The sequence below is a fragment of the Mugil cephalus genome, chromosome 17, assembly GCF_022458985.1.
Source record: "Mugil cephalus isolate CIBA_MC_2020 chromosome 17, CIBA_Mcephalus_1.1, whole genome shotgun sequence".
Classification (NCBI taxonomy): domain Eukaryota; kingdom Metazoa; phylum Chordata; class Actinopteri; order Mugiliformes; family Mugilidae; genus Mugil; species Mugil cephalus.
The window spans coordinates 88,611-313,138 of NC_061786.1; the positions used below are offsets into that span (position 1 = coordinate 88,611).

A 224,528-nucleotide genomic window follows, 5' to 3' on the forward strand; every position below is an offset into this window, starting at 1 on the left:
AAAGGACTTCAACTTCAGTGAGCATGCAGGATTCTCTTCAGGACTGCTGAATGAGAAACATCTGAGTGACTTAAAATTGACATTTTGTAACATCAGCTGATAAGACCCGCAGCACGCTAGTGTTTTACACATCACGCCGCTAATATCACCTGTTTAGTTGGAGCCGTTCATATACTCGGAGCCGGTTAGCCTTAAGCTTGTTACTATAGCAACCAGTGGCGGTTCTACATCAAAATTAGGGGGGCACATATAAGGACAAAACAAGGCAATATTCAAGCATTCAAAATGTTGAGTTTAGTTTATTTAAAACCAAAACAAAATACTTTAAGTATTAATACAATAAGACAAATATTCTTTGTCTCAATAAACTTAAAATAAAATGTGCTCAGTAAACCTTGAAAACATGTTTCCATTTATCTTTGAAAATTGTCCAAAGCAAATTTAGGTGAAAACCCTTAAAATACAAACAAATAAATGATCAAAAATGTACCCAAAAAACCATAATCAAAATAAAGATTAAAGTAGATCAAAAAATCAAATACTTAACTTTTAATCTACTGAAATTTAACCCCAAAATAAGCAGAAAATACTCATATTTAAAGTACCCAAAAATGAATTTAATACATTTTAAAGCACTGTTTAATGATGATTTTAACCTTACACACTTTAGCAGCTTTTAACTCTTGTAAATACACACAAATCATGGTTTATCTTATTTATTAATTACATTTAGCTTGAATACTTTTTAAATCCACATCATATTAAAAATATACCATTTTATCTTGCATTTTAAACACATAATTCACCACAGCACATTTTGACTTATATTTGGTCACATGATTTCTCCACCACTCAACCTCAAGGCGAGGCTGCAAAGATGCAAAATAATTCAAAAGCTCACCGGCTCCTTCTTCTATCTTTGCAAGTTTTAATCCTGCAGTCTCCTTTTCCCAAGCACCAGTTCCTTCACACACTCCTCACTCCTAAATGCCCTGTGAGTGAGTGCCTCCAAACTATCCTGATTTCCAGATAGTCTCCACCTGGTGCACTTAATCAGCTGCCTCCTGGCTGGGAGACACACCCGACCCTGATCCACCCAGCCAGAGGGGGCGGCCTTCAGCTCAACTCAACACCTCCCACTCGATCTTCCCATGGAAACCGATGGAAAGATCGCACACAGTGAACTTGTGGTCACAGATTCCCTTTTGGGCTTCCTGCCTGTTCCTCTACTGGTAGCAGAACCACCAATCGACAGATGTCCCGATGAAGAATTGTGGACTGAATGTCCAGCTGGATGCTGGAGGCAGGATGCTTGGATGCTGATGTTGCAGGTCTCACCTGGGATATAGGAGCTTGCCACAACTCTGACTTTCACATCCCGTATGATGCCTTTAGAGTCTGGGTTGACACTGATGACTCTCCCTAGCTTGAAATGGCCTCTCAATGCATTTTGGTCGCACAGCCAAACAATATCTCCTACTGCAACATTCCTCTGTGTGGTGTGCCATTTATTCCTCACAAAGAGGTTAGGACCAGCAAGTTGGCTCCAGGACCTCCAGAATTTATTGACCTGGTGCTGCATTTCCTGAAGTCTCTTATAGGGATAGTTTGCGAAATCAAATGTTTTCCAGTCACCACTCAACGATGCCTGTCCCAACAGAAGTGCATTGGGTGTGATGTACTGATCAGTGTCTTCATGGCTGTGCACTCTGGCATCAATAGGGCACTCATTTGAAAGATTAGCAGCAACCTGAAGTACCGTCTGAAGTTCGCTGAAACTGAGTCCTGATTCTCTCCCCAGACTCTGGAACGCCTTCTTCACAATCCGAACAGCTGCTTCAGCAGAGCCATTTCGATGAGGTGAATCCGCTGGCTGAATTTTTCACTGCCAGTCGGTTCCATTTTGAGCTGAAGTTTCCTCCACAGCAGACCTGTTCAGGCTATCCAGAAACTGATACAACTCCTCCAGAACAGGTTTAGCACCGACAAAATTGGTCCCTGGATCAGACCAAATCTTCTTAGGATGTCCTCGAATTGCTGTGAATCTCTGATACGCCATCAGAAAGCTTTCAGTCAACATGGTGTTGGCGAGCTCTGTGTGGATTGCTCTACTGGCCATGCAGCAGAATACGACTCCCCAAACCTTCATCCTGACTCTCTTCTTCACATCATCTTTGACCTTGTCCAAACAGGTCAACTGCTGTGAACTCAAATGGAGCTGCCGGCCTGGTTCTCTCTTAAGGCATATCACCCATCACTTGTCAGCATCTTGTAGCTCGGGCTTTCTTGCAAACTACACAGTTTCCAATGATTTTTTTGAGCAATTCTACGTCCCTTGATGACCCATGCTCTCTTTCTCACTTTCAGTAGAGTTGCAGCTACCCCCTCGTGACCCTTGTTGTGAGCTTCATGAACCAACAATGTTGAAACCCAGGCGTTGTAAGGTAAGAGGGGAACACTAACTCTGTCTTCATTAAAAGCCTGGACTCTCCCACCGCAAACCAATAGCCCAGTTCCATCCTCTTTGAAGACCACCAGCCGGTCCGTTGTGGTGGTTGGAAAGGTCACGCCCTCTTGTGCAGCAAGAAAAAGGTCTCTTAAAGCATCTTGGCTCTCTGTTGCGGTGATGACCCCGGCTGATGAAACTGCCTCCCACTTTGGAGTTGCCAAGATCCTACTTTGAGCTGCAAAGCACTTTGCTGCCCTCCAAACCTGGGCAACCGTTTTAACCAGGTTAGTTAGGTTGCTGAAGCGTGCTTCATCCACCAGGTTTCGGATAGCAGTACCAGCAGGTGGTCTCCGACACCCCAGATCTGGTGGTTGTTTCTTCACCCGAGCTCTTGTGAGTGCAGCAGTAAATGATTTCTTCTGCATTTTGCCAACACTCTCTCTCTGGCAGTTGCAGATACATCCTTTGCAGACTTAATTGTCCACTCATCAGCTGGTAGGCTCAGGAACTTTGGTCCTTGCTGCCATGGTGAATTTTCATCCAAATCTTTTGGACAAGCCCCACGAGTGATAATATCAGCGATGTTCAGTGATCCACCACCAATCCTGCACTTACGTGCTGCCTTGGATTGCTCCAATCCTGTTGGCGAAAAAGGTCTGAAAGCCATAGCTCTCACGTTGAATTGCACAAAGGACTGTTTGGCTGTCAAGGAAGTGGTACCACTGCTTAACTTGAATCCGACCATGTTGCTCGAAGTATTTCTTTAAACATGCGGCATATACTGCTCCACAAAGCTCTGTCTTGACTGCTTCCCCCTTGTGGTCCAAGGGAGTCAACTTAGCCTTAGATTCCACCAGCCTCACTGTAGAACCTTGGTCACAGGCCCACCGCAGGTACAGCACGGCACCATAAGCATGTTCACTTCCATCGGAGAAGCATCAGGCTCAGCTGGCCCGCCCACTGGTGTCAGGGCTCTATGAAACTTGACCTTGCTCAGCTGGACATATTCTTCAAAGAGGCTGATGGCATCATCTCTGAGCTTTACTGATAACGCAAGGATTCCAATTCTCCTTGGTGGCGTTACACTTGGGTTTGGCCTCTTGAAATGCTCTCCGAATCAAAATGGCTCCTTTCCGCTTTGCAGACGTTGTTAGACCAATTGGGTCATATAGTCCAGAAACTTGGCTGAGTAACTCTCGTGTCAGTGGGTCTGGCGTCTGAGCTCTCACCTGCTCCAGTCGGAGGTCTTGACCGAGTCTCATTTTCCTCTTCCTTTTTGAGAAGTTTATCCCAATCATGACATGGAGCTTGTCATCTTCCAATGTGTAGCCGAGGCCAAGAGCTTTATTGTCCTCCTCTTTGAGCTAATTCGGTAGAATCACAGTCCTTGGAGTGACCACCTGTTCCTGCTTTCCAGACGACTCCCTCCTACTTTGACCAGAGAAGACCCATGGCTTTAACTCGAACCCTCCTGCTTTCAGGATTTTCTCCACATTTTCTGTGATGACTTTAAGCAGGTCCAAATTGTCATGAGAGGTTAAGAGGTCATCGACATAGCTGTCCTCCTGTAGCACTTGACGTTCTTCCTCAAGATGGCTGAACTGGGGGAGATTAGCTGTCTCTCTCATAGCGAGCTGAGCGATGCAGCCTGCTGGCTCGTCTCCAATGTTAACTCTTGTGACTGCATATTCACCCAGCTCTTCTTCCTCAAAGTCACGCCACAGGAACCTATGCAAATGCACCTCTCGATCTTCTAGCCACACTGAACTGTACATTTTCTTTATGTCTCCGAGCGCAGCAAAACCTCCCCTCCGGAATTTAAGAAGCACAGCACAGATTGAGTTGAGGACGTCTGGGCCTTTCAGCAGGAGATCATTGAGACTCACTCCTCTGTACTTTTGACTGCTGTTCCAGACCAGCCTCACTGGAGTTGTGACGGAGTGTGGGTTGGGTGTTATTAGATGACTCCAATGTACCAAACTGGGCCAGTCCACTCACGAAGGACATCTTTGGACAACTTCATTGCAGCCTGGCGCTCGACCATCTCATGAGCTTGAGCAGCATAAGCGGCCTTCCACTCTGGATCCCTGGCCAGTTGCCTCTCAGTCCTTAAGAATGTGGCCTCGACTGCAGTCCTGTTGCTTGGCAATGTGGCTGGATCTTCCACCCAGGGATACTTGGTGTGATCATCAGCACCTACATATGTGAGCCTACTCTTCACTACCTCCAGCTCCCTTTCTTCAGCAAGGGTCATTTCTTTGCCGCCCGGCTGAAAATTTCTGCAACGACAGCCCCCACATCTCGGGACACAGCCAGCACCAATGCTGTCCCATCTCCACCAGTCGAGGAAGTTGGATGTAGTAGCAGCACAGCTGTATTTCTGAGGTTGGGCAGCAGTTGGAGCTTGCTGGCTTTGAGAAGGATAAATGGGGATTAGGCAGGTGTGTTCTTCATATTTTACAGCAGCGGTTCTCATAGACCTAGCAAAGTGTGTCCTTGACGTGTGGGCTGATACAGTGACCTCCTCAAACAGCTCAGGATGGGTGCCAGCAACTGTCTTTCCCATCAGTCCGTCCCACAACACAAGGTCCCCCACCGTGCGAATTTTCTGTGGAGCCAGCTAACCCTCTTTGTGACTTATAAGGAGCTGGATCTGTTTTGGCCTTGTCAGGTCGCTAAGCGGGATGTCTGGGAAGAACTCATGCAGTTTTTCAGCTGACACATGCCTGTGGATATCTGCAATGCTGTCTAAGCCATAGCAAACCAGCTGGTGGGACTTGAGAGTGCCTCTTGAGGTGTTGATACAGATTTTCAGGAGGTATAGTTTTGTTTTGGCGAAGACTTCCATGCCTCCCACACCATGAACCACAAGTGTGATGTCATTACTTCTGAGATTGAGCCGACCTGCTGCCTCATGGGTGATGTAATTGGTGTCAGAAGCTAGGTCAATCAGGGTCCCAATAAATTGCCCAGCACTGGCCGTTACCTCCAAAAGCATCAGGATGACAGGCCACTCCACTAGGCTGCCCTCTGCCAGAAGACTTGAGTGACTCTTTGCGGCGTGGGAGGTGCTCACTGCTGTTGTGCAGAATGTGTCCCTGCATTGTTGGGCTAATTCAGGTGAGAGCTTTTGGAAGAATTCCTCCTGGGCCTCTGTGTTATTCCTCTTGTTGCTGCCTCCCACTGTGCTGCCTTTGTTCCTCCTCTGGGCCGTACTGCCTCTGGATACTTCAGCACTGGGACATAGATAGTAATGGTGGTCTCTCTTGTCCTCACACTCAGGATTTCTGCACAGGAATGATAATTTGCAGTGATTATCATTATCATGGACCTCCAGACATTTCCAGCAGCCTCCCAATTTTCACACTGCCTCCTTCTTCTCTGTGAGCTTGAGCACATGGAACTTTTTGCAGAAGTACAGCTTTTTCTTATGCTTAACATCCCCACAGATGATACATCCTGAGAGATGGCTACTTGACTGGTATGAGGCTCTGGTTCTGGCTTGCCTCTGCTCAAGTTGGATTTCTTTCCTTGGCGCCTCCTTATCTCTTAGTTGGTCCAGCTGTTCATAGATGTCCTCTTGACCTTTGAGGAAGGTTAGAAGCCTGTCAAAGCGTTTCTCTGGGTCAGCACAGCTTCTCTCAGCTGCATAGAGAAGCCACTCTTTCTTCAATGCATCAGGAAGCTTGCTTTCTATTGACTTTGTCACCAGAGGGTTCTTTAAAGCGCCGGTGTCACCAAGGTCACTCAGGTCTTGGAGGGCTCTCTCAACAGCTTGGATGAGCTCAACGGTTTTCTTGGGCTGGTGACTTTTGACAGCTGGAAGTTTCTGGAGCTCCTCAACTATTTCGATGGCGATCGCTGTTTGGTTCCCAAACCGGTTCTCCAGGACCTGAAGGATGTCATCTGCTGCGTTACAGCTTATCAATCGAAGATCTCATTATTTTATGATCCAAACTGTCCTTTTGGAACCTTTTTGACTTCTTTTGACCCAGTGGGTTCTCCTTGCCTCTGGAGGACCTCCCAGTCTCTCTTCCAGCGATGAAAGTCTCGCTTGATTCCAGTGAACTTAGGGAGGGAGGTTGGCTTCAATCTAATGGCTGATGTGGGGTAGCTGATGGGGGCTGCACTCACTCTTTCGGTATCTTCTTTAGCTTTTGCTTCAATGAACTCTGCTTTTCTGGACATTAACTTGGGAATGATCTGCTCCAGCTCTCTTACACGCAGCTGGAAGTCTTTCTGCTCTGCAGGAGGGGCCCAACGTTTCCACTGTACGTGCAGCTCCTTTGCCCTCTTAACCAGTCTTTCCATGTAGTCGAACATGAAGTCAATGGCATCTTTATTTCCACCAGGTTGAAAGGAAATCACACTCCTTACTTTCTCCTCTGCCATCGTCAGTTCCTCTTCTCCGAAGTTAGCCCAGAGTGTCTTTCGAATCAGGTCCTTCAGCTCTTGCAGTTTCATCTCACACTCGGCGGCAGTTTTCCCAATATCGGCCTTTTGGTGCCCGCCTAACCCTCGGAACTCTGTCAGGATCTCCATCCAGCCCCACCTCTGCAAGGTACTGGGCCTCCACATCATCATTTGCTTCCATGACTTTGTTGGCCTCAATTATGAGTTTTTTAAAACTGTCTCTGAGCTCCTCTTCAGACATTGTGGCGTGCATCCAGACAATGTTGTTGGCCAGCCGGGAGAATTGCCGCTTTCCAGACATCGTATTGGCTTTAAGCTGCTCCAGTGACTTTGAGTCAGCCATCTTCCTTTCCACCAGGACTCTGTTTGGGCGAGGTAATGTTCAGTGTGTTAACAGGCCTGAGGACTGCCAGGCCTGACCAGTTGCTGTTCAGGATACTCTGCTCCAGTCTTCACAATGACGGTTTTTCACTGTCAAGTGGCATTCACTTATGTGAAGTTTCAACTGCAGCTCCCCCACTTGAAAAGGCAGCTTGCTCAGAAGATTAGACTGGAATTCACTCAATGACCAAGATTCCGACTTCTTTCTTTTCTTCCTTTTATTTTTGAAAATTGTCCAAAGCAAATTCAGGTGAAAAACCTTAAAATAAATGATCAAAAATGAACCCAAAAAACCATAATCAATCAACATCAAAATAAAGATTAAAGTAGATCAAAAAATCAAATACTTAACTTTACTCTACTGAAATTTAAACCCAAAATAAGCAGAAAATACTCATATTTAAAGTACCCGAAAATGAATTAAATACATTTTAAAGCATTATTTAATGAGGATTTTAACCTTTCAAACTTTAGCGGCTTTTAACTCTTGTAAATACACACAAATCATGTTTATCTCATTTATTAATTACTTTTAGCTTGAATACTTTTTAAATCCACATCATATTAAAAATATACCATTTTATCTTGCATTTTAAACACATAATTCACCACAGCACATTTTGACTTATATTTGGTCACATGATTTCTCCACCACTCAACCTCAAGGCGAGGCTGCAAAGATGCAAAATAATTCAAAAGCTCACCGGCTCCTTCTTCTATCTTTGCAAGTTTTAATCCTGCAGTCTCCTTTTCCCAAGCACCAGTTCCTTCACACACTCCTCAATGCCCTGTGAGTGAGTGCCTCCAAACTATCCTGATTTCCAGATTGTCTCCACCTGGTGCACTTAATCAGCTGCCTCCTGGCTGGGAAACACACCCGACCCTGACCCTGACCCAGCCAGAGGGGGCGCCTTCAGCTCAGCTCAACACTGTACAATGACACTTTTTTAACCCAAGCTTTACATGCAGAGTTCTTTTTCACAGCATGAGAATTAAATGTATGTCGAAGGAGGATATTTTCCCTTTCCTTCAACCCAGTATCTTTATACCTTTTGGAAAGGACAGTCCATCTACGTACAAAATCATGCAACAATTTCTCACCTTTAGGCTATTTATTTGGTACACAGAGAATAGGCAGCGCTGAGACTTCAATCTCTCCACCACCAGGGTAAAATAAACGGAAGCCCCCATCCAAGCAGGCACAGTAACCTTGTTCTACCTAGACTCCGCCCAGAGAGAATAGGGAAGAGCACTGCCTCTCATGTGTCAGTAAGTACTCTCATGTGTAGCCAATTAGCTTTAGCTTTACGCTGGAAACCAGATAAAGCTGGTTGAAATATTGAGGTGTGATATATCCTAGTCTGTGAGTAAGCTGCAGCAAAGCGGAAAACAACTCCTTATATGGTGAGATAGCGTAAGTAACATTCTTCCTGATTTTTCATTGCACTGTTTTAGCTCCGTTAAAATCCCATAAACGTTTTCTGTACATGTGGAGAAACTCGTGCTTTGAGTTTACCCAACCACCTGTCTCTGTAGCACCTTGTTAATCTCACATATCATCTCAATTTAACCAGCTTTGGTGTATTTACCAGTTAACTATGGCCCCTCTCTCTCCCTCTACTTCTCCTTCTCTCTCCTGCTCGTCGTGCCACATGTTTAGCTACTTCTCTGCCTCCTTTAGTGTTAATGGTACCTGTAATAAATGTAGTTTATTTGTAGCTTTGGAGGTAAGGCTCTCTGAATTGGAAGCACGACTCCACACTATGCAAAAAGCAATAGCTAGCCAGCGCCCTGTAGCCGGTGCGGGCCGACCAAGCGCAGCATCCTGCTAGCTGTCCTCCTGCAGCTGCCAAGCAGCCTGGAAACCTGGGTGATGGTACAAAGGAAGCATAGTCTTGACCGGCCCATGGAGCACTACCAACCGCTGCATGTTTATGATTATTGTAACTCGTTAATGTCTGGCTGTCCAAGTAGCTCTTTAAAAAGCCTCCAATTGATTCAAAACGCTGCAGCAAGAGCACTGACAGGAATTAGCAAGAGAGATCATATTACCCTAGTTTTAGCTTCTCTTCACTGTATACCATATTGCCTTCAGCTACCAGGCTCCTCTCCTCTCCTCTGCTCTCCTCTCCTCTCCTCTCCTCCTCTCCCCTCCCCTCCCCCACCCACAGTAATTTGCCGCTCACACTGCTTCTTTGAAACTTCTTACATAGCTAAGCATAACAGCTACAACATAGTATCATAACAAAACTTAATATCACTGTTAGCGTGTCTGTGTTACGCTAGTGGGAGGTGAAGAAAGCTACAGGTGTGTTCAGGGTTTATATTGATTTTTTTTTTAATTTTTGAAGACATTAGTTAAGGGGGCAGGCGTGTGTTGCTTAGGTGGTTGCAAAGTGCTGGACATACAGTATATCTTTTTTTTATATATCCTTATATTTTATTCTTTAGTCCACCACTGTGTGCACTGTCTGTGATTGATGAATGTCCCTGCTGTTGTTAACAATGAGAATTTCCCCATTGTGGGAAGAATAAAGGCATTCTGTATCTTATCTTATACCAGTAAACCACATCACTGTGTTAAAATACACTGTAGTTTATTTTGATTCAACTATATGCATCCTACATACACCATTCTGCAGCCAAAAATATACTCTAGAACAGAAAATGTTGACCTGCCACTGAAAACAATAGGGAATAGCAGTAATCTTTAGTAAAATTACAGAGGTGGTTACTGGAAATAACAGAGCCTTTAAGCAAGAACTGTGAAAGCAAATGTGGTATGTTAAAGTTTACAGGTAATGAATATTCTCTGGGAAACAAATCAAACAAGACTGCCACAGTAATATGAATCTCACAATAATATTGTTATTGTCCAGAGGGTACAGTGCACTTACATAACGGCTGGATAAATCAAATGTTACAATGAATTTCAAATGTACAATTTAATCTTTTGTTTTGAACAATGTTGTTTTTCATTGTTTATCCAGTGAATGTGATGTCGTCCATGAAGAGTCGACTTTTTACCATCCATTGTCTCCAATGACATCCATCATTGATCTTTTCTTATCTGTGACTGAAAACATATGAAGTCTCAATGCACACAGAAAAAAACAATGCAACTTAGTAAAGTTAACCGTTCATTTAAATTATGTAATGTATGTAATGTGTTTATCCTTAATAGTTAACAAGTGAACATCGTAAAAATAAATAAGTTAGACAAGTTGAGCTGAGTTTTCACTTACTGTCATTCAGTAATAGTTTAGATTGATTAGTAGACCTAAAGCTCAGTAAACCAGACAAATAGACAGATTTTGTCAATGGCATTCCCTACACAATTGGCACATGTCAAGTACTGTTACAACCCAGGACTCTTTCACAGATTACCTAAGGCTGACAAGTACCATTTGGCAGCTTGCCTATGTTTACCATTATCAATGGTTCTTTTGGCACTTTTTGTAGTACTATGTAGCAGACTTGCTATTGAGGTTACTGGAAAAATTTTCTCACTTTTGCCAGCATTGTGTACAACATGTAGTGTGAACAAACCAGTTTCCACCTCAGGATCTTGATCCACTCATCTGCCTCCACACCTGTCTTTGCACAGAGATAAAATGTTCGCTCTGGAAACACCACACTGTGGACATACAGAAGTACATTAAGCGAATCAAGGGTATGACAAGCAGATATTTTATGTCCTTCACCTTGCAAGGTGGGGCCTCAATAGATTAGTCTAGTATTTTTTGAGCAGCACATCCCACGGTCGATTTGATTAGTATTCTGAATCATGAACAATTTTTGCTTTGTGGCGGGGAGCATTTTCCTACTGAAAGAGGCTTTTGCCATCAGGGTATACCTTTTTCAACTCAACTACAACACAGCACAAAGTGTTTAAGGTTACAGACAAGACAGTTGTTAATTAAATAGTAAGTCCACTCAAACCATGATTGTAAGAAAAACATGCTTACAAGCCCAAATAAGGGACACAGAGTTGTGGTGGGCAACTAAGGAGAAGAGACAATGGGGGTATGTTCATTTATGAGGAGTGTCTCTCCTACTCACCCATTATGCTCACAAATCTTTTGTGTCTGTTTGTTTGTGTCAATTTCCAGGTTGTTGCACTGTGCTGCGCAAATGCTGTGCTGCAATTTTGGTTAATTTGAAATGTAAATATCATATTATCATATCTATAGCCTCTTTAGCCCCGAAGAACTGTCTGAGCCAAGGTAAAGAAGACAATCCACTATCTTCATCTTTACCTCATCTGTATCTTTATTATACAGTATATTCTAATTCATTAATTGCCACTAACAAAGACACTACCTTATGTCAAAACAGGCTAGTATGGCTTACCAGAAACAGTTGACTCTGTCCTGAGAGTAGTCAAACTGGACTGCAGAGCAGACTCGCAGATCCAGTGTTCTAATGGGCTCCTCACACTGCGAAAGCAAAGTATGACTGCTTACATGAACATACTACAAACTCTTGTTGTTTCATTGGTATGAAAAGAACCAGCTGAAGTTTAATGCTGCTCAAGTCACAGATTGTAATAAAAAGAGAAAAATGCATTTCTCACACATAGTTAAAAAGCTGAGGAGATACTCACCATTTTGTTTTTGAAGTACTTCAGTTCATATCTGTTCAGTGTGAACCATCTCTGTTTCCAATTCTGCAAACAACAACAGAAATATATTTTTAATCGCTGAACCCCAAAGTATTAATCCATAACAGGTACATAACTACTCCAACTCTGTGATTGATATCACATTAAGCACTTAATTACATTCAGACATGGGCAGATGCATCTCTCATAAAATTCCACTGCTCTTACCTTCATAATTGCTCCTTGTTTCACGAGATAGCCCTCCTTTGTGCCCAGCTAAAACGACATGCTTGTGTCAGTGAAAAAAATATTATGCAGTGAATGACAAGTAATTACTTTCAAGAACAGTTCTGGGTTGTTGGGCTTAAATGCTGCTCACCGAAAATGTATTTTATACTTTTTAAGTATAGTGTTAGCCCCCTTTTTAATAAATCTGTTCATTAAGAAATATACAGAATTCACTTGAACACTGATGTCACTAGAACAGAGAGAAATTAAATATGCCTTGCATAAACATTATTGGAATTTTAGTAACAATAAGTAACTTTCCACTCGGGCTAACCGAGATAAACATGAGGTCAGTTTTTGTAAAACATCTTGAGACAATTTGTATTGTTATTGATGCTATATAAATAAAATTAATTGAATTGAATTGAATTGAACTGAATAGACCATCTCAAAAGACAATGATGCTTTATTTCACCTTGGAATATTTTCATTTAATGCAATTAACTAGTTAGCCAAAGTTCAAAAGCAGGGCCACTCCCAAGGGGGAACCCGAAAATCTAACTGTGCGTAAAGCATCCAGTTAGTCTGCCTGCAGCAGACAGGGTTTTGTGACATCGGTACATGCCTTTAAATCAAAGCAGGCTACAAAGTTGCCTTGATAAAACCAAAAACTACTACTATGGATACAAAAACCACATATTCATGCAACAATCTATTCAGGGATTTTTTTTTTTACAATGATAATATTCACACATCAGTCCAATCACAGACACACTTTGCAACAAAACCCTTTGCACTCAGTCATATGTATTCCACGGAGCAGCTAGCAACTACTTCCAAATTCACCGGACAACATTGCTCCAATTCAATTTCAAGCTTCATCTCCTTTACCCACAAGCAGTGGGGTCATTTCAGTTTTGGACAAGGTATGGCAAGGATCACCCCATCCTGTGGGGTCCGAGGGAATTTACCCCTGCGGAATTTTTTTGAGCATTGTAAATTTAAATGGAGAAACCTGGTGCGATTTAAGAGCAAAATCAAGAAGCTTTAGAAAATTTATAAATTATCACTATCAGTACTATGGATTGGATTATATTCACAATACTGCACACAGGGGTTCACAGTATGACTTTTTCTTTTACCAACAACAGAAGAATGAACCAAAATATCCAGGAGATTTCCATTCCAACACAACTCAGAGTCAAAGGCATCACTGAACGTCAGTTTAAGGATTACAGTTTTTCTGCTAAATGATCCTCAGCCAATATATTTATGACCAATTCACCAGCATTAGATCAACACAGTAGCCCCAGTGTTCTGCTTCCATAACACTATGACTTCCCCACATGTACAGTACATGATGCTGGTTTAAAACAACAATAACAACAACAACAACAAAAACAATGTTCAATTGAACTTTCTACGAAGATTTTTAACAAGAATTTTCTTGTTACAATCCACCTGTGAATAATCTCTGAAGACAAATTAATAAATGTTTGTTACTTGAAGTATATCCACTTCATAAAACGTGTCTCTATCCTGTCCTCATTGTCATTTTTTTAAACAAATTATTCCCAACATGGGTTCATATTTCTGTAGTCAGAATAAACTCAAGAGCTGGAAACAATTAAAATTTTCACTAAAATCGAGCTAAACGAGTGATGTTAGACAGGGGTTTGGGGCTGGTTTGTCTCCGCTAGAAGTTTTTGTGATTTGTGGCAAGATGAACAGGATCCACAGATACAACAGCTTACTGTTATAAGCTTGTTTTTTAGCAAGCTTTTTTTTTAGCACTTCATTGTGCTCTGATTGACAAGCAGGGGTGAAAGTAAGTTGGTACGGTCCATACTGCGTACTACTAAAAGATTCAGTGGCGGTACGCAGTAGAGCCTAGAGGGCTGCATTGGGATTGGGTCCTGCTGGGTCCAACTCAAATGTTGCGGGAGGGGGCGGTATAAACTTTGCAACGGGCGAGATTTGAGTTGCGGGACCCAATCCCAATGCAGCCCTCTACTCCGTTCATACATTTTCTACCATAGCCATACCCAAACAACACCCCTGCCCATGAGGTTCAAGATCAATGGTCATCTGCTGCCACACCCTCAATGGCAGCTACCTCACTTACAACAAATTAGCCTCCCATGTCCTCTCTGCTTTCTAGACCTGCAACAAATATTAGAGATTAAACTGTGCACCCCTTTCCTACCGTCCCTAAGGCAAATGCCATATGCCGCTCGGTTAACATCAACCAACGTACAACGTACGTACCAAAGTAAAAACAATCCCACTATTTAGTAACTTTACTACTTATCTGACACAGCTCTGACACTTTCAGGAGAGTCTGGTAACACTCCTTACAGTTTATTTATGGGGTGTGGTTAAACTGATACAGAGAAAAACAAATACTCTGAGTGTTCCATTGGATGGTTTGGATGGTGCTACAACCATTCAGAGCAACAAGATGTGTGACGTTAACTGTTAACCATTTTCATTATTTTGAAGGCAGACTTTAAACAACTCTGACAGCAGCCATTTTGTTACAAAAAAATAAAATTCCATGTCACTGACTGTGTTTTCACCTGTGTAATCTTACTTTTGTCATCTGCATGTAAATGGTCATGTATCCCATGGTGGGAACACAAATATCTTTTTAGAAAAATTGTCTATTGTGGATAGTTCTTACACTCACTGGATGTATATTGGATGTATGGATATCATGAACATAACAGAAGAACACTCATAGGTTGAAGAAGAAGAAGAAATACATAAATCTTTAGCTACTTTCATCAAATCCCACCTCAGAGCTATTTTGACATATAATGAAATCAGTTGTTCACAGGTGTGTGTAGTAGTAGTCATACCGATGGTGCATTTGCCACTAGATCATTTTCTGTACGGCCTGTCTGTATGGCAGTGTGAACTCGCACAGACTCGTAGATCGATGGTTCCTCCACATGCCAGGGATATGGACACTTCAGCACAATGAGAGTTCCTGTTTGAGACACGGAGGATAGATTAGATACCCGACTGGCTAACACTGCAGCATTAAACACAGAAGCACAGAAAACATCCACCAACACAATGTGTAAGGGACATTGTTGGGCTGTTTTTGTTTCGTGTGTAATCTGTATGTATGAGGTATGCAAATCCAGTGCTATGTCTGACAGTTGACCATTCAAATGACCATCATGTTTTCTCATGTTATATTGCCACATTAATATGAAAATTTAAGGGCAATTACCTGTTACAAGATAGTACATCTGTATTATGTATACAGGTACTTTTAAATGCCACAAAAGTTCCTGCATGGACCAATGTCCCTGCCAAAGCTGAAACCTAATCTATACTCACACATGAGAAATGATCAAAACCACATTTCACTATTGTGCCTGAAGGCCTCTTATGTGAATAAAGAGGTTCTCAGAATAAAGACTGTTTGCATGTGACAGCACACATAATAAGCACGTACAATAGGTTATATACCTCCATAATAGTAAAATTGAAATACTAAACATTTTTTTTTACAGTTTTTTTTTTTTTTTTGAGTCAAGATCAAAGTCTACATACCTGTGTCACTGCCCAGAACAGGCTGATTAGCAAAGTGGCTGACAAAGTCTTGGAGGGTTGAAAACTCGTTAAAGCCAAAAGCATACCCACTGTCTTTGCGTGTCACATGAAAATGCTTTACTGAATCCTTTGCCCTATGTGTCAGAGTTAAAACACACATTTAATGTCATATTTCTTTTACAAAAATATAATCATTTATCTACACTTTAGCATTCAAAGTGAGTAGAGCAACATTCAGGAGAGTTAGGCACACATCAGAATGCCTACCTGGAGAGGATTTTACTTAACACATACTGACAGGTGAGGAGATTGATTACAATATTCTCTGTGTCAACACATTGCCAGAAAGAGCAGCTGCAACAACAAACTTTTAGTTTAATTTCTGCCGTTGCTACAGTGGTTTGTTTTAAGTACAAAATACAAATGGAACTATTATCTTTTTGTTGGTGTTTATGTTTTTTTATTTTTTATTTTTTACCTACTGCAGGCACAATATAATGTTTAAGTTGCAATACCAAACACACTATACTGTTCGTAGCTGTTCAAAGTCTTTCTCTAAAAATATAAACCAAATTCTTGTTTTAAACACAAGCCAAGCCCCAATTCAAGAACATTTCATTAATAAAGAAGTGTCTAAAATGGTCTGTTAATTTAATTGAAGAATATGTAAAGATATTGACATCTACTTGCTTTTCTTCACCTTCCAAAACAGACTAATAACAATAAAATATTAGGATAATTTGTGGGAATAAATAACTAATAAGTATAATAACAGTGAGTCACACCTGAATTAAAGTATGATGGTAGGAATAGGAATAGGTATGATGGTAGCAATACAATGGTAGGAATAGGCAGAATGACCTGACAGACAGGGCGAAGCAGCCTGGTCCCGCATTACTGTTTCTCAGGAGGTAACTTCCATCTTTTCCATTGGACAAGAGAAGGGCTTCTGCAGCATGGCGGGACAGGTCATAGTGGTACCACCTTCAATGCATATATATATATATATATATCTATACACATACTGATCAGGCATATCATTGTGACCGCCTGCCTTATACTGTGTAAGTCTTAAACAGTTCGAACTCATCAGAGAATGAACTTGGGCCTTCTGAGGTATCCTGAGGTGTTTGGTAGTTGTTCATTGTTAGTTGGGGCCTTTGTGGTTTATAGGTTGAGGAGAGGGGCTTCTGTGAATCAGGCATGTTCCTGTGCATCCCACAGATCCTTGACCAGGTCAACACCTGTGCTGTTTTTCATGTTTTTTTAAAATTGTTCATGAATTGTTTCTGTGTCTGCCTGTGTCTTGCTGCCTCCAGCTCAAGGTGGCTGCTGCTACATGTCTAAGTAACATCTATACGAATGCCAAGTTGAAATGTTTCCCATTACAACATTGCATTGTCACAAGATAGATATGTTATTTCCTTCTCATCTCAGTGGTCACCATGTTATACATGATCAGTATACGCACACACGCATACACACACACACACACACACACACACACACATAATCATTATTATGGAAAACTGCTTGTTATTTAACTGTGACATGGAATTACAATACAATGCAATAAGTGGGTGGAGTCCATCCACCAAGGTAGGGTGAAAGGCGGGGTACACCCTGGCAGGGCCCAGTCTATCGTAGGATTATTACAAAGAGAGAGATCCCACGTAAACACAGGGAGAACATGCAAACCTCACACGGGAAGGAACCCGGAACCTGCTTGACATGAGGCATCAGTGCTAACCACCACTCCAGTGTACCACCCTGTTGTGTCGAGTATGTAACATTTAAAATAACACATCTATTTATACCTTTTTTAATTACACAATCATGTACTACAAACCCACACCCACCTTTTGGTTACCAGCCTGCTTCAAGGAGAAAAAATAGCCAAAGTACATCACTCCTAAAATCAAACCAATTCTCTTTATCATTAGGGTTATACTAACATACATTCTATACCCACACAACAATTCAATGCCACATTTTAAATAAAAGAAATAATAATAATAATTACTTCAGCTCTTTATTCTCTGTCCTCTCTGTTGCAGCAAACACAGAGATGAGAGAAGTGTTTCTGATGTTTTACAAACATGACAGCCAGAATATACCCCATAAACCTCAACAAGTATTCCACAAACTTAAAAAGCATTCATCAAGATTGAAATTGCATTATTGCAGATTACAAGCTAATCTACAGGTCAATGAGAATATTTGGATGTAGCACCTAACCATAGGTTAAGTCACTTTTTAGGTGTAAAATAGTAGCCTTTAGCCTACATGCTACCACCTTCTTCAGAAGAATTTAGTCATTTCATGCTACATAATTGTAAATAATTTCTTTCAGTGAATTATCTCTGTATTTACCATCATCAGTTTTATTTAATCAATTTGAAATGTTGATATTTTGCATATTTTCCCTGTGTCTGCATGGGTTTTCTCTGGGTACTCCGGCTTCCTCCCACCTCAAAAGACATGCTCGTTAGGCTAATTGGTGACTCTAAATTGACCCTAGGTGTGAGTGTGTGTGTAAATAGTTGTTTGTCTTTGTGTTAGCCCTGCAATAGACTGGCGACCTGTCCAGGGTGTACCCTGCCTCTCGCCCGATGCCAGCTTGGTTAGGCTCCAGCAACCCCCGCGACGCTAGTGAGAATAAGTGGTAGTAGAAGATGAGATGAGATAAAATGCTGATATTTAATTTTTTTTTTTTTTTTTTTATGTTGTTATTTCTGACTTTTTTTTCTGTGTATTGCACCAAACACCATAAATGACAAAAAGATTGTGATTGCTAAGTCTAATATTAGACTATAAACCAAAAAATTATTTTACCAAAAACGGTTTGTCTTAACATTAGATTAAATGTCTGTGATTCTGTTTACCACTCCCTTAAACGAATTTTTTTGCTCAGTATCTCGTAAAGTAGGAACTTAAATCGCGGAAGTAATCTGGTTTCCTCTAGCAACAATTAAACTATATTTTAACAGATGAAAGGTACTATAGACATCAAACTATCAACGGTCTTACCGCAAAGTCTCTAATTCGTCGATTTCTTCGGAAGACGCATCACTGTAAAAACTCATCTCTCCAGAAGTATTCAGGCACCACATCTAAATTTTCAGATCATACAAATTCAAAGGCTAGAAATGGAAGTGCTTCGCTTGAACCGAACACGGAAGTAAACTTTGAGGAAATATTTGCAATAATTCAAGCATAGACATATATACATAGACGCCGCAACGAGCGGGTTGGTCCGTTGCTGCGATATGTCAGCGCGTCCGCCATATTGGATGTGGCAGATCTGCCCCATAAACTAATAAAAGGAAATGGACTTAACTTCATAAAGCGCCTTTCTCCAAAGTGCTTTAAGTAAATGCCTATTATTCACCCACTCAGACACACACACTAATATATTTGGGAAACAAATAGGCACCAAAAATAACATATGTAACTTTGAAAGTGACGATTAGAAATGTTTAGGCTCACTCCAAATGTTTAGGATATAGGTAAGCACCAAACCAACGTATGCATTTTTAAAATGTTTTTATGAGTGTTTACAGAAACTAATAACACTGTTACTGTGATAAACATTGAAATATTTATATTTAACATCTAATCATGTTAGAAGTCTGATGGACGTGCAGATCATGTCTATATTGCGTGAGTCTGTGCACGACCAATTCTGGATGTAGACACGACGTGTAAACTAGGTCCGATATTTGGACGCCATGACCCGATTTAGACGTCAATTTACCTTTACGTCGATTTACCGTTCAATTTGAACGTCAAACTAGGTCACTTTTTTGGAGGTCATATAGACGTCTAAGATAGGTGCAGTTTTGTTTTTGTTTGTTTGTTTGTTTGTTTTTTAATCAAAACTGTTGAATGTAATATGGATAACTACGAATATAAATTATGTGAGATTAAACACCATTTTATTATTTCGTTTAATTATTTATTTATTGAGTACATGTTATTATTTTTTTTCTTCTGTTTTCATGTTTATTTTCATGTTCTCCCTCTGTATTTACCGCTAGGCTAATATTAGTTCTGCACCACAGCCGTACTATAACAAATTATCACACCAAAACTTACGTATCACATAGGACATATATTGAAGGAGTCAGATTATCGTATATAATGGAATATTTGGAATTATTGATTGTACATCGTACAGAGGGTGAAATAAGTGTACAAATACGATTATCATACGATGGATATACTGTACAACCGTTATTATATAACAATCAGATCCTGAAATGTAGATGTGACATGAGGGGTTTCTGCATAAAGAGCACTAACGTTTACATTTAACTGATTTTGATCGTTTTTATATGCACATTAATGAACATACTGTATGTACACACACACACACACACACACACACACACACACACACACACACACACACACACAAACACACACACACACACACATCCGGGGCACATTGATGGATATTATACATGCACGGGGGCAGTGATGAACATACACACATACCTCAATGTGTCTCACGTATGTCTATGCTCCGATCGCTCCACTTTGCCACACCCAAAATGGCGGCCGCGTTGATGTAGATTCAACGCTCAGTGCGGCGTCTAGTATATATGTCTATGAGTTCAAGCCCCAAGCCCGTATCCATGTCTATTCTCAAACCAGCCCTCGTGGTAACTATAACAGTGCATAACCGCCACCCTGTGGTCGGTGTGGATAACTGCAGTTCCAACCTAATATTGGTTTAGCATCAAACACACATACTGGTATACAGATACACACATACACAAATATGTAAATCTCAGATTCTTTTATGTAATCCTGTTTCTTTTAAATATTCCAGAACCTGGTGACTCGATCCCCTTATGAACTCCTAAACATTCTCTTAAACTAAACACTTCTTCTTCCCTCTCTATTTTACTTTTTAGTTTCCTTGTTTCCCTTTCATACGTTTTACATTTCATGATTACATAGTCTATAGTATAGACATTTTCCATCTTGATGTTTTTCCATAATATGCAAAGTAGAATTTAATCATGTCTTATTCTCATTCCCTTAAGAATTGTCTCTTCCCTCCCGTTCCTACCTCCATTTCTTATGTCCAAATGTCTGTCTATACTTCCATTATTTCACTGAGTTAGCCACAATTTCTTCAGTTCCTTCTTAATAAGGGTCTTAACTTCTGCGATGCCCAAAGTAGTTTCAACCAATACATGTTCTGATCTTAGCATACTTATCAGCTAATTCATTTCCTGGTATTCCTATGTGAGCTGCTACCCAAACAAACTGAGCATGTATCCCTAACAATTGACAATGGGTACCATCCTTAATATTTCACAAATAAAAGCTTGTCTTTCATTTAAATTACCAGCTTGTAAAATGTTTAATACTGAAAGAGAATCTGTACAGACAAAAACCCTCAGTGATTTTACTTCTTCTATCCCCTATAATGCCATGATTATTGCTATTAATTCTGCTGAGAAAACTGATAAGTCATCTGATAATCTTGCTGCCTGCTGTTCTTGCCTGCTGTTCTTTTGCGCTTTGTCCTTATTTGAAGTGTTACGGTTGTTATGATTGGGGGTCATAATCTTGTATTTGTCATAGTTTTACTGACACCTCACTCTTTCCTGTCTCTGTGTGTGAGAGAGATCCAGGGGCCTCATTTATAGACCGTGCTTACACACACTGTAAAAAAAAAAAAAAGAAAAAGAAAATGTAATATGGCATAATTTTACTGTTTACTTTACAGATTGTTTCTGTATTTTAAAAAAATAGACTGTGATTTTAATGTGAAATCACTGTAACTGTGAAAACGTGTGAAAACACGATATTTCTGTTCTTTTACAAAAAACATATATTTATTGTTAAAACATGTTCACAAATGTATCGTAATTTTACAAATATTTGTCTGTTATTTAATGGAATAAACTGTAAAATTCTACTTTAAAACTCTAAAAAAGTTTTAAAATCATTTAAAATTACTGAGAAATTAATAGTTAAATAGCTATTTAACAATGTAGGCTATTGTATGTGTGTGTATATATACACAATCCAATGTAAATCACAACGTCTTGAATTATTTCACAGCATGAACAAAACACGCGTTTGTTTGAAATGCCGGTCCGCCGCATGAACGACTCTAGTTTATTATATCACGTAATGGGTCAACCCGGAAATCGGGCCTTATTAACGTGGTATTAACCCGCTGAAAAGATACGTATCGCCACCTAGTGTGGAAGAGGAGAACAGTTATTCGATTTTCTTGAGCTGCATGTAAACTGGGACAAGGACTGTAGCGAGAAAGCATAGCTCGATTAAGCTCTGCATGTAAATGCACTGACAGAAACTTGGAGCAAACAGCAGCTAATGTTGAGGCTGGAGGAAGGACGAATGCAGAAAGCAAGTATCAAACTGAAGAACTTCTTCCAGCCATGAGGACAGCGTGGGCAGAAAGAAAGATTGGGAAAGATTGCCTATCTCCGGTTTGATAAACTCATTGTGCACCTATCATTTCAGAAACCTGAACTGAAGCCTAAACATGCAACAAATGTTTCTGAGCACTGACTATTTAACATCACATGAACATTCACAGCACGGATGCTTTCACACTCAAATTCACTCACACACTTTCACACACATACAGTCAGTATCATATGCTGATATCAATTGTAATGTCAGTAGCTACATCCTTGTGAACAGGCCTGGATGCTAAGCTTTCAACGCTTTGGAGGAGAGTGAAGATGAAACTGATTTTCTGTATAATGGTCGTTTTGACCCTCATCAAAACATTTTTCATTCATTGAAGGCGGAATCAAAAAAACTATTGTCTTACAGTGAAAATCAGTTTAACTCATTGTGTGACAGCCTACCTGCAATGACATTTTCAGCTTTTCACATGAATATCCATAGCTTGCCAAAGAACTAGGATCTCCTAAGGGAACAAGGAAACAAGGATATTGAGTCCCTATTCATTGAAATAACTCTGTCCAGAAGTGACAAGAAAATAATAAATGGATGTGTCTATCGTCCACCAGATGCGGACATTCCTCATTTTAATGACAGTATGACACATACATTGAAATTAATAAATAAAGAAAGTAAAAGGGCATATATCCTTGGTGATTATAATATAGATTTCCTCAAATGTGTTACAAAGTCACTAACTCTGGATTTTTTGAATAATTCATACTCCAACTATTTTTTTCCTATTATCACTGCACCCACTAGCGTGACAGATAAACCTGCGACATTGATAGACAACATCCTGACCAACTCAGGAGATGAAGTGTTCAGCTCAGGTACACTCTGTGTAGACATATCAGACTATTTTCCTGTCATCGCTATAGGAAATTTGTGCTTAATGATTTTTTTGTGAATGTGGGCCCCACTATTGGAGGGAAAATTACTACTCCTAGTGGAAGCACCTTGGACTATATTGATGGTTGTTTCTCTTTGTTTAGCAGCTTTGATCCCCCTGATGCAGATGAAGTACTTAAAATAACGTTTCAGCCAAACTAAATAGATCAATCCGATGATCAGTTATCAAATCAGTCACTAGAAGAGATTTAGACGAGAGAGATCTGACATTTAAAAGACCACATTTAATTTTCTTTTTGTTCTGTTGTACTAGTGAATTTGTGTTGATTTGTGTAAGGTTCCTATGAATAACTCCTCTATTGTTATTTTTCAATTTAAAAAATCTGGGAGCAGACAGCACATCTATGGAGTTTGGGGAGTTATGGGTGTGAAACAGTACTAGAGAAGCGGCAGAGAGGCATGTAAGACTGCAACTCTGCCTCCTGGGCTGAACTCTGGGTTGTCCCAGTTTTGGGGGGTTAATAAAATCAGTCAAATTCCTAGAGATAAGATAATTAAGAGAAGCACCCGTCAAGGTGGGGTGAACTCCATCTCACCTAATCAGACCAGACTTTCCCCAGAAAGAGTTCCAATTATTAACGAAGGCCACCTCACTGGATGGCTTATGACGACATGCGACTATATCGTCACTGGTCAGATTGGGCAGTGATGTGTGCTGTAAGTGCTGTAAGCAAATTTAATTATGATCATTATAATCATGATTTTAATTAAAATTCAAACTTAATTCATAATTCTTAATTCATGTGGCTATGAACTCTTATAAGCACACATATAATGTAAGCAGGTGCAACTTTTGAATATTAATGTTCAGTGTTCATGTTGTAGACAGTGGAAGGAATACTTTTGCCCGTTTTTCCTCAATTGCAGCTGCTAAGCATGTCAGCACCTGGTTGTGACACCAGGTATATTGCCCTTGGGAGAGACTAACCCTGCAACCTGTCAGAAAGTGGCGGAAGTGTACATATAAAAGAACACAGTGGGCTGGCAGCATCCTACCCTAACCACTGGTTTAGTTTCTGGGGAGATGGCAGCACAGCATAAATAGCCCCTATCATAAATCTAATCCTGCCAGCCTCCATGCTCCACAGCTCTCTCCATTTCAACTTTCTTTTCTCTACACTCTCCCAGTTCACCCACTGTCCCTGCTTAGCCTGTGACACTGCCTTAGTACATCTTACTGTCTGTGAAGGTTCTCAGTCATCCAGGTCATGGTAATCCAAAAAAGCGTTGAATAAGGTCAACTGGACTTGTAGAATTTCTTGAAGACGTTTCGCCACTCATCCGAGTAGCTTCTTCAGTTCTGATAAACTAGTGGGAAATTGAGGTTTAAATAGGAATAAACTCTGTAAACACCGTATCCCAGTTTATTTAAAACCTGGAAACACACTAAGACAGAAACTGGTCCACCCCAAAGACAAAAACACCTAGACAGAAACAGCGTAATGTAGTGTACGCTGTTCAGTGTAGTGAGGAATGCACAGACTTGTACATTGGGGAAACAAAACAACCAGTCCGCAAGCGCATGGCCCAACACAGGAGAGCCAGCTCATCAGGAAACGACTCAGCAGTCCACCTCCACCTGAAGGACAAAGGACACTCCTTTGAGGATACCAACGTCAAAGTCCTGGCCAGAGAGGACAGATGGTTTGCGAGAGGGGGTAAGGAAGCCATCTATGTCAAAGTGGAAAAACCTTCTCTAAACACAGGCGGTGGACTGAGATTTAATTTACCAACTATTTATAATTCAGTTTTGACTTCTGTCCCCAAGAAGTTACTACAACATTCACACTTTGAGCCTCCAGGCTCCCATGGACAATAGCGTCGTTAGAGCTCTATTCATAGGATAAGTTAGCCTAGGCACACAGTTTCCCCCCATTCAAGGACAGGTAAGTACCAGCCATTATGGTAATGAGTGACCCCAGTCTCTGGTCAAGCAAGTTTCGGGTGGGTGTTACCCACAGAGTTTATTCCTATTTAAACCTCAATTTCCCAATAGTTTATCAGAACTGAAGAAGCTACTCGGATGAGTGGCGAAACGTCTTCAAGAAATTCTACAAGTCTAGTTGACCTTATTCAATGCTTTTTTGAATACATCTTACTGCTTCCTCATGCCTATGAATCTCCTCTACTACCATCTTTCTCTTTTCTGTTACTGATGTGTTATTCCACAGAGCAAGCTGCACACAGCCCCAGACCTCCACGCCTTTTGCTGTAAATGACCTATGATATTCCTATGCCTGAGGGCAGACTGCGTTTCCTGCACTACATCTTTCGGATTCCATTTCCTCAATGTTTTAACCGTGGGCACTACACGCCTAACTACTGGATCTTTCAACTGTGCGAGAGTCATCTCCAGCCTAGCCTTAGCACACTTATACTCCTCTGTCAGACTAGTTACTGGGAGCTCAACCTTAACTTTTCTGGGACCTCTTGAATCATGCCTTGAATTATTTCCTGCCTCAATCATTTGAACTGCACTTTATCACAAGCATCATACCACCTTCTCAAACTCTTCACTGGCTTCTCTACGAGGACCACCTCCTCATTTATAGCAAACATCTTATCTATTGCCTTTCCTTTAACAACTGAAATACACCTACATTTACTTGGCTCACTTTCATTCTAGCCCACCTCAAGTTGCTGTTTAGCACTCTGGTAGTACATGAAGCAGTTGATGTCGCAGTCATCATGTCATCCATGTAGGCCCTAATTGGGGCAGCCTGCAGCTTTTCTCCACCTACCACCCATTTCGAAGCCCTAATAATCACCTCCATTGCCATGGTAAAAGTAAGTGGAGAGATTGTACTCCCTGCCATGATGTCTACCTCCAGCTGCTGCCATGCTGTAGTGTACTCTGCTGTGGCAAAGCAGAGCTGTATATCTGAAAAAATAGCCTTTACTAGACCATTGATACTACTGGGAGTCTAAAAAAATCAAAAGCTTCCCATAGCAGACTGTGAGGTACTGATGGAAATGCATTAGCCAGGTCTACAAATACAACATGCAGGTCTCTTTTCTCTCACTTTGGTAACTGAATTTGGTACCAGATAATACTGGGGTGCTCTAAGCATCCAGAAAAGCCGGGGATTCAATGAATGAATTTTTCTCCAAGTAACTGGACAACCTCTGTGCCACAACACTGAAGAACACCCTCCCCTCAACATTAAGCATACTGCTCAGTCTAAACTGTTTTGTTTCTAATGAACTCCTCTTTTTGGGAATGAAAATCACCCCTGCTCTGTGCCATGCCTTGGGAATAGCATGTTTCTTCCATACTGCCTTCATCAACTTCCAAAGAAATCTCAACACATCCTCACAGGGCTGAAGAGGCTCTTGCATGCCTCTGCCCTTCCGGAATCCCGTTCTTCTCCTTCTCTGTAGCTATCTTCCACTGATTCTTAAGCAGTCTCCTCTCCTCTCCTGCACTGTAAAAAAAAACAAAACAAAAAAAAACAAAAAAAAAACAAAGTAATATAACAGAATTTTGTTTATTTTTACAGATTATTTCTGTATTTTTAAATACAGAAACAATCTGGACAATCAACGAAAGGAGACTGTGATTTTACATGTCAAATGTAAAATAACACAACATCATTGTAGCTGTGAAAACGCGTGTGAAAACATGATATTTGTGTTCTTTTACAAAAAAAAATTTAGAAATACAGATTTTTATTGTTAAAATATGTTCACAAATGTATCGTAATTTTATAAATATTTGTCTGTTATTTAATGGAATAAACTGTAAAATTCAACAAAACTTAAAACTTAAAAAAATCTTTTAAAATTACTGAAGATTAAAAGTAAAATAACGATTTAATACTGTAGGCTATTGTGTGTATATATATATATATATAATCCAATATAAATCACAACATCTTGAATTATTTCACAGCATGTCTGAACAAAGTAGTAGCAAACAGCTGCTAATGTCGAGGCTGGAGGAAGGATGAAGGCAGAAGGCAAGTATCAAACTGAAGCTTAGTAGTATTAGCTTTATTTACCACCATGCCTCTGACTTTACTCAGTCGACAAACCAATCCGCTAGCATGTCGTCAATTGAAGTGTTAGCTAACTGTGATGACAAAAGTATGGCTGCCGGCGGTGTTTTCACGTGGCGTCTGCCAGTGTTAGTCATAGATATATATATCTGTGACTGTTAGTAGTCAGCCAGACCACACACTTTTTATTTTATAACGTTAGCTTAGCACTTAACAATGAGTCATTACGTTTACTTTTGTGAACTAACTGACACAGGCGGAGAGAAAGAGGAACAACATTTGTTTAGAGCTGCAACAATGAACAATAATCGATTATTAACCCTCTTCTACATTTTCACTAGTTTTTTGGCCATAACCTTGACTGCGTGACTTGAAATGGCATGATTTCTGGCTAGGATAGGACGCTGGATTTTATGGAACGTGTCAAAATTTTCTTTCCACGCAGACTGCTCCTACTCCTCCACATGCAGGTGTCGCTAGTGAGACATTTTAAGTGGATTTTCTTCCAAAGAAGAGAGAACAAATGTTTTATAAATGATACTGAGATTTGGTAATGGTTTATTTTAACCAATTACTCTTTCTTAAAACTAATATTTTCATCTTCCTCTTGCCGCTCACAAATATGAAATTCAAAACAATACTGAAAAATATGTAAAGGATAAGCTAACGATCATCTTCTAGTTTATTGAGGGGAGATCTGCTAACACAGTTTAGGTACACTTTTTCACAACCAATAGCATTTATTTTGATTTTGGCAAATTTCATGATTCATAATTTTTTTTTCTTTCTCTCTGCAGATAAGTGGTGAGAGTTGATTTCATGGCATAAACTGGTGGTTAAGAACTCCACTCCTTTCCATGCTGAACTGTACAGTGAAGCAGTGCTCTCCGCAGTAGGAAAAACCTCAGTCAAAGAACCCAATGTTGAGCAGCTACCGAGGTGTAGTGGAAAGGCACTCATTACGAGAAGGTACTCTTTCTGTGTTTAAACCAAGGTGAGGCACTTGAATTCAGACAGATTCAGCTCATGCTTGTGATGTAGGACCAGCATGTATACGTTATTGTTACACCTCATGATGTGTCCTATGTGCCAGCATTTGCATTGTATGAAGTGAAACAAGCATGAAATGTTGGAAGCCTGAGCAGAAACTAGATTATTAACATTTGCATGTGTACAAGCTTTGTGGGACAAGAGTAATTTCACTGAAGCATAGCATTGTTGACTCAGAGTCATCTGGAGTTTGAAAGATTAAAATTTGACAGTAACAGTATTTTTCATCCCTTCTAGTCCTCCTAGTCATGGATGCAGAGAGTCCGCTTCTGTCTTTCGTCAAATCAGTGCCTAAACTGAGAGACCCTGAGCCTTTGCTGGAGCATCTGCAATGTTTAGGAGTTGAGGACCTGAGCTACCTGCAGGAGAGTGACCTCCTTTCTGTCCTGAGGCCAGTTGAAGCCAGGAAATGTCTGTTACTGCTCAAAAAGACAATTATGTGTTTCAATTTGTACAGAATAAACTTTCACATTAAAAAAATGTGCATAGTCAAAATCTACTTATTAGGTCCACCAATACAATGCAGTCCAATACAGCAGTTCTACTATGAATTATACTTCAAAGAATTTTCTCTACATTTTTGTTGATGTTTTGAAAAAGGTGATGACTATACACAACACTTTGTTCATCACTGATTTCATAGTGGGTCTTAGTGGTGGTGTACTGCATTATATTGAGAAAGGAACAGTTTAAAATATATCACTGGCTACTGAGAATAGAATTATGTAAGGTAATAATATACCCACATTGAGCTATGTGATGTCTGTGTTTAAATATTACTACTATCTGTCCTTTAATAAGGCCAACAACATATCTTGGACAGTCCTCCAAGCAGCCAGAGCAACCAACAGTTGAGCAGAGCCAGTACCAGTACAAGTCCAGTAACACAGTCTGATGAGATGCCCCTCTCTGGTGAGTACATGCATCTGTTTCACACAATTACTGTTTTGGGTTAGATGGGCTGAAAAATAACATAATCTACCTGTAACTTAGTGTTATATAGTACAATCAGCAGCAGTGAATTGACAGTGTGCTTATAAATCAGTATCATCAGTTGGGTCTATCTTCACTAGATTCTAATTCGGTAGCAAATGACAAACAACTAATGATGGGATTATGGGATGAACACAGGATACTTTATCACAATGTACAAAAAAAATGACTTTTGTATCCAGCAGTAGCAATAGTTCCCCCAACAACAATATGTTGTTCATTTAGTTCCCATGTATAGTCAGCCTGGTGTGTATTTTCTTTGTAGTATGTTATGTTGAGATCTTGCAAGCTTGTCTGTCCCAAAGCAACGGTGTCATCTATAGTGGGGCTTGTGTGACTGCTGTGGTGTTGGAAAAGGCTGTATCTTCTTGCACCTTTATCCTGGTCCTGCCTCTTAAACTGTTATTAGCTGTTATTATTTAATAACCGCTAATAGTTTCTGTCTTCTCTTCAGGTGGTTACAGCTCAGAAGCTGCAACTTCACTACGATCAACAAGTAGTTCAAGTATGGACACCACACCTCGTCAACTGTATAGAGCAGGGGTCAGCAATCCGCGGCTCCGGAGCCGCATGCAGCTCTTTCGTTCCTCTGTTGCAGCTCTCTGCAGTGAGCGATGCGGAGCAAGGATGCTGATCAAAGGCGTTCACTTTTTCATGCTAACTAACTGCCTCAGAATTGTGGCAACTAGTCACTCATCAGTGAACGAGCGAGAGTTACACAACAACTGAATGACGCTGAATGCCACACCACACTCATGGTTGTAACATCAACCAAAAAACACTGAACTCCCACGGTGCATTGCAGCTCATTTACTAGTTGCTGTATTTAATTCAAATATATTTTTATTTTAGTGCATTAGTTTTTTAAATATAATTCTAAATTTGAAATGATGGTGATTTTTTAACATTAAAATAAAACGTATTTAATTTTTTGTTGCACAAAATATACTCCACAACTGCTTACGTGCGACACCCGCCGGAAGGTCCATCCCGGTATTTATTGAACTTTTCAACCCCAGGTTAGCCAACCGTGGATAAATCCCCGTTATGTATGCATAATGCAATTTCGTTTTCTCTGTAGCAGTTATTTCATTTCATAAATGCAACACACTATGGGCCTAGCATAGAGGTGAAAACGATATATGCAGTGTTATCTTCATTTAAGATGTCAAAGGGGCTTTGTGGCTCCCAGTGTTTTCTTTCCAAATGGCTCTTTGAGTGTTGAGGGTTGCCGACCCCTGGTAGAGCGTATGGATTAATTTCCAGTGATGTTTCACCAAGTCTCTAATCAGTATTGTGGATGTATGGTGACTTGTATGTAAATTAGTAACTCAACTTTTTTTTTTTAACTTTTTTCTTTCATTAGCAGTTCAGTTGAATTTTTTTTTTGTTTTTTTGTTTGTTTTTTTTTGTTTCAGAACCAGTCATTTTAATTGAATAGATTTTTGAATATTGCTGTAATAATGGCTACCTGCTACAGTTGAATAAAAATACGGAGAATGGGAAATTGTAGCTGTTCTTGTTCAGCTTGGTCTCATTTTTTTCTCATGTTCTCATGTGTTGAAAAGATCAAATTATTGTTGTAAAGTGTTATATTACATCTAATATAGCCTACAGCCTTTTTAAATAAAATAATGCCATTGAAACAACTAATAAGAGCACGTTTCTGTAACTTTAAGTATTATTATTCATATTACAATGTTAATTTGCCATGTGGGTAATTTCATTATTTTAAAATATAAAATGTAAAATTAAACATTAAAAAAAAACGTAAAACAATTAAATATCCATTTGATGTTTTCTAAAATTAACAGTAAATTCTTGCAATCTAACCAAATATCTAGTTTTGCAACAGTTGACGTGTTTTGAAAGATTAATCACATTATTTTGTGTCTCATACTGTTGTATTACATCAAATATAAATTATTATACAATCTCTTCCCATAAAATAATGTCATTAAAACCGATTAATAACAGCACATTTCTGTAAATTTAAGCATTATTGTACAACATACAACATTTATTTACCATATTTCTAGGTGATTTAATTGTTTTAAAATGTGAAAATGTTTCTAATTAAACGTTAAAACAACCTGAAAATACGGCAATATCTTGTTAAATTACAAGTACAAACTGTATTTTCATTGTCGAAAATAACAGTATTTTTACGATAAAGTAATTTTTCGTGATTTTACTGTATTTTTATGGCGCCCCTAATGCCAGAAATTTCCCGTTTATATTTTTCTCCAAGTTACTCTCTACCGGCCCTTTTAGCTTACCTAACACACTGGCCAAATCATTATTGATGTTCTCCCACTTCCTAGTTTCAGCTGCACCTGGCCACTTGACCCTTGGTTTCTGACCACTGATCTTCTCCCTCCTTGACTGGCTTGCACTCTCATTTTGCCTCCATGTTAGTATCTGCCTCAACATTAGGGATGCTGATATCCTGTCAACTGTGGGTTACTTCCTGTTGCTGGACTTCAACCATTGAATTGATACTCTTCTTAAAAAGTAGCGATCAGTGTGGGGACCCTGTGTTCCCTCTACCAAGCACTTTTTCCTTGATGGATTCTGACGCCATTTTCTGTTGTTAATGTTCTTCCAGCCAGAAGCCAGCACAAACCTCCTGCTTTTTCTTATCTCCATCTGCATCATTAGCTTCCACTAACGTCTTTCACCTACTCATTATCAAGCCCATTCCAGAGTCAAAAACTGTGTTAGCCAACGGTGAGTCATCTTCCGCTCTTGCTCTCGCCAACTCAAGGGGTATTTTATCGCTGTTCAGAATTGTAGCTACATAGGGTGTAGTCAGTGGCTTAGCAAAGCCTTGGCTATTGCTACGGTGAGGTGCTAACCCACTGTAGCCCTTGCAGGGAGTGTTCCCTCCTGTCAGCTGTCTTTCCATGCTGTCACTAAGCCTTGTTGTCAGCTGCACTGTCCACAGCAGTCACTAGCCTAGGCTAATTTTAACATTCATTGTTACACAGGACAATCCCTTGTACCAAGATCTGAGGCAAAACACATTTGGAAGCCCAGTCCAACTGACAAACTGACCAGCAGGCTAGCAGTAAGCTACCAACCTGCAACCAACAAGAAGACACCAGCTAACTAGCCTAGCCAACAGCAGTAGGTGAGAAGTGATGGGATATACAACTACATGTCAACCAATACATCTCCCCCTGCCAAGATCCAAGATAAAACACTTTTGTGCTTTTTCTCAACATAAGACGCAATTATGGCCTTGATGTTACAGTTATTCTTTCTGTCACATTTGTTTGAGGATGGTAAGGCAAGATCCTCTTATGCTGGAGGCTCCACCACTTACAGGTTTCCTCAAAGACAGATGACATAAACTGAGGACCTTGGTTGGACAGAATGAAAGGGGGGACACCCCAGTGTATCGCTTGGGATTCTGTCTCTGCAGTGGCTGTCCAAAGTGAAAACATTTCAACCCATTGGCTGTAGTAGTCCACAAAAAACAGGTAGCAGGTCTAACCTTCCTGTTGTTCACACAGAACCTTGGCTTTAGGATGTGAGCAGCATATGGAGAAGTGGATGGCTCTGTAATGTAATTTTCTAGCATTTTCTGTACGTGTTCCATGATCACCTGAAGTTTGGCAGGGGATGCACAGTATGGTTTCTGTTTAATGGGTACTGAGTGGGTGAGAAAGATTTTGTGTTTTAGAACGCCAGTGCAATCTAGTTTTTCTGTGCAGACATCTGAATTCCTGTGAAGTTGACATAGTAACTGCCCTTTCCCGAAATCATCTCGATGGACTGTAAAATGATGGGGTAAGAAGAAAAAAGGACCAGGTAACAGGAGAGACGGCAGAAAAGAATGCCAACTGTGGTAGAACACTGCCATTCATCATCACAGCAGATTCTAGTATGAACAGGTATTTGCTTTTACGGTTAGATTTGAACCAGTAGCAGGTCTCTGATACATCAAACTGAAGGCCAGACAAGCACATGTAATGAAGTCCTACCACAGCAGGAAACACCAGACTGCCAGCAGGCATGATGACACACGGTAATGTTACTGTTTGTGTTTTTCAAGATGATAGCCAGGTCACTCCATCCTAATGGTTGTCATCCTTCTCCATCTGCCAGGAATACAGGTCCTCTGGTCCAGGGTTTCAACTCATCCCACTGGCCTTTGACTCGACAGTCGCTCTGACATAGATATAATTCTTTTTGGACCAGACATTTTTCAGACATTATTCAGGTTAGAACTTGACAGAACTTGAACTGTGTCAACAAAAGTTTTTTTTTTGCAAAATAAAACCTTGGTTTTGAGAGGTTTTTCGAAATGTAGGCTTTTCCATTACCAGTTTCTTATTGCAATATTTAGGTTTTAGGAGTAATGAAAATGAATTTAATTAATTAATTAAATTAGCAATTGATGGGCACTGTGATGTATTTTCATTGTATACCTGGTTATTGCCTGTCTTTCTGAATTTAACTTTACTTAATACTACCACTATAGAGGTCTGTCTCAGGTGTGGCAGGATTTCTTTGCGCTCTCTCTCACACACTTTTTACTTTTTTAGACATGATTACAGATCTTGTTCCTCCCTGGCATAGACCTCGCATGCTCTGAGACTCTGTGCCTTTGCAACTTTTATCAGAACAGCCTTTGCAACTTTTATCAGAACAGCTCCTCATTGTTCTCTATTTTGTCTCTCAGACTTGCTATATGTTTCCTTCCTGCTCTGTCTCAGTCAGCTAATTGCTACTTTCTCAACATGCATCAACCCTATAAACTTAAACAGGGTTGATGCTCTTGACCCTCAGATGATGTAAACCAATTCAAAGGCTTTGTGCAATATGTTACACAGTTGGTGCAATTTTGCTGACAAGACACTTTAAAATCAGCTTTATTTTGTATTTGTTGATCATCAAGGAGTGTTAAAAAATGATTAACAAGATACTTGTGTAAAAGTCACAAATGCGCTAATGATAACATGCAACAGTGGCACTGGTACTGCCTTCTAATCCCATTGCTGTTTTCTTTTTGCCTTGTTTTGTGTTAGAACAAGACATTCTCGATATTTGTTCCATAAAGAGATATTGTGTGAAGATCAACTATGACAACGGAGCAACTCCATCTAAAATGTGTTAGAGGATATGAAACAATGGAGCAGACACCAACATAGTATCTGTGTACATATTTAAAACATAACATCAGAAAAATCTGATGTTTTAAAGAAAACTTCGATGTGAACAGGAATGCCGCGTCGACCTGTTAATTTACATGATTAACACAACACTGATGTAACTGACTGTCACATTCTGCTGTCACCTGTCAGACTGTGTTATTGTAGAAGCTCCAGGGCTGTGAGCAGTCCGAAAACAGGGCAAAGTTTTGGTTGAAAGTGTACCGTAGTGATATGGCCCACTTTTTAAAAAAAGTTTTATCGATCATGACAGTGCACTAGCGAGACCGTGAGATCCGCAAGCAGATCTGGATCAGGAGAAGAGAAGAGAAGATTTGGTGGCAGATATCAGGCTATGCGTAAGACACAGTGACTCATTCAAATATCACCATCCTGTTTAAAGAGCAGGGGTTTGATCAGTCCATTCTGTGTTAAAGAAATACACCATGCTGTCCATTGTTTATCTCGCCGTGTAGTGTACTTATATGTGTAATGATGACATTTTCAACGCCATATGTATGAGAGGGAGGAAAAAAAAGCAGACATGCAGCGGGAGGTCAGACCAGGGACTGCTGGAGATGTTAAAGCACACCAAAGGCGGGTAGACCTAGGTCTGATAATCCTGTGTCAACCCGGGATTTTCGAAGAGGTATTTATCATTTGCAATTGTTTTTATATGTAGTTGCTCAGTGCGATCGCTAGTGCAAAAAGTTGAGCCAACAAGTCACGTCCAGCCACACAATAGCAATGTCTGATTAAGCCATTGTTTAAATGATCATGTCTATGTTTAATGTTTCATGTCCTCTTTAAAAGCACCAAAAACCCATAATGGCAGTGATATACAATACAATGCACAATGTTATTGTCTTTTTTACTCTTTAGGCATTTCTGTCTCTGGTCGGGTTATACACTCTTATCCACTGACTGAGTCTGGAGTGGGGTGTGTGTAGAGGGTAGTCAAGATACAGGGTAGTTCGCATACACTGTCATGTTTTTGGCCCTGGAGCTCCGATTCCAGTTCTGCATTCTGCTCCAGTACCTTTCTGTATCCACTCTGTCCAGATGAGGAGATTCCAGAACAGTGTAGGAGCGTAAGGTGTTGTGTAACGCTCGAAATAATAGCCTACAGATAAGAAAACATTAGTCAGTTTTACAAGGATCAGTTTAAAGAGAGTACCACATTAAATACCTGAAATAAAAAGAAATTCTTCTGATGGCAATATATCAGGAATGCATTTTTTTAATTTATCACATAGATTTATGGATTAACTGATTTGATTTTGTGCGTAAAAACTCAAGGTCGCTGTTACTTAATGAAACATGTTTCTGGCCATAACTGATAACTAAAAATGTCTGTTCATGGATTCATGAAATGTACACTGACAGCATGTTTATCAACAGCAACTGAGCTTAAATTTACTTTCCAGAGTATTTTGGCAGTCAGAATAAGAAAACACCAAAATGAGTGTGGGATTAGGACATGGAATGTAGGATGTAGTAGGATGTCGCGTATACTGACGTATACTGAAGAAGAGAAGGAGAAGGGGGATCTTTCCCTTTTGTATTTATTTATTTTTTTAATATTGGTTGTTATTATTACTTATTTTGATTGTAGAGGTTGGGGTTTCTATGGCAAAATGAGCAAAGCATGGAAAGAAATCGAAGCAGAATTAACACTGTAGAATCTTCATGAAATTAATTATAATTAATTAATAATTACATATAATTAATAATTACATACCAGTAGCTCACATTCATTGTATGATGAATGGAGTTGACTACCTGGCTCGCGTGCGATATAGGACTTTACCACTTGAGCCGAAGTTGGAGATAAAACATTTGGGAGTACATCGACTGAAGGATTTAATAATTTTTCAAGAGGGAAAAGACAAAACTAGGTCATTCAACCAGGAATGGTTTAAGCAGAAAACTTGGTTAACCAGGAGCTTGTAAAAAGGCGCTTGGTGAGTCCAATTGATTTTGAATCTAAATGGAATTGATAATGTAGTTTACATATTGTTGAATTTAATGAATTTGCGTAATGCGTGTGTGGGGGACACAATCTCACAGAGTTGTCTACCTGTCTGTGGAGCTGAAATGGCCGCGGTATATTGGGTGTGGCAACTGTGAGCCATGCATTGTGTTTTTATTGTTGTCATTTTATTGGTTCGATGTTGAGAATTTGATATAATCAAATCTTGACCACTGCTGTTTGGTGGTGCTATTGATATGATAATATATGTCATCAGATTGACACAGTGGCATGGTGGTTAGGACTGATGCCTCCCGGTGAGAAGGTGCAAGTACGGGTTTGACTTGGACCTATCTGCCCTCCCTATCTGTTTCCCCAAGTCTGTCCATTGTGTCCTTGGGCAAGACACTTAATCCACCTTGCTCCCTGGTTAATGATTGCGAGTGAGTGATGTTGGTGGTGGTCCGTCAGCCTGCCCCAGAGCAGCTGTGACTACTGAGGTAGTTTACCACCACAAAGGTCTAATTGTGTGAGCGAATGAATAATGCTTACAACTGTAAGCGCTTTGAGCATCTGAAAAAAATGGAAAAGCACAATATAAAACCAATGCATTATTATTATTACTTCAATAATCACAGCATCTAAACCATCAACTTGTCTTCTAGAACCCATCCCAATTCAAGGAGGTTTTTCCATTACTTAATACTTCAATATTATATCAGATACACATATCTTCATTAACAGGATATGTACCACAAAAAATTAAAATTAAAAATATTAAAATTGCTATAATTAAACTAGTGCGGTCAAACGATTAAAATTTTAATCACAGGGTTGCTTGGATTAATTTCAATTAATCACAATTAAATATCATTAATTAATCTATATTAATCACATTTCATTTTGCATGAGCAAACAGACTCAAGAAAGAAGGGGATATATATCTGCACTTAATGTTGATTAAGCAGTTTCAACAAAACAACTTGAAACAACTGAACTGCTTTTTGTCTTTTTTAAAACCAAGATTTGTCCACTTTAATGTGTTGTCTGTTGCTGCTAGACAAGTTAACTTGTTGACATTGTCCAACGAAAGGAGAGCTGACCGCTTCTATTTCCTATGTTGCTGCAAATGAGAACAGTAAATGTTCAAACAACATTAAGTTAAAATTACGCACAAAGTCCTAAATTGAGCCTTTACTTAAGAAACACTCTTGACCCAGATCCGGTTTTAAAGTTCATCATAGTACAGAAAGGACTCTGGTTAAAGTTACCAATAATCTCCTGATGGCTCTGGAAGTTTCAGGTTGGTTTTTGTGAAGCGTCTTGAAACTATTTCTATGATTAATGACACTATATAAATCAAATTGAAATTGAAATTAATTGAATTGTATCAGGAATACACAGGAGGAGGAGTACAGGAAATTGATGAGGGCTTTCAGTGAATGGAGCACTAAGAACTGCCTGCTGCTGAACACTTCCAAGATCAAGGAAATGGTCATAGACTTTAGGAGGTCTAAGCAACAGCTCATGCCAGTCAGCATCACAGGGGAGTACTAAGGGGTGCACCTCGCCAACAAACTGGACTGGTCTGCTAACACAGATGCCATGTACAGGAAGGAAGGACCGAGCCTACAACGTGTGTAGTGAAATGCTACTCATGTTCTACCAGTCGGGGGTTGCCAGTGCTCTTTTTCATGCTGCAGTCTGCTTGGGAAGCAACATGACTCAAAGGAACTTTACGAGACTGGACAGACTGGTTAAAGAGGTGGAGTCTCTGATTGGCAGGACTCACTGGAAACTATTGTTGAGAGGGGCACATGCAACACAGAGCAGTCCATCCTGGACAACATCAGGTACCCCCCCCCCCCCATGACATCCTGCAGGGGCAGAGAAGCAGCAAAAGTACAGGACTGAGAGTTTCAAGAGGTTCTTTGTCTGCACAGTCATCAGACTGAACAACGTCACTGATTAAATGCTATAATACTTGTAAAATTGTTAATTGGTCAACTGTGTATAGTTTTACATGTTAAGTAAGGGATAATGCCCGACGAGGTCTCCATTATCAGAAATGAAAGGACAATGCGGAGTGGTGAACCGTCTGACGCAAAGCAGAGTCTGATAATGAACACCTCGGGCATGATCCCACTTATACCATGGTCACTTACGAAATAAATAAATATTAGATCAATTATTAATATATTAATGTTTTTTTTACTGTTTAAATCATACGTTTTTCACAAAAAGTGGCTGAGCGGACTATTTAACATCTCCTGTAATTGAGAGTAGTGGCAGTGTAGCTCTCAAAGTTGTTGTCCATGTTTTTCTGAGCCAGGAAGTTTATAAGTGTTTTAACCACCCATTCCGTGGTTTTCTTTGTGTTAATCTCATTCTTATCATGCTCTAAATTGTCCAGTTCCTCCCATGTCACCTCCTTGTGTCGCTTCTCCTTATTCTTTTCATATTCTCTTCTCTCTTTCTCTTCTGCTGCATTCCAATCTTCAAAATTATCAAATTCACCAAATAGGTTAAAGTTAACTATAAAATCACTGATTTGTTGTCAACTGTATTGCCGTTGTGATAAATACTGTGACTGTGAAATACCTTATGTTCTGTGTCTCTGTTGCATGGTTACTAAAGCATTTGAGCCAGCCCATTTAGAACTGTCATCGGGTATTAATGCACACCCCGCAGCCAATCAGAACCAAGGAGTCACCCAGACCATGGTATCATACATGTTAATACAGTCTTATATATATATTTTCTCCTTTTGCACTGTTGATTTTGTTGGTGTGTTATGTTGATATATGTGTATGTTTTGTACAAGTTACACTTGGATTTTCCCCAGGGTATGAATGAAGTATTTTTCTATTCTATTCTATTCTATTCTATTCTATTCTATTCTATTCTATTCTATTCTATTCTATTCTATTCTCAGGCCCTACCTGCCTTCATTAAATGGTGTGATGATCACTTCTTGTATTTAAATGTGTCAAAAACCAAAGAACTGGTTATTGATTTCCGCAATTCACAATTTGTAAGTGCAAACAGTTGAGTCTTACAAGTATCTTCGCACTATGTTTGACCCACAGCTCAAATTTAAGGAAAATACTGAGTTTATTGTAAAATGGGGTCAACTAAGAATTAATTTAATGAGGAAATTATGCTTTTTTAACATCTATGACACGATCTTATGTAACTTTTATTATTCTTTTATTAAAAGCCTTTTAACCATTTCCTTTATCTGGTGGTTTAATGGGTTGTCTTTGAGGGAGAAAAGTAGCTTGAATGCAATTGTTAAAGTATGTTCATAAATTATTGGCAGCAAGCAGAAGACTTTGGGCACTATCTGGGAGGAGCGAGTCGCTCAGAGAGCAAAATCAATAATCAGTCAACCAGACCACATTTTGTCGACAGAGTTTTAATTGCTACCAAATAATTTTATAAAGTCTTTTATCTTTTCTGCATTAAAACTTTTAAACACTGACCCCACTCATTTTAGCTGAAACTTTCATGGTTTTATCTGTCTAGTTATTCTATTTATCCATGGGTTTTTTAGTTATTTATTGGACTGGGTACTACTGATTCTACAGATTTTAAGTTCGATTATTATGTGCCCATGTAGTTATTGTTACCTTGGCTTGCCTGTTTATTGGATTGATTATGTATGAGATGCATGTGGAAAATTAATTGCTGTTGAGGTAAAGTTCTCTGAATCTGAATATTAAATTGCTTACAGTATGTGTGCATATGGGTGTTCGTTGGTATTCACAGTAGTGTATAGAGTGTAGTCATGTGTATACCTGGGTAACAGAGCTGTCACAGTAGTAAGAGCACATATGATGTAGAAAAGTGGCTGGGACATCTGCAGTGTTTCCACTCCCAGTAGGTTAGTAGGAGGACTGCAGGTCACACAGAGCACACTGAAGAGCAGAACAAAGCCAAAGTAGAAACCACCACTGAGCACCAGTACTGTCATATGGAGCCAGGTCTAAAACACAAGAAGATGATTAGAGACTCAACATCACAAGTGAAGGCAGCTGTTTATGAATCGTCATGCTTAACTGTCAAAATCAGTTTTGGACTGTGTTGACAGTTTTGCAGAATACACACATCGCCTTTGTCCCATAGGGTAATGGAAGTAACATCCAGGCCACACAGTTATTCAAATACCAAAACAATTGAGACAAAATACAGTTAGATAAGAAATAAAGGTAGTGAGTCTGACCAGAGTATTACTCTCGATAACTTGGTGCAGCAGAATGATGAAGAGAGCTGAGGCATTGATCGGTGAGCCAAAGGAAAGCTCCCCAACATCTGATCCAGCTAATGCCTGAAATAAACACCAAAACAATCACAAGGGGAGATGGTTTACAAAGAGTTTTTGCATTTTACTAATTGCTTTATATAATTTGTTATGAGGAGAGGTCTGGTGGAGAATTACAGGATGTGGATGCAGTGAGCCTCTTACTGTGTATCAACATCATGTTTTAATAATCTATAAATTAACTGATTGCCAAACATCACCTAGATCAATAGGGACATCAAAGACCAGTTGAACAGAGAGAGGAGAGCTTTTGAGGCAAGGGATGCAAAATATACTATCCACCAGGTGTTGGATGTGATTACTCCCATCAGGGGATTCTACAGATTTGTGAGGGGAGGTCTCCATGGATTTGATTGCTAGAGTTCTGTATACATTGTCATTGTAACCACTTTTGACAGTGGACAGGATTCTGTTTGGGCAACTTAACTGGTCTGCGGAGATACAGCCCCAAGAGGCAATATTATGCAAAGCACTGTGTATTATGACAACTTCCTATCAGAAACAACATTATATTATTAAGTAGTTTGAGCTACAGTAGTTTCTATGTTGGACCAGACCACATGGGACAGCCTTTGCACCATATGTGCATCAATTCAATTCATTTCAATTCTAATTTATGTATTTGTAGTCAATAACAATAAAAATTGTCTCAAGACGCTTTAAAAGACCGGCCTGAAACCTCGAGAGCAAGGCTGAAGGTGACATTAGCAAGGAAAAAACTCCCTTTTAACAGGAAGAAACCTTGACCAGCCCATATCGAGGGACCCTTGTGTCTAAGGCCATCATTGAGTCTTGTTGCCAGTTGGCTGCTTGTCCACTGGTAGATGGCATAATGAGATAACTGGTGTAATTTCCTTCACTTGTCAATGGTTATAATGTCATGGCTGACTGGTGTATGTACACACACATGAATACCAGAATACTTGAAAATGTCTCATTCTTGTTTCTTTTTATTCTGTCATTACATATTTTGTTTTCAATTTTATCTTATTTTGTATGGAAGTCTTGTTTTTAATGTGGCTGTGGCATTAATTCTCCCCTACAGTGGATTAAAAAAATGCCCTCTGGAATGAAAACAATTTGACAAAACTGAATGGTTAATGAACTTACAAAATAAGGCATGAAGAAGCAAACAAGGCTTTGGTAAAAAGCATCCATGACTGTGATCCAGAACATGTTTGGAACATAAAGCTGTAGAAAAAAAAACATTTCCATCTGTTAATGTTTCCAAACACAGGGTTAGTAGGTATATACACATCACAATATAAAAAACAACTTTCTATTGTGGAAATTATTTATTTTACACGTTGGTGAGCATTCACATTTATGACATTTAACTTTGAAATCTTACTGTAAGTCATCTGGCTTTTAAAAATGAATATATCAGAATGTTGCAATCAATCAGTTTAGTTCTCAAGTACTACAATGTTAAATTTTTGTGTAAAATTACAGTAAATTACTGGCTAATATGCATTACTTTTATGGTAATTTTACAGTATTTTGCTATGAATATAATATAATCCATAATATGTAGTAAATATGTAGTAAATTTCAGTGATCCAGTAATTTACTGTGATATATTTACATTAAATTACTGTGAAAGTAGTGCAGCTATTTTACTGTAAATTTACAATTTAAACAATACCATTAAATATTTTACATTTGACTTTTCACTTTGATTTTAACACAACATGATTTGAATATGCTACATAATAAAGACAGAAAACAAAGATCATATTGCTTTTATCATTTATTAGAATAATAACATTAGAACAATATAAGAAGCCAACATTCCTCATCTCAAATTCAAATTACACACACTAAAGTTATCTTTCCAAAAGAGATATGTGAAAAAACAAGGCCTTCTGCTTGGAATTATGTAACAAATTGTGAATCAGAGTTTGTAGCAACTCATAATATAAGAATGACAGACAATGTAATACCGGTTCATAATGTAATAATGTAATAACGTATTACATTATGAGCTTTACTGTTACTGCTCATAATGTAATAACGGTTCATAATGTAATAACGTATTACATTATGAGCTTCACTGTTACTGCTCATAATGTAATAACAGCTCAAAATATAATAATGGCTCATATTGTGAGAAAACTGCTGAATTATCATCATTTTTACCTGCAGGGATGGAAGGAAATGCTTTCACCTCTGTCTCTCTGTCAAGAGGATCACACAATTTCTGCAAAACATAGTGGAGCAATGGCCAACTTAGATGCCATATAACTCCGCCCCTCATACATATATATAACAAGGAAAAGTAGCCTAATTGGTGAGAATACACCAGGGGAAGAGGTTGTTTGCCTCTGTATGTTAGCCCCGCGATGGACTAGCGACATGTCCAGGTTGTGTCCCATAACCATAGTGAGGATAAGCAGTTGCAGAATGTAGATGATGAGACTTTTCACCTCCTTGAACCTCACGGTTCAGAAGACCCTAAATGGAAGGTTACCAGGGCCCCACCCTGGAGTCAGGTCTGGGGCTGGGGCTTGTGGGCAGGTGCCTGGTGGCTGGGCCGTTGGAAGTCCTTGAGAAGGGTTGGATCCTCTTCTTTACTGGAGTTGCTCCAGGTGAGAGATAGAGGGCCGGAGTGGGCTTTTTGCGGTTCAGAATAACTACTCTTTTTGCAGGCCCTACCAGACCAGAGGGTGTGTTCCAACTATAGGGGATCATATTCCTCAGCTTCTGGTCTGAGTAACCGGCCCTTTGTCACCGGTTCTGTTCCTAACTTTTATGGACAAAACCAGCACCTCCAAGTCTGAGGCCATGGTCTTCAGTCGTAAAAGGGTGGATTGCCCACTTCAGGTCGGCGAGGAGGCCCTGCCTCAAGTGGTGGAGTTTAAGTATCTTGAGATCTTGTTCAAAAGTGAGGGTCAAATGAAGCAGGAGCTCGACTGATGGATCACAGAGACGTCTGCAGTGATGCAGGTGCTTTACCGGTCTGTCGTGGTGATGAGAGAGTTAAGCCAGAAGGTAAAGCTCTCAGTTTCCTGGTTGATCTACATTCCAACTGTCACCTATGGTCATGAACCTTGTGTAATGACCGAAAGAACAAGATCGCGGGACATCAAAGTCCGGGAGGCCGGGCTCAGTCTTAGAGGTAAGGTTAGGTGCCTGGTCACACAGGAGTCCAAGAAATGCAAGAAATTCATGTATTTTGTGACACTGGTGAAAGAGCCTCCTGTGCCACCATGTATTTACACATAGTCAAGTTGGATGGAACAGGCATAGTGAGTTTAATCTCTGCTAAAACTAAAGTAGCTCTGCTAAAAAACTTTGTCCCAACTGGAAATGCTGGGAGATTTCATCGGTGCCAGGTGATTATCTGACTAAGACCTTGAATCTGAAGAATGTAAAGTGTAATTTCTGGACTGACTCTATGATTACCATTCATTGGATTAAGAGCATAGCGAAACAATAGAAGCTGTTCGTGGCTAGCGGAAATTCAGAGTCTCACTCTACTAGAGAATTGAAGACATTGCACGGGAGAAGAAAATCCTGCGGATCACAGAACAGGGGACTGAGCTCACAGACACTTGCTAAAAACACGCAAGTGTCTGTGAGATTTGGTAACACAGTTTAGGTCGACTTTTTCTCAACCAATAACATTTTGATTTTGGCAAATTTCATGATTCATAATTTTTTTTTCTTTCTCTCTGCAGATAAATGGTGAGAGTTGATTTCATGGCATAAACAGGTGGTTAAGAACTCCACTCTTTTCCATGCTGAACTGTACAGTGAAGCAGTGCGCTCCGTAGTAGGAGAAACCTTAGTCAAAGAACCCAATGTTGAGCAGCTACCGAGATGCAGTGGAAAGGCACAGTACAATAAGGGTCTTTCTGTGTTTAAACCAAGGTGAGGCACTTGAATTCAGACTGATTCAGCTCATGCTTGTGATGCAGGACCAGCACATATACTTTGTTACACCTCATGATGTGTCCTATGTGCCAGCATTTGCATTGTATGAAGTGAAACAAGCATGAAATGTTGGAAGCCTGAGCGGAAACTAGATTATTACCCTTTGCCTGTGTACAAGCTTTGTGGGACAAGAGTTATTTCTCTTAAGCATAGCATTGCTGAATCAGAGTCATCTGGAGTTTGAGAGATTAAAATGTGACAGTAAAACAGTAACCCCTAACCCTAACCTTTCATCCCTTCTAGTCCTCCTAGTCATGGATGCAGAGAGTCCGCTTTTGTCTTTCATCAAATCAGTGCCTAAACTGAGAGACCCTGAGCCTTTGCTGGAGCATCTGCAATGTTTAGGAGTTGAGGACCTGAGCTACCTGCAGGAGAGTGACCTCCTTTCTGTCCTGAGACCAGTTGAAGCCAGGAAATGTCTGTTACTGCTCAAAAAGACAATTATGTGTTTCAATTTGTACAGAATAAACTTTCACATTAAAAAAATGTGCATAGTCAAAATGTACTTGTTAGGTCCACCTGTTCTAATCATTGCAGTCCAATACAGCAGGTCTACTTTGAATTATACTTCATAGAATCTTCTCTACATTTTTGTTGATGTTTTGAAAAAGGTGATGACTATACACAACACCTTGTTCATCATTGATTTCATAGTGGGTCTTAGTGGTGGTGTACTGCATTATATTGAGAAAGAAACAGTTTAAATTAGGTAATAATATACCCACATTGAGCTATGTGATGTCTGTGTTTAAATATTACTACTATCTGTCCTTTAATAAGGCCAACAACATGTCTTGGACGGTCCTTCAAGCAGCCAGAGCAACCAACAGTTGAGCAGAGCCAGTACCAGTACAAGTCCAGTAACACAGTCTGATGAGATGCCCCTCTCTGGTGAGTACATGCATCTGTTGCACACAGTTACTCTTTTGGGTTAGATGGGCAGTAAATTGACAGTGTGCTTAGAAATTAGTATCATCAGTTGGGTCTATCTTCTCTAGATTCTGATTTGGTAGCAAATGACACACAACTAATGATGGGTTGGGATTATGGGATGAACACAGGATACTTTAACACAATGTACAGAAAAAAATGACTTTTGTATCCAGCAGTAGCAATAGTTCCCCCAACAACAATATGTTGTTCATTTAGTTCCCATGTATAGTCAGTTTGGTGTGTATTTTCTTTGTAGTGTGTTATGTTGAGATCTTGCAAGCTTGTCTGTCCCAAAGCAAAGGTGTCATCTATAATGGGACTCATGTGACTACTGTGGTGTTGGAAAAGGCTGGATCTTCTTGCATCTTTATCCTGGTCCTGCCTCTTAAACTGTTGTTGTTAGCTCTTATTTAATATTTTCTCTTCAGGTGGTTACCGCTCAGAAACTGCAACTTCACTACGATCAACAAGTAGTTCAAGTATGGACACCACACCTCGTCAACTGTATAGAGCAGGGATCGGCAACCCGCGGCTCCGGAGCCGCAGACGGCTCTTTCGTTCCTCTGTTGCAGCTCTCTGTGGCGAGCGGTGCGGAGCAAGGATGCTGATCAAAGCCGTTCACTTTTTCACGCTAACTAACTGCCTCAGAATAGCGGCAACTAGTCACTCATCAGTGAATGAGCGAGAGCTACACAACAACTGAATGACACTGAATGCCACACCACACTCATGGTGTAACATCAACCAAAAAACACTGAACTCCCACGGTGCATTGCAGTTTGTTTACTAGTTGCTGTCGAGTATTTAAAATGTATTTTTATTTTAGTGTGTTAGTTTTTTAAATATAATTCTAAATTTGAATTGATGATGATCTTTTAACATTAAAATAAAATGTATTTATTTATTATTAAATTTTTTGTTGCTCAAAATATACACCACAACTGCCAACGTGCAACACCCGCCGGCAGGTCGACCAACCAAGCCAACCGTGGATAAATCCCTCTTATGTATGCATAATGCAATTTCATTTTCTCTGGAGCAGTTATTTCATTTCATAAATGCAACACACTATGGGCCTAGCATAGAGGTGAAAACGATATATGCAGTGTTATCTTCATTTTAGATGTCAAAGGGGTTTTGTGGCTCCCAGTGTTTTCTTTCCAAATGGCTCTTTGAGTGTTGAGGGTTGCCGACCCCTGGTATAGAGTATGGATTAATTTCCAGTGATGTTTCACCAAGTTTCTAATCAGTGTTGTGGATGTATGGTGACTTGTATGTAAATTGGTAACTCAACTATTTTTATTCTTTTTTTTTCCTTCCTTTTTTCTTTCATTACCAGTTCAGTTGAATTTTTTATTTTTTTTTTTGTTTCAGAACCAGTCGTTTTAATTGAATAGATTTTTGAATATTGCTGTAATAATGGCTACCTTCTACAGTTGAATAAAAATACGGGGAATGGGAAATTGTAGCTGTTCTTGTTCAGCTTGGTCTCATTTTTTCTCATGTTTTGAAAAGATCAAATTATTGTTTTATAGTGTTCTATTACATCTAATCTAACATAGCCTACAGCCTTTTTAAATAAAATAATGCCATTAAAACAACTAATAAGAGCACATTTCTTCACATTTATTCATATTACAATGTTAATTTGCCATCTTTATGGGTAATTTCATTATTTAAAAATGTAAAATGTTTGTAATTAAACGTTAAAAACAACGTAAAACCATGACATATCCATTTGATGTTTTCTAAAATTAACAGTAAATTCTTGCAATCTACAAAAAAATGAATAAGATGGCAAGCTTGAAAACATGGAGTGGCCTGCACAGTCTCCAGACTTAAATCCCATCGAGCTAGTTTGGGATGAACTGGACAGAAGAGTGAAAGCCAAGCAACCTTCAATTGCCACACATTTATGGAAACTTCTGCAACAGACTTGGGAAGAACTTTCTGAAGAATATTGGATTTCAATTGTAGAAAGAATTCCACGAGTGTGTTCAGCTGTTATGTCTGCCAAAGGTGGCTACTTTGATGAGTCAAAGAGTTTAAGTTTAGAATACATTTTGGTCTATAAATTGATTCCATGATTTCTTTTTCAACTCAAATTGCTTATTTGTTCTGTGCTTTCATTTCAGAGTGCAATGACATAATAAACTGAATAATCTTCAGTAAAAAAATGGAAAGTGTGATGTTCTAAAACTTTTAACCGGTAGTGTATTGGGGGGCTGGAGAACCTTTGGGACTGTCTGATTTTGGTTTGATCACCTCTATATCAATGGCTGAGTTGCTTGAGCAAGAGCTTAGAAAAACAAATGGTTCCCCAGGCACCATTCATGACAGCCCACTGTCCTGGCATGCTCACATAAATGAAGAGAAAGAAATTCCTTGTATGTGTGGACATGCTGTCAATGTGTATGTTGATGGTGGTGGTGAAAGCTTGTACATGAAAAAAATCTAATCAAATAATTATACTTGAAAAAGCTTTTGTCTGTCAGTAATTTGAACACATGTTATGCACGTTGTTACCTTGGAATGTTGTGCAGCCTGGTAGAGCTCGGGCTGCTCCAACAAAGTGTGTGCAGGTTTTGCTTGATCTAGGATGCCATATATGAGCGGAGGAATTGAGGTAAAGAGCAGGTTGAACAAGATGAGCACCCATGAGTTGGTCATGACACTTCCAGAAAAACCACAGAAGAACTGATACCAGAACAGCAGAGTCGCATACATCTGCAAGTCAAAAAATCCCAGTTATTATGGAACAAAAATACAGTGAACAAACTCGACAGAAAATTTCTTAATATTTAAATGGGTAATGTAAAGAGACACACACACACACACACACACAAATACTTACAAAACAACCAAAAACAGAAATGCAGTGTGTTGGAAAATGTTGAACCATTAAAAAAAAAAAAACTAGAGATGTTTTGGTGTGCCTAGTTGATTTCCAACAAGACTTGTTTCTCTAACAAGTCTTTGTCTCCGTAACTGTGTCTAGGACAGGACCTACAAGCAAGCAACCTGAAGATAAAATCAGGGGCAGAGAGGAAGACCCATCTTGTAACCAATGTGGAGCAGCCTCCTGTACACTCAATCACATCACATCCTGTGACCAGTTGTCCAAAGGTGTTGGTACGATAAGGTCCTAATGGAAATCATCAAATGGGTGGAACAGCAATGAGTCAAAGTCAACAACAAGCCCAACTGCCCAAAGCCATAACCTTTGTAAGGGAAGGGGACAAGGCTCTTAAGACCAGCACGATCCCACTCCGACCAGAAGTGTTCCTGCTACCTAGGAACATGAAAACCATCATGGCTGCTGAGCTCACGGTGGAGTGGGAGGAGAGGCTAGACATGTCCCACCAATGGAAAAAAGACATACCAAGACCTGATCAACGAAGTGGTTTTAAAAGGATAGCACTTAACCATCTTCACCATTGCTGTGGGTGAAATCTGTGCTCTACTTAGGTCACACAGTTGGGCTGAAGTCCAAACAGCTGAAGAAAGCCACCAGGGCCGCAGCAGCCAAGTCCAGCTCAAGCAGGCTGGGGCTGGAGAGTCCCCACAGTTGGAACCTTTCCACAGGTGAAGCCTAGTCACTCTTCGCTGCCCCACTCAGATGAGGTGTACAGGTTAAGGCTCAAAACATCTGTGAACCTACGATCCCTGTTGATGATGCAGAAGATCTGACTTTACACTGTACTAGCTGTAAGTTTTTGGACATAGTGAAGGTGGTGCAGATTTGTGACCAGAAATTGGCATTGAGACTGACAAGTAGGTAATTTTCCCATTTGTGTGTAGAATGTCAACATGGATTTGAAGAGCTTATTGATTTGACCAGGCTGTCAAAATAACTGTTATTGATTACACTGTGTAATTGTAAACTTGTGTTGAGTAATGGGAGGTCGGATATTAAAATGGGTGCCCATCTGCTTATTCTAGTTTGTCCGTTTGTGTTTGGGTGTATTGTGTCATTAATCCATTTATAAATATAACGACAAAAAACGAAAATTAGGTGCTTTAAGACCACCTGCTGTTTTACTTTTTTGTAATGTTGCGAGTTTGATCCTTGGTTTTTATTTTTCCACTAGAATTTATTTGTTATAGAGTCCAGCAATTGAAATCAGTTGGTACTAGGTTGGAATCATTGTAAAAAACTTACAATATTGACATTTTGACTGTAGCAGTTCTTTCAGTGAGAAAAAGTGTCAAGTTCATCCAGCAGTTGAGATCATCTTCAGTGGTTTTGAGTGGTGGGGCTAGTATCTAATATTGCCAACAGATAAGGAAGAGGAGCATGTGGAGATGCAGCCTTCCAGTTTTGGGTCAGTGATAGTAGTGCCTGTTTTGTTAATGTTAGAAGTATTTTTTGTTGATGTCTCTGTTTCGTTGTTGTCACTTTAAGAAACTGAAGACCTAGATATCAGGGAGTTGTGTCATGTGATAAGTAATCAGGAAGTAATCAGAAGGTAAGCTGGAAGTTGAGTCAATCCTCCATCCATTTTTATGCCTTTGGTAGCATCATGTGTATGTGGTATATTGTCTTCTTGTTTTTCTCGGTAGTAGTCTCAGGCAAACCACCTACTCCTGAACGTGGACAAGACCAAAGAGCTAGTCACTGACTTCAGGAAGGGTAACTGGGAGTCTACATGAACAACAGAATAGACTGGAGAGACAATAGTAAAAGTGTGTACAAGAAGGGCCTGAGTAGACTCTATTTTCTCAGGAAGCTCATGTCTTTCAACAGTTAACTTGAGTCTGTCTAATAGTTTGTTGTAGTGAGTGCCCTATACATTGCTGTGGTTGTTGGGTGAGCAGTACCAGCAAAAAAAGACATCAACTCCCTACCAATCACATGCGCAGCCTTTTGGATTTTTGGATTAATCCTGTTGTAGTCGTTTGTCTGAGTGAGGGACAGGAGGACGCAGGATAAACTGCTCTCCATTATGGACAATCCATCTCATCCACTACGCCAAACATGAGAGGGACAGAGGGGCTCAGTCTCCAGCAGACCGATTCATCTCTGATCTCATAGTGAATGCTACAGAACTTCTTTTATTCCTTACTCTATCCAACTGTATAATACCCCACTTTGTACACAACAGTACCTCAAACAATGATACACAAACTGCAGATACCTTCACTTCATTATCATTAAACAAAAGAAAGCAAGACTGTCAGCATGCACAACATAACTCTGTCTTTGATTAATCTTACCACTGGCTCTCCTCAGGGAGTCCTTGACTACCTGCTGTAAACTGAGCTGACTTATGACTGCTCCACCACATCACTGAGCACACACATAGTCAAAATGAGATGGAGTGCAGGCTACAGGTATTACAACTGGAATTTGATGCAGAACCATCAGCCTCTGAAAATTTCTGATGACTCTGCAGTTGTGGGGTGTATAAGAGGCGGACAGGATGAGGAGAAGTATAAAGAACTGGTGTGCGGATTTCTGGGATGGGCTGGAAGGAATCACCTGCTGCTTAACATGGACAAGACCAAAGAGATGGTGATTGACTTCAGGAAGAAGGGAACAGATCCTCAGTCACTGAGCATCCTTGGTAGGGACGTGGAGGTGGTGGAGAAGTACAGATACCTGGGAGTGACCACTGATAACAGACTGAACTGGAGGACCAACAGTACAGCTGTGTACTGTACAAGAAGGGTTGCAGCAGATTCTACTTCTTGAGGAAGCAGAGGTCCTTCAACATGTGCAGTAATATGATGGAGATCTTCTTCCAGTCTCTTGTGTCCAGCACCCTTTTCTCTGCTGTGGTCTGCTGGGTGAACAGCATTGCAGCCAGTGATGCCAACAGACTGAATAAACTGATCAGGAAGGCTGGCTCGGTCACTGGCTACACACAGGAAACTTTTGAGGTGGTGGTAGAAAGGAGGATCTATCTATCTCTGCAAATAAATTATCATAGACTTCAGAAAGTTGGTCTGCTTTCCCTATTTGAATGGTAGGACTTGACATTGAGGTCGTCCTCAGTTTTATATACATTGTAATGCACAATTAACAATGACATCACGTGGAACATTGTCAGAACCTTTGAGTCTGAAATTGTGAACTCTGCCAAAGAAAGTAAATTGCTTTCTCTAAGTTGGGGGTAAGTTGGTGTCCCAAACAAAGTAGTATAAGTATTTCGAGGTGGGGAGGTAGTTTGGTGTGGTGGCAGCATTAATATGAGCATTTGTTGAAACTGTAAAGCCCCTAGGCATAGACGCAGAATTCGTTGGAGAGATTAGCTATTTCAGCTTGCCTGAATTACTTATAAAAACTAATAAGGAGAGGGGATCTAGAATATCATGCTTGCCTGTTGCCACTGTGCCTTTATTCCGGATAAGTGGATAAAAATGTACAGTAGTACATAGTACATTAGTAGTAGATAGCGCAGTTTACAAAAATGTATTAACAAGACACTTCTATTTTACAAACATTTTTACAAAGCTGATAAAGGACTCTCACCACATTCTTGTAGATGAAATAGAGGATCATGCTTGCAAGACGGGAGTAACACCAGTAGCCATGAACCAGCAGCAGCTTACTAAGGTGTTTAAACCTGGAAATGGCAAAGTCACTGGACATCACAGCCTGGGGGTATGGTAGAAATGGCAAGAAATCAGCACAGGGAGAGATTCAGAAAATTTGAAACAAGACATAGAATGCTAGACGTACTAAAGGTTTGCGTGTATAAAAATATGTGCAAACTCATTGCACATGTAAAAAAAAAAAAATAAATAAATAAATTTACAACCTGATTTACTAACACGCACACTAGGGGTTGCCCTTTCAAAGATGCAAAATAGCGGCATTTGGCCTCCATGTTACTACGTTTGCCTCAATTAATATACAATATTGGCCTGGGAGGAGAAAATGTAAAGACATTAATTTAGCACACACAAAGTGATTTATCAAACCTTAAAGCAATTTTGAGCATACTACATTTATATTTAACATATCTCAAAAGGACGTGCAAAAGGTTTGTCCTATGCACAATTGCACAGATATAGCAGCTGTTATTGTGGTGAAGAGGAATTCATGCAGTTTCATTTTAAAATTAAATGTTTCTTGACCACAAAACAATAAACTAAACAGCCGGTTGACTGAAAACAAAATAGACTTTTAATATGGAATAATTTTTCTTTTTTTCTGTCCTGGTGTTTTTTGTTTGTTTGTTTGTCGTTTTTTTCACTCCTACTTGGTTATATGTTTATTTGCCTCTTCAGCTGACACCTTCAATGTAATGGCAGCGAGTGTCATTTTGCGCCTGCAGTCACTCTGCTCTCTCAGCCTCTCAAAAGTGAACACCAAAAGGTCATGCAAAACCCTCACTTAAATAAGGCTGTTTGTACATGCTGTCATTTATGCAATCACTAAGTAAATCACCCGCAAATTGCAGTTCCAGCTCAAATGCAAATTTCTAGATTGTACACATAAAATGAGAGCTTAGTAGATCCAACCGAAAGTATTCACCTCATTTACCTCCTACTAGTAAGTGAATAATAATAAGACTGTCTGCTCTTTTATCACACAGATTTTGCGTCACCACAGACTTTGCACCATCCCAGTGGCCATTGCATCTTACCAACCACTTACACATGTGAGCGCTGAATTAATAAATTACTAATGCATTCTATCATTTTTTATAACCTATAGCATTTTGTCAGAATTACCTGCATTCCCTCCTGACCAGATATTCCAAGGCCCACATCAGCCATCTGAATCATGCTTACATCATTGGCTCCATCACCTAAATGATCCAAAAAAATAAATAAATAAAAAAATTTAGTTCACCAAGTTTAAATATTAAATAATAATAAATATGCAAATGTGAATGCCACCTGAAGGACAATATAATTTTGTTCTTCAGCATGTTCCAGATTCTTTAGATTTCTTTATCCATTAATCATTAAACTTGCAAGCTTTTTTATTTCATTAGGCTACTGCTATATAAAGTATGATCCAATTCATACTCTTGTACTGTTCCACCTGCTTCTAGTGTTAAAAACAAGGCTAAATGCACACAAAACCCACCACAGCTTATCAGCTTATCAGAATATCAGTCTCCCCACACCAAATCTAACAGATCTCAACAGTGTCATTACATGCTTCACAATCACAATAGAACAGGACATCACACACCTACCAAACACCCACTTCACCCCAATCCCCTCAGGGCAAAGATACTGAGCACTGAGGTGCAGAGGCTCACTTGGGGAAAAGGCTGATACCTGCTGCCATAGCCTTACCAAAAGCCCTCGCTAAGTGGGCCAGAGAGTGGCTAAATTTTTGGTACTGTTATGTCTGTTTTAAATATGTGAGTCTCTCGTGCCTTTTACCATGTGTCTTGTTCTGTGATGGAATGTGTCTTCTTCTGTGGTGGAGATGGATTGGAGATGGGCTGTGGTAAAGAGTTTCCCCATGGGGATAATAATGTCTAAGTCTTAAGTCTATGTACAGGCTGTTTCCTTACCCACAGCCAATGTCACGACACCAAGCTGCTCCCGGATCAATTGGACCACTAGGCTCTTCTGCAGAGGAGTAGAGCGGCAGCAGAGAACAGCCTTGCATCTCTGGCTCAGCTCTACAAAGCCGTTCTTGAGTTCCTCCTGCAGAGCCCAGTCCAGTGTAAGGCCATCTATAACCAGAACAAAGCCAGCTGCACTGCCTGAAAAGAATTCCCTTCTTGCAGCAAGGTCAGTCAAATTGTCTTCACCACATTGGACTTCCTGCTTAAGGTCCTCAAGTAAAGCTGCACATGCATCCTGAAAGAAAAGAAATGCACACATACTATCTTACCGTGTTTCTGTCTAGGAGGTAGATTTTTTTCATCATGGACTTCGAGAAAAAAGTCAAAATACTGAGAAAAAAGTGAAATACCATTTTGAGAATAAAATTGAAATATAATGTTGAGACAAGTCAATATTTTGAGATCATAACAACTACTGCATGTGACTGCTTCTGCTGTGGAGACAGTTAGATGGAGTGATGAAGCTATACATATGATTTTGAAGAGATTGTGATGAAAAAAATATACCTCCTCTCATTTTTTTCTCTTGTTCTTCCGTAAGACTCCCATTCTACCATCTTCAAACAACTTCAACTTCAAAAACAACAGCCTCCTCCCCATTCATCCATACGCTGTTCTCTCTGTTCATCTGCCTATATGTTATTGTTGTTGATATTTATGTTCCTCGTCTTCACCACTCACGTTTATGTTTAGATTTAGGTGTACTTTCACTCTTGTAACATACAGATAGAAAGACTCAGACATACCCAATACATAATCATGCAGATACTTAACATATACCGCTATTGGGATTTTCAGACCCTGGTTGACTCGCCTTTGGTGCGCTTTCACATCGCTTAAAGTTTTATCCTTCCTCATACGTCATCATGTACAATGGAGTGGTCAAAACCCTAATCTTTCAAAAGACTTTATTAGAATAAATCACTGTGTCCTGCACAGTGCCTGATATCTGCCACCAAATCTCCTCTTTTCCTTGGATGCAGGGCACTGCCATGATCATTAAAGTGTGGGAGATCGCTATACAAGCTGTATATAAACATAGTCCACACAGTCGCTGTTCACCTATGCGCTTCCGTTAACGATCGTGATTAGTTTGGTTGAAAAAATGAACAAAAATCTCTGCCCCTCAGAGATCAGCCTTTATGGGAGTAGACCAGAACTTGTTTTTAAGCTGAAGCTTCTACAATGATACAGTCTGTCAGGCCATAGAGTCAGAATGTAACAGTCAGATATATCGGTGTCAAAGCAAAGAACCCGTGCTTTGATGTGAACAGGAATGCCGCGTCAAGGTGAGCCGATAAAATCCCAGGGCGATCGCCCTACTGGCTAATTCAACAAATCTCATGATGGCTGGAGACTCTAATGCTGTCATCAACCTTACAACCGACTGTTCTAGCACCTCTGGAAATTCAAGAACCTGGCACTCAACTGAATCAATAAAACAATATATGACTGACTTCAGACTTGGTGATAGTTGGAGAATGAGAAATCCATCATCCAGAGAATATTCATACTTTTCCCCCTTTCACCAATCCTTTTCAAGAATTGATTTCTTCCTCGTCAGTAAATCAATTATCCAACACGTCCAAGAAAATACACCCCATCAAAATCAGCGGTCACGCACCTGTCTCTCTATTAATAAAACTTCACATCAACATAAAATCTGCTACAAGATGGTACTTTAACATCTCACTCTTAGAAGATCCAGATTTCACCCCACTGATGAAAAGAGAGTTGGCATCTTTCCTGGAGATGAACGATTCTCCAGAAACTTCATCACTTTTACGGGAAAAAGGAAAAGTAGTCTTAACTGGAACACTTATATCATACTCATCATATAACAATAGAGACGAGAATTAAACACTTAAACCAGCAACTTATCAATAACCCCAGTGAACAAATGCAACATGAATTAACTCAACTCAAAACACAACTCAAGCAACAAGAAACTCTTTTACAACAGCTTAAATATGAAAATTTTCAGTACAGTAATAAATCAAGAAAATATCTAGCTCACCTACTACAATGGAAAAAAGAAAAGGCAATAATTCTGTCCATGATCAACACAGCAGGAACAATTACCCACAAGCCACAAGACATAAATATGTTTTTTATCAGTTCTACAACAATCTCTCGCTCCGAACCTTGAACCTGATCAATCAAAAATAGACACCTTTGGACCTTCCAACACTCCCAACAGAATTACCTAACGTTCCAGCTGCACCAATTACACCTGAAGAATTGTATGAAGCACTAAATAAAATGCCAAACAATAAATCACCTGGACCGGATGGACTCCCTGCAGAATTCTACAAGCATTTCTGGAACATATTATCATGCATTTCATAGTCACCACAGAAATCAAAAATACTTCCACCATACCCACTCATATGAATACAGCGGCAATTACACTTCTTCTAAAACCAAATAAGGACCCATCCCACCCTGCAAGCTATCACCCACTCTCCTACAGACTTAAAAATTATTACAAAAACACTCACAACAAGAATAGAAACATTCGCCTCCCTACTAATCCATTCTGACAAAACAGGCTTCATCAAAAACCAACACGCTTCAGACACTATCTGTAGGCTCTTCAACTTAATCAACCTATCACAACTTAAACAAAATAAAACCATAGTCGTATCACTAGATGCAGAAAAAACATTTGACAAATTATACTTTATTATAAGGTCTTTTTTATTGAGCTCCACAAATTTGGTTTTCGAGAGTTGTTCATCCATTGTAAGAATACTGTACACTTCACCAAAAGCCACAATAACCACAAATGGAATCATATCACCAAGCTTCACACTTCACTGGGGGACCAGGCAAGGATGCCCACTCTCTCCATCTTTATTTGCAATATTCGTTGAACCAATATCTACAGCAATAGGTCAAAATAATAAAATCAAATGTATATAGGACAAGTCTAAGAACACAAAATTAGCCTTTCCGCAGACAACTTATTGTTATACCTCCAACAACCTCACAAGTCATTATAAGAAACATTCAGTATTATCACAGACTTCTCTAATATTTTACAGTATACAATAAACTGGAAGAAATCCACTATTCTACCAATCTCTGACGATGCATGGGACTCTGCAGCACAAAGCCATACTCTCCCACTTCATACTGGTCACATCAAATACTTAGGCATCAACATTTCCCCTAGACTGTCAGAACTGTTTAACCTCAACCATCTGCTAAAGAACATAGAATGTGATTTTATTTATTTATTTTTCATATATATATATATATATATATATATATTTTTTTTTTTTTTGTCATTTTAGCCTAAAGTGAAGTCAAGAGGTGGACGGGAAGTGGAGGCAGAGAAGGGGGGAAAAACACGTAGGCGCTCAACTGGGTGAGCTAAGCACAACCCCAGAATGTGATTTTAAACGTTTACCACTTACTCTCACAGGACGCACTGCAGTATTTACCCTTTGTATAAAGTGTGTGTATGTGTGTAAAACTACTTTGACTTATGTTGTTCATGCAACACCTAAACACTTATAAATACACAATAAAAAACAAAGCAGGCTACAATGAAGTTCCATGCAAAAGCTTTTAGTGCAAAAAAAGAACATTTTTAACCATACAGGAAAACTCACTACAGTAGACCAGAACTTGTCTTGTACTGACTACGTTCACTACAATGATAACCCGTTCGCGGAGAAATATGATTGGAGAATCGAGGACACTCTGCCCGGAAGTGTTTTTCTCACTATTTTAAGCATTTCTTTTTAATGAGATCGTCAACATTTCTCAACACAAAAACATCCGAGTATCACTGCTAATTCAACAGTAAAGAAGCTTCATGTTGTAGCCATCACTTTTATATTTTTCCTCCTTCGATTCTGAGAAATAAACTTTTATTCGTGTTTTGGATAGCGGGAAAGCCTACACTACCCATAATCCTCGACGACCAACGATCTGTCACGCCCCTAGACGTCTGATACTGACGCAAAAGGTACCCTTCCACCTCTGTATGAAACGCTCTGCAATCACATAGTGTTTTCCAGACTGATTCAGGGTCTGAAAGGGAACAGATTTAACGTACAAAATGCTTTGTTAGGTTGTTAAGTTTATTATTTTATTTTCACACGTAAAACACATTTATAGATTCAATCACCACTCCCGTCAGTTTTGGACGCTCCGAACGGAACGCTCAACCAATCAGACGCAACCAGTGTACGCAAAGGTTGATAAGAGAACAGAGAGACCCGCTTAGAAGAAGAAGAAGAAGAAGAAGAAGAAGAAGAAGAAATTGATTGATTGATTGATTGATTGATTGATTGTAACACAGGTATGTAAAAAATATATGACTACATTGAGAAAGTGATAAATGTTTTGGAAAGACAGATTAGCTTGATTCACTTCAAGTTTTTTTTCAGAAAAGCTTCAAACAAACAAAGGCGTCTGGATTTTGGAAGCAGTTTAAGACCTTTAAAAATGGCTACTGTGTCCTTCAGCATGCTTGCTAAATAGAGTATAGTAACGACTACACCTGGCTACTGCAGCATTAGCTATTTATTCCGCCAATGATGCATTAAATCTATTACAAACATTAAAAGGAGTTGTATGTTGCAAAATAGCCAAATAGCCCCACCATTGTTATTATCAGTGTTGTTATGTCATGTGGATTGCTTTTGTTATGTGTTTGTTTGTGTCACAGAGTTCTGTCAAAATGTCTTTCCTCTTTAGTTTGAACAATGAGTGATTCAGAGGATCTTGAGTTGGAGGAAGAGCTTCAGGGTGCCGACGAACTTCTTCAGGATATGGAGGTAACATTTTTATTTTTAAAAGATGTAGGGGAAACAGTTGCTACAGAGGGACCATTCTTGTCTAATTTATTGTGGGGAGTCAATGTATATATATATATATATATATACATATATATATATAAAGATATATGACTGTGTATACATACAATTCCTGTGAAATTAACTTAAGATGTTTGATAATCTTTGCTTTAATCACGGACTGTATTTAATCATGGACTGTATTTTAAGTGTTGCGATTTTTTTCTTGTTAATTGTGTATAATGAGCCACAGGGTGAACCTCAGACAAGACCAGTGTATTGGAAAAAACGTGACAGACAGGAGATGTTATTCCTCAAAGGCCGTCATCCAGTCGAAATACTAGTGGCATGGCACCTGGTCAGTATTCATGCTCACAACTTTTATTCACCTCAGATTTTCAGTAAGCAAATATTCAATCTCTTTTTTTTTTAGTGTCATCTGATCAGCATCAATGTCCAGGTGAAGGACCTAGTTGTGATGTTGCCAGTGTCAACCCAACAAAAGGTACTTTACCTACATTGATAAGTTGATTTCATTTTTTAAGTTGACGTTTATAGTTGTTGTTATAGTTGAGTTAGGCAGAAGTGTATAGGCTGTTGTGCAGTCCTAAGCCATACCACCTACAGTATTTAGTTCAATTTGTGGCAGGGTTTCTTTATTTCTTTATTTTTTATGTTAGTGCTTCGTCAGGAGGTCAGGTTGTTGGAGGATGTAGAAGAGGATGCAGCAGTGACTTGTGAGACGTCGTCTGGGTTTGCTGCTACTGACTGAGAGATCAGAAACAGGGAGTCCTGCTAAAGTGGAAAGAGGCCAGGCCTTCTTTTATTGACAATATATTGGCTACTCTGGATCCACAGAGTCTGTGATATTACAGTTCACATACACTCTGTCCTGCACAGCGGAGAGGCAGTAACAGGAGTCACACATTTTGATAGTGTGACTAATCTTTGGAATGAGCCACTTATGTACATGTCACTACATCAAATGCTTTCCAAAACATACATTTGATTAATAACAATAAGTGAGTCTTGATTGTAGTGTTTGCAGTCATTACTGGACCAACTATAGGAAGTCGTTTGTCATAGCATTTACATCAGGTATGTATACAAATGGCCATAACAAGAACCACAACGTGGCATCCATCAGGGATGAAGCCATTATCATGGTTTGTGTAGATTTCTATATGACATTAAACTGTTAAACTGGAAATATTTGAAGGTTCTGTGGTACACATGAAAAATCAAAGTGATCCTCATATATTTCTGTGTGCATAACGAAAATGCCAACCTCACTACAACAGTGTGAAGTTAATTCAACAAATGGACTGCATTCATAATACTATAACATAAAACGTATACTGTAACTATATTTTATAACCACCTATAAATGCATGGGCAGCATGCACGGGCTGTTCAGTCATAGAATCACAAAGTTTTAAATCACAAAGGCGTCTAGGGGCGTGACAAATTGTTGGTATATTACGCCTTGGGAATGAGAACAGGCAACAACAACAGAGGCTTATGGGTAGTGTAGGCTTTTTTTCGCTATCGAAACCATCCGAATAAAAGTATATTTCTCAAAGGAGGAAAAATTAAAAGTGATGGCCACAACATGAAGCTACTTTACTGTTGTATTAGCAGTGATACTCGGATGTGTTTGATCTCATTAAAAGAAATGCTTAAAATAATGAGAAAAACACTTCCAGGCAGAGTGTCCTCCATTCTCCAGTCAGATTAAGGATCTCAGCGTCATATTTCACTGCGAACGGGTTATTATTGTAATGAATGGAGGTCTGGAGCCTCTGCTCTAAGCGTATCTTACTGCCGAGGGCGGGTTTACATTGAAGTCAACTGAGAACCCAGAGCGTCTCATACAGACGTGGAAGGGTACCCACCCAGCAAAAACTCTTTGAGACGTTGAAAAGACGTAACTCATGTGCGTCCAAACAACGTATAAATTTGGTTGAAAAGTGAAAGGTGAAAAGCCGTCATTTTCGTGTCGTCGAAAAGACGTCCCTGTACAGTCCAAATTTGGTTGAAAAATGAAAGGTGAAAAGCCGTCATTTTAAGGTTGTCGAAAAAGCATCTACAGAGATGTCCCTGAATAAGTCTTCATTATGACATCGTATATTCATAATTATTACTGTTCTGACTCCTGTCAGTACATTTTGAAATTTAAGTGTTTCCCCCTAGTGGTGGATTTGAATTACTGCTGTTTGTTGCTGAATCATTTTAGTGTGACGACAGGTTACAAGTGCTCCACCACAGACCGTTTGTTTTTTAGTCCTTGAGTGGAACTAGCTGTAAGTATAAAAGAGTTATTTTATTTTAGTTGTTTCGTGACACTGGGCTACAAGGTGGTGTTTGGGGCGTTTATTTTAATTTATTTTAAGGTACAAAAAAGACGCTAATTATGCTAATGGTAAGGTTGAGCTGCATTTGTGTTATATAGAGGAATTTACCTGTGGTACTGCATTTTCTATTGTGCCTGTCTTCCTGTAGGTGCATTTGTGTTGTTGTGTTGTGTCTCTTGGAATGCAGTGAGTGTTCAATATGTTTTATGTATCTGAACTGAAACATGTTGTATTTGATTTGTATTACAGTTTTACAAAAAAAAAAAAAAAAAAAACGTAATTGAGAAGAGTCAGGAGGGTGACCAGACCAAACCTATCTGCTGTCTCTCTCATTTTGTTCGCTATCTGTCGGCCAGGACAGAATAATTACAATGTTATGAAATATATAATCACAAATTCATGATTGAATTTTAACATAATTCACAAAAAAGTGAAACATTTATTGTTTACAATTTACATCAACATAAAAAAAATAACAGACAAACTGCCTGAGGCAAGTTTTTAATACAATCCATGTCGATACCTCCCTCCAGAATGATGGCAGTGGAGATGAGCTGGAGTTCTACTGAACTTGGACCCTCAAGAGGACTATCTTCACTGACTGTCAGCAAACCAACAGTGCATTCGAGGGCCTTGTCTCTCGCTGTATCCTACAAAGACACACACATATATTCTTCATGAATACTACTTCATTTGGTATGGTTAAACTAAAGCTATGGTCCACAAGGTCTATATATTCTTGAAGAGTGACACTGACTTTTCAACCTGGACTCCTGCTCCTTAGATTTACAATGAATTAATGTGTACAATGTTTATGTGGCAAATTTCATTTTTATTTACTGGCTGTTAAAATACCTCTCAGATTAACTGTGGAGCAATTGCTATATAAAATACATCAATCACTGTAGAAAATGTATATTGTGGAGACAGTATTACATCCTCTATGTAAGCACAGATATAGTTCTATTTTATTGTAGACCAAACTTTTTATCATGTGCAAGTATTTACAGAACATGCCTGGGAGAATTCACTGGAGTCGTCACCAAGTAAAATAGGAATGCCTTTGAGGACAACAGAGCGAAGTACTGTCACGTCTGGTGTCTAATGATACACAAAGAGAAAAGACCAGTTAACAGAGAAATTTGCAAGGCACAAGTCAGACAGGAAATAGAATAGGTTGGGCTGGTTGGGCTCTGTTCACGGAAATCCACAAACCGCCGGGATCAGTCTCTCATCGTGAGTCAGTACCTCCTTAAATTACCGGTCTCAGAAAAAAAATCAACTCCGACAGCGGGTGTGCGCGTGAACGTGACGTGCACGCCTGCGACCATTAGTTTCTCCTCAAAATTAACGTGACAAAAGTGTTTAATGTTCCCTATTTTCAACACCAAGGAAGTCGTGGGTTGAAAACATTGACCAAGTTCAGTCAAAATTTAGCCACGTTATGTCCAGAATATAGTTCAGCTAGCGCAGAGCTCTATAGCTCTGCGCTAGCGTTAGCCGACAAAACTACACACGTCATTACTAGGAAACACGGAAAATATGGCGCTTACTTACAAAAAGAAAACGGTCTAAACAAGGCTAAAATATTACTCACCAAATGAGTGTTCCAAGCACAAGAATGCTGAAAATAACGTTAACGAGTGCCGTTGCAGGGATTACGCCCAGCTCCTCGTCCGTTGCAGGTAAAGACCTGTCTCCTTGCTACAACAATTCGCAAAAATTCTGGAAAAACTCTTTAACAACAGACGATGCATTTTTAGAGAAGAATAAAATACTTGTAGAGAATCAGTATGGGTTTCGATCAAACAGAGCTACATCACTGGCATTAATAGAGGCAATAGAAGAAATCACAAATGCAATAGATTGCAAGCAATATGCTGTTGGAATATTCATTGATTTAAAAAAAAGCTTTTGCCACAATCAATCATGAAATATTGATCAAGAAACTGGAAAGATATGGCATCAGGGGAATAGTGCTGGATTGGGTGAAAAGTTATTTTAGCTGGAGACAGCAGTTTGTTAAATTGGGTGACTGTGTTTCTCCGTGTTTGGACATTGCTTGTGGGGTTCCCCAGGGGTCAGTGTTGGGCCCTAAGCTTTTCATTTTGTACATCAATGGCATATGTAAGATTTCTAAGGTATTGCATTTCGTGTTGTATTGTGTAATAAATAAAGCTAAAAATGTTTTGGATCAGAAATCACTCCACACTCTACTGTTCCCTGGTCTCACTATATTTTCAATACTGTGCAGAAGTTTGGGGCAACAACTACAAAACATCTCTACGGCCACTAACTATCATGCAAAAAAGGGCAATATGAATAATTCACAATGCTGGCTACCAGGAACACACACTCATTATTCCTAAAGTCCAAATTACTAAAATTTATAGATATCGTGGGCTATCAAACAGCTCAAATAATGTTTAAAGCAAAAAATAATCTGTTACCAACAAATATACAGAAAAATATTTAGTATTCATGAGGGAACATATAATATATAACTATATAACTTTAATTTAACATTAATTCGCACAAACAGGAAAGGTTTTTGTGTTTTAGTCAGCGGGGTGAGACTATGGAACAAGTTCACTATGGAGTTGAAGCAATGTCCAAATATGAAACAGTTTAAAATAAAGTAAAAAGACACTATTTTTCAGAGGTACAGGGATGAGGAAGATGTTTGGGTGCACCAAGTGTGATAACATACGGTATTTATTTATTTTTATCTTTTTATACTGGTTAGTATCTTGTGTTGTTTTTTGTTTTGTATTTGTTTGTTGTGTTTTCTCCTTTTGTATATGTGTTGTGTGTTTGTGTATGTACAGTATGGATATGTGTGCCTATGTATGTATACATGTAAGTAGGTACTGGTATGTATGTATTTATATGTCTGTGTGTGTTTAATTACTGTGTATAGGCAATATTCATGTTTTCGTAACATAAGACAGGTTTAGACAAGGATTTGAGTTAGTCATATTTAAGGAGAGGGGGTGAGAGTTTATAAGTTTTACTTCTTCTCACTCCTTTTCGAATATGTGCTCTATATCTCATGTTTGTCTTATTGTCTTTTTTATTATGTTGTTTCATATTCGAAATCAATTTAATCACACTTCAATCAATTAAAAAGTATGTTGTTAACCGTCAAACGTAGAGAGGAAGGAGCTGCGCATGCCCACAGGTCGAAGAAAAAAAAAAGCGGGCGAAGTTTTCAAATCATGACCGAAGCAAAGTACTAACACCACTCCGTGAAACTACTGTTACAATACAAGTACATCTCCTGCAGTGAAAGTTTCAATGAAGTAAAAACATATCCACAAAATGAAATACTTAAAATCTTAAAAGTAAAAGTAGCATACATCTGATTATTATATATATCACGCAGGCCTATGTATTATTACATATGTAGTGATGTAAAAAGTACAATATTTCCCTCTGAAATGTAGAGTGAAAATTTACTATTTTTGGACTAAATTTGGACCACATTGGACGGGCTAAACACAACCCAATTTTCAACAACTATTTTTGGACTAAATTTGGACCACAGTGGATGGGCTAAACACAACCCAATTTTCAACGACTATTTTTGAACCAAATTTGGACAAAATCAGACGGACCACACACAGCCCAATTTTCAATTACTATTTCTGGACTAAATCAAGACTATGATGGACCGATCAGATTTATCCCAAAAACCAACGTCCAAATGACGTCTGGTGTTTGGGGGGTACCTTTTACGTCAATATCAGACGTCTAGGGGCGTGACAAATCGGTATATTACGCTTTGGGAGTGAGAGCGGGTTGGAATCCTAGGTGTGAACTCAGGGAGAGATAAAAAAAAAGAATGGCTCCCAACCGAACACGTCTCAGTTCCAATCGTTCATGTTAATGAGCCGGGCAAAAGATCCTTTTCGTTCATGAACGTCATAACTCTAGTCAGAAGCTTTCTGAGTAGTTTGAAGAGGCGTACCAGCATATTTTGATGTCAAATTGAGGTACTGCTATGCAAAATGCGTACAAGTTGGCAGGTCTGAAACTTTTCTTTTTAATGCATCACACACACCCCGTTTTTAATGCACCACATACACCCAAAAACAGCACAGAAATTAATAAAAAATAACATAAACTGTAAATATAGGCTAAATATAAATACACAGTATGGTGTTGCGCCACCTGCACCCTGGGACATCCAGGGGTAAGGAGAGGTTATTATTGTTGTTACTGTTATTATTATTGTTGTTGTCATAATTGTTGTTATTATTACTACTATTACGCTTACATGCTTACATTATCTTTTTTTATTTATTTAAAAAAAATGTCTTGTCTGTCCACATGAAAGCACCTCACTGTATGTCATTATCACTGTCTTGTTACACAATTAAAAAAAAATCAATACAAGATGAAAAATAAATGCAACACTGTATATAAATAAATCTTGTGACACTGCAGAAGCTTATTGAAGCGATACCATCATAAATGCATGCTGTATTCAAAGCTGAAGGCAGTCCAACAAAATGTTAGTGCGCAACTTTTTTTTTCATTGAAAAAAATCACTAGGCACAACACTGTTAGAATTATTTTTTGATGTTGTCTAGACTTGTGATAATCAATTGAGATTTTCTAGATCTATTTAAAAGTGTGAATACTAACACAACATTCATATAATCAAATCAAATAAAGAATGAGGTCCTAGATAATGGGAGGGTCAAGAGCATCAACCCCGTTTAAGTATACTTGCATAGGGTTGATACATGTTGAGAAAGTAGCAATCAGCTGACTAGGACAGAGCAAGAAGGAAACATATAGCAAGTCTGAGAGACAAAATAGAGAACAATGAGGAGCTGTTCTGAAGTGATAAAAGTTGCAAAGGAGGGAGTCACAGGATGAGCGCAGTACAGAGCATGTGAGGTCTATGTCAGGGAGGAACAGGTAGGAAGAACTTTCTCTTCTTTCTACGGTGCTGTCCCAGGGGATTGGAGGACCTGAGTGGCCAAGGGTCCGTACCGACCCGTTCACCAACAATGGGAGAGTTAAGTCTAAACCACGACTCCTCCCCACCTGTAGCCAACCAATCATATTAATTTTGTTGAAACTGTTATAATGGTGTGAAACTACTGAAAATCATCCTTTTCTGAGACGTTGGCCAAGACTAACTGAACAGACAAGGTCCATGCACATGTATTTTTATATTCCAATACATTTTCGAATAAATAGCTTAAACTGACAGCAAGAAGTCGTATGGTGGTTATTCAGAGGAATTAAGGAAAATGCTGACACCACCAACCAAAAAAAAAAGTATACTCTGTAGCCTATATTAACAATATCGTCATTCTCTTCAAAGTGTCTTGAATAGGAATCAAATAAACCCAAAAATGTATTCCATCATCCTTTATATTTCTTCTTTCAAATAAAAAGTGTACTTAACATGTCGACTTCAAAAATACAGCTTGAACATGAAATACCACAACAATGTGGTCTAAAGACGTAGTAGAAAACTTCAAAGTGTTTCGCAAACTCTAATTGTGTCCAAAGGCATTCTGGCAGCAGGAATACAGAAATATAGTGCCTATTCTGACAGAAGCAATAATATTTGGAAAAGATGTCACTGTTATGAAGAGTTGCTAGATAGCTTTAAGGGCTCTCTCATTTACCTTTGTGTTTTTTCTCATAAAAGTTGCCTGTTTCTCCGTTTGTTCATGCAGGCGAACAAAATAGTCTGCATTGTTGTTTTGAAGCGAAGGGTGTTTCGTTTGGAGATGGCGTTTTAGCTTGCTTGGTACCATAGCACTGTTGGATAGCTTTTCAGCACACACAAAGCACAACGGAGCATTCCCGGTGAAAGTAAATCCAAATGAATGGTCACTCTCGCTGTGGCTTCTTCTGGGTTGGAATTTTGTCCAGGGCCCAGTGTGGAGTTAGCATTTTTCCTTTTCAAAAACTTCTCCATCACTGTCATTGTAGTATTGCTAGGCACTAGTGTTGGGTCGTTCACAAATGATCTTTTCAGTGAACGAACTGTATGAACTGATTCGTTCTTTTCTCAGTTCAGCTGAACAGAGCTCAGCTGCGAGCGTCATCCACGTCATCCACGTCATCCACTACCAAGCCACTATAACTATCAAACTGTTTCTTTCTGTGGAAAGTCACCATGGCTGTATTCATCTCATCTCATTTTCTCATGGCCAATCTGTCCTCCTGCAGCCAGAAGTAACATCTCCATGGAGAACCATGAATTAGTCACAATGCGAATGCCATGTCTCATTGACAGGCTAAGCAAACCCTCACACAAACTCTAACTCCCAGCATGCAATGAGACAAAGAGAGACAGAGGTAGGTGGGGCTGTGTAATTAAATTGGGGAGGATTAGGATAAGGTCAACCATGCCTTGTCAATGGAAAGTCCTCACAAACACAGAAGCATGAATTGTGTGTGTCTGTAGGGTATACTTCCTTGGGTTCTTTTTCAGTTTAGCAGGGAAAAGATAGGGTGTGCAATCCAAAGGAGGAATGCCCTTTTGGGAACAGTTAGGGTAAACCCACAACATGCAAAGGAGCTCTCAGTGCAACTGAAGAGAGAACAATGCAATGAGACAAAGAGAGACAGAGGTAGGTGGGGTTGTGTAATTAAATTGGGGAGGATTAGGATAAGGTCAACCATGCCTTGTCAATGGAAAGTCCTCACAAACACAGAAGCATGAATTGTGTGTGTCTGTAGGGTATACTTCCTTGGGTTCTTTTTCAGTTTAGCAGGGAAAAGATAGGGTGTGCAATCCAAAGGAGGAATGCCCTTTTGGGAACAGTTAGGGTAAACCCACAACATGCAAAGGAGCTCTCAGTGCAACTGAAACTAGCCATTAAATCAGTGGTGGACATTTATTCTCTCCATATGAAGGAATTTAATTATTTTGAGACATTAACATTTTCTGACAGCACTAGTATTATTTAATACAAATTTCATATATAATCGATATTTCAGATTTTGAAAATGTACATGCAATGCAAATAAGCATGAAAACAGTGGAACTATGCCTCAATCACTGACCTTACTCCTACAGTTAGCTGTCAGCAGTTGGTCATTGGCAAGAAGAAGTTTGCAGGCATAAGCAATATTGATGGCTGTCTCCTGTTTGTCTCCAGTGAGAACCCAAATTTTGATCCCAGCTCTCTGAAGAGCTTCAATGGTCTCTGGGACCTCCTCTTGCAGTCTGTCCACAATGCCCGTGGTACCTAAACACATACATACAGAGACAAAGCACTTAAAGTATTATTAACTACATCTTAGAAACAACAATGGTTCATGAGTCAGCCGCAGTTAGTGACTTTCCCACCCAGAAGAGTGAGGTTGGTCTCCAGTTTCTGAGCAGACTCCAGCAGCAGTTTCTCTCTGTTTTCTATGCTACTCTCTGCCACCGTGTGTTTGTTCAGCCACACATCATATTCCTCCTCCTCCAGAACCTGTTACAAAGACCACAAATTAATTCAGTAACAGACAAGCATGCTTACATACAACATACAGTAGTCGACCTTTTGTTGTGCAAAATTAATAAAAATAGGGTTTATGCTATGACTATTATATAGGTTATGACTACTGTACATGCTTTGACAATTGTACACGCTTGTGTAAATATTGTGTAAATACTTCCCAAAGTTTGGTAGTCTGCAGCAGGCATAAGATAAATGACCAAAACCATGCAAAATAATTATAAATATTTGCAGAAAACATTGACACAAGTCAAGATTTAAAATCATTGTACAGACAAAACTGCATTCAGACATTGCCAAAATGGTTGTCATAACAATAACTGTCTTCATTTTATAGCATTTGTGTGGAGCTGCTTTAATTTTTGGTTCAAGGTAAGAACTTCAGGATTGTAAACAGTGTTTAATGAAATTTTATAATAAATTATATAATCATGAATAATGAGACTTTTTTTTTCTGGAAAACACCTGATCCACAGAATCCCTATGGATCCTATGGATGGAGGGGAGGTGTTGGAGTTGGCCATGCCCTCCTTTACAGTCATCGATGCCTCCCCTTAGTTATTCTTTTAAAATGAAATGTGAAAAACAAATGAAAAACAAACTGTAACTTAAAAAATAACTTAAAATAAAAGGAACAGGGAAAACACATCATTTGGTTGTACATGCATAGCAGGTTAAGCTACTAGGCTTGGTCAATGCTCATTGGTCGCTGACTAAACTTGTTTCATTTGATTTTGCTTTCTAAACGTCACATTGAGCTGCAGTGCGTGCAGAATCCATTTCAACTGGTTGGAATGATAAGATCGGAGGTAAATAGATTATGGGCAAAAAACGAAGAATGGATTTAAGAAAATGGCTTAGACCTCCACCTCCCTCTCCTCAGCCTGTTCCTCTAGAAGCAGCCTCTGACTTTTTGGCCACCACCACCAGTACAGCCAGTCTCTGAGAGCCGATTAGGATCTTGTGCTAATGCTAGCTCCAGACAACTGCCAAACCTAACCTTCTGGTTCACGGACAACCCGCTCTACATACTGAGCCACAGCCTTTGTGAAACCATTTATATAGCATAATTTCTCGTCATGCTGACACTGTTATTTAAACAGTGTTATTTAAACACTACCAGTGATCCACTAATGAAGCCCATGCTTTTTATTAAAAGGCAATTTTTTCTATTGCCATGCTTTGTGTCTATATAAAGCTACTACATTTGAAAGTTCTACAGAGAAGAAAATGACTAAATAAATTTTTTAATGTATTGACTTTATATAGCGTCAATACCAATACCAATACAAATTGTCTCAAGATGCTTTACAAAAACTGGCCTGAAACCTCCAGAGCAAGCCTGAAGGCGATGGTGGCAAGGAAGAAGACCTTAAGCAGAACACAGCTCATATTGACAAAATGGCCATATCCTGATCGGTGTGTGCAGGGAAAATTGCAAAATGTCATCACAGGAGCTCCAACAGAACCAAACTGTTGTCCAGTGTTCCACCGGCACTGTACGTGGTCAAATTTTAGATCATGGCTGAAGGTCCTACAAGGCTGTCAAGAGGCCCCTGATCAATGAGAGACAGAGGTTAGCCCGGTGTCATTGGGCCCAAGGATACAACAACTGGACAATCAGAAACTGGTAGAAGCTTCTGTGGTCAGATGAGTCTTATCTTCCTCCTGCTAATGTGTGGGTACAGAGAAGACCAGGTGAAGCATTATTTCCAGCATGTACAGTACATATTGTCAAAAATGGTGGAGGCAGTTTCATGATTTTGGGATGCATGAGTGCTGCTGATGTTGCTCATCTCACTGTCTGTGATGGCACATTGAACTCTGCCAAATACTGTGCCATTCCTGAAACCCACATGCTCCCTTCTGCACATGCACTGTTCCGTCAAGGTCGAAACTGGATGTTTCAACAAGATAATGCCCCTTGCTGCATACCCAGGGCCAGTAGAACTTGGCTGCAGGATGACAGTCTCTCAACTGTACATCATCCCTTTCTGTCTTTTATTATCGTCTTGTATAAATAAATTTATAAGTATAAATAAATGTTTTGGAATGGCCAAGTCAAAGTCCTGACCTTAATCCAATAGAAATGTTGTGGATGGGCCTTAAACTAGCAGTTTATGTGAGGAAACCCATCAGCATCTCAGAAGTGAATTGATTCTGGATTGAGGTATTCATAAATTTCCTCCAAGTAGCTGTAAAAGACTGAACATTAGTTAGCGGAAACAATTTCTTGCTGCTATTGTTGTACAAGGGGGTCCCATATGTGCTAGATACTGAAAACAAGGCTTCACTTATTTTTGGCAGAAGGCAGAAGTACAGTGTTTGTTTTATTTTTTGACTGGGTTGTATTTGTCTACTTTCTGGACTTTATGCGTAAAAACAAAAAAAAAACATGTTTGGGATCATATTTTTAATGTGGAAATGGGCAAGATACTGATTGGTGCAAAAACATTTGAGAGGCACTGTAAAGGCAAAGGAAATGAGTTGCTATTTATTATCTGAAGCAACCTAAACTTTGAAAAAAATGAATTCTGAATGGAAGATAAGGATGGCGGATACATTCTAGGGTGACTTCCTTCTACGGGACTGCTGTCAAGGAGGTAGGTTTTGTTATAGGACCCAAGTGCAGGACTGAAGGTGATGAGGCCAGGGCTCAAACAAAAGAAGTATTTAATAAACACAAAACTTAATAAAAGACGCTGCAGACAGAGCAGGAAAATCAAAGCAATAATAATAGACTATATTTATATCTGTTTGTGGATTTTATTCTGAGACCTAAGAATACTACATGGGAACTAAACTCAAGTTAACTCAAGAACAGGATTTTAAGAAATAAATCAAGGAAGAAGTTAGTCCCTAGTTTAAATTGTTCAAGTGGGCAGTCTTTGTTTACCTTTTGTACTTCTGAAAATTTGTTGGTGTTTTGAGTCATTTTTATTCAAATGTGTGAGAACGTCAGAGGGCTGCATAATCTGTACTTTTTTCACCTTTTTAGCGATACAGAGGGTGCGGAGACCTTCTCTGGCATAGGCCTCCAAATGTTTTTGAGTTTGCTCTCTGATGTGACCGTAGATCTCCTGAGCTTGCTCTGCACCTGGAAAAAAAAAAAAAGCAAAACCAGAGAAACATATCATACATTAATGTAGAACTAGAAATATTGAATGTGCCAGTGCTGCTGTTTCATATAATGCAAGGACATGTGCAAGTGTAACTGTCATATGGGCTACTTTTGGGAGGTTTGATTTTGAAACCTTCTTTGTGAAGAGTTTAACATCTTGACACTCTTTCAGAGGACAGTAAGTGCATTTACATGCAGAGCTTAATTGAGCTATGCTCAAAATTCGACTTTCTGACTACAGTCCTTGTCCCAGTTTAAATGCAGTGCAAGAAAATCGAATAACTGTTCTTCTCCTCCACACTAGGTGGCGATACGTCTCTTTTTAGCGAGATAATACCACGTTAATACGGTCCGACTTCCAGTTGACCTATTACGTGATATAATAAACAAGACTCCTTCATGCGGCAGACCAGCATTTCAAACAACAACCAGACTGATAATACTACATTTTTAAATCTCGTATGTAATATTCTCGCTACTTCTGGTGCAGGTAAGATCCGTGCTGTTCCTCAGACGGTTGTCTAGCGGCTCCGTTTAATTTCTTCTTCTGCGACTGGATTTCTTGGATGTTTTTGTTCCAGGGTCACACGCCAGCACAGCGGTTGTGGAGCGTGCGCACATGCATTATCCAATTGAAAAATGCGATTCACTGTATAAATGTCGGAGAAAATCGAATTCCAATCATATTATCTGGGTGTCTCAATCGGATAATGAGAGCTCCGATTTCAATTGGAGTAACATGTTTACATGCACTTAAGTTCTCCTGTTATAGTCCGATTAAGGCAATAATTATTTTTTTTCACATGCATGTAAACACGCTGAGTGACCCAAGAGAAGATGGAAGCAGATGTAATCCGAGGATTCAGGTTCTGAACTAATACTAATAAATCATCTACAACATATAAGTCGTAACGGGATAAAATCTGATTTTGCGTGACAAATATGGCTTACAGATACGTGTTGTGACTTTGATGCATATACAGTACTTTGAATTTTGTAACTGTGGGAGCGAGGGAGAGAAGGGGTCTGATTTTCACCACAATCAGAAGACAAAAACCATACACGCAGACAAAGAAAAAGTTGGAGAGAGGTCAGTGTACATGCATTTTAATAAAGAATATATTTTAATAAAAAAAAAAAACAACTGAAAGAGACTGTCTTAGTTCAGGAGTATGCGGGACAACCTCGTATTCCGGAAAGCTCCCCGGACAACCCAGGGCCCTGATCAAAAACTTCTTGTCCACCACTTTCAAACTGCCAACTGAGACAATAAATAATATCTCCATCATCGCCAAATTTAAACATTTTACACAGAAGGTACTCGTTAAGAGTAAAGGATGCGAACTGAAGGGCACCTCTTTCGGGATGAACTACCAATTTCGAAAAGAAATCAATGGAGAGACGGAAAGTGCTGTGCCCAATCCTCAAAGAACATCGCCAGAGAGGAAAAAGGGCCACGCTTTCAGTGGACAAACTTTACATCCAGCAAGTATTAATAAAATAAGCTGTGAGCAAGAAGGACATTATGTCCTTTTTTTATTTTTATTTCTATTTTTCCTCCTGACTGTACATAAAGAAAGAGTGGGGTGATGAGTGTGATTTAGATAAAGGTAGTGTGATTGTACATTTAAGTCTCATGCTGTGAAAAAGAACTCTGCATGTAGCTAAATGCTTGGATTAAAAAAGTGTCATTGTGCAGATAAAAGTTTTATTTTATGCAAAAACAGAAATCTTATTTTACAAAAAAGACACATGGTTTCAAGGTTTATTGAGCACATTTTATTTTATGTTTATTGAGACAAAAAATGTTTGTCTTATTGTATTAATACTCAATGTATTTTGTTTTGGTTTTAAACAAACTAAACTAAACATTTTGAACACTTAAGTAATGCCCTGTTTTGTCCTTATATGTGCCCCCCTGAAAAAAACACTGGCCCCACTTTGGTCCCACTATGGCCCCCCTGATAATTTTGATCTTGAACTGCCACTGCTAAGTAGGTATTTATTTCAGTCACACTGGTTTAATTTTTGGCTTAAAAGTTACTGAATCATTTTGGATCGTATCGTTTTAAATGAACCAAAATCATGCCAAAATTTGGCAACCACAAATCGTTACACCCCTAGTGTATATGTATGTATATATGTGTGTGTGTGTGTGTGTGTGTGTGTGTGTGTGTGTGTGTGTGTGTGTGTGTGTGTGTGTGTGTGTGTGTGTGTGTGTATCGATGTGAGCTCATATCCCGGCAACGGTGTGACATATTGACAGCACATTTGGCAATATGGGTCCTGACCCGGTCCCAAGTGGACACCATTTATTTGGTGACGTTTGGGCTCTAGGGGGCGCTGTAATTAGAAAAACATGGTTTTGGCTCATATCTCTTGATGGGTTTATATTTGAAATTACTTTGTGACATCCACTGGTATTATGGGGTTCCCCATTGATAGTTCATGACAACTTTTCATGTTTGCCAATCGTTGCCGAAACAGGAAGTTTTCTCGTATCCCGCTTTGACTTTCGAAGACCAACGAAAATCAGCACAGAATTATCTTCAGACCAAGCCGCACAAAAGTTACTTAGTGGAATTTTCATTGTTCAATCTGTTTGCTCGCTACAGCCAATCAAATTTGCCGGCGGAGCCGCCAACCAGGAAGTCAGCTCGTATTTCCGCCAATCCTTGACTGATTCGCTTGAAACTTCCCGTCTAGCCTTATGACCGATTGACTGATGTGTTTGGACCCCGTCATTGCTGCATGCAGCTATATTTTCAGAAGTTTTCCTTCTGAGAGTAATTAGTGTTGATCTGTTGATCAAAAAGGGGGGATTAGTGAAGGAAAAACTTAATTATTATATTATGTTAAACAGGTCTCTTTGGCCTAGACCTGTTTGTGTTCCTTCCATAGAAAAAAAATAGGGTCTACAAGCTTAGCTGGAGAGACTGACTGCCGCCACAGATGGTGATAGCCAGTGATTGACCTCCGACCTAAATTCTCATCTTATATTCCTCTTGGCATGAGGGACAGGTCAGAATGGTTCTGGCTCTAAATGCATGAACAGCTGTTACTATTTCTCCTGATCAGTAAACCTTATTTTAGTGCAAGTCAACAAAAAAACAAAAAAAAAAAAACATAATTTATACTTCAACAACTCAGATACCAAAAATTTCAGCATAGCAACAGATCATCAACTCCAACACAACAGAGAAAAATCTCTTTTAAGTGCAATTCAGGACTCAAGTGGCAAACATACTCAAGCACCACAGGAAATTAATTCTATCTTTTACAGCTTTTACAAAAAATTATATTCATTAACTACCAGCTCAAATCCTGATGGCATTCAGGCCTTCATCAAAAACCTCAATCAACCCCAACTGACTGCAAAAGAAAGGAACTTGAGTGCACCATGGAAGAACTATTAACAGCATTAGAAAACATACCTAAGGCCAAGGCTCCTGGGCCAGATAGATTCCCTGCTGCATTTATGAAACAATTCTAGTCAGTTCTGGTCCCTTTGTTGACAGTAACAGAGATCAGGAACACATGTTGCATAAGATCCCAAATGAATACTGCTGCAATTTAATTACTTTTAAAACCAGGTAAAGACCCAACACTCTGTAGTGTAATTTTAAAGCCTGTGAGGTGCTAAGAAGAAGATAAATGAAAAAGACGCGAGCAGAATGACTATGATGGCATGTTTGATTATAAGGTTGTATTGATTACGATGATATGTCTGATCATAATGTCATTAGTTTAATTATAATATGATGTTTGATATGATGTGCCTTCACCAGGCATACGCTACTAGAACACAGGGGAGGAGCACTGAAACCAAAAGTATATCTACTGTATTCCTCACAAGGGCACGTGTGTAAGGGCTCATAATATGTAGAAGGTAGTTGCATTTGGTAAAATTCACAGTTTGTAATAAATTTTATTATTTTAAAAATAAGCTTAGAACTGAAAAATAAGGGTGTAAAATGGGCAAGAATGACTTTATAAAACTGAGAACCTAGGAGAATTCTGAAGCTACCTTGAAAAAAATAAAGTAGGTGATAATGGTCCAATGGTAAAAAACGATGAGCCACACACTGGCACACAGATAGATAAGAACACCTGGCACCCAAGGTCATGAAAACCTCAGCAACAGTGACGCTGACAATTTCTAATGGTGTAATTGGTTAAAATGAACGGGTGGTATAAGTGTGTGCCCCAAATGTAGGGGATGGACAAAAGGTGGACCTGTGGGGTCCCAAAAGTATAAAAGATGAGAACAAAGGCCTTTACACTTCAGAGTAGGATTGTGGTGAACTTTTGTGCACTGTAACCACCAGGCTGAATTGAACAACTGCCAGGGGCTTTCTTTGACCACTCACACCATTCACATCATCTTGGTCACTGTTTTGCCAACTACTTTTGTATATTTTCATAATGCTAATTCTGTACATTCTTTTTTTTTTTTTTTTTGATTACACTGCTTAATTTTATTTAACTTTAATCTCGTTTTATTTATCTTTCTTGTGGTTTTTATGAGTGTTTGGTGACAAAGTAATTTCCCTAGCCGATCAAGTCTGTCTAAGTCTAATTCTCAATGACAAAACAGGTTTCATTAAAGACTGGCAACCTATAAATAACGTTGGAAGGCTCCTCAACCTCATCAGCATGTTGCAGCGCACTTGACACCGAGAAAGCCTTTGACAAAGTTAACTGCGCTTTCCTCTTTGCCACCCTTCAAACTTTTGGGTTTGGAGAGTCACTTATCCACTGGATTTCTACACTCTATAATTCACAAACCACAAACGGGATCACATCACAAAACTTCACTTTACAGAGGGGAACCAGACAAGGATGTCATTATTAGACTCAATTGGCTTTTCTCAGAATGTAAATGGTTCAACTCACTGTTTCAATCACACCTTAGATCTTGTACTAACTTATGGCATAGAAACTGAAGGTCTAACCATATATTCTCACAACCCTCTATTGTCCGATCATTCTTTTGTAACATTTGGATTTACTATAAGTAATTACACAGAAATTGGAAAGACATTTCGTTATGGTAGACACTTATCTGATGATGCTGTAACTAGATATAAGGAATTAATACCTTCAGTATTTACCTTAGTGCCTTATGTTAGTGATGTGGATGTCAGCAACCACAATCTAACTCAATCACATATAGATTATTTTGTTGACAGCATGACAGCATCGCTTAGTACAACTCTAAATCTAGTTGCTCCTCTTAAAAAGAAGGTGGTAAATCGAAGGAGGATAGCTCCATGGTATAATTCACAGTTGCGTAGTTCAAAGCAGGGGGTTCGAAAGCTGGAAAGAATTTGGCATTCCACTAGTTCTAAAGAAGCCCACATAGCCTGGAAAGATAGTTTAACAACTTATAAAAAAAACTCTCCGTAAGATTAGGACAGCATATTATTCTTCATTAATAGAAGAAAACAAGAACAACCCCAGATTTCTTTTCAGCACTGTAGCCAGGCTGACAAAGAGTCAGGTTTTAGAGCTCATCATAGTACAGCTCTGGTTAAAGTTACCAATTATCTCCTCATGGCTTCAGATAATGGACTTGTCTCTATACTTGCTAGATCTCAGTGCTGCATCCTCTTCCAGGGAAACTTACTTATGAAACACACAGATTTATCTGAAATAAGAAATGGAAACTTCCTCCTATACTTACAGGTGATCAAGACAATCAGGAAGAAAATTCCAATGCTCAAGGACTGCATACAGCCTCCACAATTCGTCACCAACATTAAAAAACTCACACCAAAAAAGAAGAAAACTCTCTCTGTAATATATAAGATGCTATCAACCACCCCTCAATACATGTACCAATATCAAAATGGGAAACAGACCTGTCCCTGTCCACTGACTTTGATTTCTGGACTCAGATCTGCCAAAATATATTTAAAATGACAAAATTTACAGCTGATCCAGTACAAGGTACTTCACAGATCACACACAACTCAATACAAGATGCATAAAATGGGCTTCTCCCAGTCCGACATTTGCACGCAAAACCCAAAACAATTCAGATTCCTATCTCCACGCTCTCTGGCTTTGTTCTCCAGTACAGCACTTCTGGTCATTAGTAACACAGTAACTCTGCAGAATCCCATTAACCCCTAACTTGTGCCTCATTGGTGACCTGGCAACAATCAGTATACCTCACTATCTATCACAATCTGTCCTTGTAGCTCTCACCATCGCCAAGAAAACAACCATAGTGAACTGGAAGAACAAACTGTCTCTAAACATTTCCCAATGGTTGAACTGTCTTTCCGAATATATATCTATATCTCTCTATATATATCTATATATATATCTATCTATACAAAAATCAGTTGACTCCGCAAAAAAATGGGCTGTATTCTGCGACTCCCTCAACCTTAATTTACAACTTAACTTTGCCTGCTAGCTTATGCCATTTCTGCTTTTCTCACTGTGATGCAATATTAATATTTTTTCTTATAGTGATAACTGTTGTTATGGAAAATATTTTATTGCCCTCCACATCCAGGTTCACAATGTTGGATCCCCGAACCACAACACCTTGAGCATGCATTATGGGTGCCCTCCTACTTCTCAACCCTGGGTTGATCTCTGGCCCTGAGTGGTCTACCCAGCTGACCTCCCTCTCCCCCACGTGGGGTTGGCACTGGAGACTTGTCCGGGGTTCCCTGTGGGTGCGGGGCCCACTCACTGTCCTGGGGTCGAGGTGTATCGGCGGCCAGCTCTTCCTGGATCGCCCTGTGGGCCATGGTGGTTTGGGCTGGCTGGTTCCCTGGTCCCTCCTGTCCCCCCTCTGCTGTGCCCTCCTCCCTTCACCTGACTCCTTCCTAGGGCTTCCCCAGTAACACCCCCCTAGACCACATCAAACTTGAGTGAGGTGACTTGGAAAGCACAGGACCCTATACACCACCAGTTCCAACCAGCATCACACGCCTCTCTTCCACTGTCAATCCTTCTACATCTTCTCTGTCCTTTGTCCTCCCCCCTCTATGTAGCACTGCCTTCCCTGCCACACAAGGTCACTACACCCAATAAAGATCAACAAGGTAGATCGCAGGGAGGGCTGATGATGGTGAAATAATGAAATATTCAGATGCAAGAATATAGCTGCATCAATCTCACATAATGTTGACACCCTGTGGTGTTTAACTATGTAGACAAATACAGACAAATACAAATACAAACAAACAAAAAAAAAAGATCAGATTGGAGATACGTGCCAGGCAGGGGAAGTGTATTTGCTTTGTTTCTCTCTCTCACTCCCTCTCCCCAGTTCACAGGTGTTTCCACAAATGATTGCACATGAGAAGTCAGATGGGGTCTGCTGAAGCGCTAGTTCAGACCCAGCTCATCCAATTACCAAACAAGACCTACATTACAAGGGATTAAAAGAAAGGTGAAGACCATAGGTGAGATTGGGGTACCCTATACACCTCACCACATAGGTAGTCCTTTGCTTATACACACTAGGATTATTGGTTTGTGTTCCCTGTGTAGTTTTGGTGATATATTTTAGTAGTTAAGATGGTTAGGCCTTTTGTTTGATGTTTTCAGTATGGAAGTTTGTTAGTCAGGCCTAGTTTTGTCATATTACTTTAATTTCTTTGGCATAACCACATAGTCCAATCCTGCCCCATAGTTTCTCCTTCAAGCAAGATTTTCAGTTATTTAAATGAAAGGATTTAAACTTTCTTTACACCAGACTCTACTTAATTGGTTGTCCCGTGTTTGTCCCTAAATTCCTCTAGACCTGCCTAGAGATGTAACGTCATTGCATTGACACGTATAATAAATGCAAGCAATAATAATATGTGTTCCATTCCATGTACTGCAGACACATATTACTAGAAAATTCCATCACAATGTATGAATATACTTGAGTATGTGCAAGTTTAATTGTCACAAATGAACATGGCCAACTTTTAACATTTGGGATGTTTTATTTTAAAACTCCAGCCTTCTTCTATGTAACATTGTTACTTACTGTAATTAGTTGTCTGCTTTTATTAAATTAAACTGTTCCTTTATTGATCCCTCATGGGGAAATTCCATCTCTGCATTTTGACCCATGTATTTGTTCACACAGTAGTCTGTACAGTTGGAGCAGTGGGCTGCAGCCTCAGGTGGTTGGGCCTGGGGACCAAATTGGGGGATAGGTGCTTGTTCAGGGCACCACTGCCATGGACAGGGCAGGAGGCAGATGACCCTTTGAACTCCAAGCTGTGCCTCTCATCACTACTCCACAGTTCCCAAAAATACAACATACACAAAGCCCTGTGAGTGTCAGGAGCTAAACCTCTGTTGAAGGCAAGGATTTATGTGCCATCACATTGGCACATATAATAAATATAGAATAAAGAGTAACAGCATCCTAATAGTTTAAACAAATCTATATTTACCTTTGGGTGTTTCAGTCAGGTCCATGATAACAGAGTCTGCTCCTTTGGTGTAAACCACCACCTCTCCTGTGAGTGGGTGGCGCACCACCACTGACATTCTCTTTCTGTTGGAGTCAAAAGGTAGGATATGGAGTAGCTGAATAGCCATACATCCGATTCCTGGCAGATCCACCAGAAGGGTCTCTGCCGAGCGGCCTTTCAGGGTGCAGTGGTATGCTCTAGCTGCATGGACCAATGCTGCTTCATCAGGGCTCTCCGCTTCATAAAACAGTTCATCCTCCTCCCTGGCCAGGCCTTTCACACACTTCCTGACCCTGTAAGAGTTTGTCTTTGTGTCACTGAAATCATCCTCTGTCTCCCTGCCGTCCACCTGTCCAACAAGTTCTTCCTCATCCGTAGCAGTTAAAGTCAGTTTAAACTTCAGGTTGGAGGTTGTTGGGTTGCTTGCTTTACCTAATTCTGACCTATCTGTGGTGTTGTGGGGTACAGAGAAGGTGAAGGAAGAGGACTTTTTGTGGGAATACAGCGTGTTGGAGAAGCTTTCAGGGCCGTCTTTGATGTTGTGAGGGGAGAGATTTGAGAGTGTTAAGAAAGGAGAGGTGCTGAAACGTTGAAATATTTGTTTAATTTCCTCCAGGGACCTGAGAGGAGTCTGTGCTTCAGGTACCTGTAAAAACAAAGGACAACAAAACATAATATTTAAACAATTGTAAATTTTAATTTTAACTTTTAACTGAAATCACTTGTAAAAAATAAAGAGAGAAACAGAATTGTATCAAAATTTCCCTCAAATTAATCAATAAAATTGTGAATAATGGTGAGATGACGTTCCAGAAGTGTTCGAAGAATTCAGCAGGGAAGCCATCTGGACCAGGTGCTCTATTGTTTGACATTTAGTTAACTACCTTTAAGTAGGGTAGAGTTAAGGTTCATCTTGTGTTAATGGTTTGTCCAGGATATTTGCTTGATCAGTTGTTCTTTTGGGAAGTTTGAGATAGTCTAAAAAATAATACATTTCTGATACATTTGACTCACGATTACAAGTGTATAGTTAACTGTAGAATGATTTAAAGAGGTTGATGTCTTGGGGTGAGAACATTGGCCTCCCTGCTCACTTCATAAGTATTGCAGGTTCTGAGGCCATAAAACCAGCTTTTAAGCACATTCCAGACATTAAGAGTTATTTACCAGAAACTATAAAATGTACACTAATAATCAAAAATACAATGTTTAAACCATATTCTGCGTTTTTTTGTTTTTTGTTTTTTTTTAAAAAAGGAAAAGAAAAAATGCACCTGAAAGAGTGGCTGCATGTCACCAGTAGCTCCATGAATTTTACCTTTTTAGGTTATTCTTCTTGTGTTATTGGTTGTTTTAGGTCTGACTTGGGTTTTGTCTTATCTTTTCTCTGTTGAGAACCAATCAACATGGTTTCTGGTCATTTTTGTCTTTTTGTGCTGTATTTATTTTGTATTTTTCTGGACATTTGGGTTTGGCTGTGCTGTTGTTCAGTGGAGTGGTCATTGTGTCCGTTTGAGTATTCCAGAGAACAGCTCTAGCGCTGTCCATGTCCCCTGAGCTGCCCAGATCGAGGCCTGAAATTCCTGATGAACTTCAGAAGAAGTGCTGGAGGTGCTGTTGGAGGTGGAGGATTGGAGAAGGAGGTTCGGGTCAGCGGTGCCATCCGTGTTCATGGGGAATGTGAGGTCTTTGGCAGCAGAATAAGTGGACTGTGTGCACTTGATGGGACCCAGAGGGAGTGCGTCATGAGAAGTGCTTTGTAGACCTGGGTTTACACGGACCACTGTGTGTCTGTGCCCGACTTCAGGACTCTATGGGGGGATGGAGACGCCTTCCTGGGTGTTGGGTGTCTACATCCCTCCCTCAGAGGACAAGGAAACACCATGCAACATGATCCATGCCACTGGTGCTATGCAACAGACCAAACAACTGGATCACCTTGGACACTGTTGTACCAACTACTTTTTGTAAATTTGTTTAATGCTAATTCTGTTATTAGTTATTAGTCTGTTAATAGTTATTTTTTATATTTATATTCATTTACTATTGAGATAGTTTACCATCAGCAGTCACAGCTGCCTCATCCGCTCACTCAGTGGTGGTAAATTATCTCAGTAGTCACAACTGCCCTTGTGGTAGTAAACTACTTCAATAGTCACAGCTGCCCAGGTGGTGGTAAACTACCATAGTAGTCACAGCTGCCCTGGTGATAGTAAACTACCACAGCAGTCACAGCTGCTTCGGGCTGCCCTGGTGGTGAAAAACTACCATAGTAGTCTGATCTACTGTTGGGGGTAAAAAAAAAAAGCGTTGAATAAGGTCAGCTGGACTTGTAGGATTTCTTGAAGACATTTTGCCACTCATCTGAGTAGCTTCTTCAGTTCTGATGAACTAGTTGGAAATTGAGGTTTAAATAGAAAAACTCTGTGGGTACACCCATCAGAAACTTGCTTGACCAGAAACTGGGGTTACTATTTCCATAATGGCTGGTACTTACCTGTCCTTCAATGGGGGGAACTGTTTGCCTAGGCTACTTACCCTATGAATAGAGCTCTAACGAGGCCTGGAGGCTCAAGGTGTGAATGGTGTTGAAACCTCTTGGGGACAGAAGTCAAAACTGAATTATAAATAGATGGTAAATTAAATCTCAGTCCACCTCCTCTGTTTAGAGAAGTTTTTTCTACTTTGACATATATGGCTTCCTTTACTCCTCTCTTAAACCATCTGTCTTCACTTGCCAGCACTTTGACGTTGTTATCTTCAAAGGAGTGTCTTTTGTCCTTCAGGTGGAGATGGACTGCTGAGTCGTTCCCTGATGAGCTGGCTCTCCTGTGTTGGGCTAACGCATGGCCCAACCATACCAGCGAAATTAGCCATCAACCCATCCATACATATACAAAACATACATACACTTGACAATATGTGGGGTAGACAGGACAGGAAGACAGGGATGGAAAAGGAAGATGCAGAGTTACGTGAGGAGAAAAAAAAAAAACAAGCCCCATACCATGCTCCTGTGAGGAGTACAGTATGGGAACATGAGAAAACCTCAGTAACATAAGCACATAATAAGTACACTTTACAAACATGAAAAACTCGGGACTTGCACCAGGGAAAGGGGTGAGGGGGAGGTGGGAGAGGGGTACGTGAGTGGGGTAGGGGTAGAGGTAAAATCCAGTGCAACCAAGCAGACATCCGTTCCTGCAGCCCCCCCGGCGCTGGTACCCCCGACCAGGGGCAAAAGCCGCACAGGCGTTAGATGTGGGGGTATGAGGGGGTGATTGCATATCTGTCCATATGTGTGTGTCAGTGTAGGCCTGGAAAGTCGCTTCGCCTGGCATCACAGTCTTGGTACCTCAGTCCAGAGACAACCTTGATCGGCTCCCAAACAGAGTCAACCATCAGCAGGTGTCTGTCGGAGTGGAGGCAGGAATGCAAGAGCGTCTCACTGCGGTGATCTGGCGGGGAGTTGTTGTTCCAGCAGCGGCCTTGGCTGAGGCCAGTGCTTTTAGGCCGCCAAAAGCAGATAAGATTGGGATTGTTTGGTCTTGGTGCGAGTAGACGCATTCTTTTGCACGACTACTCTGTTTGTCCATTCTGGTCTCCAAAACAATCCATTCTCCTTAGCAAAGCCGAAAGCTTCTCCATGGTGTTAACCATATTGCGATTCAAGTTCTGGATAGCCACAGTCTGAATGCCAACAGCTCTGCCCACCGCTTCAGTCATCCCAGGCAGCTTTGTGGGGCTTTATGTATTATTCATCATATTGTTAATTATTCATTATTCACCATTTATGTAAATAAATCATATACTTCACTTTCTCTTTACTGTTTCTACCCGACTGACCTCGGCAGATGGGTCCCTCCATATGAGCTGGGTTCCGCTCAAGGTTTCTCCCTGTTTTCCTTGCCACTGTTGCCTTCAGGCTTGCTCTGGAGGTTTTCAGACGGGGTTTTGTAAAGCATCTTGAGACAATTTGTATTTTTATTGATGCTATATAAATAAAATTGAATTTAATTGAACTGATAATTAATATTGCGCTTACATTAATTGATTAATTGTTACAGTGTACTGTTCATCTGTAAGTGGTGCCCACTATCGACGAGTGCCATTATTAGACTTTAATAACGTAATTCCTCTACTGGAGCTGAACCAGAATACAGTATTCGGAAAGGCACACATACTTATTTCAAACGAATGCCTTAAAATTATTTGTATTTGAGAACAAGATGGATGTCATATCAAAGAGCTACCTTTCCTCATGTGATCGCAGTGAATATTTATGCACGTGCACCACTTGGATGCACCGGAAGCTTGAGTGATGTTCAGGAGTCAGGGTAAAAAGTCTGACACAGACTGATCAACTCCGCAAACGAAGAGGCACAGGCTGTATGAAACTTAACTGCATCACTATTTTTGTTGAATACATTTTTTTTTTACCATAACTAGGTTGTGAAGGCAGCATACAACTTTTGGATAGCGGATTTTGACAGGGAGATTATTACATAACATTACATTAATATTGAGACGTCTGCAGGTAGGATCTCTCATGTTAGCATTTGTCCATTCTGTAAACTCAGTAATTCCGACTATTGTATACTGGTAAATGGTAAACAGTTTTTCTTTTATAAAACACTTTACAGTCACAGACACATCTACCGGTTTCTACCAGTTCTGAGCTGATAGGACCACTGGACATCTTCTGATTTTGAAAGAAAATAAGTTTGATGTGTTTTTTATCTGCACTAAGTTTCCTTGGCTGACCACTGTGTCTATAATCCTCCCTGCCTTTGTGCAAGTGTACTGTGGCAAGCCAGAGGAGAATGCAAGAAGATTCACATAAAATAGGCTCCAGGACAGATTAGGCAAACTCGAAAACAAACAAATTTAAGGGAGGGAAAAGAGTCCATCACAGTCAATCTCTCCAATTTTCCACTTTGACAAAAATGATTTGAGAGAGAAGTAAAGGAAGACATCCGTCTTCTCTGGCTAAGATTTTAATGTTGCTATCTTCAAAGGAGTGTCCTTCAAGTGCAGGAAGGCCGCTGAGTCGTACCCTGATTAGCTGGCTTGCCTGTGTTGAGAAGTGTATTACCGAGTTTGAAATAGACTGGAATTGATTGTTTCCTGAAAATCCTCCTCTGATACACCAGCTACATAGGGGATGATGATGTTCTTCCTCTTGTTATTCTCCTCCTCTCTGTCCTTTTTTGGGATATCTTCTTGAGCCTTTGACAAAAGTCCAGTTGGGATATCCACACATCTGGAAGGTTGGTTTGATGTGTTTTTCCTCCTTCTCCTTTCCATCCGGTCTTGTGCTCGGTGCTGAAGGGTTCTGATGACTCCTAGCTTGTGTCCCATGGGGACACAAGGTGGTGGTGGTTAGGGCTGAATGATATGGACAAAATTTCATATCTCAACATTCATGCCAAATGTCTCGATATTGATATGATACGTTATGACTACAGGTTTGGTGAAAACCAAGCATTTTCCAGAAAAATAAAAACATCATAATACAAAAAAATGTGGAAAGTGCAGTTTTATTTTTAAAAACTCACTGCCAGTCATAACATTAATTACGAATAAATAAATTATGTACATTACGTGATGGTGTTGTTTCAGGTGGTGAAACATGTTTGCTGTGCTACCTTGCTTCGTCGCAATTGCCAAGCACGACCTGCACAACAGCTCACTCCAGTTAACATCGCCCTTTTTGAATCCGAAATACCTCCAAATAATGGAGGATGATTAATGTTTTGGCACCAAGTCAGATTTTGCACCGCCACCGGCTGCATTATCTTCTGCACTCATTTTCTTTCTTTCTTTTTAATTTCCCTGTTGTGTCTGTAGTGTGTGTCTCTGTCTCCCTTACTCCCACCCCCATATATTTGTCATTCAAGGGCAATCGTTTGTTGTGATTGCCAGAGCTGTACATGCAGGGCGAGCGCAGGGAGGGGAAATCTATATAGTTTTTTTTAAATCGTTTTTCGATATTAATATCTCAAATGTTCATATCTAGATATAGATATGATAACGATATATCTTTCAGCCCTAGTGGTGGTAGGGGTGTAACGATTCATCTACCACATCAATGTATCAATTTATATTCCTATGATCCAACTACTATGATCTGTGCTCAGCAAGTTGACTGTTCAGGTGACAGATATCAATCTAACATCATCTTAAAATATAATCAATTATATCTATACTGTTTTTTCAGCACTTTTAATGCATCAAGTGTGTGGAAATACCTTGGCATTATTTAGAACATGTCCATCTTTTGCAAAGATGGACATGTTCTAAATAAGTTGCTGTTGTTTGCAGGATATGTAAAGTTCAGTAAAATACCACAACAACATAACAAATCTCTCCAACCACCTATTAAGGTGCCATTGGAATTATTTTTATGGTAAAAAACAAAAGTAGCAGGTAAACCCACTGTTAGTTGCCTTCTCAATGATGAGATGGAGGACAGAGATCTGGTTCGTTGCAGAGCAATTTGGTATGAAACCTGCCTGCTGGGGCAATCTTTTACTTCTTATGGCCGGAATGGCCCAGGAAAGAATCCAGAAATGGTCGATGATATGAATGAGCCAGTGGTATGGTCAAGTCGAGAATGCATATTGGATGACAGAGTGAGGACTGAGATTTTCCAAAGGACTGACACATCGTTCACTGGGGACTTTCTTGCCTTGCAACTCATCCATCAACTCACTGCAGTAGCAACAGACTGGAATAGGGTGTGGCCGGTCGTGCGGCTCACTCGACTCCCTTCCCCAAGAGGATTTTTGAACAGAAGTGGATGCATGCAAGTTGCTGGCACAGTGTTTGTATGTCAACAAGTGTCGAGCGAGTCGACGCAACAGCCAAAAGACTTAGACCAGGGATCGGCAACCTGCGGCTCTCAGTGGCGAACAGTGCAGAGCAAGGATGCTGAACAAAAGTCAGACTCAAGGCCGTTTGTTTAGAAAAAATCACCAGGTGTTTATTTACAGGTGCTTCCAGCTTTGTTTTGTATAAACAAAAGTATATACAACAGAAAAAAAAGGTAACTGAACAGTTAACCGAGTTGAACTAAAGAAAACTCAACTTATAACAAACGCAAAATTCTACTTAAATCATGTGTAAATTGCTACACCTGATAAGCACACTGTTTCCCCCGGCAGACAAAAGGCCTCTGGTTAAATAACCTCTCCTCCTCGTAACCCAGCCTCCCTGGCTGTACCACTACGGGAGGAGAGTCCTCTGGCTCCTAATAAAACCATTTACAAAACTAATCTCTGACCTGACTACAGTAAAACCCCTTTACCTACATTACTGATGATCCATATTCAACCATATCTTCATTTAATAACAAATAAACCTAAATAATACTTTTTCAGTAATTTCCCTTACCCATTTGGACTAGTCCAATGACCTGCCCCCAATCATGTTACCTGAGTATAAAAGTAGGAAATATGGCTGCACTCCCTCCTTTGACTCTGGCCACATGGTGAGTATGGTAAGTAACACAAATGAATATCTACATAACTTATTTTAACAAGAAGTAAATCAATAAACTTTAACTAAATCTAACAATATGTGTAAGTGTTTATTTTAACCAAGATGTTGAGCTACCAAATATAACCAAACATAATACAAAACACAAACAAACCCAGGATAGTCTGTATCTGCAAAATGGTGATTACTGTTGGCAACATAACTGAAACAAACAAGTATGGTTAAACTAAAGATGGTAATAATGAGACAAATGGTCTGACCCACTTTGTCACACATGTGCCTAGCATAGAGGTAAAAACGATATATGCAGTGTTATCTTCATTTTAGATGTCAAAGGGGTTTTGTGGCTCCTATTGTTTTCTTTTCTATGGCCAACGGGTCCAAATGGCTCTTTGAGTGTTGAAGGTTGCCGACCCCTGACCTAGACGGAGAAGACGCTGGGCGAAGAACACGGCTGCGTCTCATATCAGAACTTTTAATATTCTTTTTAGCTGGTTTTTATGTTCTCTATGGTCTTAATAAACATTGTATGACCAGCTATGTAATTCACTGTTGCATCACACCCCTCAACCACTGTCAGCGTTGCTCTTCCCCCACAGAACCAAAAACATTACTCTAGCAATATTTTTTTCTACGGTCCCGTACCAAACCACCCCTTTGATATAACTAAATCAAATTATTTCAAAATACACAATAGAAGGTCAGTAGCTCAAGGAAAAATGCAACACTCTATCCAGGAAGTCACTTCAACTTATTGTATTATGTAATATTATATATAAATAATTGAACAACTTCAATCAGTACTTATTTAAGGCAGGCATATATTGTTTTGGAGAATAAAGCAAATGATGTGACACACAGGTGTAATCTACTCACCACATGTTGAGATTGGCTTGGTGATGAGACGACCACACTGTTACAGATGGCCAGTGCTAGGAAGAAGTCTGTGATATGGATGAGCTCCAAGTGCAATGGAGTCTCTAGTGAGCAGTCATTTAGAGAGTAGAGGCAGTTCAACTTCCTTACCAGATTGGGGTCTGGTACCACCTCCCTGGCCTGAATAGAAAGACACAGAAACAACAAGAGCTTACTCAGTCTTTTGCCATATCTATGTTTTTATGTAGTACTGAATATATGAGAGAGAGAGAGAGAGAGAGACCATGCGGCTGCAGAAAGCAGTGTAACTGAAGGGTTGCTCTTCTTCTGCTGACTCAGCAGCAAGTGTATGCAGAGACATGCGGCTGTCACAGCTGAGGGAACTACAGCTCGGAGTTTTCCTACTGCAGCCTGACTTCAGAGTTATCGACTTCCCAGCTGCCCCATTCTTCTCTGCTTCATACTCGTTCAGTCTTCGACCTGACACAGAAACACATACTGAATCAGGAACATATGACATTTTTTTGCCCTGCATACAAGGAATTTCTGAGATGAAAGGGGAGTTTCAGATGATCAAACAATTTTAAGATTCACAAGTAAACATATTTTTATTATTCAGGTAAAACAAAATCCAAACCTACATGGCCCTGCGTGATAGGGCCATGTAGACAGAAGTGGTTGTGCGCTAAACCTGATAATTGGTTGGGCCACGTGCAATTATTGCAACAACTGTGCAACAACTGCAATCAAGCATTTGCTATATTTTGCAAATGGTTGTGCAAATGGCCCACTCATCTTCACAGAATTGTTGTATTTCAGCCACATTGGAAGGTTTTCAAGCGTGAACCACCTTTTAATGGTATGCCATAGGTCAGGACTTTGACTAGGCCACTCCAATGTCTTCAATTTGTTTTTCTTCAGCCATTCAGAGGTGGACTTGCTGGTGTGTTTTGGATCATTGTCCTGCTGTAGAAAACAAGTTTGCCTCAGCTTGAGGTCACGAACAGATCTACCAGACATTCTCCTTCAGGATTTATTGGTAGAGAGCAGAATTTTTAGTTTCACTGAAGTCTTTCAAGCCCTGAAATATCACGCTACCATCACCATATTTTACTGTTGGTTCTATTTCTGAAACAAGGTGTTTTTGCCAGATGTAATGGGACACACAGATTCGAAAAAGTTCAGCTTTTGTCTCGTCACTGTCACACTGCAGTGAGGTTAAGTTGGGTTTTTGTCCTATCTCCATGTTTGTCTTGTCACTTCCTGTTTTATCCCCTCTCATTTCAGGTCGCTTGCCCTTCCTTGTGTGTCACCGGTCTCTTTGTCTTCCCTGATTCCTGATTACTTCCACCTGTTCCCCATTACCTCTGTGTGTTCAAATAGTCTGCGTCTCCCGCTGTCTTGTATCAGAGTGTTCGACTTTGTCTTCATGCGGTCACCACAGCCTTACCACAGCCTTACCACAGCCTTACCACAGCCTTACCACAGCCTTACCACAGCCTTGACCAAGATTGCTATTTGGAATTTGCCCACAGAATTGAAAGTTTCTGATCATATTTGTTGGAATAATTGTACATAAGTTATCCCTTTTTTACTCTGAGTGTTTATGTATCTATTAATCTCCAGGTAGGCCAATGTGCAAAAGTATATGTCTGTGGTGTTGTTTTGCAGGGAGGAGAAGTGAAGAGACGTGATTTCTGCTGAGCCGTCCCAGAGCCATCAGTGACATGCAGGAAGTGCGTCTCCGCCACAGAAATAAGACTGAAGACGGAGCATACAGTCCTGAGGACAAGGTCAAAGCGATTAAACATGTACCAAGAAGAAGATAATGCTTGTATCATTTGAGAAGTTGCAGCTATGTGCTCCCCTCCCCATTAGTGCTGCAACTTCTGTTGTAACCAGGGACCTCCCTAAGGAAATAAAGAGAGTACGGTGAGGTACGCTTCAATGCGGTAGGAGATTGTAACTGAACGTATCTCTGCCGTTCTCCTCGCGAGTAAAAAGGAACTCTTGTCTTTCTCTTCTTTGTGCAATATTTATGAATGTTTTAGGTCGCTGAACCTGACAATATTGTTGTCATTTTTTTTTTTTTTTTGTGACCCAGCTTGTATTGAGAAGCTTGCCTCCAATAAGGCCGTTGGCTGTAGCCTACGTCACACTGAGCTGTGTGTGATTGAAAACCATGCCTTCCCGTTCAATGCACCCCCTCTTTTGGATGGCAAGACTTCATGTTTATTTATTAAGCTTCCACTGACTATATCACATCTGTACACATGTCTTAAAACATGAAAGAAAGAACACACACACACAATCGGAAGAATGCACATTTCCCTGTGGAAATTAAAACCGTGTGGGAATGTCGGGACGAAACTGTCGGAATGGTGGGATGTCTGTATGTTGGAATAGTGGTATGTCGGAATGGTGACATGTCAGAATAGTAGAATGTCGGAATGGCAGCATGTTGGAATGTCAGCATGTAACCCCAACCAAAGGGTGTGAATATGCTGACATCATTGTAGACCTTCTAGCAGGCCCTATTGTCCTCAACTCAAAATCTGATTGGTTAAAGAAACATTTGATCAACCCTTTTTTTATACTACAGGAATTCTGAAGGCCTCCTGGCATATTTTGGAGGGCATGTTTTATTTGTTTCCTTCCTTTATTTACTTTTATTTTTGTCTTTTATTTAATTTTACAAATTTACCAATATCAGTTCTGTATAGGCAGGAGGAGTACTTCCTCTCTGACAGCCATGTTGAGTTGAACTCTGTTACCCCATGAGACACATGTCAAACTCAGGGCCCGTAAGATAATATTTTACATCTATCAGTCGGTATTTTGTGTGCACACCATTGATACTGCAAATCCCAGACTGCATTGCAATACCTGAACTGGCATCAGGTTGGTACGTCAATCAACTCCTCCTTCCAAAACAATCATCTGTCTCATGGTTGCATCTGCAAACTGTTCATTCTGTATAGGTAGAGTAGCTTCTGAAGCTTGATCAGTCTATACGATTAACTGATAAAAGCTCAAACCACGAGCATTAGAGCACTACATACTACAATAACAGAGATTCTTAAACAAGGATATTGTAATGTTATGCCAGTTAACAGACAACAGGCTAAATCAGTTAGCCTACTGTTCTGCGGTAGAACAGAAACTTAGTATAAATGACAAAACCACTACAGCTAAACACCAGTCGGTTAACCTATACTAACATACCTACATACTAACACTGAAAGTGTCCGTCAGTCTTTAAATTTGTTAAAAATCTGCTTAATTTAAATCAGTAACTTCATTATTAATTGAAAGAACATGGTCCATGTTCTTTAAGAAAAAATGACCTCCTGTTGGTGACCCTTGTGCTAGATAGTGCTGTTGTTTTACTTGCCAGTTGCATTCATTTTTGTTTCTACCTCCTACTTGACTTTCAAAAACTGAAACTTTCACAAAAATTTTGGGCTGAATTTCACCTAAATTTCGTTGAACAAAAGTCATACAAATGTCTGTATCTCCAACTCTCCTAAGTTAGCCTTACCCGTTCTTCATTAATCCAATACAATCAATGTGAAAATTGCAGGGATGGAAAAGCTAGAAATAATAAAGACTCATGCTACTATCAAGTGGACCAATCCCAGCTCTTGTGCTCTGCTTTGCCACATGAAGTAGTTACATTTCTGTGGAATTGCACATTAGCTATGGCGCTTGTTGCTGCCTAGGTTTCTGCATTATCGCCGTAGCCTCTGCATGAAGCCTAAACAGCCTATTAGACACGAAGTTTTGCATGTAAAGTAACAGCTTTGGACATAAGCTCAGTAGGTTTTCCACGAGCGGGTTGTTCACAAACCAGAGGGGTATCGGTTGAGCAAGACACTGAATCCACAGCTGCTCCCAGTGCATGGCTCTGGTGTGGGTGCTTGTGTGAATGAATGGGTAGATGTGTCTGTGACTGTAAAAGTGCCTTGAGTACCATTAGGTAGAAAGGCGCTATATAAAAGCAAGACCATTTCCCATTTACCAGTTACATTCTAACACACACTTAAGAGCAGAGTCCATTTAAATTTCCCACCGAACATATTGCTTTGCTCTGCATTGTAAGTCAATGCCCTGAACGGCAGTTTATACTTCTGCATTAAGTTGACCCAGAGGCTGCACAGATACCTACGCACACCCTACATAGAGATTAGTGCCATAGCTGATGTGCACCTGTGATGTCCACACACTATACATCAGTTATCGGGGATAGGATTAGTGGGATAGAGATGGTTATTGTAATGGAGCAGCAGGACCTCTTCCATCTGGTCATCCCTCATTCTGTTTCGAGATGCCGTCAAAAGATTGCCTCCATGACTAAACAGACACTCAACTGGAGCACTGGAGGACAATGTGGTGTTGTACTTCAGAAAAAGCCTCTTCACAATGGGAAATGCCTGAAGAGATTTCAGATTGATATCTGAATCTTCTAGGTACTTCCTGACTTCATCTTGAGCTGGCATTATCAAAGATAAAAAAAGCTTTCATCTGAGTCGTCATCAGACTTTGAAGCGTCACCCTGTGTAATTTCAACAGGACTCAGATGTTGTTGTTTGATAGCGACTCCTTCCTTCAGGAGGGTTATTCTCATATCATCTCTCTTCTCAGGGCTTAGCTAGCATTAACGGAACTTTGGCAGGGTTGCAGTCGCCATCTTTGCTTCATGACTAACCAACACCGATCCAAAGCGCTGCTCTATGGCCTCAATGATAGTTGGGATGATCTGTGCAGTATAAATCACTTGAGGTAGCTTTTCAGACAGCTTTGCCTTGAGGCTCAGCAGAGTTGGGATCACAAATCCTAAGTAACATTTGTTCTCCCCCTGGAGAATGTCAGTGGCAACAGCTAGAGGCTGCAGAGCCTCAGTGTACTTTTTCAGGAATGCAGACTCTTGTGGATGAAGCATTGGGACCCCAAGCTTGTCACTTCAGCTGGTCTTCTGGTACCCCTAGAACTTTTGTGATGGCCCTGAACTCAGAGCTCCACTTACTGACTGATGGGACGATAAACTGCATGTTGGCAATCTCCTGAATCTGTGGCTAACGGAGATCTATGTGCTTTGTTCCAGATAGATGAACACTTAGTCATGGTACTTCCATACAGCATACACGATGGCCCATTCGATCCTGCTTTGTGAACCTCATTGGTAGCAATTAGATTTAAGGTATGAGCAGAGCAGTGCTGGTGTTGTGGGAGGAAAAACTGCTACTCATCTCCCTCTTCCTGAAATGACCATCAACATCCAAAAATTCCTCTCCATCATTGTGGTCATCTGACTCCTGAAAAAAACTGAATTTCATTCAGTTTTGCTGCCACTACATCAAAGGTGTGTCGTCCTTTAAGGCGTGAACATGCCAAAGCTGCAGAATGTCTCTCAAGTGTGCTTTTGTCAATCTAATGTCATGTCACTCCAAAGAAACTGCGGTTTTGTGCCGACCAAATGTCTGCTGTTGTGCACACACTGTCCACATTCATCAGCTTTGAGGTTATAGATTGTCTCATAGATGCTCTTTCAGTGCGCTGCATCAGGGTTTTTCTGCACATAAGTTTCCTCCCGCCACTTATTCCCCCCATCAACTTTCAAAATGACTTCTGTTCCACCAGTGAGAAGCACTGAACGTCATCAATAACAAAATCAAATACCAGTTTGTTCACACGTTCCTGTGACATGTTGAACCCTGCTGCTAGCCTGGCTTGCTTTTTTGTTATCAGGTTATTATTTGTGTAAAGAACAAATATGTGCTTAATTCCAAAATAATGAACTATGGTTTTAATTCACTTTTTTAGAGGAAACATCCAAGGGTCCTGTTAATGCACGACACATCAAATCCGCCTAATGAGAGGGAAGATGAATCGGCGGTGAATTTGGTGAGGAGTGGAGCTCGCTGGCTGCGGATGAGGAAGTAGGGCAATACATGCATGTGCACATACACTTATGAGAATGCATATCTATTCAGATCTGTAATTCATGTCTTAGACTTTGTCACACAGCTACAGATAATTAATTTATTTATTTATTTTTTTCAGTTCTCTATTCTATAATGAATAAAGATTTATTGATTGATTGCTATAGCTGTCAATTTCAGTCCTTGAGTTCATGCTTGCGTGCTTTATTTGTTAACTACTATCAAGGAATATGACTCTCCTTTGTAGTATGCATGAGAGAAGACGCCGCAAGATTTGTGGACTTCTATGTGGTGTCCACTGATAATGTAGTGGGCTAGTCTGTACAGAGGGTTACATGCTGCCATTCCGACATACTGCCATTCAGATATGCAGACGTCCCACCATTCCGACAAAGTTTTGTCCTAGCTTTCCGACAAGGCTTTAGTTTCCATAAGGAAATGTGCATACTTTCAAGTGTGTGTGTGTGTGTGTATTCTTTTTTTCATGTTTTAAGACATGTGTACAGATGTGATACAGTCAGTGGAAGCTTAATAGATGAATGAACACAAAGGGAAGCAGACTGTCGTAGTTTTCAATCACACACTCCGATCATAGACTTCGGGTGCGGCAGCACCCCCCGCATTCCTAGTTCCGACATCTATGGCTGTCTGTCATTAATGTCTGATCATAAACAATTTTAGAAAAGGACAGGGAGGAGATCGCTTGTCAGTGTTGGTGATCGTAATGATGTTATCAAATTCCAACTTTGTCGGCGCACAAAAGATTTGTTGGAATGGCAACACTTTTACAAACGGATAACATAGCACCATTCCGACCTTAGGAGGCAAAATTGTCATAATGATGGGATGTTTGATTAAAGGTTTAAGTGTTGTCATTTCGACAATTAGGGCCTAATGTCGGAATTGCCAACTGCCAAAGATTCAAGATTCATCAATCAGATTGCCAGATATATAAGTGTGATTCGTCGCTCCAGAGAACACGTCTCCACTGCTTTAGAGTCCAGTGGCGACATGCTTTACACCACTGTATCAGATACTTTATTACACTTACTGATGTATGGCCCAGATGCAGCTGTTTGATTCACTTTTCAGAAAGTGGGAGACCTCTGCGGCGCAATACGTTTAGTGGGAATTTCCGAGCATTTTGGAACCTCTTCTACTACTACAGCTATTTCCTCTCTGCTCAAGGAGGCTTTCGAGTTTCGAAAAGGAGCCTCTCGTCGACCGCGTTCATTGTACTCCCCAGCTGAAGCCGAGATCCGGACAACACTATCGCCCCATAATCGCTCATCTACACTACTATACAGACTGTGTGAACATATTGTGCCGAGTCAGGGTCCTGTAGCAACTCATGATGTAATAAAGGCTCACAATGTAATAACGACTCATAATGTAATATCTTAAGTGTAATAAAAGTTTATAATTAATTAATCGACTCATAATGTAATAAAAATCATAGGCACATAACGTAATAATGTAATAACTCATTACATCATGAGCCTTACTGGTGCCACTCATGTAATATAAGCTCATAATGTAATAATGGCTCATATTGTGATAAAAGTGTTGCATTATCATAATTTTTACCTCTGTGATGTCTGCAGGGGTGGAAGGAAATGCTTTCACCCCTGTCTCTCTGTCACTATTTCCGCAAAACTTAGAATCAAATACCTCTGCCCCCAACACATATACGTAACAAGAAAGAGAAGCCTGATTTAATTAATTCAAAACTGCACACACTGACAACGAATAAGCACTAGGAGAAGAGGTCTGTGTTTGACTATGATTTGTATATAGGTGGTGCGACAGTAATCCACTCAAAAGCCGGCAGAAGAGGGTAAATTAGGGAAGGAGGGGGACTGCATTTCATTTAGTTTAAAATGGCATTTTTTTTTAATTGACTTTTGCTACAATAAATGCAGGACACAATAATAAGTGAACACTCTTTCCTTCCATGCCACCTGAGGAAAACCTGCCAGTTGCTGTCTTAATGCCACTTATATAAAGACTTTAAAGCATTGTTTTTTTACTACTAAAAAACATAACATAAGTCAAGGGGCACCATTTGTTAATGACTGTGTCAGTGTTGTCTCAGATCAAGACTCAATGCATGAATGGGACTATTTTGTTTTTACTTTTTCGGTACTCCAGTTTCTTCCCACCTTCCAAAGACATGCTTGTTAGTTTGATCTGTGATTCTATATTGTCTGTCTCTTTATTAGCCCTGCAATGGACTGGCGATCTGTCCAGGTTGTACCCTGCCTCTCGCAGGGTACAACTGGGATAGGCTTGAGTAATCTCTGCGACCCTAGTGAGGATAAGCAGTTCTCTCCTCCTTGAACCATCACCTTACTGTGGTTGATACTAGGGGCTATGGTGTCCGAGGTATTTTGCCCACTACGTTGAAGGGTCAGACAAAGAACGGTTCAGAAGACACTCAAATGGGGGGTTACCTGGGCCCTACCCTGGAACCAGCCCAGGGGCTGGGGCTGGTGCACATGGGCAAGCACCTGGTGGCCGGGCCTTCACCCATGGGGTCTGGCCAGCCCAGCCTGAATTTGATGCATGGGGTCTCCTCTCTGTGGGCCCACCACTCGCAGGAGGAATATGAAGGGTCCGGTGCTCTGTGGATCAGGAAGCAGACCGAGGCGTGGGCCTTGGCAGTCTGCTCCTGGGTTATGGAAGCTCGGTCTTGGAACATAGAACGTCACTTCTCTGTGGGGAAAGAGCCAGAAGTTGTGGTAGAGGTTGAGCCTAGATACAGTCAGCTGTGCGTGCCACTGCGTGAGAGGTAGAGGGCTGCGATGGGCTTTTTGTTTGCCCCCAGACTTTCTGCCTGGAGGTTGGGGTTCTCCTGGGTGGTTGCATTCCTGCACCTTTGGTCCAGGGAATAGGTCCTGACTGTTGTTTGCGCTTATGCACTAAACAGCAGCACCCACCCTTTTGGGGGGCCCTAGGATGGATGCTAGACTGCACCCTGACCGGGGACTTCAATGCTCACATGAGCAATAACATCATGACCTGGAGGGGTGTGACTGGGTGCGAAATATCGGTCCGCTCTGAAAAGATGTTGTTGTTTTGCAGCTCCCTTGGCTGAGAACCAAGTTGGATAATAACAGACAGTTTTAGTTTGTAATACACCACATTCAATTTTCAGGAATAGATTATCCCGTTACTGAAAAAAAGTAATGGCGTTAGTACCGCCGTTTATTTTAATGACGTTTTTCCCTTCACTGAACCTGAGGCACTAGACAGGGGTGTCCCCTATCCCCTCTACTATTTGCACTAGCTATAGAGGTCATCCTCTACATTTACTGGGATTTCACGATTGGGGACAGAATTTAAGCTGTCACTTTATGCTGATGATATACTGTTGTATGTTTCAGATCCTATCCTGTCCATTCCCACAATTTTGTCTGCTTTCCAGAGATTTGGATCATTTTCTGGCTATAAAGTGAATATCTGTAAAAGTGAATGCTGCCCTATCAATGCCCCAGCATTACAGCTCACACAGTCAGATGTCCCTTTTAAAATGAGCCTGTCTGGCTTTAGGTATCTTAGGATCAGTGTAACCAGAACATTAAACTCTCTCTTTTTTTTCTGCTAATTTCGCACCTTTAATGTCTAAAATTAAATCTGACCTCCAAAGATGGAGAAGCTTACCTCTCTCGCTAATTGGAAGAATTAACGCAGTTAAAATTAATATTTTTGCCCAAATTTCTATTTTTGTTTCATCGTCTCCCACTTTTCTTGCCAAAGCAGTTTTTTAAAACAATTGATCAAACTATTTCTGACTTCTTATGGTGTGGAAAGGCTTCCAGGATCTGCAAATCCGCACTTCATAAATGTAAATTCAATGGGGGACTGACACTTCCAAATTTCCAACTGTATTATTGGGCGGCACATAATAACACAAATTTTCATTTTGGTTCAAATTAATGAACCTGCCATGGTGCAACTCGGAGGCGCAGTCATGTGTTTCATCTGTCTTAACTGTTTGGCTTGTATTCCATTCAACATCTCTGGCAGATAATCAAGTGGTTCCACCCTTAGAATTTGGGATCAGTTCAGGAGGCACTTCAACTCAGCATCTACTTTAGCTCCTTTATTGAACAATCATTTATTTCGTCCTCCGTTTACAGATTCAATCTTTCTCTCTTGGCATGACAAAGGCCTGAAATGTTTTAAAGACCTCGCAGGAGAATTTTAGACACTGCGTTGAAGCTTTTTTTCTCCTCACCGCCGACTTAAGTTTATAATGAACTTTTGTCTTTTGTTAGCCAGTTAGTATCACTTTAAGGATGCCTGGTGGGAGACTGCTCTTAAGAAAATTAAGGCCATTCTGCACTTGTCTCACACAATTTAAAGTACTGTTTAGATTTAGATTTTTCTAAACTCGACTCCCACTATTGCAGACGAATGCGACAAATGTCAGGCCTCATTGTGCAAATTTACCCATATGTTCTCTTGTCTGCTATTCTCTCGCTTCTGGTTGAATTACTTTGATACCATGTCAAAAATACTATCAGTGATAATAAAAGTCTCCCTCCATGTTGCCATATTCAGGCTCCTTCTAATCACTTAGCCTTTTCTTCTTTACTGGCAAGACACCACCTCCTTCTGCACTGGCTCCCTGTGGCCATGGAAATGATTGAAACAGCTGAATTCAATTATTTGGATAGGTAAGCAAATACTTTTGGCAATATAATGCATGTAGAGCCTACACCATCAAATAGGATAATGTAGCTGAGATAAAAAAAAAACAAACAAAAAAAAAACATTGGTATATCTCCCAAACCTTTTCCATGTATAGCTACCTAATTTTCCTTCGGGGATCAATCCATCCATCCATCCATCCATCCATCCATCCATACATACATACATACATACATCTATCTATAGCAGCTGAAGGTCTAATAACTTTAGACAATGAAATTTACAGGACTGACTTATGTAATGGTAGAATGTGCCTCATCTTAACTGAAGTATTTCCACACACTTGATAAACCACTGTTAATTTGCTGCAATGACCCACTGGGCTAATCATCTGTCTCCTAGGAGGTGTCCATGTTGTTATTGTCACATGGTCAACTGGTCAACTTCCTACATAAGGGCACAGTGGTAAAATCAACAAGTTGGTACAATCCCTAATCTGTGTATCGTGTTTTCATTATCCTGTGAATAAATATTTTTGGCTACATAAACTAGTGTGTTTAAAGTTGCACAGAAGTGAACAATGCCATCCAGACTTCCAATTCTTCATCTTTACTATAGATTAGTAATTTTGATTATAGTTACCAGATAATTAGCCAGATTTGTGGGGTGGTGCCCTGTTGTTGTTAAAACATTTAATATTTGAATTAATCAACTGAATTTGAATAATTAACATCATATTAATGATGATTTGTTATTGATTATTCGTAATAACCATATTTGCTTGTGTAATGCACAACTACAGCCACAATGCTTTGAACAACACTTAACTCCTTTTTTTGAGAGGGTGAACACTACCCCTGTGTGATAAAAATGTAAATGCTTTCCATACAAAAATATTGCGTCTTTGGAAACAAGTAACAGGGACTCCATTTTGTCTCCATTTTTGACTGTTCATTAACTTTAAGAATTTCTAGGCCTCTAGAGGGTGTAGTTATTTTATTGATCCGGTGATGTAAAATGGTGGTGCAGCTTCAGCCAATAGTAAGCTATAGTGGCATGTGGCATGAATGTCATTTTTTTCATGTAACAACAAGAGAATGGTAGTGTGTTTGGATCAGGACATACAAAATAATAAAGAGGTGGTGGTGACAGTGTTCTTGGATATTAAGAAAGTGCATGACTGTGGAGTCATAAGGGCGGTAATTAAAATCTACAATCATGGTAATTAAAATTAAAATCTATAATCTACAGCTAAGGGGACAAAAGTTTAATTGGATATAAGATTTTTTTAAAAGAAAGAACCATACAAGTGTGGATGTGTCATGTCTAAGACAGTAGAGGTAGAGAATGGCACCCCAGAATAACACCGAAGACATGTGGTTTCAGGATCTCAGTGTCCAAGACAAAGTATGTCATCTTTGGTTTTAAAATAAAGCTACCTGACCTTAGACTGAGCTTGTATGGGTCTCCACTTTGCATGGCAGCTAGCCATCTGCAGAGCATCTATCCAGATGCTGTGCACATCATAGCGGGGGACTTCAACCATGCAGACTTGAAGACAGCGCTCCCCAAATTCCACCAGCATGTATAGTGTGCTACAAGAGAGGCTAACACCCTGGACAAAGTCTACTCCAACATCAAGCTAGGCTACAGGGCTAGACCACTCCCACACCTGGGTCAGTCCGATCACTTGTCCCTGCATTTAATTCCTGCTTATGCCCCCCTCAGGAAAACTGCTCCAACCATCACCAAAACCATCAAATCCTGGCCCGAGGATGCGACACAGCAGCTGCAGGACTGTTTCTACAGGACAAACTGGGATGTTTTTGAACATCAGGACTTGGAGGTTTTTACAGACAGTGTACTGTGCTACATCAAGAACTGTATAGACACTGTAGCTGTGGATAAACGCATCCGGGTCTTCCCAAACCAGAAGCCCTGGATGACTCGGGAGGTCCAACAACTGCTAAAGACCAGGAACACCGCCTTCAGGTCTGGGGACTGGACCGTCTACAGCACAGCCCGAGCTAACCTGAAGAGAGGCATCAGAATGGCTAAGTCTGACTACAGGAGGAGGATAGAGGGCTATCTTGACAGCAACAACAGCAGGCAGGTGTGGCAGGGAATCCAGCATCTCACCAACTACAGGACCAACCTTGCAGCTGCGGAAGACAACGCCACGCTGGCAGAGGAGCTGAACCTCTTCTTTGCCCGCTTTGAGGTGAAACCAACACAGGCAGCCACACTACATCAAGCGACCCACAACACCATACTCCTCGTTGTAGAGGAACACGAGGTGAGGCGCACACTGCGGGCCGTCAACCCAAGGAAGGCTGCTGGACCTGATGGCGTCCCTGGACGTGTCCTGAAAGACTGCGCCGATCAGCTGGCTGGGGTCTTTACCAGGATATTCAACCAGTCCCTAGCCCTGTCTACAGTCCCATCCTGCCTGAAATCTTCCACCATAGTCCCCATACCCAAGAAACCACACATTTCTTGCCTCAACGATTACCGGCCAGTGGCACTAACCCCTGTGGTGACGAAGTGTTTTGAAAAACTGGTCCGGGGTCACATCACAGCACTTCTCCCTCCTGGCTCTGACCCCCATCAGTTTGCCTACAGAACTAACAGATCCACAGAAGACGCCGTGACCACAGCCCTCCATGCTGCTCTGTCACATCTGGAGCAGCAGGGGAGCTATGTGCGGATGCTCTTTGTGGACTACAGCTCTGCTTTTAATACTATTCTCCCTCACAGACTGGTGGACAAATTGGGGGACCTGGGTCTCCCTCACTCCACCTGCATGTGGATTCTGAGCTTCCTGACCAACCGACAGCAGAGAGTTAGGGTGGGAAAACATACATCCACTGCCCTCAGCCTTAGTACTGGCTCTCCACAGGGCTGTGTGCTGAGTCCCCTGCTCTATTGTCTGTACACATACGACTGCACCTCTGCCCACCACAGCAACACCATCATCAAGTTTGCTGATGACACAACAGTGGTGGGGCTCATCTCAGGAGGCGACGAGTCCGCCTACAGAGATGAGGTGGAGCGGCTGTCAGTGTGGTGCAGGGAGAACAATCTGCTCCTCAACAACTCAAAGACAAAAGAACTCATAATAGACTACAGGAGGAAAAAAACGGACATTACACCACTAACCATCGGGGGAAAATGTGTGGAGAGGGTAGCTGACTTCCGTTTCCTGGGGGTCCACATTGAACAGGGCCTCACATGGAACGCAAACACCTTTGAGCTGATAAAAAAGGCCCAGCAAAGACTGTACTTCCTGAGGGTTCTCAGGAAGAACAATATCAAGGAGAAACTGCTGGTGTCCTTTTACAAGTGCTCCATAGAGAGCATACTGACTTACTGCATCTGTGTATGGTACAACAGCAGCACTGTGGCTCAAAGGAAAGCTCTCCAAAGGGTCGTGAATACAGTCAAAAAAATCATTGGCTGCCCTCTCCCCTCACTGGAGGACTTGCACAGCGACCGCTGTTTCAAAAAAGCACAACACATCACAAAGGACACTTCTCACCCCGGACACTCTCTGTTTGCACTGCTGACTTCAGGCAGACGATACAGAGCAATAAGAACAAGAACTAACCGTCTCAGAGACAGTTTTTACCCAACAGCTATAACAAAACTCAATGCAATCAAAACAACCCTCAATCAATATGAATGATGTGATGTGTAAGAATGTGGCTACTCTTATTAGTTTTGTTTGTTTATTTATTTATTTATTTTTATTTTATTTTTTTTTTGCACTGGCTGATGGCACTTTTAATTTCGTTGTACTCGTGACAATGACAATAAAGATCTATCTATCACTAAAAAGGTAAGGTAAAGGTTTTTAAATTTTCAGGAATATGATTTGAGGAGAGTATGACTTGGTTCATGTACGTAAAATAGAAATTGCCAATGTTTTAAGAAGTCTAAAAGATGAGCATGTCAGTCTGAGCACAATAGTATGCTTGACTGGTTTGCAAGCTGGTGAATGAGAGGAGGGGGAGAGAAGCAGTGACAATGAGAGGCTTCTCTCACTACACAGCAGGGTTGAGGGGTTCAGGAAGTCCTTTGTCCCCACAGACATCAGACTGTTCAATGCCATTGTTTAAATGTTCCCTTGTAAAAGTGCTCGGTTAACTATAAATACAGTATTGCATAAAAGTTTAAAGTTGGTATGAAAAATGCTGTAAACTAAGAATGCTTTCAAAAATGGAAGTGTTAATAGTTTACTTTCATCAATTCAATTCAACAAAATGCATTGGAAGAGAAAGTGGTACTACCCCTTCAAGACAGCATAAATTCTTCTAGGTACACTTGCACACAGTTTTTGAAAGAACTCTGCTGGTAGGTTGTTCCAAATATCTTGGAGAAATAACCACAGATCTTCTGTGGATGCATGCTTCTTCAATCCCTTCGGTCTCTTCATGTAATCCCAGACACACTTGATGTTGAGATCAAGGCTCTGTGGGGCCCATGCCATCAATGTCAGGACTTCTTGTTGTTTATGTTGAAGATAGTTCTTAATGACATTGGCCGATTCCCTGATGGTTCTGCATGATGGGTAAGTAACCCTTTGGTTAATGGACTACCAGCTCTACCTGCTGAGCCACAGCCACCTCTGCTTGTATTTCTCAGTACTGAGGATACCATTAATCCTGAACAAATCTCCAGCTTCATGCTTTACTGTTGCCTGCAGACAGTCATTATTGCACTGCTCTCCAACCCTTTGGTGAACACTTGCCTTCTGCTACAGCCAAGTATTTCAAATTTTGACTCATAAATCCAGAGCACCTGCTGCCATTTTCTGCACCAGTTCCTCTGTTTTTGTGCATAGTTGAGTTGCTTGGTCTTGTTTCCATGTCAGAGGTATGGCTTTTTCGCTGCAATTCTTAAATGAAGACCACTTCTGTCCAGACTTCTCTGGACAGCAGATGAGTGTGTCTGGGTCCCACTGGTTTCTGCCAGTTCTCAGCTGATGGCACTGCTGTACATCTTCCGATTTCAAAGGGAAATCAGCTTGATGTGTGTTTTTCATCTGCTGCACTAAGTTTCCTTGGCCAACCAGTACATCTGCGATCCTCTATGTTACTCATTTCTTTGTGCTTTTTCAAAACAGTTTGAACAGCACATCTTCAAAGTCTGCTTTGAAATATTTGTCTGGGAGAGACTGTGCTGATGCAGTATCACTACCTTGTGTCTTGCTGCTGTGCTCAGTCTTGCCATAGTGCCATACTGTCTTCCACAACCTCACTCTGGTAACAGAGCTTAGCTGTTCCTCACCCAGTTTTAAGCCTACTATACAGCTGTTTCTGCTTCAGTTAATGACTATGCTTCACCCTACACCTGACACTGACAACCGCCTGTTTATAATTGGTTTATGATACCACTGACTACAATCCTGCCAATTCCCTGACTTTTTGCAAGTGTACCAGTACCAGTGTGCTGGTTTGAAGGCAAAGGGAAGTAACACCAAATATTAATGTGATTTAGATTTTTCTTTTGTCTGCTCACTTTGCATTTTGTTAATTGTGTAGGAGAACGTCTGATTTCTTCTCTGATCCAAGAGGAAGGGAGGACCTCTCTGGACACTCTGGACACTTAATGTTAAATTTCCTTTAGTTTGTCTTTGTCTTTTCACAATAATACATACATTATCACCCAATGTTGTGTTTTCACCAGCTTCAGCTCTTGTGAAAATTTTGTCAAAAGTTTTGAGCTTCTATTTGCCATGTATGTCCTTGTAGCCCCAATTTACTTGAGCTCAAACAACTAATTTTTTAAGAAAAAAAAAGATGATGTAGATATTATTCAGATAAAACATAATGTACTATTTATCACAGAGTACTTTGTCTCAGTGCTTACCTAGGTCACTGTTTTGAAACCATTAATTTTCTTAAGTAACTGCACAAAATATTTTTTTTTTGTGTTTCCAGTCCAAATTGACCGACATCACTTATTTAGTCAGACAAAGGCCCAAATCTTGAAAACTTGACCACATTACAACCACAATTAAAATATCAGTCAGATTTGACCGAACACAATAGGAGGGTTAATTCGACGCTTTGTTTTTCCCACCTGTTGACACGTTTAAACATTTAAAATCAATTTTTCCTCACCACATTGAAGGCACAAAGTTCAAGTTTTCAAAGTTCAAGCTGAATTTTTATTTTATTTTAACCATTAAGACAGTCATGCATTAGGCTATTTTTGTAGACATTTTCACTGGCCATTGGGGATAACTCCAGTTTTACTATTAGTCCCAACCTTGTTTTGTCATACCTCATCAGGCTCTTTGCAAATGCTATTCTGCCTGTGCAACACTGAAGGTGACTCCTGCTGTAACCGATGCCAAGGTGAAAACCTGTAGACATCTGTCCATCAAAACTGCTCTCAACACCTCAGTACTGCTGGGTTTCCCCGTCTGCACTGAGCTCTGAGCTCTGAGCTCTCAACGACAGCCTTGGTCACCCAAAGTGGTCTGGACAAGCATTTAAAAAAAACAAAAAAAAACAATCAAAAACTCTTATTTTTAGGGTGCTAGGCACGCCTATGCAGGAATCAACTTCAGATTTTATGTCTGTGAAGGCAGGTCATGGTAATCCAAAACGCGTTTAAAAAAGGCAGCTGGACTTGTAGAGTTTTGAGAAGCTATGTTGCCACTCGTCCGAGTAGCAGAAGCAGAAACAGTGGCTCTGCTCAGTCCACCATCAAAGTTATCAATGCATTTGTATTCTCAGTACAAATTTTCTCTGGAGAATTAGAACATATGCTGACTGGTCACAGAAAAAAAGTTGCTAGAGTGATTTTTTGTTCTATAAAGTCTGCTTCTGCCATAATTCTCTATGCACCAGAGTCCTGTTTCAAGTCCTGGCCTGACAGTGACATTGCAGAAGCTTATTGAAACAATGCAACAGTGAATGCTGTAATCAAAGCTAAAGGCTTACATACACCCTACAATGTGTGTGCATGTCATCTGAAAAGTTCTGCAGGTGACATAATTCTATGTTCTGCTTGAAGTCCAGGTGTACAGGGTGAATAGGACAGAGGAAAACATAGCCCTCTGTGATGCTTCAGTGCTACTGATGATTGTCCCAGACATGTAGTTCCCCCACCTGACATACTGAGGTCCCCCAGGGACATAGCCCACTATCCAGGAAGTGAGGTGTGAGTCCACTCCCATCTCTGTTAACTTGTCTCTCAGTAACGGTGGCTGGATGGTGTGGAATCCACTGGAAAAGTCAAAAAACATGATCCTCACAGCAGCATTCCCATGTGGGTCGAGATCGTGGTGGACCTGAGTTCTGATATAATGAAGCATCAGCCTCTCCCTGGTCTTCATGATGCTGGATGTTCGACCGGTCTGTAGTGATTCAACTCCCTCAGGTGTAACTTCTTGGGGACAGGAATGATGCAGAATGTCTTCCACTGCAGGGGGACCCTCCTAATGTATAGACTCAGGTTAAATGCATGCTGAAGGGGCTCCCCCAGCTCAATAGCAGTTCTTCTTCTGGGCCAGCTGTCTTTGTGGGGTGGAACTTCCTTAGTTGTCGGCCTACCTTACCCCAAGAGATAATAGTGGGGACGGTGGTGGTGGTGGAGGCCAAGTAAATGCCTTGAACTTCTTGGTGTGTCATTAGAAACCATCACTGAACCCATTGTGCTTTGTGGCAGGGAGATTCTCTTGCTGGAAAAGGGCACTGTCACCAGGGATTTCCATTAAAAGGTGTACATGGTCTCCAACAATGCTCAGGTATGGACAGATTACCTGACTTCCCATAGTCCATCCTGGTATCATGTGGCCTCAGATAGGTGACCCATACACACAGCCAACCATGTGATTTAACAGAAAACTTCCTCATCAGACTAGGTCATCTTGTTGCATTGGTTCGTGGTACTGCTCTTATGCTCACCCTGGACCCTGTTCTGCAGCTACACAGCCACATTGCAACAGACTGAAATGCACTGAGTGCACTGATACCTTATAGAACCATGTAAAAATCATAAAAACAGTTCTTACCGTTTTCTTCATGAGGATATTCAACCCCATAAATACTACAGCGACGAAACACCATCTTATTCTCTGTCAGTGTTCCTGTCTTATCAGAGAACAAGTATCGGATCTGACCCAGGTCCTCTGTGATGTTGAGTGTCCGGCAATTGATCCTGCAGTCCAGTTCGTTGTTGTACAGGTCTAAGTCATTATGGATAAAGTAGATCTGGCCCAGTTTCACAATCTCAATGGACACGTACAAAGAAATGGGAATCAGCACCTGTTGAAAAGAAATCTATTACTCATTGGGCTGGGTCTACTGAAGGTTTGCGCGTATAAAAATGTATGTAAACTCACTGCAAAAAAATGATTTACTGATAGCCACGGTCAGGGTTTGGTCTTTCAAAGGTGCAAAATAGCGTGTCAGCATGCAGTTGGTGTTTACCTCAATGAATATGCAATATGGGGTGTTTACAGCAATTTTGTGTGAGAAAATGCAAATTAAATTTAGCACACTCAAAGCAATTTATCAAACCTGAAGCAATTTTGCTCATAGGAACTGCGTGTATTTTTAACACGTCTCAAAATGACAGGCAGATGTATCCAATAAATAATTTGCGTCAGTGACGGACTGACCATAGGGAAATGTGGGCAAATGCTGCACGGGTGGCTGAGTGGCTCCACTCCAAGTTGAATGGCTCAACGGCCGGCCACCCTGCACAACTATACCAAATGAAAAAAAATCATGAAATAAATAAATAAATGAGTTGAGTGGTCGCGTCATCAGGCGTACATAAAAAATAAATAAACAAAATGGCAGGTTAGTGAGTCAGTGCAATTTCTGACAGTTAAATGTGCCTACTCTGTCAACATTGCATGGGCCTCTATATTTGGCAGTCCATAACTGCGGGGTATCTTATAATTATATTCGTGTGTTTCGTTATAACTTGTAATTCTCACTTGTAATGTGTTTATTTGCCTCTTCAGCTGACACCTTCATGTAACGGCACCAAATGTCATTTTGCACTCTACTTACACTGCAGTCACTCTACTCTCTCAGAGGCTCAACAGTGAACCATTAGAGCACGCAAAATCCTCATTTACATGGGAATGTTTGCTTCCGCTGTCATTTACGCAATCAGTCTTAGTAATCACCCACAAACCGCAGTTCCAGCTCACACGCAAAATTCTAGATTGGCGTGCAAATAAGACAAGCAAACTGAGATCTTAGTAGATCCAGACCATTCTGCATAATACATAACACATAACTCAAAATCTCTATTTTGGCCAAATTTGATTGAATATGTTGTAGGTATGGTAAAATGTCTTTTCACAATGAAGTACCAAAGACTTTGTAAACCGACCACCTCAGCCAAACTTTATTTGTAGTGAAAAATCCTGCCCCCTAATTTCAGTGGTCTGCAAACAAATTAAAGCTGGTCTTCTAGCAAAAAGAAGAAAATATGTAACAAGCTGACCTTCAGTTGCAATGCAATCTGGCATAACACTGTACTGGCAATCCAAACAGGAGCATCAACAAGACAATCCATGTAAATTATTTGTATGGCGAAAGTACACAATCATCCATCACAATAATTGTGCTTGTCTCACAGTTTGGGTATAATGGTTGTGCCAGAGGTGATTAGATCTAACTATGCTAGGATATTGCTATGCTGTTATTTCAGAATACACAGTACTTTGACAGTGAGGTGGATAGGCCAGCTAAAGACCACACTGACTCCCACTGTTTTGATGAATCTTGAGCCGACCATAGAGAAAACTGTAATTACATATTCACAATAAAACATTGCAAGAAAGAAAACAATCTTGTTGTGTCAAACTATTTGTCAGTTTCAGTTTAAAATATGATTGCAAGATGCAACCCTTGACCTAAGACTGTATACCTGTAGCACAATGATCATAGTCCAGAACATGTAGAAACCAGCCATGGCAGGGGACATGTCCCCATCAACCTGAAAGACAGGGTCTTTAAGTTGTTTCTGCCAGAGGCCATTACCTGAAACATAAAATACAAAAGAACAGTTTTTGACATTAAGTCATTAATTTAAGTTTAACCTGGACATAGTTGAATTCTTTTGCTTCTGAAGTGTAGTTTTGTACATTTTTGTACCTTTTTTTTATTATTATTATTATTTTATTTTTATACTTTTATACATGTTTTTGTACACTGCAAACTTTGGCAGAAAGCTGTGGCCATTCAACACTCACAAGTGAGAGCTGTTGGTGTCACAGTAGGTACTCACCTATAGAAGTGGTCAGGCACATGATGAGGAAGAGGAACACGCACCAAAGGATGTCTGTGTTCAGATGCTTCTCTAGCTGGCTGCGCTTATATCTTGGCTCATTGTTGTTCATCATGGCTTTAGTATCATGACCTACACACACAGAAAGGAAAAATACATCCCATCACTGAACAATGTTGATTTATAAAGACTCATTTAATGTAGAAATAAGCAAATATAAATAAATCTGAATAAATTTTAATAAAAAAAAATCATAAAAGGGGCAGTCCTACACAGCAGAATGAATTATAGCTGGTTGTGGTTTGTATGATGATGATAATTGATAACTGTAGGAAAATTTAATAGTGGATGCACAAACCATGCACAACAATGCACAATGGTCTCATGTAAGTAGCTCCTTCAGTAGAGGGACTGACCCGATGTAAACCCAAATCTCTTCCTTTGGTTTTATAACAAATTTACATACAGTGAATATTAGATGGATGAACAATCCTAGTGATCCTAATCTTGGCGAGATGAGGTGAGGGATTTGTACATCTGCTTTACAGATTATTTAAAAGTGTTTTAACAGTATGTCCATAGTTAACAAGGGGAGCAGTGACAAAACACAATGGGCTGGATCGACTAAGATCCCAATTTGCATATACTAATTTGCATGCACAATCTAGAATTTGGATCATGCCCTCTGTCCCTGCTCCCTAATGTGTGTGTGTGTGTGCGGGTCTTGATTACAGATGGGAGACTGCTGCGCTGGTATGGAGATCCCTCGGCTGCTGCCGATTAACCCTAGGCATTTAAGTTCCGGAGCCACAGTCAATCAGCGCTGGATTATAGACACTGCTACCAGTTAGTCACGTCGCCAGCTCTTTGCCGATCTCCGTCTGCATCATAGTAGCGATTCCAAGCTCCAGAATACTAACTTGATATTTTTTTTGTTCCGTAGCTTCCAATACTCCTGTCTGTGATCTTTCCTCGCCCACCTGCCTGCCTGCCTTCACCTACCAGACCAGTCTCCCAGCCATTATCGGCTGAACACAATAAATGCTTCTTTTCCAAAACCTCTGATTCTGCCTCCTTCCCTGCTTTAGAGTCCACCAATCCGGCCCTGACAGAATTAGAATCAGAGACGTTTATATGAAAGGCAAAGGTTATGCTAGATTTTGCTTATTATACTAAAAGTCTTTTTCATTAAGTTATTATTATTATTATTGTTTTATCATTTAGGACATTAGCACAGAAAGGTCAGATTTTGCTTGGACAAAAGTCTTATTGCATATACAAATGTATCGTAGAAATTGTTCCAGTGCTTACTTTCTTTTGGTGCTCTCAGGTTTGCTACTTGTTCTCTGTACTCAAGTTTCCTTTTTGAAACTCAATTCTTTCTGTCTCAACTACTTGGAAACCTTATAGACAACTCGGCCGCTGTCTCCGGGCAAGACCACTTGGCCTTTTGTGTTGTCAATTCTTTGAGGGCACAAAGGCCAAAAGCCAGGGCACCAAGGCCATAAAATAAAATGATGGTGTCATGTCGATAATGAATTTAAGTTAAGGACTAATGACACTTCTGAGGAAGATTCAGTTGAAACTATCAAGCAGGTAAAGAAACATCTCCTACACTGTTATGTGTGAAGATAAGAAAATATTGAACATATCTAACCTAGCAGAACACTGCAACACTGGCAGTAACAAAACAGTGCTAACTGCATAGACTAAAAAAGTGTCTATGAACAGCCAGTGCATGTCACATATCATATTATGGCAGGAACAAGCAGTAACATCTATGACCTTACCTTAAAGCTCAACAAAACAAAAACCTGACAGCAAACTAATTAGCGTTTGTTACAGGCTACAGTTGGTACTCGGCACGTTAAAAGTGGGTCAACGTTGAAACGACATAACGTTACAGTACAAGCAATGCTTATTTATCTGTAACAAACTTAGGCCATATATGTTGAAATTCCTATCTTATACAGTTTCGAAAATCCCAGGTCGACCCGGGTCAACTTGCCTTTGGCGCGCTTTCACATCGCCACAAGCCCTGGGTCAGACCTCCTGCTGTGAGAGCTGCGTGCCTGTTTTTTCCTCCCTCATTTGTCATTGCGTACATTGCAGATAACATTGCAGTTTGTTGATGACCTGAAGAATGGACCGGTGAAACCCCGGCTCCTACAAAAGGCTGCTGATATTAGAATAAATCACTGTGTCCTGCACAGAGCCTGATATCTGCTGCCAAATCTCTTCGGATGCAGAGCGCTGCCCTGATCGTTAAAAAGGTGTGGGATATCGCTATACAAGCTGTATAAACACAGTCGCACATGTATTCCCCGATCGGTGCAATTTCCTGAACATGACATTCACCTATGCGCTTCCATTAACGATAATGTAACACGTTTGATTTGTTTGATTGAAAATATGAACAAAAATCTCTCAGAGATCAATCTTTATGGGAGTAGACCAAAACTCGTTGAGCTGAAGCTTCTACGATGATACAGTCTGTCAGACTGTCGAGTGACAAAATCATCAACATCAGAGCGAAAAACCCGGGTCGACGCAGCATTCCTGTTCACATAAAGCCGCACCAAGACAAGCCGATATAATCATTTCACATCGAGCAGGGCTTTATTCGTACATTAATTTATCAGTCTTACCTCAGTGTAGTAATGAGAAAGCCCACAAGGTGGCACTGTTGGTTGAGAGAACCTGAATACACACATAGAGGAAGTGAGGGTTGTTGATGTTCAGGGCCAGCCCAATGTGATGTGTCGATGTGTATGGAAGTTTTTCTGTGCCATCAGAGTTTGAATATAAGTTGCTAGGTAAATGTAGTTTACATAAAAAATCAACATCAAAAAAGTTCAACCTCATGCTCAACAGAAAAAAAATTCAACCTCAAAAGTTCAACCTCTAAGCTTCAACGTCCAACTTTCAGCCCCTGAAAAAGCTGGACTTAACTTCCGGGTGAGCAGGGAGAAACAATCATCCCCGTCTTTATTCATCCAACGTCTAGCCAACCAGGTTACGCTTCATTGGTCATGAGGCGACGCGAACATAGGACAGATCAGCCATGGCCACCAACACGACTGATGAAGCTTCTGATAGTACTATTTGCGTTCGTGAAATTGTGTAGTAGATATTACTCGATCAGTTGAACATTGATAGAACTATTGAACAGTATCTACACTGAAATTTTACTGAAAACTGCGTTATAAACTAGCTAGTTAATGGTTGTGAGCACCTTTACCCTCAGCTACTATCAACAAGCCAGCCTGAACTGAGCAACTCTGCAGTGACTAATGTGCTACTTAGTAATCAGAGTAACTGAGTTGCTGATCCAACTCACTGTGCGTTACTATTTTTGTACATTTTCTGAGTAAAAAGGTATGTTATTGCTTTCCTCTTATATATTTTACCACTGCTGCTGTATGTCATCACTGGTAAAATATATTTTTTCCAATTTCTTTAATATGTTTTCATTATTTTTAGTATTTGAACTCTTTTGTAAATAGTACCTCATGCACTGTTTTGTATATACTTCGTGTCGACACTGTAAAGGAGAAGCTCTTCAATCTTGTTATACACTATACACTGCATGATGACAATAAATGATATTCTATTCTATTCTACTGTATTCTATTCTAGCATCTCGGGAGTGACATGACGTGAAGTCCTATCCAGGGCCTCGTTTATCAACCGTGCATGTATGTGTGCGTAAAGAGAGCATAAGCACATTCCGTCGCAAAGTATAGAATTTTATCGATTTGTACTGGTGCATAGAAAAAATGTGTACATTTACGCTCTGACTGTACATATACACAAAATCTAGTGGTAGAACAGTGGAACTACACATAGAACTCATTAAGAGAATCGCAGTGTTCACCAATCTCAAACTTCACACGTTACAGCATATTGCCGGTCTCCTATCATAAAAAATGTCAATCAATAATTTAGCAGACACTTAAATAAATGGTGTGACAAGCTATAAAAGACAGTTGTGATGGGACAACCTGAAAAGAAAAGATGAAGTACAAGTACCATTCATTATCTTGAGCGTTAATCTGTTAAACATTGCTTTCCCAAAAACATACAAAAAAAATCTTGTTGGAGCCAGACACAAACCACACGAAAGCCATCCCAGTACACATCCAGCTCCTGTCCAGCCTGAGATGTTCGGCCACCAGAACTTTTCTGCGAGTTTGGAGACTTATGCAGCATTTCACAGCCGACACTAAGCAGAATCATGCGGCAGTGATGGATGAAATCATATCTCTGGTCTCAGTTTACATCCAGTTCGCATACAGACATCACCAACAAGTCATTGAAGTCATTGGCTGATTCCCAAACATAATTTGGAGCCATAGATTAACTCACATCTCAATAAAAACACATGACGAATTCAGTTACGTGTATATGTGAAATAATTTTATTCAATCAATATACAATAATGTGCGATGCAAAGAAAGAAATTAATTTTTCTTTAATTTGATCTAATTTCATATTTTATTTATTTAACATTTGCAATGTGCATGCATCAGTCTGTATCGGTTACTCATTTATTTGCAGTAAAGTATTGGTGGTGTTGCTCAGATAATCCTTCATTTCATGTAGGGATTTGGTAGGGTGTTGTTGATTCTGCAACGATTTTCCTCCAAAGGCGGCACAGCGGCATGGTAGTTAGCACTTATGTCTCCCAGCAAGAAGGGTCCGAGTCCAGCTCGGGCCTTTCTGTGTGTAATATTCATATTCGTATTTGTTTTTTTGGCTCTTCCTTTGTTCATTTATAATCTACTCGTTTCTGTTCTGGGGCCTCATTTATTAAATGGTGCATAGAAAATGTTCTAAATGTGTATGTGTGTCAGTACAAAAAAATCAAACGTGTGGACACCAATCCCTTTAAGAATGTGTGAAGGGATTTTTTTTACCTTTACTGAAATCCAACCCAGTACAGTTTCATGATCCACGGGTTGCAAAGAGAAAGAGGGTCAGTCCCACTCGTTTGTTGTTTGTAGCTGTGGAGGTAAAGATGCTCACAGCCAGTAACTAGCTCATTTTTAACGCAGTTTTAAATAATGCCATTTCAGTAAAACAGTACTCTCTGACACTCCATCAGTCGTGTTGGTGGCCATGGCTTATCCGTCCTATGCCAGTGTCGCTTCATGATCAATGGGGCGTAATCTGATTGGTTAGACATTGGATGAATAGAGACGGGGATCGATCGCTTCTCCCTGCTCACCTGGAAGTTAAGTCCAGCTTTTTCAGAGGTTGAAGGCTTGTGGTTGAAAGTTGGAGGTTGAAGCTGAGAAGTTGAATTGTTTGAGGTCGTATCTCTGAGGTTGAAATTTTGATTATGTTGAATTTTATTAGGTTGATTTTTTTTTTATGTTGAATTTTTTAGGTAAACTATATTTACCTAAAAAATTTTATTCAAACTCTCATGGCACAGAAAAACTTCCATAGATGTGTACCCTACCTGCATTTCTCCAGTTAAGTGAAGTAAAACCATCCTTCCTGAGACACCATGACTCTGGTCTGAGTTACTACATAAATGGCGACGAGGATAACGATTTTCCAGCGGACTACTTCGTGGGAAGGCGCACAAATGAGTTAGTTGGACTGCTAAGTGGCTGCAACAAACGAAATAAATGCCGGTGGCTATGGTCGGGAATACTGCTCCATTCGATAACTGGATTCAGACATGGGAGGAATATTGTGAGATTATCCAACATTTTTTTGAAGCTAACAATGGATAACAACAATATAACAACAATGGATGCTGGTCAACAGAAAGCTATTTTGCTCAGTTCAGTGGCCAGTCAGATTCCTAATCTGGTCAGCCCCGCTAAAACGGGAGACAAGTCATTTGATGAGCTTGTGAAGCTGCTGAGGGACAATTTCAACCCTAAACCCAGCGAGATTGTGCAGCGTTACAGATTCAACTCAAGAGCAAGGAAGCCTGGATCAGTTATGGAATATGTGCTTGATAATGACGCAAAACACAAGTCCAAGCTATGCCAAAACTACCTCAGGAAAAAAGAATAAGATGGTAAGCTTGAAAACTCCATCGAGCTGGTTTGGGATGAACTGGACAGAAGAGTCGAAGCCAAGCAACCTACAAGTGCCACACATTTATGGGAACTTCTGCAACAGACTTGGGAAGAACTTTCTGAAGAATATTTGATTTCTATTGTAGAAAGAATGCCATGAGTATGTTCAGCTGTTATATATGCCAAAGGTGGCTACACAGCCAGGCCAAGACAGTGTTTTAAAAGAGCTTCATCAATGCCATCCAGGGAGGTCCAGAATGAAAGCGCTGGTCAGGAGTTATGTGTGGTGGCAGTGTTATGTGTGGTGGCCAAAGCTGGACAAAGAAGTGGAGGATACTGTCAAAGTCTGCACAATATGTCAAGAGCACCAAAATGTGCCAGCCCCAGCCCCTTTACTCCCGTGGGACTGGCCAGACAAGCCTTGGAGCCATATCCATTTTCAGCTCACTGTTTTAAACGGTTTAAAATGTAAAGAAAAAAAAAAGTAACGTCGGGGTAGGAATTCGGGATCTATGTTAAAGTCTTTTTTTAGTTAGTTGAAACAGCGGACTCCCGAGCCCCGACGCGGGAAGTCGGGGTCTATGTTAAAGTCTATTTTATCAGGTAAAAACAGCGGTGTCACGATCCCCGGGGTAGGAAGTCGGGGGCTATGTTAAAGTATTTTTATCAGGTGAAACAGCGGTGTCGCGTATAAAACCGCTAGTCAGCCGATGTCATACGTGCATTTCATCAGGGCCTGCCGCTGAAGACGTCTCCAAAGATGCACATTTTTTTTTTCTGGGGAGGGTAAGTAATCTCTGTACCTTTATTATCGGGTGATTCCTTTTACTAGACCTAACATAGTTTCCCGAACCTGTTTTTCAAAACACAGATATTTTTTCGGGAAAGCATCAAAAATGGATCCTTGTATGTAACATTTTAAGACCTACATGATTTTATACATGTTTCATTGTTACGGTATAAGGATAACACAGGGCCTTTCTTCCAGACACTGAGAAAGCGGCCTTCTTTTGCCGTGCATATGATGAGGACAGCCAGGGCATCTTATGTAAGGCAGTTATTTGATTCAAATGAAGCTATAAATTTTACAGAAAAAAAAAAGAAATTTACAAGAATTAATACTACTGTATTTTTTTTTGTAGGCACCTCTGAAGTAGTCCCAACCACCCCGTCTGTATCAGTTCAGAATGGTTAGTTACTTTCCTTTAAAAACAAAACAAACAAACAAAAAAAAACTGCATGTGTGAATATATTTATATGTGTGTGTGTTTCACCTAAGTATTATAATAATAAATTGTTTTCTGTTTATAGTATATCCTTTTTAGACCGTAATCTGGCCAGGGAGTGGACTGTTTGAAGGTAGAAGCACTAACACTCTTCCTCTTTCCCTTTGACTCTGTATCCCAGAATGTATGTGATAGATTCTATTGACTTGTATTATACTTTAGCAGGTGACGATGCAATACTAGACAGCGTTTTGGATTAGGAGAAAGAGAGTGGACTTCTATCTCAATCTGAAATTAACACAACAGACAGGCCAGAGACACCTCCAACTAACGGTAAGAAAAGAAAAAAAAGTATAAATTTTAAATAAATAAGTAAAATAAATCTAAACCCGTCTCTTTCCATTTTGTAGAGTGCAGACCAGAACCCGCTCAAAAGGTGAACAACGCTTGTACCAGCGAAGACGGTGTCTACCCACTACTTGTCATACCCGACACGTCAGAAAAGCAAGGCAGACAACCGGCTAACAGTAAGAATTTTTTTTTTTTTAGAAACTAAATGATTATAAGTAAGCCATGTCACTCATTGTGATGTTTTAACATGATTCTAATAGCTAAAGAAGCTGACACTGACGGAGGACCATCTGGATCCAAAATTAACATACCAGAAGCGCCAGAGAAAGCAGTGACTGACAGTAAGAATAAAATACAAATTTTATACAAACTTAAAATAAATAATAGCTAATCAGCTAAATAAAATAAATACTTCTTTATCTATTCTGTAGACTCCAGGCCATACCCCAAAGTGAAGCATTCCAGTAGAAGAAGTGACAGGAGGAATACGAGGAGATCAGCTTCAGGACGTCGGAGCCTATCGAGAGGGAAGGTTGTGAAGACTTTTTGGAAAATACTGACTTCTGTTTGTGAATTGACCTCAGCTTTGACTAGGTAGAGTCGTGTGTGTTGTAATGATGAATGATCAAGGGGAAAATTCGTTCTCGCAGTCAGCTCTGCTATCTTTACAGTCTACGGTTGAAGTTTTAAGAGATATCCCGGCCCGTCTAACCTTTTACCCGTAAACGATCCGTTACCCGGTCCGTCCTCGTACTTCCCACCTGCAACACCAGTCGCTCAGAGGGGTGCGGGTCAAAATCCTGAATCCCCCAGGAGGGTCTCCAGAGACAGGTTTAATAACATTGAAATAAGACAGATGCTGAATTTCAACTTTACCAATCCTGTGAGTTACGCAGAGTTTATCTTAATGTGATGGAGACTCTCCAAGCAGCGGTTGAAAGGGCTGTATCCTATGCCAGATAGGGGGATGTGCAGCTAGAATTAAGGGGGGATCAAGATCAAACGGCGCCTCTGTCATAGTCACACACGACGGCGGTCTACCTCTAAACCATGTTCAAGAGGCTCTCAACTGCCTAGTGCAATCAAACATGAACATTATGCTGGAAGATGAGATGGAGTTACTTGTGCAGGTGGTACGTAGTCCTAGAGGGGGTGTTAAAAGAAAACTGCAAACCATCTTTGACGATGAAATCTGCAGGAAAAAAGCCCATTGCCTGAACATAGTCATCAATCCTGGCAACCAGCTCTGCTTTGCCATTAACCTCGCTCAGCTTTTAAACCGTGAATTAACCACACAGCAGGCCACTGAGCACGCTAAAGTGCTACAGAATCATGCGGGGTTAGCGGACGACACGCCTGTGACATTCATTAATATTATCAAATTTGAACAGGCTTTAGATTGCAAAATCGTCGTCTTCTTCAGAGCGGACGGTGAGCGGGCCCTGTCTAAATTCCAAACATCTAAAGGAATGCATCCTAAAACCCTCTATCTCTTCCTCCATCAGAACCATTACTATGGTATCACCAAACTGAAAACATTTCTAGGTGCACGGTGTCTGCGGTTACTGCCACACAGGTTTTACTAACTTATGGCAGCATCAGTGCCTGGGCCGTTGTTCTGTATGCTTCACATCAGACTGCACAAAGACCGAGACTAAAGTGATTAAATGCCCCGATTGTAATATGACATGTCGATCCGACACGTGTTATTTAAAACATAAAATACCTCATCACCACCCCACCGGCGGTACAGCCTCCAGCAACTGCGATACAATTAAAAAGTGCAATACCTGCAGAGTGGTGTATTACTCGGCCATCAGCGGCAGCACCCAGCACAAATGTCGAGCTAAGACATGTCCGGTCTGTTCCGTAAAGGACCCGGGTGAGGATCATCTGTGTTACATGACTCCTTTGAAGGTTGAGACTGATTATTCGAACCGCATAGTGTTTTATGATTTTGAAACATTTGTAGATGAAACAGGCAGACACATCCCATTTTACATCAGTACACAGTCGATGCTAGGAAAGAAGTGGGGTTCCTGGGGCATTACTTGCACAGCTAGCTTCTTTAAACACTTCAGAAAACAGAAATACAGAGGCTGCATCTTCATAGCTCACAACGCTAAGGGTTTTGACAGTTACCTGCTTCTCAGTCATATAATTCAGCAAGGTATGGCACCCCGTATCATCATGCAGGGCAGCAAGGTGTTGCAGATGGTGGATGAGGCGTTCCGTCAAACATCGCTTTCCTTCGTAACCATGCCCCTAGCAGATATGCCCGCAGCCATGGGCCTCGATGCTGTGAATGCTCCATGCGACCAGGAACTAAGCAAAGGTTTCTTCCCCCACCTTTTCAGTTCAGAGGCTCACTTAAATTATGTAGGCCCTTACCCTCCCCCAGACACTTACGGCGTAGACAGGATGCCTTCGGACACGCTGAAAAAGTCCAGCGCCTGGTACGCCACCAAAGCTGGCTGTACATTTGATTTCAGAAAAGAGGCAGTGCTTTATTGCAATCTCGATACTGAAATCCTGGCAGCATCATGCTTAAAGTTTCGCGAAGAATTCATCCAAGAGACACGCGTTGACCCCTTTACATTGATTACAATCGCTTCCGCCTGCATGAACGTCTTTAAAACAAATTTCCTCCCTCCAAACACTTTGGCTCTACCGTCCGCCGATAACTACAACCAGCAATTTAAAAACTACTCCAACTCTGGCATCCAGTGGTTAGAGTGGGTCTCGCAGAACGAAAACATCGCTATTCGACACGCTCTGAACAGAGGAGAGAAAAAACTGGGGAAATACTTTGTGGACGGCTATGCAGAGACTGACGGTGTTAAGCATGGGAGTTTCTCTGTGTTTTTTTCACGGCTGTCCAAAGTGTTACTCGCCTACCGAAGTGAATCATTTGTTGGAGACTCCCTTTGAGCAGCTCCACTCAGCCTGGCAGGCCAAGCTGCTCACCCTGCAATCGGAGCTACACATCTCAGTACAGTTCATATGGGAGCATGACTGGATCCAAATGACAAAATCTCATGACGGAGTGAAACAGTTCCTCCTTTAGTATAGTGCACCGCAGCCCTTAAAACCTCGCGATGCGCTGTTTGGAGGTAGAATTTGTCCCATCCGTCTAAAGTACACGACAAGCGACACCGAGCAGGTTCGTTACGTTGATGTTACATCCTTGTATCCGTACATTAACGCACACTTTCACTACCCCCTCGGCCATCCCGAAATTATCCGTCAGGGTTTTAAAGATCCGCGTGAGTACTTCGGCCTGATTAAAGCTGTCGTGTATCCCCCTCGGAAGCTATTTCTACCTGTTCTACCGCATAAAACTGAGCAAGGCAAACTGGTGTTTACTCTCTGCCGCGTGTGTGCTGAGATCAACCATCAAGCCAGTTCGTGCATGCATAGTGACAGAGAAAGAGCTCTATCCGGTACCTGGACGACTGAATTCACAAAAGCCCTAGACAGTGGATACCGTGTAGCCCAGATAACAGATAACCCAGAAGTCTGGCATTTCAAGCAAAAGAGCGACTCTATTCTTTGGGGCTACATCAACACCTTTCTGAAGGGTAAACAGGAGGCTTCTGGTTTCCCCCCGAAGCATCGGATGAGGCTAGCAGGGATAATTACATCAGAGACTACGCAGCCAACCAAGGTATTGAATTAGACCACAGTAAAATCGTACCTAATCCTCCAAAAAGACAGATTACCAAACTTTGTCTCAACAGCTTTTGGGGAAAGTTTGCCCAGAGAACCAACTTAGGTCAGACCACCCTCATCAGAAAACCTGAAGAGTTTTTCAAGTTTCTGTTTTCAGAGCAGTACGATGTAAAGTATTTTGGCTTTCTGAATGATGAGGTGGCTATGGTGCAGTGGCAGTACGGTGACAGGTACATCCTTCCTCCCCGGAAAAGCAATAACATCTTTATCGCAGAGTTTACCACATTCTACGCTCAACTGACTCTTTACAGATATATGGAGATGGTACATGATCCCGAAAGGATTCTGTACTATGACACCGACAGCTTGATTTATGTCATCAGAGAGGGGGAGACGCGTCTTCCCACAGGTAACTACCAGGGGCAGCTGACAGAGGAGCTGGGCGGGGACTACATTCAAGAGTTTACAGCAGCAAGTTATGCATATCAGACCAGAGGGGGTAAAGTGTCACTGCGCGTGAAGGGTATCACACTGAACCGTCAGAGTGGTGAAAAGATTAACTTCAACAGTATTAAACAGTTGGCAGAGGGTTACATTGAGAATCCTCTTAGCGACGCCATCATTACAGTGCCTCAGCAGAACATCGTGTGAGATAAAAAAGGCTTCACCCTGAAAAATTCTTCATTCCAAAAGAGGTTCAGGGTGGTGTATGACAAAAGGCGTCTTTTAGCTGGCGGGCGATTAATATTTTCTGATTAATATTATTAATCAGAAAATGTCACACTCTCTAGGAGAAGAGATTGAGTTTGACCCCAGATTGCAGCTTCCTTTTTCGTGTCTGGTGGTGGGTCCGAGTGGATGTGGGAAAACTGTTTTTGTAAAAAATGTTCTGGAAAACTGTGAACATGTCATGAATGATGTACCTAATAATATTGTATGGATTTAAACGTCTTTTCAACCTTTGTATACTGAACTGCAAAAGAAAAATAAAAAGATAAGATTTATTGAAGGATTACCGGATTCTTTTGAAGACGAGTCTCTTTTTCCAGCCGACCAAACACACTTGGTTATTTTGGATGATGTCATCTTTTAAGCGTCTGATCACTCAGAGGTGGTAAGGATTTTTACCCAATACCGGCATCACTGAAATATGAGCGTCATAATGCTCACTCAGAATGTTGGCGTTGGCCTGACTCATCAGACAGAAAGCGTCACTCACCCGGGTTAGTTTAATCCGCAAGTCGACGCTGTTCAAAAGAAATCTCTCGCTAAAGAAGATGTCCCCGTGCAGGGGGCCCATCACGTGAAACTCGCTCGAGGCGGCACTTAACTGAGCTCTTTTAACCAGACCCCGATTCGGACCGTCAGCCGCCACCACGGTTGAATCCATAAATCCGGCTGTGTCTTTATAAAACAGACCGACTGAACACTGACTAGCAAGTGTTTCATGACTGTAGTTCAACAAAAGCTCTATCAAAGCTCTGTAGGGGTGTGTAGCACTGGACTGAGAGATTAATCTATCTCCCAGGGTCACATCAACCTGCGAGAAAATGGTGTTGAGGGGATAGTTGATCAGGCCCACACGAGCGTCCTGTGCCAAGTTTGTCCCATCCTCGTTAGTAATTTGTAGACGCAGGAATAGCAGAGTGTTGACTAGATCCAGATATTTCTCTCCATCGCCCGGGATAAAAAATTCTATAGGACCGGTGTCCGTGAGAGTCGATAAAGGGGAAATCTCTGTATACTTACTCTGCTCGATAGACATCTGTGTCACCGGAGCAGCAAATAAGTCCAGTTCCGTCATGCTGCATTCTGGCGATTTGTGATGTAATAGAGCCATTTTCAGAAAATATCTTTGGCCTTCCTTCCTTTGGACCTTCGTCTCTGCACTGAATTACTATAAGCCGTTGACTTGCGCTTTTTATGAGCCGCTACGCGACGTCTGGGGGGTCTCTTTCCGGCTCGTCGAGCGAGAAGCATAAGTCCTGATCCTTCTTGGTTCTCTTCCTCTGAACCCTGCTGACTACATCAGATGCTATGTTCTTAGCGGCGTTTTGAAGATGAGGTTTTGCGATGGTAAAACCTTTTTTAACCATCGGCGTCACAAACCTAAATATTTTTGAAAATATGGATTCCAGCCCCCTACTGTACATCATGGGGGCTCCATGGAATCCTGGCAGGCCGCTTCCCACTTGATCTTCATAATAACTTACAAATCGATAAAGATCGGGGTGAGGTTCCACCACCACCATTTTCAGCTCACTGTTTTACATGGTTTAAAATGTAACGTCGCAACCACTTTCCCGAACCTGAAATCTACCGGCCGGCTCTGATCGGTCTTGAGCTCGATGCTGATGTTTTCAATATGTCTTTTTGCTACCGGTAAGTAGTAGGCGGGGCTGAAGGTGTGTGAAATAACATCTCCAAATTTACCCTCAATTTGAACCGTTCTTAAGAGCGGGGCATAAGCGTCACCCACCGCCTGATGCTGAACCAAATCGCTATAACAGAACATATGATATAACCCCACTTTTATATCAGCGGGGCGAGGAGAGTGTCTGAGTAACCCGCTCGTAAACCACTCACTGGGTTTTAATCCTAACATATAGGCCATGGGAGGGAAAAACGTAGTCTATAACAGCCGCTACGTAGCCACTGAAACTTATGTTTACATTCGTGATATCGCAGAGTAACGTCGGTGCTAATTTCCCTCATACAGGCGTTTATCTGTTTCATGATCTGCTCTTTGTCATCATAATATCCGCTTTCAAAAGGTTTGACGTGCAGGGTAAATCTTTTCTCATCCAAATTGATAACGGGGTCAATCGCATCCAGGGCACCATGTTCCCACGCGTCAATCCAATGAAAAAAAGAGTTGTCTTTAGGAGTATTATACCACGTGTGTGGAAATCTCCGTCAGTGCCACCTGCCATGGGCCCTCCAGGTGGAAATGTTACTGGCTATAGTGTTTTCAGTAAACACATTGAGACTGGCGTTAGAGGGTAAAGTCACATAAAACCCTCTTCTGTTCTCGCATCCATGACTCTTTGTGATACGGAAGACTGTCGCGTGCAATGACTTTATACATCAATCAGCTGACCTGCGGCTACCCAGCTATTAAATTTCTCAGGCCAGTTTTTCCAACGCACCAGAACCTGTTTTCTACCACGACTTGTGCGCTCATCCAGAACGGCTTCCACTTGGTACGGTTTATCCTCGGTAATGGTTACTTTTTGTAGTTCGGCCTCATAAAAGGTTCCGTCGATAGGTTTCCCATCATAATCTTTTATTTTGTACACCGGTGGAAGGCGGGGAACACATTCTGATACGGTGAAAAGCTCGTCCGTGTAACTCTGCTCATACTTTTTGTCAAACACACTCCTCAGCTTGGAAATCCTCACTACATCACCCTCTTTTAAATTAATTTTCCACGTGTTTTTTTGACGAAGAGGAAATGTCCCGTACAAGTTTTGAAATACTGCAGGAGAGTACTCAGCTGTGACGCCGTTCGGTTTCATTTTTATACTCGTATGATAGCTCTCATTATAACTTTTAAGCAGATCCTGCAAAACATCTCCATATCGACGCGTGTTTCTGGCCGTAAAGTATCGCCACATTCCAGTCTTTAGCGTACGGTTGAACCGCTCGACGACGCAAGCTTTGAGGTCGCTAGCGGTTGAGAAGTGAGTAATATCATGCTTCTTCATCAGAGCATTAAAAGTCTTGTTATAGAATTCTTTACCCGCGTCCGTCTGTAACTTCTCAGGCACTTTGCTCTCCTTTAACACCAAGGCAAAAGCCCTGCTCACTTCACTTCCCGTTTTTGTCTTCAGTGCTCAACATTTTCCAGGTTTGGATGAGAACAGCGGCTGTGAACTTCCGATGTATGATAACATGCAATGTTTGCAACATTTGTAAGATATCATTGCTCGGCCGATCTTGAACGTAATGGGGCAATGCATCGACGATCAGAGCGTAAAGTGCCAACAGGTGAAACACATTCATTTCAACAGTTTCATCATCATTGATTATACCGCAGAATGTATCCATCACAGAGCTTTCAGTGAATGATGTTACAGCCTTTTGTACAAACACTTCCCATTGAACATTTGTAGCCCGAGCACGTACTAAATCCAAAAACATTTCAAATTTTTTAACTTCGTCAGGTTTCGGGCTACCGCTGATTTTAATTTTTTTTATCATCGTTCACTTTGTTGGTAACAGCTTGCTCTAGAATAGCAGATAGCTCCCACACGATGTACCTCAGTCTCACAGCCCTGAACACTATTCTCAAACAATTCCCCATGGTAAAGAAAAACAAAAAACAAAAAAAACAACAAAGATGTAGATAAATGCACATACAAAGTCAAAAAGTAATCTAAAGATAAATGTGTTCTAAATAAGGAATTTATTCCGGCGGTTTTCAGGCTCCTCTCCAGGTATCGGCAACCACACGAAGTAGAGCTATTTTCATAATGTCCTCTCCAACCAGTGAATCGTACAGCTCACCGATTCTCTCAAAGATATTCTCACAGGACCTCAGGTCATGTAGCATGGCTTCAGTCGCACCTTGAATTCTGGATTTATCGACAGAGATACGAAGGGCAGTCAACAGCTGCTGCAGGGCCGGTATAAACTTTGGTGTCCAGAGTCTCCTCATCAGCCGGTGAAAGTGACTCCTGTAGAAGAACCTGGGGTCACTCATGGTTTCTCTGGCTAGGGTGGTCTACCTGACACCCGAAGCGGATCTCATGACGAAACTCCTGCAGGACAATGTTCAGCAGATGTATGATGCCGGCTTTAATATTTTCTTGGAGGGTGGAAGACAGCAACCCAGCATCCAGCTGGTCTTCAGTAGTAGGCTCGGGGAGGCACGCCGCAGAGCTCTCCTCTTCTACGCCTGACACAGGAGATGAAGGCGGAGTGGATGGTGGAGTTTCCTCTTCCTCTTCCTCTACCAAAGGAGATGAAGGCGGAGTGGGTGGTAGAGTCACCTCTTCCTCTACGAGAGGAGACGGAGGTGGAGTTGAGTCAAAGGTGAGACATGGTGCTCAAAGTTGAAGTTGGTGTCTTCTTCGGACCTGGGCTCAGGTGTTCAAATTTATGCTGTGGTCAGGGAAGTGGGCGGGGTTGGGGGGAGTGGCCTTGTAGTCCTAAAACAGATGAGAAATGTCTTTTCTCACCAGCGTCACATCTTTCCAGAGGCGGCTGTTTTGGAATAGAACGGTGATGCGGTCGGCCGATTCATCCAGCATCTTCATCCACTCAGCAACCGGCACACTCGGGCACCTGAGAAGTACCCCATTTTCAGAGCTGAAACGGTCCAGCACCAGGCGGCCGCCTGGACTTTTCTTCCAATGCATCTCCAATTTTACTCTGTAAAACCATTTACTGGAGCTGTCAGATTTGGTCTCCCATATTATCTTGATGAATTTTTTGATTTCTTCTTCTCCCTCATGGAACTTGAAGGGATCCCTCTCCTCCTTCAAATGGGCTTCTCCCTCTTCTTTTAGCATTACACAAGATGGAATGCTCTCGCCTCTCATGCATCTGGCCACCAAGCCGTTCAGTACTCCCCAGTCATTGGAAGTGAATATGGCATTCGGTGTGTCAGGACTGAAGATTTGTCCCGGATAGAGATGATACATACACACTTCAGCAGTGTGATAGTTGAAAGAATAGCCAAATTTCTCAACTGTCTCCAAAAGCCACTCTTCCTGGAGAGGGCCCGTTGGCGGCTGCTGGAATCTGCACTTAAACACCATCAGTTTTCTCGGCGCCATCCCTGGCAAGGTTTCCTGAATGACGCTCAAAGGCGTCTCACTAATGATATCGGAGGTGTAAGTTCTCTTGCTCATTTTTATTTTTCAAGTCAGCCGCGGACTTGAGAATGGACTGCAACGACCTTCGGTCATCATTAGCTTTTCACTTGGCCGGAAGCATGGGAGGGGGCAGGTGGCATTACGTGATTTTCATAGAAACATGTCTGTGTGCCTGTGTGTGACTGGGGGTCTGTGCGTGTGTGTATCTGCCTGTGTGTGACCGGGGGGTCGTGACTCCGCTGTTTCATCTAATAAAAAGACTTTAATGTAGACCCCGACTTCCTAACCCCAAGGGAAGTGAAATACCACAATATCCAAAAATACCACAACATCCAACCACCACTGGTTACGCCCACCTTGACAGTTGGTTATGCAACACCTTGACAGTTGGTTACGCAACAACTTGAAAGTTGGTCACGCCCACTTTATCGGTCACGCCCCTTTGATCCATCAAAGTCAATCAATTAAATTTTGACAGATGGTGTTTTTCTTTACTCTCTCCAGAAGAACTGCTGCTAGGGAGGAAGCTGCATTGCACACTGGATCTGATCCATCAGGATTTGAAGAGGGAAGTGCTGAAGAAACAAGAACAACAAACCAGAGATCATGACACCAAGGCAAAGACACACTGGTTCAAGGTGGGAGGCTCAGTGCTGACCCAGGACTTCAGTTTTGGTCCCAAGTGGATCCGGGGTGTTATAGAGTCAGTGACTGGACCGGTATCCTATACAGTGATGCTTAGTGATGGAAGCATAGTCAGGAGACATGTGGACCAGATTCTGACGCATCAACGGACATCAAAGAAGACCACAAAGAGACATCAGACTGACACAATGCAGCAAAGTCACACCTCAACACATGACAGGACACTGTTGGATGTGGAGGATGTTGTTCTCAGCAGTGATAAGGTGAAGGAGCCAGCAGCTGCAGAGGTGAGAAAGCTCACAAGGTGGTGAACCTGAATAGACACATAGCGGAAGTGAGGGTTGTTAATGTTCGGCGCCAACCCAATGTGATGTGTTTTGATTTCTCCAGTTAAGTGAAGTAAAACCGTTCTTCCTGGGACACCATGACTCCAGTCTGAGTTACTACACTCAGTCAACTTTTTCTCTTTCTTCAGTGAAAATTCAATGTCACAGACGTGGACAAAAGTGGGTGAGGGGTGTGTCTGATTAAGTCTCCTGGTTGGCTGGTCAGTGTCAAACTGTTATTATAGCCCATCCGAGCGATTCATGCCAGGCTCGAATCAGATCCACCACTGATGAGTTGCCCAATAAGATTGCAGAACGTCATCAAAAGTCGTATTTTCTCAATAGACGCTGGTGGTGTTAAAGCTGTGTTGACAGTCAAGAGGCAGACTACAAAACTGCAGGGCATCAAGGCCACTGTGGCCTCACGGCATTTATTTTTTTCGAGGGCACAAGGCCAAATTGAGAGGGCCATGGCCCTTGTGGCCCTCGTGCCCTGGTTCCAACAACACCTACAGTCTTCAATCTCATCTCATTTCCTACATCTAATTAGACTCAAGCTTGGATCTTCTCGCTGGGAGCCATCAGTGCTAACCACCAAACCACTGTGCCACTCCCATACACTTCAATATGTTATTTCATTTTATATAAAAAAATATAGAAAAATGTTTTAATAAACGTGTGCTCTTACCAGCATAGACCACAATTCCTACGACAGTCTCCGTATTGCGGATGGTGCAGCTTCTTAGCAGGAGGTTATCAATATGTAGCCCAACACGAACCCCACTCGAGTCCTTTCTGTGGATCAAGATACACAGTTTTACAAAGTATACAGCAGTGCTTAAATTTTTTTGTGCCCACCATTGTATTTTATATATCGGCATTAAAATAACTCAAAACTTGACTCATGAAAGTAGACAGAGAGAATCCAATCAAACTTAATGGAAATAATATACTTTTGTATTTATTTAATCAAGAAAAATAACCAGATTAGGGTTATCTAGCATCTGGCACAGCAGTGAAGTCAATGAGTCACCATTTACGTGAGAATAACAACATGCCTCAGAGAAGACAGGTGAGGAGCCCAGTGAGTTACTGCAGCAAATTAGCAGCAATTCATCAAGTGTGTGTAAATACTTCAGTTTAGATGAAGCCCACTCTTCTGTGAGATGCAGAATATGTAAGTCAATCCTGAAATACAACAAATGTACTGATGCAATGCACACACATCTGAAAAGGTATCTGTAAATAATGGAGAAGGAGTTGCTCGCGTATCTTTAATAAACTTTATTGCACCAACACTCCGGACTACAACAACACGTTTTTCCGTGACACCATGACTACATCCTCTCCCTCCCCTCCCCAGCCAGGTCACCCCTGTCCCTCACAGTTGAGAAGGCAGCTGGGCCCGACAGTGATTGTTCATGGCTGCTGAAGGTCACTGCAGACCAACTGGCTGAGCCCCTCCAGAAGCTCTTCAACCTGAGCTTACAGGCAGGAACGGTCCTTGCCAGGAGCCTTCGGTGCCTGGAGGAAAAAGAACGGGTTGCTCCTGAACACCAATGACCTGGTCATTGACTTCCATACGTCCAAGTCCAAGCCTATCCTGGGCAAGAATATTGAGGTGGTGAAGACCTAAGAGTCCATGGGGGTGCATCTGGATGACAAGCTGGACAACAGGGACACTCTCTTTAAGAAGGCTCAGAGTAGGCTCGGATATTTTGATGATTGTGTGTAGGGAAATGCTGGCCATGTTTGACCGGTCTGTGGTGGCCAGCATCCTCTTCTATGCAGCAGTCTGTTGTGGTGATAACATCTCAAAAACACTGGTCAGCTAAACAAGCTGGTCAAGAAGGCAGGTTCAGTGATGGGGCGGTGCCTGGACTCCCTGGGATGGATGCGGTGCAAGATCTTTTTCAACATATATCTTAATTCTTTTACTTCTTTTCTTTTTAGTATAAGTTTATTTCATTCATACAGCACCTTAAAAGCAAAGCACATTTGCACCGTAGTGCTTCACATTCAACATGTCATATAAACATGCAAATTACAGATCAACATCACTGTGTCAACAAATGAAAAGCTATTAACTCCCAGATAAGGAAATAAAAACAGATCAAATGCCATTGAAAGCCAGGGAATAAAGATGGGTCTCAATGTGCTTCTTAAAAGCATCTGGCAGGCTGTTCCAGAACCGAGGGACTGCAACAGAAAAGGCTCAGTCACTCGCCTTTTTTTCCCCGAATGTGGTACAGCCAGCATACCGCGGTCTGAGGATCTCAGGGTTCTGGTGGTGATGTAAGGGATGAGAAGTTCAGAGATAAATGAAGGGGCGAGACCATGGAGGGATTTATAAACAAGCAGAAGAATTCTGAAGTGTATCCTAAAATGAACGGGGAGCCAGTATAATGATGCAAGAATGGGAGTGATGTGGTCTTGCTTCTTTGACTTTGTTAACAGCTGGGCAGCAGCGTTTTGGACTAGTTGGAGATGGGAGATGGTGTTTTGGGTAATACCTGAGTAGAGGGAGTTACAGTAGTCCTGAGTTAAGTGCCTGATTTTTGAGATGGTTCTGAGCTGAAGGAAACTGGACTTGACAACAGAATTTACCTGCCTGTTCAAACTTAAGTTACTGTCAAATAAGGCACTGAGGTTCTTTGCATATGGTGAGATATAGTAGCAGAGGTGGTCAAGGTTCTGGGTGGAAGCAGTAGTATGATGTGGTGGGCCAAAGAGTAGGACTTCTGTCTTGTCCTCATTTATCTGAAGGAAGTACTCAGCCAATCAGTCTTTAATGCCATCAAAACAGTCTTTTATCCAGGTGATGTCAATCTGACTTTCATCTGTGTAGCAGATGGAAGGAGATGTTGTGTCTTTGGGTAATTTTTCAGAGCAGGATTATGTATAGGGTGAAGAAAAGTGGTCTTAAAACTGAGCCCTGAGGAACCCAGCATGTAATATTTGCAGGTGTGGAGGAGGAGCTACCAATGGAAACAGTGAATTGTCTGTTCGAGATGTAGGAGCAGAACCAATCAAGGGCAGGACCAGAGATGCCAACCCAGTGTGACAGACGGCCGAGGATGATTTTGTAGTTGACCGTGTCAAACATGTGCTTAGGTCTAAAAGAATTAAGATGGAGCATTTGCTGGTATCTGCAGCACAGAGGAGGTCATTTGTTACTCTTAAAAGAGCTGTCCCTGTGCTGTGGTGTTCATGGAACCCTGACAGGAATTTTTCAAATATATTGTTCTGATTTAAGAAAGACAAAAAAACAAACAAACAAAAAAAAACACTTTAGAGATAAAAAAGAAAGCTTAGAAATTAATCTAAAATTGTTTGGAATATTTGGATCAAGACCAGGTTTCTTGAGGAGTGTCTTTACTATTGCATGCTTGAAACAAGATGGGACAACACTTATGGCTAAAAAGCTGTTAAAGATTGTCATTAAGCTAGGACCAATTGTTCCAATTATCACTTCAATACGTTTGTTAGTATTCATTAATACACAAGACCAGATGTTACAACCCTCGTGCCGTAATCTGAGACAAAACTCCTCTAGAAGCCCAGTCCAACCAACCAGCAGACTAGCAGTAAGCTACTAACTAGCCTAGCCAGCAGCAGTAGGTAATAGAGATGATGGGGGATGTAACTACACTTCAACAAAACATCTCTCCCCTCTGCCAATATCAGAAATAAGATACAACCAGACACCAGTTACATAGCCTAGTCCACAGCAGGAGGTAATGAGAGGTGGTAGGACATGCAACTACACTTCAACAAACAACTCTCTCTTCTGCTAGGATCACAAATAAAAAACTACCAGACATCAGCGAATTAGCCTAGCCACGGAAGTAAAACACTAAAAAGCACCAGCTAATTAACCTAGTCACCCATAGTAGGTAAGAAATGATGGGACATGCGACTACACTTCAACCAAACATCTCTCCCCTCTGCCAAGATCAGAAGTAAAACACAAGAAAACGCCAGCTAACAAGTTTAGCCACTAACAGGAGGCAGTGTGCGGCACATCATTGGGGTTTTCAAGTGGGCCCCTCCCTTCACTGATGTTTCGTTAAGTTAGGCCCACGACACCTCCAGAAGGCTTAACAGCGAGCTCCAGCGTCCTGGAGTCACCTCCCTAAATGCAGCCACCACGGCACCATGTGACTTTCAACCAACAGATTAGATTAGCCCTATTACAACTGCTACCTATTAACAGTACACAGCTAGCCTTACCTTTAGCATGCTCCCCAGCTGGCATGTTTCCTCCCTAGCCACAGCCACTCACTTGCTTGCTCCGCTGCCATGGACATATTGTTTACAGCAACCCTCTGTTCTTTCCCACGAATGCCCAACTCGTACAGGAGAGCAATGGTGGATTTTGTAACAAATCCATGATAACCGACCTCCACTGGGCACACACGGGCGCTCCAGCCTCGCTGCTCTGCTTCCAATGCCATCTCCGTGTATCTATCTCTCTTGCGCTCATTCACCTCCTCAACTCTATGCTCCCACGGGACAGTTATTTTCACAAAGTACACTTTCCTTTCTATCTCGGACCACCACAGCAAGTCTTTTGAGGGTCACGGCTATCTGTTGTGGAATGGTTAGCCAGCCGTCTAAATGGGACTTCAGCTCCCAGGTTCCGCCCATGCTTAGCTGCCCTACGCTGTGCCTGATTCTCACCAGTCTGGCTTTATCTCCCTCCAGGACAAACATAATATGCCTATTCTCCTTTGTAGCAGGCGATTGCTCTCAATTGCAGCAGCTAAGCATTTCAGAACCTGGTTGTGATGCCAGGTATATCTCCCTTGGGAGAGGCTAACCCTGCAACCTGTCAGAATGTGGCTAAGTGTACATACACAAGAACAAAGTGGGCAGGTAGCATCCACAATTACAAGCCTTCATGCTTGTAATTGTGCATCTGAGCTGGGGTAATGAAATAGGGACAAAATTGTTAAAGACTGGAGGTTTCTCATATGCTGTATTAGGGAAGAAAAAACAGGCACGCAGCTCTCACAGTGGGAGGTCCGACCTGGGACTTCTGCTGAAAGCGCCCCGAAGGCGACTCGACCCGAGTCTGACAATGCCGTGTCAACCCAGGTCGACCCGGGATTTTCGGTGTGAAAGCAGCATAAGATAGGAATTTCAACATATAGAATCTAAGTTTGTTGCTGTTAAATAAGCATTGCTTGAACAGTAATGTCATGTCATTACAACATTGACCCACTTTTAAGTGTAAGGTCATGGATATTACTACTGCTTGTTCCTGCCATAATATTTGCGCTGGCTATTCATAGCCACTTTTTTAATCTGTGCAGTTAGCATTGTTTTGTTACTGCCAGTGTTGCAGTGTTCTGGCAACTTGCTTGTAATTTAATATTTCAGATCTTGAGACAGAGAGAGTGGTTTTTTTTAAGGGATATTTTTTTTTGGCATTTTAGCCTTTATTTGAAAGTTCAGTGGAGAGATGGGCAGGAAACTGGAGGAAGACAGGGGGAAACGACTCACAGGAAATGTAGGACTTGAACCGGAACTGCCTGCAGAGGATTGCAGCTTCAACACATGGGGCTAAACACCATGCCAGAGAGTGCTATATATTTAAATGTTTTCTTTGTCGTCTATTTAGTTCATTTTATTTCCTCAATAATTTTCCTTGATTGAGAAATCGTCCTGGGCTGTTATGGGTTAATCAGTAGCCTGCATGCTAGTGTATATATTGATTTTGTATAAAAAGCCCAGAATGGAGCAGCCTCCTCCTACCTGTCAGAACTTCTAACTCCTTACTCCCCCTCCAGGCCCCTCAGGTCAGCTAACCAGGGTCTTTTAATAGTTCCACACTCCGGGGGTTCACACTCGGGGGTGACTGTGCTTTCACGGTTCCTGCCCCCAGACTGTGGAACAGCATCCCCCCTCTGTCAGACTTGCCCCCTCCATTGACTCTTTTAAATCAAGGCTCAGTCTGAAGATGCTCAATGATGGTGAATTGAACAACATTTATGGGAGGATATAGGTTTAATAAGCTTTACAGTTTTTGAAGTAAGCGATGGATTGATATGGTTACATATGTTCAATACAAACACGTAATAGTTTAGCACATGTTTCCTTACCTGCTTTATAGTTTAAACTGAGACTCCAATCTTCCTCAAAAGTGTCATTAGTCCTCAAATTAAATTCATATACATCAAGGTGAACTTAAAATCATTGTTTTATTTCATGGCCCTGGTGCCCTGATTTTTGGTCTTTGTGCCCACAAACAAGTGGCCTTGCCCCTAAAATGACAATATTCCAGGCCTGCTTTGTACAAAATGCTTTGTTGGTAATGACAGCTTCAAGAGGCCTCCTGTATGTAGAAACTAGTCACATGCATTGCTCCGGTGTGATTTTGGCCCATTCTTCCACTCAAACAGTCTTTAAATCTTGAAGGTTCTGTGGGCCTCTTCTATGAACTCAGATTTTTAGTTCTTTCCATAGATTTTCAATTGGATTCAAGTCAGGTGATTGACTGGGCCATTCTTTCAGCTTTATTTTCTTTCTCTGAAGCCAGTTGAGAGTGTCCTTGGCTCTGTGTTTGGGACCATTGTCTTGCTGAAATGTCCACCCTTGTTTCATCTTCATCATTCTGGTAGATGGCAGCAGATTTTTCTCAAGAATGTCTCGGTACATTTTTCCATTCATCCTCCCTTCAATTATATGATTGCCAATACCATAAGCAGAAAAACAGCCCCACACTATGATATTCCCACCTCCAAACTTCACTGTCGGTATGGTGTTTTTGGGGTGTTGTGCAGTGCATTTTGTCCTCCAGAAAACGATGTGTGTTATGGTATCCAAATAGTTAAAATTTGCTCTCATCTCACCAGACTATTTTCTCCCAGTATTTTACAGGCTTGTCCAAATGTTGTGAGCAAACTTTCTGAATCTCTCCACAAGTGGTCATTCTCTCTTGGACAACTCTTCTGATAATTCTTTTCACTCCTCTGTTAGAAATCTTGCAAGGAGCACCTGGTTGTGGCTGGTTTATTGATCAATGATGTTCTCCACTTCTGGATTATGGCCCCAACAGTGCTCACTGGAACGTTCAGAAGTTTAGAAATCCACGTGTAACCAGTGCCACCAGAAGGTTTTGCAACAATAAGGTTGCGAAGGTCTTGAAAGAGTTCTTTGCTTTTACCCATCATGAGATGTTCCTTGTGTGACACCTTGGTAATGACACACATTTTTATAGGCCATCAGTTTGGACTGATCCAGGTGACATTCATTTGCACTGACAAGGGGCAGGATGGCTTTCAGATCACTGATAGATTTCTGCTGATGTCTTGGCTTTCCATGCCTTTTTCCACCTCCCTTCCCTCCCCGTGTATTCAATAATTTTTCCCTCTGTTATTTTACATTATTACACATAACTTAATTTGTGAACTTATTTTTTTGGTTTCTTTCTATGTGTGGATTCCTTGGGTTGTCACCAACATCTGGTGAAAAGTTCATGTTAATGGCACCTTTAGAAATACGTTTACTGTGAAAAATGATGATGTGTTCAATACTTATTTTACCTGCTGTATGGTTACTTGCCCAGTAAAGAGTTTTTATCATCACGTAATTTTAAGGCAGCCATATTTTGAAGGGGTGATTATGTATTACAATGTTATATATATCAAAATTATTGATTGTAAACCATACAGACAGTGATATAAATACGATTATCATATGATAGTCATACTGTAAAACCATTGTTTTCACGACCACACCCCCAAACCGTTACAATTTGAACCAGCCACTCTGATTGACTGAGACTATTGGCTGAGGCAGCATGTCATCATAACCCATTCAACCCAAGCTGAATTAACTGGTCACGCTCAATTCACTCTAATCCACTCAAAAGTTGAAGGTAAAGCTTAGATCATTTTATGTGTTAAATGTTTTAGTTTTGTTGCCTTGAACTACTTAAACCTGTTGTTGCTACAATTGCTGTTGAACCTTTTTGATACTAGAAAAATGGCTGTAGTTAAAATGTGATTTCTTTTGAAAAATATTCATAAGGAAAATATTCATAAGGTCAAGACTTGGTCAGTCTCCCCTAAAGGTTGAGTGCTTTGCTCAAATGTTGTCAGCTGAGATTCACACTCAAAATTGGGCTACTAGCAAGCTAGGCATGCTATTTAGCTGTAACAAGCCTACTTTAACAACTCAACGGTTGCTATCACTATTCACTAACCTGAGATAGGCTGGTCGCTAAGCTAAATTTGCTAAGATAGTGAAAAGAATAAGCTTGTAACTTTATATCTAGCAACCACATGCCAGGGCATATTTTGTCTTGTTAAAAAGTACTGGGTGCACTTAGACAGCCTCTTATTATCTGTAAAACATTTATTAACCCTTGTGCCCTGTTGGTGCCAAAAACAGCCACAAGGGGTTACTTTTCCTTTCAACTGTGTAGCAGCAAATTGAATGATTTTTGATGTAGAACCTTAATGTTACACATATTTTGAAAATATGATTTAAAAATTTCCAATAGGTCAGTAATACACTGGGCAAATGTACTACCCTCTCTTACTGTTAGGGGCTCAAAACAGTCACTATGACTTCTGTTTCTTGTTTAATACAGTGCAAATCTGTTAAGTTTTGTCATTTGGTAATTTCTAAAACAGACTTTCTGTGGTGCAGATGCAGTGGCCAAGAATGGAAGCTGAGCACTGCCTTGGGATGGTGAGTATTAATTGATTGACAGTGAAACGACTGCACACTGAGCAAGAAATGTACACTTCTAATAGTACCACCTTCTCTTCTAGACTTAGACGGACTTTAATGGTCCACGAGGGAAATTACTTTGTCACAGTACACAAAGATAGTATAGTGTAATAACAGTGTAATCAAAAAACATACAGAATTAGCAATATGAACAAATATACAAAAGTAGTTGACAAGACTGTGTCCAAGGTAATGTGGTTGTTTTGTACAGTTACATAGCAAAAGCGGCATGCATCATGTCGTATGGTGTTTCTTTGTCCTTGTTGCTGAGGGAAGGACGTAAATTCAAACAGTGTATCCATCTGTACAGTCTGAACCCGGGCACAGACGTGCTGTGGTCCCATGAACCAGGTCTCCGGGCACTTCTCATGACATACTCCCTCTGGGTCCCATCAAGCTCAGTTCAGCATCAGGTTCAGCAGGAATCTCACGTCTCACTCAGGCAGCTCAGGGGACATGAACAGCGCTAGCAGCTGATCTCTCTAACACACCGCCGAACACAACGGCCACTCCGCTGAACACCACAGCCAACGACTAACGACATAGCCAAAAATGAAAAGTCCAGAAAAAATGAAATAAAAACAGCGCAAAAGACAAAAACAACCAAAAATCATTTTGACTGGTTTAAGGCACAGAAAAAACAACAAATCGGACAAAAAACAACCATTAACACACTGAGATTAACCTAAAAAGGTTAAACATCACAGAGCTACTGGTGACATGCAGCCACTCTTTCAGGCGCATTCTTAAAAAAAACAAAAAAAACAATTACTACTATTCTCTCTGTCCACACAAACTGCTTTTCAATTATAGCATTGTTGTTGTTGTTTTTTACAGACTTTTAGATACTTAACATTAAGATCAAAACTGCAAAGAAAAATGTGCTATAGTTCTGGCAGCATGAGCAATTTTGGGGTGAAGTATGAAGAGTTTTGGTAGCTGTAGTGTCATGTATGTGTCATGTGATGAGTTTTGAAAAAGTGGACATTGTATTGAGTGTGAAATTATTGTCAAAAATTGTAAAATACAATACCAACTGTCTATCTGAACATTTCCTGAGATGGTTTTGTTTTGCTTTTTCTACGTAACCAGAGGTGCCACACACTGGGAGCAACTTGGGGGTTCAGTGTCTTGCTCAAGGACACTTCGGCATATGGCACATTCCAGGGGCCTCATTTATCAAACTGTGCATAGAAAAGGTTCTAAATTCTGTCGTAGGAATGAAATTTAGAATGTGTGTATGTACAAAAATATCCAGATTTATCAAAAGTGCAGACACCAGTTGTACGCACATATAAGTAATCAGTGATGATAAATCCCACCTGTTCTTAACTACCGTGCTCGTGCATGGTTTGGGTCATTTGCATTCAGAAATGCTCCGAAGTTACCATATATGGCAGCAACAATCCCTTTAAGAATGTGTGAAGGGATTTTTTTTACCGTCACCTAAATCACAGCAAACAGAAAGAGCCTGTGCACGCCGAAGCCGGACGTGGTGGAGGAGTTGAAAGAAAATCGTTGCAAAATCAACAAGACCCCACCAAATCCATAAATGAAATAAAGGATCATCTGACGAACATCGAAAATACTTTACTGCAAATAAATGAGTAAACAGATTGATGCATGCGCATCGCAAATGTTAAATAAATTTAATTAGAGCAAATTAAAATAAAGAAATGAAATTTCTCACATTCCAAACATCAGCTAATAGGCAGACTGACCTAAAATCTTTGTATGATCCCCGCTCTTGATTGAGTTTTCGAAGTTTACACTGAAGTGTGTTTCTCCAAGACATAGTTGCATCTCCCGTTATTTGTTATTTATCCCATCATTTAGTGCCATGCAATGTTCTGGGGTAAGGGCAGCTGATAGTTCTAGTGGCATAGAAATGATAGAACTGAAGCGTATGTTACAGAAGCAACAAGAGCAGCTCAATCAATTGACACAGGGTTTGTTAGCACTGCAGGCAGCTTCCAAGCCTCCCACTAGACCTCCCGCTAGACTTTGTTATATGCAAACGCTGCCTGAAACCAGGTCACTATGCTAGGGAATGTGATAATGAACGTGTTGATTCCCAGGTTCAACAGCCCAGGGCCCCACACCATAATGCTAATGGGCTAGGAATTCCCTATGTGGGGTATGTTGAGCTGGACATCACCATTTTTGGCAAGGTCATACCACAGTGAGGTGTGTTGATTATAAGAGACCCTCCAGGCCAAACCTCCCCCTCAAGCTCCTGGTGTCTTGGGTATGAATGTAATTAGAGAATCATACAGTTATTCACTCAACATGGTGCTGACCTCTTTGATCTCCCCATAGTGCAGAAAGCCCCACTCCCATGGCAGCAGGCGTGAGCATTGTCACCATGCTCAAACTGACACAGCACAAGGCAAGACAGGATTGGCCCGGGTGAGAGGTAGGCGCCCCATCACTATACCTGAGGGTACCATTAAGTGGGTTACAGATACATGTGCTTGTCATCATAATAAGTTTTCCAGTGCTGCACTACTTGAGCCCTTTGACAACAGTAGGTCCCTTCAAGATTGTGTCCTAATCTCACCAGCAATGGTCACTGTAACTAAAGGTACAGTTTATGTGTCAGTGATTAATGTCAGTTTATCAGAAGGAATCTCTACTGTAGAGCATGAGTTTGGTGAGCTACAGTTTTAGCTGAGTTTAACCCAGTCAGAAAGCACACTGAATCTATGGATCTATCTGCACTTTCTGACTCAGACCAGACAACAGTTAAGTACATGCTATTGAAGTGTGAGAATGTGTTTGCAGCTCCTGACCTAGACCTCGGTTGTAATAACCTTGTGACACATGATATCCCTTTACTTGACAACGCCCTATTTAGGCAGAGGTATAGGCGAATTCCCCCCTCTGACTATGATGAGGTTAGAACCCACATACGTCACCTGTTAGACTGTCAAGTTATATGGGAAAGCTGTAGCCCCTATGCTTCTCCTATCATCCCGGTACAAAAGCCTCAGCCACCTGCACCTAGTTCTGGGACATTTCCAGAAAGAGGGCTTAAAGGTCATGCTGGAGAAGTGTTGTTTTTTTTAACAGTAAGTGCAGTATCTGGGACATGGCTGCCCCTCTCCATAAAGTGGTTGCTGATCTCACAGGGAAGAAGAATCACAGAGGTCGGGTGGTTGCCATGCAGGATGCCTGGACCCACCAGTGTGAACACAGTGTCAAGTGAGTTGAGAGGTCAAGTGAGGTCTCAGCTGACCAACAACCTAAAAGCCCGGTACTAAGTGTGTGATCGGAACTAGAATTAACAGAACATAAGAGTATGATACTATGATTGAAAAATAATTTCGATTAAACATGTTGATTTTCAGTGATTGAATGTTATGCATAGAGTGTAAGATGAATAATATTTGAAGCAATGTAACCAATGTTTGTGAAATCAGGAGCCGAATAAGAACAATTTGTATTGTTGTTGGCGCTATATAAATGAAACTAAATTGAATTGAATTTAAAGTCAGACCGGCTTGGTGGTTAGCACTGATGCCTCCCAGCGAGAAGGTCCGGGTTCGAGTCCAGCTCGGGCCTTTCTGGGTGGTTTGCATGTTCTCCCTGTGTTTGCATGGGGTTCTCTCCAGGTATTCCGGCTTCCTCCCACCTCCAAAGACATGCTTATTAGGCTAATTGGTGACACTAAATTGCCCCTAGGTGTGCGTGTGAGTGCGAATGGTTGTATGTCTTAGTGTTTGCCCTGCAATAGGCTGGCGACTTGTCCAGGGTGTACCCCACCTCTCGCCAGATGCCAGCTGGGATAGGCTCCAGCAACCCCCACGAACCTAGTGCAGGATTAAGTGGTATGGAAGATGAGATGCAGCCTTGACCCTGAAGAAAAGAACTACAGCTCTCTTGGCTATGAAATGGGCCATGGTACACAAGTTCCGGGAGTATCCGTTGGGCCAAAAGTGCACAGTATGGATTGATAATAATCCCCTCAGTCACCTAATCGTTCGCCTTCCTTTCGGGGGAGGCGATAAAATGAACATATCAGGGGTGGTGTTTAGCTCAGTGTGTAGAGTGCCCACCCCATGTATTGAGACTGCAGTCCTTGCTGTGGGCGCCCCAGGTTCGAGTCCCGCGCCATATGTAGCAAATATCTCATCAAACACATGCAACTTATCATACATACACACCTTTGCATTTTTTGTACTTTTATATAACTTGATACTGCCTTTGTTTTCTTTCAACCTGCATGGCGATCGATTCAAGATGGCGCCGTACTAACGGATGCCTGTGCTGTGTATCAGACCTGTGGAGCTCCATAAACTTCATCTGCCCCAGTCATCATGGCCTGCTCGAGGGATCCACTCCTACCTAGATGAACATTTCACCAACCTGCCCAAGATTCCTGTTATAGTCACAATCTGTCTCACAGATCATCACCTACGTATGTGTTATATTACTAGACCCTACATGTTTCCTTCAGCTTGATGTATGTATCTATGACAGAAGTTTGTCTATCTTGTTTCTCCTGCTCTTCTTTTCTCTCTATCTTTTCTGTTTCTCTCGGTCCCTCCATATGAGCTGGGTTCTGCTCAAGGTTTCTTCCTGTTAAAAGGGAGTTTTTCCTTGCCACCGTCGCCCTCAGGCTTGCTCTGGAGGTTGAAATGTGGCTGCATGAGCAGATACCGGACTCCGGCGTCCCCATCCCCGGCTTCCAGACGTTTCTAGCCATCAGAGACACCACCACGACCAGCAAGAAGAAAGGAGGGGGCCTTGCCGTGCTCATGACCAACAGGTGGTCTGTTGCCCATACATCGAGCTTGTCGCCGTTGGACTTCGTCCATATTATTTGCCAAGGGAGTTTACTAGTGTCATCGCCATCACTGTTTACATTCCTCCATCTGGAAACGCCGAAGCAGCATGTGATGTCATCCACACTGTGACTGTGGGACTACAAACACAACAACCTGGGGCCTTCATCATCATCACAGGTGACTTGAACCATGTGTCTCTGTCATCCACACTCCCAACCTTCATCCAGTTTGACAATTGTGCCACCCATGAAAATAAGACTTTGGATCTGCTGTACACAAATGTTAAGGTACCTGGTTGACCGCTTTGTGGTGTGGGGAGAACCACCTGCAGCTGAACGTGACAAAGACGAAGTAGATGGCGGTGGACCAGAGGAACAAGCTCCTGCCCTCTCCTGTCTGCATCGGTGGGAAGGATGTGGAGATGGTACCTGCGTACAAGTACCTAAAGGTCTCACTGGACAATAAACTGGACTGGTCCACCAACACAGAGGCCATCTACAAGAAGGACCTGAGCCGGCTTTACCTCCTGAGGAGGCTCAGGTCCTTCAATGTCTGCAACAAGATGCTGCAGATGTTCTATCGGTCTGTTGTGGCGAGCACCATCTTCTTTGCTGTTGTGTCCTGGGGTGCAGGCATCAAGGCAAAGGATGCCAACAGACTGAACAAACTCATCAGAAAGGCAGAGTCTGTTGTTGGCTCTAAGCTGGTCACCCTGGAGGAGGTGGTGGAGGACAGGATGCTGGCAAAGCTGCTGGCAATCATGGACAAACCACTGGACAAGCTAAAGAGCAGCTTCAGCAACAGACTCATTCAATCCCGCTGATCTATCGCCCTTGTGTCCCATTCTTATCAAGCTGCTTGAAATGTGAATTTCTCATTGAGATGAATAAAGTATCTATCTATCTACCTACCTACCCACCCACCCACCTCTTCATCAAATTACAGTTTTATGTGGACTAAAAGGAGCTTGACCCCCCTAGTGTAGCAGTTCATTTTCCTGTAGCTTTAGCCGGGGGACAGGACATCCAAAACGGCCAGACATCTGGCGAGATGGCCAACAGACATAAGAAGCAGTTTTTTTTTTTCATTAACCATATTTCAAATGTGAAATAGTTTTTCATTGCACTTTGATTCCTGAGATCTTGATATATTTGTCTACTAAAGGAAAAAATTGTGAATGATTGCATGTTAACTTTGAAATTCCTGGGATGCTTGATATACATGTTTGGTGTTTTTGTGTTTTGTTTTTTTTTTTACTTTATTTTATTTACTCTCCCTCCTGATATATATTTTCTGGATTCGTTGTAGGGTCTTGTGTTTAATTCAAGTATTTATTTGTATTTATGTCAAAATGTGAATTGCATTTTATTTTAGTATGTATTTTTGTTGTTTTGAATGAAAAAGACTTTTTTTTTAATATTATACAATAGTATAGCATGTGCCTTGGTCAACTTTAATAAACGGACCTTTGACTCATTAAATATCTCATTGTGGCCCTTTAAGAGTTGTATTTTAGTACGCATGTTCTAGTGATTCGATTAGTTCATACAAATCACCTGGGACCTATTTCAAAAAGAGGGTTCAACAATATCTGAGTCTAACCCTGAACTTTGATTTGACATACTCTAAAACAGCGTGTTCAGTTTCAGAACAAGTGATTGGTGTTGAGTCAGTAAAATTAGACTTTCTTCACTCAGAGTTCCGCACTAACCCCACAGCTATAAAAAGAAACCATCATCAATGGAGCCCCGATCCGATGAATCAACATGACGATGGGTAGAAGGTGGTCACTAGATTTCAGTCACATGGAGCCTGAGATTCTAATGCGCTCCTATAGTGAGCTGAAACACATTCTAAGAAAAAAAGGAAACCATGCAATAAGAGTATAACTGAGAGTATAATCATTAATTTAAACATGTCTACATCATTTACCTTACATTCTTTGTGTGTGTATGCTCCTGGACAAATTTAGTTTGAAGGTGCAACGCTCACCGCTCACTTTATTAGGCACACCTTGCTAGTAAAAGGTTGGACCCATTTTTGCCTTCTTTGTGGCATACTTTAAAGAAGGTGTTGGAAACATTCCCCCACGGCCCTAGTGCAGGATTAAGCGGTACAGAAGATGAGATGAGACAATAAAATATGCAATAAAAATGCGGCAAATACAGTGGCCACATTAGGTTATTAATGAGGAGTTTCACAGGATTGCAGGTAAATGATGTTTAAATGTTTAAAAGAATTATTATACTATTATTGCATTTCCTTTTTTCTTAAAGTGTGCTCCAGCTCACTATAGGAATGCATTAGAATCTGAGGCTCCATATGAGTAAAATCTAGTGACCACCTACTATCCATCATTGCCATGGTGAGAGCCGGATTAGGGCTCCATTGATGATGGCTTTTTAACGTTGTGGGGTTAGTGCGGAACTCTGAGTGAAGTTATCTCTTCGTCCCTATGCCTATTTTTCTGCCTTCTGCCTATAACTGGGTTATATCTTCACAACTCTGTGGGCATTACGAATAATTTTGGTCACCTTTGACACAAACACCAGTGAGTTTGCTACAAAAGTGTCAGAATATGATACTGCGTGAGAGAAAATTCATCTTGAACAAAGTAGAAGTGATAAATTTCTGCTCTTGCCTAAAAAACCAAACAAACACATTATTTAGAGTAAAACCAACCCTAATATGTGGAATCAAATCCCAATTCAAATACGAATTTGTAATGTAAATCTAATGAGCAATAGCACATGGTAAAAAGTTTTGACTCATTTACCCAGACATGTGTGTAAAAGGAGGCCTTCGGTGAAACTCAAAGGAGAATATCTCAACAACCAATTAGTCAATTTTAATGAGTGACGCCTCTATCGACCAATCAGAGTCTAGAGAACTGAAAGGCATGCAAAAATTTATCGTAGCAGCTACCAATGATGATCCAGTCTGAATCTGCACCACTCATATAAAAGAACATGATTTGTATCATTAAATGACCGGTTCTCTTCCCTGAGAGAAGATTGTCAACTCTCTATGCATGATACATCATGTGACATCCTGAACACAGCATTCAAACAAAACCTGTACTGTCTCTAAAAATCAAGTCGGCCAAATGTAACATTAGAAGATGACATCAAGATATAGCAATATAATGCATTATTGTTACTTCTGTTGTTATGATTAGAACTTCAAGGGTGCTAAGATTAAATTTAGGTGTGCATGAGCACCCTTAAAAAGGGTCTAAGCTTGTGCCTGATGATATATCCACTTTTTGATCAATTAATTTGCGTGGGAACTTTACCTGATTTTATGTGTACTCAGCTTAGTCAATCCACTGTTGCGTATGCCATGGTTAATGTTTTCAACATTAGAAATGCTTTCCTTTTTTACTTACCGAAATAACGATGTTGATGTTGTTTTTATGCTGCCCCATGGTACTGTGTACCAAGGCTAGGGGAATCGATTCGATTTAATCACTATCAATGCCATTGTCCATTTGACTTATTAACCTATTTTTTATTGATTTCTCTTCATCAATTCCAGATCAGTTTTCAGCTTGGAAAAAATGTAGTCCTTCACAGATTTCAGGATCAAACCATCCATCTGTCAGAATACAGTCTCCTCCTCACACTTGATTGAATATGTTGAACATTGAACTATTATTTAAAAATGTGTAAAACAAATCATCTAATAAATAAGATTGATGAAATATGTTGCTAATTTGTGAACGTACTGTCTGTGGCAAGAGCACTGATGTGAACATCATGTTCAAATTAGACATAAGAAAACATTTCACTATCACTTCCTTAACAACACCACAACAACATTGTGTCATTTCACTGAGACATGGTAGTGGAAGCGTTGTTCAAATGAACCAGTAACTGCAGAGGCATACAATGTAGTTTTTGATTCTTACCCCTAACCAAGACCCACAAAAGTATATAGAGAATGAAACTTACATGTAACCTCTGAACCTATTGAAGTCATTGTTGGGGTTCTCACATTCTATACGACTGTGGAAGGCCTCAGGGGTGGGCTCTAATCCCTGGAAAACACACAATTCAATTAATACTTTTGATAATACAAATAAACAGATACAAAAACCTTGCATTCCATATCTTTCCATAAGAATAAAAAAGAAAGCACTGATATTCATTGTTTTAAGTCAGTCCTGCAACAAGTCCTTAAATTTCATGTACATGTAGTACATCATTTCTGACATAATGCAGCTTCACAGAACAGGTACATTGTCAGATACAGTATATTGGAAAACATGCAATTGCCATTTTAATTCATTAAAGACACAAGAAGGTTGAAATGCTGGATTTACAATGTTAAGGCCAAATTGGCACATCTCACATGCACACACACACACACAACAAGTCATTTACGTTCCCAGATTTTTGCTGCATTCAGAGTAAACTTTGACATGTCCCATCCCAGATGCCCATCCAGGAGTAGTACAGAGATTCCAAGGACACAAAAATAGCTGCAGCTGCAATCAAGGTCTGCCCTGGCAGGAAGAGGAGTGCTTCCAGAGAGCTACAGGTGTCAAAAGTCAGAGCAGAAATAGAGGGCCCTGATTGTAAGTGTCACAACAGGACAAGCAGGCCCAGGCTACATATTGAGCTGCCACATCAGCAACATATTAAATCAGATAAACTTTCTTTATTAACAGGATATGTGCCCAGTTATTTCTAAAGTTTTGGAAAGGGTTGTTGCCAATCAGTTGCGTAATCATTTAAACAGGAATGCTTTGTTAGAACAATTTCAGTCAGGTTTTAGAGTTCTTCATAGTACAGAAACGGCTCTGGTTAAAGTTACCAATGAACTCCTCATGGCTTCAGACAATGGACTTGTCTCTATACTTCTCCTGACAGATCTTAGTGCTGCATTTGACACTATTGATCACAGTGTCCTCCTACAGAGACTTGAAACTATGAACAAGATTACATGAACTGCATTAGACTTGTTTGAATCCTATCTGTCAGAAAGATTTTAGTTTGTCCATGTAAACAATGATTCTTCTATATATACCAAAGTAAGGTATGGAGTCCCTCAGGGTTCTGTGCAAGGACCAATATTATTCACATTAAACATGCTTCCCATAGGCAATATTATTAGAAAGCACGGCATAAACTTCCATTGCTACGCAAATGATACCCAGTTATATTTATTGATGAAACCAGATGAAACTAATCAGCTGGCATCTGAGGCAGACATCCAAGCCTTTATATCTATAAGGCATGCTTGGAGTTTAGCCTGTAAGTTTCTACTTCTAAACTCAGACAAAACAGAAGTCATTGTATTTCGCCCTAAACATGGCAGAGATTCATTATCTAAACACTTATTTTGTTTGGATGGCATTACCTTGGCCTCCAGAACTACTGTGAAAAACCTTGGTGTTATATTTGACCAGAATATGGTCAAATGGTCATATAAATCTCACATAAAGCAGGTTACCAGGACTGCTTTCTTTCACCTGCGTAATATTGTCAAACGTAGGTACATCCTTTCTCAGAGTGATGTGGAAACACTAGTTCATGCATTTGTGTCTTCCAGGCTGGATTATTGTAACTCATGACTTTCTGGCTGTCTAAATGCTTCCAATTGATTCAAAACGCTGCAGTGAAAGCACTGACAGGAATTAGCAAGAGACATCATATTACCCCAGTTTTGGCTTGTCTTCGTTGGCTCCCTTTTAAATGTACAATTGAATTTAAAATCCTCCTCCTTCCATACAAGGCACCAAAAGGCTTAGCTCTGTGTCATATCTGAAAGACCTCATAGTATCATATTGTCCCAACAAATCACTACGATCTCAAAGTGCAGGTCTACTTGTGGTTCCAGAGGCCTCATTTATCAATCGTTCTTACGAACAGATCTGTGCCTCATGACAGCTAAGCACATTCCAACGCAAAGTATGGCATTTATCAATTTGTACTTTGTGCTTAGAAACGAGTGTAAATTTACGCACAACTCTGACCGTGCACACACAAAATCTAGTGGTTGAACAGTGGAACTACACATAGAACTCATTAAGAGAGTCACGGTGTTGAGCAATCTCAAACTTCATGTTACACACATATTGCCCATCTCTTATAATAATGTTCAATCTGTAGTTTAGCAGACTCTTTGAATAATTTGCGTGACAAGCTATAAAAGACAACCTGAAAAGAAAAGTTGAAGTGCACTACTAGTGCCTATTTTGTATTACTGCAGGGTTTTGAGAACGGTACATTTTCAAAGATCGTTAATTAATCTGATCTGTTCAACACCGCTTCCTCAAAAACATACTGATGGATTTATGCCGTGATTTAAAACTCTTGTTTTAAATCAAAGCCGACCCTGTGCACATCTCCTGTCCACCTTGATGCTTGAAACTGACATTTCAGTATGAGTTTGGAGTATATGCGGCATTTCACAGCCGATGCCGGCAGTGCTGCATGAAATTATTTCTCCGGCCTCAGTTTACATCCAGTTCCCATAGAGACATCACCAACAAGGCCAAAATAAATGATAATTTCATTCAATCAATACACAAATAAAGGGAGATGCAACTACCTCTTGTAGAAACGCACTTCAGGGTAAACCTCGAAAACTCAATCAAGAGCGGGCTTCATACAAAGATTTTAGGTCAGTCTATTAGCTGATGTCTGGAATGTGAGAAATGTAATTTTTCTTAATTTTAATTTGCTCTATTTAAATTTATTTAACATTTGTGGTGTTGCAGTAAAGTATTTTCGATGTTCGTCAGATGATCCTTTATTTCATTTATAGATTTGGTGGGGTCTTGTTGATTTTGCAACGATTTTCTTCCAACCCCTCCACCGCTTCAGGCTTCGGTGCGCAAAGGCTCTTTCTCTTTGCGATGGTAAAAGTAAATCCCTTCACGCATTCTTAAAGGGATTGTTGCTTAGACACATTCTAAATTTCATTCCCATGTCAGAATTTAGAACATTTTCTACACAGGGTTTGATAAATGAGGCCCCTGGAGTTTCAAAAAGTAGAATGGGAGGTAGAGCCTTCAGGTATCAGGCTCCTCTGTGGAACCAGTTCCCAGTTTGGGTTCAGGAGGCAGACACCATTTATACTTTTAGGTCAGGCTTAAGACTTTCTTTTTTGACAAAGCTTATAGTTACGGCTGGACTTAGTTATGCCGCTATAGGCCTAGGCTGCTGGGGGACGATGCACTGAGGACATGTCCTCTACTCTCTCTTCTCTGGCACCAAGCTTCTGTCCTTTAATCTCTTATAATTTATTTTCCTATTACTAACGCTGTGTCTCCCTCTCTCCCACCAGAGGGTGCTGCGTTTTGGGTCAGGGTGCCATAAATTCTGTACAAGTACCCTGGAAATAGAGGTTGTTAAAGAGTAAAAGTATTTAGGATCCATTATTGATGACAAGTTGTGTTTTGAGCCAAATACTAGTTTGCTTTGCCAGAAGGGCCAGCAGCGTATGTACTGAAGGAAACTGGCCAGATTTAATGTGGACAAGACTTATATGACCCTTTTCTATAGGTTCTTTGTTAAGTCAGTTTTCACCTTCTCCTTCTACAGGGCTAGCACTGTAAAACAAAAAAACTCTTTCCAAGTTAATTAAGGTGAACATCTGCATCACAGGTTGTAAGCAGAAGGGGCTGGAGGAACTTTATCAAGAGCAGGTGTTAAGAAAGGTTGAATCTATCCTGTCAAAGGCTAAATTTCAGATGTTGCCATCTGGATCATCATTTTGAACTTTGCCTCAGCTTCTGGATCATTAGTTAACTACCTGCTTTTTTTTCTTTTTTTTTTTTTTTACCTGCTTTGTCATGTGGGGTTAGCTTTAATTTATTCAATCTCAATTTGAGTTTTGCATGCTGTGTGCGGCATTTGGTCCTCCCTTTGAATTGACCCACGGCAATACTGTAAAGTTAAAAAGGAGTGTTCTTATCTGCTGCAATCCTTGGAAGCAGAAATCTCTCACCCTATATGGGCATAAATGGAAAAAAAGATGTACGAATGGAGTTTTGCTCTTGGGGACACAAACTGGGGTAAAGACATGTTCTTGACATTGTTGACATGTGTTTCTATTTCTATTATTACCTGCAGTTGGAGGTCTGAAACAACCTGTCTCTGTTTCAGGTTGGTCTCTCCATCCAGGTTAGCAGTTTCAATGTAACAAAGCCCACGAGGGTCAGAGGAATACAGCAGCAGTATGTCAGCAGGGATGATTTCATTACAGGACAAACGGACGAAGTCTCCAACTCGCACATCCTTCCAGTACTGGTCAGTGTAGGCTTTCTGTGTGCTATGGGTAAGCATGAGTAGAGATAAAGGACAATGGTCAAACAATGAAAGTTTCCAGAGTGCTTTGCTGGACAAAATACAGAGAATAGTGGGCATGTTTCTATACACAAGCTTACAAAACAAGTCTAAAGTGTTTGGAATTCACCAATCCACATTAAGACAAATGAAGATTTAAAATAGGAGTGGTTGATCAACAAAGATCACTTCAAAATGTCACACAGGAACCCAGGGTCACTTATGAGCAAGGCTTCCCTCACGTTGGCTCATGTTAATGTCCGTGAACTCATGAATCCACAACCAGGTAAACACTGGACAACCACACAATGCATGGCAGAGTGATATGGACAAGGCCACTGCTCTCCAAAAAGATTTGTTTTTGCCCGTCTGCAGTTTGCTAAACATGACGTGTCACCTCATCTGTCTGATGTGTGGACAGATGAAACAAAGTTAATTTCTTTGGTTTAAATGAGTGTCATGTTTGGAGACAGATGCAACATTTTCTTATTCTACATATCTTATTCCTCATCTTATCTTATCTTATCTTATTCTACATATTTTTGATCACACGCAGGGAGAATGAACATTGAACATGGCACACACCTGAAAACTACATGTGAACCCTTTATTTTATTCACCTTCTTTTGGTTTAAACCTGTCACAACGCAGTGAGGTTTTGGTTTTGTTCTGTGTCTCGTTATTTCCTGTTGTATTTTGAAAAGTAACTCTCCTCTCGTTTCAGGTCACTTGCCCTTCCATTATGTGTCTCCAAAACGTCTTCAAGAGATTCTACAAGTCCAGTTGCCTTTATTCAACACCTTTTGGGTATGCTTAATTATTCATGTTAAACATATTAATCATATTCCTAATATTCCTAAAACACTGATGATTTTTAAAATTGTATTAAACCAGTCTGTCTTCTCTGTTCATTGGAGTTTTTTATTATTATTATTTTTTCAATCTGTCATTTCTAGCTAAGATTTAAACAATGTTGTCTTCAAATGAGTGTCCTTTGTCATTCAGGTGTAGGTGGACAAACAAGAGTTTTCTGATGAGCTGACTCTCCTGTGTTGGGACAAGCGTTTATGGATGGATTGTTTTGTGTCTGTCTTCTCTGTTCATTGGAGTTTTTTATTATTATTATTTTTTCAATCTGTCATTTCTAGCTAAGATTTAAACAATGTTGTCTTCAAATGAGTGTCCTTTGTCATTCAGGTGTAGGTGGACAAACAAGAGTTTTCTGATGAGCTGACTCTCCTGTGTTGGGACAAGCGTTTGTGGATGGATTGTTTTGTGTCCCTAATGTACAAGTCTGTACATTCTTCAATGCACTGACAGCATAAACTACTTTGTTGTTTTGTCCTGGGTGTTTTGTCTTTGAGGTGAACAGGTTATGACCAAGTTTATGACAGTCTGATATTAACTGAAATGCAGTATTTCCTTAAAATTCAACAATACGCCACGTAGGGCATGACGGTATTCTTCCTCTAGAGGCCTGTATCACGAAGCAAGCTCAACTTACACAGGGTTACTCCCAAACTATCCAGCTGAACCTATCCACAACAATGACAATCTAGATAAGCGGTATCATGACGTTGGTTATCAACTACGTAACTTAAACTATGTTTGTCTTGCTGTGAATTGGTGAACGTGTACGTATAAGGGCAGGTTCCAAGGCAGCAGACCAATCATAAGACTAATCATAAGACTAATCATGAACGCTGATCCACCAGGAAAAATGACAGCATACTTTTCCTGCATGAAGCAAAGACTAATTCTCCTCAAATATGAAGAAGAAAAGGTAAATCTCACCGAAAAGTCAAATACCGTGACTGCATCGAAGAGATGCCAAATGGCATGGCAAAGGATTGCAGATTGTATAAATGCATAAATTACACATCAATGGCACTATTACTTTACATTTAATGCAGTCATGAATCTCAATCACTGTGCTGCGTAGATAAATCGTGTGTATGACAATTCGTCTCATTCCCCCAGATGTAACCCCTCTGGAGTAGAAAGAACGTGGGAGCAAATAAAAACCAAGCATATCATAAACTGGAAGCTGATGCCCCAATTAGACAATATCAATACATCAAGTTGTTGGCCTGAATAAAATTATCCTGATTTTGAGCTGTGTTTGAGCTTGGTGGGGACAAATGGCAAATGGAAGATGCGTACACGGAAGATGCGTTCATGGAAGATGCATTCACGCCGTAATGCTCTTTTTGCGATTTGGGCTCCAATCTCAATTGGATCTTTAATGAAAAGGCAGTGATTCTTTCCTGGACAGCTGATTGGCCGGTGGGTGGAGCCTTTTATCAGAATCAGATAAATCCTGAAAGCTAACCTGACCCAAAGCAGGTATGTCATTCAGAGTCATTCAGAATAACTTACCTCGATAAGAATGAATGCATCTTCGTGATACCGGAAACCCAGGGTTAACCCTGAAGTTACCTCGGTAAGTCCATAATCCTGCTTTGTGATACAGGCCTCTGGTCTCCTCTCTGTTCTTTATGGAATATATTTTTGAGCCTTTGAAAAGGAGCACAAAACTGAACAATACTCCTCCTGACCTGTTTTACTTGTTAAAGAAGTGATCACTCTAAAACAAAGATACTCATTGTGCGGCTAGCAAGCCACATGCGGCTCATCAAACTTTAATTGGTGGCTCGCATGGTAGCTTACAACAATATGGCAACACACCACATAAATATACAGTGGACATATCACTACAAAAAATGCATCCACATTATATATCTCCTTGAGTTAATAGTGTTTTTAAAGGGGGCACTGTGTCAAACCTGGTAATGAAGCCTGCTTATGGAATTGTTACACCATCACACTTGACCGCAGTGCATGTGCTTGCAGCCAGGTTATGTTAGTTAGCTCTGCTAGCCAGTGTGAAATGCAGTGTAACTGCGGTGTAACTGATTAGAATTTGGAGTGTCATATATAGTTTATGCAGTGGAACTAATGTTGCCACAGCAATAGTAACATTGTAACACAAAGCAGTTGTATTGCAGCAATGTATTGTTGCCTTGGTTACGAAGATGTTTTTCCTATGCCGGTTTGTTAAGATGTTTAGACTGTCATTACAGTAAAAATAAACGGATCAAGCCAACCCTCGATTATTTTACATGGTGTCAGAAGTAGTTCAACGAACGACCAAGAGATGAAGTACGAAGACAGACAGACAGCAAGAAGAAAAGGAATGGCTAAGTTTAATCCTCCAGAGAACTTTATGTTTGACAAGCTGACTGAGTGGCCCAAGTGGAAGCAACGGTTTGAGCGATACAGAATCGCAACAAAGGACGAGGGACAAGTACAAGTGAGTTGCCTGGTTTACGCCATGGGCAACGAGGCAGAAAACATTCACAAGTCATTCATGTTTGCTGTAACTGTAATGACTTATAGGGAAGTTTAACGCCTCTTTCCCGAGGAGGAATGTTATCCACAAATGGGCATGTTTTTATCAACGGATAAAACAGAATGTTTCATCAGAGACTTGTATGATCTCTCAGAGCACTGTGAGTTTGGAGTATGTGTTAATATTAATCGTTTGGCCAAGGGGAAGAATGTAAATAAGGAAGAGGAGGAGTCCCAGGACAGAGCCTCAGGGAACACCGGATGTGACAGGGAAGGGTTGGGAGCAGTGGGAGTTGACCTTGATGTAGTGGATGTGGCCAGAGTGGTATGACTTGAACCAGAGGAGCGGTGTGTCAGTGGTGCCAATGGCAGAGAGTCTGTTGATGAGGATTGTTGGCACAACTACAATGTAAATAAATTAGTAAGAATATGATGCCTCACAAGGGGCACCATTTATGTTGTGCTCTGGCAAAACTATAATGTAAATATTACTGTTAAAAATATGATGTGAAGAATATGATGCCTCACACGGAAGCACCATTTATGTAGGGAGTTTTAGGAGACCTCACACGGGTGGCTCCAAATGTTGTGGATTGTGCACTGCTTCCTACATTGTGCACTGCTTCCTACAGACAGTGCCGATCAAGGTTATGCACAACTGCAACAAATCAGTAAAATATTAATATCGAAATGTTAATAATCACTATAAAAAATTGAATAGGATTTAATTAACGGCCAAAATCACCAGGGTGTGTGAACTTTTGATCAGGATCATTTGGGTAGTTTCTGTTGTCATTATGATTTGAAAAGAGAAAACACAGTCGTTTGACAATAAATAGTTTCACCCAACCACCAAGCATGAGTGGAAAAAATGTTTTTGTGTTATCATTCATATACTCCGGAAATAGAAAAAGAATCATAGATTCTGCCGGGGTATGTAAACTTTTGAGCTCAACTGTACATGCCCTGTGTAGGTAGGACATAAAGAAGATCCATTGAAATGGTGGAAGGTGCCACAAAATAAATGTCCCTTTGCTATCCAGACTAGCTCAGAAATATCTGTGCATCCAGGCAACAATGACAACAAGGCGGTAATGTTGCTACCCCATTGCTCCCGTCTGAAACCAGACACAGTGGATATGTTGTTTGTTTGTTTTTTGTCCAAGAAACTCTAAAGTGGTGGTAGCTGGAACCCTTCAGTATTTCTGTTAAATAATAGTACTTGAAAAGTTTACCATAGTGCTATCGCATTTTGCAGAAATATCTTTATTATTTTTTACAGTGCTGTACAATCTTTTTGTTTTTTATATAGTTTTTTAAGTTGTACCTAATAGGTTTACAAAAATACCCACAGAAAGGCCTTTAAGTTTACAATAATGTCACTGTGTTTGCACTTCACCGAAATACTTGTCATCCAAAAGGCGTTTAAAAAAAAAAGGCAACTGGACTTGAAAAGTTTCAAGAAACTCTACAAGTCCAGTTGCCTTTTTTAAGTGCCTTTTGGATTACTATGACCTGGATGACTGAGAACATTCATTTTTATTTATAATATTATTATTTAAAATATTATTTGGAAAACGGTAGCTAATGTAAAAACGTCAGCTTTTGTTTATTTATGTTTCTTAATATTTGTATGTCATGTTGGGAAATTAATACTTAAAAACAATCGCTATTCACTGCATTTCCTCGATAATCATGCAAGAAGACTCATGACATTATTTATTTTATTATCATCACAATCGCAAATCACAATTTTGTCCACTATTGCAATTGCACATTTTTATCAAATTGTGCAGCACTACTCTACTCCGACCTATACTTAGTGAACAAAGTAGAATCACTCGTAGCTTTTATTGAAGCTTTTATTTTGGCACTTTCGCTGACTGGCAGAGTTAATTGCATATACATACATACCTAAATGTTAGTTAGTCCCACCAAACATTTAAGATTTAGATTCAGACCAGCAAAAATGTAAAAAGTCATAAATATGGCAAGATAGTTGACATAAAATTAGCTTTGAAAAATTCACACTTTTTTATGGTTTTGGAGCTAAACGTGAACCCAGTATCAGAGTGTTGGTTATCCTATTGCTCCTGAAAGCATCTCATCCAATCCAATATCTGCGTTATTACAGTAATTTAAAGATGGACTAATAAATAAAACACCAGGATCTCATGGATTTTTGTGGAATGCACTGTGTTAATACTATTATGAAACAGTGCATATTACAGTCCTGACACTGATTAAGCATATGGGAAAAGTTTCTATTGTTCACAAACAGTGTGAATAACGACAACAACGAGTGCACCACCATGTCTGACACGGGTGGGTAAGCCTGTCTGGGGCAGCTTGGCTGTGGGTCCCAGTTGTGTGGGGGTGCTTGGACCCCTTCATAACTGCTTGAAATTATAGTTTGGGTTATTTTGTCAAATACTTTAACATAATGCATTCCCATTTATAAAGTAGTTACTTGCATCTGCAATGCTTGCAAGACTTAGCCAAGGACATTCAAAGCTATGATTGTGGCCGAAAGAATTTCTATAGAGGACTAGTTGCTCATTGAACATTATAATCAAACTGATTGAAACCACAGCTGACAACAAACCACTACAAATATGAAATCACTATAAATGATCAAATGTAATTAATTGTGGCTAATTTAACAATATCTTGTAAAAGGCAATAAACACTGAGAAAAAAAACGTACTTGCTGTGAAATACAGAGAAAACTGTTGATTCAACCTATAGTAGTCTTCACAGATATTCCTAACAACCATCATTGACAGCACCAATAGACTAGGAACCAATCCATTTCTGGTAGGAAGGCTTCCTCTACAGAAAGAATGTATTGAGCAGCAAGGAAGATGAAATAGACATTCGCCATGTACACCATGTACATGATCCATAGCCCCCTAGAGCGAATTGCCACCACTGTTCTCTCTTGCTTGTTGAGTCAGTGAGGATAAGCCATAACAGCAACCAATTTTGCTTTTTGCTTTTTAACTTTGCAACAAGAATCCTCCATTCCTAAAGTCCGCAGTCCATCTAAACATTGGCCCTTGAGCTGAGACAGTTTCACTCACCCACAGAACACTTGCACCACACTGTTGTTGACATTCTTGTCAAACAAGTAGCGCCTGTAGTCTTCCACAGCATCTTTGATGGCAATAGCGGTGAGAACCAACAGCAGAGGAATCATGGTAATTTCCTTTTGAAAGGCTTCAACAGCTGGCACCCAATTAAGTAATGCCAGGAACAGGAAATAGAGGTTGGCAACCCTGCAAATTCAAGACAAAGCAGAAAATTATACAAACATTTGCAGACCTCAGAATTTTCTATTTCCTGTCTTCATAAAAATGACTCAAGCAGATTTTCACACCCAATCAAACTAATATCAACCAAAATAATAATTTGCATAATTGTTTATTCAGGAATCGGGAAAAATGCGCCTGGAAGAGTGGCAGTAGGTTGTCAGTAGCTCCTTGTAAATTTTATTATTTTATTCTTTGTGTGTTAGTTTCTAATTTTTTCTTAGTAAACGTTTTTTCTTTTTTTCAGTGTCATTGTTTTGGGCTGTTTTTTTGTCTTTCAAGCTGCGTTTATTTTGTTTTCTGGACCTTTTTTATGTTTCACTGTAGTGCTCAGCAGAATGGCTGGTGTACTGGTGTACTCAAGAGTCGACCTGGGTCGACCCGTGATTTTCGATGTGAAAGCATTACATTGGCTAATGTTAATGTTCATGATTCCACCATTAGGAGAACTCTGAAGAACCTTATACTAACATGACTAGGATCTGTTAATGTTAATTAATAAATTGTGCACATCTGGGAAGTTACAAAAGTAAGTGAACCCTTGTTTTCACTTTATGGTGTGAGCCACTTGAGCAGTCAGACTATCTGTTGATTAGTCATCTACAGCAGTTTGGAGAAATTTTCGCCCATTCCTTAGTTCAGAACCGCTTCAGTTCTGTGATGTTACTCATATGAACTACCTGATCTTGCTTCAGGTAATTCCACAAATAGTTTTTTTGATTTAAGTCAGGAGGTAGACTTGGCCAAAACATTAAGTTTGTCATCCTTCAACCATTCTTTTGTAGAACGACTTCTGTGCTGGAGGTCATTGTCTTGTTGCATGACCCAATTTCCATTAAGTTTGAGCCTACTACTTTGGTCTTTTCTGTGCAAGTACGTTTTCCCAACAGCTATCTGGCTTGTCCACATGATGTTTAGCAAACTGCAGATGGGCAGAAATATTCTAGAGCTGAGACTTCGACACCTACCATGCCTGGGTTCCTTTGTGACCTCTTGGAAAATTGTGCGTCTTGTTTTTATGGTCTTTGTTCGACCCGTGGAAGGTGGCAGTTATCTAAAATCTCTTCATCATATATTTCCACAGACACGAGTCTTCAAGACCAGACTGACAAATCCCTATATTATTTCTTTTAACAAAATGGGGCACTGAACACACAAGTCTCACTAAATTGATTGGAACCACGTCTGAACAGATGGACTTCAATTTTACCATGAAATTAACTTGTAGTCCTACAAGTGCATTTTTGCAACTCAGAAATGTATTGGCACATTTCCAGAATATACTGTATATATTGTGAAACAAACAAACAAACAAACAACTAAGTGAAACAAATAGAGAAGTATAATAATTTGTTTTATACAGTATGTTTGAATTGACCATTGGTGTCATTTCCGTGTTACTTTCTGAAGGGATCAAAAATTTTTAGTGGTACTGTTCAATATGTACCATCTGTGATATATTAGTGCATGCTACTCTGTATATGAAGCATTAAAAATGTTTGACTCTGAGCTATACTATTTCTGAGTCATACAACAAACCATGACAATGTCTGTTGTAGAGCTCCCTATATGTTGATGAGGGTGGCTTTCTTTTTCTCTTGAAGACCACTTTCAGGGTCACTATTGATAATACATATGCATAGTTAACATTCGGAAGTTTGGACAATGCTCTTTGGTATTTATCTGAGGTGTTGGCAGATATATTTATCCCACATATATTTATCCCACAGAATGAATAAAGTATCTATCTAATGTAATCTAATCTATTGAACATCCAAACCTAATTTAGCAGTGTTCCAAAACGGTCAGTTCTTTGGTCACAATAATATTATATATCTAAATGAATACAATAAGGTTCCAACATAAAATTTAAAAAAATCTGACCTGTGAAATTGTTGGAAGAGGTTCATTGGGATGAAAGTCAACAAGCTGTATTTGGTAGTGCGAATTGCATTGCCCTTGAAGTTTTTGGATATAGCTTCGTGCTCTCGTTGGTGGGGCCCATGGAAGGAAAACACTGTCCTCAGATTTGCACTAACTCTGTGTGAGGACCTGTGAGTGTCCCGGGAGCTTTTGTTGGGCATGTCATCAGAGAAAGAGGAGGGTCCTCGCCCTGAGTCTTCTGCCAGCAGCTGTCGACAGCGATGTTGCACCTGGTGGAACCACTCCATCTATGCAATAGAAGTGGCAGATGAGTTATGTGTTTCCCTGAACCCCTTATTTATTGCATTTTGCTCCTGTGTGTGTCGTTTTATAATATAATATAATTTGTTTATAAAAAGTTTCATCACTAATTTAAGTGCTCTGGTGGGAATTTAGGTTTATAGTTGAAGTATCTGTAGATGATGCCCATCTGAAACTAGCATGATTGGGATGTATTAACAACCTAATAATCAACTGCAGTTAGAGTATCTATCTATCTACAGTGGTGTGATAAAGTGTTGGACCCCTTCCTGATCTCTTATTTTTTTGCAAGTTTGCCGCATCTAAATGTTTTAGATCATAAAACAAATTTAAATATAAGACAAAGATAATACCCAAAGTGAAGTGAACTCAAAATGCATTTTTTCAGTGAGGATTTGTATTTTTAAGGGGGAAAAAAATCCAAACCTACATTCTCACTGATAATGGCTTTGTTAGAGCTCTATTCATATGGAAAGTGATTTAGACACAACAGTCTCCCCCTTAACAACAGGTAAGTGCCCAGCCATTTATGGCAATTAGTGGAACCAGTTTTCTGGTTCTTACAGAAACATGTCCAGCTATTTTGTGATGGGTTTTTACCCACAGAGTTTCCTGTTTAAACCTGAACTTCCCACCAGTCTTTCAGAACGGAAGATGTTACTTGGATGAGTGGAGATATGTCTTCAAGAACCTCTACAAGTTCAGTTGCCTTTTTTTAATCACCTATTGGATTACCATGACCTGGATAACTGAGAACCTTCACAGACATATGACGTTGCAAATATTTCTTAAACACAGATTGTAACATGCAGTAGCCTAACAAAATAATTTTTGAAAAAGATGCCAATAAGAGAAAAAATGCAGTATGGTCAACAGTTCAGCTCAGATGTTTGCATACCATTTTCCAGCTGTGTACTATTCTTTCAAGAAAATGTATCACCAGGAAAGACATAGTTTATTTTTGCAATGGGATTAAAGTGAAACAATACCAAGCTATTAAATAAGTAAATTTTAAGCAGTGGTCTAAATGTATTTGGCTAAGGTGTAAACTTCAGATTTACAATTTGTGTTACAGCTTCTACTTTTTAAATTTCAGTATTTTCACCCAAAAGCACAAGAGCAGTGTGGTTGTTTTTGACTGAGATCTGTGCATGGGAATGCTCTCCATTCCCATACAGCACATACTAGAGTTATTTTTAAGCAATCTGCTTCCACTTCAAACTAAATGTAAACAATAGCCTACTCAAGACACAACACACTGCATCCCAACCATAACCTCATCTCTTAAAAGCTTTCTGTTTGGGGCGCTTTGGTGAAAGAGGCTGTAAAAAATGTTAAGGGTATATAAAGCTATTGGTGTGTCCATACTAAGTTAGTAAAATGTATAATCAAATTGGCTGAACTGATTTTTCCTACAGACTTTTAACGCGATTGAAGCTAATGAAGCTGGTATTGACAGTCGACGAGCGTAGAACGTTCATCCCAAGGGCTGAAATGATAATAAATCATTCACAATTTAAAATGTAATTTAAAATAATATTCGCCTCTTCACACGGTTCAAATCTCCGATCTGCCTTTACGTCTCTTCCTGGAAAAGTCTGGTTTAAGCAACACTTACCCTGTTGTTAATTTCCTTTTCAATTTGAAGTTTAATATGAACAACTATGCCGCTTTTTGACTTCTTTCTGTCAAATAGAAACTTGAACAACCACTGTGAAAATTAAAAACAGGATGTGAAATACGGTCACACGGCTGCGACTTAGTTCCGCTTTGTAGCGGAGATTTCCAATAATTGTCGAATTTCAGTAACAGGAGTGGCACTTGTGGGGTGTTCATACAGAATAATGTATGAATTACTGGTCCTTTGCGTAATATTTGGCAAATGATACATTGTTGATGGTCATGTTCATATGTAGAATAACATTTACTGACTTTCATTTAGTTTACTCTGCATGTTGTCATATTTACAACGATTCAGACGGCACTAAACTGGTAGCTCTTCTGATTTAATGATGATCAGCTTCACTGATGACCTATGCCGAATAACAACCCCACATATATATACAGTATTTACATAAACGGTTATGACTTTGAGATTTTGAAAAAGGAAGGATAGATTCAGAAATTCCCCGACGAGTGTGAACGCAACTTATCTATCATGTGACTGGCATCAAGCGAGTAGTGTCCATAGACATATAGCCGCCTCCGCCCTCTCTGTCTATTGGACCAATGCGTCGGCGCGGCCGCCATCTTGGGCAGGAGGAAGCCGTGTCTACTTAACGTATTAGTGAACGGAGGCAGAGGTCTATCAACGATTAAAATCATCAGAACTCACTGAATTTTTAACCGATTTTCAATCCGTTTGGTTTATTATAAATGTCAGACATATATTTATGATACAATATAGTGTGGTTTAATTAAAGATGCAGGTAATGCGCAACACCATTGAAAGGCTTGTAGGTATTTGTCAAAACCAATTGATAATAACAATAAAATAAGCGATAATGATATGTTTAATGATAGTAACACAATAGAGTTTATGATATAATGATCAAAATAAATATATTTTATTTTTAAGGCACTTTACATTTTAAAGACAAAACAACAACTCCATCTGAAAAACGCTAGGTTCTGGTAATGTATGTATAGCTACAGTTCAGACACAAAACTTAGGTTAACTTTAGCAGTCAACGTTAATGTTATATATGAAACTGATACTTAAGCTTTAGAGATACATTCAACACGTTCAAAACAGTTGAATAATATAAAACATCTCACATGTGAAATGGTATTCCCCGTTGCTTGGTTTTGGTGTTTCTTTCATGGGAACATCTGTAAACGACACAAAAGTCTGTTATTTTAGTCAGTCGGATGCACTGACTACAGTCGGACCGCTGCTAAGAACCTCTGCCCAAGATGGTGGCTTCACTGACATGTCTGAACAGCCAGAATGCGGCATCTATGGTAGATGGCGCATTGAGCGGGTTGGTTCGTTGCTGCGATATGTCAATGCGTCCGCTATATTGGATGTGGCAGATCTGTCCCATAAATTAATATAAGGAAATTGACTGAACTTCATAAAGCGCCTTTCTACAAAGTGCTTTAAGTTGATGCCTCTTATTCACCCATTCACATACACACACTAATATATTTGGAAACACATAGGCACCGGAAACAACATATGTAACTTGGAAACAAATCCATCCACACAGCACCCACACACTGTAAACCCACACTCTGGAAAAGATACGTTGACGACATCCTGGAAAAAATAAAAAACGGACATACACAAGAACTCACAGACCATCTGAACACCATGGACAACACTGGAAAAATAAGTTCATGCACAAAGAAGAACACAACCGGACCATCATTCCTTGATTTGAACATTCACCACAAAGAAGACGGCAACATAAAAATCACAGTCTACAGAAAACCCACTCACACGAACCAGTGCCTCCTCTGAACATCAGAACATCCCACAGCACACAATCACTCAGTCATCAGAACACTCTATTAACAGCCCAGCATCATCACGGAAGATAAAGACAGACAGGAGGAGGAAAAACACATAAAACATGCACTTACGCTTTGCCAATATCCGTGATGGGCCATATGTAACAGAGGAAAACAACAAGTCAAAAATAAAGACAATAAGCAAAAAGAGAAAAGAACAAAACACACTCAAAACAGAACAAAACAGAGGACCAAAACAAAGACACCATATGCATACCATACATCCGGGGATAACTGAACCAGTATAACGAATCATGAAAAAACATCACATCAACACTGTCCACTCAGCTCAACACTCCCAAGAAACTCCAGGACACAGTTTGTTACGTTTACTTGACGTTTACTTGAGACATTTGGGAAACTGCAACAAAATACATTAACATTCTTATTAACAACCCTCATACACAACATCAGTGTACATAGCACGCTTGGCTAATATAACAGCACAACATATGATAAATACAATAGAGCTAACAAAGCCAACTGGGCCTTGCTCATGCTAGCAGCCGCAGTTTGTAAGACTGCAGAACGGGGTCTTGGAGACTGTCATAAGCAGCACAGGGCCCCCCCCCCAAGGGACAGTGCTGGCACCGTTCCTTTTCACCCTGTACACGTCAGACTTGCAGTACCCCTCTGGTTCCTGCCATGTACAGAAGTACGCATGGCAGAAAAGAACAGGAGGCGTCTGGACAAGCTCATCCGCAGGGCTGGCTCAGTTCTAATGAGGAGTCTGGACTCTGTGGGGACTGTCACGGAAAGGTGCTACATGAGGAAAGTTCAAAGCATCCTGGACCGTGACAGCCAACCCCTTTCACCCCACCCTGGCTGGACAGGAAAGCAGTCGCAGACAACGGCTCTTATGAGTTGTAGGAAGGAGCGCTTCAGGAGGTCATTCATCCCCACAGCCATCAAAATACACAACGCTAACTGTTAGCAGGCTAACGGTTATATTTTCAGAATATTTCTTGTAACTTACCACCTCACTCCTACACTACCTTTAAAATTTTTAGTTTTTATCTTATTCTATTTTTTTTTCTCCTTGATTTGTACTCTTACGTTTATGTCTGGTCCCACATTTATGTTCTCTGTTGTCTTGAGACTCTTGGATAAAACAATTTCCCTGCGGGGATCAATTAAGTGATCTTAAATCTTGAATCTTGTTAATCAACACGTTAGTTGTCACAGTCAACAACAAAATTCAAAATGGGTAACGACTCAATGCTACATGCTGAAGAATACTTACAAACGTTGCTTTAGCCAAGAAGGGAGAGAAAACAAAGGCGGAGAAGGCGAAGCTGATAACTGAGAGGTCACACCTCTACTTTCCCAGAATACACCAGCTTTAGGTTGCTATGGTTACAGATATACACAAACAAGACTAGGCTGCTGAAAAGAAGTAACAAACATACTTCAAGTAACATGACAAACACAGCAATAAAACCATCCCCCCAAAAGACAAAATAGAACCGGACAAAAAATGCCTGACAGAATCTGTCAGGTCTGACTGGCCGGCCAGCTGATAAATGACACGTCAGTAATGCATTAGATGACGCTTTTAAAGGAAGACTGGAATCACACTCGAAACTGTCAAGCAGTAATATAGTGAGTTGATCCATTTACATTCTGAGAAAAGCCAATCGAATCCAATAATGAATGAATGAAAATAGGTTGGATTAATATTACTATATTTTAAAGAAAAAAAAAAAAAAAAAACTAATGACAAATGACTAATGGATTTTTAACCCATTACATACTATTTGTAACTATGCACTTTTTAACTCATTACAATAGCACAGACTATCAGTCTTAGTAATTGTGTAGGCTACCACCAGAAGTGCCAGAAGTACCAGAAGCGCCAAATAAGAAATATGGTTTCCAACATGAGTTCCTATATATTTTATATTTTATTGTGTCCGTTTGAACATTGATATAGCACCACAGTCCGATATTAATCAAGGTCGAGTGACTATAGATGTATAACACTTGGGAACATGTCCTCACACACATTAAAGCCATATATTCAACAGCAAAGTCAACATTCAAAAGAGGAAAAAGTAAATATCATTGTATGCTTTGGTAGAGTAGAGTTAAAGGAAAAACCTATCTATCTATCTATCTATCTATCTATCTATCTATCTATCTATCTATCTATCTATCTATCTATCTATCTATCTATCTATCTATCTATCTATCTATCTATCGTTGTGGTCGTACATAGTCCTATCCTGTAGAGGGCGGTACCACGCTTACTAGCGTAGTACCGCTAGTAGAAGAAGAAGAAGAAGAAGAAGAACCCAAGTGAAACATGGTGGTTTTACTGAGCAGATTATCAAACACAGATTGTTGTAAGGTAAGTACGAATGTTATTTTTTTACGATAATGATTCATTATTTCAAGTGGGACAACGAACATGGAGATAATTAACATATGGAGATAATCGGATTAAACGTTTAACAATGTTACTAGTGATGGCCCGATGAAGCCCCATGAAGACTTGAAGCTTTCCACCCAATAGGTTCGACCCCTCCCCTCCGTCAGCTGATATTTATGTGGGTTAAATCATATCCAGGTGCCGGCGCTCCGTGGTGCACAAAATATCAGCCCAATTCTTCTGACCAATGTGAGCCATTGTTGTTGTGACGGAGGGATGAGCGCTTCCTTTATACGTCATGGTTACCTTTCGCGCTTCGCATACATTGACTATATACCATAGACAAACCCATCGTGACGTCCCCCGTTGGATTCTGAATCTCGAAAATGAAGGCCGAAGTGTTAGATCCCATATTAAAACACCAGTGGGGCATATGCGTTTCTGTGTTAAAACCAAAAAAGAAATTATCTCATCAGAGTATTGTTTCAAACTGATATCAGCACTGCCCCGTCTGTTGTTCAGTACTTCTCTAATATTGTTAATGGACTGAACTGGATCCATATATGGAACCTCCCTTACAAATACTTTATTACAAAAAAAGTGACAGAAGTGTCTTACAAACTAATTCATAGATACTACCCTGCCAAACATTATTTGTTAAAATTCAGGAAAGATTTATGTGTAAACTCTTCTCTGTGTGAGTCTCAGCCTGAAACTGCAATGCACCTGTTTTGGAACTGTCACTCCTTCTGGAAAGAAGTAATGCGTTACATCACATTGAAGATTGACTCAGATTTTTCTTTAGATTGGAACAATATAGTAAGAAACAGAAAGAACTATATGACATAAACTTGATAATAATATTAGGGAAATATCACATACACAAAGCAAAATTTAGTCACTCTAACCCCTGTTTTGTGACATTCCAAAGGGAAACGGAATAGTATATGCAGTATATGCTCATTTCAACATCTAGACTAAAGTTATGTCTGGATCCATACTGTGATATAACATTAATATTTTAATATAAGTGAACGCAGCTCAACACATCAAACCGAACCAAGTCTGTCATTGTTACCATAACAATGGTCGTATAGAAAAAGTAACGGGAACAAGACATTAAAGTTTCCTCTTTCACACGGTGGATAAATATTTCCCAAACTGACACACTTTATTTAAAAGTATTAGTATTATTTACATTCTGACTTCGGTGATTTGTTGAAGGAGGATATGTTCCTCTCCTTCAGTCCAGGATCTTTATACCGTTTGGAAAGGATAGTCCACCTACGCACAAATTACGCGACAATTTCTCACGTTTAGGATATTTATTTGGTACACAGAGAATAAGTATTGATTTCAGGGCTGAGACTTCAGTCAATCCACCTTAGGGGTAGAAAAAACCAAAAGCCCTCCTTCAAGCACGTACAGTGATCTTATTCTACCTAGACTCCGCCCATCTAGAAGGGAGGAGTACTGCCTCTCATGTGTCAGTGAGTTTCTATGTGTAGCCATTAGCTACATTAGCTACATTACCTCTATCTGGTTTCCCGCGTATGAATTATTTGGGTGTGATGTATCCTAGTCTGTGAGCAAGCTGTAGCAAAGCGGAAAACAACTAACTAACTAACTAACTAATAACAGAAGTAAGACTCTTCCTGGTTTTTCCCAGTGTTATACACAGGCTGAAGGCCTTACGTAACCCCTTAAAACCCAACAGATTGTTTGTTGAATAGCCTCGCTGAAAGGCTAACCTAAAGCGAATTCATGAAACTGGCTGATTAGGTAGTTAACTTCAGCTACCAGAGTAGCTATATTGGGCACTGACACAGAACATATAAATAATTCTCCAGATTCACTTACCAGATGGTCTTGTAGGAGGTGCAGCAAAGCACACAATTATTATTTTTTATTTAAAATGATCCAAAATGGACCGAAACCTTAAACTCAGCCGAAAGCTTGTCATTAGCTCAGGTAAAGACCATTAGACAAAGACTAGCAGCTAGTGGCCTCTGGCAGCGTCCATACGTCACCTGTCACTCAAAGCGAGAACGCCCTTAATTATACAGAATTTTAATAAAAAATAAACTAAAGAGTTAGAAACGTTCAGTGCATTTTCAGTTGCATAATGCACTGATTCTCAAACTGTGGTAGGCGTACCACTAGTGGTATGCGGGCTACATCCCATGGTTTGCCAAAAAAATCACTTAATTAAATATAAATAAAATTTAAAAAATAAAAATAAAACGTAAAATAATATCCACAATATTTGAATGGATGAAAATATCTAATCAACCGATGACAAGAAAATGAAAGGAGATACAAATTAAGTTAATAATTTAAAAAAGTTTGCAAGTGCTTCTCGGTAGCCATACGTAGCACATTCCCGCCGATTCCACTGACATATGGTCATTTGCCATTGGTAGCTACAGGCTACGCTGTGATGGGAAAAGGTGGAGGTGGCTTTGCTAATTATGACAAGTACGATAAAATTACTGTCGTGGATTAAATTCATGAATGATAGGGAGAACTGAAGAGTGTGTGTGTAAGCCGAGCGCAGATGCTAATGACAGTGGCAAAACCAGCCCCAGAACTGCTAGCAAACGGCAGAAACCAGTGAGGAGGAAGTATGACGAAAAATACATAAAACTGGGATTCATTTGGAGCGGGACACAGGAGATGCCCTGGCCGCAGTGTGTTGTATGTGGTGACGTTCTGAGCAATGAGTCCATGAAACCATTGCATCTCAAACGGCATCTTTCAACCAAACATACAGCACTGAAGGACAGACCAATGGATTATTTTTTTTTTCTGAACTGAAGCAGTCCAAGTCCACCATTCTGTCCTATGGTACACCCGTAGCTAAAGCACAGGAAACTTCATATTGTGCCAGCCTCCTGATCGCCAGAGCCAGTAAGCTGCACACAATCGGGAGCAGCTGTGTTTACCATTAGCCAAAGAGATGACATGTATCATGTGTGGAGAGAAAGCTGCCAGAGAGTTAAACTTGGTGCCGCTTTCACCGTGTCATGAAGAATAAACGATAGATTAATTAAGAACAGTAGATATTTTGCCATACAACTTGATGAGACTACAGATGTTGTAGATTTGGCCAATTTATTGGTTTATGTGACATATGAATATGACGGTGTGGTGCAGGAGGACTTAATGTGTTGTAAATCACTGGAGACCAGAACTACATCTGAGCAAATATTCCAGTTACTGAACAAGTTCATCCAGGAGCACGGTGCTGTTCAAAGTACTGTGTGTAACGTCATTACTATATTAAATTTACTTGTCAAATAAAACGTCTACCTTGTTTTTAATGAATACTTAGGCCTGCTATGCTACTGTATTTTAATGTTGGTCATTATGGTGGTACTTGGAGAGCCAAGTATTTTATGAGGTGGTACTTGGTGGAAAAAGGTTTGAGAACCACTGACATAATGCATACTTTTTTTGCACTGCCTATTTTATATTTTGTATCTGATATTCTACTTCTAAGATTTTGTACTGTTAGGCATTTGTGTGGACAGCATCATGCTGTGCACATGATAATAAACTTGTGAGTCTTGACCTTCCAGACTATGTTAGAGTTAATCTGCAGTGGGCTAGGATGAAAGTAAAGCCAAGTAAATCTAGGAGTATAGATAAGGCCCCCCACCCCCACAGGCTTACACATTGATGTGACTGACATTAATAAAAACTGACTAAAACTGGACTAAAAGTATTTTGAGTTTTTATTGACTAAAACTATGACATATAGAAATGACGGAAAACTAAAACTAATAAGCATTTTCGTCCAAAAGACTAAGACTAAATCTAAAATGGCTGCCAAAGACAACACTGTTTGGACCGTTCCTCTGCTAGCATTAGTGTATGTCTTTTCAGAGACATTGGGTGAACTGTTAGTTATATAATTATAACCAATACTGCTGCGCACAATGAACTGGGTGAGAAAGCACCCTAACACCTTTGTTTAATACATAATTCCATTTCCATTTCCATATAGTTTTGATGTTGGAGAATGATGCATTTAGGTAGAAATGGATAACTGCAGGCCATGAAGACTGGGCAGGCTAATGAGACCAGGACCATAAATGAGTTGTATGCAGCTCTGTAGGTCATAGACACACCACTCTAGGCAAGATACACTCCCGTGAAGATAGGGGTGGAGGAAAGGGAACTAGAGGGAGGGACACACAGCTATTAACATGCAAAGTGCAACAGTAGTAGCATGCAATACATGAGTAGCAAGAGAGAAGAAATTAGATAAGACATTGCAGAATGGGTGCTCAGTGCAAAAGAGAAGATCTCTCTTGCGAATTCTTGCTAAATCGGTGCTCTACCTGCAGCATTTCTTATCAGCTTAGCTTTTTAGAGAGCTACAGTATTTTGACTGCCATATAATTACAGTAATCCAGCCTGCAAGACAAGCAGCTTAACTTTGAGACATGATGAGACATCCTCATTTTGACAGTGCTTTCTTTCACCTGGGTAATGTAGGGACCTTAAAATTTGAGATTTTAAAGAAGAGTAAAATTGAGTATTGTTTTTGAGTAAAGACTACATGTCCCAGAATCCTTTGCCTTTTTTTGTTGTTTTTCCCTTTCCTGTAGGAGCCAATGCATTTTAAGTTTGGCCAACCAGAAGTGACTTTGTGGATAGGAACTCAAGTTAAAGTGAGTGAGGGCGGAGTTTCTCAGGTGGTCTCCAGGCAGCAACCTCCAGGTCTGAGTGATTAGGCCCATGCTGAAGTGCAAAAAAATGCAGTTCATCGAATGACTTCTTGAGAAAATATTGTCTCCAGACTCCCCTCCACATTGACCCGTTCCAGTTCGCCTACCGGCTGACCCGCTCACTGAGGACGCCATCTCCTCCGCTCTTCACCTGAGCCTGGCACATGTGACATCCGTTCCTGGACTTCACTTCAGCATTCAACACAATCATCCTACACTATCTGTTGGGAAAACTGGGACTATTGGGCTTCAGCACCCCCCTGGGCAACTGACTGCTGGACTTCCTCACCAACAGACCTGTCAGTGCTGGTCGGACACCCCTCAGGGCTGTGTCCTGAGCCCTCTGCTGTTAACTCTGATGACACACAACTGCGTCCTCAGGTTTGCCACAAAGTTTGCGGATGACACAAAGGGGGTGGGCCTCATCAGAGATGACAATAACCTGGACTTCAGAGATGAGGTGGAGCAGCTGGTGGGCTGGTGCAGAGACAACAGACAACATCCTGAACATAGACAAGGTGAAGGAGACAGTCGTCGACTTCAGGAAGAAGCGACCCAGCCACACTGCACTGCTCATCAACAGCTCAGCTGTGAAGGTGGTCAGCAGCACCAAGTTCCTGGGGGTGCACATCACAGATGACCTCACTGTGAACACCACGTCACTGGTCAAGAGGGCACTTCCGGCATAGGATGAGGAGAGCCCACCTGCCCCTGCCCATCCTCAACACTAGGGCAGCACCATAGAGAGCATTCTGTGCAGCTGCCTCTCTGTGTAGTGTGGAGCCTGCAGCGCCTCCGACTGGAAGAACGATCAGGACAGGGGAGAGGATCATTGGGACCCCTCTTCCTTCCATTCAGGACATCTCATCACAGCGCTGCATGTCCGAGCCCGTAACATCATCAGTGACCCCTCACACCAACACCATGGACTGTTCTCCCTGCTGCCCTATCTTTTTGTGTTTTTTTTTTTATTACGGTTTAAAATTCTGCTCAATTAAGGGTGTTCCCGCTTTGAGTGGCAAGTGGTAGTCTGAGCTAACAAGTAGCGGAGAGTTGTTGTTAAGAGGGGGAACTGTCTACCCCACCTACCAGCTCATGGATCCTCGCAAACTCGGTTCCTCCTTGGTTTCGTAATTGAACTGTATCGGCGGAAGTATTCCAATGGGATTATTTTTCTATGTGCGCCAATTTATGGAAAAGAGGACATGAAACACTAAACATAGTGATAATAATTTAAACAAGATCCCTCAGGCTAAAAATATCATATAAGTTTAAAGACTGATGACCAAAGGATTTTCTTTTATTGGAATTTGCATTTTGCACTGTTGGATCTTAAGAAAGTCCTAAGTAGAGCTGCAAAAAGAAGAAATGTGAGCAAGAGACCAAAAATTTTGAACAGGCAATTTATTGAAAACAACAATTTAACTGAAATAGGCTGTTCATCAACTGATTAAAAGTTTAAAGCCCTATTTGCACAGGACTAGTTTTACTAGGGGACCTCCGGTAATTTGTAATAATCATGGAGGTTGATCTTAATCCCATGCAAATTGCCTGTGTCCGTGATCTGTAAAGTAAAAATTACCCCACAAATTACGTACCTCGTACCGCAGAGGTCCTCTGATAATAATCGAGTGCGAATCGACATCTCTGTAATGTCTGGGAGTTTTTTCGAGACTTGTGTTTGATTTGTTGCATATTTTTCTGCCTCTTGTCACTTGAGAATTACAGAGGATGTGCTATAATTCAAAGCTGTGAGAGCGCAACGTCAAGATGTCACTTAACTATTAACTTTAGACAGATGAAATCAATAAATCAACTGTCTGTAAAGGTAGGACTGATCAGTCGCAGTGGTCTGAGGTGGAAAATAGTGGAGCCACAACAACGGAATTTGTTTATCCCGAGGACTTCCGGTTTCAGCTTGATGGAGTAGGCAGCATAGGAGAAGAACTCCGACACATAAACACTTATTAAACAAGTTTAAACCTCCATATACCACAAAAACAGAGCATAGCCTTAATTGTTATCCACTTAGCGACAAAACTCTTGCTATGAAGAAGAGTTCACGCAGGGGGAATCAACAAGGAACGCAGGTACAGAAAACGATAACTCCATTCACGCGAGGCAGCTCAGAAATGGCCGACTGCGCAGCGGGGAATACACCTGAAACCACGCTTTTCTCTGCGGATGCTACAGACATGTAGAGAAGCGGTGCTGGTCCAGATAAAAGCTGAGATCACAGCATCGTTTAAAGAAATTAAAACAGACATTGGGTCTCTCCGCGAAGAGACAAAAGCCGATATACGGACCATACGAGATGAGCTGACCGGTGAGCTAGCACGACTCCATTCGGCACAGGCTGAGACAGCCACCAAATATGAAGAGATGGGCACCGCACTCTGCGAAACGATGGATAGAGTAAGTGCTTTGGAGAAGTCACAACTATTACTAAAGAATGTAAGAAAATACAGGATAAATGTCAAGATCTAGAAAACTGAAGTAGAAGACAAAATCTTCGGCTCGTCGGCATTAGAGAGGGAGCTGAAGAAGGCAATATGATCAAATTCCTTGCGGATTTCTTCCCCGCTGTGCTCGGAGCTGACAACTTCAGCTCCCAGGTGGTTATAGATCGGGCACACCGAACACTGAGGCCTGAGGCCGACCAACAGAGAGAGACCATTCTCGTCCGCCTCCACTTCTATGCAGACAGACAGAAAATACTGAATCTGGGGAAAGCTAAAGAATGGCTAACATACAAAAGAGACCAGGTATACATCTTCCCAGACATGAGCTCGGAGGTCAGCAAACGATGCACCACTTTCCTTCCAGTGAAGAGAAAACTCAGAGAGGCCAAGGTCACGTACAGCTTGTTCTACCCAGGCAGGCTAGCTTTCATTGGGGTCGGAATTAAACACTCCTTTGATTCCCCCAAAGCTGCTGAGGATTTCTATGACCAGAAGATCGCTAAGCGCAAATAATATTAGTGCTCTGAGTTTGATATTCTTTATGCTTAAAACTTGTGGCATCAATAAGTATGAGAATGATTCAGGTCTTGCATGGAAATACTTGAGGTAAGGGGTTTTCTCCCTTTTATTCCTCAACAATACTGTACATCCTTGTGTGTCTGCTGTCTACTTAGGCTTTGGAGGTATACACTCTTAAACTTATAACCCATAGTACAGTCTAATGAGGTATATAGTCACTACTATCTTTGTGAGATGAATATGACTCACTTCACTAATTTATTTTTGTTACTATTGTTTATTGCTCATTTTAGTATGGGTGTGTATGTTAAGTGCAACAAAACACTTGTGTTTGGAGGTAAAACATCCAAAAAATTGGATTTTGGAATTGAGGTTTAAATAGGAAAAAACTGTGGGTGCCACCCACCCGAAACTTGCTTGACCAGAAACTGGGGTCACTAATTTCAATAATGGCTGGTACTTACCTGTCCTTGAATGGGGGGAACGGTGTGCCTAGACTACTCACCCTATGAATAGAGCTCTAACGAGGATATTGTCAATGGGAGCCTGGAGGCTCAAGGTGTGAATGGTGTTGAAACTTCTTGGGGACAGAAGTCAAAATTGAATTGTAAATAGATGGTAAATTAAATCACAGTCAACCTCCTCTGTTTTTTTCACTTTGACATAGATGGCTTCCTTTACTCCTCTCTCAAACCATCTGTCCTCTCTGGCCAGGACTTTGACATTGGTATCCTCAAAGGAGTGTCCTTTGTCCTTCAGGTGGAGGTGGACAGCTGAGTCGTTCCCTGATCAGCTGGCTCTCCTGTGTTGGGACATGCGTTAGGGGATGGGTTGTTTTGTTTCCTCAATGTACAAGTCTGTACATTCCTCACTACACTGAACAGCGTACACTACATTACTCTGTTTTTGTCTAGGTGTTTTGTCTTGGGGGTGGACCAGTTTCTGTCTTAGTGTGTTGCCAAGTTTCAAATAAACTGGGATGCAGTGTTTTCCAAAAATTCTCCTCAGCTATATAGGGGATGGTGATGTTCTTCCTTCTGCTGTGCTCCTCTTCCCTGTCCTTCCTCTGTGTCCTTCCTCTGTGCTGAAGGGTCCAAACCCTCCAGCACCGAGCATAGACTGTACCAACTAGACAGGATGGCAAGGACAAGGAGGGACAACACATCAAACAAACCCTCAAAACATGTGGATATCCCAACTGGGCCTTTGTCAAAGGCTCAAAAAGATACCCCAGGCTGATGTCAACGAACTGCATGCATTTGCTGAATCCAGTGCATGAAGTATTAGGCGAGTGTCAGCTTCTTCTTGTGTTGAGTACAGCTCTGATACTTCCTCACACTCATCCTCTGTCATCCTATAGCAGGTTTCCTCACACTAATTCTCTGTCATGCTATAGCAGGTTTCCTCACAGGTCATGCATAACACCTTGCCATGCAGTATTTCTCTGTATTGTGGGTGTTTCCACTCTTCCACCAGAAACTTGATTAGACCAGCCTTGTTCAAGGGACTGCAAAGGAATGTTCTCCACTGCTGGATGTGGTGTCCACTTGTCCACTGAGGTTCTTGTACTGGAGAGTGATATCTCTAGTGGTATCTCTACCCCAGTTTAGTCGTTCAGCATCGCAGAGATTCATCAGCATTAGCCAGTGCCCATGGCAGTGGACCCAGTGGGTGGGCAAGGACATCCTTCATGTTCACCTTCCTGTGTTCAGCCACCAGGATCATGTGGCTGAAAAGGTTTCTATCTGCCTCAAGGACCACATCTTTTCCTTTCATCCCATGCAATGTCTTTTTGCTTACCTTGGAAAATGTCTTCAGACTTTGCTTGGTCATGCTGTCATATAATTTTGAAGCGGAGTTCTCATCTAACCTCATTTGCTTGAAAATCTGGTAGGCCTCCTCCCCGATCTCATGAGCTCTCAAGAGATCCCTGGTTACATCATGTGGAACCAAGAAGCCAGTGGACAGGCTTATTGGCTTAGACCTGCTATTGGCTATTAGTGCTGTCCGCTCAGCTGCCCGGAGTAAGGCCTGACATTCCCGCTAAACCTTAGAAGAACTGCTTTGGATGTCAGGCTGGAGTTGCCGGTGGATTCACGGGGGACATGAGGTCTTCGGCAGCGAGATGGATGGACTGTGTACGCTTGATGGGACCGGGAGGGAGTGTGTCGTGAGATGTGCTTTGGAGACTTGGTTCATGGGACCACAGTACGTCTGTGCCCGGCTTCAGACTCTACAGGCAGACACCTGTATTTACATCCCTCCCTCAGCCAATAAGAAAACACCATTGATGAGAAACACCATGACGATACGATCCACACCGCTGTTGCTATGCAACTGACCAAAAATCCACATCACCTTGGACACTATTTTGACAACTACTTTTGTATATTTGTTCATAATGCTAATTCTGTACATTTTTGATTACACTGCTCATTTTTATTTTACTTTAATTTAATGTCATTTAATTTTTATCTTATTTTATTTATCTTTCTTGTGGTTTTATGAGTGTTTACTTTTATTTGCAACGAGGCTATGTTGACAAAGTAATTTCCCTCGTGGATCACTGAATCTAAGTCTAACCAGATCGGACTCATGCAGGAAAAAGGATTGAGCCAGTCTCCAAAATCAAAAAAATCAGTGAGCGACTGGACCTCTGCCTCATCTCTTTGGATCCTTGGACCCTGTAGATCTGGTTGGGACAGTTTGTACATGCCTTGGCCTGTCAGGTCTCTAAGCTGTCTGAGGTACATGCCTCTGTACTCAGCTGTTAGTTACTCACAGCTCCTGGCTTCAAGGTGAATCCCTTTGTCCCTCCAGCTGTCTGGGTGTCTTTGTTCACCGTTTCTTTTATGGCTTGGTCAACAGGGATTCGACCAAAAGGATTTGTGGAGCCCAGTTGAACTGAGAAGGCCCCATTCCTAAATTCCATGTATACATCTGGGTGTATGGTGGGCAGCTGACACCTCTGGGCGTAGTAATATGGGAGGTACCATGCATAATTCATCCTATCATATGCAAAACACCAGGGGATCATTGCATGAATACTTGCCAGGTGAAGCGTCCAGTCTCCCTCTGTAGATGCTCAGATGAGCCCCAACAAGATTTCAAACATGTCCAAATAGGACATCTAGAAGGATGAGAGGTTGCTGTTTCTCTGAGGAACTTGCGATACACTTCAAACAGTTCCATGATGTGTGTGCAAGAGCTGCTGTCGAGAACCTTCTTCAAAGTGTCTTGGGAGACTTTGTTCCACAATACTGTGTACAATACAAATATATCTAGGATATATTCCTGAATGTGCTTTCTTCAGCAAATGTTGCAGCATATCTGCACTAAACATCAAAATTTACTAGCTAGAATTGTGCTAGCGAGGCTAACGTTAGTGTAACTTATCAGTTCTTGCTAGCTAGCCACTTAAAACAGTCTTACCCACTCCACAGTACTACATCTGAAGCAAATAAAATATAATAAAAAAAATATATATATATAATGCCAGACAATTGAAGTGAATGTGTGTGTTGATAATCATAGAAGTAAAGCCAACCTTTCTTTGTTTTTGATTGTGATCATTGGTAGAACAGCAGTGGTGGAGTGATATTTACCTGGCACTCTACTTCTTTCTGTTGTGTTGGACTGGGGTTACTTCTAACTGGAGCACAATATAATTCCAAATTTGAACTTTGATCTTCAGGTCATTTGTCCTAGGAGGAATGTAGTTGTGGATATCTGAAATGAGAATTGTGGATAGGAAGAATGGAGTTGCCAATATTTGAAATGCTCTTTTTGACTAGGCAAAACTGAATCACACATATCTGCAACACATTGACTGTCAGGCTTTTAAATGTTGGCTTGCCATATGCTTCTGCTGCTTGCCTGTTCCACTGCCTCGCTCACCAGTGCAGGGAACGCTGCTCAGCGAGGTGGTGCTATTGCAACACCTTGCAGAGCAGAGGCACGGAAGTCATTCATTTCGGCGGGCGGCTATGGCTCAGTAGGTAGAGTGGGTTGTCCATGAACCGAAGGGTTAGTGGTTCGATGCGTGTCCCATATGCCGAAGTGTCCTTGAGCAAGACACTGAACCCCCATCGGCTCCCAGTGCAACTGGCGCTGGTGTGTAAGTGTGTGTGTGTGTGTGCACGAATGGGTGGATGTGTATCTGACTGTAAAAGCGCTTTGAGTACCTTTGAGTAGGTAGAAAAGCGCTATATAAGAGCAAGACCATTTACCATTCACGATCTGCTCAAAACATGTATTTTTATTTTTATTTTAAAATCGATATTAAGACATTCAAAATGTATTTAATTTATATAAAATTTATATTAATTTATATTATATCATCGGAAGAAAAACTATCACAAAATATTGCCATATCAATGTTTTTTACACCCCTAGTTACAGTAACGTTAACTAATTCTACAATTCTTACAGCAATTATTACAGTAGGTCCAAGTTTTGATACTCAGGAGAAAAAATTGGAAAATCTCAATTAGTTCAGCCTCTTCAATATTTACAATATATGGTATAATTATTTCCTGTTATTAGAGATCTTTGAAGTTGTCACTGAGTTGAGGTTGCTGATTCCGCTAGCAAACTGACTTGGGATTGCATTTTGGACCTTCAATACACCATCATCTATCTGATTCCAGTCAAACTATTTGTGGAGCACTTCTTATTTCTATTTACTATGCCAACTTTCATCTTTCATGACTCTGGCTTGTTGTAGCTCATTGGAATTGGAAGACGGAAAATAATAATAACCCTGGACACAACAGGATGCTATACTCGAACAATTCCGAAATATTACAGAGTACCAGAGATTATTGTATCACCACTTTTAGTGTGTACCCTTAACATTAAGAATTAATACAGTAGTGTTTCAGCAGTGTGTTTAGACCCCCGATAATACTACTATTACTAATAATAATAAAATCTAAATGAATACCATAGAGTTATAGTAATTATAGAATGAATGCAGTAGTGGTCGGATACATACACACATCAACTGGTTCTTCTCAAAGTGTCATACACTTTTTTAAGTTACCTTGTAAGTAGATTGAAGATTAATCTTTATGATTTCACTTTGAGTGTTAAGCCATGACAAATTAGTAATTAGACTTTCAGAATTAGTAAAGTGCATTTCTTTGTTTTGTAACCACATGCCAAACTCAGAACCTCACAGTATTTTTTTTGCTATGTAGCTGTGCCACAGCGTGGTGGAGGGTCTGTGTGGGCGGGAGCCTCCTCACAGAGAGGATTACATCACAACCTGGAGCCTGCAGGAGTGGCTGGAGCTGATCAACTCCCTGACAGCCCTGTTCCGCCTCTCAGTAATGAACAACAACTCAGATGAAGAGGTGAGACAGTGAAACAGGATAGTTTGATACATACATTGGTGGAAAAAAGTTTTCAGACATTCTTAAAATTTGACACAATCTCAAATATTATCATGAAATATTTCTGAAAAAATCCTTTGGTGTTTCAAAAGGTGTGACTGCAATAGACACAAACAAATACAATTTATATTTATTTTGTTTATTGTTTACAAGAAAAATGAAACTAAATTCTTGACAGTTCCATTATGTCAATTCTCAACATTATCAGTATCAAAGTCAACAAATAACAGGGAACGTGTTCAAAACTGCACAAAAATTAAATTTGCACTTCATGGCGATCTGGCGGCCCAATACTCAAACTTTCTTATGTGTTTTTATGGAACCAATCAATTTTAGGTTTTAAATGACTGTTCTAGGATTTGTTTAGTATTTTGTCTGTGACTGTACTGAAATAAATTGCACTTGAAAACCTAAAAGTGATTGTTAATTCAATTTGACAAATGGATGGGGTGTCCAAAAACCTTTTCCACCACTATAGTTAGATAAGGTAAGGTAGTTATGATGTATTTTCAATTTTTTTATGTAGATTATAAAATATTATACTTATTATTTTTATACTTAATATTAGGGATGCACGATAACTTTTTTTTTTTTTTTAAAACTGATGCTGGTAAAGATAACTTTCTGCTTCCAAAGGCCAATACAGATAACTGATAACATACGTGGAGATAAGAAAGACTAATGAACAAACAGTTCTGACTCTTAAAATGAAGATATTTATTTTTCCAGATGAAAAACTATTAGCAAGCAAACATTTGCTAAAAGATCAGGGTCAAACAAAACTATTTGATATTTCAAATGAAAATCACCAAATAAAGGCCTTTAGACCTGAAATCAGACACAAGTTAGAACATTTATATGCTAGTTCTATGATATTTCTCCTTCCCCATGGTATTTTCTTTACACATTTATTGCACTCAGCCAGCGACTTGTGTATTTACAAATGTATGCACGTTGCGATGCATTCATGTGGTGACGGAAATTCCCCGTTCCCGGTTTGTGAGTCCTTTCTCCGACCTTTTTATGTTCACGTTTCTATGTATGTGTAAGATCTGGGGAAATTGGTAAAATACTGTGGATAAGACGTTGATATCAGTCAGCTACTACCAAAATTATGACAGAAGCCCCTTTCACATCGAGTGAAAAACCCCAGTCGCTCTGACGCCAATCAGAATCAGAATCAGAAAAAAATGTATTTATCCCCGAAGGGCAATTAGGAGGGCGAAGAGCGGTACATAAAATAAAATTGTAAAACAGCAGATAAGGTATGACAAAGAAATAAATAAAATAAATAAAGTGAGGTATGGTTAAAAAAACAAACAAAAAAAAAACAATGAAATTTTAAAGTGACATCGTAGTTAAAGTGTCAAAGTAGTATTGCACAAGAGGTAGTATTGCACATATGATATTGTGTTACACTCAAGTGTAACACAGGAGGACTTAAGTTATTGTGACGGTCGTATAGTTCTTAGAGTTCAGGAGGAGAATAACATTGGGAACAAAGGTTGCTCTCCTCCTCTGGGTCTTACAGGCTGGACAGCGGAACCTGCGACCAGACGGCATCAGCTCAAATGCTGGAAACAGAGCATGGGTTGAGTCTTTGAGAATTCGATGAGCCAGGCCGCTAGCCTGCTGCTCATACACAGTGCTCAGGTGGCTTGCAGGGAGTCCAATAATCTTAGAACACACCTTAACAATATTATGCAGGCGGTTCCTATCCTGAACAGTTACAGAGTGATACCAGCAGCACATGGAGAAAGTTAAAACACTTTCAATGAATGTGTAATAGAATGTCAGCAAGATGTTCTTACCAACAGAAAAAGAGTTCAGTTTCCTTAGTAGGTACATCCTCTGGTGGCACTTCCTCAGGATCCCTTCAGTGTTGGAAGAGAACCTCAGTTGGCAGCCCAGGATGGTTCCCAGGTATCTGTATTCCCCAACTATCTCGACCAGAGAACCGTGGATCATAGTGTTGACAGCTGCCGCCAGTTCCCTTTGGCTGCTGGAGAAGGTCACCACCATCTCCTTCGTTTTGCTGACATTCAGCTCCAGGCAGGAAGAGTCACACCACTCTACGAACTGCTGCAGAGTGGGTCCTTGGTGGAGGGAGGGACCGGACAGGAGGGACAGGAGAACTGTGTCATCAGCAAACTTCACCGATATAGTCTATCTGCCTGTTACATTCTGACTTGACAGCCCAACAGACTGTATCACTCAGTGTGTTTACATGCAGAGCTTAATTGAGCTATGCTGAAAATTCGACTTTCTCAGTCCAGTCCTTGTCCCAGTTTACATGCAGCGTAAGAAAATCGAATAACCGTTCTCTTCTTCCACACTAGGTGGCGATACGTGTCTTTTCAGCGGGATTATACCACATTAATACGGCCCGATTTCCGGGTTGACCTATTATGTGATATAATAAACAAGAGTCGTTCTTGCGGCAGACATTGCTTTTCATACCGGATAATAGTACATTTTTTAATCTTATACGTAATGTTCGCGCTACTTCTGATGCAGGTAAGATCCGCGCTATCCCTCAGACGGCTCTGTTCTTTTTCTTCTTCTTCTTCGCCCGGCTTTCTTGGACGTGTTTGTTGCGGGGTCACACGCCAGCGCAGCGGTGGTGGAGCATGCGCACACGCATTATCCGATGAAAACTCAGATTCCAATCGCATTATCTGGGTGTCTCAATCTTAACTGTCTAGAATCTTAAGCTCAAAAACAAGTTTTGATCTACTCCCATAAAGACTGATCTCTGAAGGGCAGAGATTTTTGTTATGTCTTTTTTCAATCAATCAAATCAAATGTGTTGTTAAACGATCATTAATGGAAGGGCATAGGTGGATGACGACTGTCTACATCATGGCAGCGCTCTGCATATGAGGAAAACATGAGATTTGGCGGCAGTTATCGGGCTCTGTGCAGGTCCTGCACTGCAGGACACAGTGATCAATTCTAATATCAGCAGCCGTTTGAAAGAGCAGGGATTTGAGCGATCCATTCTTCAGGTCTTCAACAAACTGCAACTTTATCTGCAATGCACGCGAAGAAGGACGTATGAGGGAGGAAAAAGCAGGCGCGCAGCTCTCACAGTGGGAGGTCCCGGGACTTTTGCCGATGAGAAAGTACGTCAAAGGCAAGTCGACCCGGGTCTGAATGAGCCGGGTCAGCCCGGGTCGACCGGGGATTTTCGATGTGAAAGCGGTAAGAGTTGACGAGTTGTTTTCTGACATGAGGGAGTAATGCGTTTTTTTTTTTTTTTGTTTTTTTTTTTTCCAGTCATAAGGTTGTTTTTCCGATTGTACTGACGCCACTTGAACGCACCATTCACTGCAGGCCAGGCAGGTCTCATGTAAGAGAGGGAGCGCCTGATTACAACGACGGCTCACACTGCAGTGCTGACAAAAATATATATCACACGTTATCTGGCCGATAAGCCGGACTTATCGGAATGACGTCATAATTTCCTGATATCGGGACGATAATTACCATGCACCCCTACTTAATATTATATGCCCTTACTAAAATACCAATTTAGTAAACACCCCTCAGCCAACATTGTAACCGATTATAATGTGTGGGATTATTCTTCAATATTTACTCATCATCACAGTAAAATAGTCCATCCATAGTCAGTCTCATTAAGTCTTCTCTCAACCAGTAGAAAATGTTGGGAATTCGTGATTATGCATGGAAAAAAAAATACTGTGATACCATCAGAATTTTTAATGACATGTATTTTTGGTCATACTGCCCTATCTAATAGCAACAGTCCCTTTCACATATGCGTCACGTGACTGAATTCATTGTACGATTTTATTGTAATGTAGGTACAATCTATGGCTCCAAATTATGTTTGGCGCATATGTCTCCAATCTCTCCCTGAAATGTTTTGGTGGCCAACAGTGATGCAAATTGTTTATTGCTCCAACATGGATTTTAAATCACGGCATTAATCCATCAGTATGTTTTGGGGAAAGTGGTGTTGAACAGATCAGAACGCTCTTTGAAAACACACTCCCTGTGGAGCGCACAGTTCTCAAAAGCCCTTTCAGGTTCATCTTCTTTTCAGGTCGCCCCAACACAACTGTATTTTATAGCTTGTCCCTCTAATTATTCAAAATGTCTGCTAAATTACTAATTAACATTTTTATAATTAGAGGAAAAGGCGGCGATATTAATGAGTTTTATGTGTAGTTCCACTGTTTAACTACTAGACTGTGTGTGCACACGGTCAGAGTTGTAAATTGTAAATTTAGCTGGGGAACCAGTATACAAGGAACATTACCTTATCCTATGCTACAGGACTATGCTTGGTATGCAAAAACGTTGATTCAATTAATCTACTAGATTGTGTGTGTGCACACGTTCAGAGTTGTGCTTAAATTTAGCTGGGGAACCAGTATACAAGGAACATTACCTTATCCAATGGTACAGGACTGTGCTTGTTATGCAAAAAAGTTGATTAAATTAAACTAAAGTCAATTACATTTTCTTTATATACGGTCAATAACAATGCAAATTGACTCAAGGCGTAGATATAGCTGATGCATGTTACATGGAAGATACAGATCTGAATAAATATAAACCACTGATGCCTCCCAGCAAGAAGGTCCAGGTTCAAGTCTGGCTCAGGCCTTTCTGGATGGAGTTTGCATGTATTCCCTGTGTTTGTGTGGGTTTCCTCCCACCTCCGAAGACATGCTTGTTAGGTTATTTAGTGATTCTAAATTGACCCTAGGTGTGAGTGTGAATGGTTGTCTCTATGTTAGTCCTGTGGTAGACTGGCTGTCCAGGGTGTTCCCCAGCCTCTTGGCCAATGACAAATGGGATAGGCTCCAGCAACACCTTTTGGCCTGGGTTGAAACCTATAAAGTATGCATTTCTTGTTAAAGAGGATAAACCAACATGAAGACCAGAGAGCTGTAGGGCTGAATGATATATCGTTATCGTATCTACAGTGGGGGAAATAAGTATTTGATCCCCTGCTGAATTTGTAAGTTTGCCCACTTCCATAGAAATGATCAGATTCTGGTTTTTATGGTTGTTTACTGGTTATGGGTATAGACAGAATATCAATTGAAAATGCATAAAAAACACACAATCTAAAAGTTATAAATTGTTATGTATTTTATTAAGGGAAATAAGTATTTGATCCCCAACAATTCACTTAGAATTCAGGCTCCTACAGATTGGCTGGTGCGCATGTGGCACACAGCTGTGCTCAGTCAACTAATTACCAATACTCCTGATCTTAACTCGTCATGTATATAAAGCACACCTGCTCTAAGAATCAGTTTCTTACATTCCAACTTCTACAGCACCATGGGCAAGACCAAAGAGCTGTCAAAAGATGTCAGGGACAAGATTGTAGACCTGCACAAGGCTGGTATAGGTTACAAAACCATCAGCAAAAGGCTTGGTGAGAAGGTGACAACTATTGGTGCCATTATTCGCAAGTGGAAGACCCATAAAAGGACCATCAACTGTCCTCGGTCTGGAGCTCCCCGCAAAATCTCGCCTCATGGAGTGAGGATGATGATGAGAAAGGTGAGGGAGCAGCCTAAAACAACACGGCAGGAGCTTGTTAATGATCTGGAAGCAGTTGGGACCTCCGTCACCAAGAAAACAGTTGGCAACACACTGCGCCGTTATGGATTGAACTCAGTGCAGTTGGGAGGATAGCACTTGCAGTGCCCGCAAGGTCCCCCTGCTCAAGAAGGCACATGTACAGGCCCGCCTTAAGTTTGCCAGTGAACATCTAAATGAATCAGAGAAGGCTTGGGAGAAAGTGCTGTGGTCTGACGAAACCAAAGTTGAGCTATTTGGCATTAACTCGACCCGCCGTGTTTGGAGGATGAAAAAACGTGAGTATGACCCAAAGAACACCATACCCACGGTTAAGCATGGAGGTGGAAACATCATGTTTTGGGGCTGTTTTTCAGCAAAGGGTACAGGGCAACTTCACCGCATTATGGGGCCAATGAATGCAGCCATGTACTGTAACATCTTGGACAAAAACCTTCTTTCCTCAGCAAGAACACTGAAGATGCCTCGTGAGTGGGTTTTCCAACATGACAATGACCCAAAACATACTGCCAGGACAACAAAGGAGTGGCTCAAGAAGAAGCATATTAAGGTCATGGAGTGGCCTAGTCAGTCTCCAGACCTTAACCCGATCGAAAACCTGTGGAGGGAGCTGAAGCTCCGAGTTTCCAAGAGGCAGCCAAGAAACTTGAAGGATTTAGAGACTGTCTGTAAAGATGAATGGGCCAAAATCCGTCCTGCGCTGTGTGCAAACCTGGTGACCAACTACAAGAAACGTCTCATCGCTGTGCTTGCCAACAAAGGTTTCTCTACAAAGTACTGACTTGTGTTATGCTTGGGGATCAAATACTTATTTCCCTTAATAAAATACATAACAATTTATAACTTTTAGATTGTGTGTTTTTTATGCATTTTCGACTGATATTCTGTCTATACCCATAACCAGTAAACAACCATAAAAACCAGAGTCTGATCATTTCTATGGAAGTGGGCAAACTTACAAATTTAGCAGGGGATCAAATACTTATTTCCCCCACTGTATATCTCGATATGAACATTCAAGATATTAATATCGAAAAGCCAACAATAAAGACATTTAGGTTTACCCTCCCGCGCTCGCCCTGCATGTACAGCTCTGGCAGTCACAACAAACATCATTTTTACGATTGCCCTTGAATGCATCGCTATGGCCAGCCAACCACAAACCCTATTTCATGTTTGCTTTGAATTGACAGCTGAAGCCAACCAATGACAAACATATGAGAGAGACTGGGACACATACTACAGACACAGCGGGGAAATTAAAAAGAAAGAAAAAGAAAGAAAATGAGTGCGGAAGTTAATGCGACCGGTGGCGGTCTTCCATTATTTGGAGGTATTTTAGATTCAAAAAGGACGATGTTAATCGGAGTCAGGTGTTGTGCAGGTCGTGCTTAGCAAAAATTGCGACGAAGCAAGGTAGCACAACAAACATGTGTCACCACCTGAAACAACACCATAGCGTAATGCGTATACGTAATTTATTTATTCGTAATTTATATTGATGTTGATGACTGGCAGTGAGTTCTTACAAATAAAACTGCTTGAAAACCAATTTTTTTTTTGTATTATGATGTTTTTATTTTTCTGAAAAACAGTTGGTTTTCACCGAACCTGTATCGTATAGATATTGAGATATCTCGCATGAATATCAAGATATTTTGTCCATATCGTCCAGCCCCACCTGTGACCCAATTGAGGATAAGCGGTAGTGAAAGATGGGATGAGAATATAAACCAGGGCATGGAGAAACGTATTGGTCCTAGCACAGAACCCTTTATTTTTGTATGAGTGAAATTGTCATTGTTGTCATGTCAAACTGCACTCAGTTTGAGTCATAGGCTTCACACCAGCCTACTGCAGTTCCTTTATTCTTGACCACACTTTCAAGTCTCTGTAGTAAAATATTGTGATCGGTAGTGCCAAATGCAGAACTAAGACCTAACAGGACAAATATACACACAAATCCATTGTTGGAAGCCACGAGGAGATCACCAGTGCTGACCAAAAACGGTAGCAACCAGACTGAAAAGCAATGCAGACTTCGGAGCTTCATTCCGGTACCAATGAACTGCTTATGGGCTGTGCCCTTACCTATTGCTGTGCCGAAGCTACATGTGATGTCACGTCTGTTTTAAATCTGCTTGGATGGAAGTGAATTTTCTAAATGCCTAAGACAGTCAACAGTTTGGCTGTACTTCACCTCAAAAGATACAAACTCGGCAACCTGCAACAAATGCTTGAAGGCAATATTGTGCAAGGGAGGTAACACCTCGAATTTGATTAAACATCTCACAACGTATAGCATTTTTTTCAAAAGCCAAGAAATGTACCATCATTGATAGTCTCCCGAAGCACATCTGATGTCGCTATTAGCAGAGTAAGCAGTATTCCTGGATTCCTTGTGTCTCTTCTGTATTGCTGTATTTGAAGTTTGTGTGTTTTCCATTCTTAAAGCACCGGTTCAGGCATTCACTGGAATCGGATAAAGCCTTAATGATAAGCCTAAAACTTCACTGAAACTCTTGATACAAATGGTTTCTGTTTAAGTAGTCACACAACTGATTAGCATCAACTTTTTGTACAATTTTAGAAACAAAATTATTGTCTACAGTTGGCTAAAACATCTGAATCGAGAGTAGGGTTTTCAAGTAGAAGTTTAATAACATTAGTCTTTAAAGACTGAGGCACATATTCTGCTGATAAAGATACTTTTATTTGGTTAATTATGAAGTTATTAGTTAATGGGAAAAATCTGACTGTGCAGTTCAGGGCTTGTTCAGACCTTGCATTGTGATCCAACGTGGGCAACTCTGGATCTCATCTCAGTTTTGTGCTCTTTACTCACATAAACTGACAATATATAGTACATCATTGGGGCGGCAGTACGTCAGGGGGTAGAGCAGTCGTCCAATAATTGAAAGGTTGACGGTTCGATTCCGCCCTACTTCTGGTCTGTTTGATGTGTCCTTGGGCAAAACACTTATCCCACCTTGCTCCATAATCTCTGGTAATAAAGGTAAATAAAGATATCGGTGCTTGAGAAAATTAGTAACTTAATCACACATGGCTCGTCATACATCATCTTCACTGCGTCAGTAATTAACACCGAAAGCCCAGATTCCACCTGACCTTGACTAACATCAGTTTGCCTACAGGTCCAAAAGATCAAGAGACAACGTCAACTCCATAGCACTACACATCGCTCTCAGCCACATTGAAAGCCCTGATACATACATCAGGATGCTGTTTGTTGACTTCAGCTCAGCATTCAACTCCATCAGCCCCAGCCGACTGGTCAACAAACTGTGCAAAGTGTAACTCGGAAACCCCCTCTGTCCATTATAATGCTTTATAGACACCTTATAAAATATTATGAGTGCATTCATAGGGCATTATAAATACAACCTTCATAGAAAGTGTTACCGAGTTCTTCTTCTTCTTAAATTGTTTCATTGTTTAACTTAGATTTATTTAGTTTTCTGTAGGTTAACCAGGTGCACAGAGAGAATATTTTAAAAGGCTGTCATACTAATGAGTAGTCATCACTTGCAGTATTTTTTCCTTTTCAGGCAATCATTTACAATAACGGTTGTATGTTAATTTATGTTTTTTATGGTTGATCTTTATGGTTATGTTGTGATGATTAATGACCTTTTTTTCAGAGGGCAATTGAGTCAAGAGTTGTACAAAGAGATCAACAAATTAATCAATTGGTGTTGGAATAATCAATGTCGGTTGCTTTTGTTCAGACCTTCAGTTTCTATTCTGTAAGATCTAAGATGTGATTAAAATAATGAGTTGATCTATTTACGTTCTGAGAAAAGCCAATTGAATGCAATAATGATGTAAATGTAGAGATGATGCTGTCATTGACAACATCAACATGGATGTTAAAGTCACCTACTATAATAATTTTATCTGTTCTAAGCACTAAATCACATAAAAACTCAGAATCCAGCAAGAAAATACAGTGTAAGAAGCAGATGGGCAGATGCACTCATTTAAACTGAATTGTGCTGCTGCCATGTTTCACTAAACTAAATAGATCAATTTGATGGTAAGTTATCAAATCATTCACTAAAGAAAAATTTATTTTGCAACAACCATGTGGATTATATCTATTCATAGTACAGATGGTGTTTGAAAAAGCAACCATTTCGTCTGAGTCGTTTTATCATAGAACATTTGGATGGATCGTGGTGATCAGTAGGAGGAGTGGTTGCTGGATTAGACTGTCAGCTTTGTTCTGTTGCTGGCTGTGTACAGGTGCTGGCAAAGTTGTCCGATATAAGCAGCAGCCACGCTGAGACGGTACTGAGTGTGCTGAGAACCAGACAGGAGGAGATCAGGAGTACTCTACTGGACAGAACCAACTCCATCTCATCTTCTACGCTGCAAGACTTTGATTGGCAGCTTAAGGTGAGTTATTGCTCAGTTCTTCATTGTTTCTTAGCACAAAGTTTTACAGTTACACAAGTTAAAGCTTCTACACCCAGTACCATTGAATTCATTTATTGGTATTTTCATTCAGTTAATACTATAATTGCCTTCTAAACTTGTAGAACAACATTGACAACATTCGAAGTATAGTAAACCATTGTTCCGGAAAAAAGAACATATTTTTCATACTTAATTTATATTTTATTCATATTCATTCATATTTTATTAACCATTGTTTTTATTATTGAAGAAATGGGGATGTAAAAATAAAGGGCTTTGCGGTATACCAGTTCATACAAAATACTAGTATTTTTTTTCGTTATGATATGAATTTTTAATATACTGGCATACTGGTGTATTTGATTACACAACGTTCAGAACGCTGAGACGGGAGATGCTGCTTCAGACCGGACCATTTTCAATGTAGCACTTCTAAACACACATGCGACTATGTCACTGTGAGGCGTGATGAAGATGGAAAGGTTAAAAAAAAATAAGTGGCAGAAGAAGAAAGACAGAAGCAGACTCTCTGCATCCATGACTAGGAGGACTAGAAGGGATGAAAAATACTGTTACTGTCAGATTTTAATCTTTCAAACTCCACATGACTGAATCAACAATGCTATGCTTAAGTGAAATTACTCTTGTCCCACAAAGCTTGTACACATGCAAATGGTAATAATCTAGTTTCTGCTCAGGCTTCCAACATTTCATGCTTGTTTCACTTCATACAATGCAAATGCTGGCACATAGGACACATCATGAGGTGTAACAAAGTATACGTGCTGGTCCTGCATCACAAGCATGAGCTGAATCTGTCTGAATTCAAGTGCCTCACCTTGGTTTAAACACAGAAAGACCCTTTTTGTACTGAGTGACTTTCCACTGCATCTCGGTAGCTGCTCAACATTTGGTTCTTTGACTAAGGTTTCTCCTACTGCAGAGTGCACTGCTTTACTGTGTTATGCCATGAAATCAACTCTCACCACTTATCTGCAGAGAGAAAGAAAAAAAAATTATGAAATTTGCCAAAATCAAAATAAATAATAATGGTTGTGAAAAAGTGTACCTAAACTGTGTTAGCAGATCTCCCCTCAATAAACTAGAAGATGATCGTTAGCTTATCCTTTCCATATTTTTCAGTATTGGTTTGAATTTCATGTTGACCACTGACTAGTGTTGCACCAAAATTAAAATTTGAAAAACCTTGAAAAGGGCAGAGTAGGTCGCTCCTCCTATATTTGTGAGAGGCAAGAGAAGGATGAAAATATTAGTTTTAAGAAAGAGTAACTGGTTGAAATAAACCATTACCAAATCTCAGTATCATTTATAAAACATTTGTTCTCTCTTCTTTGGAAATCCACTTAAAATGGCTTATCAGCTACACCTGCAAGTGGAGGAGTAGGAACAGTCTGCGTGGAAAGAAGACTTTGACATTTTGACACGTTCCATAAAATCCAGCTTCCTGTCCTAGCCAGAAATCATGCCATTTCAAGTCACGCAGTAAAAGTTATGGCCAAAAAATTAGTGAAAATGTAGAAGAGGGTTAATAATCGATTATTGTTCATTGACAAACAAATGTTGTTCCTCTTTCTCTCAGCCTCTGTCACTCAGTTCACAAAAGTAAACTTAGTGACTCACTGTTAAGTGCTAAGCTAACGTTAGCGTAAATAAAATAAAAAGTGGTTGGTCTGGCTGACTACTAACAGTCATAGATATATATCTATGACTAACACTGGCAGACGCCACTTGAAGACGCCGCTGCCGGCCATACTTTTGTCATCAAAGTTAGCTAACATATCCATTGACGACATGCTAGTGGATTAGTAAAGTCAGAGGCATGGTGGTAAATAAAGCTAATACTACTAAGCTTCAGTTTGATACTTGCCTTCTGCCTTCGTCCTTCCTCCAGCCTCGATATTAGCTGCTGTTTGCTCCAAGTTTCTGTGACCAAACGGGAACAGCTGCGTGGTGGTTGTTGACCTTGTTAAGCGTAACGTCAGAGACGGATGTTCAGTGTCCCAACAGCCAATGGCATGTCTTCTTCTTCTTCTTCTTCTCCAACCGTTTCTGTCGACCAATCCAAACGGGACCCGCGCTTTTCAGAGCACGCACTCCAATGACATGTCGCGTTCACGTTTGTGTTTGTGCAGGGAGACGTTGCATTTGTAAAATGTCTCCTAATTACACATGTTTTGTTCAAGACGAACAAAAAAAAAAATAAAAAACAAAAAAAAAAAAAAAATTCAAGACGTTGTGATTTACATTGGGTTGTATATATATATATACACACAATAGCCTACAGTGTTAAATAGTTATTTTACTATTAATTTCTCAGTAATTTTAAATGATTTTTTAAAGTTTTAAGTTTTGTTGAATTTTACAGTTTATTTCATTAAATAAAAGACAAATATTTGTAAAATTACGATACATTTGTAAAAGAACAGAAATATCATGTTTCCACACGTATTTTCACAGTTACAGTGATTTCATGTTATTTTAAATTTGACATGTGAAATCGCAGTCTTTTTCGTTGATTGTACAGATTGTTTCTGTATTTTTAAAATACAAAAATAATCTGTAGAAGTAATCAGTAAAATTCCATTATATTACACTTTTTTACAGTGTACGCAAGTTCTTGTTGAATCAAATTAGCTCTGAGACAGTGATTAGATTTTAATAACATTTTGTCAGGAATACAAAGTATGCTGAAAATTGATTAATTTTACTCATTCTCAGGTATTTTGTTTAATCACTTAGCCTAACACTTTTGCCGAGTGCATTTTTGCCCAGCCATCGTCACTTGGAGGAGCTGCTGTCCCCATTTTAGATAGATAGATAGATCGCGGAAGGGAAATAAGGTAAGACCATTTAATTACTTATGAACAAATTTGTTTCTGGACAAGTCGCTGTAGTACTTGACTATTGTTTTGCTTTACAACATTTCAAATGTATCAACTTTACTGTGCAGTAAGTCTGAATGAAATTGCAGTGATTGTGTCACATACCCTGAAGGAAAGCTTTCATATCACTCTGTTTATACATATTACCTATATACCTTTTGACTATAGCGCTCAACATAATTTATCGTTCGTCAGACAACAAGACAGATTTTATTCGGACTTAATATTTCTTTATTATTTCTTTTAATGAGTCTTATTTTCATCCGTCATTTGTGCTGTGTTTGTTAGTGTTATTGTAACTTCACCAATATTTTCTGTCCTGTTAACACGGTTAAACTGGCCAGTCATATTTTACTGCCAGTCAATACGGTAAAAGCATGGAACAAAAATGTGTTAATTTTGAAATTCATAACTACAATGTCTTGTAAAGTGTGGTGCATTCATTTGAAGTGGAAATAATCTGTGGATTTAGCAAGTTTCCTCTTTGTTGCTATCTGAATCACAACGAACATAGTGAAATTTACATTTAGAATGTTTTCATTTTGAATCAGTAGTTACAAGCTTTTGTAATAATGGCTGGTATACAAACTTACAGAGACCAGATAGATCACGTTTTAAGAAGCGGAAGTGGCTTTGACTGCATTGTGTCTGTGAAGGTTCTCAGTCATCCAGGTCATGGTAATCAAAAAAGGCGTTGAATAAGGTCAGCAGAACATCACTATCCCCTATATAGCTGAGGAGAATTTTTGGAAAACACCGCATCCCAGTTGGCAACACAATAAGACAGAAACTGGTCCACCCCAAAGACAAAACACCTAGACAAAAACAGAGTAACGTAGTGTATGCTGTTCAGTGTAGTGAGGAATGTACAGACTTGCTCATTGGGGAAACAAAACAACCCATCCACAACAACGCATGGCCCAACACAGGAGAGCCAGCTCATCAGGAAACGACTCAGCAGTCCACCTCCACCTGAAGGACAAAGGACACTCCTTCGAAGATACCAATGTCAAAGTCCTGGTCAGAGACGACAGATGGTTTGAGAGAGGAGTTAAGGACGCCATCTATGTCAAAGTAGAAAAACCTCCACAAAGTGGACTGAGATTTAATTTACCATCTATTTATAATTCAGTTTTGACTTCTGTCCCCAAGAAGTTTCAACAACATTCACACCTTGAGCCTCCAGGCTCCCATTGACAATATCCTCGTTAGAGCTCTATTCATAGGGTAAGTAGCCTAGGCACACAGTTCCCCCCATTTAAGGACACCTCAATTTCCCACTAGTTTATCAGAACTAAAGAAGCTACTTGGATGAGTGGCGACACGTCTTCAAGAAATTCTACTAGTCCAGCTTACCTTATTCAACGCTTTTTTGGATTTGACTGCATTGGTTAACCAACTTGGCGCATTGAAGCTACGGTTGGACTTTAAAGTGCAGCTCATCAGTAATATTTCAGTGTTTATTGACGTGGAACGTGCAATGACTTATTGTACACGATTTACTGCCAAAAAACTATCCCCATCCCCACAAAAAAAGCCCCAAAAAAATCGCCATCCCCATGAGGAGAATCTGTAGTCTCTCAATAAATGCAATAAACATGGGTGACCTAGGATCGTGGGATCACGCGACATGCTCCACGCAATGCATTGTGGGTCACAAACACCATTTTTAGGATCAAAGATTGTTTGCAGTGAGGAAGATCAGATATGACCCCCCCAAAAACAAAAATCTGGCCAGGAATAGGACCATTTGATTGTAGAGCAACAATTTGTGGCCGGCAAACTGAACGTTACTAATTTGGAAGTAATCTGAAGTGGTCTGTATGTTTCACATAAGTGAAACATACAGACCACATACATAATAAGTATTTGATCCCCTGCTGAATTTGTAAGTTTGCCCACTTCCATAGAAATGATCAGACTCTGGTTTTTATGGTTGTTTACTGGTTATGGGTATAGACAGAATATCAATCGAAAATGCATAAAAAACACACAATCTAAAAGTTATAAATTGTTATGTATTTTATTAAGGGAAATAAGTATTTGATCCCCAACAATTCACTTAGAATTCAGGCTCCTACAGATTGGCTGGTGCGCATGTGGCACGGAGCTGTGCTCAGTCAACTAATTACCAATACTCCTGATCTTAACTCGTCATGTATATAAAGCACACCTGCTCTAAGAATCAGTTTCTTACATTCCAACTTCTACAGCACCATGGGCAAGACCAAAGAGCTGTCAAAAGATGTCAGGGACAAGATTGTAGACCTGCACAAGGCTGGTATAGGTTACAAAACCATCAGCAAAAGGCTTGGTGAGAAGGTGACAACTATTGGTGCCATTATTCGCAAGTGGAAGACCCATAAAAGGACCATCAACTGTCCTCGGTCTGGAGCTCCCCGCAAAATCTCGCCTCATGGAGTGAGGATGATGATGAGAAAGGTGAGGGAGCAGCCTAAAACAACACGGCAGGAGCTTGTTAATGATCTGGAAGCAGTTGGGACCTCCGTCACCAAGAAAACAGTTGGCAACACACTGCGCCGTTATGGATTGAACTCTTGCAGTGCCCGCAAGGTCCCCCTGCTCAAGAAGGCACATGTACAGGCCCGCCTTAAGTTTGCCAGTGAACATCTAAATGACTCAGAGAAGGCTTGGGAGAAAGTGCTGTGGTCTGACGAAACCAAAGTTGAGCTATTTGGCATTGACTCGACCCGCTGTGTTTGGAGGATGAAAAAACGTGAGTATGACCCAAAGAACACCATACCCACGGTTAAGCATGGAGGTGGAAACATCATGTTTTGGGGCTGTTTTTCAGCAAAGGGTACAGGGCAACTTCACCGCATTATGGGGCCAATGAATGCAGCCATGTACTGTAACATCTTGGACAAAAACCTTCTTTCCTCAGCAAGAACACTGAAGATGCCTCGTGGGTGGGTTTTCCAACATGACAATGACCCAAAACATACTGCCAGGACAACAAAGGAGTGGCTCAAGAAGAAGCATATTAAGGTCATGGAGTGGCCTAGTCAGTCTCCAGACCTTAACCCGATCGAAAACCTGTGGAGGGAGCTGAAGCTCCGAGTTTCCAAGAGGCAGCCAAGAAACTTGAAGGATTTAGAGACTGTCTGTAAAGATGAATGGGCCAAAATCCCTCCTGCGCTGTGTGCAAACCTGGTGACCAACTACAAGAAACGTCTCATCGCTGTGCTTGCCAACAAAGGTTTCTCTACAAAGTACTGACTTGTGTTGTGCTTGGGGATCAAATACTTATTTCCCTTAATAAAATACATAACAATTTATAACTTTTAGATTGTGTGTTTTTTATGCATTTTCGATTGATATTCTGTCTATACCCATAACCAGTAAACAACCATAAAAACCAGAGTCTGATCATTTCTATGGAAGTGGGCAAACTTACAAATTCAGCAGGGGATCAAATACTTATTTCCCCCACTGTAAGTCAAAATATGGGTTATTTACATAAATGGTGAACAATGAATAATGAACAATATCATGAATAATAACAATTGGTATAGAAATTGATGAGGAGAATAACAAAATAAATGAGTTTTAACCAGTGAGACGTGACTGAATAAAAATGAGGATGCAAATGGAACCTAATTTCCTAAAGTAAAGATTAAGTGAGTAGAATTAAGATTTGTTTCGATTTTATCAGTATTTCACATCAACTTTGATCAAAGATGACTTTACTTATGTGCAGAACTCTGTTTATGCTGCTCCGGACCACTCCGGGGGACCAAGGCTGTTGTCAGACAGAGATCTCCACAGCGGTGTAGCAGTTTGATGGGACCGGCATTTCAGGTCTGGACCTCGGCGTTGGTTACAGCAGGAGTCTTCCTCAGTGTTATCTATATATCATTAATGTGTGACTGTCTTGACAGTCAAAACTAAAGGAAAATTCAGCTTGAACTTTGAAAAAGTTGCGCATTCAATGTGGCGAGGGGAAATTTAATTATAAAAACTTTAAGCACGCTATAGGCGAGCAACAAAACGTCAAGTTAAAAGGAAAAATTATCACAAAGACAAACTAGATAGCATGGAAGAAGAGATTGAGTGACAAGATTGATTTAAATAGGTACATATTTGTTTTCACGACATCCTCTCGTTAAACAATGTTTGTGCTTCTCACAATGTTAAACTCAGAGTTCAGATGAGACACATGAAATCAAACACTTTCAATCAAGCATCATGTAGGCATGAAAACGCATTATCAGAAACTTTCATTAATTTCTAAGACATTCCTCAATGTCTGATACGATAATAAAGATTTACTAACAGCGTTACTTTTTTCAGTAACGGGGGTAATCTAACTAATTACTATTTCCGTCTTTGTAACGCCGTTTCCGTTACTGACAAGTAAATGGGGTGCGTTACAAACTAAAGCTATCTGACTTGGTTCTCAGCCACGGGAGCCGCAAAGCTGTTTTTGTTTTTTGTTTTTTGTTGAGGAGAGGAGGGAGGGGCGAAACAACTCTTGTGAGCCATCACCGGTTGGGCCTGGTCGACCTGGGTTTTTCACTCTGATGCTGATATATCTGTCTGTTACCTTTTGACTGGATGGCCTGACAGACTGTGTTATTGTAGAAGCTTCAGCTTAAAAACGAGTTTTGGTTTACTCCCATAAAGATTGATCTCTGAAGGGCAGAGATTTTTGTTCCTTTTTTCAATCAAACAAATCAAATGTGTTGATGCACGATTATTAATGGAAGCAAAGGTGAATGGCGACTGTGTTTCTATACAGCTTGTATAGCGATATCTCCCACCTTTTTAACGATCATGGCAGCGCTCTGCATCCGAGGAAAGGGGGGATTTGGTGGCAAATATCGGGCTCTGTGTAGGACACAGTGATTTATTGTAATATCAGCAGCCTTTTGATAGAGCGGGGTTTGACTGATCCATTCTTCAGGTCATCAACAAGCTGCAGCTTTACCAGCAATGTACGCAGGGAGGAGGGAGGAAAAAACAGGCACACAGCTTTCACAGCGAGAGGTCCGATTTGCCACTTTTGCCGATGTGAAAGTAATAAGGCGAGTCAACCCGGGATTTTCAATGTGAAAGCGGTATATATCCACCATTTCGGGCCTGAGGTGCAATAAATATAGACAGTTCTGTGTAAGTACGTGTCTATGCAATTCTACCCCATGCAACTGGCTTGTTAAACCTGCTAAGAAAAAAATCCAAATTATTAGACATATTTAAACTTAAAAAAAAAAGAAGAAAAGTAACGCAATAGTTACTTTCCTTGGTAACTAGTTACTTTTATAGGGGAGTAATTCAGTTACTAACGCTTTTTGGGAGAAGTAACTAGTAACTTTGACTAATTACTTTTTAAAAATAATGTGCCCAACACTGTTTATTACAGTACCGTTAACACTAAAGGAGGCAGAGGAGTAGCTAAACATGTGGCACGGCGAGCAGGAGAGAGAAGGAGAAGTAGAGGGAGAGACAGTGGCCATAGTTAACCACTAAATACACCAAATGTGATGCGTCCACTTGTACCAGAAAGTTTTTCTTTCCCAAAATCTGGACTCTGTAATACAGGAGCTTGCTAAATGCAAAACTTCATGTTCTTGAAAGCATTTTCTCACTCTGATGACTGCTTAAATTTGGAGGTACTGGATGTACACAAGATTAAAAATGTATTTGTGAAGTAGAGTAATGTCCATGTGAACTTTGAACTATAATAGCGCTTTACTGATGACTCCCAGAACAAGCACAATCAGACATGAGCTCAAGCATACAGGTGTTAACTTAGCAGGTACACCGGAACAGCCACAAATCGAGCTGGAAAGGCAGTGTCAACAAGATGATTTATGGCAGCCTTTACGATGGTTGTCTCAGGTCGCTACTGTCGTAACCCATATTAAGGGCAGTCCATTCCCATATAAGAGTCCTTATATGACATCTCCCCTTTTCAGTTTTTGTTTTGTTTCTTTTCTAATACATGCAATTCCTATCAACCTTCGATAACAGCTTGAAGTGTGAACAACAATATCAACAGTGCGAAAGAATACATTCACTTCTATTTCACTTTTCTAAATAATCTGTGACAATCATTTTTCTCTCTCTCTCTTTTTTTAATCTATTTTGGGCAGCGTTCTTTGTACACCCTTACAGATTTAATCTGTTTTTCAGGTTTTTTTCAGCCTGCCAGACACTGTGAACAACATCCATCTTATGCATGCAATGACTGGACAGTGATAGCTGGTGACACAGTGTCAGTAGAAACGGCAGGGTCAGACTGTTCCACAGCAGTCTCGGGTTGTAATCCTTGAGGTGCTGGAGGAGATGTATCTCCAGCTGATACAGGGACATGCTACAGGTAATGACGGTTGCTTCTCACAGTCTCACCCCGGTGTGTCTCAATGACATAAGATCCTGGAGTAGTGCAACAACAGCATGAGTTCCCCAGATGCTTTGATGATCCAGTTTGGTGAGGATGGGATCACCAGGTTTCAGTGATGGAAGGGGATTTGCTCCATGACACAGGTTGAGGTAGAACCCTTGTTTCTGTTTCTCCATTGCATTCTTGCTCCTGACAGCTTTTAAGTTTGGCCATCGGGGTTGGAGGTTGGTTTCAAGTGAAGGAAGTGTGGTCCTAATCTTTCTCCCCATCAGCAGTTCAGCAGGGCTAACAGCTGTGGGGGAGCGGAGATTGGACCTGTAACAACTGAGAGCAAGCAGAGGATCTTTCTGTTTCAGAATCAGAATCTTTGCAATTTGTAATCCTCCCTCCCTTGGAGATGGTATGGACTTGAGGTAACGTGTTGAAAGTCGAACTCTCTAGCGAACTCCTGGAACTCCCCACATGTGAACTGGGGTCCATCGTCTGAAATTACCTGGTCTGGGCAGCCAAAACGTGCAAAAAGAGTCTTTAACTTTAGCACCACCTGTCAGGCAGTGGTTGTCAGCATGTGGAGTATTTCAGGAAACCTAGAAAAATAGTCTGACACTACTAGCTAAGAGTGCTTGTTAGGGTCGCACAGGTCAACAGTAAGCCTCTTCCAGGGTCTGTCCAGTAGAGGGGTTTAGATGAGGGGCTCCTTACGCTGCGCATGTTTCATCTCACGATAGACATGACAAGCCTCTGCTTTCTGCTTGATGTCAGATGAGATGCCGGGCCACCACACAGATGTGTTAGCCTGCTCTCTACATTTAGCCAGACCCTGATACCCATCATGGATCTGATCTAGTATGTCTGCTCTCAAAGGGGGTGGGATTAACATGCGACAGCCTGCTGTGACAATCCCATTGTACTCTGACAGTTCACTTGTAATAGGCTGGTACTCTCTGATGGCTGTGAGAGCATTTCCTACATAATCTGGCCAACCAGACTTAATGTACTGCAGCGCCATCTATAAGTTACTGTCAGCTGCTGCATGCTTTAGCAGCAGCATGCTGCCAACAACGGTTGCTATGTAACACTCTACTCACTCAGCCCTGGCGTGCACTGTAGTGGGTTAGGGGAGAGGGTGTCAGCTACGGTGAGGGTCTTGCCTGGCACATATTCAGCGATCAGTCTCAATCGCACAAGTCTCATGAGGAATATTTCGTATGGGGACATTGTTCAGGTCCTTTGTATTCATCAGTGGCACTAAGGGCTTTTGGTCAGTGACCAATTTAAAGTTCTCAAGGCCAACAAGATACTTTTCAAACCTTTTGCATGCCCAAACACTTACCACTCTTTTTTTATCTGGGCATATCTGGTTTCTGCGTCAGACAGACAGCGTGAGCAATAGGCGACCAGTTTCCAATCCCCATCATGTTGCTGGAGCAGCACGGCACCAACGCCATAGCTTCTGGCGCCTGCCGAAAAAGCCATAGGTCGATTCATGTATATCTTTGACACACTGGAAGGCCTCCTGTTGGGGGTGGTCCCCCGTCCATGCAGTCTTTGATCTCAAAAGTTCATACAGCGGCTGGGCCACAGTTGACCGATGGGGAATATATTTCCCCAGGTATATGTGAACATCCCGAAGACAGGTTTCAAATCCTGGACGTTCTGTGGTTGAGGTAGCTCCCTGATTGCTGTTACTTTGTCAGGGTCAGGCTTTACTCCTGACTTGCCAATCACCTGACCCAAGAAGTGAAGCTGGTTCTGTCTGTTTATTAATCCCAAACTGGGAAATTTCACAGTTGCAGCAGAAATGTACAGACACTCAACACCATACATACTATATATAACAGGAGACACATTCTATATACATCATTTAAAGAATTATAAAAATAAGTGAATTGAAAAAAGTGTATACAAGAAGGAAAAATAAACAATGTACAGAGTGTTATCTGTCACATACAGATAAGGAGTTGAACAGGCATATGGCTTGAGGCAGGAAAGATTTCCTGTAGCGTTCCTTGAGACAACTGAGTTGTCCGACTTTCTTTTGGAAAGAGCTCTGTTGTCCGTCTATCGTCTGGTGGAGAGGGTGGTCAGCGTTATCCATGATTTATAACAGTTTGTTAAGTCTCTCCACCACCAGCCTTGTTTAACTGTGTCAGGTCCCCACACACTGAGAAAAGTGACTTTATTTATGATGATATATAAGCACTGGCTTGCGAAATACAAAGAAACTTCGATGGCAGTGTTCTTTCTTTCCTTTTATTGACATGAAGCTAGTTAGCACGGCTAGTAGTGTGGCTGTGCCGTGCAGTGTGAAGCACACAGCAACTTCGTGACATGCCGACCGATACTTTCGACCAAATGTGTCCGTTTTAGTATCGATACTAATAATAAATTGTCTATATTTTCACCAGTCTGCACTAATTTGGCTTAACAACTTTTTTTGTTACAGCAGGCAGTTATTTCAGATCTACTAAATTACTTCATAACAGCAAATACTACAGATGTATAAAATTTACTTTATGAATTTAAATTTTGAGTAAAATGATGTTCCTGCCTATGAAAAACAAGTAGACTTTACTTAATTTGTTTAAATAAATATAACTTAAAACTTAGATGTAATTAAGTAAATGTTACTTAATATCTTCACAACTGTTATGTTTTATGGTAAATAAAATTTACTTGATACCTGCAAGTGAGTGTTACTTGATATTGCCGCATTAAATTTTACTTAAATCATTTGCGTGCAAATACTTACAATATATTTTTTAAGTAAATCTTATGAGTTATTTTTTTTCAGTGCAGATGCGTATTTTGACATTTCACCTTGCAACTGGCACCATGGATACGCACCAATCTGTGGGCACCAATCCGTGGGCTCTGTCACTTTCTCAATAACTCCGTTCTCCTCCATATGCTGGATTTCCTCTTTTATTTTCTGCATGAGAGGCAAGGGGACCCTTCACGCTGTGTGCACTGCATATGGATCAGCGTTCTCTTTTAACTGTATTTTAACAGGCTCTGTCTTGAGGGTCCCATGCTCACCGAAAGCATTGTGCACTTCCTCAATGCCCTTAACTAGCTCCAATTTACATGCTGTGTCTCTGCCTAACAGCACTGTTAAAAAGAGTTTGAGGCTTTTGCTAATTCAACTCAATTTCCTCAGTCAGTTCAACTAAAATGTGTTGTGTACGTTTTTCTGCACCCAACTAATCAGTTCAATCAGAATCATTCAAGTCACATACATTTCTTAGTTGACTCAGCTTATCTACATGTGGCCCCTGCAAAAGTGCTTATGCAACCACACATGGCCAACAAGGGCTATCAACCTCCTGCAGCACCATGTGCCACACAAAACTTCCTTTTTGGATCAGGTGTTTTCCAAGGTAAGAACACACTTTGACCCTACTTATATTTATCAAAATGCTTGTTTAGGTATTGTTAGACAGGTAAACTGGATAAATGTTACACTGGATTGTAAAATTAAACTTTGCAGCAGCATTTTTTGGTAACATCAGATTTGCTTATGGTATTTTTTTTTCTTGTGTAATTTCTAGTTGCTGTAGTTGTAATGTTAGCTCAACCAACCAGAGAATGGAGGAAATAAAATGTATGAATGCATGACCGTTCAGGGCTTCTGTAGTGTGTGATTTTAAAAACAGAAAATATTTTTTTGCAAGTAGCTAAATAAATCATGAGAAATGTTATAGAATGCAATGCTAGACATTTCTTTTTCAACCTTGTGTGGTTGGATGAGTTTACAGTACACAATTCATGTCTAGTTCTCAATAGTTAAGCTCATTCAGTTGTCCAGTATCAGTGTTAAAGACAAATGAGATCCACTAGAAAGATGATGTCTCACTCTTTTAGATTTGGTGGAATTAAACAAACATATTACATTGGTGTTACAGACTGGGAGTCCTTCTCATTAAACATCTTTGACATGTAGCCTACTCTGCTATGATTTGCTCTCAGGTTGATCATGTGGCAGCTTTTTCTCTAAGACAGCAGTTTCTACAACACATCCCACTACATGACCAACTGAAAAGTGCTGAAATTGAAATATTAACTGGGCAGCAGTGGAGTGAAACAATGAGGTTGGGAAAATAATGAAACTGAATATTACTAGTTATAAATGAAAATATAACATTTTTGTATGACATGTCTATTGTGGGCTGATTTTTTTTACATATAGTTATTAGTGTCAGTCTCACTTTGACTTTCTTTTTCTTCAGAGCTGGAGACTTCTACAGAATAACCAGCCCTGTGGGTTATATGAATTGGATCTGCAAGTTCTGCACATTTTCTTCAGCCAACCAACAAAGCATTCTAAGACATAACAAGCTAAGACACAGACACTAGAATAGGTCTTGCCATTTGCCTTCCATCTACAGTGGCTGTGTGTGCTCTTTTAAGACACAAGCTGCTCTTTAAAACCATTTGTTGAAACATGAATCAGTGGTTAATCAATCTCTTGACAGAATGCCTTGACAGTTCTTGTGAGGTTGAACACATTACTCAGGGTATTCTGCAGACAGTCTTATAACCACAAATGTTTATACAGTAAAACTACATAACACAGTAAGAACACTCAAGAAAATGTCTATATACAAAAGAAAAAGGCCTGTAAAAGCCATAGAAAATACTTGTTGTAAATGTGTTGTAAATGTTATAACAATGTTTATGCAGTATGTATGTAGTATTTGTTCAGTCAAGACATACTTGAAATCTACTTGAATTGGTAGTTAAATTGCACATAATTCAATTCATGTCATGATTAATTTATTAATTTAAATAAAATGCCATTCTGAATGTTCTTTGATGTTAAAGAATAGTTATTATGCCATACTATATATTTAAGTCATGTGGGGAAATAATGCAATTAAATTTTTTCAATTAACTTAACATTGCAACTAAGATCAACTGGTCCTAGAAAAGGTTACCTGGCTAACATACTAATTAGCATACGTTAATTCAACAAAATGCCTAGTTGAGTTAACTTTTAAGTTAATTGTACAACATGCTTAGTTTAAACAACTTGTCCTGTTATGTTTGTACAACTCAAGATATCGTTCCAAGTTTGTTGGTTTTACTGGTCATTTTATGTTGTCTAAACTAGGATTTAGGTTTGTACAACTTAAAATATCTTGTTGGCATCACTAAAAAACTTGTTGATTAAACTTAAAATCTAAAGTTAATGGGACTAATTTGTCACCTTCGCATTTATCAAACTCAGATATATGTTTAAACAACTTAAGCTTCTTAGTTTGCCAAACTCAGCTATTTAAGCCTTAAACTGTTGGCCAACTTATAAGTTCAAAAGCAGCCAGGTTACCAGAGAGCTCTGATAAACATTTCAACTTTCTCACCGGGCCGCTGTACTCTCTGATGAAAACAGGCATGCTCGTGGATTGCAATATTTTGGGGTAGAAGTATTCATCATATTTCCCTTACATGGCGTCAAATTTCTTTTGATCCACCTCCCCAAAAGTGATTGTTTTGAAAATGTTTTCAGCCTCCGGTCCCATGGCATATATTAGAGAACTGACTTGGACCTCACCGTCCTCCTTGTACAGTTTTGTGGCCACACGAAAGCGCTGGAAAAGCTGCTTCCAATCTCCCCATTCAGTCGGTTGGTCAAACGGGAAGCTCTCTGGGCGATTAAAATTTGCCATCTTCCTGAAGCTGTGTGTCCGGCACGAACTTCTGACACCATGTAAAGTAGTGTAATGTCCACACGAACTATAATAATGCTTTTCTCGTGACTCCCTGTGTCATTTCACATTATTACACATGACTTAATTTCTGAACTTATTTGTTTTGGTTTCTTTCTATGTATGGATTACTTGGGTTGTTGTCAACACCTGGTAAAAAAATTTCATGTCATTAGCACCTTTAGAAATATGTTTACTATGAAAGATTGTGTTGTGTTGAATGTGTTGTGTATACATAAAATCTTCTTTGGGCTCACCTGGCTAATTGATTTAATTGATGAAAGAGCCCTCAGACACCAGGCATCCATAAGTTTAATTGAAAAACACAAATTTTTATCTTCTTTAAGCTGTGTATATAAAGATTTTAAGTGAAATTTCCTTCATTATTTGAAAGTTGAACCGTGTTGAAGTCAATGTGTCATGCTGAGGTTTCACTGTAAAAGACTGCATATAGTATTTTATTTTAAAAATCAGTTTGATCCACTGTGTTTTTCAAAGATGGAATTCCTGCCTGAATGATTTGATTTGGTCATATTTACATGGTTTCCAAGCATCAATCAGGAAAAATAGAATAGCCGCCTGTATTTAGCAGTGTGGTGCAGCACCGTGCTTCTGGGATGCTTCTGAAATGTGCTGCAGCACGTCTGGTGGAGACACTCACATTGACTTGAATTGCCATGATCTACTGCAGAGCTGCGATGTGCTGCAGGTGTGTCTGCTGAAAATACGCCCTTCCTGTCACAACATGAGTGTGCACCAGTGCACAAAGCAAGGTCCATGACGACATGATTGAGCAAGTTTGGTGTGGAAGAACTTGACTGTCCTACACAGTCCTGACCTCAACCCAATAGATGAAACATGGGAGTGGTTGTCTTTGTCTTTGTCTTTGTCTTTGTCTTTGTCTTTGCTTGCCATCATTGATGGACCGATGTATAACGAATAATACCAGCAAATTCAAGTTGTTCTACAGAACTGTGGTTAAAGAAGAACAAAATGAAGATTTCGTAATGGCCAAGTCAAAGTCCTGGCCTTTGTCCATTAAAAATGTTGTGGAAGGAAATGAAGCAAGCATATGAGGAAACCCAACATTTCACAGCTAATGCATTTCTGCTCTGAGGAATGGGCTAAAAATTCTCCAAGCTGCTTTAGATGACTAATCAGCAGTTACTGGAAACATTTAGTTGTTGTTATTACTAGGAATGGTCTGGTCCGATCCAATCCACTGGATCGGTTTCAAGTCCGATTAAGGCCAAAATGCCTGGATCGGGTATCAGATTTTTTATTAGAACCTGTCCAATACGATACATAAGCCCAAACTATCTCATATATCCTCAGCTTTACTTTGCACCGCATGCCGTAACACTGTTGTCGAGCTCTCCTGTGATTGCCATGTGCCTATGTTTTTGTCATGTGAACAGAAGCCTGCAGAGCTGTAGTCATGTCTTCTGTGTGGAATTACTTTACATAGGTTGGATGATTATGGAAAAAAATAATAATCACGATTATTTTGATTGATATTGAAATCATGGTTAATAAACACGATTATTTATTGAGTTTTAAAAAAAAGTATTTATTGAACCACCAAAACTCAACTTTAAATATAACCTTTTATAGCATAATGTCTGCGACAGCCTACGTTATCTCTTCGCTGTCGCCGGGAGCAAACAATCTCCTTCTGCTACACGTCCGACAATTTGAATCCGCAATGTCTCTAAATGACCGAAGTTGTCCTACCTTTCTTATCAACTAAAGGCTCAGGCTGGCTTCCTGACATGTTGTCAATGCTAGTTCCACAGTTGATCCACAAGTCACAGACTTGCTGCACGACAGAGGTGCGTTCGCTGTACTTTTACAGCGCAGGAATTTGCAAACACGTTGCATGGCACATCAATTGTTTTTCTTCGATTACAGTGTTTTTATTATCGTCTTCGTCCGCCATTCCATATTGAAGCTATTATCGTGAGAAGCCAAAATCCAAATCGATCAAAATTGGGTTAATCGTACAGCCCTAACTTTACACTAATGTGAAACGGCTGAGTGCAACTTTTGCAAAAACAAGTGTCTCAAGGGGTTGTTTTTGTTTTGGTGCAGTAAATCAGGTGTATAGCCTAGAGTTTTTTTGTTGTTGTTTTGATCGTGTGTCTTAAGAAGCCATGTGTAACTTCTACATTGTTCTAGTGGAGATGCTATTATTTTATGTTAATTCGTAAAATTATTCATTGGATGTTAGATTTCCATTCTCAATTTCGATTCCTGTTCTAAACAATTCTTGATTCCGATTCTTTGAGGTGTAGGTCAACAGGTCACAAATCTTTCACGAGAGAATTTTTTCATTTGCAAAAGCCTTTACACAGGCCATTCTTATTTATTCACATTGCCAGTTAACTTGATACAGTTTAATTTGGTTGCTGTAACTAGGTTATTCAATTACAAGGGAGGATCCCTAGCTGTAAGTGTAAAACTGAAACCTGCTGCGCTTTGACGCTGATCTGCCTGTTAAATTCTGACTCGACAGCCTGACAGATTGCATCATTGTAGAAGCTTCAGCTTAAAAACAAGTTTTGGTGTACTCTCATAAAGACTGATCTCTAAAGGGCAGAGATTTTTGTTCCTTTTTTTCAATCAAACAAATAAAGTGTGTTGTTAAACGATCGTTATTGGAAGCGCATATGTGAACGGCGACTGTGTTTATATACAGCTTGTATAGCGATCATCCCACACCTTTTAACGGGCATGGCAGTGCTCTGCATCCGAGAAAAGGGGGATTCTCGGCAGATGTCGGGCTCTGTGCAGGACACAGTGATTTATATTAATATCAGCAGCCTTTTGAAAGAGCGGGGCTGACGGCCCATTCTTCAAGTCATTAACAAACTGCAAACAAACGTTATCTGCGATGTAGACTCGCTGACGTATGAGGGAGGAAAAAACAGCGGGTCGAGCCGGCATTTTCAGACCCGGGTTGATTTGCCGTTGGTGCCTTCACATCGGCAAAAGTCCGGGGTCGGACCTCTGCGTGCCTGTCTTTTCCTCCCTCATACATCATCGCGTAAATTGCAGATAAATTGCAGTTTGTTGATGACCTGAAGAATGGACTGGTTAATTATTGTGCCATACAGGCGAAGGTGTTTTGTCATGTTGTTGTGCATCCTCTTTTGGCATTAACAACTTTTTCATGGGTGTTTCACTGTGCCAATCCGTCCCTTTTCAAATTAAAATGAAGCCAGACTTTCGAGCTGCGTTTTTTTTTTTTTTTTTTTGCAGTCCATGTTCAGAGGTGTGATGTTCTTACTAGGAGCACCCATTGCGGAGTAATACAAACCCCAGAAACAAACGGCGCACGCCTGGCGGACTAATACAACCCCGGAAACAAACTAGTGCGGGCATGTAGGAACCGAAAAAAGGAATTCAATTTCACACATCTTCTTAACGGTTCCGGAACCGGGCGTTAGGTTCCTATTTGGTGCCCAATCCTAATTGCAGCTTTGCAATGTCATAATGTGACTTTCTGTTTATACACTGAAATTATTTAATTTAATATAAATATTTGCACCAAGTTGCACTTTTGTTTTATTTCAAACATTAGAATGGTGCAGCTGGTGCAGTGTTTACAAACGCTGTTAAAAGCTATGTGAGCTTTAAGTTTTAATAAAGTCACACAATAACTTCAGCTGTGGTCACATATTTTCCTTCTTTCTGCCCGTGCATGCTGCCCATGCACTGTTGTATGTGATGTTTTTATATGTCAGTATCAAGCAAATTACATCCACATATTATTAACAACTTTTAGAGTGACAAAAACAAACGAATCGGTATCGGTCGATCCTCAAGGCTACAATATTTATAGTTATTACTGCACAAAGAGGTCACACCAGATAATGAAGACAAGGATTTGCTTACTTTTGCATCTATAAGAAAGTGATTCATTTTCTTTTAACACAAAAGCATAATATTTCTGTCTTTTTTTTTTTTTTTTTTGGTTTCTCTTTGTCTACTGCTGGACATTTGTGAAAGAAGAGTGATTATAATAATGTAGAAAATAAAAAATGGCACTGAATATACTGTAAATGGCAAATGGCAAAGCTACTTTGATTTTTATCTTTATTAAGCTGTGTGCAGGACGCGTATCTACATTGACTGAGCAGAGATTACAATAATAAATTCAGATTGCCTTAGTAAATGCAGGCACTTTGAAATGCATTCTTAACAGGTGGTTTTTGTAATTTGTCTTATTCTGTGTCTTGTTCTTGTCTTTTTTTCTCTTCCTGCAGTTAGCGCTGTCCAGTGATAAGATATCATTTCTTCACACTCCTCTGCTCAGTCTCAGTCTGGATGTGAAGGAGAAAGGAGACCGTCAACCTGTCATCATGGAGATGAAAAGAGAGGAGTTAAGCGCACTCATAACTTCATTGGAGTCAGCCAATAAGGTAGTAATTCCTTGTGAAACTCGACACATACATAACCCTCAATGCAACTCACCACACCACAAACGGACTCAGCAGTGTTATAGATGGGGTTTAAGTAGCCTTGAGCGGTTAGTTTCAAGTAGGTTGTTTTTGGTTGAGTCCACTTCTAAATTAATATGAATATCTCATCTCACCTTCCATACCGCTTAATCCTCACTAGGGTTGCAGGGGGTGCTGGAGCCTATCCCAGCTGGCATCAGGCGAGAGGCGGGGTACACCCTGGACAGGTCACCAGTCTATTGCAGGGCTAACACATAGACAGACAACCATTCACACGCACACACACACACACCTAGGGTCAATTTAGAGTCTGAATATGAATATATAATATATAAATATAATATACAATGAATATTTTCAAAAGGCTCTCATTACTAATTAATGGACATCACTTCTTTTTATGGCGATCATTAATAGTAATAGTGTTTTTTTGTTTGTCTGTTGTTTTTTTGTTTTTTTTGAATGCAAGAGACAAAACTCATGAAACAAGAGCACCCCTGTTAAGTAGGAGGCGTTTAATGTAACTTCGGACAGATTGTGTGTCCAAATACAAACATGACGCAGACTACCTCCAAATGTGGTGAGAGATCAGATCTTTCCAATGTGATTGGCAGCACCGACTCTCCAGGTGGGAATGATCAGAATTCCAGAAATGAAAAATTCCAGTTCATCTGAACTTTCAGACTCTTCAGCTCTGCCCCAACTCAATCCTTATGCCCATGGTTGGATCATCCGAGTGTGTGCAACATGGCGACTGCGGGCTCACCCTACTTCGTGCTTTATTGCAACCCGTTGCAACCCATTCTAATTCCCAAGACGTAATATACCGACGATTTGTCACGCCCCCAGACGTCTGTTACTGACGCAAAAGGTACCCTTCCATGTCTGTATGAGACGCTTGGTGGTTACCCGTATCACTCCCAAGGTGTAATATACCGACGATCTGTCACGCCACTAGACGCCTGATACTGACGCAAAAGGTACCTTCCCACGTCTGTATGAGACGCTCTGGGTTCTCAGTCGACTTCAATGTAAACCTGCTCGCAACGGTAAGAGACACTTAGAGCAGAGGCTGCAGTCCTCCATTCACTACAATACTAACCCATTCGCGGCGAAATATGACGCGGCGAGCGTCAATCTGATTGGAGAACCGAGGACCCTCTATATCATTATTTGAAGGATTTATTCTAATGAGATCGTCACCATTTCTCAACTTAAACACATCAAAATATCACTGATAATTCAACAATAAAGTAGCCTCATGTTAAAGCTCTCACTTTGAATCTTTTCTCTTTCGATTCTGAGAAATAAACTTATATTCGTAAGATCCGTTTTGAAACGTTGCTGAACACAGTATGTCACTGAACACACCCTTTTTCGGCGGGATAAAGCTGCCACGTAAAAACAGTAAAAACAATAAAAACACGCCAAAAATAGCTCTAATAATACTATTAATAGCATATCTCTACTCAAGATATCAACATATAGGTTGGGAATATACCTTTCTGTTTGAAAACGAGTGGATATATGTTTTCTGAATCCTAATATCAATATCCTAACCCTGAATAAGAATTCAGGAACTACATTTTTTTTCCAAGTCACAATACACAACAGCTTGCCGCGCCATATATTTTGTAGATCTGATGTATTCTCTCTATTATGTAAAATTGTGACTGTGATCTTAGCAAACTTTGAATGACCTTTAGGGCCTGGGGAGCACAACTGTTTGATCAGATTTCATCTTTGTTTCAACACTAGTTAATAGCGCCACCTGTTAGTTTGCCCTTAGGTATCATAGTAGAGGTCAATCATTTTCCAAAACCGTTGACCCTGTGTCTGTAGCATGTTTTGTTGTTGAACAGTAAGCCTTCAAATATGTCTCAGATACAAGGTTCAAAGGGCACACCTGAGGAGCAGGACCCACCCACAACTCTCATACTGACATATGTTACTTCCCAGGTCAAGACCTTTTAAACAATGTCATCACTGTTGTCCTACGACAAAGTTTAATTTTCATCTGGCTCTCAGCCATGGCTGTCTCAGGTGTACATCAAAAGACCTCTTTCTGGGCCAAGCTGGATGAAATCAAGTCAAACATATCTTAGGGGATATTTAGTGATCAAATGTACTCAAGATATTAGTTTTTGTCTTATACATAGTCATACTAATAAATTAGGACCATTTCAGAGCTAATTTGCCCCATAAATGTTTCAATTAATGTTTCACAGGTCATATTTTCCTATTTACATAATATGGCCATTCAGAAACTCTTTAACCCCTCCCCCTGTCTTAAAGGATTATCTTTGATGATCAAGAATATAAGGGCTAACAATGTCAGGGTTATGCCCTTCCAATGGTATGACAACAGTCAAATAGGGTAATATTTTGTCTTTTTTGAGACCACAGAAGAAAGAACAAATGTCTCTTAGCCACTGGCTCAGGGTCAGCATGAAGGCAATGAAGGTCACATGCTTTCCTTGCTCACAATTATTTTATTTGATCAAACAGAAGCACAACCAAAATATGAAGCCATACAAACAATGGTAGATAACTGGAAACTGGAGCATCAAAAATGACAATTTCTGAAAATATTCAAAATATAGACAAAACTTTGTGATTCTATGACTGAACAGCCCATGCATGCTGCCCATGCATTTATAGTTAGTTATAAAATATAGTTACAGTATACGTTTTATGTTATAGTAGTATGAATGCAGTCCGTTTGTTGAATTAACTTCACACTGTTGTAGTGAGGTTGGCATTTTCGTTATGCACACAGAAATATATGAGGATCACTCACAGGATTTTTCATGTGTACCACAGAACCTTCAAATATCTCCAGTTTAACAGTTTAATGTCATATAGAAATCTACACAAACCATGGTAATGGCTTCATCCCTGATGGATGCCACGTTGTGGTTCTTGTTACGGCCATTTGTATACATACCTGATGTAAATGCTATGACAAACGACTTCCTATAATTGGACCAGTAATGACTGCAAAGACTACAATCAAGACTCACTTATTGTTATTAATCAAATGTATGTTTTGGAAAGCATTTGATGTAGTGACATGTACATAAGTGGCTCATTCCAAAGATTAGTCACACTATCAAAATGTGTGATACTGTTACTGCCTCTCCGCTGTGCAGGACAGAGTGTATGTGAACTGTAATATCACAGACTCTGTGGATCCAGAGTAGCCAATATATTGTCAATAAAAGAAGGCCTGGCCTCTTTCCAATTTAGCAGGACTCCCTGTTTCTGATCTCTCAGTCAGTAGCAGCAAACCCAGACGACGGCTCACAAGTCACTGCTGCATCCTCTTCTACATCCTCCAACAACCTGACCTCCTGACGAAGCACTAACATAAAAAATAAAGAAATAAAGAAACCCTGCCACAAAGTGAACTAAATACTGTAGGTGGTATGGCTTAGGACTGCACAACAGCCTATACACTTCTGCCTAACTCAACTATAACAACAACTATAAACGTCAACTTAGAAAATGAAATCAACTTATCAATGTAGGTAAAGTACCTTTTGTTGGGTTGACACTGGCAACATCACAACTAGGTCCTTCACCTGGACATTGATGCTGATCAGATGACACTAAAAAAAAAGTGATTGAATATTTGCTTACTGAAAATCTGAGGTGAATAAAAGTTGTGAGCATCAATACTGACCAGGTGCCATGCCACTAGTATTTTGACTGGATGACGGCCTTTGAGGAATAACATCTCCTGTCGGTCGCGTTTTTTCCAGTGCACTGGTCTTGTCTGAGGTTCACCCTGTGATTCATTATACACAATTAACAAGAAAAAAATCGCAACACTTAAAATACAGTCCATGATTAAATACAGTCCGTGATTAAAGCAAAGATTATCAAACATCTTAAGTTAATTTCACAGGAATTGTATGTATACACAGTCATATATAAATATATATATATATATATATATACACATTGACTCCCCACAATATATTAGACAAGAATGGTCCCTCTGTAGCAACTGTTTCCCCTACATCTTTTAAAAATAAAAATGTTACCTCCATATCCTGAAGAAGTTCGTCGGCACCCTGAAGCTCTTCCTCCAACTCAAGATCCTCTGAATCACTCATTGTTCAAACTAAAGAGGAAAGACATTTTGACAGAACTCCGTGACACAAACAAACACATAACAAAAGCAATCCACATGACATAACAACACTGATAATAACAATGGTGGGGCTATTTGGCTATTTTGCAACATACAACTCCTTTTAATGTTTGTAATAGATTTAATGCATCATTGGTGGAATAAATAGCTAATGCTGCAGTAGCCAGGTGTAGTCGTTACTATACTCTATTTAGCAAGCATGCTGAAGGACACAGTAGCCATTTTTAAAGGTCTTAAACTGCTTCTAAAATCCAGGCGCCTTTGTTTGTTTGAAGCTTTTCTGAAAAAAAACTTGAAGTGAATTAAGCTAATCTGTCTTTCTAAAACATTTATCACTTTCTCAATGTAGTCATATATTTTGTACATACCTGCGTTACAATCAATCAATCAATCAATTTCTACTTATTCTTTTAAGAAGGTCTCTCCGTTCTCCCATCAACCTTTGTGTACCCTGGTTGCGTCTGATTGGTTGGAGTTCAGACCATCCAAAACTGAGGGAGTGGTGAATGAATCTATAAAGGTGTTTTACGTGTGAAAAGAAAATAATAAACCTAACAAAGCATTATGTACGTTAAATCTGTTCCCTTTCAGACCCTGAATCAGTCTGGAAAACACTATGTGATTGCAGAGCGTTTCATACAGAGGTGGAAGGGTCAGTATCAGACGTCTAGGGGCGTGACAAATCGTTGGTGGTTGAGGATTATGGGTAGTGTAGGCTTTCCCGCTATCCAAAACACGAATAAAAGCTTATTTCTCAGAATCGAAGGAGGAAAAATTAAAAGTGATGGCCACAACATGAAGCTACTATGTTGTTGAATTAGCAGTGATACTCGGATGTGGTTGTGTTGAGAAATGTTGACGATCTCATTAAAAGAAATGCTTAAAATAGTGAGAAAAACACTTCCGGGCAGAGTGTATCATCACTTCGAACAAACACTACATATCACCTTTGTTATAGGTCCGTGTATGTTTTAGTCATTGGATTTTCCGTTCAGAAGAGGATATTAAAAAAAAAAACAACAATTAGTGGTTATTTTCATTTTATAAATTCAAAAATTAAAATTCAAAGCATTTTTCGTTACCAGGGTCGAGAGGGATGACTAAACAATCTGTGTCATTCGTTCTTTCTCTTTCCAACTGTCAATCAGAAATCAAAAAATTAAAAGGCGACGGATTATTTCGTTTTTCGTTTTTTAATTTAACACAAAAAACGAAAAAATGCCTGGTTTTTCATATTCCAATTTGAGACTCAGATCAAAAATAGGAAATGGAAAAACGGGGCCACATGACTGAATTTCTGAAAGTCGGGTTTACGTGACCTGGAAATGGCTTTGCTCGCAGCAGTTTGGGTAATGGGTATACAAAGCACATTTCACATCGAGCGAAAAAGGGGATTTTATCGGCTCGACTCGACGCGGCTTGATGTGAACAGGAATGCCGCGTAGACCAGGGTTTTTCGCTCTGATGTTGGTGTATATTAACATTACATTATGCTTTTGTCACTTGGTGGCCTGACAGACTTTATCATTGTATAAGCTTCAGCCCCAAAACAGCGCAAAGTTTTGGTCTACTCCCGTAAAGACTGATCTCTGAAGGGCAGATATTTTTTTCAATCAAACAAATGAAATGTGTTGTTACACGTTCATTAATGGAAGCGCATCGGTGAATTATCCCTAAGTCATGTTCGGGAAATTGCACTGATCCGGGAATGCGTGTATAGCGATATCCCACACGTTTTTAACGATCACATAACACAGCCACTGCCAAGACCATGAGATCTGCCAACTGCATTCGAGGAGAAGAGGAGATACGGCGGCAGATGTGGGGCTCTGTGCAGAACACAGTGATTCATTATAATATCAACAACCTTTTAAAAGAGCGGGGATTTGACCGGTCCATTCTTCAGGTCATCAATAAACTGAAAGCCTTAAATAAATACGCCATGTCCCCCACTGTTTGTCTGCAGTGTACTATGTTTAAATGTATAATGATGACGTTGATCTGAGTCTCAAATTGGAATAAACCAGGCATTTTTTTCGTTTTTTTGTTAGATTAAAAAACGAAAAACAAAAGAATCCGTCACTTTTTCATTTTTTTGATTTTTGATTGACCGAAAATAGAAAGAACAATTGATACACGGATTGTAAACCTTTAAAAAACGGTTGATTTTCATATTCTTTTTCTAAGAACAAAAAATAAAATCGTTAGAAGAAAGAAACAAAAAATCGCCCGTGTTTTCATTTTTATATACGTTATACCTGCTTGTACTTTGAAAACGGGAACTTCCGGTCGCACTAACATTTTAAAGGTTTGGTCGTCCCTCTTGACCCTGGTAACGTAAAATGCTTTGAATTTTAATTTTAATTTTTGAATTTTAAATGAAAATCAATTAACCACAAATTTTTCGTTTTTTAATGTCCTCTTCTGAACGGAAAATCCAATGACCAAAACACACACGGACCGTTACAATACAGATTACAATGTCAGAACTGTCCAGTAGAAAGTCGGAAAGTAAGGGATGGGAAATTATAATATAAAGTGTGAGCTTGTCAGATTTACAACAGAATATTTTGAAATATTTTATAACCCTGTTATTCCATATGCCATTCATCTTATCAGCAGTGTTTAATAAAACACAGGCATTTGATTTATTGTTAATAGAAGTATTAGTGATGTTTTTTTGTTGTTTGTTTTTTTTTGTTTTGTTTTGTTTTGATTTGTTTTGTTTTTTTGAATGTCATTCAAAAAGGGCTACCATGGCCCCAACTGCCATGTCAACCGCAAGTCAATTTGGCCTGTGGTTAACAGGTGAACATTTTCTGCTGTCAAGTGAATAATTAAGCTGTAATATCCATCCATTTTACACTAATAGAAAATACAATAAATGCTCTGAATCAGCCATGAAATACTAATGATTTCTATGTATTTATGTCTTGCAGGTGTTGCTACAGTTGAAATGATCTCATTTAATCTAAAATTCTGCTAATACAGAATGTATGAAGAATGGTAAAAAGAGTTTGTTAAAAAAAAATACAAAGTGATGAGTTTGTGTCACAGACAAGTATTTGATGATTCTGTTTTTTGTAATTCAGCATTGATTTGAGCAGTTAAACACTTTGGCTTTGTTTTGTAATCCACTCTGTTGTATCACGTGTTAAATAAATGTTTCTCTTCAATACAGTTATATTGAATATAATTAAACTAGTGTCCATTTAGGTTTAGGGCTTGAATTGGGTTTTGAAAAGCAAAAGCTAATGTTGTCCTGTGAATGCTATCCTGTCAATAAACTAGCTATGCAGCTCTCCCAGTCTGACATTCCTTTCATATTAAGCCCTTTAGGGTTTAGGTATCTTGGAATGGGAATAGCCGGATCTTTTACATGTCTTTACTCTGAAAATTTCCCTCCTCTCTTAACTGAGATTAAGGCAGATTTTTAAAAGTATAAATACAGTCAAAATGAATGTCCTGCCAAACTTTTTATTTTTGTTTCAGTGTTTTCCTATATTCATACCAAAACATTACACTCAATTATTTGTACTTTTTGTGGGACGGTAGAACACCCAGAGTTAGACAAAAAATACTTCAGAATTGTAAGTTCTATGGTTGCCTTTCTCTACCAAACTTCCAATTTTACTACTGGGCTGCGAACATAGCTAAAATAGAATTTTGGTCCAAATCAACTAGTATTCATTGGTGTCAACTGGAAGCACAGTTTTGTTCCCCAGTGCTCTCTCCGATTTACTGACTGGTCCAGTTAGGGCCAAACCCATCCGGCCTTATCTGCAACCCTGTGGTTATCACTACCCTTAAGATATGGTTTCAATTTAGGAAACAACAAAAATGTTGGGGACCACTCAAAAAGAGAGTTATGAGACACCAACTAATAAAATCATGAATAAAAACGTACATTATGGTACCATACAAACAAAACACAAAACCGTTGTTTTATGAACTGGAACTCATGAGCTCAGTCTTCTATTGAGGATGAGGTGGCATGCTTTGGCATTTTCGTGAATACAATGTTTGCCAGTTAAAATTGCACACATTTTCTTCATATCATCAAGATCATTAAAATTAGAATAGGACTTAGAAAGTATACTAAATAAATCCGCGCGAATGTCTGTATAAATGACAGTGCAAAAGGACATGGGCTTCTGATTCAATGGAGCCAGTATCACATAAAATACAGTAGCATTTCTCCACTGGGATGTTTGTGTATCTACCAATTTCTATCCCCATATGATGGTTATCTAATGACCAACACAAAAAAAGCCTGGGAGCTTAAACTTGGGTTGGTCTTTGATGAGAAATCCGCAAGACAATTCATAAAACCTCCATCTGCCCCAACCCCCTCTTAATATTTCGGTCAGTCACGCACTCTAATATTTCACTGGACCAGCTTTAGCTTTGATTTCATGCATGCATTCGCAATGGTGTTGTATCGATAAGCTTCTGCAATTTCACAAGATTTCTTTCCTTCTAGTGGTGCATTTATTTTTCACCAAAATCTTGATTGATAATGGGAGAATCTGACCATTGTGTAAAGCATTCTCCAGCACATCCCCACGACTCTCAATGGGGTTCAGGTCTGGACTCTGTGGTGGCCAATCCATGTGTGAAAATTATGTCTCATGCTCCATGAATTACTCTAATGCCATTTGAGCCCCATGAATCTGAATTTGACCGTGCCATCAGAGAAGAAAAAAATCCATTCAGTATATTCAGGTAGTCCATTGTCAGCATAGAGGATAACATACAATAAAATATTTTTGGATATTTTTAAGAATTCAAATGTAATTAATTTCTGTTCGAGACTGTTGTTATCTTGTTTATTTAATGACTGTGTTATCAGATGTGGTTATTCACTTTCCTGCTATTGGTTCTTTTCTGTTTTGTTTTTTTGTTTCCAGACGCATCCTTCTAAACCATAGTTTGTACAGTAAATAAGGTTATAGTAATAGTATAACAATAGTATATAATTGTTTAGTACACGCAACAAATATCTAACAAATAATTTGAAGCAGATGTCTTTATAGTCCTACTTGAATTCATATTTCCACACAACTTCAATTCAGCCGAGAGCTCATATTTATGCTTTTGGAGCAGTGTTACATTATTCTCTGGGAAATGAAGAAGACATTAAGACTTATTTACTAGACAGGTACCTGTCACAAGCTATGCCCCCTCGACACTGCTACATACTGCAAACAGCCCAGATGGCTGCGGAGACCTTCAGAAGCAATCTCGACATCTGCATCAGTTGTTAGGGTGGATGGAATACCTTTCTTGCCTTCTTTTCCACTTCCTGTGAGGAACATTTTATAATTTTAAATAAACATGTTTGTGAAGGTTCTCAGTCATCCAGGTCATGGCAATCCATAAGGAGTTGAATAAAGGTAACTGGACTTGTAGAATTTCTTTAAGACATTTCACCACTCATCCGAGTAGCTTCTTCAGTGGGAAGTTGAGATTTAAATAGGAAAACTGGGTAAACCCACCAAGGAACTTGCTTGACCAGAAGCTGGTGCCACTAATTTCATAATGGCTGGGTACCTCAAGAACCAACGTCACCCCAGACCAAGTCTGTGTGTTACTCGACCTGTGCCTGACCACCACCTATTTCCAATTGAATGGAGGATTTTACAGACAAAAACACAGCTGTGTGTTGGGGTCACCAGTGTCACCGATCATGGCCAATCTACATGGATGAGGTAGAGACCAGAGCTCTGGACACCTTTGCAGGTTCCACCCCCACCCACTGGTACAGGTATGTGGACGACACCTGGGTTAAAATCAAGATAGAGGAGGTGGAATCCTTCACACGACACATCAATACAGTGGACAGCAACATCAAGTTCATCCGGAAGGACATCAGTGGGGATAGTTTGGCTTTTCTGGACTGTCTGGTGCATGTTGAAGAAGACCGAAGCCTCAACATTGAAGTATATAGGAAACCCACTCACACTGACCAGCATTTATTATTTGATTCCCACCACTAGGAGTCATCAGAACCCTCCAGCACTGAGCATAGACTGTACCCACAAGACAGGATGGAAAGGAGAAGGAGGGAAACACATCAAGGCACATGTTGAAGGCTCAAAAGGATATCCCAAAAAGGACAGGGATGAGGAGTACAGCAGGAGGAAGAACATCGTCATCCCCTATGTGGCTGGTGTATTGGAGAAGCTGAGAATTTTCAGAAAACACTGTGTTCCACTTTATTTCAAACCTGGCAATACACTTAGTGCAGTGAGGAATGTATAGACTTGTACACTGGGGAAACCAAACAACCCATCCATAAACACATGGCTCAGCACAGCAGAGCCAGCTCATCAGGGAACAACTTGGTCCACCTCCACTTGAAGGACAAGGGACACTCTTTTGAAGATAGCAACATCAAAATCCCAGCCAGAGAGGACCAAGATGCTTTGAGAGAGGAGTAAAGGAAGCCATCTATGTCAAAGTGGAAAGTCCTTTTCTAAACAGAGGAGGTGGACTGAGACTTAATCTGCCATCTATTTACAATTCAGTCTTAACTTTTATCCCCAAGAAGTTTCAACACCATTCACACCTTATATTGTCACCACTCCACTGATATCGTGTTCCCAAATGGTAAGATTATAAGAATGCATGCCAGGAGGGATATGCAAATGCTTGAAACTATCCCTACTGAACAAAGTAATGCCTTAGTCTGGTGGGGAAAGTATGTAACTCAGAACACACTGACCTTTTTTGAGATAACAGACAGTTGGCAGCTTTGGATACAGTACATTTACATTCCTATCAAGACCCTTGTGACCCAGCTCATGTCACGTTAAACTGTCTTCATTGCCCAGAGCTAGGTGAAGAAATAGAAAATTATGAAGAAATGTTGGAAATAACACTATTTTAAGAGCTAAATACATGAGTACAGATTCAAAACCTGTGATAAAGTGGAATAACATGTATATATCTGTGAACAGGTGGTGGCTGTGGCTGTTGAGCTAAGTGAGGTATTGAACATTCTGTACAAACTTAGGCCTGAAGTGTACTCCACATTACCTTAAAGATGGGAAGCTTAAAACCTGGGGCCCATGCCAACACAAGCTATTGATACAGCTGATTGGCAGACAGTGAAGGGGAACAATACTAATGGAGTTTAGTCCCTCTTGTAAATGCTATAAGCTAAAATATAATGGAACACTTCGATGTGAGCTGGAGAAAGTAGAAAAGAGCAGAACAAATGGCAGATCTCCGGAAAATAAATGCAGGATTGAAGGCTATGCACTTTGGGACACCTAACCCCTACACAATGCTCTCTATCTTGATCATAAATTTAAATGTTTTAGAGTAATGTATCTGTCAATTGCATTTTTCTGCCTTCCAATAGTGCCAGAGTGTAGACATCTATTTGCATCCACTTTTGAGGGAAAGCAATACACATACACAAGATTACCACAAGGTCTCACGGACAGCCCCTCTATGTTTAACCACTCGCTACAAGTTGTAATGTCTAAATTTCAAAATCTGTTGCTGAAATCCTGTTGTGCCTTACAATACGAAGATGACATTCTAATCACAGGTGAAACTGAAGAAGAATTGGCACAACTGACTGCCGATCTGCTCACATGGTTGAGGGAGAAAGGTGTCCAAATCCAAATTACAGAACTGCAGAGCTCGAGTGGTGTTTCTTGGGAAAATTATTTCAGGCCATGGTGTAGGTATGACAGCAACCCACAAAAACAACATACTTATATACGCAGAACCCGTTACTGAGCAACACGTGATGGCATTTTTAGGGATGTCTAACTACGTCTGAGTACGCTGAAATTGTATCCCCTTTACAAAGGCTAATTACTGATGCCGAACATAACCATCTACGAGATATATATTGCAAAGCAGCAATTATAAAATGTTCAGGACATCAAACAGGGACAGGTATGATAGTATTTGGCAATAAAGCTGCAGACACAGCGGCAGGCTATGAAGAAACTCAGTGAAACCTTACAAATGGTGTTAAAAGGAATGAAAGAAGAAAACAATGAGATCATGGAACAGAAAGTTATTAGTGAAGTGTTGAGTATGCAAGATGAAGCAGCTCCTCATGAGAAACGGGCATGGATTGAAAAAGGTGCCAGTAAATGCAAAACAACAGGCATATGGAGGTCACATGACGGGAGAATTGTCACCTCCTCTACCTTACTGATGATGTTATGTGAAGAAGGACACAAAAGAGGACATCAGTCAGGAAGAAGACTTACTGACATGATAGGACAGAAATGGTGGCATCCCCATCTATCAGAAATGTGTAAATATTGTGTAGATACATGTTCCACTTGCCCCAAGTTTATCCCACGAGCAACTATTAAGATGGGAATGGCCATGGCAGGAAGTGGTGATTGACTTCACTGACATAGGAATAAATCAGAGAGTAAAAGGCTGTAGATATTAGTTTGTGTTGACACCTTTACTCGATGGGTGGAAGCTAGCCCATCAAAACTGAAACAGCTCAGGAAGTCATAAACTGGTTAATTTATGATCAGATACATCGCTACGGGGTCCCAGAAAGTATTAGTTCTGACAACGGGACCCATTTTACCGTAGAATGCTTAAAAGAGGCTGAAGTGTATTTTGGCATTCAATCACTTCAGGTCAGCCTACCACCCAGTTGATGTTGGAAAGGGCAAATCCAGAGAGAGAACCCTTGGAGAAATCAGAAAGCACCTAAGGGACATAGGCGAAGAGGCTAAGGAAGAATAAAATGTTGACCTATGGGTCGTGGTATACACTGGCCTGTTTGGCAGTGGTGTGCGTGATAGTGGTCTTCATTGTTGGATGTCAGGGAGAAGCCCCAGCTAGATGGGGAAGACATCGCTATTCCAATTCTCGACTGTTGTTAAATGTAACCTGCCTCACTCGGGAAGGAAATGAGAACAGTGAGACTGATTTGGGTAAATTAAATACTGCCTCGTGTTTTTCAGTAAAGAATGTCACTGGAGAACCTATCGCAACACGTTTTACTGTAGCTCGAGCGGATGTATGGTGGTATTGTGGAGGGAAAGTGTTGTATGATCAGTTGCCTGGAAAGTGGGAGGGGATGTGTGCCTCTGTGTCTCTATTATCCCCCATACAGATCATTCCTGTGGGTGAGCTGGATATTCCAGAGTAGCCAATACGGATGGGAAACCACGGGTACAGGAGAAAATGATATGCTGCCTATGATGAAGGTAGTCCTTTTTAGATCGAAGTGATTGGAATACCCTGAGGAGTACCAGATCAGTATAAATTGGCAAACCAGACAGCTGCAGGGTCTGCTGTGGGAATCTATATTTCTCCGGGTCACCCCGAGTAAGAATGTAGACCGAATAAATATCTTACACTATAATATACAGAGATTGGCTAATTATACTCAGGATGAATTCAAGGCCTTACATGGCCAACTTAGTGATGCACAGTGAGGGAGGTTCCCTTACTGCGCATCAAAATCAAATCACTTTAAACATGATCCTTGCTGAGAAAGGGGCTGTAGGTAGTATGTTTGGAGAGATGTGCTGTACCTTTATTTCCAACAATACGGCCACAGATGGATCCTTAACTAAGACCTTGAGAGGACTTTGAGTCATCTCCAATGAACTAAAAGAACATTCTTTGGTCATGGACCACCTATTCGGCATGTTTGAAAAATTCTTTGGGAAATGGAGAAATTTAGAGGCAAGTGTAGTTATGGTCATTGCCTTTGTGGTATTTGCCTTGTGTGGTTGCAGTTGTATTCCTTGTATTAGGGCCCTCATTTTGAGGTGCATCAATAAGGCGTTGGGAAGCATGGATTCTAAAGAAGAAGCTCCCTTGGCATACCAGATATATCTTGGGGATGTATCTTTGCTCAGTTCGACGGGATGTGTTGACGTGCACTATGGATGTTGGAGTATGAGCTCAGGGTCTACAATAACTGATTACATGATGTTAGAATAGCAGTGTGTGTGTGTGAATGCTATATACACGTGGTGAATGTTAATTTTCCAAAGATGTTACACACACAACCTGAGCCTACCGGAGAGATAGCAATGTGACTGGGGGAACACATTCACTTGACCGCTAGGAGGAGGCCAGTTTAGAAGTACATCCATAGTGGTATACCTTTAGCGCACACCAACAGGGGGAATTGTTAAGATTTTAGTTATCCTGAGAGGCTATAATATATTTCCTCTTCTTATTTTCTTATTCCTCAGCTTGTATAATACGAATTGTTCGAAGTGTGCTCCTTCCATATGAGGACTTGTTTTGGCTTTGCTACAGCTTTGATAGTACAACTTAGATAGTAACCATGCAGAGTTGTCACATTCCATTAGAACCAGATATGACCAGCCTTTGGTTACATATAGAAACACTGATCCACTTTAAAGGAAGTACTCCCTCTTGCATGGGTGGGGTCAAAACAGTATTAAAGGTGTGGAAATAGTAGAATTGTGCTTCCCCTTACAACCCTTATGGTGGCAGAAGTCGCAGCGCTGATCACTGTAATTATTCTCTGTGTATTGGAATCGACTCAATCAGATTCTTGACGTACAACTCATTGTTTATGATTCATTGTTTATATAAAATGAATGTCAGTTTTATTCTTTGTTGGATAATATATGAATTCAATTATATTCAATTCAATATAATATATAAATTGACATGTGCAGAGGAAATATGTACTGCTGTATTCTTCTTAAAGTAAGCCTATCATTTGCAGTTTGCAAAACTTAAGCTGTACTTATTCAGTATTAAGAACATGTAATTGTGCTTATCTGAGGCACAAAAGGTTATCGTGTTTTACGAAAAAAAGTAATATTCCTGTTTGAAACATATAATAATAACTAGGTAAATTTTGACATTTCAAGTGCATTTACTATTGGTTGATAGTTAGTAGGGCTAAAGAGGGCAGCATGTTCACTCACATGCTGCCTACAAAAAATCAACTTAATGATGACTCAGATTATGTGTGTGCCTCATCTTTTTGGAAGCATTCAGACAAGACCATCACAGCCTTTTACTAACTTTTACTAAACCTGGTTGAGAGACCACTGTTGCTGACATTCTATTACACATTCATTGAAAATGTTTTAACTTTCTCCATGTGCTGCTGGTATCACTCTGCAACTGTTCAGGATAGGAACATTGTCAAGGTGTGTTCTAAGATTATTGGACTCCCTGCACGCCACCTGAGCACTGTGTACGAGCAGCAGGCTAGCGGCCTGGCTCGTCGAATCTCAAATTCTCAGGGATGAATAAATTTTTTTCTGATTCTGATTCCGATTCTGACTGTGTACCTGAGAATCAACCACATTGTTATCTGTGCTTACTTATCAGTTAAAAAACAATTTCCCATACCTATACTGCTTATTTTAATGCTACTTTTTGTTACCTTTTCATCTGGGAATTCCCCCCACTTCAACCAAATGTCTCCACTCATATCTCCTGCCAGCCTGAGCCATCGTCCGAACAGAGGGGAAGTGTCAGGGAGGAGAGCAGCCTATACACACTCGTTGACTTAAGGACATTGTAGTGGTGGCTGCCACTCCAAACATGCAAAATATGAATGTTTTCAAATGTCATATTAAGATTATCATGAAAGTAAAAGTTGATTTATGTGCGTGTGAGTGAATGAATGTCAGAGAAGTCAGAGGGAATGACTTTGGAGACGAGTGAGTGAGGGAGGGAGGTAGAGAGGTAATTTTAACAGCCAGATGGAGAAGCCTGGAGAATGAGGGGATAAGGACTTAACTGAGGGAGGGCAGCGTTTGACCCGGTCTGAGACTGGGGTTTTGTCCACGGAGCTCAATCCTCTTCTCTTTAAAACAGATCCTTTAACATGCCACCTCCAGTTCACTCAGTTATTAGCTTTTAATCCCAGTTCTAGTTTCTTTTCCTTCCTTTCCTTGTCTCACTTCTTCCTGTTTCTGCTTCAGTCTCCTTTTTTCCATGAACTTCCCTCCTCTCTCTTCTCTTTCTGCTGCGTCTGATTTGTAAACTCCCCTCTCCCTCCGTATGAGTGCCTATCCACTTTACTTCTTGTTTGTTTTCGTAAAATTGTGTGGGCTAATAAATATTAGTTGACATGTTGCACATAAAGGAAGACGAAATTTAATAACCTTCTGAAAATAAATTCTATTCTATGAACTTACGATTGCATTATATGATAACTTTCAATCGGAAAATGTATTAAATAACTATTTTAAAGTAATTTTTTAATTGATATTATTTTTTTTATTTAGTTTTATTATTGATATTATTTGAAATCTCACATACCCCCTGCAGTGCCTTCAAGTACTGAGAACCACTGAACTAGTAGATCTAAAAGCAACTAAAGCTGACCCTTTTAAATACTAATTAGATGAAATACTATACAGGTGCTGGCCAGTAAATTAGAATATCATCAAAAAGTTGAATTATTTCAGTAATTCCATTCAAAAGGTGAAACTTGTATACTGTATACTTTCCTTCCACACATAGTGATATATTTCAAGTGTTTATTCATTTTCATTTTTATTATTACAACTGACAGCTAATGAAAACACCAAATTCAGTATCTCAGAAAATTAGAATATTCTGAAAAGGCTCAATATAGAAGACACCTGGTGCCACACTAATCAGCTGATTAACTCAAAACGCCTGCAAAGGCCTTTAAAAGGTTCCTCAGTCTTGTTCTGAAGGCTCCACAATCATGGGGAAGACTTCTGACTTAACAGTTGTCCAAAAGACGACCATTGACACCTTGTACAAGGAGGGCAAGACACAAAAGTTGATTGCTAAAGAAGCTGGCTGTTCGCAGAGCTCTGTGTCCAAGCACATTAACAGACAGGCGAAGGGACGGAAAAAATGTGGTAGAAAAAAGTGTACAAGCTCTAGGGATAACCGCACCCTGCAGAGAATTGTGACGACAAACCCATTCAAAAATGTGGGGGAGATCCACAAAGAGTGGACTGCAGCTGGAGTCAGCGCTTCAAGAACCACCACGAAGAGACGCATGAAAGACATGGGATTCAGCTGTCGCATTCCGTGTGTCAAGCCACTCTTGAACAAGAAACAGCGTAAGAAGCGTCTCGCCTGGGCCAAGGACTGGACTGCTGCTGAGTGGTCCAAAGTTATGTTTTCTGATGAAAGCAAATTTTGCATTTCCTTTGGAAATCAAGGACCCAGAGTCTGGAGGAAGAGCGGAGAAGCACAGAATCCACGTTGCATGAGGTCCAGTGTAAAGTTTCCACCGTCAGTGATGGTGTGGGGTGCCATGTCATCTGCCGGTGTTGGCCCACTCTGTTTCCTGAGGTCCAAGGTCAATGCAGCTGTCTACCAGGAAGTTTTAGAGCACTTCATGCTTCCTGCTGCTGACCAACTTTATGGAGATGCAGATTTCACTTTTCAACAGGACTTGGCACCTGCACACAGTGCCAAAACCACCAGTACCTGGTTCAAGGACCATGGTATCCCTGTCCTTGATTGGCCAGCAAACTCGCCTGACCTTAACCCCATAGAAAATCTATGGGGTATTGTGAAGCGGAAGATGCAATGCGCTAGACCCAACAATGCAGAGGAGCTGAAGACGACTATCAGAGCAACCTGGGCTCTCATAACACCTGAGCAGTGCCACAGACTGATCGAGTCCATGCCACGCCGCATTAATGCAGTGATTGAGGCAAAAGGAGCCCCGACTAAGTATTGAGTGCTATACATGCGCATGCTTTTCATGTTCATTCTTTTCAGTTGGCCAACATTTCTAAAAAAAACATTTTTTTCATTGGCCTTTTCAGAATA

At 40.4% G+C, this 224,528-nt stretch overlaps 3 protein-coding genes across 10 annotated transcripts; 1 reads left to right on the forward strand and 2 right to left on the reverse strand.

Moving 5' to 3' along the window:
* Positions 1-9,823: 9,823 nt before the first annotated feature.
* dapp1 (dual adaptor of phosphotyrosine and 3-phosphoinositides) lies at positions 9,824-18,837 on the reverse strand. 4 transcript variants are annotated; one of them, XM_047611225.1, is made up of 9 exons: positions 18,672-18,835; positions 16,503-16,625; positions 15,642-15,775; positions 14,936-15,066; positions 12,075-12,122; positions 11,850-11,912; positions 11,597-11,682; positions 10,803-10,880; positions 9,824-10,319 (listed from the first exon to the last, which is right to left on the reverse strand). In XM_047611225.1, exons 1-9 carry the CDS (start codon positions 18,752-18,754, stop codon positions 10,310-10,312), a joined length of 756 nt encoding a protein of 251 aa, XP_047467181.1. In that variant the 5' UTR covers positions 18,755-18,835; the 3' UTR covers positions 9,824-10,309. The 4 variants fall into 4 exon arrangements, with proteins under 4 accessions (XP_047467181.1, XP_047467180.1, XP_047467179.1 ...); XM_047611224.1 differs by having other exon boundaries at positions 10,793-10,880; XM_047611223.1 differs by having other exon boundaries at positions 9,824-10,880.
* Positions 18,838-33,919: 15,082 nt separating this feature from the next.
* Positions 33,920-162,912, reverse strand: atp10d (ATPase phospholipid transporting 10D). 2 transcript variants are annotated; one of them, XM_047610454.1, is made up of 23 exons: positions 160,905-162,912; positions 157,827-158,113; positions 155,715-155,909; positions 149,062-149,266; positions 144,937-145,022; positions 128,137-128,243; positions 109,366-109,497; positions 109,006-109,118; positions 107,129-107,381; positions 88,788-88,984; positions 88,505-88,684; positions 80,108-80,774; positions 71,557-71,663; positions 68,413-68,539; positions 68,127-68,311; positions 53,864-54,155; positions 53,064-53,140; positions 51,856-51,981; positions 47,907-48,107; positions 41,622-41,702; positions 40,413-40,517; positions 39,988-40,175; positions 33,920-35,338 (listed from the first exon to the last, which is right to left on the reverse strand). In XM_047610454.1, the coding sequence occupies exons 2-23, from the start codon at positions 158,111-158,113 to the stop codon at positions 35,173-35,175; spliced, it is 4,077 nt and encodes a 1,358-aa protein (XP_047466410.1). In that variant the 5' UTR covers positions 160,905-162,912; the 3' UTR covers positions 33,920-35,172. The 2 variants fall into 2 exon arrangements, with proteins under 2 accessions (XP_047466410.1, XP_047466409.1); XM_047610453.1 differs by lacking the exon at positions 160,905-162,912 and adding an exon at positions 159,745-160,390.
* A 965-nt stretch (positions 162,913-163,877) lies between these two features.
* On the forward strand, positions 163,878-214,058 carry commd8 (COMM domain containing 8). 4 transcript variants are annotated; one of them, XR_007114604.1, is made up of 7 exons: positions 163,921-163,992; positions 168,630-171,164; positions 176,932-177,087; positions 186,982-187,134; positions 189,916-190,016; positions 193,780-193,880; positions 206,402-206,542. XR_007114604.1 is itself a non-coding variant. In XM_047610690.1 (6 exons), exons 2-6 carry the CDS (start codon positions 170,934-170,936, stop codon positions 213,713-213,715), a joined length of 717 nt encoding a protein of 238 aa, XP_047466646.1. In that variant the 5' UTR covers positions 163,943-163,992; positions 168,630-170,933; the 3' UTR covers positions 213,716-214,058. The 4 variants fall into 4 exon arrangements, 3 of the variants coding, with proteins under 3 accessions (XP_047466648.1, XP_047466647.1, XP_047466646.1); XM_047610690.1 differs by lacking the exons at positions 189,916-190,016; positions 193,780-193,880 and adding an exon at positions 213,695-214,058 and having other exon boundaries at positions 163,943-163,992; positions 206,402-206,557; XM_047610692.1 differs by lacking the exons at positions 168,630-171,164; positions 189,916-190,016; positions 193,780-193,880 and adding an exon at positions 213,695-214,058 and having other exon boundaries at positions 163,878-163,992; positions 206,402-206,557.
* Positions 214,059-224,528: the final 10,470 nt, after the last annotated feature.

Bases quoted from the DNA above. Each gene is read 5' to 3' on its own strand.
- dapp1 (XM_047611223.1), bottom strand. From the start codon at position 18,754: ATGTGGTGCCTGAATACTTCTGGAGAGATGAGTTTTTACAGTGATGCG. The intron at 15,067-15,641 runs GTATGTAGACTT...TGTCTCAAACAG, and splicing joins TGTTCTGGGCAGTGACACAG to GAACTCTCATTGTGCTGAAG. The intron at 11,683-11,849 runs GTGAGTATCTCC...TTGCTTTCGCAG, and splicing joins AGTACTTCAAAAACAAAATG to TGTGAGGAGCCCATTAGAAC.
- atp10d (XM_047610454.1), bottom strand. From the start codon at position 158,113: ATGGAGTGGTTCCACCAGGTGCAACATCGCTGTCGACAGCTGCTGGCA. The intron at 88,985-107,128 runs GTAAGAACTGTT...TTTCTGTGTCAG, and splicing joins ATATCCTCATGAAGAAAACG to GTCGAAGACTGAACGAGTAT. The intron at 41,703-47,906 runs GTAACAACGTGC...TTTTTTCTACAG, and splicing joins AGGCTGCACAACATTCCAAG to CTTTATGTTCCAAACATGTT.
- commd8 (XM_047610690.1), top strand. From the start codon at position 170,934: ATGCTACAGACATGTAGAGAAGCGGTGCTGGTCCAGATAAAAGCTGAG. The intron at 177,088-186,981 runs GTGAGACAGTGA...GGCTGTGTACAG, and splicing joins ACAACAACTCAGATGAAGAG to GTGCTGGCAAAGTTGTCCGA. The intron at 187,135-206,401 runs GTGAGTTATTGC...CTCTTCCTGCAG, and splicing joins ACTTTGATTGGCAGCTTAAG to TTAGCGCTGTCCAGTGATAA.